The following is a 261,172-nucleotide window of genomic DNA, read 5'->3' as shown; positions in this document are numbered from 1 at the left end:
ACACTGCAATTATTGATTACAGCAACTACCATTAGGTTAAAAATATTCTCCTGCCCTTTCCTCTTCAGACACAGGTTTGTTATTTTTTAGCTTTAATGCACTTTATCAAAACAACTGATTTCAGTATCTGCCTTGCACGTGTGTAACTCTGTTACCCCACAGCAACATCCCCAGTCCACCACTTTTATTACAATTAGTAATATTATTATTTTATTATATTATTTATCATATAGTATTGTTATTGTTACTATATAACTGATCTGCCTGGGAATTCTTTCTAAGCCTGCTGCTCTGCCAGATTTTTTTTTCACCTCTTGTTGGATGGCACAGCTATTCAGAATCCCACTACTGGTCAAAACACACAAAACTCAACTTCCTGCACTTTTCCAAGAACCTGCAGAACATTCAGCACTTACTTTGCAAAAACTGTAAGGATTACATAATGAAAACGACCCCTGAGTACTGTGCATTCAGTGTGTCATTGTAAAAGATAAAACAGATGATACTTGAGGAAAAAATAAATTAGGGTCCTTCTCACAGCGGCGAACTCAACTGCAAGGCATGAATATACAAATATTCAGGCTAAGGCAAGTGAAAATTTTCAAAACTCAAGAGAACTCTTGATGGAATACAGAACTAAGCTGAGAGAGGTACTCGACTGAGTGGTTCAATGCATTATTCACAACACAGCTACAGCAGTGGTCAATTTTTAGTTTGATCTTTATCAAATATGGGCTGTTTGCACTGACCTGACAAAGTAAGACTGAAGCAAGTTTGAAAGTTTTGATGCATAATTTCCAATACCAGGTTTTTTTCTTAAAAAAAAAAAATAAAATCACATTCACTCGTGTCATGGAGCATCCTTTAACAGGAAGCGTATTTTTAGGGTTAACACCAAAAACCCCCAGGCATAACACAGAAGTCCATGTAACTTTGTATTAAAGCACCCAATATAACCTTGGAAAACCAACTCACCTTTCTCCTTTACTTCTATGAGGTACTCCCCTGTTCTACAGAGAAGGCCACAGCTACATTTGCTCACTCATGCAGAATGCAAAGATAGTTGGAAATCACTTTTTCAACACAAAATATTTTATTTTTCCTGCAACTTTTGACGCGACATCTCCTTTCATTCCAGTACACGAAAAATTCCTGTGTTAGCTCAGAAGCAGCTGTTGAGTGGTTTTGGACCTGTTATTCCTCTGCAGCAGTGCATACTCCCAATTTAATTGACAGGTCATAGTCTGGCCACCTTACAGAATCAGCTGGGTGGAGTATCCAAAGCTTTGATAGAATTCTGCACAATGAGATGATAAATCAAACCAGTTGGCATGTCTTCCTTTCAGGAACTCTAGATCCATTCACCATTATTTTTACAGGAATAGTTTTCCCTGAATTATGTAACTACAGATGGAATTAAGCCATGTCAAAGCCAAATGGCTCCAAGATTCACAAGATCAAAATGTGAATTCTTGATAGGTTACAGGCAGACTTAATTGTTGAAGTTAAAGTCCAGTTTGAAGCTGTTTGTTAACAACTTTTCACGGCATACAGAATGTTCCAATTTACTACTTGTTCTTGTGTCTTCTAACAGTAGGAAATAAAGAAAAACTTTTTTTTTTTAATTTGCTTAGTCAAAATTATTAAATGTAATTGTGAACTACACATAGGGATTTGTATGTTTCAGAGTGAACAGTATTCAGTGATAATGTCTTACTTTCATCTGCAAAGTTTACTACTTTAAAAAAAAAGGGGGTATTTTAACAAATATCCTTAAGAATTGTTATAAAAATTCTCCTTTTAACAGGTTTATACTTACAGAAATCCTTCAGAAATCTCCCACTTGAAAAGCACCCCCTTAAAAACCTCCCCCTATGCAGCATGGAGGGGTAAAAACCAAAAGGAACTTGTAAACTTCATTTGAGAGAGATACAGAATCACAACTGTGCAAAACGTCTCTGCTGCAAGATTTGCATGTTTGTGTTTGTGCTCTTCTAAAGATGGCCAAAACTGACAGTAGCAGACACAAGTTATTCCATATTCCTGACTTCTCAACTACCCTCTACCATCTCCTCCATCCAGGACATTGAATAAAAGACAAGCTCCTGTACCTTTTCCTCCACTAGACATTACTATTTCTCTGGTACTCTCCTGATTGCTTTCACATCCTTCCACACTCTATTCTTTCCTTTGCCCTCTTCTGCTACTCCTCACTATCTTGCCCAAATTGGGCAGGTGTCTAAAAAAGGTGACTGGTATTATTTCTAAAAGCCTTTTGTTAAAGGATAACACTCTGGAAAGTGTATGAGCAGTTACTGAGGCTGCTTTGTTCCTGATTTTGGACCAAGATGTTCCAGCAAACTGTAATTGCTGTTCCATCAGGCCCCTCATGTCCCATCCCTTCTTCACAGACATTTAGGGCCAATCTGGAGAAGGACAGCTGGCTGAAAGCTATCAGACTAATTTCAACAGAAATGTGTGGGGAATTTTATATCCATGGTTTTTCCATCAGAGCCAAGGTGCTCTGAGCAGTGCTGTGATGAAAAACTGAGGCCAGGCACAGAGCAGTATCTTCTCAACAAAAGCAGTAGCAAGCGCAGAGCTAATGAGCTTTTTCCAGCATTTTAAAGAATCTCAGTTTAAGAACCTTATAGATCTTCTTAATGAAATGCAAACTCAAGGAGCTTGGCTGTTTTTTATGTGACACACACTTTAAAAAATGGGAGTATAGTAGTAATACATACTGTAGCTTTCTTGACCTTTTCTGACACTCATATTGGAGCAAACTTAGCCGAAATGGCTTCTGCAGCTGCACCTACAGTGATGTGGCAGTTGAGAACTGTCATTGTCTAACAGAAGTTACATGTCCAAAATGTCTCTGCTTTTCTAAGTTGATCTCAATATAAATTTAACACAGGATGTGGTGTCTTGCCTGTTGACCCTCTTCTATTATTGCCCACAACACAACCCTAGAGGTGGTGAAAAGCTGAACTGTTACCATAACTTGGTTCAGAATTCAGCTGTGTAACTCAGATCCTGAGCAAGGCTTCCACTCAGGAAGCAATTTCTGATTTTTTAGGCTCCCATATCATAGCCCAGACATTTTTCCTTCCCTTGCCCTCTCAGGAAGAAGCTGAGCTCGTGGTGTTCATGTCAGGATGTTTTTTTTCAATACACAAGCAAGTAACAGTCCCCAAAGGGAGAGAACTAATTGTTGGTTACCACGTTGTGACATTTTAATTCTTGTGGGAGCTGTCAAAAATACATCATGAGACCTTCACTGAGTCAGAGAAAAAACATTTTACTTGACCACATCATCTTCTTCCACTCTTCTCACCTCTGAAAAAGTGAAGGCCAGGGCCAGGAAAGCGAGAAAGAATAGGGTCATTCCTCTTCAGTTTTAATTTTAAGTCATGCCAGGGCACCTAAACCTACTGATGACTTCATGTCCTCTTCCTTTGCATCACAGAGGATGCTGCAAGCAAGGGATAAGAGAGCAGCATTCAACAAATTATACACTGCAAACTGAAATTACAGTACATGCAAAGATGCCTTTACTGCTCAAGGACAAACAGAAGTGTCTGTATCACCCTTTTGGTTTAACAAAGAAAGAAGCAGTCCCAATGAGGAACCTCAAGACTGAGAGTTGGATTCTGTTTGCTTGTTTAGTATGTGACTAATCTGCAATCTGACCACGTAAATACAATTTCAATAAAGAAATGTTCACCATCTGTATTAAAAAACAAGCCTTTAAAGTAAATGCAATTCTCTAGGGAAAACATTTATTCAACTGCTTTACAGAGTAAGCCAATTAAGGCCAAATATATTACTTGGAAATAGACAGGCTTTCACTAGGTACAAATATGAGCTGGCTTAACAGTATATTGTATACAAAATGTTCTTTGAAAGCATCTAAGAAAGGTAAAGGCGGAGCAATATAAGCTGAAAAACTGGTTCTTTAAGGCAAACAAAAAGTATTTGTTTATTCTTTGTTTCTTAAAAAAGTATTACCAAAATATTTTCTTCACAATTACTTCTGTATTTCTAAATAAAGATTTAAGATTGTGTGAGGATGGAGGATATTTATAGCCACAAAAAAAATCAGACACCACTGAAAACTTATAAGAGAAACAGTGAGCTCATGACATCAAGAAAGCATTTAGACTTAGAAGTGTTCAGAAAACCCAGAACAACAAAGCAAGTGATACATACATCACCGTTTTCCATAATCAAATTACTGACAACTGTAACTACATAGGAAAAAATTACATAATTACATATATCAGATGGAGTTTGGAAGCACTGGAGTAAATCATGTTATTGAAACTGCGGAGATGATTTCATGTGGCAAGTGCAGTACCTGATCTAAAACCCACTGAAGCAACTTGAAATTTTGTCTGTGGTTCTTCAACTGACCACGAATTTCATTACTCTTATGTAAAAAGCAGAGAGATGCAGCACAGAAAATGAGAAATCAGAATTATTTAGCAACAGCTTCAACTAAGAGGGCATGGATTTGTGCTCTTCTTCAGCAGCTCACTGTTATGTGCTGTAGAGACTACTTGGCATCGCTCCTGAGAACTATATACAGACACCAAACCAATGAGGTGTTAAGTATCCCCTAAACACATGCCCCCAAAAAACACATGTAATACAGAAGGTAGTCTCTCTGGATTGAAATGCATATATAACACACATGTTATGCTGTCAACATGTTTATATTACTAATATAATAGAAATAGCTAAACAAATATCCCCTTTAGAAAGAATACTAACTATCTATCTCAGCAAATGCCTGGTAAAATGTCACATCACAGCACATTCCAGTTCAAAAACTGAAATGCTGCCTGGACCAGTCATAAATACATGTTTGTTTTATGAATCATCCTGGAAATCACACATTAGCTAAAAACTGCAATTGTTCACTTCCACTCCTGGAAATCACCTTCCCTTCTGAAGAAGTAGGAACGGTTTAGAGTTAAAATTACAAATCTGAGTTGCTGACAATTGGAACACGCGGCCTTCACTTCAATCCTAGAACAGACCCCAGCATCGCTTGGTGTGAGGGTGTCACCGCTGTCACACGGTCCTGGGTGGCAGCTGCTGTTTGTACATCCCTGCCAGGGCCTTGGCCGCGCTGTAGATCATCTGCCGGCGCGACATGCCGGTGAACACCGCGTGCCAGTCCGTCCTGTTCACGTTCAGCACGCTCTTCTCCAGAACCTCGCCCACAGTCACCAGCAGGCCTGACCACCTCAGGTTGTAGTCCTGAGGGGTGAGACTCTTGGCCTGTGTGGAACAGTTTAAGAAGTGATTACTGAAACTGTTTGGAATTAACAGATTTGCTTCCATTTTCAGCATTAACCAACTTTTGCCAGGGATCATTCTGGTATCAACAGACAAATTAAAGGGTGTGAGAATCAAATTTCAGCCTGCCCCATAATATGCCTAGCCAATTTTTTGGATTTCTATGTATCATGATCCAAGCAACATCTGAAGATTAAAACAGGATACTTAAGAAAATAAAGACATACTGCCATTATTAGGAAGCAGTTTTGTTTTTTCAAACAGCCAATAGATGGAATCAATAAAAATATGTATTTATACAATATCCATTCATCCCCGGCCTGGATTGATCCTGGGGCTGCTCTGATCCAAGGACAGCACCAGCACTTGGCCTTGTTAAACCTCATGAGATGCCCATGGATCCATTTCTCAAGCTTGTCCAGGTCCCTCTGGATGGCCCCATACCTCAGGGGTGTCACTGCACCCTCAGCTTGGTGTCACCTGCAAACATGCTGAGGGTGCCTTCATCTCTCTGTGTCATTAATGAAGACATTAAATCACACTGGTCCAAATATGGACCCCCTGAGGGACACCACTGGTCACTGATACTCATCAGGACATTGAGCCTTGACCAGGACCATTCAACCAATTCCTTATCCACTGAACAGTCCACCCATAGAATCCATCTCCAATTCAGACTGGGGGACCATGTCCAAGACTTAGATAAATGACATCTGTAGCCCTCCCCTTGTTCTGCAATGGGAACCAGAAGGGGTACAGTGAGAGAAGTATTACTGCGTTTCTCTGGTCTGATGCTCATCCTGGGCGTACCTTCTTCATACAGATTTTAATTTGGGTTAGTTTGTGTCCAGTGCATGTACAGCAGATCAAGTTCATCAGTGTGTTACAGCCTTCCTAAAACTACTGTCTTGCAACAATAACAGCATATATAAGTATTTTAGAATATGCAGAATAGTTTGGGTTGGCAAGAGGCCTTTAAAGATTTTTTCCTGACTTTCTCTGATGTTTTTAGAAAGCATTTTGTAAAATTAGAGAGACAGAGCCATATTTCTCCTTTTGCCACTCATCAGCTTTTCAAAGCTGTAAGAACTCAGGAAAATAAGAATTAAAACCAATCAATCCCACAAATGCTCACTTTATTGAGATAGGTGCTACTGAAAAAAAAAAAAAAAAGTTAGTATTTGTTCTCCCAAAACAACATCTGAGGATCAAACCCCAAACAGTTTTGGTTATAAATTCTTCACAGAAACATTTATTTTAAAATAATTTTCAGGGCACAGTTAACTAATGCATGACTCTTATCTGCTGTCAGGCAACATGCAGTGACTGGGGTAATTCCCAGTGTGTGCCCAAAGGAAAACAAACCATCTCATGAAAAACTTCTACTGGCGGTATTTCAGAACTGCACACTACTGCAGTTCATTCCATCCTTTCCAATCAGATGAACCATGGCATTTCCAAGATTTAAATCTTTTGATTTCAGATTTGTACATCCTTGTCAGAATAGCACACTTGAAATCAGCCTTGTCTTTTAGGTGGAACTATGTATGTTCTAAGAGGACTTAAGTCCAAGCATTGATCTGGAAAAAAGGAATCATGTTTTCAGGAAAGAGTTTTGTTCACAGGAATGAGTTTTCAGAGAGTACAGTATGCTGCCTGCTTGGTTAGTACTTCTTCTTCTTCTTAAATAGGAAAGTAAAACTTGTGCTCCAAAGTGACAGATATTGCAGAATGAGACTCTTGAGTAAGAAATGCTTTGCTATAAATACCTGAAGGTTCTTACGTAATATGATGCCTTCCTGGTCTTAAAATCAAGAGTCAAACACGGTTAGAAGGGGAAAAGGGATTTTACCTTGGTATTTATTTTAAGGATCCTTAGGTGCACACGTCCAGGTCATATGCATCGAGATGCACCCCGCCGAGTCTATCTCTGTCTCTGTGTCCCCGCCCCCCCCCAAAATTGGGTATAACATTATAGGTTTTACTAATTAGCATATCTATCAAAGATTCCCCAATGAGAGGCTCAAGTGAGCCCCCCTCCCCAAGGAACCTTCCCCTGCATGGTTCTATCTTGGTTTACAGAATATGTTCTGGAGAGGACCTTGGGGGCTGGGGCACACTGATCCCTAGCTACGAAGCTTCTAAAATGTTTAGTCTCCTAGCTTGACAAACAAGTCCAAGAATGTAGGCAAAAGCACTAAAAATACAGAAGCTGTAAAAGGACATAACGGGTATAAAAGAAAAGGCAAAAAATCTTCATGGCATCAATACATAAACATGATGCAAAAAGTTTGTACCCTCATTTCATAAATGAAAACATTGGAGTAACTGCCAGTAAGAACTGGTATCGCAAGTAAAATTAAAACTTCAGTCTTATGTCTCAGCTGTTGATTGGCAAGAAAACTGAAAACTCACCTGCTGAACATATTGCAAAGGCACTGGTGTTGCTTGGGTAAATGCTTCCAGGTGAATTCCATGAATTGGATCCTCAATAATCAGACATCCAATGTCAAACCACCTGCAGTGATATGCAAATGGTTTTATTTCTGAGTACTGAGTATCACTCTGTTGGAAACCAACATGCTAAAAGCTGAATTACAAACATTGTACAAGCTTTATTACAGACGTAGTAATAATGTAATAATGAGACTCCTCAAGTCATTGTGGAATTTTTCAAGTGAAATTTACATGTGTCACTTTTCATCCATCTATCTATCTACCTATCTCTTATGATAGTGTATGTGCATGTATGTAAAACACATACAATACACAGAAGTACGAATTACACGAAACTTACAAATCAAAGAAACAAAGAAAGCTGGAGGTGGGGGTTGTGTGGGCAAACATAATCCCTTGGCCACAGTTATTCTGCTACAGTTTTCATTCAATCTTTCAAAGAACATTTCTCATTAAAACAACCTTCCCTAACAATTTTAAAAGAATATAATATATTTATCATTCATGTTCAACATTCAGGAGATTTTCTGGCAAGCCTAAATATTCAGAGAAACATTTTTGTCTGGGCCACACAAGCTTCTTGGTAAGAGCTTAGTGGAGCCAGACAGGAAAAAGCACTTCCATCATGTTTGTAGAAAGGAACAGAGTACTGGAATGCTCTCACTTGGAACTAGTGAAGACTGCTGAGAAAGCTTCATGATTAAATATAACTTGCTTCCAATTAATAAAGAAGTTACTCATATTTTTCCAGTCTTTTAATATTTGCATTTTTGTACATGTGATGGGCTTTTACATTTTTGACAGATACTCTACTTTTGCTCTATTTTTATGCTTAGTATGTTTAGTACAATTTGAATGAGGAATTTTCTAAAGTAAATAGAAATAGGAAAAGTTTTAATTTTTGTTTGGTATTTATTTTCATCTAGTTTCATTTGGATGTTTTATTGTCTTTTCATGGAGGAGTAACTATGACATATGTTATTGGTAGTGGTGGGTGGTTACTTGAAACTCCCCTCCTTGCACATGCACAAGTATGGTAAACAACAGAAGAAAGTTATTTAAGTTTGCATTAAGAAGAACACAACATTGTCTTTAATGTTTTGGAAACTAATTATAAAGCTGCTTCAAGAACTGCCTGTCAAACAGCATGTTACAAATTCAGGTTGGAATGTGTTTTAGAAAACCATTTTTATGTCTGTGCAGTGCAAGTTAAAAGCAAGTAAGTATATTATCAGTGAAAAGAAAATAGACAGTACATTATTTGATAAAATCATATTCTAAATGCTAGAGTATCTCCCACTATCCATTCTGATACAATTTCAGACAGACAGAAGAGAGGATACACACAAGAGTGCCAAGAACTATTCCAAATTTTACAGCTCCTTAATTTTTTGAGTTTCCTTCACTTCACTGTGTTTTTATATCGTGAATCTATAAAAACCTGACAAGGATATTTTTATATTAAAGTCTCAAGATGCCTGGACAAAAAGCTGAACATCACCACCAAAACTGAGCCTGCCAAAATACTTCAGGCAAACCCTCTCCCCTCCCCTCCCCTCCCCTCCCCTCCCCTCCCCTCCCTTCCCCTCCCCTCCCCTCCCCTCAAACTGCTACCAGCTCCTTACAGACTTGGGAGTCAACAAGGAATATTCCCAACATGTCCCCACCCTCCTGAAATAAATCCAAGGCTCTCACTTGTCAGGAAGCAGTTCCTCAATGAAGTTTTCCACTGACACAGCAGGCTGCTTCTCATGGATGACTCCCGTGCGGCGCAGGCTGTCTATCCTCTCCTGGGCTCCCTGAGTGGCAACACAAGCTGTTAGGCAAAACTCTGAACCACAGCTTAGTGCAGTGCTTGCAGATTAATCCCAAAAGAACTCTAGGACACACTTTTCAAAATGACTCAATAGGAAAAGAAACCAAAAACCCAAACTTGTGGAAGGCCAGGAATCCCAAACAGTAACAAAACCCATGATAAAGCTAATCAAATATTTTTAGGGTTTTTATTTTCCAAGAAAAATACCCAGGGTCGTACACAAAGAATTCCTAACCTGTAACTGTGACAAGTTTCACTACCAGTTAAAGTATCAGTACATATTTGTGTTACTTGGACCCTTTGTCTTGGCTTTAGAGTCTTTAAGAGCTTTGGACCAACTTTGTAAGAGCAAGGGAAAGAATCCATTTGTTGTGGTACATATCTGACTAACACACAGGAATTATTCCTTGAAAACTGTTATCACTCTGGAGCTGTAGTAGAGATATAAAGTATACTGCAGTGGCTAAACAAGTAAAGGAACAGGCACGTTGCTCTGCTTCATCTCAATATAAAATTGCATCACATAATACACTGCTATGAGGACAGGCTTTACTGCTCTGCCACAACACTGAGGGGGAAGGACTTCGTTTTTCATGAATTTTTGCTTACATTTAAGTAAACAGAGTAAGAAATGGCTGTTTTCAGGATTTTCAGTTATTGGCCAGAACTGGTGAAATAACCTTTGCTAACCCTTCCTCTGGGGCAGCACAGCAATTTGCAAGGCTGCACAGTGAATTCTTACTTTTCAAACAGAACACAGATCTGTTCAGGAAGAGCCCTGACAAGAGTTGATCAAATTGTCCTTTATCTACAGAATCAGTGGGGAGAAAAATCAATCTTGAAGAATCTCTTCTAATTTCTAACATTCCCAACATGATGTGCTGATAAGAGACTATTCAAAAATTCCTAATATACTTTGAAACTACAGAAATACCACCATGTATGGAAGATGTGATGGCAACCAATGACAGTATAAGGAAATTGACATAAATGGCTAATACTCTGACATAAAGACTCTCCACTTGCTGTGAATGTGTTTGCAAAAACCCTTAAAAATATTTCAAACAGAGAGCTTTAAACTGATCTAATGATCCAGACTGAGAAACAAACAAACAACAAAGCAAACCCATTTACCCCCAAAATAACAACAACAAACAAAAAAAACCACCGAAGAAAATGTTTACCTATCCCAGAAACTGACCTTCCCTTTACAGAAAATGAGATCTTTCTGGGTCAATTTCTCTTTGCTACTGTTATATATCAGCTTACCTTTAAGCCTGCAGCATAGCCCACAGGCTGAGGTGCAATGTTGGACTGTGCAGCCTCTCCAGTCACAACAGCCATCCCAAAGACTTCTTGAAAAGCATCCCGAATTGCTGCAACTTTCACCTCTTTATTAGAGGTAACAACTATGTCCAGTTCTCCCCCAGTTCCTGCAAAATAGTTTTGTAAAGTAATCAGTAAAAAATACATCCATGCATGTAATTTTCCTCCTTCCCACTGTCGATAGTTCAAACACAGTCTACACCTCAACAATGTTCTCCACCTGCTCTTCTCTTTCTTAGGCACTGGACAGTAGTTCTTCCATGAAGCAGAAGTCACTTAATTTAGGAACTGAAAATCAGATTAATAACTAAGGGATACATGGATGAAAGACAGGCAGCAAGAACCGACCTATTTGCAGGTTCAGTACCTGAAAAAAAATCACACCATTCACTCAAGATGACAATTCACAGAGATTTATGAAAATAACTCAAGACATCCATTTCCAATAACGTTTTGGTGTTCTGGGAAGCAGCAAGGAATATTGGTGTGACACACAAACTCTTATGAATGGGATCAAGAACACTGATGCAGGTCATAAAATCCAGTGAACAGCTGCCACATTACACAAGATTTAAAATAAGAGGTCTCATTACTTTGTAGTTGTCCTTGGAATGTGAACTTCAGTGTAATTTTATTGGGTTTTTTAGATATTAAATATCTATGGAACCCAAAAGCTTGTACACAGTTCTTGAGTGTTTTCCACAAGTGGTATCTCCATAAAGAAGCAGGAGATTTCACTAAGCCCTCTCAGAATGAAACACAACAATTCACGGATTAAAAGAAATGTAAAACTACTATAAAAAATTCAATGACACCTCACATCTGTCTAACACAGGTGCATCACTTTTATTGTGCAGAAACACATCATAAAACTCATCCCTGCTGTGAGCAACTTTCTCAAGAACAGCTAAATCTTTTCTCAAAACATGGAATATGAATGACATCAGAGAAGGCTGCAATTGACCACATGAGCTTACAGAGTTTGCAGCATTTATCCTGACTCAAGAAAAGTTCCCCCACTGATAATGGTAAGCCCAAAGCTTAAATTTTAAAGAAAAAACCAATTTACTTTTTGGCTTGTATTACTCAGCAGACCTTAGTTATAGGAATCATCTTATTTTTATGAATAAACACCAGATAGGCCAGAACAGTAGTAAAACATACAGTTTTGGGGTTTTAGGGTAATTTTTTATCATTTTATTTATCCATTGCTTTGCTGAATGGAATTAGGTGTACAGATCACTGAACTTTGAGCAATTGCTTTAAACTGTGCAACTACAGGACTAAAAATAATTGAGAGTATCTTTTTTTATTGATTCCTTCTTGATAGATATCAATACAACATAATTAAACAAGTGCTTAAAATTGACTGCAGGCTTTTACTGAAGTTAGCTTTGCCTGAGTGCTCAGGAACAGAAATACTGTTAAAGAGCTTTTAATGAAGCTAAAAACTAATCCATAACATATCTAGTAAATCACTACATAACAACTTTAATGGCAACTGTGCCCCATGTTTGGTTCCAGAATACAGAATATATTTTCTTTTGTATTAAGGGTCATCAAATATCAAAAGCGTATCTTTGTTCATCAGAGATACTACAGAACTGAAATAAAAATATTACATGGGTTAAAAGAAACCCATTTGTGGCAAGATGTAGTAATACAGAAACCTAAAATGTAAGAACTAGATGCACCCTGGTAAATTCAGGGGCAGAACTCTTACGTCAAGTTAGGCTCTGACACCTGAATGTGAATGTACCTTGTGTATTATAAACTGAAATGACAGTTCCATATTTAATTTGAGACTCCCTGTTGTCTTTTGTTATAAAAGCACTGTTGTTTATGCTTGTGAGGTGACCATTTCCTGAGCAGACAGAAATTGTCTGTTCCAGGAGCGCAGCTCAGATGACAGCTTCAAAATGTACCAATGAAAACAGTTCAGTTCTTTTCAAGAAAGAGATTACATAAATATTATTTGCTTAGATGAGGGGGGAAAAAAAATAAATTTCAACCACCTCATCCAGAAGCTTTGGTAATTTCAGGTTTTGGCATGAGGAACATGAAATTCCTTTGGCATTGCAGTAACGGAGGGTGAGCAGAGAGAAGAGGGGCCACTGTTGAGGACATGGTTTTTGCTGATCCCAGAACACATTTCTAGAAGGAAGTACAGGCTCAGTTTACAAACCTCTGCCCCGTTTTCACAACCTGCAACTACAAAAACAATGCAGTGCCTAAATGGCCAAGATGTACACAGATGCTTCCCCTTCAGAACCTTGAGATAACCATTGACTTAAGCTTACTTAACCTAAATCCTACAAGCAAACCATTTTATTAGAATTACTTCCTCCTCCAGATGAAGTTGTTCTGTCAATAAATACTGGGTGAAACTATCCAGGATATTGACAGATCCTGTTTTTAAAAAGGGACAGTCATGACTGCAATAGAAACCTTAAATACACTTTGCCAAATTGTGCATAATCAACATTTACTGTAGCTTTGTACCACATCCTGCTACTGCTTTCAAATACCTTTAGAAGGCATTGCTGGCTGGCATCACTGGTTTTATTCCTACTCTCCCCTCACTAGAGAACTGCTGGGATATCTTCCCTTTAATGTAGGACAATTAACTACTATTCAATAATTAGGTCATCTTCCCCTGTCCTCTGAACTAGTACAAAAGTGCAGCAATGTGGTTAGTTGGGTCACAAAATAGGTCCAGCTGAAAAAAAAAAAAAGCTCAGGAAAACAAAATGATAAAAATATAATTTTAATGGTTTCTTCTCAATCTGAGCCATTTCCTGAGCAGCTTTTTTCACAGGCAGAGCAAGGTCAGTACTGGCACACCTAGGAGGGAGAACTACTTACCAGACTGCTGGAAAAAAAATAAACCATGCCAAAAAAAACCAAAACCAAACCACCACCCTGGACAAATGCCTTTTGCTGCCTCATTTTAATCTCAGCTATATTCAATATACAGTGTCCTCCAGTAAAATATAAAATGGAGAGTAACACAAAGCTTTTCTTTCCCATTAATTTTCAAGCTGTAACTGAAATGTTTTTACACTTTAAGTGCCTCTAGCCTTTCCATGCAATACTTGATGGTTTATCATAAACACTTACTGATATATGGAACCATGCCAGGATCCAGCGTTGTGATCATGGTCTCCACTGAATGCTTGGTTTTATCAAGAACAGACTTCACCATGGGATTCTCAGCTACACCCTAAATTTAAGCAAATACATTTCATGTTATCCTCTGTTTTGGTTTTTTTTTTCCCTCCTCAAGAAATTCAGAATGTTACAGTTAAAAAAACAAAAAAACAAAAAAACAAAAAATTAATACTAAGATGCTCTGTAACATCTGCAGGATATGACTATCAGTGCATGGCTTTTCTCTTACAACCTCAAGTTTAAGTATTACCTTCCTCATTAACGCAGAAAAAGCCCCATCATCTTGCAAAGCCAGGCAGTGCTTCTCCAATTAGCAGCCTGGCTGCCTAACTAACATAAAGTCATTTCACAGATGGTTCCTGAACATTGAGACTGCTTCTACCTGTGGAAGATGGCTGTATGTGTTCCTTTGCCCAGCACAAATAGGATGAAATAATTCATATGTTTATACCAATCCAAAACATGAAGTCATTGCAACAATTATGCAGAAATCAGCCTTGGAACTGCAATGGGACTGCTCAGGCATCTTTGAAAGATTGAAGGAACTGAAATAGTCCCATTTGATTCCAAACCATTAATATGTCAATTTTAGATTGTCACAGTTTTCAATATTACTGAGCTTGAAGGAAATCTGAAAGAAAGGTGTATGATTTCTTAACAACACCAGAGGAAAAAGTGGCATTTCAAATTACTTCAAGAACAGAAACTAAGGTAACTGGGGCAACTACTGTTTAAGCTCTTCAACAGGAAATTCAGGATGCATTTCTGTAAAAATTACCACTGTGTGTCCCAGATTCTGGCTCATCTTTAAAAAGAACAGACTCTGATGTGAGCTTACACACATCAAGAACTTGATAGTTTCAGTATAACTAATGATTCCTCATTCTTTCACTTACGAAATTCTCAAGAAGTGGTTACTGAATACACAGAGCACATGGAATGCTTGATACTTCAACCAAAACCCTTACTACTGGAGTCAGTAATACAGACCTTCTCCATAAACAGAAGCAGGACACCTTTTGGATCCTAGCGGCAAATCTAAAATCTGATTGAGATTGGCTCTTCAACTAATTTGCAAATGAAAGCTCTGGTACTCTTAAAAAGGGCTACAGATCAAGTTAAAAGTAAAATGTTCTCTTGTAAAACACTGCCACCTACTGCAAATATGAGGAATATAACGACTGAAAGGAAAATACTTAAAGGAAGAAGGAAGATGTGTTTTTATGATCATGAGAAGACATTTCTCCCTGAAAACGGTAGCATGACCACTCTGCTCTCACTGTACTGATGGAGAATTAATCTTGTTCTTTACGACTGAATCATTGGAGTAAGGCAGGGCTCAGTCTGCTATGTCACACACAACTTTTTCTCCCAGGCTTTCATGCTTAAAAGGGATTGAAAATCCCTCAAAAATTCTTCAAGCCCACTGGGACAATAAACTTCTTTATTCTTCCTTCACATTCAGTGTGAGATGGGACAGAATGTGGTGCTGCTCTTGAAGACAGCTCAGTGTTCATGTACAGCCCTCAGATCTTTCTGCCACAATCTTCACAATGCTACTTAAATGTAGAATCTCTGGCAGCTCCAGAAAGGTTACAGCCTAATGAAATTCTGCTAGCTGATGTTGCTGCTTATTTCCTCTGTCTGATTAGATTGCTCATCAAGGAATATCTGTTCTGCACTATACATTCCATGCCTTCTAGCAGAATAATCTTACAAAACACTTTAGACACTTCTTTGTGATTGAAAAAATATGTGATTTGTCTCTCCTTGAAAACAGACAAAATATAACTTGATTGTTATAGAACAAGCATGACCTGCATCCCGCAGGAATCAAACTCAGAAAATTAGGAAGTTATAAATGGGATATGCAAAGCATTCAGGTAAGGTAAACCAGACTGACTCTTTCTGCATACAGTCCTTGTGAAGTAAAAATTACCTTACAGGTCTTAAAGGGGTTCTAAAATTTCATCTGGTTTAAGAATATATACGTATCTAACAGGTTCTGTCACATGTTCCTATTGCAGGACTAAACCTAGAACACCTGCATTTGTGTAGTCCCCTCTCCTCTATAGTCCCCTCTCCTCTACGCAGAGAAAAAGTAAAAGCAAAGTTTCAGCAAACAGCACTATAAAAAAAGGCCACCTTGCACATGAGACTGGGGAAAAAAAAAAGATTTATAGTAGCATGCATTTAAAGAGTAAGACATGTCTTCCTATTGTCAGTACAAATCGGTAATTCCTCATGAAGGTAACAGACAAACCCCCATACCTTTATAAAGCCCCAGAGTCCTCCAGCAGGTGCTCCACTCTGGACAGTAGATACTCTGGGATCTTCATGCTCCTCAGGAAAAGTGATTGCAGAACCAGTACCAGGAGACAAAGATGATGAGAAAGGTGCCTGTTGAGTAATGGGATCTGCCAAAACACCTGTAAGAGGGAAAAATAGAACACAGGAGTTTAATTTGTTACACTGAAGCAACATGCAATTGTTTAAAAGGAAAACAGCAGGAAGAATGGAGCAATTTCAGGCTAACTCACCTCACTTCTTGAAGGCCCAAGAACAATTCTGCCTGCTAAAGGTTAGCAGACCTAATGAATGCAGCCACATCTGCTAACAGAACTGAGGCTGCCTGTACATTATGTACAAAGTCAAACAATGACTGTTTTTCCTTATCATTCTCATTTTTTAAATTGTTCTTTTTATTGTATTTAAAGTTTCGTAGTTAACTCTCAGTAGAGAAAAGAGAGGGATAAGTATTAGTGTCTGAACAAAGATACGGGAATGTTCCCATACAATAGGGAAAGTAAGATGTTTTTTAAACACCAAGTGCTGGAAATTAATAGTAGTAGAAAAAGAAGGAAGCTTTACATATTTCAAAGGGAAAAAAAAAGAAACAGTAGAAAAATAAAATGTGACCCTTTGCCCCATTACATAAAAAAGCCTATTTTAACAGATTTTCCAACACTAGCCTTAATTGAGAGTTGTATTTATTTTACGCTGCAAACTGATAGCTCTTTTTAGACATTTTCCTAATACAGATTACTTAAAAGAGATATCACCAATAATAAGAAAAGCTTGGCCCAACTGCAGCTGAAGAGCCAAGTTTCCATTCCACAAGCTGAAAATGACATCAGTTCAGCAACCACAGCAACTGCCTGCATGGAAGGTATGTATTTTTAGCTATCCCAATGCAATTTCGTGGCTGGAAACAAGAAAATAGAAGCTGGTGTCATGTGATGGACAGCTTGTTAGAGACAGATTTTCAGAACAAAAACCTGAAAATTATGAGTTTACAGCCTGTGATTGTCATTCTGGGGAAATATAATGGTTGAAGGTTCTCTGAGCTAAAGAAAAGCTGTGCAGATGGTCTCTGCTCTGCAAGTTAGTAAAAATAAAAGTTCTCAAACAAAGATTTTCCTGTGAACCTGAATGCCACCAGAACTTAAAAGTGGACACTCTGTCCTAGACCATGACTGTATTTTAAGGGCTATTATCCCTTCTTCTAAGTACAACTAAATTTATTGTTATTACTTCTTCTGAGTACAACTAATTAAGTAAGTATATCCAGAAGAATAAAGCAGCCACCCAGGAGATACCCCACCCTGTCCCACAAACAGGAAAGCAAATAAACAAAGAGTTACCTGAGACTGGAGGTGCAGAAAATGAAGGCATCAGTGGGCTCTGAGGTGCTCGGCCAGCGTGACCTCTGGTGATATCGTAGGTGCAAGACATGGAAAACCCTGAAATGGGGGGACCAGTGGGAGGTGCAGGAAGACCAGGGCCAGTAGCAGAGCTCAGTGGAGGAGGAGGAGAGAACTGGGACACAGGGGTGCTGAAAGCTGGAGGGGCAGCAGGAGGTGGGACAGGGCTTCGGGGTGGTGCAGTCGTAGAAACGGTTGCAGAAGGCACAAGTGGAAGAGAGGCCGAGGTCATCATGGGAGGAGGAACTGGGGACACTCCAGCTGGCAAGGGTGGTGAGTAGGCAGGAGAAGATGGCATGCTTGGTGTGGCAAGGGGGCTGGACAAAGCTATAAAAATAAGGAGGGAAAAAAAAAAAGAGAGAAAAAAATTATTCTAGAAGCCTAAATCTCAGAGATTCAGCTATGTAATTGTTCAGATATTTCACAAATAATTTTTGAACCAGTCTGGTTTTTTTTTCCTTTGAGGTGAATTTGAAACTTCTGCTCAAGTTCTCATAGACCACCAATGGCACTCAATCCTTGGTGACAATATCCTGTAACACACATCTCCTCTTCTTGCATAACCCTACTTGTCATTAGCTTAAAAAGAAGTCAGCATTTGACTAGAGAGTTTACAGCAGCTGAAACCTGCCTCAGAAATTTCTAGCTAGTTCTGTTCTTCCTGAGTGAGTGCTACATCAACTGATGATGTTGGAAGGGCTCATCTTCAGGAATAAAACACACACTCCTAATGTTTGGGAGGGTGGGCGTTGTTTCAGAGGTGCGGCACTGTAAAACGGACTGAACATAAGGCAGCCCTCTCTTCTCTGGCACTCATCCTCCTGATCCCTCTGCTTTCCCTGTTTCAGTCAAATCCTCAGCTTATCCTTGGATAAGCCAATTTTCCTCTCTATAACCAAGGGAACTAAGTCAAAAAAACAGAAATTGCCATGCTTGGTGGCAGTAACATGTTGGACCAGCTTAAGCATCTCACTGGCCTCAGCCTAAACACCAATCACAGTCAAATGATATACTAATCACACTAATGCCATGGTCTCCAAACTTTGTCCCACACACCCATCAGTAAAAAAAATTGAGCATCCATTCCCCCATGTAAATTTATTTATGTATTGTTTACATGCACCACTGTACCAGTGTGTTATGTATATTACAAAACATACATAACAAAAATTTAAAAGTGATGAGATAAAGATAAATGAAAAAAAAAAAGAAATTTCTTAAAAGTACGAAACATTTTCTGCTTTCATTAATTGATAATATACTACCAATATATTATAGTACATTAATAATGGTTAACATATAATATAATACAATCATTGATAGTGACTTTTTAGGGTGATCAGTGCAACTGAAGAAACCTCATTTTACATCTTGGTTTTAACACCTCAGGATGCAGGAATTTGAAGGTTTGGTTCTACATTCAGACTGCTCTGATACTTAAGGTTTAAGGGCTGGAAAAGACACCTCACAAAGATCCACATGGAAGAAGTGCCTCGCTGGCTGTGCCTGCTGTACCATGCTATTCATTTTCCACTCCCACCCATAAGTCATGCAAAAGTTTTCTCTGAAATTTAGCTGGCAAATTTTCATGTTCCCTCATATCCACCAAATGTCCTTGCAAAATGAGTGTGCTGTATTTTTGTGTTTTTAACAAGCATGTTCAAATTCTATAGAAATTGTTTGGAAGATGTTTACACAGGTCAGGAAATTCTCTTTGCAAATTGATGTCTACAGATCTGACAGTTTTTATGCAACACTTGCATTGGTTTTGGCTGCAGGAATGAATAACGATGGTAGTATTTCCAAATATCAGTTTTGGAAATGGTTTCTCAAAAACATTACTTTCTTCCAAAAGTACTTCCTGTATCACTCCTTGTTGAAATGCCACCTTTACCCGTATGGAACAAATTGTGAGTGAGTTGTTTTTTTTTTTTTTAATACCTGCTAGATACACTGCTCTTGTCATCACATGAAACATCAGCAAAGCTGTCACAATTAAAAAAAAAAAAAAAAAAAAAGTACATGTCCACATTAAGTTGAACAATTTTTTTACAGACCTTGCCACTGGTGACCAGCAAACCTCTGTGTCATATAAAAAATGAAAAAGATCTTTCATTGCCACATCTCAGTACAAAATACTGTAAAAAAATCTACTATTTAAAGGCTATTTTTATAAAATTAACCTCATTGATAACATCCTGTAGCACTTTATGCACTTCTGGCTCTGGCTCCTGTGCTTGTCTATGAATGAGGTAGTGAATGTATTCCATGTGTGGCAACATCTCTGCAACCCTTCTCCAGAATCCACTTTTATCCTAGATAAAGGAATTGCTCCATCAGAGGTTACACTTCCACAGTTTTAATTTTAAAAATTGCTTTTATTATAGAACTCCTTTAATGTTGTGGGCAGATCTTCTCTGTATATTCCTCTTTTAGCATTTGACAAGACAGACCGCACAAGTCTGACTCAACACCACCACATGTGCCAAAAAGTTCAATACCTGGTCTTCAAATATGGTATCCAGAATCTTGGAAAAATTGGGAGAAGCGCTCTGATTACCATCCAAAGGTGAGATCTTAGAGGATTTTCCAATATCTAAAGGGGCTACAAGAGAGATGGAGGGACTTTTCACAGGGAATGGCTTTAAACTGGATGGGGGCAGGTTCAGATCAGACACTACGAAGAATTCTTCCCTGGGAGGGTGGGCAGGCCCTGGCACAGGGTGCCCAGAGCAGCTGTGGCTGCCCCTGGATCCCTGGCAGTGCCCAAGGCCAGGCTGGATGGGGCTTGGAGCAGCCTGGGATACTGGAAGGTGTCCCTGCCCACAGCAGGGGGTGGCACAAAATTATCTTTAAGGTCCTTTCCCACCCAAACCATTCTGGGATTCTGTGAGTATTAAAACACAAGGGATTATTCAGGTTTACCACTCTCCCCTAAAGGACTGTAAATCTGTTTTAACTCCCTCCTGTGCTGCCCTATGCACTGTAGTGGATGGTATTATTCCCCTGCATCCTTAAAAAATGAAAGTGCATCCACATCCCTTCCTAAAATAGTTTAAAAAAACAAAAGTTTAAAATATTCTGTGTGATATCAGATGTATTACAAATAAGGAGCACGATTAAGAAACAATTTAAATCTTTCTAATTAGCCTGGAGAAGAGAACTGCAATTATGCTGATTGCAACTGTTTTTGTAGTGCTTCAAAAGACAAGAATAAACGTTTCTGTACCTAATGTGACAGGTGTAGCAGCAGCAGCCACCCCTGCTGTGCTTGGAGGGGGTGTGCCAGGTGGAGTCGTCTCTATCCCACTCTCTTCCATCATTTTCCTTCAACTACAAAAAAGCTGTGAGGGAAAAACAAATATAAAGTGCATCTTGAGAAACAAGGGAAAAGATTTTAAGTGAGCGTGCAAAGGCCACAACAGAGTTATTTACATTCCTCAACAGAGGAGGTAATTCAAATGCCAACTCTAGAAAAAAAAAGAAAGCCACTGACTTATCTCAAGTACAAAATTATCCAGTGAGTCCCTTTTCTCCTGTACCTTCCCTTTACTTTTAGTATGGTGATAATACCTCAAACTCCAAGACTCTTTCTAAAAACCTTACTGTGCCTGCCCAGCTACTGCTTCCAAAATATACTGGTGGTACTCGGAAGAGCAATAAAAGAGAGGTAATTACACATCACAAACCCCATATCCCATTTCAAGAAAAACTTAACTACAGGGTACAATTCTGCTGCATTAGTGAGCTGTGGTAATGCAAACCAGGACCTGTTACTTCTAGCATGAATAAAATTATAATGAAATTAATTTACACCAAGTTTTCCAGTACAGCCAACTCCTGTAAAATCCATACACCACACTTTTCTGGTTATGTTATCAGAAGTGGAAATAATTGAAGACTTTGGCTTTTATTTTGAAGGCCAGAAGAATCTTTTGACATATTTGAATAAACCTTTAAAATACACTACTTCTAAAAAGATAAACCTACATGCTTATTTAACAACCTTAAATTAGTGTAAAAGGGCTTAGAAGAAGAAAAGTGGAAAAATTAAGATTTTCATGGAATCACCAGGTGATTTTCATTCTTTGGTGCAATGGCAGCTTACAAAAAATCCTGCTTCCTCACAAGTCTGGTAAACTACCTGTATCACTCCCTGAGATAGCAGTCCTTAAGGTATGTCTAGTGAAATAAAATTCTTGTATAAAGTAATTATATATATGAAAAATAGATAGGCTCAAACCATTTTCCATCATATCCATTACATCAGTGGCTACTGAGGACTGCCAGCTAATTCTCTTTAAGAATTTACAGAGGAAAAGGCTTAGATAATATGCTGAATAAAAATACATTTATATAAAAAGGAACTCCACTTACAAAAATACAGGGGCTTTCCTTTCTTTAAAAAAAAAAAAAAAAGTAAAAATTCCTTATTCCCTCATTGTTGTTTCAAAGGTTAAGGTTGTTCTTAGGTTAAGGTGGAGGAAAAACTAGTATTATTACCAAATTTAAAAATCCAGACAGGATATCAATGTCAGTCTTCACAAGTGCACTAGGAGTTTCAAAAACAAATGAAAGCATCAAAATCACACAGGAGAAACCACAGATCCTCTGACAAATCAGTATGATTTGCATTAAGTGATTCAGGATTAAATGCTTGAGCCCAGCCACGGAAAGCAAGTAAACGTGGCTTATGTGCAGCACTCTTCAAGAAATTCTTATGACAGATGGATTTTGGGTTCTGAGCATCTCTAATTCACTTAAAGGCTTCTCTTCAGATGGGATGAAAGGGTCAGTAACTGCCAGGTGGGGAACAGACTGTCCTTGCAAAGTACATCTCATCATCCCTTAGAAAAGAAATGCAGAGTCTTCCATTAAACTTTACTAAGTGCAAGAATTTGCAATATTAAGACTTTTGTCTTTTAATCAATCTACAGGAGTTTACATTCCTCTGCACAGAGATATTTTTTAAGTTATTCTTCCAGTTACGCACTGCAAAGCATGAGATTTTCCATTGTGCAATTAAAGTAATCACTGACCAAAACCTAGAACATTTTTTCAAGGCTCTTCCTATCTGCTGCTTCATTTCACCTAATGCCATAATTAAAAGCTGCTGAGGGGTGCTTACTACTTAAAATAAATTCTGTGGCCATGCAGGATGACTGGTAAAGTTCCACAGAGCAGCTTTTGAAAAACTCTGTTCAAGGATTTTTCAGGGCTTCAGAAACCTGTTACAGTGGTGGTGCTGGGGGAAGGAAGATATGGCAACCCCTCAAGAGGTCACCTGACATCCAGAAAGTCAGGAATTAGTAGAAATAGAAATAACTCTGTAGCTGTTTTTCTCTATTAACTCAGCAAAAAGAAAGATTAAGAACAAAAACAGTAATCCCAAATGTGCAAAAAATCATGTCAGTTGCTGAAATACAATAAAAATTCCGTATGGAACTGACTTAAATGATGTCTTGATTAATATGGAGCCTGCACAAACAACACCTTTCTGTACACTGACTTTTCAACACAATCCAGTTGTGGTTTGCAGGTACTGCATTATGAAAAAAGTAAATAATTTGAAGAAAAAAATTAAGGGTAAAGACAAGGCATGGGAACAGACAAAAGGAAAGCAGAAATTACAATGGGTAACTTGAAGCTAATAGCTCATTGTGTCAAAATAATCCAGCACCTCACGTAATTAAAATGATCCTACAGGATATACATGAACATAAATGGCCTACCCAAAACCAGCTGTGTGTGAGGAATGGGGAAGCATTTGGGTGGAAAAGTTATTACTACAACTCTTCACAATCCAAGCCATAACCACATAATTTACAACAAGGAGCACCTGAAAGCTCAGCCTAACTTCTTAAGGAAGTGACTTTTGTGCCTTCTTGCAAACTAGAACATTTTGGCTTACTAAACTGAAGGGGCAAAGGAGAAACCCAGAGATAGGGAAAGAGAAGCACATGCAATTAAGTGAAAATAGTATCCGTACTGCCATCTAGTGATTTGTGAGCAGAAACTGCAAATTCCGTAATGCCACGTTTTGGTAAAGAAATCCTGGTTTGTTTTTATATGGAAATAAAAAAGAAGGGGTTTGGAAAAGACAAATACAGAAAAAAACGTATTTCCAGTGATCAGTCCTCCTTAAAACAAACCTTTAGGAAGTAGGAGCACGAATTTTGTTTGGCTTTGATCAATTACTTTGTTTAAAAAAAAGCCCTCTTCATTACAATGAAGACGTTATAGGGATGATGCTAACTCCTCCTATTACACAAAGAAAATACAGTACACGCACAAAGTCTAACTTTAGAATTACTCCTACTGATTCTCACCAGCTGAACTTCATCCATTAACCTAAAGCGAAATCTCAGCCACCAACCTAATTACCAAACTAGGGAATTAGGTTTGTGTATACTGAATGGAAAACCAGGCTAAAACTCTGACTGAAATTTTTAAATTAGCTTTAGCTCGTGCTAAAAGCAGGAATGAAATAATTTGATTTAGAGACTGAAAGGCTTACCTGGCAAATTATGCATCTTTTCACTTTAGTTTAAGAGAAACTAATTACATTCGTGCTAATATTTTGCAATAATCTTAATGACTTAACCACACTTAAAAAGCATTCTTCAGGTTGTTACTCCAAAATACAGAAATTCACAGCTAATGGTAAGATTACCTACAAATGGAGATAGCGAGTTTCATATAGATATAAACACATTATTTAGAATCAGCCATACTTCAGAGTTTATTATAACATGTATCTTCAGTCACCTTTAATTGATCCCTTCTTCTATTTCAGTAGGTGCTCAGGCTAATTTAAAAAAAAGGCAAAACCAAAAACCCCAAACAAACAAAAAAACATCAGCCCACAAAAAGAAACCCCAATATATTTAAGTACACTAAGAGGGGGAACTGCTCTCTAAATAGAGCCTAAAATGAAACATAACCGCTAAGCTGGAACACTAAATTGAAATGCCACTGAACTTTTTGACTGTAACCATGTAGGCATAACTTTTAATTAAGCTTTGACAGTGCTGGCTGCAGACACTGCTCGTGGCTAAGCACACGCTGACAACTGCCCAGAGTAAGGTGCAGATAACATCAAACAAAATGACAACACTCCTCCAAAAAAATGAAATGAGAACAGAGATGGACCCTTAGTGTACTTAAAACTTTCATCTGAAAAATCCCTTGCATTGTTTTTTCCCACTTTAGAAAGGGAGAGCACTAAGGGATAAAACTTCCTTCAGTCTCTGGTCTGGAAAATGCAGGCCGGTCCCAAAGGACACACAAAGTCACAATGAAGCCAAAGAAAGTACACAGAGAGATCATCAGTTTAACCACCTCGTGTTGAATAACTTGTTTCAAAGTCCAAAGTCTTCAGGAGGGGTGATCAGGAGTGGTAAAAAGCAACAAAAAAACCCTGTAACAAAACAAAGCAACAAACCAACCCCCCAGAACTCTCCTACACCTGTTTTCTGAGACTTTGGGTTCTTTACTGATGCCATACCTCAAACAATGCACCTGTGTCACCCCTTGACTTGAAACTGAGGTGGCAGGTAACTTTTCCTGATTAAGGCCTTACAGTAGGAAACTGAAGCTAAGTCAACTTTCCTCCCATTCATAATGAAGCTGATTGCACCAGGTAAATAGTACTGTGCACTTGTCATTTTGGGGCTCTGTTTAAGTTGAGCTTCCTCCAAGTTAACATGGGCACTTCAAAAATTTGACATGACCTAGAAAATCCAAAACAAGTAACTGTGCAATGCGCTAGTTTACATGTTTTCCAGTACATCTTAATACAGAATTTGAGGTATTGAGTTATCAGTAGATAGTGAAAAATATTCAAACTAAAAGAGAATAGGTTTTGGTCAGATATTAGGAAGAAATCCTTGACTGGGAGGGTGGGCAGGCCCTGGCACAGGGTGCTCAGAGAAGCTGTGGCTGCCCCTGCATCCCTGGAAGTGCCCAAGGCCAGGTTGAATGGGGCTTGGAACAGCCTGGGATAGTGGAAGGTGTCCCTGCCCATGGCAGGGGGTGGTACTGGATGGGCTTTAAGGTCCCTTCTGACCCAAACCATTCTGTGATTCTATATTCATAGCATTAATAATCAAGCCGTTTCACCAGTGTGCATAAGAACTAACACAGACCAGGACAGCTGGATATACCAGGCATGACAAGCAAGGGCTGTTGGCCTTCTCTTGTCACTCGTGCAGACAGAGTCCACAGACACCATAAACACAGCAAGTTCCATTTCTCCAAAGGCTGCCTGACCTTATCAGAATTACTAGAATTCCGATTAGCTCTTTCTGTCACACATTCTCAGCGCCACTGCCAACCCTCAGGATTTGCAGCAGACCACACCCCCCTCCCTCCTCCCTTTGCTATCAAATATTTCAGTGTCACAAAACGCTCACAGAACCCCGCAGACCAATGACGGCCCCAGTGGGAGAACTACTGATCTCCAACTACGTAACTCCATCCAGCAATGCCATCAAGTAACACAACACCACCAAACAAACAGCCAAACCCGGCCCATCCAACAATTTGCACCCATCATTTCCAGGGTATGGATATCACAGGATGTGATGCAACAGCTCCAGCACTTTCAGAGGTGTTTTCCCGAAAGAAATAATGTGAGGTTTTTTCCTAAGATAATAAAAGCAGATAAATCACACACATTAAGAGCGAATTATGCCTCGGGACACACTATAATAAAGTAGTAAAGCTCCTGAAGCACCACTTCCATCCGGCATTAACAGATTCCCAAGGGTGAGGATGAAACCGCAGGCATTTTACTAGGACCAGCACTCCCATTCCTCGCTGCAGGGCTGGAATTCAGTGCCCCGAGGCTCCGAACAACCTGGCACCCCAACTCTCCACGCAGGAGGAAACCGGGCCGGATGCAGTAGCAGGACGGCACCGGGGACCCAGCGAAGCACCGGGATAAATCCCACCGGGAATTGTGCGCAGTGCTGCTCCCTGACCCTCACCTCACAGCGAGCCTCGGAGCACGGCGCTGGCAGCACACGGAGAGCAGGAGCCGCTGCAGCCCTGCGGGGACGCGCCGGGTCGGAACACGAGGAGCGAGCCCCGCACCTCCCGCAGCAGCTCCGGGCTCCGGCACCGCCCGGCCCAGCCCTCCAGCCGCTCCTCCCCGCCGCCGGGCACGACGGGTCACAACGCGGCGCCTCCTCCCGCCCCCAAAAGCGCACTCACCGAGTCCGATTCCCCCGTCCCGGCCCGTGCCTTCCCGGCCTTTCCCGTCCCAGGGATACACGAAGGGAGGCCGCGGCCAGCGCCGCCTTGGACTACAACTCCCAGCATCCTCCGCGCCGCCGCCGCACCCTGCCACGTCTCTCACGGCCGGGTCCAACGGCCCCTCACGCGGGGGGGATCGCACCCCCGTCCTGCGTCCTCAGCTTGGTTCGCTCCTCACGCAGAAATACGCGGCGGTGCGGGCGGGGCGCCGCTAGTGCCACGTTGGCGGCGTGAGGGAACGGTCCGGAGGGCGAATGATGTGATACGTTTAAATCTCGCTGCCTTCACAAGCCGTTAGGCACCCTGTCTCCGTTTCTATTTATGGGCATTTGAATTATGTTTCAGTTGATTTGTGTGCACAGAACCGGCTAGGTTGGAAAATATCTGTGAGGATATTACGGCCAGGCCACGACTGAACACCACTTTGTCACCCAGCCCATGGCACTGAGTGCTACATTCAGTCTTTCCTTAAACCCTTCCTGCAACAGCGGGTCTACAACCTCTCTGGACAGCTTTTACCAGTGTCTGATCACTTTTTCTGTGAAGAAACTTCCAGACGTTCAGTCTAAACCTCCCCTGGCACAGCTTCAGGCCATTTTCTCTTCTGTCCCTGTTCCCTGGGAGCAGAGCCCGACCCCCCCAGCTGCCCCCTCCAGTCAGGGAGTTGTGCAGAGCCACAAGGTCCCCCCTGAGCCTCCTTTGCTCCAGGCTGAGCCCCTTTCCCAGCTCCCTCAGCTGCTCCTGCTGCTTCAGACCCTTCCCCAGCTCTGTTGCCTTCTCTGAACATGCTCAGATTTTTGTCATTAGGGGCCCAGAAGTGGACACAGCACTTGAGGTGTGGCCTCAGCAATGCCCAGCACAGGGACAGGTCACTGCCCTGGTCCTGCTGCCACACCACAGCTGGGACAGCCCAGGGGCCATTGGCCTTCTTGGCCACCTGGGCACCACCAGCACCATTGACATGAACAGCTTCTCCAATGTCCTTCGCTGCCTACAGGGAAGGAAAAAATTACGTGGTTAGTTACATCTTGCAATCTTGACATGCCATCAGGCACCCATTCCAGTTAATACAGGAATTTGAAGTGTATCTCAGTTATGGCCTGATAAATAAGGCCATGTACTCCCACTGAGTTTATGTATATTATTAAGGAAAACTTAGTAAAGCCAAGTACTTTTAAATTACATTAATTGCAAGAATAATTTTTTTTTCAGAAAGTTGTTCTTTGTCTTTGTGATTTCTGAATTTCACAATGAAATTTAATGTTAGAGAAACAAGAATTAAGAGGGAATGTAAGTGAGGAACAAAAGCTGAAGCTTTTCTGTGACCTCTGACCTTCCTGAAAGTGTTACTCCAATGACAAAAAAGGTCCGCAGCCTTAATAGCACTTTCAACCCTGCTTAGAAAACAGCTGAGTATGTGAGAATCCAAAGCCTGTAATATATCTCTGAAGCTGCATACGTAGTCTCCAATTTGTTCCTAATTGCTGAGCTAATTGTTGCACAATTTGGGAGGTAAAATGGGTACCTCGATCCGAATCTATGCGGTGGACTATCCCATAACGGGGGATAATTTGCTCGAAGATCACCTTACTCACTGTCTGGGCTGTTGCGTTGACAGTTGGAATAGCTTCCACCCAGTGAGTAAAGTGATCAACGATTACCAATAGGTATTTCCACCTCTGGACAGGAGGCATTTCTGTAAAGTCAATTTGAATGTTTTGGAAAGGCCTGATTGCTAATTCAATTCCTCCGCCAGTGGTCTTTTTCATTACCTTTTTGTTAACTTTTTGACAGATTACACAGTCCCGTGTTATTTGGTTGGCTATTTCATAAACACCAATGCATCCAAAAGTTCTGAGGTAGTGATCCGCCAGAGCCTTTGAACCCCAGTGATTGGTTTGATGAATATTTTGTAGAATTTCTCGGGTTAAATTTTTGTTTAAAATTTGGCGATTATCTGGTAAATACCAGCGGCCTTGAGAATCCTGATTAGCTCCAATTAATACTAATTTTTATTTCTCTTGATCAGTAAAAATGGGCATTGGGTAAAATGTTAGTTTGTGGAGTAGTGTCAGTTGTGGTTGTGTCGGTTGGAAGTTGGTTCACTTCCATCACTTTTACCTTTCCTTCCACTGCTGCTTCTTTTGCTGCTAAGTCTGCCAAGCTGTTCCCTCGAGCTTCTTTTGTAGCTCCTGACTGATGGCCTGCAATATGCACCACTGAGGTCACTTGAGGCAGTTGTAGTGCTCCCAGAATTTTTAGAATCAATTCTTTATGCAAAATATCTTTTCTTTTGGTGTTTAGGAATCCCCTTTCGGACCAGATCTTTCCAAAGGTGTGGACTACGCCATAGGCGTATCTCGAGTCGGTGTAAATGGTCCCGATGCTTCCGGCTAGTCGGGGGAGTGCTTTTTCTAGGGCATAGAGCTCACAGACTTGAGCTGACCAGGTTGATGGTAATTTGCCCTTTTCTAGCACGCACACATTTGGTGTCCATCGACCACTGAATAGCCAGAGCACTGTTTTCCATCCACCACTCGAGATGACCCGTCAATGAAGAGAATTTCTCCTTCATTGAGGGGAGAGTCTACCAAGTCCTCTCTGACCTTTGTTTGGATATAAATTATATCAATACAATTATGTTCAATTCCATTTTCTGATGGGGTTCCGTAAAAAAATTGGGCTGGATTTTGGTGTGCGCATACAACTAGCCTCAGTTGCGGCTGTTGCTGAGGGGAAATTTGGGTTTGCTGTTGTGGGATGCCCCGTTGGAAAGTTCTTTGTGTAGGAGGGTTGTGGATTGGAATATTAGTGCTGTTATTCATTATTCGGCTTCTGGTCTTCATCCTCTCCTCATCTCTCCTCATCTCTCCTAACAAAGAACTTTTGGGCTTCCTCCAGCAATTCATCCAGTTCCTTTTTTGGTCATTTTTCTAATTTTTCTAATTTCCTTCTGATGTCAGGCCAGGAATGAAGTACAAAATGTACTTCCAGCATAGTCTTGCCACCTTCACTGTCTAGGTCAATCACTGAAGAGAGTTGGATGTTGTTCCTTAACCGAGTCATCCAAGCTGTTGGGGACTCATCCTTTTCCTGTTCCCCACAAAATGCCTTTTTCATATTATTAACCTGGGGAACAGCTTCTCTGATACCTTTTATAATTAGATTTCTGTAATCTTTCATGTTCCTCCTGCCCTCTTCAGAATTTGGATTCCATTCTGGGTCTGTCATTGGTAGTTTTTGCTCTCCTATCAGGCCCTGATTAGAATTATTTTCTCTGTCCCAGACTGTGACTCCTACGGCTCTAATCAGTTTTCGTTCCTCAATGGTGAATAAAGAGTGTAGGATGGATTGCATCTCTCCCCAGTTATAAATATTAGGGCCGAGGAATTGATCAAATTTATCAGCTAGACCAATGGGGTCAGTCATTAAACTTTTCATTTCCTTTTTAAATTCTCGTACCTTTGAGGAAGCCAGAGGTACTATTACATAACCGATTTCTCCTTGAGCATTTCCCATGGGCACCTCTCTAAGAGGTAAAATTTTAGACTCATGGGGAGTGCCAAGGCAGGTGGGACAGTCGGGTGTTTTAAATGATTTCTTCCTAGTGCAAGATGCTGGGCCATCCTGACTAGAACAAACCTTGTGTCCGGTTACCTTTTTGTGAGAGCAGGAAGGAACAGAAATTCCTTTTTCACTTTCATTATCACTTTCTGAGTCCCTTTCGATTGGGTGACTCGATGAAGGGAGGACCCTTTCTTGTTCGATTTGGACTCTCCTTGCTGGAGGAGTTACTGGAGGAGGGTGGTGTAGAGGGTCCCACTTTGGGTGATTTAATTTAGTTTTTTGTTTTTCTTTTTGTTTTGGTTCTTCTGCAATGGGTAAAATTTGGTCTGAATTTTTATTATGACCAATTGAATTAGATTTTGTTTCCTCTTCCAATTCTTTTTCCTTGTCTTGGTCTTCATCTTGTTTTTGCCACTAATTTAACCAAATTTTAGCATAGTCTAATTCATCAGAATGTTTTGGAGCTTTGTAGTGTACGTAGGAATGTAAAGCTTCGCAGAGCCACTTTTCAGAAGACCCATACTTGGGCCACTTGAGCCCATCTTTGTGAATTTTATGTTTTGGCCATTTAAAAACACAGTATCTAATCATTTGGCACTGGTCTTTTTCTTTAGTTAAAACATCTTCTTCCCACTTTAAAAGAACTTGCCCTAATGGGCTGTCTGGGAAGATTTTGTATTTCTTCATTGGGTCTTTTCTTTTGCTATTTGTTTGCCCCATTTTGTTGCTGGAAAGCAGACAAGTAGCTTGTGCAGAAGAATTTGTTTAATTAAATAAACCAAAGTATTGTATAGTGAAAACAAACCAAAATATTGTATAATAAGAGAATATTATGCAATAACTTAAAATCAATATGCTATCACAATATAAAGTCACAATGGTAATAGATTTATAAGCATAAAACACAATACAACTAATGCATAGAAAAATAAGTAAAGATAGTAGATGTATAAGGGAATTAATGATGGTGGATTTGTGGGAAAATTAAATATGGTAGACTGGTGGAAAAATAAATATGGTGGATCCGTGGGAAAAACAAATATGGTAAACTAAAAGAAATTAATTTTAGATTACAGTGAGAATGATTAGTGTGTATTTAAATTGTTTAAGATATGATTGAAATTTAAATAGCTTAATATATATATATATTAGAGACAACAGTCATTTTTATTTGCAGAAAAGGTTAAAACAGCGGCCCTGCCCACCTTAAGTAATTTGTTAATTTAAAGAAACAGATTTGACTGCAAATTTAATAATTGAATTAAAGGAAAAAGATTCTAATGAATAACATAAACAGCAATCCAAAGTGCCAAGATGGTATTTTAGGATTAAAGCAGATAAAACAAATCACAACTATAATCCAATAAATCAAACAATCTGAACCAACAGAGTATAAAGGTGCTAGATAGCACAGACCACAAGAGTCCAACTAAAACAAACTCACACATTCACTTAAAACAACAATATGGGGTCAGGTATTTAATATTATAAATTAAAAAGACTGTTCCTAGAACAAATTAAAAGGACACAAAATGGCGGCCCTTCCTGCCAAAAATAAGATTTCAAAATGGCAGCTCTTCCCACCAAAATTTAGAAAATTCAAAATGGCGGCCCTTCCCGCCAAAAAAAAAGGAGTTTAAAATTATGTCTCTTCGGTTCTAGACCTGAAGAGACTGGGACACTAATAAAATTGAACTGGGGCTGCGCGCACCCCTAAAACGTGAAAACCTCTCCCAGAAAGGTCAACTACCAGGATCTTCTCCTCCATATCCCTAAAGGGTGATCCCTCATGGTGCGCCCCTAGAAATGAATCCCTTCAAGCACACTAGCACTCACACTGGGGAGGGCCAACCCCACACTCACAAGAGGGATTCCACTTGAAGGTTTCCCAAAAACGAGTGGCCCTAAAACGGGTAGGTCCCTAACTAAATACCTTTTAAGAAGGGGTCAGGCCTTAGCAAGTCCTTCTCCACCCGAGGTGTCCTTTCTCTGCTGCGGTGATCCTTGCAGCAGTCCAGTAAATCCAAGGGGAAACAAAAATTGCAAAAATTCAAAAATAGTAAAATTAACTAAAATCCCTGGATTTTAGGGCAAAAAGAAGGATCCCAGACAAGGTCCCAAAAGAGTTGTGAGGAAAAATACAATTCTTATTTTAAAAAATTAAAATAATTTATTTAAAGCAGAAAAGTTACAAAAATTGGGAAAACATAAAAAAATTTGGGATTCTATGGCTCGGTAGGGGGTATGCCCGAGGAGAGCAGGGATCTGAGATCTTTGGCTGAAGTAGCACTGAACCTCAGATGGTGAAAAATTACTTGCAGTGCTGAGGTGACTCTTGGCTAATCCAAGAGTTTTAAGATTATTAAAGCTCCTTGATAGGAGTAGGCCTTTAGTGCTCAGCACTGGTCTCCACCGACAGCTAACCTGAAGTTGTGGATGTGTCTGCTTCTGCACACTGTGTTTTATAGTGCTTTGCTCCGCCCCAGTCCGCCCACAGTCCACCCACAGTCTGCCCCTTTGGTCTGAAATGACTGGTGCTTTCCCTTTGTGAGATCATCTCAGTCCACCAATGGCTCGTTGTTGTCAAGGGGGTGATACCAGTTGCAGTAAAGGCGGGAAAGTACCTTCATTAAAATTCAGATTGCCATGGGGCTGGCCTGCAGGGTAACGGCTGAGGAGCTAAAAATAGCTTTTGAGTGTTAGAAACTGGGGGTTTGGAGTTAGGCTTTGAATTAAGGTACAAGATAAAAACACTTTTAAAAATATTAAAGTACATCCAAAACATCTTAAAATACTTGTAAAAGTATACAATAAACATGGGAAAGATAACTCTTGTGGTTTACATGTGGTTTGAGGTTTGAGAAGGGAGCACTTGGGAATTTTATTAACTGGGGTTTTTTAACTGGGAATAGTGCAACTCTTTTAATAAACTACTTTGAACAATTGAAAATAGTGATGATAAAACTTGGTTTTTGTACCTGGGCTGATGGGTTAATTTTGATATTCAAATTTAAAAATAATTAACTCAGAATTAATTAAAACACTTAATATGCAAAGACCAAACATAATTAGGGATTTCATTTATGACAGTTGAGGTGAGAAAATTTTCCCATAACAATAAATTTAAAAGGCAGATCTAATTTGCATCGATGTGCCTGCCTTTCATGCATCTTCACATCTACCTTTTCCAGGGCGGCTTTTGCCTCTGGGGTAAGAGTCCTAGGGAGAACTCAGCTCCTCTCTCCCCGTCAACAAGTTGAAGAGGGGGGCTAGGTATTCGGTTGTAATCCCTAGCCAGGTTCTTACCCAACCTAAAGCACCACACAAGGAGTGGAGATCCGCTAATGTCTGTGGATTGTTATTAATTTCCAATTTCTGAGGAACAATGGTCCTCTCTGTAATTTCCAGTCCCAGATATTGTGAGGGGGGCATCCTCTGGACTTTATCTTCCTGCAGGGTGAACCCTGCTTTGGTCAAAACACTTACAACTTGGTCAAGTGTGTCTCTAAGTAAATGGTCATCGGGCACGCACACTAGCACATCATCCATATAATGCAGGATGGCGGCTTTCCCCATGGTGGCACGGACTGGGGACAGCAATGAAGCGATGTACCACTGGCAGATTGTCGGAGAATTCTTCATCCCTTGTGGGAGAACATGCCAATGATAACACTTCACTGGGGCTTCTCGGTTGGTGGTGGGAACCGAGAAGGCAAACCATGGAACATCAGCTGGATCGAGGGGAATTTTAAAAAAGCAATCCTTGATATCAATTACTGCCAGATTCCAATTTTGAGGGAGCATTGCTGGAGAAGGCATCCTGATTCCTGATGTCCACAATGATCTTATTAATTTCACGAAGGTCATGGAGGAGTCGCCACTTGTCTCCCCCCAGCCTCTTGATAACAAAGACCAGAGAGTTCCAAGGGCAGAAAGTTGGCTCAATGTTTCCTTGAGCCAACTGCTCCTCAACGAGTTCATTGAGCGCCTTTAATTTATCTCCACTTAGTGGCCACTGATCCACCCATACAGGTGAATCAGTTGTCCAATCGAGTTTTTGAGTGGGGCGCTTCACAGGGGTTTTCGGGATCTCCAATCTCATCCCCCATTGTGACATGGTGTCCCGTCCCCACAGGGGTGCCTGATAGTCTGTTACAAACGGGTGTAAATTGGCCAGTTTCCCATCTGGCCCCTCAATTTGCACAATGCTCTTCGATATTTGTGCCAATTTTGTCCCTCTAATTCCCTGGATACGTCCAGCCACGGTTTGCAACTCCCGATGTGACGGCCATTCCCCGCGGGGAATGATCGTGACATCTGCCCCCGTGTCCACCAGGCGTTCAAGACAAATGGCTTCATTGCCTCGCTGGACATTACAATAAATAATCGGTTTGTTCTCACCCACCACTTCTGCCCAGTAGATACCTGGTGCATTATGGTCTACTGGGATTCCCAATGGAATGGGGATGGCTTGGGCAATGATCTGCCCTTTAGCCAAATAGAAAGGTGGGTTTACACACCGTGCCACAATTAGAAGTCCTGCCGGGTCATTTCTGAGAATGGCTGGGCATACTTCCAACTCCTGGGGTGTGTGCTTGGTGTCTCCGATGGCCATGTACTTACAGGTGGACTCTGAAGGCATCAGTCTTCCTCCCAGTGGGTCCACTGCAACCACTGTCCATTGATCTGACCAAAACCACTGATCTCTGTTGGTTGTCAATGCCAGTGGCTGTTGAGGGTGCCATATATCCTTGGAGTCCCTACAAGTGGAAAGAAACACTCTGTCTGAGTCTTGATTAGGTAACTTCTTGTGTCCGGTGATAAATGTTTCTCTCTTGTCTCCCCCTTTCCCCACAGGCCCTGCCTCATTTTTATTTCCATGCAAGGCAGGACCGTGCTGCACTCCTAGTTTTTTTTTGGAGTGGCTTCAGGTACTGGTGCTGGTGGCGGCGCCCTCCCCCCCGCTTTCCCTTACCGCACCCATCGGTGCATTAGTGCAAAATCTTGCAATGTGCCCTATCCCCTGACATTTGAAACATATAATTCCTGGAGTTCTCCGCTTTTGTTGCTGTCTCGGCTGCGTTGATCTCAGGGGCGCCTGTGGGGGAACTGGCTGGTGGGCGGCCAGAGCCGCAGGTGGAGCCGGTCTTCTCGGTGGAGGCCTTACGTCCATGGTAGTGGCCTTTTTCATGTAGGCCTCCACCAATGCAGGGAGCAATGGTTCTGGATAGACCGGCATCCTGGCAATTACCCTCTTACACACCTCATTGGCATTCTCCTTGGCCACTTCGAGGATGATCCATCGGGTGCATCGTTTGGTCTGCGACCTGCCTCTCCACCTGTGCTCTGATTTTGTTGGCAAATTCAATGAAAGACTCACCGGCGGCTTGTCTTATGTTAATGTAACTTTTAGGGGCTTCTGCATCGGGTGCGGGGAGAGAAAGGAAGGCCTTCTCTGCTGCCCCCATGACCCTCGCGAGAACAGCCTTCGGTATTACTCAGGCCCGTTCTTCGGGTTCTCTTCAGTCCCCCTCGCCGCACAGGTGGTCAAATGTCAAAGCCAACTGGTCGGCATCAACAGCCGTGTCTCTGCTTCTGCAGAGCTCAATAAGGAGTGGCTGTAAGGACCGTTTCCATGTCTGCTCCCACAACAGATCTTTGGTCAGGGTTAACAGACGAGTAAGTAAGCCATTAATGTCCCAAGGGACAAGTTTGTTTGAGGAAAATGTGGCCTTAAGAAGACCTTTGAAATACTCACTCTTTCGGCCAAACTGCCTTTGGGCTTTGCAGAGCTCCTTTTTGTTTTGGTAGGAAAAAGGCTTCCATCCTCGGAGGGCTCCTCCTACCCCACCATAAGTGACAGGTGTGGCGTGGTAGACCGGCCCCAATTCCGGGTTCCAGGCCCCTGGCCCATCACATCTGGCTCCGATGTCGTGGGAACCTGATGTTGGAGTGTGGGAACCGGAAGTCGGAAGTGGGTAGGCGGGGTCAGCAGAGAAGTGGGAGGGAACAGAGACAGGACCAGTATCCACTTCGGAAAAGGCAGACCGGTTGTGGAGGACGTCCCATGAGGGAGGAGGAAGGGGCTCGGGGTTCTGGGAAAAGGGGTGTGGTGAGGGGCAAGGAGGAAATTTGGGTGGAGGAAAGGAAGAGTTTGGTGGAAAAGGATTATGGGGAGAAGAAGTGCAAGAGGGGGGTCCGACCACATGGTCCCCTCCATTTTGAGCCTCCTGGGAACCATTGTGAGGGTTCGGGAGGGATAGGAGTGAGGGGCTAGGAGATGGGTAGGGAGACGGTAATGGGGTTCGGGAGCAACGGGAAGGACGAGGGGAAGGATAGGGAGATGCTCGGGAGGACCGGGGAGATCGGGAGGGACATGGAGATGGACAAGGAGAAAACTGGAATCAGGGGTAGACGGGTGTGAACTGCGGATATCGAACCTAACAACTTTGGGAGACGGAACTGGGGTAGAGGGTTTAAGGATAGAAGTCTTGGCCGGCGGGCCCTGCTGACTAAGACCAGGGGACTGGGGGGTTCGCGAGGAGACAGGGAGACTGGCACCACTGCAGCTACCCTGTGTTACATGGGTTGCTCCTCAGGAACCACCCAGCAAGGGACCAGGGGAAAGGGTAGAGCTGTGAGGAAGAACAGGGGAAGAACTGGGGGGCTTTTTTTCCATTCCCAATCTTCCTCTAACTGTTAACTGAATTAAAACATACAACGGGATAAATTTGGACACCTGGGTGTCTCCCTCATTCACCTTTTGAGTGAGCGTCGCTCACACCACATTCCAGAAGGGCAGCGAGGTCACATCTCCTGGGGACACCTACGGGAAACACAAACCCTTTTCAAACTTTTTCCCTCCTCCCTCCAGGAGTCCCACAACTTGGAAGTAAAATCCCCGCTGCTGTGCTGGCAAACGCACGCCCATCTCTGAAAAATTCGAACAACACAAAACCGATAAAACTGGGGGCCTCAAAGACAAAACTGTCAGCACAGCATTTACCCCTACCTACAGTAAAATGCAAACTTAAAAGAACCAAAAGAAAGGGTCTGGGAGCACTCGGGTTCACACTCTCACCCTTCCACACAAAGGGGACATCCCTCCATATAAACACTGTGGCCCCACTCTGATCCCCTGGCCAACGGGGATACTCACCACTTGCTCCAACGGACTGAAGAGCTGTAGGCAGGGTCCCTCTCCCTGGCCATGATCCCTCCAGCGCTGAGGGACTACCGTGTCCGTCCCCGGGAGCACCACCAGACAAAAATGGGTCTGCTCCCACCGGGGTGCTGACGCGCCAACGGATTTCAGAAACAATCCTTTCCGTGGGGTGTCGGACCCTCAGGGAGGCCCCACATTGGGCGCCAGCTGTCGCAGTGACCGCTACTGACCACAGCCCAAACTAGCTCCAGCGGTGTGTGGCAGGAGTGGGGAGCAGCCGGAGGCTCTCAGCTTTAAAACTGCTCCTCTGGAGTTCAGCTCTGCACAGGGGGGCTGAAGCTCCAGGCACAGTGGCTGTCAGGAGTCAGGACGAGGGAGAGGATAAAAAGTAGCGAGGAGGCTTGCCACGGGAGGTAATCCAACTTTATTGGAGGGTATCCACAGAGGACAAGCCCCGATCAGATCTGAACAACAGTTTATAAGGAGGCATTACAATGGGGGTGGCTTGACAGGGGACCAATAGGGATCTCTAAGGGAGGGATATGGACAGGGATTGACATTCACATAAACCAATAATCTTGAGGGGTGGAGGGAAAAGGGTCACATGCCCCAATGGGGCGTTGTGGTTTAGCGGATTTCCAAGAGGAAAGGTATCTGAGGGGGCAGGATCTCAGGGGATTGACAAGGGCCATATAAGGATAATTAGGGAGGGCTTTGGTGACAGGCAGAGAACTTTTGGGAATAATGGGAGGGGTTTGGGTGATTGATGGGGAACTGACTAGAACAAGGGGAGGACAACAACCATGTAGGGAACACTGGAGGAGTGGCTTGGGTCTGGGGCAAACCAACTGGGAATAGGAGTGGGGAAGGTAGGGATGAATCATTGGGGTACAGAGAACATATGAAAATACAATAAAAATATCGCATCATCACAGCAACCAATGGGATACAATCAAGGGGGAGGATGCAATCTAACAAGAACCAATAAGGGAAACAGGGAGGCAAGAGTCACAACAGGGAGCCAATAAACAACCAAACAAGGGAGAACCTTCTAGAACAGGGGGAGGTGGTTTGAGCGCGGGAGCCACCCAGGGAGATGCGGCCTAGACCTCGGTGCCACCCAGTGATCCGCCCTCCGACCCACTGTCTTGGGAGGGGAAATCCACCCAATGGATAGCCCTGGCTTGAGTGGCATTTGACTGCCTCAGCCCAGGAATGGGCTGAGTCACCACAACGCTGCCCCTGTCGCAGTAGGTGCTGCCACGTGGTAGGTGCTGCGACCTTCCCGAAAGCGTCTCCAAGTAGGAAGCTGCTCGGTAAGGCCACTACACACAGCACACACACACAGGCTCACGCACGCTGGATAGCTATCAGGAACAGGTGGACAACAAAGAGAGCAGGAAGGGTCTTCATATTCCAGCCATGTGAAGGGGTCCAGGCATGAAGACAAGGGATCAGGGAAGGCTCCAGGGTTATATATGGGGGTGGAGAGAGCATCAGGGACCAATAATCTGAGGGTGCAGGGGTGGTACACAGGCGGGGCTAGGGCAAAGAAACTGATAGGGAAGATCCGAGGGAGTGGCAAAGGAACAGGGGCCAATGGGGGAACGGGAAAGGGGGAACTTCCTAGATCAGGGACATACAGGGTAGAAAAGGGGCAGGGAGGCCAGTGGGCCAGTCAGGGAAACAGAACTGGGGTACATTAACATAATCAAACAAAGCATCCTGGGAGAGGCTTCTGTGGTCTCCATGAGTAGGAGGTAGTAGGCTCAGAGCCTTTCCTCCAGGGGACTTTTGAGGTTTCTGAATCAGTAGGCCTACCAGCCTCCACATGCCTCTCCTAAACATGTGCTGGCTGAGTCTGATCCCCCAGCCATCCTGTAGGTGCTGTGTGATGGCACTCAGGATGATCTGTTCCATAACTTTGCTAGGTTCCAAGGTCAGACTGACAGGTCTGGAGTGTCTGAGATCCTCCTTTCGGCCGTTCTTGTGGATGGGGTCGCATTGGCACCTACAGTCCTCTGGGACCTCCCTGCTGAGCCAGGACTGATGATAAATGAATGGAGAATGGCTTGGAGAGCTCTTCCACCAGCTCCCTCATCACACTAGGATGGATCCCGTCTGGTCCCATATACTTGTGAGCATCTAAGTGGCTCAGCAGGTCACTGATCCCCAGGGATCAGTGCTAGGGCCAGTCCTGTTTCATATCTTCACTGATGATCTGGATGAGGGGATTGAGTCCACCATCAGTAAATTTGTAGATGACATTAAGCTGGGAGTGAGTGTCTTGATCTGTTGGAGGGCAGGAGGACTCTGAAAAGGGACCTGGACAGGCTGGATAGATGGGCCGAGTCCAAAAACATGCAGTTTAACAAGTCCAGTGCTGAGTCCTGCACTTTGGCCACAACAACCCCTGCAGTGCTAAAGGCTGGGAGCAGAGTGGCTGGACAGTGCCTGAGTAGAAAGGGACCTGGGGGTACTGGTTGACAGCCAACTGAACATGATCCAGCAATGTTCCCAGGTGGCCAAAAAGGCCAATGGCATCCTGGCCTGTATCAGGAATGGTGTGGCCAGCAGGAGCAGGAAGGTCATTTTTCCCCTGTACTGGGCACTGGTGAGGCCACACCTTAAGTGCTGTGTCCAGTTCTGGGCCCCTCAGTTTAGGAAGGATGTTGAGATGCTTGAATGTGTGCAGAGGAGGGCAACAAGGCTGGTGAAGGGCTTGTATGAAGAGTGGCTGAGGGAGCTGGGGTTGTTCAGCCTGGAAAAAAGGAGACTCACGGGTTACCTTATCACTCTCTGCAACTCCTTGACAGGAGGGGGCAGCCGGGGGAAGTCGAGCTCTGCTCCCAGGGAACGAGGGACAACATGAAGAGGACACAGCCTCAAGCTGCACCAGGGGAGGTTTAGGTCGGACAGTAGAAAAAAATTCTTCACAGAAAGAGTGATTGGGCATTGGAATGGGCTGCCCAGGAAGGGGGTGGAGTCAGTGTTCCTGGAGGTGTGTAAGGGAAGAATGGATGTGGCACTTGCTGCTGTGGTTTAATTGAGAAGGTGGTGTCAGGTCACAGGTTGGACTTGATGATCTCCAAGGTCTTTTCCAACCTAATTGATTCTGTGACTCTGTGAAATGTCCAAGCCCTTTTTTTTCTTAAGTGGAAACATGACTCTTTATGGAGAATATTAATTTATAACGAATGATTATTTACTGTATGTGGTTAATCACAATCACTCTTTCTTATTTTCTTCTCTTATTAATAAGATGGCTGCTTGAATGTAAAACGAGTCAATTATTTAGGATTAAGCCCTCTGTTTCAACAGCATTGAAGGAAGAGCAAGTTGTATTTCTCAGATTTGCATGGAAAAGCCTGGAAAGTACAACTATCCTTTTACAATAATGAATTGTTGCTTTTTTGATCTGAAACATTAGACCTCTATGATGGATTTTTCTGGTTTAGTATTATAATTAGTAGTAGTAATTTATTTTACTTTTCTTCCAATTATTAAACTGTTCTTATTTCAACCCATGGAATTCCCTTTTCTCTTCTCCTCCCTGGAGGAGTGAGTAATTGCCAGCTGGGGTTTAACCATGAGAGCAAAAATGACATTTGGTAAGTTTCCCATGCTATTTCAAGATCCCCCATAGGCAAATGAAAAACAAGGGGGGAAAAAAAAAATCAAAGCACTTCCCATCTTTCATTAGAAACTTTATTGCATTAACCTACAGGTATGTGAAGTGAAGTGAAATATATGGTAGTGAGAGGGAGAATGATGAACATCAGTCATCTTTGGAAAATATATATGTTTTCACAACCAAACACTTTTGTTACAACTAAGAAAAAAAAAAAGCCAGGCATACTTGATAGGTTTTCTTTAAAAATATAATACAATTCAATCATATCAAAGTGAAGTCTTGTGGGCTAAAAAACTGAAAGAAGTTATGTTCAGTGCTCTAGCACTAGTATGAGTGTATCAAATGACAAGGTTTTCTCTACAGTAATTGATAAACACACACTCATTTGTTTTCAGTAATTTCAGATACTGTATATACAATCTTTAATATAAAGCATTTTTTGTCAAAACTAGCTCTGTATTCTTAGGTCTGGACTTTAGAGCTTCGGTGTAAGAATTACTATTTGGACACAGATAAGAAATTGGAGTTAGTGTACTTGAAAATCCAATGTATTTACAGAACACATTCCTTGCTTTTGATTTTATTTTATCCTAACTTCACTTCAATATGAACTTGCAGATTGTCTCAGCAGAAAGTGTGAGTACAATGAAATCTTCCTTCCCATAATCTGCATGTGCATCTCCAATTAAAGTTAATGGAAGTTCTCTGGGTAGATCAAGATAAGGACAGATTGGATGTGTAACAGTGTGGTGTGATTAAAAATCTTTGATATAGTAAAAAGCCGTGAGGTTCATTATGCTTCTAAGTGGCCTGAATTAATGATGCCTACAGTATTTAAAGCCTAAAGTTTATACTCACTACTTTAAAGTCAGCTAATAGCTTTGTGCAGCCTTTTATTAAAATGGTGACACGTTGCTAGGGGAGAGCTACCTCCATTTTCAATGCTATATTTTGTCACTATTGTAATGTGAATATATAGAGGCAAGGCATGCCTTTCCATTCCTGTCTGTGGTGAAGCCAGTTCTCTGAGTGCTTCCTAAAATTGCTACATAACTGACCCATTCAGTCTCCTCCACCATACAGAATGCACTTCCAGAAGTATTTAAGTTGTGTGAAGATCACAGTGGGATCTACAAGAAGAGCTGTCTGGCAGTCACGAGGATTGAGCTGGGGATCTCTGAAGCTGAGAGCAGAGTGCACTCCAGGAAATCAGTGTTCTGAGCACCTTACCAAGAATCCTTCTCTGAAATAAATTCACAAGCCATTTGCTTGCCCTGTACGTACTGCAGATCCAGCTCGGATTTACACAGACATTGCTACTGCTGACTACACAGCAGGAGTTTTACCCACATGCAGAAAGGCAGACCTCAGTAATGTGTATATTTAGAGCACACACAATAAGCAAAATTATAGTAAACTCATCTACTTTCATGAATATTTGACTGAATGTATCACATGAGGATATGTGATACACTGGAAATTTAAAAAACCTCCCAACATTTGTTCAGCTCTTTACTTTTCCATGTTAAAAGAATTGTTTATATGATGAAGATAATTTACCTCATGGTCTTCAAAAAGAGCAAGAAGTTTTTGTGAGCTCCAAATTGTTAAATGCAGCAGTTTCTATTCATGGCTTTAGAGAAGAAAGGTTTTATTTTGAAGTCTGTTTCACACAATACAAAAAAGATGTATATACCAGTAGCTCTACATTTTATCTATATGCATACAAACCCAGGCAATACTTCATCTTAGACAGGGATTAAATGGCAACCAGCCTTTGAAATCTTCTAGCTAATTTCTGTAGTTGCAAAATCCAAAGGTAATGGAATTCTTTATTCCAAGGATGTACAAGAAATGCCCGGGGAATTGCAGAACAGCCAGTATCCTTTCCCCATCCATCAGGGACACACCAACCCTCGGGACAAGGTGCTACAGAGGCACTGCCAGGTCATATTAAATGCTGGCAGATCACTCCTAAGTTCCTAAAAGTAACTTTCCACTCAAAGAGGATGTCTTTATAGCAACCGTTTTACTCTTAGGTTGACGTGTTTGGGGAAAATCCTGTCCAATGGACGGATACCTTGGTGAATTTAATTTCCACCGAATCGTACAGTTCATAATAGACTATTTTGGAAAGAGTGAAAGCCTCTTTTGGAAAAAAAAAAGGCTCTTTTGGAGAGATGGTCTCCATCTGCATGGTCAACAGAGTCAGCTAAACTTTAAGGAGGAACTGTTTTTTACTTTTCTTCCACATTCTTGCTGTTCTCAACAAGAACACCTTGATTTTTTTTCCCCTGAATTAATGAATTAAGCTGAACTGTTATGTATTTTCCAATCACCTGTGACAGACATCAGTGTGACATGAATTCTTACTTTGATCCTCTTGCTCTGCCCAGAGGTCCCTTGAACTGGACAAAATAAAGGCCAGTTGGCAAAAATGCAAAAGAAATGGACACACACTAGAATAATTTTGCAGTTACAAGCTAGTTCACTAAAAACACAGACACACAGCGTAAAAATGGAGACAGAAGTTAATGAAGGTGGGGGGGGTACATGTGTCACATTATTAGCAATGCAAAAGACCAGCTTAAGCATGTGTTTCCCTACATCAACTATAAAAAAGAAAAGGTGCCTTTTTAGCAAGTATGCACAGAGTTTGCTTAGTTATTTCTAAGAAAAAAAAAGTCAGAACACTTTACTATCTTTACCCTATATTACAGGCATTATTACTACCTTTTTATAAAATGTAAACCCTTCCTTGCAGTTAAGATTTACAGAAGTCATCACCTTTGTCCACTCCTTACATAATCAGTCTATGGTGACAAAAATAAACTGATTCAATTTACAAATTTTTTTAAGTAATAACTGATATGTTGTGGATTATTAGTTTGTGTGTGGCAGAAACAGTGGTCAGAATTGCAACATAATGAAGCTGAACTGCAGCAAAATACTTACTGAAGACTGGTGCTGGGTCTGCAGTACTAAGATCTTGAAGCATCATGTAATATTGATGTATGCAATTACTTAATCTCCAGAACTATTCAAGCAAAGTACCTCCACCACCCGCAATGGACAGCAGAGCTTGATGATGGAGTTCCCAAACAACTGCAATATTGTGCTTACTTATCCCCATCAGATCTTGTTTCTTATAATATGTCTTGACTAAAGATAAGAATGGAAGGTAAAATTTGGCAAGGCAGTTTTCCTTCTACTGGTGAATAACTGGTGAATCAGATCACCTGTACAAAGTGGTATTTGGTAAATTGCACTGTCCTGGGAGTATTACTACTCTGAAACATGACAGACATGAAGCCTATATTTGAAGTCGCTAAAATGTGATGTTATCAAGACTAATCTGCAAACTACTATTTTTTTTAAGCCAGTATATTACAGTATAAATGTGCTGCATACCTGTTTCTATAAAACTTACTGTCATGAAAAAAGAGAAGAATAATCAGGATCCCCAGAGTGTGGCATTTGTCCATCTGTCACTTGTATACGCAATACAGACCTTGTGCTGAGATTCTGCTTAAGGTACAGCAATTATCTGCCGGACAGATTAGGAGCCAAGATAGATGGTAAACTAGAGAGGAAGGAGCACGACCATGCCACTCTGCCCCTTGAGAGTCTCAGGGTTGTAGGCATCAGCTTCTTGTGGGGTCATTCGCTGCTGACCCCCTTTGTGGAGGGCGTGGGGCTCTCTCGGACGGGAAGCAGGTCATAGTGGCACGGAATGTGGCTGTTTTTTGGGAGGTCATAGGGATCCTGGCCGAAGCGCCCGCCGCCGCTGCCGAACGCGCCCTGGACAACGCTCACCGTGGGCTCTGCGAGGAGAGAGCACGTGCACTCAACGTTAGGAGCAGCAAACAGAACAAAAACTCTGATATTTCATTGCAGTTTCTGCTTCAGAAAGATTCCTCATCATGCTGAGTCCTGAAATCCAGGTTTAGAAACACAGGGCGATATTTTGGCTTCACACTTGCAGCAGGGCCCTGCCATGAGTTTCTTTACTGACAGAACCAAGTGGACCAGCATCTCTTCTTTATATGTGGGCAAATAAAAAATAAGAAAGGTTGAATTTGGGGTGTTCAATCAAGCTTTTTTTAACAGTCCTGAAAAGCACAATGATGGATTTCAGAGTGATCTCTAATTGTAGACAGGAAAGGAAAATATATCCTGTGACACTGGACACAATTTATTACAGCCCAGAGATGATCAGGATAGCTACCGCTCCGCAAGACCCCAAAGTTTTCTGTAACTAAAGAAATACAGTAACTAGGTAGGGCCCATATTAGTGGTATACTATGTCTGTGGGTGAAGATGCCATTTTATTCTGATGAAGAGAAGGAAACAGAACTTTTCTATCCCTCTCATACACTTAGGCCAGCTGCATTTAGTCTAACCTAGAGCTGAACTATATTGCAATCAAATGCTAAGCTTATCTTATGTTGTTGTTTAAAGCAAGGCTTTCAGACCAGGGAAATTCAGAGGTACCCGTAGGTTACAGAACAGAGCTGAAGGTACTGCAAACCCTGTTTGTGTGAATTACACCAAAAGAGTAATAAGGTGGTTGTTACGGCTTTTGAGCAGAACACAGAGTCTGAACACATAATTTTGTTTTTCCAGTGATTTTCACGTTTTTTTGATTAAACTGAATCAAAGAATAAAAAGCCCAGTGCTCTTTGTTCTCAACCCCAGCATCTAGGGGTAGATTTTGTACCTACCAACTTCATACACGTTCTTGTTGGCTGTGGCAGAGCCGGCGATCTCGGCATAGGGAGAGTCACGACGCGCTGGGGACTTCATTTCCACATAGCCACATTCTGAACTCTTTGGCACCAGAGCTGGTGGGTCTTTGATAGTAGCATAGGGGTTCTCAGAGCTGCTCAGTGAGCAGTTACTTAAATTGTATTCTGAGTTCTTCACCAGATCTACAAAAAGAAAAATGTGTTACTGTCTCACGCATGCTACATGTTATGGACGTTGCTACCAGAAAAAAGGTGTTCTTTAATGCCAAGTTTTAAAAAGTCACACAGAAATAAATATTTAAATGGAAATCAGTCCTAACACTTCAGAATTATTTACAACAATCAGTGAAAGCATCTCAACATCTATGCTCTTTAATGGACTTGATCTTGCCACCAGCAAATTACTGATGCAAAGGTTGAGCATCTTCAGTTCTGGTTAAAATGCCACTAGCATTATATAATCTGTAGACTCAGTTTTTAACGTGCACTTCTGCTCCTCCAAGTGCTGAACTCAGGACACTGTTAGAATAACTGATCTGAGACTGTTCCCAAGAGCAGTCTGGGCAAATGGCAGCATGATTTCTAGGGATGGCTTGGATGGTGCAAAGTTTGGGTATGCAGCCACACTAAAATAACCAGCTGCTTCTAAGTTTCTGTAAGGCACACGTGGGAGAACTGGAAAGGAAACATCAGGTGGCTTGTGATGTCAGGATTTAACTGAAGGATGAATAATTGGCTTCAGAGATGTGTTTGTTCGTGCTGGGAAGTCATTTTGTGGTGCTTGTGGTACTTTGTTCTCAGTGTTGCTTCGTGATATATTGTGTTACTTAAACTGAGACTTCCTTAGCTCATTCCTGTCTCCATATCCAACGTGAGACTGACCTTGGTGGATCTGTCAGTGGATGGGTGCTCATGATTTTGTGACTTAATTGAACTGGGTTTTTTCTAATCATAGAATTGTAGAATCATTTAGGTGATAAAAGACCTTTCAGATCATTGAGTCCAACCATTTATTTGACACCAAATCCACCACTTCACCATGTTCCTAAGTGCCAAATCTTCACATCTTTTAAATCCCCCTGGGGATGGTGACTCCACCATTTCCCTGGGCAGCCTGTACCAATGCTTGACAACCCTTTCAGTGAAGAAATTTTTCCTGATATCCAATGCCTCAATGCCTGTCTTGTTGTGAGGGGCCCAGAGTTGCCCCCAGGATCTGAGGTGTGGTCTCAGCACAGGGGATGGTCACTGCCCTGGTCCTGCTGCTGCCACACCATGGCTGGGACAGCGCAGGGGCTATTGGCCTTCTTGGCCACCTGGGCACCCCTGGGCTGTGTCCAGCTGCTGTCACCAGCACCCCCAGGGCCTTTCCCAGCTTTCCAGCCCCTCTGCCCCAGCCTGGAGCTGCAGGGGGTTGGTGTGAGCTAAGGGCAGGAAAAACCAGGTGTAATAAATCACTCTGTCAGTTTAATTGTCCCCTATTACACACAAGGGGACAAACCAGCTGCTTTCTGTCTGTGTATTTAACTCATTATCCATATGGACTTTGCTGCACCTTTTCCATTGTGTGGATATCCAGGCACCCTTGGCATGCCCTAATCAGGTACCACACAAACAGTGACACGCACCGGGGTGGTACACTGTAAAGTCTTATGAGAAAACTGGGTAATTCAGATGATCAAAATATCAGATTGCTGCCCTGAATTTCCAAAGCTTTTCATTCCTGCTTGTGTCTCTGTATTTTGATATGCTTTCCAAGGGCCTGCAGTGAATGTGGTGAAGGTTTGTGGTCATGTAGACCATGCCAGCTGCAACTGGAATTGCCTCTCTTTTAAAACCTTTCAGCAGAGGCAGCATGTATCCTCCTAACATCTGCTGCAGTCTAGAATTGAGCTGTGTTGTGACTCAAGCATGACAAAACATTAGATCTGTGTGACATACAGGGGACTCAAAATGACTTGGTTTGTTGTTTTTGTGGGGGTTTTTTGTCCTCCCTTCAAAAAAGAAAAAAATCCCACACCAGCAAACAAACCAATCATGCACTGGTTCAGTGTCTAGGAAAAATTTAGTCCAGGATTATTCCTATGTTCTCTTCACCCAGAAACCGAAGGTAGTTTAGAAGAGTAAAAGGAATGCCTATGTCATTTCATCTAAATGCATCAGAAAACAACCTCACCTTTCAGGGACTTCCCCACATATCCTCTGTCAAGTCCAAAAGCACCTGAGGAAAAAATGATACAAAAACCAGAGTAGTTTTAAAATCAAAGAAAACAAAAGCGATTAGACAACAGATTCTAAGTGTTTAAAAATTGCCTTGGGACTCATTCCTGCCTTAGCTGAACAAGTCTCTCATGAGCACTGTGGAACTTCCCAGGATGGGGGTACAGAAGCACTTGTTACTATTTGCTTTGCACATTTTCCAGGGAAGGTGGGTCATAAGGGACCATTAAATTATCAAGTTTGACCTCACATAACCCCAGTTACTCACTCTTGAATAAGCCTAGTAAATTGGATTAAGCCTATTTTTTTTGTCTGGATAAGCCTATCTACCAGAAAGGCATCCCACCTTGACCTGAGAATCTCAGGGTGTGCAGAGTTCACTCCAGTTCTCGATGCTTTGCTTCCAAATTTAATCACTCCCAAATCAGGGTCACGCTGTTCCAGTCCCAGTGTCCTGAACACCTTGCACCTCAGTCTACATCTCTGCAATTCCCTGTTACTCACACATTTCTCTCAGTAAATGTAAACAGCAGTGCATGACCGCTGTCTTCAGAGACCTGGCACTTCCCTGGTTACAGATCTGTTCAAATAGCTTTGATTGATATTGTGGAGAGCTGATTTTTTAATTAGGCTGTACTGTAGTACTATGCTGGAAGCATTATAAAAGCCTAAAATTATTTTATCTATGCACTATCTAAACAAAATTCATAGTTTTCAAGAGGGAAGTGATATTTAAGGAGACCCAAAGATAATTAATTTTATTCCTACCCCATCTTTATTTATTAGATCTCATGTCAGCTGTTCTGTTGTTTTTACCAGTTTAATTCTCAGGCCAGCAGCCTCAGGTTAGGCAAGTAATTCTGATCTGATTATATTAACTGATCTTCTAGGAAAACAGACATAATACCAGCATTCATCCAGTCCTCTGGAACCTCCCTGTTGCTCAGGATCTCCTGCCTTGGGTTAACCACAGCAAGTGTCTCTGAGGAGCATTTTGTGTGAGTACAAGAAAATATAAAGCTGAATATTGAGCATTATGACTGAAACCCTTTCCTGCAAAAAAAACCCCAAACAAACCCCAAAGCAAACACAACAGATCTGAACCTGATTTGTGGTTTGACCAAGGTTGGGAAAGAGCAGGAAAAAACATAATGCTGCATACTGTTGTTCTGAATCCAGAGTCTGATATATGTTAAGTACCAGAAATGAAGGTAATGGAATTTTCTGAATTACACCTGCCACAGTGGTCAGTACAATCCAGCCTTTTTGGAATGCATGAGAGTGGAAAAGGATGAAAAGGCAGCATAAGAGCAGGATACAGCAACTCTCACAACTTCTTGGGAATTTTTCTTCTTGCAGACAATCCTCTGTCTTTAAGCAAACAGGAGGCTTAGCTGGGAAGATCTAGTACTTACATCTGAAGTGGCTCAGATAATGAAAATATACTTTTTAAACCACTGATTGCATTTTGTGGTGATTTCAAAAAAGACTATATGCGACCTTTCACTTATTTAGTAAGAATTTGTAATTTTGTCCAAGCAGACCCTTACGGTATGAAACCCATTGTTTTATGAAACTAAGCAATAAGCAAATCTTTTAATAAAAATAGTATGACATATTTTACACATCATGTCTGCACTGGGCATCAAACTGTTCCACCATTCCTCACATGGGGTCACTTTTTTATCTCTTCCTGCCTTAAGGGATGCATCCCACACAGAATGAATAACATTCACATTCTCTTCTGGTTTTTGTTTTGTTTTGGTTTTTTTTACCGAGCTCATTGAGGTAGCCACCGTGTTTCCAGTCTGCTGGGAGTGTTCCTGTGTAGTCCATGACAGCACTTCGTTTTCCAGGCTCCATATTTTTCAGGTTCACAAACAGCTGACTGGTTTTTGCCTATTTCAAAGAAAGATACAGAATAAAATAAAAATGAAACTGGTGGGAAGCTGCTGATTTTCCAGGTGACAATCAGGAAGAGCAAAAATAAGCCAAACAGGAGAGATGAGGGAACAAAGTATAATAAATTAAAGACTGACAGAGAAGTTTCCATGTTTTTCTGCTTTACCTTTGCCAAGGTCAGTCTCTCCATGTTGGTGACATGAGGTGGGCTAGAGCACTGGGTCAGAGTATGGTAACTAGGGTTAGAGAAATAGTGGCTGTTGACATTTCCACCATTGGTATGAGGGATGGTTTCTGAAAAGAAAAAGGAAGGGAAATGAACAACTGAAAATAATATGGCATTTCTTTCTTAAGGTATGCTTTTGACAGTGCTGTACTGATTTCAGAATCTGACCTAGAGTTTCTTAAAGAAACCCCAACAAACACAAAACTAAGTATCTTTTTTATTCATTCAAAGAAATGAGGGATAAGGGGCAGTAAGTGACAAGTCGTGTCCTCACTTTCAGCAAGGAGCACTCACAAGTGCAACCTGCTAGCTTCTCTCTCTGCTGTGCTCCCTTGCTCTGTTCTTCTTGTCTATTCATCATTATTGTCACTTGTACCATCAAATCTGCACCAACATCTTCTGGTGCTTCAAGAACACCGGGACTTCTGCTGATTTGCTTTTTCTTCACTCTGACAAGTGCTCCTGCTGCCTCCTTCAGCTGCTGCTTTCCTTAAGAGTGGTGTTCAGAAGGCACCATTGCCTGAAGTTCCACGTACCCACTGAATCCCAACTCAGAGGCACTTCAATAGGCCAAAAACTCCTGTTTGTTTCATTGCTCCTTCCCTTAATTAGTTGCAAACCTTTTGCTGTCTGTTTCGCTGCGGAATCTTGCCACAGATAGTGTGAAATCCTGATTTTCTACACTCTTTCTGTATTCAAGCTGTTGGCACTGAATTTAAAGTCCCTTGTAGAAACCAGATTTTGCCACACTCCAACTGTATATAAAAGCAGGCACAGAGGAATAGAAATGTCCATGTTTAATGCAGAAAAAACATTTGAGGGTGCAAAATGTTGCACAGTAAAGTGAGGTATGTGCAGTATTTTCCTTACAATTAACACGTTTTTCCAGGGTGAGACACCAAAAGCAGAATTATGTGAATTCAAGCCCCGTTAGGGGCAGATCTGAGCACAAAGCCAAGAGATGGAGGAAAAAAAAAATCTGTTCTAAACGTCACTTACCTGAAATGGTGTAATCTGCATTGATGACCCTCATAGCAGGGGTGTAGGTCACCGTGGGCATGTGTGTCTCCTTCCCTTTCTGCTTCTGCCTGTAAATGATGAACAGCACCAGCAGGAAAAGCACAACCAGGACAAGAATGATGATGCCTGCTATGGCTCCTATCTGGTAGGAGTCAGCAGGGAGGGCAGTGCTGGTACGGCTGAGACTGTTCAGGTTTCCCACTATGATTACACCAGCTGGAATGGAAGAAGAAATGAAAGTAAGTGGCATAAATCGAGAGGGGTCACGTGTCAGGAGCAGGAGACAAAATCTCACTTCTAAATCTAACTGTATTTAATAATGCCAGAATAGAACTCTATCAGAAACCAACCCTAACCTTAAGGAAAAACACTCAGAATATTCCCAGAAAGAGGTATTTTCATTAATCTGAAAAAGCAGGAATGTTCCCTGGGCAAAAACATGGGGCAGGTAAAGCCTATGCTCCATCAGCAGCTTTCAGCAGCACAACCCTGTATTTCATGCAATCTTCACTTGAGTACTTTGCTCCAATTAATTATCACTGAGGCATCTAATTTAAAGCCTACAAAACCTACATAAATTACCAGAGTGGGCTACTTAAATGCACTTGTCAGATTTATTTACTGAATGATACAGGGATGGGTGTTTAATTGGTGCATCCAGCCTCTGTGTGAAACCATTACAGTTAATTTTATTGCGTCTGGGCTTCACCTTGATCACACCTGGCCCCTTTCCAGCCTGGGCTGCAGTAACAGGTCCCCGTGATGTGGTCACAGGTGGAGTTGTTCAGACAGTCACAGATCTGGCGGCATCCATACCCGTATGTGCCCTGGGGACATTCTGCACAGAATAAAAACAAGCAAAAACTCATTAAAAGCTTTGGAGTTACAGGTCTGCAGCACCACATGAGTCTAACCCCACATATTCCTGTCCCTGGTCAGCAGATGGCAATGTGTTGTCAGAATCAGATCTCTCCTGGAAGGGCTCCTAAGAGGACCCCTCAGTGTGCAGGAGAGAGAGAAATTGTATTTAGATGTATATTCATCCTTTACCTGCAATGTTGCTGATGCTCAGGTGGTGCAGTGAGGGATCAAGCGGGGAAAAAAAGAAGGCAAAAAAGAGAAAAAGGGTAGAAGGCAGTGAAGAAATGGGCAAGGTGTGAGTAAAGAGCCAGAAGACTCAGATGCCAGTGCATGAAAAGTCACGTAATCATGCACGTGGAGCCAGACACCTGGATGGAGTCCTGTGGTGTGACAGATGTGCTGATGTAAAACAGCAAGAGGAAAGGGCCATAACAGTGAGTCTAAAATGCACCACACATTTATAGAGAAATAAAACTGCTGCCCATAGTATGCTCTGGTACTATAATGTATACACTGAGAAACTACCAACAGGAGAAAAATGCTAAATTACGGAGAATAAGGTAAATTGGGAGAGTTGTACTTAATTATTTTTCTCCCTGAATGACTTGAATACAATGCTTAATTACCAATCAAAGTGTCTCCTACCTCATGTAAGTATGCTGGTGGAGAATTATCCTACACTGATGAGAATTATTTCTTTCATACTGCCACCTCTTGGTACTGTGTGGCCCGTCACATTATAGTAGTTCTGATGGTTTCAGCAAACGCGGTATTTCTTCACCTTTTGTGACTCAATTTCCTGAAACTTCTCAAGAGTTCTGCAACTATATTTACTTCTTTTTGTCTTTTTAAAAGAATTTAACTCATCTTTCATGCATTCCTAATTTGGAATAATTTACAAAATAAAGTAACACACTGGGTGCCAGAGAATGTTCTTGCAGTCTTGACAATTCCCAACTCAAGTGAAAAACTTCATGTTTATGTACCTCCTCCTTCTCTTGATTATGCTCAACAAAACAAGATTATAAATACTGAAGTAAATGGGTGGGCAAAACCTATTATGTCATAATACATTTTGGCATTTTAAGATCTAAATTAGAATTAATACCAAAACATTTAGCTTAACGTTGTTAAATCATTATTATCAACTTGTAGGATAAAATACAAAATCTGTAACAGAGTTAGATTTGCCAAATTATTCAAAGTGATGTTTTGACATCAAGAGACTATCTTAAAAAGTCATCTCTTCCTGAACATCATTGATGTTTTGAGGAGAAACACAGATGTCATGAGAATGCACAAATTTGGGAGCACAGCTTCGTAAAGTCAGCAAAGGTTGGACAAACAGTCCTGTGCTCACGAGCCTGATTTTTCTTTCAAGGTTGTACAACATTACACCACCAGTGATGTCAGTGGTGTTATCCCTGACCTTCCTGAGGAGAGAACCACACATATGAAAACAAAATGCCACCTACAACGGTTTTACAATCCAGCTGTGCTGTAAAACCACACTGCGAAGATTGATTTCATCCAGCACTGGTGAGTTAGTCCTTATCTCTAGTTTTCCAGCTATTAGCTGTCACTGTGGTTTATGCTAATGGACACATTTTGTTGCTTTCACAGGATGCTAATGACAATTCCTTGGATTCATTTTGTTGCTTTTACATGACGGAGTAATTGGGTGTTCCTTTAGCGTTACAACCAAACACAGTGCAAAGAAACCACCAGCTCCTGAAGCTCTCTGCCCATCAGTACTCCCTGTGCCCCCACAGGCTGTGTCCCAAGGCAGAGGGGGTGCTCACTGTGCTCGCAGTGCCGCCCCATGAAGCCCGTCCGGCACGTGCACTGCCCGCTGATGTGGTCGCAGTCGGCTCCGTTCTGGCACTGGCAGATCAAGGCACAGTCCTTCCCGAAAAACCCCAGGGGACACCCTGCAATACAAGCAAAGGGAAGGGGAGAGAGGGGTGAAACAGCTGCTCTGGGAGTGGAACATTCTGGTTCAGTGCGGGACTCACTCCTGCAGCTCCAGAAATGGAGTGTTCTCATGGCACAAGGGACCAAGACCTGCCTGGTCTGAAGGGGTTTCAAACACACATCAGGCAAAAATGGGGTTGGGAAATGGTGCTGGCAGCAGAGGTTCTGAAAAGACAGCAGGGACAGCTCCTTGAAGAAACGGGCTTCAAAAGAGATTTGAGGGAGGAGGAAGAGAGCAATCTGGGAGTCTGTCCATTAGTCAGTGAACCTCTGGACATATTTCCTTCATAGTTTTTGTTGAAGCATTAAAAAATCCAAAATAACAACATATTGTACCTGAGCTACTCACAAAGAAACCATTTCAGTATGAAGAAGACACACCACTGCAAAGAGATCATTATTCACCAGCAGGAAGCAAAAAACCCCTGATAGCTGACAGCTGAACCAGCATAGTTAATGTCTCCCAGAACTGCATCCATATGGTCCTATGATGTATCTGTTATTTCTTGCCACTGTGACATTACTCATTTGAAACAGGAGTTCTGATTTTATACAAAACATGTATTTGAACAATGAATGCAAAACAGTCAGCAGTCCTATATTTCTTGAGGTGAAATACAGGGGCTGAGGCCAGGATCACAGTCAGCGAGGCAACCTGAACTGAAGGTAAACCAAACTGAAGGTGTAATATGGCAGAGATAAGAAGCCAACTTTATTAATATTTATTTCTAACAAATGTTTATTTCTCAAACTTCGTATGAAGTCTGGCCAGCATGTAATGACGGCCCCATACCTACACCCAGTCACTGCACAGCTGTTTTGCTGTAACAAAAAGCTCTTGGGGAAAAAACCCCAAAACAGTATTAATGTATTATTAAAGGAAGAAAATTCCAGAAGAAATTATGATGTTACAGTCTAGTGAAGTCGTCTTTCAAGGTTCTAAAGGAAACAGCTTCTGTATCAGTATTTGAATTACAGATGCTGAGCTCCAAGCCGTTCTGGAGGATAATTCTGTCACTGGTGTTCAGACGAAGAATGAGCACAAAATCCACTTACTCTGTGTGCAGTAAAGGCCAGTCCAGCCCGGGGTGCACTTGCACTCCCCATCGTAGGCACTGCAGAAAGCTCCATTGTGGCAGTTGCACGTGTGGATGCAGTTTGGTCCCCAGTGGGAAGGTGGGCAAGCTGGAACAATCCAGAGCAATTAATTAACCTCAAATGACAAAGGTTCCTTGATGCACATGAATGGAGCTGCTTCCATGCACACATGAGCACTGCTTTGTTTGGTGTTTGCTGTTTTTCTCCCAAGTGCATGTTTTGGGCTGCTCTATTCTGAGTAAACAGTCTCAGATTTATTCATTTATTTCAGCTAAGGCATCATTTTACTTCAGGTAAAAAGCGACGAAAAATATTAAATGTGTGAAAAATGCATACTTGATACTCAGTAAGTAGGACACTCATAGCAGCTTTCTCGGAGAAAGCCATTAGGTTTCCTTTCCTCATTTATTTTTTAATCTGCAAACAGTCAAGGGGACACAGCTTTTAAATCTCAAAACTGAAGGAAAACAGAGAATGTGAAAATCCTGTATAGCCTAGAGCTTTAGACCCAGTACTAAGTTTGCTTCTCCTGCTTCCACTGCTAAATTCTATGTGTTTGCCTAAATGTGGTGAAGATAATCAAGTCTGTACCTTAATCTGGTTAACTCAGTTACTTCCATGGGTCCAATAATCAGTATAATATTTCTAAACCCCAAGTAATTATCCACAGAATGGAGATTATTTTGCTCGCAATCACGTCGACTCATTATGAGACAGAATTTACTGGCTGCTTTGGAAATGTCGTGATGGATGAATCTGATGCTATGTGCTGCCACTAGAACTGCAAAGTGGTTCCAAAATACTAATTACTATTCAGAGACAGCAAAAGATAATTTTCTTCATGGTAGAATATCACTAAGTGAAGAGGGTTCTCTAAGAACAGACCCTTTCTGTTGAGTAGGATTCTCATCCTGAGGGGTTTTTTTCTTTAGTAAAAGAAAGCAGTACTTTAAGTAGTACTGAGTATTTTAAAAATAAGTAGTAAAATAAATAGCTCTTTAGTACTTTAAAAATAGTTTTATGGAAGTGCAGTGTCAGTATTTCACAGGAGAGAAGAAACTGGTCAGACACTGAAGCCTTGCTTTTATTTCTGTGTAAATTTAAAAGGCTGGTAACTCCTTACTGTTTTGTACTGCTTTGATTGCCTGAGACCAATAAAATTCTTGAAACCTTTAAACATTTGCATAATGATTCATGTATATGTGGGCTGTATTTTTCCAAAGTATCATCTTTTTTCCCAAATTTCAGTTCCTTAAGAACTGTATTACCATGTATTGAAAAAAAGCACTAAGTTTGGGTTTTTGTTACTTTCACTTGTGCCTTGTAATAATTTTTGATTAGTGTTTTGTGTTTGAAACTAGTGGTCAGCTAAGAAGGAATGAAAAATCACATAAAGGCAAAAGGTTAGAAGTTTAAAAAAGGTCGCTGGTTCTGAAAGAAATTAATGGAATCATTATTTTCCATGTGAACGAAAGGCCTTTATACAAAGCAAATAAACTTCCTCTGTTACGGTCCGTGAGCACAGCCTCAATAAACACTTCCATTCATATTGCTGGCACCATTTTCTTGATATTGATTCAGTGAGTAAGTCCCTCCTCCTCCTAAATACCCCTATTCTGCTAATCTCCCAACTACCTACTTATTTTACTATAAAAACAGGGACCTTTGTAGCCGCTGGCTTCCACAGGAATGGGCCCACGATTTATTTTGGTATCATACTGGGCTGTGCATGCTAATCACTTCACAGAATTTAGCCAGGGAAGTTGTTTTTAGGGTTTTTTTCCCAAACTGACCAGATGTTACCCTGCACTTGTACAGAGCCTGGTAACCAGGGCCAGTCAAACCGTAAACGATACAAACCAATGAGCCATGTTATTAAAAAATGCACCTCTCTGGAAAACCCTGCACAATGTTTGATGTATCAGGGTATGGTGCAGCTTCTTTCCTTCACAAAAATGGGTTGACTGAAATTCTGGCACGTGTGTGTTTCAGACTGTGTGGATTTTAGCACCTTATGGGATTGGATATGCTTCTTATGAGAGTTTTCCTTAAAACAATTCTTTCCCATAATTAGTGAATTGCATAGATCCATCCAGGCATATAGAGAGTGACTATTTAATAAAATAACTTTACAAAAAGCAAGAAAATTAGGGCCTTCGCTTCTTCTTTTTAAGTCAGTAATGAAGAGTCCACTGAGTTTAGAGCACCAAGACAATACTCACTGAGTGAGGCAGAATGACATAAAAAATGTCTATAAATGTGAAAACATTTATAAAAGGAAGAAAGAGAATCCATTACAGAGTTACAAGCACTTAAAAAAAAGGTATAGTGACAAATTTCTTAACAAAATGTTCAAATGCTTAGTGAGAACAAGGATGGTTGTGCAGCCAGAGCACCAAGCTGCGTCCAAGCTGTGTCCAGGAAAATCTCACCTTTGTTCTTGGCCTGGACAGAGAAGTTTAGGATCTCCCCATTATTTACCATGAAGTCCTAATTTCTGACTTAAGAGAGTGTTTCTTTACCAAAGAAACCATAAAATTTAATATACCATAAATTACCATAAAAATGGTAATTTAAATAACAGGACCCTGATTATTTGTTCTAAAATTAAAGGGAAATAAAAAGCTGGTACTTACGCTGAGAGCAGTCACTACCAATCCATCCAGGGTAGCACTGGCAGGATCTATCAATAGGATTGCAAGTCCCATTATTGGTGCAGGTGCATATTCCAGCGCAGTTCTTCCCAAATCTGCCACTGGGACACACTGAGAAGGCATTGGCAAAATTAGAACTCCTTAGTGATCAGAACAAGACCTTACTTTCTTCATTTCAGGAGAAAACAACCAATATTTGGATCAAGAGGTATTGCTTAGCATAAGGTTAAAGTGAGGTGTTATAAATTATGGTGAGCACAATATCCACAGTCACTACACAAATAATGCAATTCAGAGTACAGAGGGCTTCATCCTGAAGGATGAAGCAGCTTAAGATTCCTGATTTATAAACTGAACATTCCATAACAGAAAGTATCTTTGGTTTTACAGCTCCCAAGTGACAGAATGAAAATCATTCCAGCCCTTGGTGTGTACATCCCACGGAGCATTTATGGCCAGCTGTACCTTCATTGCAGAGGGCTCCTGTGAATCCAGGCAGGCAGTCACACAGGCCAGTGATGTGGTGGCAGGGGCCACTGCTGTGCACGCACTGCGGGCAGGTCTGGCTGCAGCGGTGTCCGTAAAACCCCGGTGAGCAGACTGGAACCAGAGGGGACAAAGTGTCACTGCTGCCTGCCAGCAGCCACCCTGCAGGACACTTGCTCCTGGCTTGGAACTGGCTCTGCTTTCCAACCCCAGTGGTGGTCACTGTTTGTGCAGCTCAGTGATTTAGACTCCCAAAACAAGATCTGCTCCTTCTCCTCAAGGATTTGGTGTGTTCTGGTTCATCATGACTTTGTTGACATTCCACTACATGTCAAGCCACCCTGAACTTGGATAATGTTTGGAATGCATACATACTTTTTTTGGCTAAACAAGGACGTCTTTTGAAGCACATGTGAAGTAACAGAGAGGATAGTTTTATCTCTAGATGAGTATGGTCATCATAGACCTTGATTCCTGATGTGTTTCCTAACTTGGAATTCAAATAGCCATAACTTCACTGGATAAAAAGCACAGCTGTTTTCCAATCAACCTTTCTTTTACGTGGTCCAGAATCACCCTAACTTTCAGAGAGCCTGAGACCAGAAATACAGAGTTGTCCCGTTAATTGTGTTGCTAAAAGCATGAGTTCCTCAAAATGAAAAAGAAAAAAAAGGGGGGAATAAAAGGCTGCTTCTCCTTTGTTGATCTAATCCCTTTTGGCATTTATTTCCTGATAAATTAGAATATTATGTAATAGATCAAGAAAAATACCTGAACAGCTGCAATCAGCACTACCAAACCACCTTGGAATCTTTTCAATATTTTACTTTAATTCAAGAATCAGTCTTTTAATTACACACTTGATACCAAGTTATATGGCCAGGATCTCTCCAGAGAGATTAACCTCCCCAAGTGAAACAGTGCCAAAAGATCTTCCTGTTTACTGAAAAGGCACTTTCTGACCAGGATCCAAATTATTCGTATGACCTTTGTCTTCCCAGCCTGCAGACCGTGCCTCCGAGGGGCACTGGACTGGAGCCTCCTGTCCAGGTTACAGGCACAGGTCCAAAACACAAGGGAACGTTTTTATGCCAGTGTTACACTTTGGATTCACTGATTGACTGCAGGGCTCTTGGAGATTAGATAGTGAGAACAATTACTGCTCACAGTCAGAAATGCTCAAGGAATACTAATGCAACACTAATGTGGGATTTAGCAGTGCCATGTCACAACCTTCAGCTTGAAATTTCGCCATTCCTGGACTGATACAACTTCATCTTCCTCTGGTTCTCCTTCTCCCTCTCAGTGACCATTTCAGGTCATCTCCTGTATTTTAAGCCTCTTTTGGAAGACCCAGGAGCATCTTTGCTTGTCCTTAACCCACCTGCTCCTGGAACCTGTTTCTGGGAGACCTGCTCTGGAAGCTGGGCTCCCCTTCAGTTCCAGAAAACTCACATTTCTCTTCCCTGAACACCTTTCCCTCACAGCTTCACTGATTCAAACTGAAGACAGCTGGACTACTGGAAAACTGTGACAAAGCTTGGGAGGGCAGACTTACTGTTTCCCTCCCTGGTTCTGGCATGATTTTCCTTAGTTCATCTGTATCTCTCTTCCTGCAATCTGAATTTTACACAGGCAAGTTTTCCAAAAGGAACCAAGGGTACATTTGATATCCTCTACTTACTAGGAGGCCTGATCCTCCCGACTGTTCTTACAAAGTAAGTGTTATAAACTCAAATATTAACTAAGCTGATGATTCCTACCAGGCTTTTGGTTTCTGAAACTCATGTGTGTTTTATTTACCTGTATTACAAACCTGACATCATCAGTCATGTTTGGAAATGCTTTAGAATGGAATCCCCTACGATATTTCTTGGGAAGTCATGTCCGTAACAATGCCACAGCACAGACAATGAATAAAAGGAAAGCTGTACCATAACAAGAAGAGCACTAGGAGATAAAAACACTTGTTCATTACAGATAACACTTTTTTTTTTTTCTGTATATTCATGTATTTTGACAAAATGTCCAGTCAAGGAGGGTTTCCTAGTCTTTCACACTACAGTAAGCAAGGCATTATGATGTTGTATATGATCTGTACGCCAAGCAACAGAGGGAGAAACAGAGGTTTTTAAAGCATTTATGTTGTCCTTACTTCTCTGGCAAGTGGTGCCTCTGTATCCTGGTGCACACTCACAGATCCCATCATCTGGAGAGCAGGATGCTCCATTTTTGCAATAACAAGGCAAGGAGCAATTTGGACCCCACTGTCCCTCAGCACAGACACTGTCACAGTGAATACCTGCAACCACAAACAAAACATCTCTGAAAAGCTCTTATGCAGTTAGGTTAAAACTTTTGCTTCACAGCACTGATATTTAAAACACAGCTCACACAACCTGTTTATCAAAACATCACTAACATCAGGAAAGTACAAGATGAACTTGCATCTCTGTTCCTGCCTTCCCCCAGAAGAGTGAATTTCCCTCATATTCCTCATATTGATGAGATGTACATAAATGGCTTTTGCTTCTTCCACAGTGGCTGCTTCAAAACAGCAAAAGATTTTTGGTTTCAGATTTTACGTTTGGGAAATGCACAACAAAAGGTATTGCAGGAACTTTTCCTTCTGAGAATTCTTTGTGTCTGACATAATTTTTGTGTAATAATGGGGTGCGGGACACTGGATGATTTCTAATTAGTGGTGAGCTGATTACTGCTCAGCATCGTACCGGACAGAAAAATGTAGTGCACACAAAGGGTTCCCAAACACACCATGTGAGCATTCCAAAATGCTTAGCTGCCACAGTGTTAAGGATGCTGGTCAGCCAGTGCTTTGTTTAACCTGCTTTGGTATAAAATTGATTGTAAAATGGCCACAACCTGAATCTCTACACATAGATCACAATACAAACTACCCATTGCAATCATCCAATCATAGTTTGTTTGATGGGTTCTTTTGTTTGTTTGACTGTAATTTTTTTTCTCAATGCAGCAACATTAAATATAATTTTCCTGCTTTTTAAGAAGCACTGTGCATGTTAAATGCCAGCAGGCACCACCATGGAACTCAGACCGTATTGTGTCTGCAGCACTTTGCATTAACAATCAAGTTTTATTGTAATGCCTCTACTGAATGAACCCTCCACTAAGGGAAAAGTGGCCTGGATCCAACCACAAGCATGTCTCGCTTTGTAAGTATTTCCAGCAAAATATGCCACAGGTTCACTGGCTGCCAGAGTCCTAAAAAAAGCAAAACAGTTTTACATGTGACAAGGAAAAAACAAAAATCTTTTAACTTTGAACAGCAAAACCTACTGCTTGTAAAAATCCTGAAGAATAATTACATGGTGTGCTGATAGGTCAGACTCAGAGGTGACTCCTCAACACCCCCAGCATGTGCCCCTTGCAGAGCTGCCCATATCTAAAGACCAATTCTCTAATTAGAGGAAAGGTGGAACTCCACGCTGTTGAACTGTTTTTCTCTGCAGGACAATCAACATTCTGAAGAATCAAATATGTGTTTGAACAGATTGCCCCAACCTGTGCCAGCAAGACAGAAAAACACTTGACTTTAAAAATCCAGATACTGACAGATGGTACACAGGCCACCTAAAAGCCCTGATTGCACAATAATCATTAGCACTGACCTAAAGCAATCCTACTATCAAAATGAAAGGCTGCTTACATCACTCCTTTTTCACTTTTTGCCTGCCTAGACAATGTCATTCTCCTGTCTCCATCTACATTGGAGAGGGAGTGCTGACTTGTTTCTCAGTAGCCCAGTTCAACCTTTTCATTAACTCATTTATGGATCCATGGATTAAAGAGAGAGGTTTGATTTTGAGAGTTGCTGGTGCACATGAGCAGTATGACATCACTGCATTTAATTTTTATTTTTTTCCCATAAACAAGACCACTTCTTCCAGCTGCTGCTCTGCCTGGTGTTCCCAAACTTGAGAATTTGGGTCTCTGTGAAAGCACAGGCAGAGCATCTCGGAGCTGTGTCCACGTGAGGGTTATCTGCCGTATCTCACATAGCTGCACTCGGTGCACCCTGCTGGAGAAAAGACATTTTTCACAGCCTCAATGGGTGTCAGCGGTGCTCAGTGTATAATGGTCACTATTAACAAGCCAGTGGTTGCCAAGAGCTAGCAAAGTGCATTATCTGAGATTATGTAGACCAGTGACATACAATAACACCAGGCTCAATTATACTGCCTTGATCTGTGCACAGAGGATGCTTTATGACAGCAGAGTGTCCCAGGGTGATGCGGGCACACTGGGATGGGGAAGACAATGGGTCCCATGCTGCACAGAGCCACGGGGCTTAAAACAGCCAACAACTACCACTAAAAATGAAAAGAAGGGGAAAAAAGGCTCCTTCAGTACACATCAGGGAAAATCATCCCTTAAGGAAACTGGGAAAACCTGCCTTTTATCTCCCACTTTCAACCCTTATGAGGAAGTGAAGAGTGGCATCACTCTACTTAGTAAATAAACAGTGTACACTAAATACCACAGAGTAATAATGATGACAACATAACATACTGCAAGAGTGCTGAATACGATTCTGTTTCACTATAATTTTATTATATTCACTCTTGATCATAAGGAGAATGAGTTTCACTCCTTTGAGTGTCAAGAACAAATGTAGCAAGGCAGAAATCATTTAGTGATTTACTGCATCTCTATTAAAACAGTTTTCAGAGTCACTCACTATTTATTTATGTTATTTAGGTAAGTTCACAGGGCACTTAAAAATACCAAGTTGAGTTTCGTATCTTACAGCTGTAAAAACCAAACATGTATTTTTGAGGAAGAACAGGTTAGAAATAATAAAGGGATTTAAAAAAAAGAATTAAAATTATTTTCCAGAGTGATGCTTTTTATGAAATTTCAGCAAAGAAAGCTATGCTTTGATAGAAAAGCCAGAAATTGTTCAGCAAAAAAGTATTTTTACAGAACTTGCAAAGAAAGATTAGACTCAGCTTTTACAACGTTACCAACTGCTTTATGATTGCCACAGTTTCACGCAAGTATTAATCTCTTACACAATAAAATTGTTTTTATTACGTTTTCATGTTGGTTCTTATACTGATAAGGATATCTGCAAGAAAATGTTTTTGCCAGAGCTATGGACAAAGAGCTCTTTGATGGCCTTCACAAGTTGCTAGGCAATAGCTGAATGGTCATGATAAACTTCAGCTAAGCTGCTCTGAAGAAATGCTCGTGCATTTAATGCCCAGTGCTTTATGCTGGGGGCCTCACATCCAAATCAGCATTCCCCCAGCATTCGTAATTGCATGAATGAAGTAAGGAATGCTTTAGGGACACCACTGCTTCTGCCCATGCTAGCAGAGTATTTACACACTCCCCATGCTATATTTTTAAGTTGAGGCTCAGTGATGCATCCAAGTCACATCAACAAAGAGCTAATTTGTTTTAGCACTTGAAGGGGAAAAAAAAAAATTGCCAATTATTTCTTACTCTCTTCCCCAGCAAATTTGCTATTGGAATAAGTGTTGTTTTCCAGATTATTATGTTTCCATTAGTCTGATAAAAGGTTATCCAAACTTTAAGAAGAATTTTTTTTTTCTGTAAAAAAGGTGTATTTGCTGTGCAATTTACACTAACACATATGGAACTTTACAGTGTAGCCGCTCAGCATTAAAACCTGTTTATACACTGGTGTACTTCCCAGGTGTCAGTGCAAAATTGGACATATATTAGCCCAAACTAAAGAAGGAACAAGACCTTCAAAGGCTGGGGAAATCTTGAGTGTCATTAAAGCTAATGATGCTTTCCCATTATGGTCCAAGAGCTCGCCCTTCATATTTGAGAGAAACTAACACTTCTATTCAAGGCAGCTGTAACTTCTGATGATGAGAATTACTTTCCTAATTTCTCTGTCAAATAATGGATGGGCAGCCCGAAGAAAGGGAAGTGGTGAAAAATGTCACAGGTCCTATTTAGAAGCAACTTGTCTTTGAGGGAGGGAGGTACCTTGCTCCACAGCTGAGGGGACCCAGAGGAATTAATTAAAGTGTCCCAAATTGAGGAGCTAATGAGAGGATCAGAGATTTTTCTCTAGAAGTTCAGATTTCAGCTGCTTCACTGCAGCGGCAGGAGAGTCTGTGGCTGCATGTTTTGGTAGGAAGCCAGATACAAAAGACTGTCAACAAGAACATCTGAGTTTGAAGGCAAACATCCTTATCTGCAAATTTTAGTGGAAGAATCCCTTGTGAGACATTTCTGGTATCTTTCTGAAGGCCATACTCTCACTACATACTGTTATCCACTCCAGAGGTGCTCTTCTTTTCATCTCTCAGTCTCTAGATAGCCACCAGGAAATAACACTTCTCTCTTTTTTAACTTCTCCATAGGTAGAAAACAGATACACCTAATCACTGATTTAAAGCTATTTTTTAATAAAAGAGTGGTATTTCTTCCATGTGAAGATCAACAGAGATACAGACACAGCAAAATCTAGATGTGGGCTGGGGCCAAACCTCTTATTGGAGAATTCCTCTCCCTAAGTTTGAAAAGTAAATTTGTCATTTATCATAAGAGAGTTCTCAGATTATCACTTCCATTTTGCAGCAGTGAGTATTTGTCCCAATGGGGCCTCATCCTTCAGGAGCCCAGGGGAAACTAGTCATGGGGAAGGGTAAACCACATTCTTTCAAGAGAATCTTGGCTTGGGTGCACTGGCAGCAGCTGATTTTTTGCTCTAAACGTGAGGAAGACCCACAACAGAACTCTTCTAATTCTGGGGTTTTTTTCTTTTGTAGGAGGGTAAAAAATGCATACTCATGGAAAGCTGAGGGTCGAGGCAGAGCTGCAGCCTCCCAGCGCACCTGGCTGTTCGCATCAGCGGGGTGGGTGTCAGATGGCAGACCTCCCCCTTCTAATCCAGCAACAAATGTGCCTCTCAGAAACACTGTCAGAGGCACATGGAAGGACACAGAAACAACACATCTGGTGATGGGTGAGCTGAGTAATGCCAGCAGGTGTCCAGCACAGAAAAAGTCACCGACACCCGTCCTGCTGCAGCCTGTGGGTGAATGCTACGCCCGCTGGTGAAGTGCGGGCTGGTATTACTGCATCTGTCTTTTCCACAAACCAATGCCTTTGTTTTGGTACAGATAGCAGACTGGTGGTATTCCATAATCCCTGGCATCACATAGCCTTTAAATCGATTTTGAAAGTAACAAATGTCACGCCACCCTGACATGACATCTCCTTGCAAATGCAAAGGTAGGGCAGAGCTGCACCAGTGAAAGCAGAGCAGAGAGGTGTGATTAGGAACACCCACATCACTGCAATTACACTAATAAACAAACTGTCTGGAGGAAAAAAAATGGTGCCATTTTAATTAATTAATCATATCACTTTAATTAATTGATTAATGCTTTAATGCGAAACCTCAGTTTGCAAGAATAGGAATTCTCTAATCTTGCAGGCAATTTGGGAAGAATTTATTTTGACAGCTGCTTGCAGAACAGAGAAGATTAAGGGATGAAACTGTCGTGGTGCTTGCTGTTCGCTTGTTGAGAAAAGTGTTAGATGTACCTTTTTAATGGAAGTTGACCTGAAGTTTTGGTATAATTTAATAGGAGAACTATCATTACCCATTGGGACAGTGTATTTTCTGTGTGTTTCTTCTGCTTTCTATTTTAATAGTTCTCACTCTTTTCCACTTTCTAGCTATTGAGAAATGAATTTTTCCTCCAAATGAAAAAGAAGTTATTTATAAGATACAGTGAAAATGTCAAGGGATGAGAGCTTGGGGCAGACATCATCCTCTGTGTGGGCGGATGTTTCTCATTTGTGCCATCCTGTCATGTGGCTCCTGGAACGTGACGGAATGGTCAGACTGCCAGGAAAAAAACATCACCCTTAACTCTTGCTTCCCTAAGCAGAATTAAGCTGCTGCAGAGGGAAAACATGATGTAAGCTACAAAAGAGGGTGGGGTTTCTAACAGGGGTCCTATAAATTAAGTCACTTTTGTTTACAATAAAACAGAACCCAAATGAAAACCAGCAACCCTAAATAAAAACAGAGCTCTAATGAAAGCCAAGTTTAATTATTTCTCAAGGTTTTTAACACAACAGTCAAAAACTGAGCTTTTGTTCCTAAGCAGAACCTAAGAAGGAAAAGAGAATACACTGGGCGCACTCTATAACAAACTAAACACTACTTAAAAAGACTAAACCTTCCAGCATCTGATTGTTGAACCAATGGGGAGCTGCAGCTCTGTCTGCAGGCTGAGGCCAAGCCCTCATGCCCACGTCAGCAGCTCAGAGCTCCCTCACACCCTGAGCCCTGAGGTCACTGACCCACCCTCCTATGCAGCGTTTCCTGCTCCCCAGCCTTATGGGACAACCCTGTCACTCCTTCATTTGCTTCTGAAAAGTTACATAAACTACTCCCTCTGACGAAATTCCCTGGGGGAAGTGTAGATAACTGTCCTGTTTGCAGGGCTGAGGAAAATGCTGCATTTAAAATACGGTTTTGGAAACTCTGCGTAATTTTGATGGCATCAAAACATTTTGGGAAGTTCACCTTGGCATCATCTTAAAAAGAAAAAATACTCCCAAGTTCACATTTTTAAGCTTCCTCAAATGTATTTATTTTTTAACACTACCTTCCCAGTGGTTTTAAACAACTAAATCCTTCATTTGGGTTAGATAAGCATTAGACTAATCCAAAATCTGTTTTTCCTTCTCTTTTTTTAACTAGGTAGGTAACACTACCCACCCAAAACTAGTATGTCTGATGGTTACTTTCACAAATCCAACCAAAAAAACCCCAGTCTAAGCCGCTCTTACGTAATTTCTTTCACTTTAGAAGCTCCTGTGTTCACCACACATCCTCCATCTGCTTCTCCACACAAATCTATGCACAACCTCCCTCCTTAATCCTACAATCTACTGCTATTCCTGCAATGCAGCATTACAGCACAGCTATTTGAGAGCCCTTTCCTGAAGTATTCCCTCCTTTTTTTAATCATTCCAAATATAAGCATCTGCACAAAGCCCGAATTCCTCGTGGGTATTGCTCTGACATGCGAAGTGTGGGAGGAGGATTTTTCCAGACACTGAGTATGAAATGAGCTATGCTGTGGATGTTGTAAAGTGTGTCTAGACATCACCAACATGTCAAAACTAGTCTGTCACACACATGCTGTTCTGATGACATCATCCAGGGATGGGGGATCCATTTTATCAATATTTAGGCCTTAAGTCTCATTCTTGTGAAGTCTTTTTGCTTTCTAAGTATGAAGGCAAAGTAAGATTTCACTAGACAGAATTATTATGTCTTTATTATGTTATATTAATATATTATATATTACATATATAATATATATAATATATATTATGTATATTATATATATTATATATTGTATTATGTGTATTATTACTATATTATCCTTTCCTATACCTGAATCCAAGCACAGTCAAGGTTTATGTTGCACTTGAAGCCTCTGTCAGTCACATCCTGGGTTAATTACATTATGCTGGCCAGGTAAGTTTTATATATAAAAAGCTGCTAGATTCTTAATCTGGCCTCTCAATACTGTGTGTTTTAACCTGGATCCATTGATTAACACACCTTTGATCCTGACTATCTGTCTGAATTTTAGAAGACTCACAGGATGTACTTCAAGCTATGCATTTGGGACTTGTGAACAGCTCTACCTACCTGCACTGTGGCTGCCCAGGATCAGCAACTGTTCACATGTTTTTATGGTGGGTATTCTTTGATTAATACATTTAGCAATTTATGAGATAACATTTTGGGCAGATTCAAATGTAAGTTTGTGGAAATGTGTCCAAGCACACACACAATTACTTGAAACTACCTGAAAGTAAGGACATTAATATCATAACAAAATTAACACAAGTAGTGTCAGGAAAGACAGCAAATAGATGGCATAAGGCTAATGATATTTTTTCATAATGCACCCAAATAACTACTACTATTTTTTGCACTCCTGAGGCACTTGAGTGGCTGATGGCAAGTCACACTGCAGCTTGTGGGAAGAGAATTGAACCAAAAAAATCCTGTCTTGGTTAGGTGAGTGCTGGCTCTGGAAGCCTCTCTCACTCACACTGAGAGGGAATGGTGAGACAGGCCATCTCAAAGAGCTAATATACAGAAAAAGTGAGTAAATAATAGGTAGTTTTGGTCTCCCCAAGCAAAGCAGGAGCTCTTCCTGCCTGTGTATCTGTATCCCCCAGAGATTTCCACTTCCTACCCCCAATAATCACAAAAGTCATGTTCATCTGAACAGAAAGTAGAAAAAACAGCAGGTAAGCTGTAATCAGCTACAACTAATCAAACTGAATTGTAGACACAGAGTATTATGTACTTCAAACAAGATGCTTGCAATCCATCCACAGAGCCAGGAAGAAAGAGCATACAAAAATAAAGGCTTGGGAAAAAAACAATACTAAGACTGTATCTATCTGTGAGGAAATCATAAGCTCACCTCCACCTACTTTGTCTAAAAGCACCGTAGAAAAAAGAAAACAATTCTATCATGAACCTACAGGTCAATTAGGAAAAACATTCGTTTAGAGAAGAGTGGAATGTATCTGAAATCACAAATAAAACCCAAATCACTGCTTTTCAGAGCACAAACATGCTTTGCTCATTTAAGGTTTGTTTTTCATGCTGACTCCTCGTTATTAAATCGAACGAGCCCACACAGACAGGTGATGTGAGACCCTTGCAACACTGCAGCATCACAGTGAAGCAGCAAGTCTGGAACACTCCAAGAAGGACAAACTTACAGTGTCAATTAAACTTTACTGAAGATCAAAGAGCTCTTCCAACTTTAAAGCTTAGAAGTCCTTGCACGAACTAAAACTCCCACCTAGAGATACAGGGAATATTTCATGATGGCTGCCCTTCTGTATGGCTTCATCATGTTCTCAAAAAATCTTGCTCTCCACCAACAAGAAGGTGCAACAACAGTGCCAAACACAAATTTTGGTGAATGATTAGACAGATATAGTTCTTCAAATCACAATGTAAAAAGAAAAAAAAAGAATTGAGGAAGTTTTCATACAGGACAAAATAAGTGCAGAGAAACTTTAAAAAGGCTGAGACTCTGAAACGGCAGCACAGTTTCTGCAAGGTTCATCCTCTTTGTGGCTGCCTGAACAAAGCCTCCTGAGTTCCTGGATGTCATGCTTTACTCCAAAGCTGCCAGAACAACCTTGGATATTTACAGTTGATCACCACTTTTGTAAGGAATTATGTTGTGGAGGTGCCCAAGCTTTAAAGTTTCCCAGTCTTCTGCAGATCCCACACTGGACCAAGCTTCCCCACCCGTGAGTCACAGGAGGGACACGGCTGCCACAGAACCAGCCCATTTTCCCTTCCCAGCCTCACAAACTCTTCCTTTACCCACAAAACCAAGTGCCACTAGGTGGGAAATTCTGTTTGTGCTTCCCAAGGATGTCTCCTGTACCTGACCATCCCGGGAGGCAGCGGCAGTAGCCCGTGGTGGGGTGGCACCCATCAGCGTGGCTGCAGTCACAGCGCTCGGCACAGTCCATGCCGTAGGTACCATCCTGTGGCAACAAAAAACAAGAGATGATGACAGCTGGGAGTTAGAGGAGAGCAAGTTATGGTCAGCCCTGCCTCAAAATGCAACCACAGATCTCTCCTGAATCTTTAGGCTGATCTTAATGTAAAATACTTTGGGCGTTTGGAACATGTCAGCATCCCACGCTTTCGTTCTTTCATTAAAGAGGGGAAGATAAAGAATGAATTATACTCTCTTGAAAAATCCCAGACTAAAGCAATTAACTCTCCTTTCTGCATCAAACCCTGAGATCTCTGCTTATGGGTCAAAAAGGGTACCACACAGAGGCATAATTTTTAAGGAAACGAGTGAAAACCATTAAATTACAAGATATCTTCAGTGTGAGGTTCACTGCATAAATAATGCAAACTATCACTTTCTTTTGATTAGAAACATTTCTCTTTTGATTAAAAACATTTCTCTCTGCACTACAGTGTATGCTCTATGCTCCATCAGAAGGAGATAATCTTTGTCTGTGGAGCAGTGTACAGAACAAAACTTTTATTTTTACCTATGCAATATTTTTTGAACCAACAAGAGAGATTGAAGTTACAAGCTGAAACACTTCTGTTGGTGTATTCAGCTGTGCAAAGCATGGATGCTTTTCCTGCTTCTTCCATAGAAGCTGGCACACAGATTTGTGGATAATTTCACAAAAAAATCAACCTAAGAAACTGAGAAGAGCAGATTCTTTATAACTGCAGTCTCCAAACAAGGCAAAGTACAACCGTCAACTTGAATAAAAAGTATCAAAACCAAATTAAAAAAAAAAAAAAGGCATGGAAAAAAAGCCAGTATAATTTACAGTAATACTTCAGGGTTACCCACAGCAAAGGAAAAACAGGAAAAAAACATGTCAGGTTTAAACCCCAATCATTTACATTCAAGGCTAAAAATTGGTGTCAGTCGCATTAAAAATCTGAATAAAACCTATATGAAAATTAATCTGCTGTTCTTTGATGTTCATGCATATATTCCGACCAAGTGCCACAGGATTTAGCTATTCAACTGCCAGTCTTTCAAGTCTAAAGTAGAACAAAATCTTACATTACTTCAGTGTAAGGGGCCTTTTGCTCATATCAACAATGCACTTTTACATACAGAAAAAGAAAAGATTAAGCATTTCCTTTGCATATAATCAGATTTGGAATGAAAGGAAATCCTCAAATATGCTGCTGAAAGGCAGTATTTTTAGGCTGCTCTGTACTTGGACTGAAGTCCAAACTGTACTTCAAATCTTGAACAACAATCTGAGCAGTGATAATAATGTTCTGAAGTTACTGAAACAAATTGAAATACGTTGATTTAAATAAAGTCTCTGCTCAGACAAGAAAACATTTCAGACAACTGGACGTATTTGAATTAGTTTTCTGTTTGTTCCCCTGCTCTGGAAATTGAAGCAGAATTTGCATTTGAAATAGGTAAATGCTTGTGGACATTGATGCACATGGAGAGAGGGAGAGGAAGACAATGAGCATGGGCATGATGAATTATCTGATACAGAAATTATGTTACTGTATAATAATTCAGCATTATTTTACTAAGTTTAGGATAGTGATGCAACTGCTCTGAAACAATACATGTCTTTTTTAAATGTCAGTTTTGAAGAGCTAATGGAGCTTGGGAGGTCTCATCATCCTTCAGATTCGGGCACTAAGGGATAAACAAAGCTGCTTGTGGAAACAGAAAAATCAGTCTTTTGATGGAGATGTGTTGTTGGAAATACTGCACAGGTGGAACTGCCATCAGCTTTCCAGAATATATTCAACCTTCTTTGCCACTTTACTCTCTACCGAAGTGTTTTGTCTTAAAACCAAAAATAAAGCCCCAAAAATCACTCCTGAGTGTTCTGAGTGCAGTTCAGCAGAACAAATTTTCATTCAAAACGGTGATTTACAGTTTTCTGCTATAGTTCAGCTACTCCCATCACGTTATTGCTCAGCAGAGCTTGTCCAAACTGAAAGAGGCTTAAAATGTGATATGAGAGGGGAATTTACAGGGTGTGTGCCCACTTCAGGTAATTCCTTTGCAGTTGTATCAAACCAACAACCTGCTCTGCAAATATATTGCCGAAGTTAACAAATGACAGGGGAAGGGAAAAGAAGACCAGAGAGCAGTTTATTTTACTGATTAATTTTGTTAAAAATTTCCAAAAAAATTGAAGCCCATCACTGAAAACAACGGACCCTGGAAAAAATCAATTTTTTATAAAATATTTATCTTTTTTTTTCGTGTGTGAAATAGAATTGAAACTGAACAGTTACACGATGAAACAAATGCACTTGGAATTTTACAATTTAAGAACTTTTGAAATTACGTATTTGAATTTATGTATTTTATTTCCCTGAAGCTACAGATTACAAGGTGGAACAGAACTGATAAAGAGCTTGCCGTTGTCTTCACAATGATTTCTGATTTTCCAAAGTCTGGGAGAGAGTAGAAGTCAAAGCCCCAGTAGAAAAGCAAAGACTTCACATGGAAATGGGTGGTTAAGAGTAGGTTCTCACTTTTGACTGAGAAAGAATGAAAATTCTTTATTCATACTGTAACACAGACATTAGAAAAAGGTAATTAAAATGGCATTATTTGATTTGGGGCGTATTTTTTGTATTTTTCTCTCACAACTTAAAAGTATCTGAACAGTAGCAGTTTGATAGCATTTGATGAAGAATTGTTAGAAGAATTGTTAGTGCCTGTCCCTGACCCTGCACCCCATCATGTGTGCTCCAAAGGGACACATTCCCATGAAGACAAAGAATGACAGACACCCCTCCCTGCCCAATATTCTCCTACAAAAATTCAAAATTCGGTGGAATTCTTGAACTACCTGGCAAGGGAGTTCACATTTCTCTCCCCTCCATCCCGGGGCACAGGTACAGGTCCCATCCAGAGCATTACAAGCCCCTCCATTGAGGCATTGGCAGGTCAGGTTACAGCCCAGTCCCCACGTGCCACTGGGGCAATTTATGGAGCAATCCACACCATGCCAACCTGCCAAAAAAAAAAAGGGATTAAAGTCAGAAATGAATCAGATATTCCCCCATTTCTCTCAGAGGATGCTTCCTTCTGCCTGCCTTGGGGCATGTCTCCAAGATGGGCAATACTGGGGTAACATTCACTACAGGATTTATCAACAGCTTCAGCTGAGGGCTTGTCCAGGTTGAAACAAAGGTGTTCAAGGGCACCTTGTAACATCTGTGCACAGCACACATCTGCAGATGGGTGCCAACATCCAAAAGAGACTGATGGAAGATCTGAAATGGAAATAGAGATACCTTGACTTTTCACTGAGAAGCACTTAACTACACTGAGAGTATTGAGGTGTAGACTGAAAATAATTAGGAGTATTATCCCTAGGCTCAAGCTGCTGCTTTCGTAATTGTTCCACCAGCATTTAATACAGACAGTCCTGTAATATGGTTTTAACAGCTATCTAAAAAGAACAAAACAAACAACCATAGAAGTATTGAGTAAATTGGATTCTCCAAGGAAACACCGAAGAGCTTTTAGATGATTTCTGCACTTCTCTCCAAATACAAAAAGAAATGTAATGGAAAATGGCTCTAAAATGCAGCATTCACCACTGATGATGCCTGACAGCAATGGTTTGCAGACTGGATAGACTGGGATGTGAATAGATTTTTTAAAATGTGATCATCCATCGGATCCAAGAGGAACAGTGTGAGGCAGTCAGTCATATGTTACCACCACCAGTGACACAGGCCAACTTTCTAATTTTGTACCTTGTTTACAGTAAGTGGAGGGAAAAATAATTCTGCACTGAGCCTGATCAATAGGCTATGCAAAACACATGCACAGAAATCCGTCTGCCTCGTGCTTCATTGATAACTTCAAATTTAGGGGTCATTCCAGGAAAAAAATGTGGTACCACACTGGCCAGGAAATTGAGACACTTTCCCTCAACTGTCTTCCCAGCATTTATAATTTTCATTTGTTTACATGACAAGTACCTAGGTTTAATTTTATTTCTTGCTGTCCTTTTTCACTGTAGTATGACTAAAACTGCACAGTGCACAGGAAAATAGGATTCTGTATTGCTCAAGGAATATTTTTCTCCTCACAATCTGGCTAATTTGCGGTATCTACCTTAATTAGCTCCACTGTCTCTGGAAAGAGTAGAAGTTCCACATTTGCTGCACAACTCATTTAAATAGTTGTCAGTCCCTGAAAAATTTAGTGGCTCTTTGTCTAGGAAACTCTAACACTTCTCCTCAGTTCACATGCTTTGACAAAAAACATTTTTTAGACAGGAAGGGTTTACAAGGTAGACTGGTCATGGGATTTGCTTGGGAGCATTCTGCAGCCTCTCCCTCCCTTCTCAGCAATCCCAGCACCACAGCTGAGGGACACTGGGAACGAGGTTAGGCAAGGTTTTGTCAGAAAATTGTGTGGATCTGTTGAAATGAGTCCAGAGGAGGATCCACAAAGGGGATCAGAGGGCCTAAGATAGCTGGAGAGAGACTTTTTTACAAGGGGAAGCAGTGATGGGACCAGGGGGAATAGTTTAAGACTGAAAGAGGAGATATTTGGATGGGATATTGGGAAGGAATTGTTCCCTGGCAGGGTGGGGAGGCCCTGGTGCAGGGTGCCCAGAGCAGCTGGGGCTGCCCCTGCATCCCTGGCAGTGCCCAAGGCCAGGCTGGACAGGGCTTGGAGCAGCCTGGGACAGTGGAAGGTGTCCCTGCCCATAGCAGAGGGTGGCACTGGATGGGATTTAAGGTCTCTTCCAACCCAAACTGTTACCAAATCCTCCAAAATCCTTGGCATAAATAAACTCCTTTAACACTGTCTTTTTAGTGTCAGCAAGTCAGGCATTACTTTATTCCTTTCCTGGCCAGGGTCTGTGTGTATTGCTGGCAAAATTCTGGCCTCCACACAGATGCAGACACACAACTTTTTCACATATTTTAATTTTTCAGCAAACAAAGAAATTATTATTCATTGGTTCTAAATCACATAATTCTCTTTCATTAATTAGAATTCTATCCTCCATTGGTAATTGATTTCTCACTTCTCAGGCTAATTAATCTGTATTTTTTAGTCTTTTTGTTATCTTTTCCCCAGGTAGTGGCTTTCCAACACACATATGTGGAATCTTTGTTATCTTGTTGTCTTCTTCATCTTCTGGTTTCTGCAAAATGTCTTTGTAGCCCATAAATTCTGCACTTCTTGTGTTCAGTTTGAACACATCTCTCTCTCTCTCTCTCTCTCCTCCCCCACACTTTGTTCATTGAAGCATGTCAAAGTGAGCTAAGGAAAACTTGAAGTTTCAGTAACTTTCCCCAAGCTGTATTCCCACAATAGCTGCTCATGACAAACTGCTGAATTCTGGCTAAAAGTATTTCAAGACCAACACACTGCTTATAGTTAACATACTGGTTATGAATAATGAAAAACAATTAATTAAAAGTTAGTGAAAACCAATAATTTAAAAAAAAATCAGGAAAGTTATGTAATTTCCAACAAAACCATTCTGGGGTTCTATATGGTTTTGATTAGGAATGCTGACATCAGATAAAGGGTACACCCCACACACCTCCTGGCAGAGCAGAGTGCTTCACTGAGAACATGTTCTCCTTGTTTTTGCCTCCCAGAGCAGCAGAATCATAAAGTGGCTGCTTCTCATTAAGTTTCCTCTTCTCTACTTCAAAAAACCAGTTTCATTTTACAGTTACAGAGAAATAAAATGAATCTGAGGAGACACTTACCTGCTTTGCAGGCACAAGAACCATCCACAGGTGAGCAGGTGGCCCCATTTTTGCAGCTGCACACGGAGGAACAGTTCACTCCGTATGTTCCAGGGAGACAAGGGGTACCACAAGAAGCACCCTGAATTATAAAAAAAACAGAGCATAAAAACCATCTGAGGAGGCTCAGACAATACAACTGACTCAAGTGATGCAAAAGCCAGAAAACATAGAGCCCATGCATGTCCCAGGCTGTCACTAAGTTCTCTCAAATTTAGGGGAGAGGGACACCTTCCTGCTTTTTAAACATTCTGAAACCTTTTTAAGTAAGTATTATAATGCTGTGAGAGCTCAGGTCCTGGTTAGCTCAATGGACAGTAATAAAGCAGCTCTTTATGAAACTAAAACACAGTAAGAAAGCAGTGTAATGGAAAATAATGTGGGTATGTAAAATATTTTTGAGAACTAATTTGGCTGAGGTTTTCAGTTATTACTAGTACAAGAACAGTCATACTGTAAAATGTTGGATTAGCATCCAAAGCACATGTAACAGCAAATGTGTGTAAAAGTTGCAGAATAATCTGTCCTGAACTATAAAAAGAAGTGCTTCTGGCTGGAGTTTCTGTGGATGGAGCATGAGGAGTTGATGACTGAAACCCATCATTACTCCCTTTACTTACATCTCAACAGCACACCCTCCTTCTTATCAACATCTTACAAAGCAACTGACTTCTCTTTGTAAAAATGCCTTCATTTCAGCACTGAGAACCCATCAGAAATGTTGCCTTTTCAGGGTCTTACAGCACAAGCAGTGACACCCAAACACCCTGGCATGGTGGAGAAAGGACGAGGTGGCACCTTGAAGAATTTGTTGCATGACTGGGCACAGTGGGGCTGTGAAACTGTGAAACTGTGAGACCTCTTTACCTTAAATCCAGGGGCACAGGTGCACTTCCCAATGACGCTGTCACAGTCAGCCCCGTTCTGGCAGCTGCAGATCTGCTGACACTGCTCCCCGTAGAACCCTGGGGAACACGTCTCGTTGCAGTAGAGCCCAGACCAGCCTGGCTTGCAGGAGCATTCCCCAGACATGGGGTGACAGCTGCCGGGGTGGGGGATGAAAGGTTAAGTCAGTAATTCAGGACTAAACATGGCACAAATATTATTTTCTTTCCATGAGACAACAAAATGCTGTTGCAGGTGGGTTGTGTGAAGGGCCTTGCATGAGATGATTTTATTTCTCAAAAGGCAATTTGGTGTATTTATATAAAAATACATGCCAATTAAGACAGGAAATGTAACATTATACAACATACAGGCATTTTTGGAGGACATGGAAAGAAATGAAGAGATATCATTTTTCTGCATCTATTTGAAAAGAAACCTTGCTGAAACACAGTTTTTATCATAATATAGATATCCATGGTTACAAATATTAAGAGGATGAAGTCATTACATTCCCCCAAAATTTGTTTTTACACTTCCACTCTAACAGGAACATTTTCGTAACACTGCAGAAGCTCAGCAGCATATTGTCTGAGAAACATGATCAAGAAAAATAGCATGGCATCCAACACAAGAAAACAACAGAGCACCCCAGCAGCAAAGCAAGGACGCTCTTCTCTTTAAATTAGTTTGAAAGAGAACAACTGGAATCTTTCAGGGAATGGTACAAAATCATTAGCACTGGGCAGAAGCCAGCTATACCATGAGAGCAGTGACCTTTCCGGGGAGCATCTCCCCTCTCTGCTGGCCATACCTGGTGGCAGAGCAGCTGCCTCTACCTGGAACAGCAGTTTCATTGAAGGGCCACGCAGGCAGCTGCTGCCTCATAACAAATGGACATCATCAGCTGTGCAAAGATATATAGTCTGGGAGAGGGGACACAATGGGGTGCTCTGTAGCACTCTGGCAGACAAAGCATTTGCTTAATTCTCACCAAAGGAAAGCCTTAATATCCAAATCCAATATATTCACAATGGGAAGACTGTTTGGAGATATTTGCCTGCCACTGACTGAAGTGAAGCTCCTTTAAGAGTGCTGGAAATAAAAAAGAAAAAAAAAAGCCGTCCTCCAGACAAATTAAATGACCCATGACAAGAGCCTGGTTTTGCAAGACTTGCTGACTCTGTGTGTGGGGATATATTGGAAACAGTATTCTTCTGACCATTCGAAAGTTTGAAAAAATACCTCCTGCACTTTCAGGTGCTGTAACATTAATAACAGCAATCTTTGAAAGAGTTGCAGCAATGGGAACACAACATTAGTTGCAACTGCTCTTGGACTTGAGGGCTGCTCTTGCCAAAGCAAGAGCTTAAAACTGCTGAACACAACCATTGCTGATCAGGGAAAGCAGGAATTGTGAAAGTTGTAATGTCACTATATACTCTGCTTTTTGCATATTTAATGCATGCACTATGCCACCATAAAAATTCGTGGGTCTTCAAGATATTAAAATACCTTTGACAGTATTGACAAAGTGAGAGGAAAAGCCTTTTCATGAAATGGTTCAAAACTCATGGTGTTCATACCGAACAGCCCTGGTTATTTGTTCAGTTATGAGCACACCTGCCATGAAACAAGATGAAATGGAACTATTCTCATATAAAACACATGCTAAATTATGAAGACACAAGATGCAGCAAGATAATCTGATTTGTCCCTTATCCTAAACTCCTGTGGGACCCCAACTTCCCATGAGAGGAAGAATACAGGGAAAATGAAAAAAAAAAAAAATCCACAACCAAATAGCTGTTAGGATAAGAATCAGAATATATTCATAACAGATATTCAGTAGCACTGGCACTTTAAGACATAAATCCTGGAACCCTATAAACTGCTGATTGGAAGTGTGGTTTGTTGTTGGGAGTATTTTTTTCCCTTCCAGGAGAGGGGGAAGCCCACACGCATGAGGAAGCACTGGATGTGAGGCAGAGGCATTGATATTCTGTGCCCCCCAGTGAGTGTCACTGAAGCATCCTTGCACACGTATTGATTGGCACCAAAATTAGTATTCCGTGATCTGTAATTAGATGTAGGAAGCCAAAGCACTTCTGAAGGCTTTTGATGGGTTCTCATGCAGTTATCTTAATTGGCAATAATGCTTAAATATTAAGGTAGGGAAATAAAGAGATGCTGAGAGATACTGGCAGTATATTCTCTTTTACTCCTGGTTGTCTGTTCACACTAGCTGGAAATGCAACCCTACTCTGTATAGAGACAAAAAAAAATACTTGTGGACAGTTCATATTATATATTTGAAGGACTTAGATGAAATTAATGATTTTTATATGCTTCATGTATGTGTTTTGCTTTTAAAATATCCAACCAAAGGGTGCAGCACCCTAAAAAAATAAATATAAATATCAATAAATATAAAATTTCCGTGAAAAGCTCTTGCACCTGTACGTACAGGCCCATTAGAAAAATGCAAAATTAAAATGCCCTAATCTTTAAAAACAGAGCCAAACTACACAAACCAAACATGTATTACACCAATAATACTGCAATAAATCCTACATACACACCTCAGAAAGGGCATGAGACAAGAAAAACCCCCACTAGTGCTCATGTCAGGAAAAAATCTTAATTGCAGGCTGCACTGGACCAAGAGGGTTGGTACAAGAGGGTTGTTACCTGTTGCTGTCCTCTGGGCCCCTCAAACAGATTAAAATCTCTCAAGTATAGCTGTTTTTATGCTCTACCAAGCATTTAATAAAGCCTGCTGGTACAACCAAGAGCAAGGAAGGGCTTGCCTTTCATTTCCAGGAGCTGCCATCAACCAACAGCAGCAGCAAAACCCCTACAGCTTAGCCCACTCCAAATGCAAATAATGAATTATCGTCAGAGCTGTTCTGATGTGAATTTTTCAATCATAAAACAGTAATAAAGAAAAAAGAACGTGCATTTTTCAGCTATATATGTGAAGAAGTATGTGAAGAAAATGACTGAAAACACAGCTGTATTCTGGAACTTAGGAGCACTTACTTTAGAGCAATATTTTTTGGAGCTTTTTTTTTTTCTAAATTAACCTTTAGTTCACTTCTGTATTGATTAATACTAATAACCTAGAGCTCTAATAGCCTAGAGCTCTAAGCCTACCAATAGCTCCTCTTTGAGGATATCTAAACTGGTGATCACACCCAGATGAAAGAAGCTTTTATGGTATCGAGGGCCCCCAAAACAGAACCCCAGACCTTCAGACACAAAAAGTTTATTTGCAGAAGGAATTCCACCCCTTTTTTTTCGTGCCCTGGGATTACTTTGCTGCTGAATGGATTAGTGCCATGAAGATCCTCTCAGGATCAGCCAGGCCAAGCTGGGCTTGTGGTAGGCAAGAGAGGGTTGAGGGTATTCCCTGACATGACTGAAGAGCTGTCTCATGGCTCACTGGCATCAAGAGACGAGGACAACCAGACACAACTGGCTTCTAAGAAGATTCTCAAAAGCCTGAAGTGCCCACAGGGAGTTCTGTCTTCTGCATCATTACCCAGATCCCCCCCCGATTCCTGCTGTTTGCTGCTCTCGGTCACTTCCTCACCCAGGGTGAAGGGAGCTTACATATATGTAAAACACAATTGTGAAGCAATGAAAATACTTGTTTTTCTCACACATCGTGATGCTCTGGTAAATATGCTCCTGCACCTTCAGGGCTCTTGAGTGCCTTTGGATTTGTCTATACAAGGGGGGAAATGTCCAAAAAAAGACCAGCCATATGCTGTTGTTTACTCGTGAACATTTGTGATCTGATTTGACCACGAGCCATCTCTTCCAGTGGTATAAATGAAGGAACAGCTGTGTGGAACATGAATCAGAAGTAATCCCTGTAATATTAGAAATGGTATACAGTGCAACACATTCCTGTCAAACCAGGCTGCTGCCAACAGTCTGCAGACAGATTTTCAGGGAAGTAGCTAAGTATAATTCATAACACAACAGTACTTGGTCTGCTAGCCTAATTTGAGAGCTGGAGGGCCCAGCATTACGTTGCCATTTATTCCTGAACACACTGCCCATATAATAAATTGCTTGATTTTACATCCAAGCAACTCTGTATTTTTTTCGAGGTATTTCAGGCAAATGGGATGAGCAGAAGCACAAGTACACAACTGTAAAAGTGTATACCTGGAAAGGGAAAAGAATTCAGTTCATTGTCACAGTTTGTCAACAAAAGATGAGTTGAACAACTCTGACAACCCACAAAATAATTTTTCACAGAGAATTAACAGAGAAGCTATTTCCATGCACATCCCTGGATTTAACATCACTGCTAAATTCTGACTAAAAGCTTTTATTTTACCTATGAGGAAAAGTGCATCTTTTATTAATGTACAGCAGCATTCCATGTGACACCCAGTAGTTCCTGTAAATCCCCCTCACAGCTACTTTCAACAGCAAAAATTTAGATTGTGCTCACAAACCTTCTCCAAGGTACTGTTATTAGTAATGCAATTAAGTGTAAATGAATGCACAATGACCACAGTATGTAATCAGAAGAATTGTTTTGTAACAAGAGAAAGCTGTCCACTATTGTTCTATAAATACGCTGTCTCGCCTCAACTGACATCTGACATCCCTCCCTCACAGCTGAAACTTTGTCTCCAAATAACTAGCTTTTATATTTTCACAACAATATGCTCAAATGCTGGCAAAATCCACAAAAACTAAAAAAATAGGGCTCATTACTGCCTAAATAAGGAGAGATGTGTAAAAGCTAAGCTAATGGGAAAACTGTTTTCATTTGATTTCCAGGGATTGGATTTTACCTGCTCACTAGAAAAAGCACTTAAATGACAAAAAATGTACGTTTCAAACCCAGACTCACAATAGGTGGGCTTCTAAAATTTTGTACTAAAATAGTCACCTACAGCAATTCTTATATACAGAGAGAGACTGAAAGAGAGAAATGCCCAAGCTTCTCACACCCAACTCAGAAAACTTTACATATCCATTGATTTCAATTCAGTCGCTTCTCATCTACAGTAAACCAGAACATGTGAGAGACCATGTGTACTGACTTTATGACTTTATGACCATGATTTACTCAGGTGGCAAACATAGATAAAAGTCACGCTTTGTCTTAGTATTTATTTCATGGGTCAGAGACCAAACACAGCAGTGAATATTATGATCAAATATGCTTGCAAGTAAAAATTCAAACGCTCTTTTGGGTTTGTGTTTTCTTTCTCGTTGTGTTCAGAGAATACCAAATACTTGCAAGTCTTTAGCTGCCTCACCTTGCATGGAAGTATTAGAAAAATCAGGAAACATCCCTTTTCAGGTTATATTTGGATTTCTGTGCTCTACTGAGAAAAAGAAAAAAACAGGGTAGAGGGTGTAAAGCCTACCTCCAGGTGTTGGGCATGTGGCAGGGACACTTTTTATCACACTTGAGGCCATAAATTCCCTCGGGGCAGAGCCTGGTTTCACAGTGCTGACCGGTGTACCCTGGCTCACAGAGACAGGCACCACTGATGTGGTAGCACTTCCCACCATTCACACATTTGCAGGTCTCTGCACAATGCAGCCCGTAGGTCCCCACTGGGCATTCATCCTGGCACCTGTCAGGAAAAAAACCCCAAATAATAAAGAAACAAAAAATTGCTTTATTTCCTATAAAAGACAGCTTCTGGAGGTTCAAAGGAAATATGGTTTATGAGGCATGTCTTCTACTGGTTGAAAATGCCACTTAAATAGAGCGGAAATCTGTGTAACTTGGAAAAACATTCAGGAGCCCAAACCCCTTCTTTTCATCTGATTTTTCTGACAGATGAAAACTGAAATCAGTAAACACTTGAGTTTAACCCACATGGGAAAGTAACAATGATTTCTCTTGCTGCTTAAGGAAAATATATCCTAAGAGACTTCTTCACCAAGCTTTTCCTCTCTCATTCATGGACTGTGAGAAGACAGACACTTTAGCCAAATTAACTTCCTTAATTTTCTATACATGGAAGACATTGTTTAACCTAAAGATCAGTCTGTATCTTTAGCTTGACTACTAAGAAATAAAATTTCAGTATCCTGCTTCTAAAATTTGCAACTCATTAACTGATGATTTTCTGGATAGAAATTTCATTTGGCTATGTCTTATGAGTTTGATGTTTCCAGCTTTGTCTTTTCTGTGTTCTACAAAGGATTTGTTAAATTATGAATGCCAGTCCAATTAGAGATTGTGCAAAAATACTACTTGATAGTATAGCACACTATTAATGGTTTTCTTTCTTTTTATTTATTTTTTTGTTCTTTTTCTGTTTTGCTTATAAATTTGGCTTTTTGGTTTAGTTTGTTTTTATGCATGACTGGTGGTTCACTACACAGAATTTCAAAGACACAGGATACAAGGAACTGCAAAATGTAATAGAAATTAGCAGAGACCTCTGACAGAATTAAAATGGGTATACATGTTCATTTCATGCTTCTGCAGTATTTTTCTCAATCTGATACTGATATCCAGAAGTTTCAAGGTATTCATAACTCTGTCCTAACTGAAGTCACCAATTAAATCTTCTTCTCTCCTGAGGTGTAGCATAATAATAGAGCTAATTACCCTGTATCAATTATTCCTGAAGAAGTTATACAAATAAAGCTGTGAAAGAATTTTCCTCAAGTGACAACCAGGAATCCCAGCCAAACTAGAAAAAAATTAACCTTGAAATTTTATTTTATTTTTTTTTAACTGGTAAAACCCACCTCTTTGGTGGTGGTGTGTATGGGCTACCCTCAGACAGTGCCCACACATGGCTGGTAACAGTTCTCTGACTTGAAATAAGGACCAGGTCTACAATCTTGCCTCTGACTCCTTCCTGCCCTTGGAATTATCTTGAAAAAATGAAAGAATTGAAAATACAGCCTCTTTTGTGGGAAGAGAGGGAGGCTCAGATTTGCAAAATCTGATCAAAATGGGGCAGCCTGTACGGCATTTCAGATGAAAGTCAGATTTAAATTATTGCAATACGAAAAATTTAATTACTTTTAGAAACACCAGTGTAGAGCAGTGTGTAGACACTTGTGTGGTTACTCCCTTGAATTTCCCTGGAGCCCTGTCCATGTCTGTCTAAATGCATCTACCACCTTCTGCACTGTTTCTTCACAGACACAAATATAACTTTGGCATGCAAATGGCTCTAGACTAATTATTTCTCTTCTTCACGAGGTCTTTTTCCACATTATGTCTGGCAGAGCACTCCCCATGTCCTGTGAACACTCGTGTGGGAAGTGCATATGGTTACAATACCCACAGCTGCTGGCAGAGATCCTCTGGACTGACCCCAGTGATTAGGCTGCTGCTGACACCAGAAAATGAGTTGTGTGCTGCTTAAAATACATGCAGGAAAACGTTCTTTCATCGCTTTCCACTGCCTTCAAAGGTGATGTCTCACTCTACTATCTTTCCAATCCGCCAAAGCTGACTTTTAGTCATCAGAAAATGAAATGCTTCATTTCATTTGAGCGGAGTATTTTTAGGAGACAACCCTCCAGCCTGCTCCCTTTGAAGAGGGATTGAACGAGCCTCCCTTGCTGCTATGAGTGCCAGACATCTGCACAAACCCTTGAACCTCCCTCCTCACGCCTCCACCACAGCCCAGCCTGCACCACTCTGCACGACACTCCACACAAGAAGTGCCAGAGCTCAGGGCCCAGCAGGAAAACACTGAAACCCAGCAGTTCCTTCACAGAAGTGTTCTTCCACATGGACACTTGCAACTTGGAACCCAGCATCAGCTGAGTGACACAGCAAACATTTCACCATCAAAACCAGCACTTTTAATTGTATCACAGATCCATTCATTGCTCTTTCTACCAGCTTCTGAAGTTTCCCTGTTGTAGCAGAGCCCCCCCAGGCTCAGCAGGCTGGCAGGAATGGGTTTTCCTTACCGTTCCCCTGTGTAGCCCGGGCTGCAGTGGCAGTGACCTGTCGCTGAGTCGCAGGTCCCTCCGTTGTGGCACTGGCACTCCTGAGAGCAGTTCTTCCCATAACGACCCTCAGGACAAGGCTGACCACAGACCATGCCCTGTGAGCGCAGAGGAGAAAACTTAGTGTTAAGAGTTGGGACTGCAGCTTGAATGGACAAGGAAGAAATGAGGGAAGGTCAAGGAGATCCCGTATTACTCGCCCAGTGCTGATCTTGGAAATGCCAGACCCTTCTCCAGCTTTAAACGTGGGGCATGTTCCAGCACTGGAGGAATAATCTTCTAGGATTTCCATGCTGGAAATAAAAGCTTATGAAAAACACTCTCCCTAAGCACCTGTGAAAACACTTACACATTTAAGACTAACTGATGTCAAGCTCTTCCCAATTTATTTACCAGGAGTACTATATATCAATGCACAAAGGAATGCCCTCCAGTGAATAGAGGTGTAGGAATCAGCAGTTGCTCTAATGCCCCAATTACTCTATTTTATGGTAAGTTGGGGTTTTGTTGTGATGAATGAAAAAGCTGTTTGTAATTTCACTTAAAGCAGCATGTCCTAAAAGCTTAAGTAGCATGATTGCTCCTTTCAATGGGTTTTGAATTTCTGCACTGCCTTTTACATCCTTGGAACTAATTACACCTGGGTGGTGAAGGAAACATCAGAACCTAAGGCTTTTAAGAAGCCATTTCAAGAAAAAGGTATTTACAGGCATTTCATCAGACAAAAGACATCCAGGTATTTCATCTAATATAAGACTGCAGCATTTGCACCTGGCTACTTTAAACCTCCCTTACAGGAAAAGCAAAAAAAAGGTTATGCTGACAAAGTAGTATTTCACAGAACTGAAACTTTAAAATTAAAACTTACGCTTAAATAATTAGTTGGAATGGAAAATTAGTCAGAGGTCTAAAAAGTAATGTACTAGTTAACACACCTACTAGTATAAAATTTTCCTCACTGCTTCATGTGCTATCTCATTTTTTAGTAGCTGTGTTTAGGCAGATAAAGGGAGTCAAGAATTTATGCAAACATTTGTATTCTATGACCAGTAATTTTGTCTCTTTTAGTGTGAAATGGAATAAAAAGTAAAAATAGCCATATTCCAAGCTAGGTAGTCAGGTGTGCTACTCAAACTCACAAACAGAGATTGTATTTTATAGCCACGCTCTCTAGTTGGCGAAAAACTGACCTCTGGCACAGGTTATGTCAATACAATATAATCACAAGGTAATTAAATGATCAGTAAATGTGAATTTTCACACAAAATGAACATTTAAACAGAAAATATTATCAAATGTTCATGATCAATATAATCAGCAAATGTATTTAAAGAATTTATTTGGGCCTTGATCACCATCCAACTTCATTATCTGCCAACTCAAGGGTTGGCAGCCTGGTAGCAAGGGAAGGCAATTTGCAGCTCCAAGGTCAGGTCTTCTTTCCCCATCCTCTGATAAAATGGGATGAAGCCTAAAGATAATGTCAAAGATCTGATGTCCCATCTCTTCACCAACAATGAACACAGTACCTACAGGTTTAGGGTTTTTTTCCATGCATACTGGACATACAAAAATGGGCACAAATCCCACTATTAATATATACCATGGCATCACCTCCCTAGAATATCAACTTACATGGAGAAATCAATGACTTCCAGGCAAGATCTAATGGATATTGCCTTGTCACAGCACAACTCATGTCTTTTGCTTCCCAGAATCTGACACAGTTAAAAAGGCAGTGCAGAACTGGAGCATTTTCAGTAACAGATGGTTTTGCAAGTATTTTATTTCAGTCCCTTATGCTAAAATATGTTTCTCATTACTCCTGGCTACAAGCAGACCGCATTTGCTATCCTCGTTTGCTACCCTTTTTTTCCTGTTGAAATGTACAAATATGGAAGTTTTGGGGGGGGCTGTGCGGATTTCAGAGCATGTGTTTTACCATCCATCCCGGCGGGCAGGAGCACTCCCCGGTGACGTGGTGACAGACTCCTCCATTCTGGCACGGGCACCTCTCCTCGCACTGCGGGCCGTGCTTCCCGGGGGGACACAGGTCCTCACAGCTGTGCAGGGGGTGGGGACAGCACAGACACTCGTTACCACAGGCCCCAGACACCTCTTTTACTGCTGCCATCATTAGTTCTTCCAGCCAAAAGCATGGAGAAGAGAGCAGTGTGACACACGGAGGGATGCACACCGAGTGTTGTGTGTGGCATCCACACAACAGATCTAAGGAAACAGACCTGGCATTCTAGGAATTACTCCTTCCCAAGCCGTTTCTTTATACTCAGTTTGGCACTCATTCACTGCTGCTGACACAGCTCTGGAATGACCAAGGCCAAACAACTCCATGTTCCAATGCCATTTTCCAAACCTGTGGCCAAACTGCCTTCGTGACAGCCACGAAGAACCCCCTGCTGCTCCTTTTCGTGCGTTTTTAATGGTCTGGGTCAAGGCTTCTTCTCTTGGCTGCACATCTGAACATGCCCTGCAACATGGGTTTGCCCAAACCCGCTTACTCAACTCTTCAAAACTTGTAACCCCCCCCTCCCCAAAAAATGACACAGCCGCTGCTTACAAGGCGCCGGTGTAGCCGGGGGGACACCTGCACTCCCCGGTGACGTGGTCGCAGGTGGCTCCGTTCTGGCACTGGCACTTCTGGTGGCAGTCGTTGCCGTAGGAGCCGGGGTCGCAGCGCTCCTCACAGCGCCAGCCCTTGAAGCCCGCGGAGCAGTGGCAGGCGCCGGTGATGGGGTTGCACAGGGCCCCGTTCTTGCACTGGCAGCGGCTGCTGCAGTGGGGTCCCCAGTGGTCGCTGTCGCATGCTGGGCGGGCAGAGGGAGAGAAGTGCAGCGGTTTTAGAGTAGTTTTTATGTTACAGCACGGGAGGTGATGCGTGTTGATCGTACAACAAGAAGAAAAAAGTTATTAAATGGAAATAGGTATTCCTCCTTGGTCCTTAAGGATTGTAGCAGGCAGGCCAGACTTAATTTATGCAATTCATGCAAATGATTCTTCTTGAGAAAAGCCAGCGTTACAAAACATGAGGCTGAGAAAAAAATGCAAGCCTGAATCCCTTAGTTCTCAAAACTCTTCATTATGACTCTCCACCATCAAACCATGAGCTTCCCTTTACAGAGGGAACTCTTGCTAACTTACAAAAAAGTAGTTTAAATCCACCAACAACTGTCTGAATCCCACAAGGAAGTTGCAAAGCTTGCTCGGTGTAGACTTACAATTTTGGACAATTCAAAGAATTCCTCCTTGTTCATGCAATTGCAAAGATTTCCTTTGCAATCTTGCAATATACTGATAGGGCAAAAGAAAACACAAGAAGCACCTCATCAAGCAATAGGAAATTAACAATTATATGCTTAAACTTAATCTGGATGTTACAAATTTGGTTATCCAAAGTGTCTTTACGATCATTCAAATCCATCTTTTCTTGTCTGCCCCAATGCATCCCATTAAAGCCCTATAAGCAAACCATTCAGAGGGTATTTCAGCATCAAAAGAAGAACTTAAGGAAGAAATTTTATCCTAAGAAACACAGGAGTCCTGTAAAGAGCCAGAAGATTAAGGTCACCTGGAGTTCAACAGGAATGTGTTAATCATATGGTCAAATGATCTGATTTTATTTTTATGTTCTGTTGATAACAGCAGCACAATGGGAAAGCTTCAATTGCGGCGACTGTGAGCCCAGGCTCTCCTCTTGAAGACTGACAACCATTGTTCTCCCAGTCTTCTCCTGGGGCAAAAAAGCCAGGCAGAGAACAGGCACACTTTCCTAGACTAATGCAAAGTAATTCAAGAATGCTCCTCAGGGTAGGAATTACTCAGCTGTAAGAGCTGTTCACCCAGGCTACACACACAAAAAAAAAAAAGGAATTAGGGTCTTTTCAAGAATCTACTCCTTAAGGGTTTTTTTTTTTCTAGGATAGGTCACTAGAACATGCATCCATAAATGGAGATATTGTGAGTACTTACACATAATAAAATGGAGAGCAACAGAAAGCAGTGTTATGTATTATAAACACCCAGCAATGCTGCTGGGCTGTAAGAACAACTGCCCATCTATTACTGGCCTCTCTCTTTAAAGATGGTTTGTTGTGGACAAACAACAGGTCTACAACAGTTTCGTAGTGCACTGCTGCCTACAGCACACTGCATCTCTCCAATTGCCTTTTGACATGATAACTTTCAGCATTATCGATGTCTGCATAGAGCAGAATGTGTAATCCTCATGCTCAACCAGTCAGGAAACTAGCTATTTTGGGATATATAAAAATATATCTATGTCTGTCGAGCTGTCTGAGACAGTCACGTGTTCTGTCAAGAGTGAGCATAAACCCCTACTTTTATTTATTATTTTTTAATTTTTTTAATTAACACGTTAGTCCAGATTCAATTGAAAGTCTTCTTCCTTTGGCAAAATTTCAATTTCTGCCGTTCCTCATGTAAAAATTAAGTAATAAATTAAAAAATCAATTAAGAAAACCCCAACAAACAAACAAAAAAAAACCCTGTCTGGGCATGTCTGCTAAACAGGAGAATCCAGACTGATTGTCACACCACAACTGTTTCAGTGCAGAGCTCAGGCAAGGATGGAGGCAGCCAGAACATGCCCTCGCTACAAAGATGGGACTGGCAAGAGAAGATTTATTCTTGGTTGAAAAGTGAGAGTGTGATAGGTTGTGTTCTTTCACCAGCTGCTGGGAATGGGGTATTTGGTGCAGCCAACAACATTGCTGCAGCTTCCTGAAGACCCAGTGCAACGAGTCTGAGAGCCACAGGGACCAGAAACTTCTCCTACCAAGCATCTGCCACTGCATCCAGCACCCAGCCTCACTTGGGGAGCATGTACTGCCCAGTGCATACCCATTAATTAGTTTCCTGGCATGACCTTCTCATTATGTTTGCAGGAAATCATTAAAATAAAAACACATCCTATGGCTGGCAAAGGATTCCCAGTCTCAAGACCATTCTCCTGGCAATGAGCAGGTGAATAAGAAATATTGACTTTGCAACCTCTCATGACATTCCACCAGGACAGCGGTGGCCCCACCACGGTGCAGTTTTGCCCCAACCCCTTCACACAAGGCTTTGTCACCAGCCTTCCATTCACCTTTGACTTATGGGGAGAACTGTGGAGAAATGTGCAGGATTAAGGGGAATAAATAATAATACTGAACAAGACAGATAAATCAGGTCTTTCATCTCTTTGTCCCCTGACTGATCATCACTAATATTCTGCATAGGAAATCACAGTGATTTGTCAGAAACTGATGCTCAGTTTACTATTAGAAAAGAAGAAGGCAAAGGGTAGAAATGTTTCCTGTAGCAAGTTTTGATTACTTTTAATTAGTTTTGGATCTTAAATTCACCAATTATTGTATCAGACTATTTCTGCTGCTTTCTAGGATTCAAAGACTGAGAAAGTTGTGTTGGAAGTCACACACATCTGCTAATTTGGTGGAATAGGAGAGTCTTGGGAGTTAAGGACTGTCAGGTTAGAGAGTGTCAGCTGGAGTTTAATGAGAATAGCTGTGCTGGCTGCACCAGGTCACAGGCACACATGCTCAGGGCACACACCACAGGCAGGCACACGCAAGAGCCTCAGACACTGATTTTCTGAACAGATCCAGAGCTGTAAATCATCTCTCTCAGCAAAAGGGGAAAGGGGAGCAATGCACAGAGACAAGAGCCCCATGCTCAGAATTTCAGTACAAGGATGGTGCCTCTCAGCCGCAATCACTCCTGCAAAGTCTAAATCACTCAGAGGTGCAAACCCCAGCCAGTAAACCAGCATTAATTCTGTGTTGATTGTACAGAACTGGCCTACTGCTGTTCTGTCTTACACAGCACACCTTCTTTGCCTTTCACACATTACATTTACCCTCAGGTTTTTATGTTTTAAACAGAAGAGTGAGTTAGGCTCCCTGTCGGCTTTTGCAGCAGATTCACAGTGTCCTTTCTGCCTTCACCTAATGCTGTAGGGGAAAACACAAAAGATGCATAATCACCACTGTTAACACCATGTTATTAACGCCACATCTTCTTGTATTTTTTATCCTTTTATCCATTTCCATTATCATCTGGGAATATCTTTTTTGTCACCACAGTAGGCCCTGTGCACATCACACAGTGACACAGCCACAGGAAGGAGAACTTTGCTCTCCAAAGGCTGCTCAGCAAAACCAGGAGTTCACCTCTGGAATAAGGGCACTGCATTGCAGGAATTCTGTTTAATATGAGCACTATGGTAAGAATCTCTAAGGCTATGCAGGTCTACCATGATAAAAATTCTTGCTGACACTGAGGGCCAAGTGACTTGAGAAACAGTGAGAAGCTCAAGGATTCAATGGTGAAAGAAAACCACCTTGGAGAAGAAACTGAAGCTTGTGATGGAAACTGGTACCAATTTGGGGCCTTTTGTAGCATCTTTGAAGGTGTAAAGTTCTGTTGTATAGCATATGATTTCCTTTTAAAATAACTGTAATGCACATTGTTATTGTGCTGGGCTAAATGTGGTTTTATGCAAATGGTTTTTGTGATTTACAAACTGGGGTGGTGGGAACCCCAATACTTAATTTATTCTTTTTAATGATTTTTTTTCTAACAATCTGGAACATGTGTGTAGAATTTGGCAACTACTTTATTGCTCGTTATAAACAAAAAACACTTTTAACTAAATATGGTCACATGCTTGTAAGGTTTTTTTCTTGCTTTTTAAAAATGTTGATTTCATTAAAGGGCAACAAAAAGAGAAGTGCAAACAAGTCCCAGTTTATTCTTGACAAACCCACCTGGATCACCTACAGTTCTGCACGTCTCTACAGGCTGGCCAATAAGGAAAAAAAAATAAGGCTATCAGATCAAGCCAAAGATCAGTTCAGAAGAAAAACCTCCTTAGAAACTCTAACTTGCAACTACCTTTTTAACTATGCCACAATTTCCCTTATACCTTTATACTCAAGCCAGACAATGTTTATTGCAATGCTATTTTTAAGGATCTTTTTTTGTTATTGGGGAGGCAGAAGAACTACAGCAAAACTAAGATTTACTGTTCTTGCTGTCAGTTTTTTGCAGGTGTCTCATATGCAGTACCAAGACAACTAAATGAGATTTTAGTCTATCTTACCCATCTTTCTACAAAACACATTGCAGTGTGTTCCTGGAAATACATACCACTGCTTCAAAACAGAGGAGATTCTTATCACTTCATTAGGCTTACGTATTTTTATGGTCTTTTAGAAAAACTGAAAAAATTCCCTACCACAGACAGCAGGGAGTGAATACTCCCTCCCTCAGAATGCAATATTGTGAAGTATAAATTTAAAATAACCTAACACTGGCAAATACACATATTCCTATCTCTCTGCCCTCAAAAGTCTCAGCATAGTTTCTTAAGAAAGTTACAAGGAACTACAGCCTTTAGTAAGTGAAGTGTGATTTCCCTTGCTTCAGCATGTAAAACAAACTGAAGATGCTCATAGCTTCGACATCCTTCCTTCCTTCCTTTTCTTTTCCTTCCCTTCCTTCCTTCCTTCCTTTTCTTTTCCTTCCCTTCCTTCCTTCCTTCCTTCCTTCCTTCCTTCCTTCCTTCCTTCCTTTTCTTTTCCTTCCCTTCCTTCCTTTTTACTTTTGCTTCCTTCCTTCTTCCCTCTCTTTTCCCTTCCTTCCTGCCTTGTCACATCGAGGGCAACTCTAAATCTCTGTGCCATCCTTTGCATCCCTTCTTTGATTCTCAGATCTCCAATACCTTGTCCTTGCTCTCATGACCTTTATGCTCTGCCCTTCATCCATCAGTTTCACATTTACATCACCCAATGTGAGTAAAAAAGGCCAATACTGAGAAAACTTTGATTTATCCAAAGGAGTACTCCACTGACAGTCTTGTTACTACGAACAAGATTGCTAATCCCTGGACATGCCCCAAGGCATGACTTCCAAGATCAACAGAAGGGAAATCCATTGATTCACTGAGCAAAAACCACAAAAATATGGATGTTATCAGTAATCTATACTCACATCATCCCTACTGGAAAGTTTAGAGAGTATTCTTGAAACTACTCTCTGCTATTTCCATCTGGTTAGCTGCAGATCTAAATGGATGGCATTTGCTTCCCTCAGGATATTCCTGCAGCATAGGAAACAGATAATAATTCTCCCAACTGGAATTTAAGCTAAGTAAAAGTAAATTCCTGCTGATTTTGAAAGCTATAAATACTCAAAGTGTGTTTTAACTTTGACAAGATGCATGAAGCCCCTAGTGACATCGGCTTGTCTGTCAGCCTGGAAAGCAAGACAGCAAATGTGGAACATGGCAAACAGAAGTTTCAGAGATGAGTCAAAAAAGCCAGGAAACAAAGCCAGCTACTCTGAAAACTAGAATAAAAATATCCTGTTGAAAACATTTAAAGTCTTATTTCATAAAACCATGGATTATTCTCCATTTAATTCTTTCTTTTTTTTTGCTCTGTTCTAGTCATCTCAAAATGCTATGAAAATATAGGTACATGCATATTAAAAAAAAAATCTTTTTTTACTTCAGAGAATCACTTGTAATAATTATAAAATACCAATGTCTTTGACTAAAAGACCTACTTTACCTACATCCTAGACACAAAAATGCATGGAATTTTTTTTTTTTTTCAGAATGCCATTTCTATTGGATCTGGAATTTTCTTTCAGTCTTTTGTTTCTATCTGATTGCATTTGTTATACTGTAGGCCTTTTACCCTGTGGCGTATTTTTCATTGTTACTTTTTGTTTTGTGTGTAAGAAAGGATTTTTATTCAAAATGCTAAGCTGAAATTTAATTCAGGGTTTTTTCTTGTTTACTTTATAGAAGCCTTTTGATCCGTGAAGTGGAAGAACAATGAAAATGTGTTTTTCAGATCTTATGAAAGACTGGAACTATATGCCTTTCACATGCCATAAATTTCCAAGACTCTTTAAAGTGCTTTGGACAGCAGAATACAAGGATGGATAATTGATAAGGAAAACACACACAGATGGTAGTTGGTGATCATTTTATCATGTTACTGAGGTAAAACCTGTTAAAAATAATTATTATTATAGGAAAAATTTTAAGAACCTGCTTGTACCACACCCTGTCCATGACCCTGATTTTGCACAGATGTCCTTGTAGAACCATAAGTTAGCTTTTTTCCCCGTTTTTTTATTTTTTTGCAATGACTTGAAGGTCATCTTAGGTTTTTTATTTTTTAAATTAGCACAAATGGTATCCTTCACATCCTTGAAAACCTACTTAGCAAGCCACTGAAAATATATAAGCCTGCCAATATATAAGGCAGATTGAAATTAAATCAGCACTAAAAAGACTTATACACTGCTACTAGGAAAAAAACACGCCACAGACCTTATTAAAAAAAATCAACTTAGGCAAACAGTACAAATTACTGAGTTTCCAAAACGATGAAAAGCAGAAATGAAAAGTTTCTCTGGTCCAGAAAACATTCACAAAGCAATAAAACCATTACCATTTACTGGAATGCCTTCCTTTCAGTAAATCCCAACATAAGTAAATTTAATAACTTTTTTTTGTAGAAAACAATTTTTTTGTTTCTACTTTTGCTTAAAGACTGATACTGTAATTAAGCAAAATTCTGAGGCATGGCCATGAAATCTATTAATTTCCCTAGAACTCCTAGACCAAAATGGTTCATAGGACAAAAAATACACTAAACGGAAGAATTTTATTATTTCAGATTCATAGTCATTTCTAGACAAGCAGAGGTGCTATGCAGCCCTGGAAATTTTGATGCCACCTACCACAGAAACACTGTACTAACTCTGTTAAAAATGAGGGTGATGGCAACTTCCATTAGTATCTGTTTTTCCTATTTGCACCTGATCTGATTTGCTGGTGGCTTAGTTTCTCAACTCAAAGATATTCAGCCTTGTTAGAGGAGAAAATGAAGTATTCAGCTGGAAAAACTGAGGAGAAGTCAGTCAGGGAAGTTACAGCAGCAGTAATTGCAGAAGAATTATGGGTAGTGAACATAGTGAAGACACATTAAATATGAACAGGTTAAATTTAAGATTGTTTATGACCTGCTGGCACTTTTGTTTGGGAGCCGGGCTGGGGGCTGTTCTGCACTACTTGAATGAGCTATTTCTCTACATTTTCCATAAAAGTAAATAGCTCTCTGCCAGGATACTCTGCAGTTTTGCCTGTGTGTTTACCAGCTCCCCAGTTCTGGGAACCAAGCCTTCCTAATGCAAGGATGTGGTTAAAACCAGAACTTATTTCTGCAGCCTGCTGGATGTCCTGGAAAACTCAGGGATGAGCTAACTCTCTAAGCACATCTTGCAAGCTCCATTAGTCAAAATGCTCTTGACAAAGAAAAAGGAAAGCAATGCCCTAGCCAAAAAAAAGCTCAGTTCAGGATTCTGTGCCATGAGGGTGTGCAAGGTGGTTCCAGGCACCTGCCTGGCAGCTGCACCACCTCACTTGCAAAAGTCACACATCCACCTCTGCAGGGTTAAAGGAAATCAAGGGCTCCACTGGGAAACTGGCACTGCTCGTGGCTCACGTGAGTGTCTCACACACATTAATGCCAAGGGATCCAGTTTCTGCCACAGTCTGCATCTGCCAAGTCCCATGAAGAAAACAGCAAGATTTTCACGGAATTTGTGAACTTTACAAAACACCCACGGCTATGAAGGAAATCTGATAGTAGCAGAGCTACTGTAGTTTAAAAGTTACCTTAAAAAGCCCATTTAAAGGTAAAGGTTTCTCTGAGATGCCAGCCTTAAGCCTGCAGCTCAATGTATTAAGGAAAAATCCAATTTTCTTCTCATGCTTTACAAATCCCTGGAGACAAATTACGTCTTCATGGCAATTTTTCTACTCCCATGACTTCAGACTATAGTCTCAATAAAGCTCTGCTAATCACCAACAGAATCATATTACAAATTAAAACCCAGTGATTCAAACAAATCTCAAGATTACTTAAGCACAACAAAAATGGAAGAATCTTATTCCCATTTTCACAAACAATTCTAACCATGCTTTGGTCATAAACCAAAGACATGCCATTCCCTTTTTCCTTTACCACTCAGGCCAGCTGGGGGGATCACAAGGCTACAACCATTTCAGACAAGTCAGTGTAATATTGATTTTTGCCTCTGCTCCAGCTTATCCAGAAAGTGTCCTATCGATTTTGAAGGAATTATTTGCAGACTGCTAGGCATGAGAAGAAAAACAAAGTGGATGTCCTGGTTGCTTCGTGGCACTCCACCTGAGGCTGGTTGTGGATCTGAACTGCATACACACTCAAAACTGACAATCAGGTTCACGTATTCTCTGTTATAGTAAGTAGTGCTGCAAGAGTGTGAGCAGAAAACAGGGAGAAAACATAAATTACAATTGTACAACAGGGTTTGATCATTTCCACGTCTATACAGACAACTATTACCACATGTAGCAACTTCTCAGAAGACTGTTTTATTCTCAATCTGTGGTCAGTCAAAAGCACCCTTAAAACAACCCAATCTGACACATGCCAGTTAAAAATTTGATAAAACAGTAATCTAGTTTGGGAGGGAAACGTTGTGTCACTTTGTTTGTTCTTCAATAAAATCTATTTTTTAACCTATATTTAGGACTCTGTGCACTTTTGTAAATTTTGCCCTTGTCCCCAGCCCAGAACTGTCCAACTTATATTCCTGGAAGTCAAAAGTATTTTTTCAGAGGGGATCTGACAGTTTGTGGATTGTGCTGATTCACTCACTCAATACATCTTCTGTCCACTCACCTGTCCTTACTGTTGTGTTCAATCAATACATCTTTACTAAAATAAATTGTTTTGCATGACTGTCACCTCTCCCACTAGAATGGAAGTGTTCTGCAAAGGAGGGATCTCCTGATTCAAGTGGTGTATTCCTCTCAGATGTATCTACATTATCATAATCTTCTTTATCCACCTCCCACTGACTTTCACTGCAAGAAAACACGGCATAATACATTCTATTTCCTTTAAATAAAAAGAAAAGACCTGGAGAAAAATTACACCTCACAGAGGAGATGTTCCCCAAGGAGAGATTATTTAATTAACAAAACTCCTAAGCCACCACTCAGTTTTCCCTCGCTGAAGAATAGATCCAATCCCATTTTCCACTCAGTTGGGATGTAATTTTTTCAGAAAGGCAGAGGATGTGGTGGGGAGCAGAGTTATGGTCTGGGTTAGAACTGAGCACTGAAAAAAGATAGGCTCAGCACTCTGGTTAAACCTGAGGCCTCCTCTCCCTAAACTAAGAGCAGCCACTGACCTAAGCAATTTGGGAATTGGCAAAGAGTCATGGCAATAAGGAGGTAATGTTTGCTACAAAAGGAAATGGGAGTCACCCAAAAAATTTATTCCCTCCTGAGAAACCACAGATAAAAATCAGTCTGGGGGGTTGGCAGATGGACAGATGCTGCAGCAGGACTAAATCTGTTCCCAGATATTTGCAGATAAAATTCCTTTGTAAGGAGAATAAACAATTCCGACAGAGATAGGACAGCAGTTTGGAAGAAAATGTTTAGTTCTGCAGTTTCACAAAATGTTTGGTCCCTAGGTAGAACAGTTCCTTCCAACATGTCTGGGTCCACGAAAATGAACAGATGACTACATCTGGAAATTGGCCTAATACCTCACACTTTGAGGATAACATCTCCTTTTCAGTCAGGGCATTCTATCTGGTCATCAGCAGCCATAAAATCCCTGAACCTTTGCCTTACGAAAACACTGGCCTGTCTTTCAAATATGGTTCCACCATTCAGTTAAGTAATTAAAATGTTTGATGGACATTATTACAGTAGGGCAACTTGTATGTATTCCTACTGAATCAATAACTTGTTATGTAAAAAAAAAAAAAAATTATTAAAAAAGCACAGATCTTTATTTTGTATCATTGTACCTTTCTGTTAGGAAAACTACAACCAAATTGGGGATCAGGCAGAAAATACAACTAAAGGCAGAATATCACAATCTTTTATGTAAGGCAAGCAACAAGAAAGCTCAGAAAGCCAAACCCCTCTCACTTACTATCCTTCCAACACTACCCACTGTTCTTCAATTCAGTTTGGCCTGTGCTGTACCTCTTCAGATAAGGAAATCATGGACAGATAGCAACAAACGTCAGCTCTCAAGCTCAGAAGGACAATTGAGTCAAATCAGCAACTCCCTTTGGTTTGTCCACACAGAACATGATAAATCCCAGAACAAATGTTCCTGTAGCACACGCACAGAACTATCCCCTTCCTCAGCCTACCTCCCTTCTCCTAGGGCTACAGCAGTGATCCCAAACAAATACTGGCAGTTCCAGGTAGCCCTAACATCACACAGGAGCCTTTAGAGGATCACCAGCCTCTCCAGAGATCTCAGCTCAAAGGTACACAAACCAAAGGTACACAAACAAAGGCTCTCTCAGCTTTGGCCGCCAGTGAAGTCACCCCAGAAAGTGTTTTCGCTACTGAGGCTGCTGTGACCTGCAATCAAAGGCAATCAGCTGAGGAAGATGCAGAGGAAAAGAGCTGCACATGTACTCAGAGTGAATTATACCACTCAGGTTAGAAAAATGGACACAGAAACCCTGTGAGAGGAAGGGTTCTTTCCAAAGGCAGATTTAGAGGTTCCTGTCTCATCTAAAGCACACTTTCAGACTTGAAAATCTCAATAAATAACAGTATTTTTGCAATCTGTGCTGTCTACTGATTCACATTTCTTCTGCATGTTTGATTAGTTACAGAAGAGCTCAATACATAAGGTTTTCCAAAAGAAAGATAGCATGTTTTGACAATTTATTTTGACAATTCAGTACATTAGATTAAGATCAAGTCTTACAGGAACACTCTGTTGTGAAAGAACAATGGCTCTTTCAGTTTTATGCCTTATGCAAAACTTGGGTGTTTCTTTAGAGCTATATATGAATCCCATACAAGCATACACAAAAATTACACAAGAAATGTAGTAGGTAATTTCAAAATGGTTACATTCTTCCCCATGCCACCAAATATGCTGCTGGAACAACAGTTCCAGATGAACTGAATTATGATAGCACCGTGTTTGAAAATTAAGAAAAAAAACCCCATTTCCCTATTTTTTTTAAGGGAAAATAAATGAGAGTTGTTAATTTTATAGGAATAATGTACTAAGTAAACTAGCAGTGTAGTATCTTGCAAGACATCCAGCTCCGGTTTGTTTGTTAGAAATTTATAAGGTCTATGAAATTTAAACGATACATACAGCTGTTTTTACTGTTGCCTAAAATATATTCCTTTCAGCTGGACAGTCACTAGCAGAGACCCACCTTGAACTTGATTGTAACAAAATATGTGGTTTTATGTTAGGCTCAAAAATACACTTTTAAACACCTTACAAAGGGAGCCACAATGATGCAATAAATAAAGAATTATAATGAATTGAAAGTCACTCTGAGAAACTGTATTTCAGCCAAAGGGAAGAAAGGATAAGGATTTGTGGTCTGCACAATTCTGCTCCTCTCGTCTCCTGCACATGCTTTTATGGCAAAGGGACAGGAGAAGAAAGTGGGAGAAATTTGACCAGAGTATAATGGAAAGACACTGAGAGTTCAGGGAATGAAGAGAGAAGGGAGAAAATGGACCAGTCAGTGACAGAGTGAAAAAGGAGGACAGAGTTGTTAGAAAGGCTTTGCTCATAGCTTTTAAATATCACCTGGCACCATCAAACTTTGCACATTACTAAAATAAAAACTCTGAGATTTTCTTACATGTAAAATCAAATTATATCTTTACTCCAGATACTGTGCTATCTGCATGTTTCTGAGCACAAAAAAAAACCTCATGAGTGCTGCTACATGGGAACACTGTTTGCAAGTAAATGAAGAAAAATCAGGTTACACAGAGTAACCTGATAACTCAGAAAAAAGCCCTGATCAGAGAGAAGAAGCCCAAGCACAGAACTGATGATTATCTGTCGAAAAGAGAGGACAACACCATGGAAAGAGTATGAGACAGGCAGAAGCAGGTGAAAACTCACCACTAGAGCAGTTGGGTCCTCCCCAGCCAGGCTCACACTGACAGGTGTTGGGAGCAATACAACGGCCATGGACACATTTATCAGCACAGTGAGCTGTCAGAGAAGGAAATAAAAAAACTAGTTAGAGAACTCCTACAACTCGGAAAAATATTCTTTAAAATATTCTAAAATAGTCCTAACCCAGTTATTTCATGTCTCAAGTATCCTTTTTAAAAGCAAAATAAACATCAGTGTAATAATGTGTGGTGGCATCTCTCAGAAATGTATTTCGCTTCAGTCTCTTCTACTTCTCCTAAGTTTGAAGACTCCAGCTAAAACTGTGTTGGTATTACTCAAATACTTCTGAGGAAACTGTCCAAATTTAATGAAAAAAGAGTCAAAGTATGATCCAGGTTGGAAACCCATCTGACCATGGTCCTGGGCAAGAGGCTCTCGATGGCCCTGACTGAGCAGGGAACTTGGACGGGATTGACTTCCACAGGTCACTTCCAACCTCAACCATCCTGTGACTCTCTGAAGCAAACCCTCATGCCAAGAAAAAGAAGGGAACGTCAGCAGGCATCCAAAGAAATGCTCTTTTGCAACAGCATGGGTAAAATATGATTTGCAACACACCAGTATTCTAATATCAATTTTTTCAAAATGACTGCACAGCTCAATTGAAGGATAAAGAAACAATGACAGTGATTAAAGTAACGCATGAGATACAAACCTTATGATTCACTGCAACCTTTATTCTAAGTGCTAAACAGGGCTGCCTAAAATTTATTCTTTTTTCTTTTATTTTATGATTTGCAAGCACGTTTCTAAGTCAAGTCTCACTTCGAAACACACCTTTTGTTTGAAACATCTAAGAAAAAGTTGAAATGGCTTTGATATCCAGCATTATCAGTGACAGAATATAATACACCCAAGACAAAAAATCTCTGACCAGCAACAATTTGCTGGCATCATATCAATCATGAAATACCCCTGACTTTCCAAAATATATACACTGTAATAACTTCCTTCTACTCTGAACAACAATAAAACTTAAAAAAAGTGCACAGGATGAAATTTTTCTTTGTACCAACATTTCCAGAGAAACTAAAGCAGAAATCTGACTGCTATACCAATGAACACAAAGTTAACAAGGGGAAAAAGAAAAAGTGGATGTTAATTATAAGTTTAATGAGGCTACATGTGAACCACTGAGGTTCTGAATGGATTGAAGATGTTCTGGAGGAATTAGGTATCTGGGTAAAATACTTGCAAATGTTCTGGGTTTTTTCCTAATTAAAGATGATGAAGCAAGCACATTGGTCATCTTTACATTTAGTGTGTCCAAGAAAAAGGAAAACCACACAAAGATCAGTCATATATAAAATAAAAATCTTTGATTATACCGGATCCCAGCCAGGAACTGCTTATTTTTACAGCCTTTAGTTTTCATTCTCAACTTTTATTTCTAACAAGCTACTTTTCAGATGTGCACTGAAATTATCTTAATTAGAAATCAGCTGGGACAACAATAATTTTGATGTTTGATGAAGCAAGGCATTAACACAAAGCGCTGTTTTCTATTTATTTATTACGGAAAGACTGAGTTTAAATAATACATCACAATTTTCCATTAGTCTTGTAACTTGATGTAAATCACTGGTATCTTTGAAGATTCTCTCCTAGTTAGTGCTGCCTTGGGCACTGAGGCTCTCCACAAGACAAATGTGTAAAAAACCTTGCCAGCAAACCGTGAGGCAACAGGAGGTCACTGTAAACATGCAGTGTGTGCACTTGAATGAATAACCTAGGGAATGCAAACATGCTCAGCCCAAATTTCTGAGCACTGAGCCTTAAATACAACAAGGCCATGCTCTACCACCTCCACAGTGAGGAAGCTGGAACAGAACACAAAAATAAAGAAGTTGCAAGAAACGAGACTATCTCCTTGCAGAGCCCCTCATGCCACACTGAGCACACAGATCCATGCTCTGGATATACATAAAAACCTGTTCTCTAACCAAAAGAAATTATTCTCCAGACACCTTTTGGGCTAACTGATTCTACATCTGTAGAATCCTACATCTGTAAGAGACAGCACAGGTAAAAAATTATTGCAGTGGACACAGGGATGAGAGCACCAAAATTTACTACACAGAGCCACAAAGAGGTGAAGTGAGGACAACATGAAAAGCCCCTAGAAGAAGCTGGAAAGACATGAATGACAATAGGAACAGAAAAACTACTTTCTCTTGGTTTTCTGTGGAATTGTTAGACATGGTTTTTAAAAAATACTTACATACAAGGGCAGGTGAAAAACTTAACATGAAGGGCTTTTGTATACTGCCCAGTGTGAAGAAACACCAAAAACTCCCAGGCAGCAATTGCCATGTCTTCTTTTTTTTGCAAGGGAAAGCTCAATTATTGTATGAAAAGCAATCTGGGTTCACTCTTGCACACTCACTTTCACATCTTATTTGCCATTTTCTCTTGTGCCTTATTGTTTCTTCAAGATCTTTTCTACACTCTTGCTTCATTATCTGATGTTAAAAGAAAACTTGAAAAAATGTATTTTTATCTTTAATGGAAGTTTATGCATGCATTTTAGGATCTGTTGCTTTTTCACTTTCAACAGCCAGCCATAAATCAGCTAACATAAAATTGAAACATTTTCACTGTAATTATGCACATGAAGTAAATGACTGCAAGGTTTAACTTCAACTTCCTCCAAATCATTTAAAACAAGCATTTATGGTGGGAAAAAAAATCAAGTATCTATTGAACCACATTATAAATATGTTTTCTCAAATGAATCCTTCCCTTCTTTACGGTATGCTAGAACATACCCTTTGGTGGATCCTTTCTTCCTGTGCTTGATGGCTATTTGCTACTAAAATGAGTAATATCCAGTTATACCTTAACACAGATGGTTCGTTTTCCATTTCATGTCTTAAGGAAATTCAACAGGCATAGTTCTCCATTAAGGTTCTTAGAAATGTACTACAGTGTTAGAAACCATGTGAAGTTAATGTTCAAGCTGCCAGGAACAATCAACCATTGCTTGTGTGTCCATATACAAGAAAGACACTAGAAGATGTCTTAAAACCTTTGAAATCTTTCTTTCCAGAAACATGCTAAAAAAAAAAAAAAAAAAAATCGCACTTTTTGGAAAAGTTTCTAGTCTGTAGCTAACATATGCCAAATCTCCTAGGGATTGCAACTGATATTAGCACACAAGTGGCAGGAAATTCTTTGGAATAAATAAGAAATTTAGTCAGTCACTCAGCCTGGGGTGGAGTTGCTAAGGCCAGGAGTAAGCTCCTTTACAGAACTTCACGGAATTATTGTTCTGCCTTTGTATCTGCATATAAACTGCATTCACATCACCTCAGAAAGTCCATCAGAAACATTGATACATGTACCAAAATTTTTAAGAGCAAAAATAACAACAATAATGAGGTCCAGTTAACCTACTGTTCTACACAGGTACTGTCAGTAGTGAAGACAGAGATCAGAAATTTGTACATGACTTATATCCTCTATGAACAGGAGTTTCATGAGGACAGCACCAAGCACTTTTTGTTAGTGACAGTTAATTAGTAATTACTAACAGATATCTACACTCCTATAAAACAGTCCAAGTACTGACCCCATATGTTGGATTTAAAACTAAAATACAATTGATTTCTTGTCAACCCACCTGAAGACAAAATGAAATGGCACAACTAATAAAACACAGATTCCTATTATTTTTGAAAAGCAGCAATGAAATTTCAATTCATGCAATATCGAGCCATACCAAAATCATCTACCCAGGAGACTTTTCTAATTTACCTTTGCAAACTGAGAAGTCAAATAAAGGAACAAACAGACAACAGAATATCAACAGCACCACAATGATTTTAGCCTTTTAGAGGCATCTTACATCCTCCACTAAGTAAACAAAATAATCCACACTGCATGGAAAATAAAACTACAGTAATGGAAATGCTCCAGCTGGAGACCATGAAGACTGAAGGTCTCTCTCTGCCTTCCAAGGTCAAATAAATGCAAACTCAGCTACACTGAAGGATGTGCATTTTCACGTAAGTTAAGGTCTGAGGCATTCCACAACCGCTTCAGAAGTCAGAGCAGATATGTGCTGAGTATCAGCATCTGGCATATTCTCATGTAATAACAGGAGGAATTAGTATGTCCAATGGGATTTGAACTTTTCAGGTTCTGAGTATCATTGTGTTAACACAAATGAATTTACTACATGTGCTATAGCTATGTAAAAGCTGTGGTCAAAGAAGAGAATCATCATCACACTACTCATCGCAGGATGAGTCAAACTGTAACACACTTCAGAAAGTATTCTACCTAATAAAAAAATTAAATATCATTATTCATACATGCTGTATAATAACCAAATGTAGTCAGAAATGGGTCCTTGTCAGTCTAATACATACATACTGCATGCAAAACAGGCTAAAATCATTGCCAATCTGATATCAGATCTATCAACTAAAAAAACCCCACATTTTGAGCTTGCTTTTGCACGTGCAGAAAATGTTTTGAATCAAAGCTGTATTTTCACATTCCAGGACATAAAACACGCTCTTAACAAATACCATTTTAAGACCTCCCTAGGTCTGTACAAGGCCACACAAGAAAGAGAAAGAACTGAGCCAAGGTTGCTGCCAGACTCCAGACACAAATTTTCCCAATTTTGGGTAAGATGAGGAGACAAGGGTGTGTGCCACCTAAAAAAGGTGGTGCTGAGACCTCCAAACAGTTGTTACAGATCTCTGCATCTCCAAGAGAGGTTCAGCATGAGAATCTGCTGGGGTCTGCTCCAAGGAGAAAAAACTTCCATTTCCCTCCTGGTTTTAACCCTTGTGTTTATTTACTGTGTTGGAAAACGCACTGACGCTTGCACTGTGCATTTTCCACATGATCATTAGTTAGAATCACAGCAAGGCTGGCCACTTAGACATCTGAAATCCAATCATCCTGTCATTCGCATATGCACAACCCCAGTTGGGTTCAACAAGAGCTGCACATGCATCACTGATGAGAAACTGAGCTCCTGTAACTGAGCCTCCCCAAGTCACCCATCAGAGGGGAGTCACACCAGCACAGTGATCAATGTATGGAACTTCAAAGCCAAAAAAAGACTGAACTTACGGACACACATGTCCCTGCTTTCATAGAATCCAGGGCAGCACTGGGATTTGCGCCTGTACATCGTTTTTTCACCATGTCTGTAGGCAGTACGGTAACTGATCCTAAAGAAAGGCATGAAAGCTTGTCACATACCTTGGGTTCAGAAACAAGACAGGATATATACCCTTACACATTTTAAAAAACATTCAGGTGAATGTCATAAGAAGAGAAAATGCTCGAAGTGGTCTGGATTTATCTGTTCCTGAATTCAAGAGTCCAAGTGGTTCCCCGAAATGCCTTAGGTTCATGGGTGGTCAGAAAGCAGGAAAAGAATACGGACTTTTTCACTTGTGATGGTTCATAGTTATGGGCATATTGCTCTGAGGAAGATGCTCTTTGCAGATGTCACCAGTTTTTAATCATTCACCCCTTGCTTGCTTTCTGCTTGCACAAGAAGTTTCCTTTAACAAATCTTTTTACTTTCATTTCAAGAAGGATACACTTCCCTGAGAACAAAAGGAATAACGGGTCTCTCATGATATTTCTGAACAAATACACCTTGCAGGGTCTGGAGATTTTAGTTTTCCCCAAACTGTTTGTTTTCTGTTAGCACTCCATGGGATGGTACACCCCAGCCTGCTAATAAAACATATGAGACATTGCTTGTACAGGCATTTTCCAGGTGACAGAGATCACAGCAGTTAGACAGGCTGGAACACTACAGCTAAAAAATCCTACATATCACACCTAATTCTGAATCAAGAATCCCAACAATATCAGCAGATTGACAATATTAAGATTTATACATCACCTGTGTCGTGTGCACTTGAACCAGTTTAGGATGTCAGTACAACTGGTGTAGTAAATCTGATCAAAAGGATGTGGATATGACTCTTGCACTGTAACTGAGTAACTGGGGAGAGACAGAGAGAGAAAAGGGAGATCATCAAACAAGTCCTTTTAGTACAGTCTCATTTAATTAGGTCTTTTACAGAATCCTGTTTCAGAATGGAATAAATATAACAAAATACTCATGTGCAACAAATTCACACTTGCAAGCTTGCAAAGAAAAATAAACATGCAGAGAGTCATCATGTTTCTACTGTATGACACATTTGATGAAATTCTACTACTTGACATTTACAGACAACTAATGTATGCCTAAATTTTTTTAGAACTAGAACACCTATATCTCAAATAAGAAGCAAATGGAAGTAGTGTGTAGTATGTGTTCTCCTGTGGAAAGTTTTATTAATGCAACTGGTTAAGGAGACAGAAAATAAGGTTTCTTCTCTTATCACTCAAAATGGAAAAATAGAAAAATAGGACTTTCTGAGAAATTTCTTGTAAAAACTGTATCTGTGCCTATAGGAAGACATCCACTGCATTTAGATACTAAGTGAATGTTAGCACAGAAATACACCTGAGTAGTAATTACTGAAAAATGACATAACAGTCATACCACCAAACAGTCTATTCAGCAATCAGAAATTAATAAATATTAAAGACCACACTTTATGACCACACTTTATTTTGCTTACTGGATAATTTTTAACAGAGAACCACCCATACCACACCACACCCCCAGAAACACTATAAGAAATACTACTATTATTTTTTGCCAAATTACACAGTTATACAGTGTCCTAGAAATAAATCTACACTGAGAGCCTCCAAAGCTGTCAGCAGGGCAAGAGGAGCATGTCACAAAAGGGGAAAATATTGAATCATCCTAGAAAACTCTTTGAGAGGCTGTTTGTGCTGGCAGCCAGTCCTGGATTGCGCAAGGGAGTTTGAAAGTACAGGAATGCGTGGCCAGCTCCTGCAGCAGGACTGACTCCCAGCACCAGCCAAAACACTTCATAGCCTGCCCAGCTCTCCCTCACTTCCACTCACACCCTCTCTGACCCCCGAGCACCCACTCAGGGTGACAGCCACAGTCTCCTCATGCTACTGTCACCATCTACCAGGGGAAGCACATCCAGACCCACACAGCCCTAAATGCACACACCCTACTCACTGTCTTCCCGCATGAAGGCAAGCATCCCTAATCCACCCAGCTGTCCCAGCTCAACACAATATCAGGGGGATGCTGGTGCTTGCCTGAGGCAGGGCATGCTCTACCTCTTCTTGCAGGTCATTTGTAAGGAACATTTTAGTACTGACTGAGGTTTATTTAAAGCATACAATGCTGCCAGTGACAGTGGCAGTCAGAAGCTTGTATCTGGGGCTTTCCTCTTTCGTACTTCTGTCCCTTTGTCACCTTCTTTGAGCAGCAGAGTGAATGTTTCATTAAGTTTATTTGGAGTTTTACCCCATTTCTGAGACACAGCAGAATCAGGAAAAAAGTTCATGCAACAAAATGGTCATGCTTGCTAGATGCCTTTTTAGGTGTGTTTTCCTTCTGCAGACTCTGATTAGCTTCTTTGATAACACATGATGCAGTGTAAATAGTGGTATTTGGGGTTTCTTTCCCATTTTGCTTTCGCTGTGTTGTAGCTTCCCCCAAAACCACTTTTATCTACAAAAACTGTAAACAAAGCACACACAGTATAGGACAGTATCCAGTAAAACAGTAGACAAATGCCTGACTACTGTAAACAGGTATTTAATACGGCGAATACTTCATATACACATTGTGGTATGAACTGTACACAACAGCTGATGCAGAGGCGCCAAATGCTTCACATGCAGCTGAGATAAATTCCTGAGGGAAGTCCTTAAGTGGTTGGTTTTGGTTTTTTTTTTTTTAAAGAGAGAGACTTTATGAGAAAGTAAATATGAGTTTCAATTTTCTTTGTAAAGATTCAGCCATAACAATCACAAGTGACTTACAGCAGCACTCCCCATGACTAAGAATAGAATACAGTTTACATTAAGTGCAGGAAATACTGATGTCCTCGAGTGAACTGTGAAAATTAGACTCTCTCATGGACCAGCTGATCAATTACAGGCACAAGTTATAATGAGACCAGGAGTCTTGTTTTCACTATCATAACCTTTACACAAGGAAAGAAGTTCAGCAGATGCTTGAGGCCCAACCTCTCCTACCCACTGTGGCATTTTGCAATTCACATGAAATTGGATGAACAAAAAGACCAGTGACATTGATGATGAATTTCATTTTGCATGTTATAAATTTTTGAACCTCATCAAAATAATTAAACAACAAATCTTAATTCAGATCCTGCGAGTGCTGAACAGGAGAGAATCAGCATAATCAAATTTGGCCAAATTCCAATATGGTTAATTATATTTTGCATATGTAAAACTTCTTTTCACTTAAATTGGAAAGAGCTATTTTTACTCACTTCGTGTACCCAGATGGTTGTGTAACATTGCTGGTACCACTGTAGTGTTTTTTTGCATCCTAACCCGCACTGCAAAGATGATTGCATTTCAGCCCATTGTTAAATAGTCTTTTACTTATCCATGAACTCACCTGCCCATGAAGTACAGTGAAATTTTCCTCCCATTTTTTAACTCAACACAAAACCTTTCAAAAATCTGAAGTGTGCCAAGTAAAGCAAAGCAAAATTATTACATCAGAATTTGCGTCATTTATTTTTCCAAAAGGAAAGTATTACCTTTCCCAGTGGCTACACACATTGGGATCTTCCAGATTCAAACACAAAGCTGAACTCATCCAATGGTACAGGAGTATGACAGGGAAGCCAAAAAGGGAGTTGAAATGAAGAACCATCTTTCCAAAGAGATGTCTGTACGAAAAAAAAAAATTATAATACATTAATAATACCATGCAGAATATAAAGTAGCTAATAATGTTGACCCATCTATAATTAACCTAAAGCAAGGGGTACTTCAAGGAACACACACTGCTTGCACAGCAGCAGCAATATCATGCCCATTTTGGAAGAAGAAGCCAAATGGAGCAGCTTCACACGAAGTCAGCTGGTCAGAGGTCCCAGTGTCCTCTCCAGCTGCAGCCAACCAGGCTGGGTGTGCTCAGCCAGGCTCTGCCCACTCTGACTGCAGAGCTGCAGTTTGGAATAAAGGCTGGCACTCGCTCAAGACCACAAGAGTGGAGAGGCTCAGCTGTGACACAGCACCAGGAACCCTGCACGTCGCCTGCTCACAGGAAGGGTTTGTGCCTCTCCGCGTGCTGCCCACGGCCAACAGAGCCTCACATGTCACCCTCCACTGTTACTGCTCTTTAAACTTGAATCCCCAAAATGTAATTCCCCCCTCCTCTTCTGGCTGTACCATTTCCGAACAGAATGAACATTCAATAAAAAAGCTGTTGTAGTAACATGAAAGTTTAAAAAGATTATCCTAATGCTTTTACTAAGCAGATTATTTTAATTTGCATGCTGAAACACTCTTAATCCAACTGACCATTAATCCACAAATGCCAGAATGAATGCTATTAATATGTAATTTATTTATAATGACTTAAGCTACATTTCTGTTTCAGTGAACATTTGCATTTATTTCCTCACTTATGCACAAATTCTATTAGTGGCTGCATAATAGAGATTGAGATAACAAAAAAAATGAGATTCTTGAGTCTAATCTGTAGTATACTGAGCAAATAATTTCTAATAAATATGTTTAATTTAATACAAGTATTTTTAACAAAGTGAATTAATCCAGAAACAGAAATATCTTACTTTAAATATTAAGGAACAGAATGAACGAAACTACCCCAATAACTTCATTTTATCAGAAAAAAGTCCACAGAGCCATGGGAAAAAAAAAATGGTACTGAAGAGTTTTACTTTACCCTGACTTCAGAAGTCAACTCAAAAAAGCTCCCACAAGAAACTTTCATATTTAAGGTATCTGAAGATACAAAGATGATCCCATTTGGCTAAATTGTTCTTGAAAAATCAGGCTGCTGAAAGATATTTCATGGTTTGTAACTATTTCTCTGCATGCAGCAAAGTAGTCAATGTGAAGTTACTTAAAGAGCAGATGTATTTTCAGCTAATAATTCCAGTGAAGTGGTGATTTCATTGAAAACAGTCACTCTGATTAAGCACACTGTAAATGGTATTTCCTTTTTTTTTCTTTTATTCTCAACCTCAGCAACTTTCCTTTTGCAGGATACATTTAACAAAATTTAAAATTAAAAAAAAAAATTGTATGAACCCCCTAGAGTAAAACTTGATTGCATTCCAGATCTTTTGCTTAATTATTAAGGAAAATCAAAACAGAAAATCAGTACAGCTGATTAGCATTGCTAAAGTGTTGATATTAGCAATAAAATATGTAGATGACTCATTTAACTCTTGCTGCCTACAGTTTTCACTAAGGAAAACTGTTCAGAGATTCACTTTTCATACCATATATTGCTCAAATTATCTCACCCAATAACACAACAGTATTTTCAATATCTACACATACACAGAACCTGTAGTTTAAGTACTGAAAATGCTCATTTGGGGGAATGCCTTCCCTGTGCAAATTAGTGATTAGTAGATACATGAGAAAGAAAAAAACCCAGCAAATTTAAGCTACTCCTTGGTATTTACCACCAAGACTTTCTTCCACAACAGACCACCAAAATCATATTGCCTGTTAGCTTCTTCTATAGCATTTGAGGCAAAATCTCTCGTAGACAAAGCTGTATCATTACTCCTATTTTGGGCGGGAACTTTAAGGCAGGTCCAGGTGCCCATTCAGCTCAGACTTCTCTGTTTCCCTCAGCTTTAATCCAGGCCTGTGATGTAAAAATGTCAACAGGAAAGCAGTGCAGCTGCATGAAACAATTGTAGAGTACTTCCCCAAGTCTCTCTAAACTAATTAAGGAAATTTAACTCATATATTTATTATATCAAAATCAGATAATCAATAATAGTCATATTAAAAAATTAACCTGATCACAAGGCTTATTATAATTACCAACAAGCTCATTTCAAAATGGTGCAACAGGTGTACAGAATATACTCCCATCAACTACAGGTACTCCCCTAAAATACATTTAAATGTGAGGAACTACATGAACTGCCATGTGTCTCACTAGCAAGCAGATGAAAAGTCCTGCACATGCACTATATAAACACACAGACTTAAGCTTTAATACCCAATATCTGAGATTTTTAGGCACTTTCCCTGCCACTACCAACTGTGTTGACAGTTTTGGTTTGGTTTAGGTTTTTTTTTTTCCCATGTAGAGTTCAGGATCAAAGCCAGAGAAACAACAAATAACTAAAAAAAAAGCAAAAAAAAATGTTTCTTCTCTATGAGGTGAAAATTAAGACGTTTACAAATTAATCTCTCCACCCACCCAGAGAAGAGCCACAGGCAAAACTGAGGGCACACAGCTCTGCCTCAGATTTGTGGTAATAAAAGCTAAATAAATACAGGTGGAACTGGGGGGGGGCAGGGGAAGGTATGATGGGCACCGCAAAAGAAGTGAAGGATGCTCAAGGCTGCAAACAAGTATTTGTTGGTCAGCAAAATCAAGTGCTGCCAGAGAATTAACCAGGATTAGAACTGCATGAGCAACAGAGAATAGTATGACACAGTTGCTAGCATGACATAATAGACCCAGAACCAAGGGAAATGCTGATGCAGCTTTCCCATTACTGTTGCAAAAGCATTTTTACCACTGAAACATGAAAAATGCAGCAGGAACGGGCCATTTAGTTAGAAGACAAACTTCAGAGTAGTGAGAGCCTTTCGTACTCTGTCGTAGTATCTCAAAGGTTTTACAGCACTCAGTCCTGCCTTTCTGCAGTGATAGGGCACAGGGACATCAAACTGTTCTCCATAGGCTATTCTTAATTGCACTGACATGGCATCAACCTACACGTACAGCAAATGCTATTTCACAAAATCTTCTCTCTGTCCATCATAGTTTCCTTCAAATTTCAGGCTGAACTGTAAACCAGCCATCAGTGCAGAGCCCCTTGCAGGTGTCTTTGATTTCAGCACCCCATGCAGACTTGGTGACTGCTACCTCCAACTGGAAATTGCAGCTCCACATGAGAGAAAAGTTTTTCTAAACATTTTTCGGTGAGGAATTTTTTGGTCTTTCACTTCTTATGGAGTCTTTTTCATAACACTCTTCACTCCTGAGGCTCAGCTTCTCTACCAGGGACACAATCTGCTTATAAAAACATCTCACTCATGACTGATGTCAGGCAGAACAAAATTTGAATCTGACCTAATCTTGTCAATGATGATTAATCCCATGTTAGCTTCTGTGAAAAAAACCCCCACAACTGATTGCTTTTATCGATTACATTAGGGAATTAGTGGGTGAAGAGCAGAAGGAGTTTTCCCTTTGGAAATCAGTAAATCAGTTTGACACTTTGTCACATGAAATCTCACTCATAAAGCAAATACATAATAACCTGAATTAGGAGCATTATCACACAGACCCTAGGCTGGCTGAAGATATACAGTCACAGCAAATGGAAACTGACTGGTCTTTTCTCAAATCCTCAAAATACATCACTCCAAAGGCAGCATTGATGGTCACTGTCAAGGGGATCTCAGGACAGACAAAGCTGGCAAAGCTGGGACTGCCTGACCGAAAATGTGTGGGATCTGGACAGCCAGCATGAGAGTTTGCTAAAGGATAACCCAATAGTGCCCTAATCTGAAGGACCCTTTCACACCCTCCACGATCAATGACTATAAGGGCCCTTCTTGATGCAGCTTAATCAGATCTGACCCTCTTCTCTTGTACTGCTTTACTTTCAAAGCTCACTCTGAAACAGACTGACACATCTGGAGAGCCCAAAGGTGTTGAAGATGGGCTAAGCACGTGGGAAAAACAACTCATTTAGACTCGTGTCTGAAGAGTAACCAAATCAGAGGCTGAATGTGCTGGAATGAGTCTCCTTGATGGAGACAGATATGCTGCTACTTTTTTCAAGTTATGTTACTAAGAAAAATAAATCAGTAATCAATTGCCATTTTTCTTTGCTTAATAGATTAGATCATTTTTATTTTTCAGGCTCTCTTTAATTATCAGAGGCTTCTAAGGAAATGAGGTTTATGTAATCCCAGTGTTTATCTATGTGCTCTGGCCTCACGCCCAATAACTTGTAAATTTATTGGTCACTCAAACTGGAAGCAAGAGAGCAGAAATTTGAATTGTGGAGTTCCAGAGAATCCAGTGATAATGCACAAATCTGGAGGAGACTAGGCTTTATTTGCCCATATGTGATGGAAATACCAGTTTTGAAAACTACAGCATTACAGTCCTTTAAGTAATGCTATCATTGCACAGAATGCATCTCTCTACCATTCCCACTAAAAAGAAATGCAGTAATACATGATCAAATATTAAATGACAGCACCCTTCAAACTGCATTAAACCTGTAAAACTGAGTAAATTTTGGATATGAACTGTATTTTTGGATCTTTTTCTACTTAAACACAAAAATTTTCTGGTGGAAACCCAGAGAGATTGGTAGCTGTCACACAGCACATTGTTTTGTAAGCATCAAACGACCTCTTGGATTGTAATTACAAGCACAGAATGAAGTAAGGTACCTGCAAATACGAGAGGAAACAGAAAACTTTGCCAAACACCTGGCTGTGCACTAGCAATGCCACAGGATTCCAGAAAGAATGGACGGCTGGATGGCATTGATCATGCTGCAGCACAGACCCGAGGCACGGGAATATCAGGAATATCGGGAATATCGCAACGAGGTCCTCAAGGACTCTGTCCTTCCCTGCAGAACACTCAGCAGTGTCTTTTACAAGACCTGTTCTTAATGCAAAGATCACATGAGGGTTTCCCCTAGGAAACTTGCTGAAAAGCAAGATTCTCTTTGTCCTGCTGACTTCACTTACTGCCATTCAGTGAGATTTTCTGTAGCTGGTAAGCTGGCACGGGCCATATATCCACTTATCAGTCCTCTTCTCCCTCAAATTAGCATTAAAAGGGCAGGAAAAGACAGTTCAGTGGAAGTCAAGTCCGCACAAGGCAAGGAGGCATGGTAAAGACAAATGCCAGCATGCCAGATACTTTTGCAGATGGACTCATTATTATTCCTCAGAGGAAGGCTGCCAAACATCACAAACATGGGGTCACTTCACTGTAGCTGTCATTGTCTGATAAATTAGGGCCGTTTCACTTGAAAATATTTCCTTTTTTCTCAGGCACATAGGAAGTATAGGTGTTGAACCATTAAGGTTACCTACAGCACATGGTATTGTATCTTTAAAGATTATTTCCAGGGGGAGACAACAGGATGAGCTGTTAACAAAAATCCTTTGGCTAAATATGCTGCCCCTTTTTTTTTTCCCCACCCAAATGAAAAGTTACCAAATAAAGACAGTTAATGCTGTGTAGAATCCAAACCAAAGTATCTGAAAAGCACACTCGGGGAAAATGAAAGAGCACCTCAAACATAAATCCTGATATGCTTCTTTTACACAAGACATTTCAGGTGAAACATAAAAAACTATGTCAGGTCCATACACAGATGGCACCTCTCAGCCCCAGGCATCTTTCCCAGGGTGGACGTTGGGAGTTAACAGTTAGTTCTCAGAAGAAAACACTAATAACATATAATTTAATAGAGTCTATACAGTATAGGCTTGTGACAAAAAAATCATATCCACATAGACAGACATTCTTCCCCCTCCTCCCCCTTTCTTTTCATAATTGATATATTTTAAAATATTTTTTCAAATAAAGTATTCCTTATTGAAACATCTCTTTATATTAATCCCAGGTCTGTTTTAATGGCACAGGTGAAGATTATAAGATTAAGTAAAAATGCCTGAATGCATGCGTTTAAGGAGAATTATTTCTGAAATTTGGTATTACTAGCATGTATGAAAGCTTTATTATAGGGTTACATGATCAAGATATCTGTATCAAATTTTTGTCATAGTCCCTCAGCCATATAGCACATAGATTTCTGATACTTCTTTTTTTTTTTTTTTTTTTTTTCTAATGGGAATCATAAAAAAGGACATTGCACTCGTGAATGTAACTGTGAAAACTTTGTGGTTGCTGACAAGTTGCCTGGGACAATCCTGTGGTTGCCTAAATACACCAGTGCCCTGGTTCCACCGCTGTGGAAATTATCATTCATGGTTTTACCCTCTCTTGGCCAAAGTTTCTGTGACCCCTCTTTTCCTATTACCAGCTTTCCAAACACCGTGTCACTTCCAGTTTATTGCCAGGATATAAAACACTACAATCAAAGGACTCAGATAATTACTTTAGCTTCCTATGCAATTTAGGATCAATTTCAAATGTGCCCACCTTCCTTTAAAAGTCTTCTGCTTTTCAGCCCTCTTCAAAGACAGCCTCTGTTTCCTTCCCTCCCCCATCACATGCATGTTCTCTTTTTCCACATACATTTTCATCATACATTAGATTCTACCCTTTCCTAGACACAGCCTCTGTTATCACTGGCAAAATTCTTCAGTCTGCAGCTCCCTGCACTTGTCACAGCCTTTCACTGGACTCTTTCATTACGAAATCAGACATACGAACTCCTGCATTCGTTAATAACTACTAGTTGCTCACAAGATGCTATAATTTGTGAAAAAATTTGCTGGCAACTCTGCTTCAGTGCCTTTGTCCCTGTAAACCATCTAGTGAAATGCCATTTTGCACATAATACCCAAGAGAAAATAAAGTTGTCTATCCAGTTAGCTCCTGTTTTCATGATTTACACCAAGCATTGCACTCCTGTAAATCTTTATCACAGCTTACAAACGTCACTTTTCAAACGATCTGCTTGAAAAAGCCAAAATTAATTAATTCTGATGCCACTTCCCCTAACAGCTTCTGAAACATTTCAATGCATTACTGATCAGTTTTTCCACCTCCAGCAATCAAAGCATCCATGATTCACTGTACAAAGCTTCACATGCCACCACCACCCTACAAAGAAAATTCAAAACATTCTAGCAGATGAATGGGGAACACAAAAGCGTTTCCTTTGGCAGCTCATTCACTCACTTCTATCTTTATCTTGTTTATTTGCAGAGGTTGGAATGGATGTGGTACTCCTGCACTCAAAGGCGAAAATGCAAGAACATAATGCAAAACCAAAAGTGACTGGTTAATCGTAGTTTTTTTAATCAACCCACTATTAAATCCTATCTCTGTTTAAGTCTTGAAGAACTTCTGCCTTGAAGAACTTTCATAGGGATTAAAACATTACCTCAAGAGGCCTACAGAGTGAGCAATATGCAAAAATGTGGTTTTCACAGTAAACTGGCTTAACACATTGCATCCTTTATAAAGAGTAATACAAACTTAAAACCATGTTTGCAGTTGTGGAAGTCTAGTGCCTAGCCTCCCTATCTGCCAGCAGAGGAAAAAAAAAAAATATCCTGGGGAGAAATTCAACTTGCCAGGTGCCAGTGCTGTCTGCAAGTTTTCTGCACACTGAGGATATATAAACATGCAGGCAAATGTACACAGGCACAAACTGGTGCAATACACTCCTAGAGTATCAGCTGAAGCTGTAGGACAAGATGCTGTGCTTTAGTGAATAAACAGAACCTCCAAGAAATAAAACTGCTACCAACATCAGTATTGGTTTTCTCTTACCATAAATTTTAAGACACCTCAAATCATTAAATTCTTAAATTGATTTTCTCTAATGATGAATCTTTTTTTAAAAAGAGTGCCCAATATAGCAGTAAAAGAAACTAATGATGGCAAATGCCTTAGAAGCTCTAACAATCAGAAGACAACTTTTTTTGGTTGCAATTAATACTGCTTTTCAAGAAAACTTCTCTTACTTTAATGTATTAATTTACCTGGGTTACAGGTTATCTGAATCCTTTTTAAACTTTTGCTGCTAATTTCAGCTGAGAGCAGTGTAATTTGAACCCAAAAGAATCAAGACCACGTTTTTATTAACTTGAGCACAAGGCCCTAAATCCCACAAAATATTATCCTTCAGGACACATGTTGCTTCTTTAAGCCTGTACCTCTTTGCAGTGTGCAAAAGGACAGCAGTATCACAAGCATGTATTTGTCATACAAAAATGGTCTGTTCGTATCGTTTTCTGACAAAGCACCTTTAATAACAAGGCCCCCTATTCAGAGATCTAATTTTTGCAGACATTTTTATGCCAAATTAAAAAAAAAAAAGATCTCTGTGATGGTGGGTTTAATGAGGTACTCTGTTATTCTCTGTAATAAAAATTAAACGAGAGAGACAGAATTCTTCAGCTTAATTGCCACATCTGTTATTAGGCACTTTACTTTGATTGACTGGAGTGTATGTGTCAAGTCTGTGCCAGAAAACAGGCAAACTTTGTAAAGTAGACTTACAACTTATAGCCCAACTGGCACTAGCAGCATCTCTGTTACAGCTTCTGCTGCCTCTCAGTTAAAACTACAGGAACATTGGCCTTGGTTCAGTCACTCATTAAAATTTAAAGTAACTACTGCAAATTGTGCCTTTTTTTTTTTTTTTTTTAAGATAAAAGCAGTCCCTGTTTTCAGAAGGAAGAGCACTGGTTATCTGAATGTGTAAATGTGTCATGCTCATTAATGGATGAGAGAGACATAAGCAACCCAGAGTCTGGAAATTGCCACCATGTGAAATTTCACATTCAGTGGTGCTTTATTTTGCCAGCAGATGAGCAAAGGGCTGAGGGGACAGTGACAGTGACAAACAGCCCTTTGCACTCAGATAACGCAGATAACGCATTTGCAAAGGGACTGGACAATCACAGAGAGGGAGCTCCTGCAAAGAGCAAAACCAGAATGGACACTCTCCTCTGACCTGTATGGAAACTAGGGATGAAACCTGAACTCATCAAACTGCTTTTTATCTCTGAAATTCAGAGATCATGACACCTGGTAAAAAACCCCAGGTATCCTGAGCTGGCCAGTAATTGGTTTTATGACCATTTGATCTTCTTATGGCTCTAGAACCCAAACTCTAGAACCCAAACTCTACCATCCTGACAAACCAAAATGACACTTTCTCGCTCAACTAACTTCTTTTTTCCAATTTCACAGAGGCTTTCTACCAAGAGCACAGAAATGTATGTTGCTATTGTCAGCATGAAGACAGACAGGCCAGCTGCAGTATTGCTGAAAGCTACTTTTCATCCACTTCATCCAGTAAGGAGTAAGGGATTATTTGACCTTCCTTACCAATTTTCTCTGCTGCTCCAGAGAGTGCAAAGGTAAGAGTATGTGTGGAAGAGCAACAAAACCTGCACCAATATCCATTGCATCTGCACCTGAAAGGCAGAAGGATGCTTTTGTGCTGGAAGCTGAAGCAGAGCTGTCCACCACAGGCTGGGCAAGCGATGGGCACTTGGCTTGACCCAACCTGTCAGCTGCCCACTGAACTAATCCATGTATAAATCTTTCTTCTCTCTGGAGGGCAGATTGGGACACTCTTAATACTCCCCCTCCAGGAGAGCAAGTGACTGTTTTTTGGAAGGAGTCTGCCCTAATGGGTGAGACAAGCCAGGGCAGATGCTCTTTTTCACTGTTTGAAGGTTTTTGTTGTGCCCTCAGGAGAGTTCAAGGCTGCTCCACGCTACAAGGGGGTTCAGAAAGTTTCCACATAGCTCTCTACTCTGAGGTCTCTTTCCTTTTGCAGATATCTGTTTTCCCTCAACCTAGTGAATATAGCAAAAGATAGCACTCACTTAAGCATATTTATTTTAGATACACATTATCTAGTAATCTCACATAACAGTATTTTAATTGACATAACTCCCCACAAGATCTACAACACTTCTTCTAACACTACAAGGCTTTTTGTTCTTGAAGCTACTCTTAATAACCAAACTGCACATGGAAAGTATTGAGCTCCTGTCTAAATGTTTCATCTTGTTTCACAAAACAAGTCAACAGCAGAGCTGAAAACAGAATTTAGGTCTGCTAGTCTCCATTTTCAACCAACTCAGGACCCATGCCTTCAGTCTGGTATTCTGCCACATGAGCATCCTGCTTATGGCACTAACTTGGCGTAGCAAATCATGAAATACAGACTTCTGGGTCTTAAATATTTACAAAGGAGTCACCGCACCAAATGTCACGACTGAGAATTTTTCTTACAGATTTGGGTCACCTCTGAAGAGGCCAATAACGCCCTCTTGTCAGTCTTTCTCGTTTCTTTGTTTTTCCCACTGGTGTTCTTGTTGGAAACAGCAATGAAGAAAAAGACACACATATGCCTAAGAGAAAACAACAGCGTACAAAAGCTTTGCTATTTCCCTGGTGATAGGCCATGCAACGGAAAGCAGGGTAATTTTAAAAAGTGAATTGAGAGACCCCCACAGGAGAAGAAGATAAAGTTTTAAGTGTGTATCTACAAGGCAGGCTCCAGAAATGTTACTCAGTGGCACTAGACATTTTTGGAGTGACTGCAATGGATTCTACTTAACTCCAAAAACCCCCCTGTGCAGACCAAGAGGCAGCAGCAACCTCAGGCTTTTGTCACAACTTCTCTCAGGGCTAGATGAGAAAGGGCATTTCCTGCATCCCAGCACTACTTGAGCAAACCAACTAAACAAAAATCTCCTCTCTGAAGTTGATCCACTGTCAAAATATGCACAGAAATGTTGGCAATCTCCAAAACCACAAAAAAAATTTTCTCCTGCGTATTAGTGGTGCAGACCAGAATCCCAAGTCACTGCATCCTTTGAGGTTCACTTACCATGAATGCATATCCTGGCTGTCATTATTCATACATAATGCAAATTGGCGTGAACTAGTGTTCAACAAGAAAGAATGGAGCATATCTAAAAAGTGCATTAAAGTTGCAGAGGAACAATATTGTTCCAGAGATGAGATTAAGTCTCACAGCTCTCTGAACTGGGTTATGGAGACGGAAAAATCTACTGACAAGCAGTGGGGATACTTAAAACAAGGAAGCTTCTCTCTTGCTGTGTTTTTGTTTTAGTCTTTCAACAACTACTCACCCAATCTTCTTATTCAATAATTAAAACTGCAGTATTTTGTGGGTTCAGAGTTTAAATCAGCTCCCTGGAAGTAGTGATTTTTTTCTTCAGGACCATCTTCTCTTTTTAAAATGATGGAGGCCTGTGGCACACCTGCAGAGCAGAATCTGCAATGTGTAATGCCTTTAATCCAAACCAATCCTGAAGCACAAAGAGCACCATATGCACTCTCAGCAGAGTCCATTGAAGTGCTGGCAATTCCACTTCTGTCTAAAAGAAGGTGTAATTATCTATTAAAAAAGGCCAGTTTTTCTGGCTTTGGTGGAAGCAGCTTCAGTATATTTGGATGACACAGATGTGTGTGTCTTCACAGACCCTAAAATGCGTGAACAGCGTTGTCTGGGATCATGAACTTCACCTCGGTTACTCTGAAAGTTCAGTGATCTCACTTGAGTCACTCCTGGTTTACTCAATGCAAGTAAGAAAACTGGACTCTCAGCCTCTGTACAGTTACATCTTGTATTTTAAAAGAAATGAAACTAGCTAAAACTAATATAGTAACAAAAAAAAAAAGAAGGCAAGGACATTCTTTGCAGTCTGATAAAATCTTCATGAACTCTATCCCTGAATTTAAAATACACATTTCAATCTCACTGGTAGGTACCCTTCAGAAACAGTTGTTATCTGCAGTATCAGTCTGGGGAAGGGGGAAAAAAAAAAAGAAGAAGAAGAAAAAAAAAAGATTAAAATATCAAGTTACTCTTCACTTCCAAACAAGCCCAGCCACAGCTGTACATCAGCTTCCGAGCAACTGCTCTACAAACACACAACAGGGCTTCTGTCTTCCCACAGGGTTTGCTCGGGTCACCCGCATGTGGCATGGACTAAAAAGGCAGGAAAGCTCCATTACGGAGCGAGCGGAGCCACGAGTTAAACAGGGGAGCCGGGGTAAATATCCTGTCCAGTGCTCTGTCCCGAGGGGGCTCCCCCAGATCCGGAGGAGCCCACACACAGCTCCCGCACTGGCTGCGGCCGTGCCGGAAAAAGGGCCCAAATCATTGTTCTGCTTTTATACTTTCACCATCTAAGCAGGAGGAAGTCGGAGGGAAGAAGACCAGAGAGTTAAGTGGGGTTTTCATAAGCAAAAAGAGGATATTAAAGAGGCAGCCTCCAATTTTCAATGGTGACAGAGTGATGGATTTGGGCAGCCTGTGCAGACTGTGAAATTTTTCTTATCGTAGGAAAACAGTAAAAAGGAAAAGTGACATACAGCAGTAGTTAGGGAATAAGGCCAAACCTCTTTGCAGGGTGTGCTCACCACTAACTCTGGCCATCATCAGGTGCCACCTCCCATATGCTGGAGAAGTCAATCCAGCCCTCAAGGCTGCAAAGACAAACCAGTTGATTTTAAACAAATACCTTTCTAATTGAAGAGCTCTCCACTCCAGCTGCTGTATCCTATTTACTCAGTGTATTTCCAGCCTGCTGCCTTTGGGACCAAGACTGCCACAGCTCACAACTTGTCAGGGACATTTCTTCATGTATCAAGAGCTCTTGAACCCTTTGAAGAGGGTTTATAAATCACCAGACAAATGCTTCCCACAAACACACATACCCATTATTTGTGTTTGAGTTGCAGTGATAATAACATGTGTGTATTGACAGACCAGTGTGGTCCAAAATTTGATAAACACTTTAGAGGAAATTAAAACTCAGCTATACATGCTCAAAAGCACACAGAAGCAAGCAACAGAGCAAAGAAGCAAAAGAAGGGGAAGATCCACTTGGCCTGTTGGCATACTCCATCTTATTCCCACTATGTCTGCTCTCAATGCTATGTTACATGTTTTTTGCTGATTCCTGACAGCAGCTTCCAAAAAAACATAAACAAATCAATTATGTCATTTTGTACTTATACCTTAACCAGACCTTGGCGTGCACACACACACACACACACACCTTTTTCTTCTTTTTTAACATGCAAGTGCTTCCAGTGCGTTCAGATTCTCAGGGTGATCAAGCTTGGTCTGACTATTGGCTTTTGGAGGATCTGATGCCAGTCAGCCATGCATAATGGCCTCTTTGTCTCACTGTCACATGAGCAGCATTGTGTTACAATCATTGTCACTCTGGGCTCAAACTGCAAGGCATGCTTTCACACAAAACACTCACTTTGGGGGCTCCTTTTGGCAGGGCCCTGAGATCGAAACTCTTTTGCTGCTCTTTAGTTAATCAGCCCAGCAACGCTGAAACTTTAAAAGTCAGGATTCAAAAGCTCTCATCCAAATCAACCGATTATGAAGCTTCTCTATGGGCCACATGAAAAGCGGGGAAAGTAACGTAACATAGCCATCATTTATTTTAATCACTTTAAATCACTTTTCCTAAGGCCTTTGATAGCAGAGGATTGTGCTCCAAATAACAGTGGGGGGATGGGAAAAAAAAAATCCCAAGTCAAAGTTATCTCCACCTTGAACATTTTTCTCCTGTACTTCAGAAAAATGCCTGCAAGTTAAAATCAAAGCATTTCCACAGGACAAAGACAAGTAACTTACCAGGTGACAATGTTATTTTACTACTTGCTCTGTAAAATCTTTAAATTCACCAAGAACACCGAACCCTTCCCCCTCCAAAAATTTTTTCTGAAAAATAGATAGACAAGATTTCTGTATAGGAGAAACTTCAGAAGTTGCTTTAAACATGCTGAACTCATTGAAACCCTGCACAGATGTCTCTGCTTTCATGAATGAAAAACGGTCTCACAGGGCTGAAACCAAACCATGTTAAAAACAACATCCTCCTGCCCTGTCTCTTGAATAATTTTGTACTGAAAACGTTTGTCTTGTAGAGCTTCTCCTGAAATACAGCACTAGTCACTCTGAATAGGACTTACAGGACCTACCCTTGAAGGAAACAGGCACTTTTTGGGAAGAACTCATGATGTAATAGTTGTGATGTGCAGAAAACTTTGGGAAGCAATGGCTTCTTCCCAAAAGAAATGGGGCTGTGCATGGAACAACAAACTACCAGCTCACATACCATTTTCTGTCCAGTTCATTTTTCTTTCCTTTGCAGTCCATCAAAGTAATGTAGCTTCTTCGGAGCCCTGGTTTGGTGTTCCACGCTGGTACTGCTCATACACATGCCAGTTGCCCTAAGCACACAACAACCTACTACGACACATTATCCTTCTCTGGATCATTTTTCTTTACTAAGCAGCCTGAGCCAGCCTTTCTCCCTCTCCACACCTTACACCCTCTCTCCCCCCCTGCTTGGAGCAGACCCTTCCAGATGAGCACTGCCCCGGAGAAACACCACCAGGATGGGTCAGGGCCACCCTGACTCTCACCTGGAAGATTCTACCCAGACCACAAACCCTGCTGTCTCCTCTTGTCCAGCCTGAAAAATTCACCTTCTGCACCATCCTAAGGTCACGACTTCTCTGAGATGCCCCTTGCCTTTCATGGTCTCTTCCCACGCCCAACATTTCCAGTACTTTACAAGATGCTGACCCCTTTTTTAGCAAGGCCTGGGTTCCAGCCATCATTGGCAATACCTGGTATTGCAGAGAAGTAGTTCTTCACTGTCTCCTATTTGAAGACTCTCATCTGAAAAAAAGAGCTGTTATTAATCCATTTAAATGTAGGAATTTCCATTACTTTTGAAGAAAAATAACGTGACTGTAGCTTGACACCTGTTTTCATTATTTCATTGTCTTTCCTTATTTCCTCTTGCCTTTTATCTTGAAGTTTAGATTATAAAACGCAAGATCATTTTTTGGTATTGTTCTTGCGCTGTTCTACATCTCCTGTGGTTGCAGTGATGGACACTAGAGCCATACAAGCTGCAGGTCTTCATGCCAGTAATCCTAATTCTAAAATGACACAGTAATATGAGGTCTTTATATTCAAATGTCTTTGAAAAAAGAATTTTGCACACACTCACACCTCTGTGTGTTCAACAAAAATGTTCTGAGAAGCCTGAGAAGGGTGTCCTTTTACAGCAACAGAAAAACAATTAAATTTCTTTCCTGAGGTCACACAGCAAGTCAATGTCAAAGTTAAAATTATGTTTTCTGCTGTATCTTTTCATTGTCTTGCACATCAAAAGAGCTCAGAATTAGTATCTCACTGCTGACTATGGGCTAATTTCTCTGACAATCAGATGTGAAACACAGATAAAACAAGATGAGATAGCTGTCCATTTTTTAATATAAACCTAACATGTACATCCAAAGGCATGAACCACAAATCCTTACACAGGCAAAACATCAATTAAAGACCAGACAGTTTGAATGGGTTAATTAACATGAATGCTGACACAATCAATAAAGCTATTCCAGTAAAGCAAATCCCTCCACAGAATATTTCTCCTAGTTTTCTGACAGATGGCTTTAGATGATACATACTCTTTTCACAAGTAAGAAGAAAACCATTTGGAATATCAAGACACAGATTCTTCTCAGAGATGAAGAAATACTGCAGTTATATCTACGTTTATGCTATGCTGACGGGAGCATATGAAGTCAGTACTAATTACTGACAAACTAATCTGTTAATATTAAAATCCAGGATCAAATTCCTGGCAGTGAGTCAGTAACATAACTACTACATACTGAAATCTGATTCTACTGGCATCATTCATCAAGGAAGACACCACTTCACAGGAGTAAGGATGTAACAACTTTGACTGTCATTTCACTACACCACTCCAGTCCTTACCTAAGGAAACATTACTCATCTATGCTGTGTTCCCTTAAAATAAATTGGAAAAAAAAAAAAATACGGGACCACATCCATCTTACAGTACTATCTACATAACTTTGGGGTTTTTTTAGCCAACATATCTTTGGTTTGACTGAAACTGTGGCACATACACAAAGAATCTGGTTTTTACCTTCCTCAAAAGCCACATGCTTCCCCTTTTCCCTTGCTTCCCCACGTCATTTTCATAAAGTGAAAATGCCTAGACAAGAAAAAGCTATGTAGAGAAACCATGTAAAACTCCTGCCAATTAATCTGAATATAAATTCAAGGGATCCTTACCAGCTGCAGTCAAAAGGCCACTCCAAACTCTGCTAGATGTTAATCAAACTTAAGTATGTTGATGCACAGTTCCTGTGTTCTTTGCATAGATTGAGTTAATTGCTTTTGTTAAACTGCACTTGCTTCCCTAGCGGGATGTGTGTACCCGTACAGCTGAACAGCTGATTGTGGAAAACATGGTTATGCAAGTCACCAAAGGACTGTTCACTTGGTCAAACCCTTCTGCTCACCTCAAAACAGCTCATTTAAGACTGTAACCCCTGGACAGGTCCTCCAGGTGCCCATTCCCACCCCACCAGTCACATTTGAAATGATGGCATTAGCTATCACATCAGAGTTTTAAGCAGACATCTAAACGGTGAAATTTATACACAAAGGGCTGAGGTGCCTCCCCCCTGAGGCAAAGGTAAGACAGTTTCTGTCTGTGGGGACTCAAACCTGGGGTGCACAGCCTTGCCCCTGGAGAACTGTGACACCTCTGGACCACTTTACCACCTGATAGACCAGAAAAGAGGAACTCTATTTCTAGGGAAATTAAATAGACACAGCCAGCTGACTTCACACAGGTCACTGAGCTGCCTACAGTTTAGAACTTTTTTGCCAGATATGGATTATAATCAGTGAGCAAGAACAGAAATTTCATGGCCACTCCTGTGAACTGCTCATTTCTGTCAGAGACTTTTAACACTCCAGACTTAAAACCACACACTAAGGAGCCAAGCACAAAGCCATGGCATCTCTGCAGCATATTAACAGTCAATACTAATCATAATGCTACAAATTCACCCCCTGTGGGAGCAATATACATTTAAACTTGATTGCATAACAAAGCCACATCATTGGCTGTGTGAAAAAAATTAAACAGATTTTATTACAAAAGGTGACATATATAGATGCTGGGCAGGTGCATGAGCTACACAGCCAAACAAGTAGAAACTTGGTTCTAAATTACAGTTTGTCCAGCTTTTTAAAAATCTGGAGCACACCTGCCCACCTGGTTTTTCTGATTTGAGATGGGCAATCAAACTAGACAATACTATTTCATTTGCAGGGCCAGTAACTAGAAACCAATACAGATAATTTGGCCACCTGGCCTGGTATTTTCCTAAATTCTGTCTCCAGTTCAGACAGTTGCACCCCCCCTTCACTTCAAGAAGAACACACACACCTAATTACATATGCTTTCCTCCCAGTACTGTGCTACTGGGCACAAGTACCATTTAGGGATGTTGACAAGGCAACTGAAGCCAGCTTTCAGTTTCAGTCTCACATCAGAAACGCTGCTCAATCAAAAAATCTTAAGACTTTTCAGCAAAGGTCTGCAGCTTATCTGCTCGGAAACAAATGCCACTCTCCAGGCTTGTCTTTCTGGAGGTTTTTTTTTTTGTTGTTGTTCTTCCAAGATGCTGGATAAAAACATTTTTCCTAAATAGAGTCATTATGTTAACCAGCTTTCTAAGACACTGCTGCCAAAGCTCAGTTACCCACTTGATAAAATAAGCTATGAAGCATCTTCTATACTGATGACACATTCCAAGTGAGGTTTTAAACTGACTCTATAGTGAGAAGTTGGTGCTTTGGAAAAACTTCAGAGTTGTATGTGATTCTAAGAAGTGCATGCTCGCTTTGACTACATTTCAGTACTCAATGACTGGCAACAACATTTAAGTAATTAATAAGATTACCAAAAGCTCTCGATTCCCAGCTCACTCGAGGAAAAGCAGCTGCATATTTTTCCTAATTGATTTGTGCCTACATTTCCAAATCGAACCTACTCCTTGCCTGAAAAACAAAATAGGAAATGTTTTCACTACTATTACTGTCGCCCAAAGAAAACCTGTGCAGGATACCAACTGACAATTTCTCTAGACAGCTTCTGCTGAGGCACATATGCTGGAATGAAATCAAGGTATTAAACAGATGTGCATTTTCACGTGCAGGTCACGCTAATTTACATCTATACACAAGCATCTCTCTATTCCAGTGCGTACGCTCGCTCCAGTCTCTGCTCAAGACTGCCAAAAGCCTTCCGTGAAAACGAAGGATAACCTTGGAAAACAGACACTTAGCGGAGAAACGAAAAAAAAAAAAAAAAGTGCTCTGAGGAGAGCTTGAACTGACTCGTCCCGGGCTGGCACCGCTGGAGAGCCGCAGGAGCGCTCCCGCATCCCGCCCGGCCAGCCCGGCCACCCCGCACAACGCGGGGACAAACACGCCGGGATGCTCTGCAAAGGCGGAGGCACCGCGGGCGGCCCCGCATCCCATCCGCTACCCCGAGGATGCTTCTACCGAGGGCAACCCCGCTCCGGGAACGATGCTGCCGCAGCCCCGCCTTCCTCTCCGAGGCTTGCCGCACCCGCACCCGGCACCTGCGGGACGGGACGGGACGGGACGGGACGGGACGGGACGGGACGGGTCCGGTCAGTGCCTACCTGTCCCGAGGGCGCCCTCCCCGTCCGACCGGCCGCCGGGAGCCGCCCGCCGGGAGCCGCCGCCGCCGGGACTTGAGCAAGGGGCGGTGTGCGCGGCGGGGCCGGCGGGGATCAGCCCCTCCTCCGCCTGTCCCGGACCGCCCCCGGCCAGACCCACAGACATTTTTAACCCCTTAGCCGCTTTTCCCAGCGCCCGTGTCGCGGACGGTGTCTTTCCCCAGTCTTGGAATCTCCGGCTTCCGCTCGCTTACAGGCGAAAGTGCGAGCTACATAGGGACCTCAGAGGTCATTTTATTCGGCCTAGTGAACGATAGTTACCTACCCAGCATGTGATCGAGGAATAAAATTGTCTTTTCAAATGACTAAATGCTTCGGTCTCGCAGTGAGAGACCTAAGGAGGGACGCAAATCTACAGAAGAAGAAATGTCATGTGCTCGTCTCCAGCACTGCTAGGGAAAGGAAGGGCATCGTGACTCTTGAACGTACATATATTCTAATATGTTTAAGATACTTACTCTCGAGAATTTCTGGTTTGTTTGGGGCTTTTTTTCCCTACTTTAATATGCTATCGCAGAAGCGTTAATACGACCTTCGCTTGGCTCGGTCTCTTCCAGGGCCCGTCCTGGAGCCGGCGCCATTGGCTTTGCGGGACAGGGAGGAACCTTCCAGCGCCTTCTCAGAAAAGCCACCTCCGTAGCCCACCCTCCCTCCCCTCCCCCCCCGCCCCCCGCTACTAAAACCCGGCCATGCCACCCCATACAGATTTCTCCCCAAACCCATGAGGTGTGGGGGATGCTGAGGGTGCAGTCCCCAGGCACTACAGGGTTCCTGGATGCCGCGGTTGCCCCAGCCCGGGCTGTGGGGATGCCGAGTGCCCCCCGCCCGCGGTGCCGCTGCTGCGGGCTCCCTCAGTCTCGGGTGTGTGGGTGGGCGCTGGTGCCGCTCGCCGTCCTTGCCCCGGCCGGGCTGGGTGGGAGCTGCCCGGAGCGGCGAGGGGCGTGAGGAGAAGCAGCGGCGCCGCCGCCTGAGGAGGCGCGGGCTGGAATTGGAGATGGCCCCGGGAGCTCCAGGCGGGCCTTTTCAAGGGAGACCCCGGCAGTGGGAGCTCAGTCCCCCCATGGCGGGAGCTCCCAGGGTGCAGGGGTGCCTGACGGTAGCTGTGGGTAGCCGTGGCTAGTGCTGGGTATGAGGGGCTGGAGGGCTGCGCCTTGCTGGTCCCAGGGTGTGCATCGATGGGATGAGACTGAAACAGCTGTCAGGCACTTGGCCGAGCCAGAGTAGTCTGATGTGGTGCTGAGGGAGATGGTAGTAGCTACAGCATAGACATGTGGAGACACCAAGTGGCCAGAGGGACTGCGTGGCTTTGGGATGGCTTTGGGGTGTTGGCAGCGAAGTCCTGGGTTTGAGGGGAGTGCAGAGACACAGGGAGGGTGAGGAAGGTGTCCTGAAACAGGTTGTGGGTGCCGTGCTGGTGTAAAGGGGCTGTGGGTTCCTGAGATTTCTCGCGGCGTTGGGGAGTTGTTCTCAGGATAGGTGTTGCTGGGGACCGTGGGTTGCAGTGCAGCCTGGTGAGCCCAGCGACCCTGGGATGGAGACCTGGCTGTGGAGTCCCCATCTGGAGCTCAGAGTGGCGACTGGTGCATCCCCAAGAAGCGGCACCACGTGGTGCCAGAGCTTGTCTGTCACTTGCAGGTGGAAGGGGACGTGTCCCTGGGGGAGTTCCCTGCTGAGGCCCTGGGTGGGCAGTGTCATTGTAGACAAGATGCAAGCACAGCAGAAACAGAGAGAGGTGGAAATGGAGACTGGATGTCCATAAGGCTGCACCCAGGGACAGGCTCTGCATCCTGGCATCTTCTCCTGGCCCTGTCAGCAGCAGAATGAGCCATTGGTGTGGCCAGTGCTCACCATGGGGATCCAACTTTTCAAGAGCTTGGATTGTTTTGTTTCCAACTGCTCAGGCGCCAGGCAGAAGGGCAGTGCCAACCTAGGCCGTGACACCTTCTGGCTTGAGCCTCTTGTCCTGTGCTCCATGGAGGAGCTGGAAATGGTGCAGTCAGAGGGGCAAGGGAGTGCCTGGCTCTGTGTGGTGCTGGGGGTCAGCGCTTTCCCCTCCTTGTCTGGCAGAGCCCCATCCCGGGAGAGCGGCCGAAGCTGGGCACTGGGAGGTCTGAGGCGTGGCTGGGGCAATGCCGGCATCTGCCTGTGGCCAGGAGGGAGGGAGCAGGTGGAGAGAGAGGGGTGAGATTCCAGAGCAGAAATTTTGGGCTCTGTATGGGCTGAGTGTGTGCCCACACTGAGGAGGAAGGAGTAAGCACAAGGGCCCAGCTGAGCCTTGTCTGGTTTGCAGCTCTTTGTGCTCACAACCAGTCCCTCGTTTGCTTCTGTGGGTGCTGGGAATTGTGGCTGTGCTGATTCTGCAGTGCCCGGGGAACCCAGTGCAGCTGCTCCTGACTGAGGAACATCTGAAGCCCCTGGAGAGTGAGGTCTGTGCTGGCCGGGGCAGCAGTGAGAGGCAAAGCCCCTGGGTGCCCCTGAGCTGTGTCCAGGGCTTGGCAGCAGGGTCTGAGAGTGGGCTGGGCTCCAGTAGGGCTGTGGGTGCCACGATGGACTCCTCTGCCCAGGGTTTAGGTGGCCACGCTGCTGACCCTTCTGCCTTTCCTTGTAGCCTCCCGAGACCATGCAGATCTTGTCAGCCCCAGCAGTGCCAGCCCCACGGTATCAGGGCTGCTTGACAGCTCCTTGCCGCTTGAAAGCGACAAATGCTCCCAGCCTGGGCCCACCCAGATCCAGCGTGTCCTAGGGCAACAGTGTGGGGAGAAAAAGCCCTACAACTGTTCTGGAGGAAATTGCTGACCCACAGCACCAAGTTTTGTCCAAATGAAATGGTCTAAAATCACCTGCACCAGGAGATCCCGTGCTCATTTTCCTGTCATCCTCCTCTGCCTTTCCTGAGGGCACTGTTCTGGGGCGTTGTCTCTGCCACAGCTGACAGCACCTTCCCCAGACTTTCCTTCCTCCCTCCTTCCTCTCTCTCGCCTAGAGATGGAATTTTGCTCTTTGCGTTTTGCAGGGCTGTAATTTGTGCATCTTTCTGTTTGTGGAAGCATGGTCTGATTTTATTCTCCTGTCATGGTGGGGTGTGAGGAAGCAGCACAGCTGTAATAGCTGCAATACCATCTGTAGGCAATATATTCAAATTTCCAAGGGGGGGGAAAAAAAAAGCATAATCAAGATATTTCTATTATCTCACCCTAATGGAACTAATGACAGTTTTGTTTTGACCTGAAGCTTAATGGTTTAAAAAAGCCCTCAGAAAATGAACTAGAATGACTCTCTAAAAAAATAAATAATGATGTCTTTGATCTGGGTTTTTTTTGAGAAAGAAAAGCTTTCAAATTACTGCATGGAATATCTGGATTCTAGACACCAAGCAGAAATCACAAGGGAGATTTTGCTTGCCTGTATCAGCAGCTCAAGGCATTTATTACACCCACAAGAGATTGTGAACACACATGAGTGACACTGGGTAGTAGTAAAGCTTCAGAAGGAAGAACACAGGTCGTGAAAAGGAGTATTGAACACTGTCTACTGAGAAAAAGAGTTATATGAGCACAAAATATACATGTATATAGACAGCTCAGAAAGTATCACCTACATACCATGCTATTCAATATTTTCACTTTTATTTATTTTTCCAGCTAAATTATTTGATCTAAAAATAGCTAGATGTGGAAATACATAACACGACTGATCCAGTTGTTGCATAGAAAAGTTTTTTCTAATGCAGTTAATCTGAAATTAATATAAAATTTGCAGTCACAGTCCAGATTGATATAGCTAACAAGGTTGGCTTTCGTAAAGATTTACGAGAGTGAGTTGATTGTTAATTGTTACTGTTAATTAGTATGTATTCTAGTTAATTGTTACGTGTTCTGGTTAAGGGTTCTGTATTCTAAGGGGAGGGAAATGGGTGTTAGCTCTGGTTACATGTTCAGCAACTGGGAGACCACCATTGGAGAATAGTGAACCAGTAAGAGCACCTCAAGGAGGCTGGGCTAGGGAGGAGTTACGTTCATCACTGGGAGAATAAAGCTGTATCCTCTAGCCAGAAGGGTGTGCCTCTGGCTATACCCTGTCTGTAGCGGGGTACCCAGTGCTGCAACCCCTCTGCTTTGCTGGATAATTTTTTAATTTGTCCCCTATTGTCTATTAATAAACCACTAAAATTTTAAATCGAGTGAGCTTGTTTCTCACAAGATCGTGTCCACAATTTCATAGTGTCATGGTTGGAGGATGAGGTATTCCTTCTCAGAAGATGGAGATATGACTATGAGCTACAAGTGGTTTCATCATTCTTTAACCTCAGATGGATTGGTGCTGCATTTCCTGAATGCCTCAAGCTTACAGTGTTTGTCAGTGATGAGTGGATTGCTGTTTGCTTTCAAACTGGGAAGAGGAAAAGTGGGAAAAGAGGATCGCTGGAACCAGAATGATCTTTAGAAGGCCTAGTTGAAATGAAGGGGTGATCACAGCCTGGCCTTAGACTTCAAAGATGAAGGTTCTGGGAACTGGAGGCAGCAGACCGGAGAACGAAAATGCAAAAAAGGGAAAGGAAGTAAGGTGCCAGATAAATGCAGATATAATAAGCAGTAAAACCAAAAACAGTAATCCAAATGAGGAATGAGAAAGGATTAAGTAAAATTGTATGAAAGAGATGATGCAAGAATAGCATCTGATTTGTGCAGATTTTCGAAGACATCCATCCTGCCTTTCAAGATTATTTTTTAAGCATTTCTTAGTATTTTTCCAGCAAAAGCACTGTGGGCCTAATTCTGGGCATGACCCCTGGTGGGAATCTTGGTATGATATGTAATAACTATGTGGTATCAGAGAGAAACAGGAAAATTTGAAAAGTGCTGACTGAATTTTTTTATGTGGCTTTGGGTACATAACAGGCTTTCAAATATCTAAGTGAAAAAAACTATGAAAGCTTTAGATATAAAATGGAATTATTTCTGATTTGAAAACATAGGTAAAAAAGAAGGACATTCAGGACTGGAATTAGTTCCTGAACGGTAACTCTTACACAGCAGAAAACTTATTATCAGGTGGAAAAAAAATACTTGCTGGCGTCATGAGACAACAACATTCAGCATCTTCAGTCTTATCGACAGATACATGCTTTGTTGGAAAAACCACTACAGCAGCCTGATTGACAGAGCATTTTCTTCTTCAAAACCAAGTTTTTTCTGTAACATTTCAGTATGCAGTAATCATAATTCCCAGGGAGGGTATTATGCTCCATTCTGAAACACCACTATTCAGGGACATTACTACCTTGAAGCATCCCATTTCCATGAGATGCTTCCCAGAAGCTGTTGGCTTCCTTATCTTTTCACCATCTCTGTGCTACTGACTTTGTATTTGTTCTTGGAACCCGAGCATCTTTTAAAGTATTTTATTTGGGGTTTTTTTCTGTGCTAGATTTTAAACCTTTGTGTGGAACAGTCAGGTCTGTCAAGAAGGCTTGTGCAAGAAACAAGTTCTAGCTTATGCAACCAGTTGTGTCCCTTGGAGCCACTGGGCCATAAATAGCATACAATCACTGACATAATCAATCAGATGTGCTTTACCACGTTTGTTAGTACTGTTGACAATCAAGCTATCATATGGCCTTCATGTAATAGCTGGTATTAGGCTAGCAGTAACAGAAACCACTGTCTATAAGGTACAAACTCTTAAGTCATAGTAATCCTAGATTTTATATACAATATTAACAAATTATATATTTATATTAAAAATATATGAGTATAAATATGTGATTATATCGTATATAATTTTATATCAGCATTATTTATTGTATTATATGTTATTGCATGCACAACATTTCTGCAAAGAATTTGACTCCCCATCAATGCAGCGCCCATGGATTTCAAATACGTTTTTGAATTCTGGTTCCTGGTGCAGATAAGGAAAAGAAAGCAATAGCACTTTCAATGAAATAGCTGCTCAAACATGCAGGGAAAAAAACTGACACAAACACAAAATTTTAATTAATTTTTTTCTGTAATCTCCCATTTTGAATGTCTCAGTTGAAGGTATGGCTCTGAGGGTACTTCTTGGTTAACATACTTTTTTTATTTTTAAGACAGCATAATATAAATTAACAGACTGGTGTAAAAATAAACAGAATAGATAATCACCATTGCAGAGAATAAAAAGACTTTTTTTGCTTTTACTGTTTTGCAGTATTACCTCGTAAAAGTAAGCTTTCATCCCATTATAAGTGAACCTCTAGTACTTCGAAAAACATTGCCCAAAATACCTGACTGCACTAGGCTCTGACAACCTGCCACTTCAAATTCTTGAAGCTTGCTAATAAAATTGTGTATCTGGGAAAATGCTTGCTCTTCTGCAGCAATAATTGTGGGTTTTCAGGCTGATAATATACACAGGAGTGAGAAAGAACATATGTAAATGTCACCCATACCAAGGCACAACTCAAATCCAACAGAGTAATTTCTACTTGTGTGGTGACAACAGACGAACCTCAGCTTTCTCTACTTAGAATTATTGAAGTTAGAAAAGATCCTTAAAATCACAGAGTCCAACTTGGTAAATTTGGAACTAACTGAGTGTTTTATGCCCTGTTACCAGCCAGGGAATGTGTGCATGAGAGGCAGATGTGATAACTTCTACACTACAGAAACACCCCTTGAGTACTTGCTCACATTTTCTGGAAAAGTGCTTGTGGTCAGCACAATCACGGCATACAATTTTTATTTATTCAGTGGCTAGTGCAAAACTGTAATTTCTCCTGTTCAAATACCAGACCCTGTGTGTATGGATGGTATATATTAGTATGCTTGTTTGAGATGACAGAAATTAGCTCTATAATTTGCAAAAAGTTCCCTAATCTAATGAAGCTTTTAATAAGAACATTGTTAGGTTTGCCAGATTTGTGTTTAGATTGCACAATATGGAAAAAACCCATTCACATAAATGAAGAACCTTACTTGGAAGTTAGATCTGATTTGTTCAAGTAACATTTAGACACAGTTGTTGTTCTTTGTTCAGATAAAAGGTTTTCTTGGACCCACAAGAAGATGCAGTGCTTCTCTTGCAGGTTTTAGTACATTATGAGAACATAAAATTAATTTTTTGCAGTTCACTGTGACTTCTTGATGTGTGATTACATTTTAGTAGGGAAGCAAAGGAAACAGATTTGGTGGCAGAGGCATTCGTGTAAAATTCCTGAGATAGAACTCTGCTACAAACCCCCTGAAATTGATGTGTTGTGTAATTTAACATTAAAGAGAACTTCAACAAGAGAAAAATGAGGCAAACCGCCTCATAAATTGGCAGCTACAAATTTCTTCAGTGTACAGGGTTGTTTTTTCAAATCTAATCTGTTCTATAGAAAACTAAAAGCAGAATAATTAATTATTAGGCGAATTCATCCTCAGAGTAGAAAAATGAAGATGGTGAGAGCCTCGTAAAACTAAATACAGTGTAAATCCGTCACAGCTCTTGTGTGAAGCAAACAGAAGAAGAGTATCACTCAGTTGGGTCCCAGACTCTGGAGCACCATGAGCTACCTGGCACTGAATGCTGCCCTGCCAGCTGTGGTGGGAATCCTCAGAGATCCCTCATGTGTTTAGCTCACCGTGTAAATATAACATCCTGTGGCATTTAAAAGAGTGGAAGATTTAATTAACCCTCTTCAAGGATTTAGTACTTTCTTATTTACTTCTTTAAAATAAAATTGTGGTTTGGGATTACTTCTTTTGCATTTCGAATTTGGCTTAAGCACACTTAAGGGGATGTTCTTCCAATTTAACATGAGTGGTGTGTATTAGCAGTGACGTTTTCTGGCAGAGCTGGAAATCTGAAAGACTACAAAGGCCTGCCAGGCTAGAAAAGCAAAAGTAGGAAACGCTGCCACATTCCTTCCTATGTAATTCAGTAGCCTGAAGTTCAATTAGGTGCCACTGGTTATTTGTTATCATCACTTGGCTTTATCTCAGAGCTTCGAAGCTCATGGAAATAGGATTGAAAAGAAAACGTGGAGATGCTGTGTGAAATTCTGAGGCATTGCAAGATGTGCCTGTGCTTAGCACAGCTCTCCTCTGCTGCTGTTCATGTTGGTACCTAAGGGGAGAGAAATCAATAAGGCTATTATATTTACAGCTATGCATTTTTTGATAACAAAATCACTGTGCTCTTGGGGGCAATAGATCAGGCTCAGAGGCTTCAGTGTGTGTCTGGACTCCACAGCTCAATATTAATTTATAACTTTTTATTACTCATTGGGGTTTGTTTGTTTATTTATTTATTTATTTCACCCTTTTTTCTTTTTTTTTTTTTTGAATGGTGTACTGCCCTCACATCACTCTGGAAACTAGGCTATCACCTTTGCTTTCTCCTACATAATAAAGCAGAAATAACTAATTACTTTTACACTTCAGCATCTGAGAGATACAGAAGCTGATGTGGTGCCTTATAGATCCACAACCAGAAAAGATGAAATAAAACAGAAAGGGAACACTTGCACAGTACTTTTCATTGTATTCACTGTGCTGTGATTGCAGCCACTCCAGATGCTATAATGCATTTAAGTCCACACAACAACCAAAGTTCATGGAAACCATTCAGTCTTAGGGGCGAGGGAGACTCTTTGGGTAGCTTCCCCAGGTGAAAGGAGTCAAGGCTGTTATGTAGAAAATACCAATTCATTCCCAACACTGCAATAAACAAATCTAATGGAGGAAATAATGTAAATAATGTCAACACGAACACCCTGTGTTGATTTCCAGTTCCAAGTGCTGCACTGGCAGTCAGACTTTAGGCTGAAACTGCTCTCCTGTGTGTTTGCAGTGCACGGTTCAGAGAGCTCTGGATGAAAGCCAGAGTATGGCTTCCAAAATACACTTTAAAGCAGACATTCCTGTCTCATGTAGAAGTCTAGGTGAAAAAAAAAAGATATTTAAGAGGAAGGGTTCTTATTTTGAAAGACATTGCTTAGGATTTTTATATCTACAGCAAAAGGATTCTTTTAGAGCTTTAGTCTTTGTTCTCTGCAAAAGTCTATGAACAGAATACTACTACTGTTAAATAACTATATCTTATAAGGTAGTAATATATTTTTTTAATTTATTAAATAAGTTTAATAACCACTGTTATAGTGAAGCAGGAATGTGTCTATAGCTTAAATTATATTATGTTAAGCAGCTATTTACATTTTTTTTATTTCTGAGGTATAGCCTTCTACTGAGCAAAACTCTTGAGGAGTCATTTTTCAAATCAGGACAAGAATTTTCCAAGCTACCAGGGTTCAAAGAGTTTTATTCTCCTCCCTCAGAAAAGGAGGGGAAAAAATGGTTGTTTTTAGTCTCTGAAAATAAAAGGTGCTTCTGCCTAAAATGTTTCTGGGCTTTACCTGACCTGAGTTTTTGATGAAGAGTCCATCTCCTTTATTCAGCTCATTGTTAGCTTTCCTAATACTAGATGTCCAGGCTTGAATGTGAGCTACTCTCCATAAATTATAATTAGGTTTCTTCCAATTGTACTGCATATAACCCATAACAGCAGTATATATTTTTACAACCAAATTGGTGAAGTTGTGGCACTTTACATACCTCATTTTTTTTCCCCCATGGAATAACATCTTCAAAAAAACAGATTATGAGGGAAGAAAAAGCAACACTTCTGCAGTCTTATTGATCAGGAAATTTTCAGAGAGAACATAAAAATCAGGGTAAATTTTTAAAGCAATTTTTTCTGTTATTAAATACTTGCAGGTTACAAAGCAGCTGCTAGGTCTATGAGATTAATATAAAGATCTACACATATATAAATCAGCTTACCGTTAAATTACTTTCTTTCAGAAAGAAGTTTTGTATGTTAGACAGTATAAGAATCTTCATTTAAGTTTCCAGCAAATTTTGTAATAACCTAGCCAGCCTGCCTGCCAGTTACCCCTTACTTACATGTTGCACAACACAGGAAGCTTTATATGCTTCCAAATGGTAAAATACATTTTAACATTAAACACAACTTAAATTTTGGGGAAAAAAAACCCCAAACATACATGCTCTATACTGTATTTTGAATATTTGCAATTTTTTTATTATTATTTCACTATCACTTTTGTACAGTTTACATTAAATACAAGCAGATTTGACCTAAAAATCTTGTTCTACACTGGCTTCAGACTTCTGGTAATGTTCAAAGCACCTAATTACAGAGAGTTTTGAACTGCTAATGGCTCCATCCAACACTACAGACAGGATGGAGCACAGTTACTGAAATGTCATCCTGACAGATTTCAGTTGTGTTTTCTTCTAATGTGTCAAAGTCATTACTTCTGTTCTGCATTAGAACCTAAGTGGATAAATGATTGCAAATGTACTTATGGAACCTGATGTTTATTTCAAAATCATGCCTTCCTTTCACAGCCCCACTTGAAAGTTCAGGAGAAAGAAATTTTTTTTTTTTTCAGGATCTCTTCTCTGTAAGTTTCCTTTAAACAACATGGAGTTGTTTCCTAAGCCTGTGCTGGAATATCCAACAACTCAAACCGGAAGGGTGTTATTGGCATCATTGATTGTTGAAAATACGAGCCTGTGAGTAAATACCGATAACAACACTCAGCAGTTGTTAGTATTTAGACATGCCAATTAACTTATCATTAGGGCAAATTACCCACTGAGCTCTACAGGGTTGTATCTAACCTGCTATGGATCCACTGCAGTCATTTTAAAGCAAGTCAGGTGTCTCCACACTTTTGCTGTCATGTTTCTGCATAGAGGGGATAATCTGATAGATACCTGCCAAAAAAGAAAAACTAAATAAAAGGGATCTTCTTTCTTCTCACTTACGCAATTGTACTCTTACCAACCACTCTCTCTGCTCTCTTCCTCCTTTTTTTCTTACATTTGCTGTCAGGTTGCTCTGGGATTTCTTGCCTCAGTAGTGTTGCCTCCACCCCAGCCCCAACTGGAGTGGCAACTTCTGCTCTGAAACTGTGGTTCTTATTTAAATATATCTGAGGAAATGTCAGCTACCAGGGGCTGTTCAGCTGCTGCTTCAATGTCTGAGAGAAAACCCTGAAATATGGGTGCAAAATCAGGATGGGGCATATGAAATAAGCATGTGTAAGTTATATAAACTTAACCTACAGATAGAAGAGATTCACTCACAGGCTGGTTCTGGTTCTGGGCAGCATGACCTTAGTTAAGTGCTGTTTTGACCTACACAACCAAAACTCCACCCAAAACACAGTAGAAATTCTTTCTGGACTTCTCTGGGTGCTTCAGTTACACTTTACTCATTTAGAAACACTGATTATTACTTTTATTGCATGGCCAAGGCGCACATCTGTGCTGCTGGAACAAAATCCATCACCTGAGACTTGTGCTGAGCCCTCCTGAGTGCTGAAAATTTGGTGGCCAGCAAAAACCAGAAACATATCGTCATTTTCACTTCTTTCCAAGTACAGCACTCGCCCCTGCAGAGATTTAATAAAGAAATTTCATTACACAGGCTGTGGGACAAGTGGCAGTGATATTAGGGTTGGTTTACAAAGAATAAATTAAACAACAGAGAAATAAGAGTGCAAACAGTGGCTTCCTTTGACGCTGTGTCACTGCCTCGCTTTTTTTGACAGGTGTGGCAGGATTTTTTGAAGTTGCCATGAGTGACAGTGACACTCAGAGGTGTCACAGGGGGCACAGGAGGTGTGATACAGGAAGGTGGTCAGAACACTGCCTCATTATTAAGAATCCTTTGCACTAGCAGAACACAGGGCCTCCAGAAATTAGCAGCAGGCCCCTTATTTCAGAAATTAATCAAAATAATACATACTAGCTTTCTAAATACCAGGGGATCAGGTTCACAAAGCCCTACCTGAGGACCTACTTGAAGTCCAGGTCAGTTTGACTAATTTTAATCCCTATTTTTGGACATATAATGGCCTGTAAATGACTTCAGAGATGGCTTCATGGCTTTCTGCAAGTAATGAAAATAAGTACACACGAAATTTTTGGTTTTGAAGATGGAGTCATATTCTTGCCCCCCAGAGCACTCTAATCTCATATGCGGAGCATCAAGGTCTCTAAAAAGAAATCTGCCCCCTTTCATGAACTAGAATGACTTCTGACTTGTATTATGGTAATAACCAGCATGCACCAGAGGAAGCCGGAGAGATTTTACGGTAGGGTTTTAAATATTTCAAAGCCAAGTCAAGCACGGGCCACAGGGTGCCGCTATTCTGCCAAATAATCAACATTTCCCTGCGTTTCACTCGCCCAGTGAGTTCAGGACAACAGGGAAAGTTGCGGTGATACCTTGGAAGAGCTGAGGAACGGTTCTGCATGCCGGTGACTCTGCTTGAGGAATTACGGGGTGTGCTACGATTGCTTCACTGCAAGCAAACCCATTAAAATGAGGAGTGAAATTCCGCATGAACAGAACGACAGAAGGGAGTAAAACAGAGAGGCAGAGCCAGACAAGCTCTGAACAACTTTTCTTTCCACTCTATCACCACACAAAATTTGGATCAGATGCTTTAGTCTGTGGTTTAATTAGTGTGTACCGTATTTAGACAGGCTCTTAACATTTTGAAGTTGATCCCCCAAGATCACGATGCTCCACCTGTTCTGGTGTTATGCGCAGACTTCTTAATTTAAAATCCGCCTCATTCCTGAGCTGCAAATGCCTTCTGGCAGCCTTGTCCTTCTGTACCTGGGGCGAATATGAGGTTAAGTAGTAAATGGCTCTTCCCAGTGTTGCTTCAAGAAAAACTGGTCTGCACTGATTGAGTAATTCCATATTGGAATGGCCTTGGCAGAGATTAGCTCTCCTTGATCAATACGAATGATTTATTTAATTCCTTTTTAACCAAAGCTGCAAGTACCTTGTTAAGGAAATTTTAGTGCTTTGCACTTGCTTCTTGTAGTAACCCCGAAGTGATGAAGTGCTTCCTCGTCTGTATACTGATTTTGTAATAGCTTGCAGTGATAATTTTCAATAATAACAGGTTCTCCTAGTTTTTAATAGCTACCTCACTGACAGAATGTAATTACTTTTCTATAAACTGCAGTAAAAACATGAGAAATAGAAGATTGACCTACTTCAGCTCACCACAGTACCTAAAATTTTTGGACTTACTAATTTCTGTTTACACTTCTCATCTCAGTTCTTGGCTAAGAACTGGAACCTACCTCCCATACCTCTTACTGATGTTCTAAAATAGGAATGGAAACCAGTCCTCAGCACCTCCTCAAGGCAATTAGGCTAAATAAAAATAATAAAAAATAAACATTTTAAGTAACTTTACTATGGGTAGAATGCTGCTGTATTTACTTCCAATATAACTGCTAGGAAGAAGTCACAGATTGCAACAGAGTGAGACTAGCTGGGCTAAAATATACCAAAACTACCTAGGTAGTATTTGGTATTAAAAACTTAAGGGGAGGAACACTAGAATAAGAATTGAAGCATGAACAGATAAAGTTATTTTAATCTTGCACTTACTCTTATATAAATATGTAATTATCTTCTTTATAAACCTTCCACTTGTCTGCACAATTAAACATAAATATCATTAAAAGGGATTGTATTTGGTTGTGTTCAGTAACATGCAGTATTTCTAGTATCATTCCATGAAGTTCTGCAGAATTATCCACCCCTCCAAAACTATTAGACAGATGTTAGAGCACAACTACTAAAAATAATGAAAGTAACAATAACAAGTCATTATAGATTCCAGGGGTATCCCAAATACCATATGTCTCTCACTTCAGTTTAATTTTGTTCTTCACTTTAAGGAAAGAAATTACTACAGAATTACTAACACTGCACTTTGTCATCATCAGCATCCATCCAGATTTGTTACCTCGTCTGCTGTTTCATGTATTTGATCAGTAATGTTGTATTGACCAAGTACTTATGCACTATCCTTAGCACCCAACTCTGAAATAAAAATCTGTAAAGCAGCATGAACTTTTCCTGTCCACACTAAACACTGTTTTCTCAAGATGCCAGTTTTCTACTGGTTAGCAGGAAGACAGTAAAAAGTAGGACTGTAGTTCTTCACCTTTTGCCCAAAACTGCACCCAAAGTAATAAGTTCTGCATGTTTGAGAGATGAACAAATTGCATAAATCAGGGAAAGAAAATAGTTTTTTACAAGGAACCCTTAGTGAAGCTCCTTTTCCATGTGGGCTGACTCACCAAATTCCTGTTTACACAGCCCCACTGAAGCCAAATTAAGAGTTCTGCGTTTTCTTTTACACCTTCCTCCTTGTACTGCTCAGATAAAAGTTAGCTCATCCTTTGCATGGCAGTACTAACCCAGAGTTCACTAATTATTCTCGTCTACCAAGGTATCTTTTTACCTTGTTCAGAACAATTGTTTCAATATCTCTCTCTCTGTTTCTCTCACCAAAAAAATAAATACATGCATCACACAATACTGACACAAAACGTCGAAACGTAACTGCAAAAAACCTCTGCAGGTGTTCTCAAAAATCAATTTTGTTGAATATCTACTGTATTATTTAGATACCTGGGCACCATGCAGTCATATTCCAGATATGCTTCATGAACAAGAGTTTTTCTTGAAGCTGCCTGACAGCAGGATCCTTTTTCTTTACTTGAATATGAAACAACAGTGCAAGTAGGAGAAAACTGCAGAAAATCAGGTCAGTATATATAGTAAAGAGTAAGGCAGCGGCTAAATACCTGTTACATGTCCCATTAGTTTCTGAAATACTGAAAATACCTGTCTCCAACACAACTAGAAAGTAGCTGAAAGTCTTTCTAATGAGCTGAAGCATTGCAGACAAGAATCTTAAATGCGTAAATAAACAGTAAATAAATTTATTTATAAATAAATAAGTAAATAAATAAGATAAATGAATGGTTTGGAGATATGTTGTATGACAAGATCTAGGTAGACCAGTGAAAGAGAGGTATGAGTTTAAGGGTTTGCCCAGTTATCAGCCTGACAAGACACACTGTGATGATATTCCACAGTGACAGAATAAAACCAGACGGAGAGCCCAGAGGGAGGCAAATGATGTGTTAGTCCCGCAGAAGTGAAAACTAAACAAGCTGGAGAAAAAAAGAAAAGAAGAAGAAGAAAAAAGTGCTTAACTAGCTACATTTTTATTTGGGCAGTAGAGATGCCTAGAATAAAGAATTTTCAGCTTGCACCCGTAGCTGAACCCGTGTTGAGGGTTCATTCACTAACAGAGAAAATGCTGAGAAAAAAAGAGGTGAATATTGTGGAACCCTCCCTCCTTTACCTATTTTCAACCCAGTAATCCACAGACACCTGCACAAACAGAGAGCTGATCAGGAGATGGAGGAGTCATTAGAAAAACAATAATTTTTTCTCCTTTATGCCTACTGAAAGCCACACAGTCTTGTTAAATGTTACTTCTGGATTAAAAATTGACTTTTGCATAGAAGGAACAAAATGAGTGCATGCTGTTTTTTTAAATTGTGGGAGCTCACATGTAACCTTTCCAGTTAAGTATTGAATCTCCAGTGAAGTACTGAATGAAGACACAGAAATATGCTGAAATTAACAGGAAGAACAGAGGGGGTGAGTAGGATGATCTAGGTGCATTGATTAGGAATAAAATGAAGAGTTCATATTTTACAGCACCTGTGCACAAGTTGTGACAGGATTGCTTTAATTGGAAACGCTGCTGAAATAGAATTGGCACCCCTTTCTGGCTATTTATTTTATGTAGCTTTCAGAGCAGTTGATAAAGTCTGGTGAGACACTTCATATCGTTGTTCCCTTATGACTTTTCTGCCGTGGGATCATAGTTACAGCAACACCCAAGGCAGGAGTTACCTCCACACATTTTTGGTAACACAAGGTTTTACACAGAAAGTCAGAGCTCTCATCTGTGGAAAAAAAGTCATGGTAACATCATATTGTGCTAGTTCACATTTTGGGCAGAAAAACAACCCAGGTAAAGGCCTAGCAGCAAATGATGAAGACGTTTTTCCTTGAGTTTAGGTACTAGTTATTTAAGAAAAGAACAGTAAACCCACAAGGAAGTAGTTCCCCATGCTTTGGAAAAGTTTTCTTTAGGGGAGAGATTCTGTAAGAATTTTGAGGCTGCACCCATTTGCCTTTGTTCATCTTCCATCTTACTGATAAAAAAAAGATTTTATCATAAAAACCACTTGTCACATCCCTAGACCTGGCATCCCCTTCTGCAGCTGAACCACCGTGAGCGTTTTGCTATATCAGGGTTAAATGCACCTTTCAGTTGTAACTTTGAAATCATTTTATAATGGATTTTAAATCAACACAAAACACAACACTGCTGCCGTTATAAACTTAACAAAGCACAAAATACTTACCAAAAAAAGTCCATGGCATTAAAGGCAATGCTTTATAGTATAGATTATGCTGGTAGTCAGTCAATTGTTTACTTGGTAGCAAATGGGGAAACAGCAGAAAGAAACAAAATATCCCTGAAAAAAAACATGTGAATAGAATTTGTGTACCACGTCGTGATTTTAATCAGGTAGTTAGGTTTAAAACAATTGTAACTTCAAATGTAAATGCACATGTTTTTTATTCAGGTGGATTTCAAAATACACAGTTTTAACACTCTAACACTTCTTATTAGTTTTTTTAGCAAAGGGGCAGAATATGATTTGTGTTTCACCATAAAGTAATCAATTGGGAATAACAGCAGAAATCAACTTTTGCATGATAGTAACTATATTTTGCATTAATTTGAAGTGTTAAGAGCGTAAGGTATTAGAAGAAGATCCATTTCCTTTGGAAACACATATTATGGAGATAAAATAAAAGAAACACATTTTATATTAGTTAGTACTTCATTACTTAACACATTGAAGAGTATGTCATTAGCCTGAAAAAGAAATTGTTCTTTATTTGAAGACCATAGCAGAGCCTCACACTCAAGGTTGTCCCTCGTTTTCTTTCAAACTGCAAATGTTTTTTCAAGTGATGAGAATTGCAGGATGTTAAAAGGAGAGGCTCTTTTTGCCTTGAGAGACAAAACCATGTAAAGCACAGGGAGATATTTCTAAGAAGAAGGTATGAATGTACAGGAGTAAAATGAAATTTCTGCTGTTTATGTTATAATGTCAAACAAACACCGTTTGTTCACGTGTCACTTATGTGCAGTCCAAGATACAGTAAGCACATGATGGGAAAATTTTGGTTAGCAAAGTGACTGCTGCAACCCTCACGTAATTTACAAGGACCAAAATTATACACATTATTTCACTGTCCCGTTTTTCTTCGGCTATATAATCTCAAAGATGAGGGGAGTAGGGCATTTGCTGACACCATCTACCAGACCAGCCTTAATTTGCTTGAAAATAAGTGCATATCCTAGATCCCATAAAAGCTTCCATCTCCCTCAAGTACTCTCCACTGAGCTGGAATTTGTATAACGTAAATTTGATTATTAAAAAAGCTACTAAACATAAGTCTTTCTTGGCACTCAGCGCAAACATACCAAGAATGGCCTGACCCAAAGCTTTTTAAAGGGAAGAGAAAGAATAGCATTGATTTCCAATGGGCTCTGGCTTAGCCTGGAACCCAGTGCTCTCTTGGTGCTCAGTAAATTAATGTTTGGACATGTGTTGCCACGGCAATGTTGCAATAGAAAACATGAGATACAAAAATAAATTCAGAGTGCTGCCCAAATCGCTGTTACACAATGTGTCATTTATGTGTCACCATGTTTGATGTTCAGATGATCCTTGGGCTAGGAGACAGTGGAAGTTCATGGGCAGGCAGTCTCTTCCCTTCTGTAGGTCCTTCAGGCAAATGAAAATGCTCTTCCACTGGCATTCATCATTTAAGGAGCATATTGTGGTCTTTTTTAAAGGATATTCTTCAAGGTGCTTTTCCTCGGGCTAAGATCTCTAAAAGCTGTTCTTTGCACAGCAAAAATTTGGTCTCGTATAAGAATCAAATTCTCTAATATATTTTTCTGACATTCCTCCACTCTTTATTGAAGTTACTGAGTACGTGATGCTGTGATTATTTTTTTGATTTGTCACCTTTTCTGTAGTCAAGTTACTTGAGTAATAAGAATTTCACTTTTCACCCATACAAAATGACTACTTTCCCCAGGCAGCCTGTTCCAATGCTTGATCATCCTTTCAGTGAAGAGTTTTTTTCCTAATATCCAAACCTAAGGCCCTAAACCTCCCCTGGCAGATCTTCAGACTGTTCCCTCTCCTCCTGTCCCTGTTCCCTGGGAGCAGAGCCCGACCCCCCCAGCTGCCCCCTCCAGTCAGGGAGTTGTGCAGGGCCACAAGGTCCCCCCTGGGCCTCCTTTGCTCCAGGCTGAGCCCCTTTCCCAGCTCCCTCAGCTGCTCCTGGGGCTCCAGACCCTTCCCCAGCTCCATTCCCTTCTCTGGACTTGCTCCAGCTCCTCAGTGTTCTCCTTGGAGTGAGGTGCTCAAAATTGGCCCCAGGATTTGAGGTGTGGAATAACTTTAAGCTGAAAAAGGGTAGATTTAAAGCAGTTATTAGGAAGAATTCTTCCCTGTGAGGGTGGGGAGGACCTGGCACAGGGTGCCCAGAGAAGCTGTGACTGCCCCTGGATCCCTGGAAGTGTCCAAGGCCAGGTTGGACAGGGCTCAGCCTGGGATAGTGGAAGGTGTCCCTGCCCATGGCAGGGGGTGGCACTGGATGATCCTGAATATCCCGTCCAACCCAAACGATCCTATGATTTGTTGATTCTAAGTCAAAATAATATAGGAAACTAAAATAGAGGTGTGGAGGAGAACCTAATTAAATGTAATCCATCAGAGCACAAGGTTTTCTTAGCTCAGACTTTGAAACAATGTCCACACTTTATTTAAGAAATATATTAAAAAAAAAAAAATGAAGACTTGTGCATCGTAATGTGGTACCTATGCAGCAAATTTAACCATTGAGTCATAAATGCCCTTGAAATTTCAAGAAATGCTATGTGCCATAATGAAAATTAGTGTGGAGTTGCACTTCTTTCAGATCTCAGAACACATTTTTAAATACCAAACTTCACAGCAATCCATGTCATTCCTAAGCACAGCAACAGTGAGACATGCTCCAAGTAGTAATTCTGTGTGCATCTGTCACTATGAAGATTAAGAAGATTCTTGTCATAAATACTGGATTAAAACCAAAACTAATTTTGTGCTGAGATATCTACAGTAGTGTATCAAAAACCTGCCAAAACAAAACTGGTTAATTGCAAAGCAGATGTTTGTAGCATAAAGAAACCTCTTTCTTTTTTTCCCTTTTTTTTTTTCCTGTTTTTTCCTTCTTTTTCAACTTTTTTTCCTTTTTTCTTTACGCACTTACACCATATTATAAACAGCCTGATCTGAGGGGGAAACAGTTCACACCAGGTACACCTGGATGCACAACAAATAAACACATGTGGCAGTGCAAGTAAATTCTGAATTGCCAGGCCCAGTCAGTGATTTGGCTGATTGAACTGTGTTAGGCAACATGATAATCCTACTGAAACCAGGGAAGGAACTCAGCCAGATCCCTTCTTGACTTTCAGCAGCAATTCTGTTTAAATAAACTGATCAGTTTGGGGAGCTGTGTGCCTGTCTCCTCCAGGTTCCTCTGGGAATTTCAGACACATGTCCCAGAAAAGGCTAGTCTTGGTTTGGGAGCGAGAGGGATAAAATTAATCTGAGACCTGAGATGTCAAGAGCATGCTGATCTCTTCACTTAAGCCTGCTTTCCAGCCTGCCTCTGCCCTCTCTCTGAATGTCTTCCTTCCACCCTCTCTCAGAAAGTAAAAGCCAGGTGAGAGCCAGCTCAGCAATTCCCTTGTGTGAGGCTTGTCAGGGCTGTCCTGTACCAGTGCCAAACGCCAAAGCCTGACACTGGATTTTCTGATGTCGGGCAAACGTGAGCAGCCAGGGTCAGCCTGCCAGCATTACGTCTCTGTTCGACAGCAGGGATCAAGACAATGGCTGAAAAGGAGTCACTAGGATCCAGGGCTGACTGTCCCTGATGTTAATTTAAATGCTAGTTAATTACATGTGTCACATTAGTGGGGTAGGATTGCTCTCCTGGAGAGCCTTCCCCCTACATGCTGTTGTGCTTCTCAAAGCACAGATGAAGAAGGAAAGCTGACTTGAGCATGTACCCAAAATACTTGTCTCCCAGCCTAGGGACAACTACTACAGGAAAACCAAAATCCTGACAGAAATACAGCCACTAAAAGAACATAAGCCTGCAGCTTTAGTTGCCCAGCAGTAAACACTTGCTATTTTTTATTTAAAACTTCTCTGGAGACAGGAAAGTGAACACACCTAACAACTGAAACACCTCAGAGTAGTCAAACGGATGCTCTTGGCCTTGGAGACATTTATATGCACTAATAAGATCCCATCTCAGTCATCTCTAGACTGAGCAAGCCCAGCTCTTTCCCTGTGTGCTTTCATTGTTGTGACCCTTTTGTGCTCTCATGATACCCTCCAATAACGTGGATTTTTCCCATTATCTCTAGAGGTATTCCTTCGTCCACCTGAGTGCATGCCCAAAATCCATGTTGCAGGAGGATGGAGGAGAAGATTTTGAGGCTGCTGCCCACTTTCTGGTACATAATGGAGGGCATGGAGTGAGGGAAGCGGGGTAGCTGCCAGCCGGGATTGTGCTCTGGTGGGGAAACTGGAGCAATGCTGCTGCTGCTGGCCATGGGGAGCCTGAGAGGAAAAGCAAGATGTGAGAATGGAAAAGGGGCCATATGGAGGCGAGGCAGCACCTTTCTGGGACAAATATCCTTGTTCTCCGACACAACAAATAAAAGGCAGCATCTGCACAGGAGTGGGTGTGAAGCGATCAGCCACAGGTTAATCTGCAGGGGATATGAGACCACGCAAGACTCTCGAATTCCCCAGGATCCTGGCCATCCCATCAGCTGGACTGACTCTTTCCCTCCCTCCCTCCCTTTCTTTCTCCCTCCCTCCCTCTTACTTTTCTTTTTCTTTCTTTTGTTTTCTCTCTTCTTCCTTTGTATTCCTTCCTTCCTTCCTTCCTTCCGAATTCCTTCCTTCCTTCCTTCCGAATTCCTTCCTTCCTTCCTTCCTTCCTTCCTTCCTTCCTTCCTTCCTTCCTTCCTTCCGAATTCCTTCCTTCCTTCCGAATTCCTTCCTTCCTTCCTTCCGAATTCCTTCCTTCCTTCCTTCCGAATTCCTTCCTTCCTTCCGAATTCCTTCCTTCCTTCCTTCCTTCCGAATTCCTTCCTTCCTTCCTTCCGAATTCCTTCCGAATTCCTTCCTTCCAAATTCCTTCCGAATTCCTTCCTTCCTTCCTTCCGAATTCCTTCCGAATTCCTTCCTTCCTTCCTTCCGAATTCCTTCCGAATTCCGAATTCCGAATTCCGAATTCCGAATTCCGAATTCCTTCCGAATTCCTTCCGAATTCCTTCCTTCCTTCCGAATTCCGTCCGAATTCCTTCCTTCCTTCCTTCCAAATTCCTTCCTTCCGAATTCCTTCCTTCCAAATTCCTTCCGAATTCCTTCCGAATTCCTTCTGAATTCCTTCCGAATTCCTTCTGAATTCCTTCCTTCCTTCCGAATTCCTTCCTTCCTTCCGAATTCCTTCCTTCCGAATTCCTTCCTTCCGAATTCCTTCCTTCCGAATTCCTTCCTTCCTTCCTTCCGAATTCCTTCCTTCCTTCCGAATTCCTTCCGAATTCCTTCCGAATTCCTTCCTTCCGAATTCCTTCCTTCCTTCCTTCCTTCCGAATTCCTTCCGAATTCCTTCCTTCCTTTCTTCCAAATTCCTTCCTTCCGAATTCCTTCCTTCCGAATTCCTTCCGAATTCCTTCCTTCCGAATTCCTTCCTTCCTTCCGAATTCCTTCCTTCCGAATTCCTTCCGAATTCCTTCCTTCCTTCCTTCCTTCCAAATTCCTTCCTTCCGAATTCCTTCCTTCCTTCCTTCCTTCCTTCCGAATTCCTTCCGAATTCCTTCCTTCCTTCCTTCCAAATTCCTTCCTTCCTTCCGAATTCCTTCCTTCCGAATTCCTTCCGAATTCCTTCCTTCCTTCCTTCCGAATTCCTTCCTTCCTTCCTTCTTTCCTTCCTTCCTTCTTTCCTTCCTTCCGAATTCCTTCCTTCCGAATTCCTTCCGAATTCCTTCCTTCCGAATTCCTTCCTTCCGAATTCCTTCCGAATTCCTTCCTTCCTTTCTTCCAAATTCCTTCCTTCCGAATTCCTTCCTTCCGAATTCCTTCCTTCTGAATTCCTTCCTTCCGAATTCCTTCCGAATTCCTTCTGAATTCCTTCCTTCCGAATTCCTTCCTTCCAAATTCTTTCCTTCCTTCCTTCCTTCCGAATTCCTTCCGAATTCCTTCCTTCCTTCCTTCCAAATTCCTTCCTTCCTTCCTTCCTTCCTTCCTTCCTTCCTTCCTTCCTTCCTTCCTTCCTTCCTTCCTTCCTTCCCTTTTTCCTCCCCATCTTTAATCTCCCTTTTTTTTTCCTCTCTCCCCTTTCACCCTCCCCCTTTATCCAAACCCCACCTCCATGCACTCCTAGCATGAGGTGGTAGCTGAGGGACTAACACACCGAGTACCACGCCAGATCTGTAATTTACTAATAAAACTTTGTGCTGATATTATTGTTGTTATTGTTATTGTTGGGTTGTTTTGTTGTTGATAATAATAATAATAGTAATAATAATAATAATAATAATAATAATTTTACTGTCTCTTGCGGACTTTGGCCGCCCCCTTCGCCCCCGGGAGCGCTTCCCGAGCCTGTGTCGCTTCCTTCCCGTGCCCGTCACGTCACAGCCGGCGCTGCCGGGCGCGGCCCCGCCCGCGGACCGCGCGTTCCGGCGGAGCTCCCGCAGGTGGGTGCGGGACCGGGACCCCGACACCGAGCGGCTGCCCCGGGCTGCGGCTCCTCGGGGTTTGACTCCTCGGGATGCGGCTCCCCGGGATGCTGCTGCCCCGGGTTGCTGCTCCCCCGGGTTGCTGCTCCCCCCGGGATGCGGCTCCGCGGCCGCTCCGGAGCGCGGTACCCGGGCTCCTTAATCCTGCGGAGGGTGTTGTTACAGCTTTGGAAGTATCGGCAGCAGCGGGAGATAGTGAGGAGGCCTCTGGATACACTGTACCCTGCTGGGCTCGCCGGAGGTGCTTGGGTCATTTAGCTCAAAAGTTTCCGGGTAGACGTGTTTAAAACTCTTATTAAACTATTGTATTATATCTATTATATATTGTTATATATTTATATATATTTATATTTTATATATATATACGCACATATATATATTTTATACGTACATATTACTATTATATGTATATATGTGTATAATCTATATTATTATGTATTTTATATGTAATTATACATATATGCAGGTATATATGTATAATATATACAGACATATATGTGTATGTGTATATATACGTGTATGCATATGTGTGTGTATATATAATGTATACATATATAATATATAAAAATAATCTAATATATGTTTATATATTAATATGTTAATATATGCTAATATACGTGTATGTATGAGTATATATATGTATAGGTGTGTATATATGTATGTAGACACATAAAATATACATATATATGTATAATATATATAATACTAATATAAAATATGCATGTTACACATATGCATAATATATGTGCATAATATAACAATGCACAGTATCATTTACATAATATATAAAACATGATATACAGTATCATTAATATAATTACCAATACAATGCAGCAAAGCAATACTACGTATTAATGATGTATTAATACCACCTTCTATTGGTTCTATTTAAATATTAAAATTAATGAATGCCAGAAATGTTGTAATATTTTAATATTATTGATATATTTGTAATATGATGTTATATGATGTAATGTGTAACATCTAAGATACTAATATAATTTCGTGATATATATGATTACATATAAAATATTACATGCTGTGTTATATAGTATATATGACATATATATTATACTCTATTATGCTATTATTAGTATTATCTTTTAAACTCCATTAGAAACTTCACCTTATGGTAGCAGTCTGTTGTTCTGTGCAAGTTCTATATAGTTATTCAGAATGGGCCATCCATATAGTACATAGAATAGGCCATTACAGCAACCTGTTGGATGTAATTTAAATTATCTGAAATTTGGAGTGTGGCCCTGGAGCAGACTCCGGGATGCACACACTCCTGGAGGGATTACTGAACAAAATGTGTTGCTCATTGGGATGAAGTGATTCTTCCATCCTTTCTGGGGTGGAATGCAGTGTGCTTGTGCCTTTTGTCCTGGGTTGCTGTATTTTGGAGGAGAAAATGCGTGGAAACGTGCACTGATGGATGCGTAACATCACCCCACAGATGCAGCTGGTATTACTGATGGTATCTTTGAATTTTGAGTTGTTGCAAGAACCTGATTCTCCCTGGAAGACTTCTACGTGCATGGGCAAAAAGATTTTCTTGTATTTTGCAGACCTCCTCTGAACATCTGGTGGCGTAAAAGCTCTGTGGGGGTCTCCACAGCTGCAGGATTTGCTGTCCCCACTCACGTGGGCTCCTTGGTCTGTGGCTGTGGCACCTATTTTCCCGTTCAGCATTTCCTTGGTAGGTAATAAAAGCAGACTGCCAGAAAATTTAGTTTCCTTGATGGCCATAGCTGGTTTTGAATGAAGGGCAACAGGAGACTGGTGTTTTAAATGCCATCAATGTGCATTCTGATATTTGCACCTACTTGCTCCCCCCATTCTCTTTCACCTGTTACTTAAAATACTTGGAGAAAAAACACCATTTACGCTTGTCTTTCCTTGATTGATGCAGAGATTAAGTTTATACAGATAATTATCTCATCTAAATAATGGATGGTTTCAGTGTAACAACTTACTTTTCCAGCAGATCAGGATTTATTGGGTGATGGAAATTCTATTAACAGGAATTGAGTCCAACTTGGCTTTGCAAAAGAGAGCTTGGGCCACGTCCAGACTCAAAAGAATCATTTGTTAAACCTGTAGCATTGTGGTGTAGGGGAAGGTAAATTCTCAAGTTTGCAAGCATCCTTTTTTGCATTTATGTGTTCATAATTTTCCTCAAGCAAATCTTTATAATTGGGGGTAGTCTAGAGAGATCCAGAATAATCATAAGGGAAGTTTTATGTATTTTAGTGTCTTTGGCATTGTTATACTCAGGTGAATAAATAGACAGGACTCTGTTTTCTTTAGGTTATTTGTAAAAGCATCCAGCCTGTCTTATTGCTAGCCCTGGAAACAGCAGATTCTTTCTTCAGTAGCGTACTGGTCAGTGAAGATTTGCTGCAGAATTCCAAAGGTAGAATTGCTTCTAATTATGTAAAATTGGCAAGGAAGTTAAGGCACTGCTGACTGATTTCTTTTTGTGGGGTTTCAAAGCTTAGGTACAGATATTGTTTTATTCATTCCCCTTCAGCTGATGTTTTGGTAGTTGTCCTCAGGAGAGCAGAGCATGGAGGGCTAAAACAGGGGTTATATAGCACTGAACTGGTGCTGTTTTATGCACATATGTGTGTGAAGGGAGAATGTGAATTATGGAAAGCTGGGCTTTATTCATTCTGCTATCCACAAAACAATTTGAGAGTATCTTCCTCACTTGGAAGGCTTGCTAGGCTGGCAACAAAAGAATTCCTAAAAAACTTGTCAGAAAGCAGACATTTTGTTTGATCCCATTTTTATCTTGCATGTGAACAGGCGAACATGCTGCAAATACTTTATGCCAAAACTGCATCCATTCTGGACTTCTATTTATTGTGGATTTAAAAATTTTCCCCATCTGACTGAGGCTCTTCCTGCCATCCAGATCTGCATTTTTCCAAAAGGTTCAAGCTTGTTCTTACATATAACATGTGAAATCCCAAACAGTTCTATTTCCACCTGGCTAAGTGAAATGAATGCAGCAGCTGCCAAGGACTGTGACCTTTGGCACTGTGTGGTGTGCCAGTCACTGCTCAGTGACAGGAAGTTTATTGCTCTGCCCCTGCAGCTGACTCTTACTAATAACTGCTGTCTTTTGGCTGTGCAGGAAGATTGGTGGAGCAGTGCCCTGTCACCCATTTTATTTTTTCTTGTTTTCTTGGCTGAAAAATACAGCATTAGAGCCCACTGCAGTGTTCTTCCATAGTGGTTTTTCTGGATAAACTGCCCTCTTTAAAAAAACCTTTGTGATATTAGTACTGAGAGATCCAGTGAAGCAAAAGAGCACTGGGGTCTTTTTTACTGAACATCCTAAACTCTGCTTAGAGGTTGCAGCGTGATCCTGCTCACTTCTTAAGCTGTTTAAAACTGTGACATCACACTGTGTGTTTAGCTTTAGATTATAGAGCAACAGGTAAGTCAGGCCTGGAACTGGGCAGAAGCAGTTTGGCTTTGGGTAAAAAGCGATTCAATTTTGTTTGATTTTGCCAGTGTAAATTCTGATATCAGGTGTCATGTCTGCTGGTAATCACCATGCAGACTCCCTTTGGCTTCTGGGTATTTTTTGGCCGTCAGTCCTAAAATGACTTGTAAAGGTCACATTAAGACAAAAGTTTGGAGGAAGCAGTGTTGTTATGAATGTTATGAACAGGTGACTTCAAGGCTCCAACATGGCATCCTTCAATAACACTTAACTTATTTAAACTCTCTCAAAGGAGTCGCAAATCCCGCAATCAATCTGCTGCTGCAGGAAGGACTCGGGGCAGTGTGAATGCTTTTAATATTACCAAGTTAAACTGTCTTGGCTGGAGCTTTGTACTCACTGCAGAACGCATTATATTAATATTCTGATTAGGTACAGATTAGTTTTTTGATGGAATAATTCGGGTAAGTAGACTACGTCAAACACAGCAGCAAGATTACAGAGGTTCAAAGCACAGCACTTTGCATTTTTAAATATGTAATTCCAGCTGGCATCTGTGGAGCTGGAACAGCGTAATGCATTTCTGTCAGCATTTGTGTTGGGGAATTTAAAAGAGGCATTTCAACAAGAAAACATAAGTGTTTTGTTGGTTTTTGGTGTTTTGTTTTTTTTTTTTAATGGAACTGCTGGTTTTGAGCTGCACAGTGTTTCTGGCCTGCCACATAGTAAACCATCTCCCTGATGAATGCGTTGATACCGTGAGCATAAGAACCCTGGGAGAATGTTTTGATTGTGCATATTTTAGAGCCGCGACAGAAGCATCGCATTTACCCTGACATTAAATTTCATGAGCTATAACTTGGCACAGAGCAACTCAGCGTTTTATTCTTGCCTGAACAGGATGATGGTGCTCTGTTTCCTGAGCAGAGCCCTGCCACGAGCCAGGCATTCACCCAGCCCTCTGGGGAGACAGCTCTGCTCAGCCGGCGCAAATAAGCCCGTGTTGACTTTATTCACCAAGGTAAGAACTGTTTACACAATAAAGCTGGGCAAGGCCGTGTGTTTATCAGCTTTGATACACAGGAATCACAGATTAAATGGCTTGTCCTTGCTTTTTTTTCCCCCATGCAAAGTAGTATTGGGTGTTTTACTTTGTGGGTTTCTGCACACCAGGCTTTGCAGCACAGTCCTGCTCTCATTGTAGCAAGCAAGAATTAGCAACCAACAAAGATTTCAGAACCCTTTTGCCTCAGTGACTCTATGGTTCATTTACTGGTTGAAGATTTGGTCCAGCTGCCAGTGTTTCACCCTGAAAATGGAGAAAAGAGATAAATTGTTGTACATAATCTGCCAAGCACAAGCATCAACAGTCAAAGCAGGCTCTTCAAAGTGCCTATGTTTAATTTCAGCACTACCTGTGAGACTGTAAAATGTATCCAAGTAGTGTTGGGAGCACGTGAGGGAAGAGTAGATTTTGTTTTACCCTCTTTTTGCTTTATTGGCAACAGATAAAAGCGCAGGAAGGATTCCTAGGCATATTCAGAAAATGAGATGAGCAGGAAGGATCACTTACAGACTGTCACATTCCATGAATTGTTTTTGATTATTACCTGCCTAGTTCTGCAGTTTTATAGAGGATGGCACAAGGTGGGTTATGCTGAGTTTATGTGGTTGCTGCAGCCCTCAAGAGGAGAGTAACTACAAAGCACTGAGAGTGCTGACATCTGTGTAGTGGTTTTAAATATGATTAAAATAATTTCCTCCTGCTGCACTGAATGAATGTTTGTTCATTCCATCACTAACCATACAGGAGTGTTTAAACTGTGTGAAAAATGAATAGGTTAAAAATAATAGGTCAACATCCATTTAATAGTCATAACTATAAAGTTGCAGCTTTGTCTCCTCCTGCCCAGTTCAGCCTCAACTCATTCATAATTGAAATGCAGTAAGGGAGGGAATAATGCTCTTACCTTTGGGTTAATTATCGGAAAAAAAAAGCTTTTTGTGTCCTAAAATTCCTAGCTAGTAAGGCACTGTGTGAAATCAGATTTTCTAATAGCAGATTTCCAGCAGTTCTCTAACATGGCCTTTTGTTGAAAGTGGCTTTAGCTCTAAATGTTTATTTTTAACTTTAAATGTTCACTGGCAATTGCCAAGCAAAGTGCAGACTATAAAAAAAACTTAATCCACACTGTTAGCTTATGCTAATTAACCCTTTTTTGCCTCCTCCTTATTTTTAATGAGGAGAAAAGAGGAGGAAAAAGTAGAAGGGAGCTGTGACTTCTGCAACACACTGATAGCAATTATCAAACAGGTTTCCCCTTGCAGTCCCCTTTTATGACAACCCCAGCATTTGTGCAACAACTGCTTATATAAATGTACTTTTGAAAAAGATTTCGCTGTTAAAATAACTCACTTTTGGTTTTAAACCAGTACTGTCTAGTGCCTGAGCTTGCCATGAGAGTAAAACCATATTTTTTTCCTAAAAGTTAGCTGACTTTGTCAAAAGCATTTATGTGACTGGTATGTTAGAAAGCTGTCCACAGGCCTAGTGGAACCAAGTGTGACCTCTTTTGACTGGCAGGAGCCTGGTGTGTTACAAAACCGATGTGCAGGATTCTGGGTCATTCCTTTCAGTCACCAGTATACCCTCCAAAAGCAACCAGAACCATTAAGAACACAGAATTTTAGTATCCTGCATAGGTTTTCAGAGCACAAGGACTTGTCTGTGCCACGGGAAAGGCAATTTAGATGACATCTGAATAAAAGTAGGGTGTTTAATCCTAAGTAATTCAATGCAGCAAATAAAAAGTAGCTGTTTCATGTTAGCCTTACGTTTAAACAAGCCCTAGGAAGACTTTTCAGTGGGAGAAAGAGGAGAAGGTCTTTTCCAGCTGTGGGCAGAGGGACAGAGCCATCATGTTCACCTCCATATACTTTGCTATGTGAATTATAGCCAAATTCTGCTGTTGCAAACACTGGAGCAGCATGCCTTCATGAGTGTTGCTTCTTCACTTACAGACTGCGTGATCAGTGGAACTCAGATGTTCAACTGCAGTGGAAAATGAGGGAGTTTTCTAAAGTGTGAGGGTTTTTTTTTACCCTGTCACAGGTCAAAACACTGCAGCTGTTTGCCAGTTCTCCCTGCTGGAGGTTACTCTCCTTCCAGCTCTGCAGTTTGGAGGATCCTGGCTAATTTCTTCCAGGTGAAGCCACACGGGTTATCTTAAATTGCCTTCTTTTCCCATTTGAACTGAGCCAAGTGTCTTGATCTGAGACAGGCTGGAAGTTACTTGTGTGACTCTCTCATTCCTCCTCTGGGTGCAATGGTACCTGCAGATGTCTTCATTTGGTGACAACAGTGCTTTGAATATTTATGGCTGACCAAAGCGAGGAGTCTCTGCAGGACCCTTCAGATCATTCCCTTGGATCAGCTTTTAGAAGACTGTTAATTTCCTCCGTGGGAAATGGGATAGCAAATGAAAAATAATTAAATTCAGTGGCTGGATAGTTTGTTTTGTCTTTTTTCACCCACACTGCACTGATAAATAAAGGTTCAGAAAGCCCTAGGACAGGGTGCTTGGTACAGGGGAGGGAACCTGCATTTGCAGTAATGGGTGCTCCTGTCTGTGTGTATTATTTTACAGTACATACAACTTCTGTGGTTTACTGCATGCTTTAACCTACTGTGAACGTTTTCCTTTAGAAACCATGCCCTCTGTGTGATGAAGCAAAAGAAGTTCTTGAGCCATACAAAAGAAGGGTAATGTATGGCAATACTCTATATGTTTTCTATATGGAAAAAAACAGTTAATCAGGATTCTTGCTTTGTAAAAAGAAAATTGCTTGGGTTTATTTGCATCTGTTATTCTTTCATGGGTGACCTCTTCAAGATGATTTCAGCACTGATTTACATAAAACTCATTATCCAAAAGCATTTTGTGACAATGCTACTCAAATAAGTATTGGCAAACTAAACTGGTATCCAACATGTTGCAGTAGTTCTTGGAAACACTCCTTTCGTAAATGCTGTTGCCTTGTCCGAAGGAGGAGTTTGCAACTCTCATGAGGCAAGTAATGATAGAATTTGAGAAGGATGTTACTAAGTGGGGCTTCAAGTATTTGAACCATGTGTGACTGCAATTTTTGCCGTTCTTCAACCAGGTTTTGATCTCTCCGTTGAAGGATGAAACTTTTAATGGAAGCATTAAGAGCTGTTGCACTCTGCTGCCTGACAGGCAGCTGTTTTGTTCCCAGCTGCATGTTTGTTGAGCTTGCTGCTCACAGGAGAGTGGTTCCGCACAGTGGAACAAGAATATCCTGGGCTAGGGAGAGATTCCTTTGTGGAGAGGCAGCCAAGGGTTGTGGCTACATATATTTTGTACTCAAAAAAACAGGCACTTATCTACAACACAAAGAATAAACCCAAAAGCTTCAAAAAAACAGCCTTGCATTTCTGGGGAAAACATTGATCAGAAGACAAGCAGGTATTGCTTTTCAGTGTCCAGCAGGAACTGACATATTTCTTTTCTGTCACAGTTTATTCTGCAGGAGGTGGATATTACCCTTCCAGAGAACTCAGCGTGGTATGAAAAATACAAATATGACATACCTGTTTTTCACTTAAATGGGAAGTTCCTCATGAAGCATCGAGTCGACACTCAGAAGTTTGAGGACCGACTTAGGAAGGTGGAGCTGCAAAGTGATGGAAACCAGTGAAGAAAATGCAGCTGCTCTGGTGTGGATCTGAAAGGTGAAAAGAACCATATTCATGATCTGGCCTTAAATTTCTTAGATCATATGGTATCAGAGTCTGAAAAACTTGAATGACTTGTTCTACTTTGTAATAATCACCCAGCCCAGCTGCAGCAGGAGTCACCTTTTCTGTACCATTCATTTCTTGCTCTCGTGGGCTGGTTTTTCATTGACAGAATAAAAGCTGCTCCGTAACAGCAGATGAAGTAAATTCTGTTTGTACATGGTTGGCATGGCCAGGTTTTGGAAGTGGGGGGTGGTACAGGGCTGGTTTCTGTGAGAAGATTCTGTAAGCTTCCCTGGTGTCCAGCAGAGCCAATGCCACCGACTCCAGGATGGACCCTCTGGCCACATCCGAGCCCATCAGTGATGCTGGTGGTGCCTCTGGGATATCAGATTGAAAGAGATGGGCAAAAAACCCTGCAGAACACCACTGCAGCCAAAGAGAAGTGTGAGAATATGTGAAGTAAACAGCTCTGCAGATACAAACGCCAGAAAAGGAGCAGGAAGAGCTGCTCCAGCTGCTGGAGCTGAGGTTCCCCTGCAGCCTGTGGTAAACCCCTGGCGAGGCATCTATGCCCCTGCAACCCTTGGAAGTTAGCAGGGCAGCAGAGATCCCCCTGCAGCACTTGCAGGACCCCATGACAGAGCAGGTGGATGTGCCTGAAGGAGGCTCTGACCTGGTGGGAAGCTTGCACTGGAGCAGGTTGCCTGGCAGGACCTGTGACCCTGTGGGGCGCCCATGCTGGAGCAGCTTGCTCCTGAAGGACTGCTGCCTGTGGAGAGGGACCCAAGCTTGTGAAGAACTGCAGCCTGTGAGAAGGACTCACTCTGGAGAAGTTAGTGGAGGACTCTCTCCCATGGGAGGAACCCCACGCTGCAGCGGGGGAAGAGCACAAGGAGGACAGAGAGAATGTTTAATAAAATGACCACAAATCCCACTCTCCATCTCCCTGAACCACAGAGCGGAAGGAGGAGGAGAAAACTGAGAGTGAAGTTAAGCCTGGGAAGAGGGGATGGGTGGGACAAAGGTCTTTTTAAGATTTCGTTTCCTTTCTCCTTACCCTACTCTGATTTCCTTGGTAATAAACTAATTTCCCTAAGTCAAGTTCTGTTTTGCCTGTGCCAGTGATGAGTGAGTGATCTCTCTCTGTTCTCATCTCAACCAACGAGCCTTTTGTTGTATTTTCTCTCCCCTACACAGCTGGTGAGGTGACTGATAGAGTGACTTTGGTGGGCGTGTGGCACCCTGCCAGGATCAGTGTTTAAAAGATGATTAGCATGTGTAGACTGTAGGTATGAAGGAGATTTCCTTGAAGAAGTATAGGAGTCTATCCTAAATGATAATTTGTAATGGAAAATAGGGCATTTACTGTTAAGGGCACTTGATTAAAGACCACACACTCTCACTGGAGTTGTATCTATAGAATGATCATCACAGTTTGATCCAGTTATTGCTAACACCTAACACTGAAAAGTTCATTTTTCACATTTCAGTTCTGTCTGCAGCACAGCTGCAAATCCATTTATCATGTGGCAAGAATGCCATTTTATCAAGGATTACTGCAGTTGCATTAGAGCAATGTAGGCATGTGAAGGAGACAAAATGTCCAAGTTAGACATATTTTCAGGAAGAAGAGAATGACAGATTTAGGAAAAGTCAACTATTTTAACTTAAATAATCTGCAATAGACTGGAGAAAGTTTCTGGTGTTTTTGATCTACTTAACAGATTCTTTAACAAAGAAACAAATCCCTACCTGCTGCATTTCTTTTCTTATCGTGGTGATATTCAGTCTTTTCTAATCACTAGGGCTTTAAGCAGGTTCACTTCACAGATGTGGCTCCACAGAGGGAAGAATCCAGACACAATGCCCGGCTGGAACAGCAAACTGAAATACAGTAGGATTCGTTACAGACTCTAAGTTTTGGAGTATAATTTTAATAAGAAGTCAGCTGATCTGCTGTGGTGAAAATGGGCTGTTCCTTTATAGCCTCATCTGCAGTGTCCTTAGCATTTGACAAATCATTTGCAATACAGTTTTGTTGTATTCCCCAAGATGAAAAATTTCTGGGGAGTGGGGAGTAAGAAATTAAAACTTTTTTCCAGCTTGGTAGCTTAAATCAACTCGGCTTGGGGTCTGAAACTATCCAAGATTTCCCAGGAGGGAGACCTGCGCCATTTTTATTGCAGAGAACTTGAGGTAAGTTCAGCCAGATCATCGATCCACAGTGTTTTTCATCACCATTAGCAGAAGAACAGGGCTCTAGAGACAAAAACTTCTGTACTTTCTGCAGTTCATGCTGCTACAGCCAAACTTCTAACTGTGCCACAGGTTACTGTTAAATAAAAGGTCTCAATTACCTCTGTATCAGCAAGTGCCGCTTGCTTTTCTTCTGTGATTTGAGATGGTTTCAGAGGGCCCAGGTTTTTCCCTCACTGAGGTTTTGCAATAAGAGAGCTGCATAGTGAACTTGTCAACCATAGTTCAAGTGCTCTTCTAAAATGTAACAGCATTATCTCAAAGATAGGGAGAGCAGAGGTCATGTGGACTCACCCCATTTCCCAAAATACAGAACTGACAGAGACTGGCAGAGCTGTCAGAGAGCATTTTGCCTTTGTTTTATTTTAGTAAGGCCTGTTTTGGGAAGAAAAAAAAAAAAAAGGAAGCTAAAACCAAACTTCTTAATCATTTTAGAGTTGATGAATCCCTTGTTCCTTTTTCTGTCAGACCGTGGAGGTTTTCTTCTGTAACCAGTGCCAGATAAGTTTTTTCCCCATTTATTTTGTAAAGTGAATGATAACACGATTTCCATAATAGCTTTTGTCTATTGCATAGCTTTTGTGATTGAGATGGAGCTTTGCCATCAGGGCTGTGCTGCCAAAACCTTCCAGTGGCTTTGCTATTTTATGCTTTTAAGGGAGTGGAAGCTCTCTCTTCATCAGCTTGGACACAGGGATAGGAGGTGGGAATGTGTCAATATAGAGTGTTGGTGGCACAGGCTCTCCATCTTCCAAAAGCAAGAAAGGATGCATCATATATAAATTAGAGGAGGGTTTTTCTTCTTTTTGAATATAAGAAATGCAGCAGTCTCCCAGCACATGCATCTCTCTAATCAAATGTGCTAAAGTACAGCACAGATATTAAAATGAGAAGGCATATGTCCCTGCTGAATATATATTTATGGAGCAATATGCAACTTCGTGAAAACTGGCAATTTACTCTTTTGACAGTGGGTATTGGCAGGAGTGCAAAACCTCATAATGCACTATCCCCATCATGTAAAAAAAGCTTGAATACAAGATGGGTTTATTTCCTATTTCTGGCCAATTAAAAAGCACATACACAATGTCCCATCTTCTTCCAGTAACTATAAAAAACAAGTACCAGCCAGGCTTACTTGCTTATAAGTTCTGCTTCTCTGACTCTTTCTTTGTATTGTCAAACTGTACACAAGACACACAAGAAAATGTCTCATTTCTTTAAGAACAGCACTCCAGGCACAGCAGTGTCTTCCTGTCCAAACTGGCCTGCAATACACAATCTCAGATTCAGCTGTAATCACATAGCCATCTGGATTAACCAGACATGGAAGTAAACAAAGCCCCATGTGCAAGTGTTTACAAGATCATATTTAGTTTGGTGTTTTGTTTTGTTTTTTTAATTTCAGTGGCAGTGTCACTTTCTAGGCAGTTTTGCTTTATACTCTACCAATATCTCTTATATCTACCAATACCAATCTCTCTTCCATCATGCCCTGCTGGCGAGAAGGCTCCATCCCATTCTTGTGAAGCTGCTTTGCCTTGTATATCCAAATCTGAGTTTTCGAAAGTCAGGGCTGGAGCTGTGAGAACAGAACAGCTTCCAGGTAGGGAACCTCACCTGAATGATGATTTGAGCTGCTTTGGCAAAAATTAAAAAAAACACAGTAAGGACAACAAAACTATTCTCTGCCCTCTATCCTCAACTCTTGTAGCATTTCAGATCAAGTCAGAGCTTGGTTTGGATCTTCCAGAGATAAACTCCACATGATCAGGCTATCCAAAGGCTAAAATGAGTTCCTACAGGGACAAATACCCTCAGCTGTCTGTCTTGTCCATGGAATGAACTGCAGGGACTGAGGGCATTCCAGACCTTCCTCATTTTCCCTCAGTGCTGCCTTCTGGGACACATATGGTAGATTACAAGAACAAAAACTAAATCCCTCCCAGTCATACACAAACCTCACTGAAATCAGACACAACTGCACACACTCACTTCCTTTCTCCCATTCCTGAGTCCTTCCCAGGGATATTTAACCCAGGGACCAGTTCAACAGGTGATCTGTGCTGTGTTTTTTTCTTGTTGGTTTTGCTTTTGGTGGTTTTTTTTTTTGTTGTTGTTGTTGTTTTGTTCTGATTTGGGTTTTTTCCTTAGCTATGACATTCCCTGAACGTTCCCTGAAGATCTGCTCCCAGAAAGGTGGCACCTATCTCTCCATCCAGTGGAGAAAAGCATGGTGAATCAAACCACATTGATACACATAGATTTGATTTATACACTAGGCAGTGGTTTAAGCTTCTTCTCCAGGAGGTGAGACACCCATTGCAACAAGATCTCCAAGGTGCCAGGAGCTGTGGCTGCAGATCTGTTTGCAAGGCTGGGACCCAAGTGACTTCATTGATGTTCCCACTGCAGTGAACACTACATTTCTGCTTAATTTACCTCACCTGCCTCCTGCTAAGGTGTGCTGGGTGACTTGGACAACCCGTGCCAGGCTGTCCCTTTTAATTTTAATTGCAGGTAGCTCCTGTGTGCTGTTTCCATTTCCACCTGGAAGTGCAGCTGTGTCACCAGGGGTGAACCTCCAGGTGCACATACAGGTGGGCTTTTTTTGCTTCACTGGCAGGAAAGCAAACCAAGGACAACCCCTCCCTGTTCCTGTGGGCTGCAAGTAAAATTTTAGTACATCCCAGTGATTTAAATGCAGTTGTATTCAGGGAATGCAGCAATTCTACAAAATTCCATCCCAGCCCTGCAACATTCCTTTATTTCCGAACAAAGCAAGCACGACAGAGGCAGTGAAACGGAGAACTGTGGTTAGGCAAGGAAAAACACTAGCCTTCAGGTTTATCCATCGCTATCTTTGGAACTCGGAGCTGTCATTTTCGATGCAGCTCCAGCTGAGTCTCAGCAACTCGGACGTTTTCATTGACATCAGCACGGGAGCTGCGGAGGTGCAGCTTTTCCCCCCCGTCTCGGACTATGGAGAAAGGGCTGCTTAGAGGTTTTTAACTCCCGTGTGACAAGAAAATGATTAATTCCTTGGTTTCTCGCAGTGCTCCGGCCGCCGCCGGGGCTCGCAGGGAGCTGTCGCTACCCGGCCGCTCCTTTGTGTCGCTGCTGCTCCGCGGGTACCGCCAGGGGAGGAGGAGGAGGAGGAGGAGGTGGAGAAGAAGGAGGGGTTGATGGCAGCGAGGTCCTGTGGCGACAGCCGAACCGAAGGCACGGTTCCTGTGTCGCTCGGGGTCTGGCGGCTGCTGCTCGTGGGCTCTTGCCTGTTTGAGGCTGCTTCGTCCGCGTTTTTGGAAGGACAGCTGAGGGTCCAGGTGGAGGAAGTAAGTGTAACTGGACACATGCAAATGAAAATGCGTGACTCTGGGAGGGCGGGCGGCTTGCGTTTTCTGTACAGGAATAAATTCCCGCTTCTTTCTTCTTGTTATTCTTCTTCTTCCTGATATTGTTGTCATCGTCGTTTTCCAGTAGCGCAACTGAGGATTGGATTTAGCTCTTTCCTTAGAGAAAATGACGTGAAACCATTTAAAGAGTAATAATGTCCAGCGAGAAGCGATCTAGCTGAAGGCTCTTTCAGGCAGAATTACCTTCGGGACTTTGGAATTGGGGAGGAAAGAAATACAGCCTCTTTCTGTTCCAGAGGCTGTGACAAACTAGCCATTTCTGGTATTCAGCCTAGGAGTTCTGTATCCCTTAGCCTTTTCTTAAAAAAAAATCTTTTTCCTTTTAAGAGTCATATGGCTCTTTGCAGATATAAAGATTTATGAAACTTGCAGTAATGTACTTGCACATGTCAGAGGAGTTTAACTTTCAATGCAAAGCAATTGTTTAAACTTAAATTTAACCCTGTGTTGCACCCTCTTCGGCTGCTGATGGTGCATGCAGGATGTTTAGCAAGTAGTGTCTCAACCCTAGACCGTACAGGGCAATCCAGCCATTCCCAAGTCATCAAACCAGTGAAAGCAGGGTATATTCATCCATTAAAGATGACTTGTTTTGGCAAGGATGCTTACAGCCCATCCAAGGTCCGTTGAAGTAAACAGGAAAACACTCACGATGACTCATGTCCGTGGGCTTTGGACCAGTGCACGGTGTTGGAAACGTGCTTTGCCAAGTGGGACTCTGTAGGTAGCCCTCCTGCTGCCCCCTCGGCTTGTAAAGGGAGTGGGATGAGGTGGAGAGTGGTGTCAGACAACAACTTGTGGGTCTGTGGTTTGCTTTACCTAAATACATTTGCTAATTGTGCATGTGTTCCTTAGGGTTTTACATGTCATTGATCTTTAATTAATTGCTAATGGCTCAGTCTGCTGCTGTTTACGAGGCTGATGAGGCAAATTGCAGCCTGTCTCTCTGCAATAATTATTATTGTGATGGCATCTCGGGGTGTGCAGTGTCTGCTCTGAAACTTCCAGGGGGTAGGGTGCTTGTGTGTGAGGGTTACAGGCATCAGACTCACCTGGGAACACACAGATCAGCTGGCTGCCGGGTCTCCCGGTCAGAAGGGACCTTGTCTAATACTTGTTCTGATCTCTTGCTCATCACAGGCCACAGGATTTCACAAATAAATTCTGCATCAAGCCCACGACTTCTGTGAGGTCTCCACTTGCCCTTATGGACAGGCTCCATCCATGGCAGGGGTTCAAGCATATTTGAGCCACTGCCTAGTGGCTCACAGGCCTGAGCTCTAAGAGGGTGAGTAATATCTTCCATTTAAAATGCCTGTAATTAGGCTGAGAGCTGTTTGGATCTATCAAAATATGGTTTTGCAAATAATGCCTATTAAAACAAATCAAGATAATTGTAGCTGTTGTGGCATTTGTGTTAGCAGAGCCACTTTCTCTTTGCATGAATTAGTAGAGACTCTTCTGCAGTAGATACAAAGTCTTTCAGGGATGTCTGATGTCTGTAGTAGCAGAAACTTAACCTACATTTGCAAATACATCTGCCTAGTGTGTTCTTTGCAATTCTCCAGGGTCTCTTGATGCAAATTTTAGGGGGGCTGTTTCTGAAAGTTGTTCTGAGTGGATTCATCCTCAGATCAGCATTGATCAAATATTACCCTAAAGATGACTCTAGTTAGCTGGAGCAGGCCCAGAAGAGCCGTTGTGGGCCTCCTTCTCTTAAAATAAAACAGGTTATAGACCAAGGAAAAGTACCTGAGAGCATCACAAAAGCGGGCACAGCAGATTTCTGCTGCCAGGAGGGTGTCCTGCTTTCCTTATGGAAGCTGGCAGGAAGAAATGCTGCTGCTGCTTAGACCCTCAGTCTGAAAGGGAGGGAAATTATTTGTGACACAGTGCAGGAGGGCTTGTCACAAAATCAAAGTGCTGAAAATCACCAAAGTGATAATAAGAATGCTTATCAAGGAGTTCTTGCTTTGCTCCCATGTCATCCTTGCTGTGTCAGTCCCCTTGGCACTGTGCTGTAGATATTTTTTGGTATCCTTACTATGATAGATCCCTCCACACAGCACAGAATCTCGTATCTTTCTTTCTTGTGATTGCTGAGCCTATTTTCACAGCAATACAAAGCAACAGGAAGGGAAAAAGAGTGTCTGGTATCTCTCTCACTCTGCTCTCAGTTAAGCTTTGTGCAAGGCAATGTAGACCAGAATTAATTACTAAATCTAATTATACTTTGTGTCTTGGAGATATTGATGATATTTTCAATTTCAAATTTATGCATCTGCAGCTTCTTTTTTTTTCTTTTCCTTCACTGCAGCAACAAAGCCAGCAAAGCTCTTAAACACGTGCCTATTTTAAGGCTGCCAGCAGTCCCTTTGACTTAATTCAGCTGAGTGGCCCAGGGCAATTGTTTAATATAAAATTCTCTCTGTCCTGATGGCAGTCAAAGTCATTGTGGTTTTGTCAGGGTTTTGAGGGAAGAGGAGGGAGGGAAAAGAGAAGAAGTAGCTTATTTCTGAAGCCTGGCATGACTTGGCCAAGCTCTTCTAGGTAAACTCTCAAAATGGGGATTCTTGTATGTTAAAAATACTGGTGTCTCGGTACTTGCTTTCACCCTGAAAAAGCTCCCTTTTTTATGTGATACTCATTCATTCCAAACAGTGTTAGAAGGTCTTGTTCATTCCCACAACACTTAATTACAATGAAACCACCGTTAGATCTGCTTCAGACATGCCTGTTTCTAATCTGGAGTACGTCCACACCCTGGCACTTTAGCATCCTTCCAGACTTCCTTATCTTAACCTTATTTCCTTCCTTAAGCTCTTGCACTTTGCTGGTTTTTTACCCATTTTGCCAGTATTTACCTCACAATTTTTCCTTCCTTGATAGCCTTCCCCTGCTAAAATGTAGCTGGCAGAACCAATATATTTGCCAACTTCATCACTCTGCTTTTGTGTTTTCCTCTTCTCTGTTCAGTGTCAGCCCGAACACTCTGAGCAGCTTGGGACAAGGATTTTGGTCACCCTTCTTTGTTTGTCCCCATGCTTGGACATCAGCATGCACTGCTGCAGTGACCACAGTGATACTTCTTTGATTGTGTCTCAGAGAGGTGTGCCAGTGGAAAACTCCTTGTTTGGCCTCCACTAGGACTAATTTGGGGGATAATTCAGCACCCAAAGCTGGACCACTGTGAGTGACCAGTGGAAAGGAGGGAACGATGATCAGCACCACAGTTAAAGGGAATGTAGCCCTGACACTGATGAAATTTGACTAATATGGGGCAACCGTGGCCCATTTGGCTTGCTGAATATCACCTCATAAACTCCTGATCCTGGGACCCTCCTTGGCTCTTGAACTGAAATCTGCACCTTCCCATCCTTATTTTTTTTAATATATGGATGTTGTAATGAGTTCCCATCTAGCAACAGTGCATTTGTTATTCTCTGTTCTGAAAAATGATGATTACTAGCATGCTTCTTTCCTAACAACCAGCTTCCTCTTGTAGCTGTCACTCAGTTTGATTTGCTTATACCACAGATTATCAATGTCAGACTTACTCCTGCTGGTGAAACCCAGTGCTTGACATCCTGGTATCTCAAAATACACAGAAAGGATGAGGGGGCTATTTATAAAACAGATAGTAGCCAAAAAAGCTCGTACCCAGTGTGAACTGACAAAGAAAACAAGGCATACTTGAAAGAAGTGATGGCAAAAGAGTCCACCTGTCTTTAAATTCAGTATTAAATTGAAATTATGAACGAATCTGTCCCTGATATTACCATGTGGTAATATACATGAATATCTGTTAGTCCTTTGTCTCATTTGAAATGCTCTTCTGTTTTTTCATAAATTAATATTTGGTCCCCAGCACTGAAGATGCTGGCATAAGGAATCTGCATTAAATTTTAAGATTACCTCCATCAATTTTAGCAATCTCCGCTTATTAAATGTATTATGTAAACAGTTTTAAAATGCCATTGCCTAAGAATTTCTGAAATACCTTTGAGCAGGTGCATTGCAAGCTGATTTCACCTCATTTTGGAGGTTTGGGAGAGTGGGATTTTGGGCAGCAGGGGCAGGGGAGGTGCAGAGTTGTTACTCATTTGCAGAGAAATAGTCCTTTCTCAGCTCACTCACAGGTCAAAGCATGCAAAAAACACCAGAGAATTTCAGTGGACTTTGCCAGATAAATAATCAGTATAACTCCAGCCAGTCTTCAGAAAGTAGATTTTCATTCAACCAGGTATTTAAAAGAAGGAGAGAGAGATTTCTAAATTTGAATACCTGTGATTTAAAAGTATTCACATTTAACACAGTATTTTAGTCCTAGTGATTATTCAAAATGAAGTTTTATATTTTCCTTTTGCTTTCCAGAGTTGTGAGTTTTCCTTGTATTTCTGCCCCTTTTTGGATTGAATTCTGCTGTCTGCACCTCAGTGACTGTGTAAGGAAATTTTCTCTCATGCAGACACGACCAATGTAAACTCTAAGAGCAATTTCTAGACAGTTTTGAACATTATGCCCATAATACTTTTTATCAGAACCACATAAGAATTGCAATTCTGCTATCTCTGTGAGGATAATATTAGCAGAGTTCTCATCATCTTTGCACTGTCCTTACTGGAGCTTTAGCTTTGTGTTAAGAGCTCTTCTGGAGGCATTCCATAAAATTAAATGGAGATTAAAACTAATTGGTTTCTATGTAAGCCACTGTAAAAAACTTGAATAATAAGTTGAGGAAATTGTCTTTTTGAAAGGATTTTTTTTTCTCCCATTGAAACATTTTATCACAAAGGAGTTATTTTCCTCTCCCACCCTATATAACTTTTACTAGTGGCAAAGAATCATTCACTGTAAGTTTCAAAAGAAAACTGTAAACAACGGAAATAAGAATCAAAGTAGTTATTGAGCATCATTTGTATCCCCAAAGTTTCAGTGATGCAAAAGCCAATTACAGGAGCACTTCCAGTATCTCATTTATTATATTTTGGTGGTATTAGTCATGGTGAGTTTCTGGCTAGAAGGATGAAAAATGCAGTTTTCATATTTAATATCTGATATTTAAGCTTTGAAAATCCCACAAAAAAAATTGAGTGAGGAGGTGATTCAGTGGTGTAACATGGGACAGGAAATCGCACAGCTTTTAGAAGCCAAATCAGTGCATTTTGTGACCTTGGCTATTGTCCATTGATGCTTATCTGAAAGCCTGTATGGGCTGGATTCCTCTGCTTAGGAGCAACTTTAGGAAGAACTTTTCTTTAGTCATTCCCCTTTGTCTGCAGAGAGATTATTTCCATAGTGAGGAAAATTAGGAGTGCTGTAGGTTTTTCTGCTGCTGACCAAGTCTTTGCAGCAAGGTCTTCACTGGGCCTTCACTGCTATTTGAGTCTTCTCATCTCTGCCTCTGTTTCCTTGTGGAGTATCTGAGTCTTAGTATTCTTATCTGAAAATGCATTTAAAAGGGATTAGCTGAGGCGTGGGAGTCAAGACACTTTTGAAATGCATAGCATTATAATCTGAAATAATTCAGTGCCCCTGTTAGGAATAGTTTTTAATTTAATCTACTCGTAATGAAAAGTGAGAAATATGATGCCAAGGGGAAAAATACTTACATGTCATCAGGTAAAACTTAGGTAGCTACTTAAATTCCTAGGCTTCCTGACATTCTATTTTACTTAGTTTATCTTAGCTGTTAGGTTTGCCCAGTTTGCCCTGTTGCCCAGTCCAAATATTTGTCTCGTGTTTAAATTGAACCTGATTACTTTTAAGTAATTTGCCGGTGCTTTGTTTCCTCACTGTTTAATCAGTGAATCTGATGACTATTCAGATTTTTTTTCTCTAAGATATATGAATATTTTAAATGGAAATCCTTGCTGGAAGGTATTTGTATATTTAATATCACCAAAGGATTACAAACTGCCCTGTGAGCCAGAAGGGGAGAGGCAGAGATGCTTTCTCAGATCCGTGAGATCCTCAACATTCTGTAGGAGAACCTTCAAGTTTTTTTAGGAAGAGGAAAAAGAAACAGACTCAATTCATCTTTGAAAATTGCAGTTGTTAAAGAAGAAAAAAGAGGAAAAAAAAAAACCTGGTATTAATTAAAGCAGAACTTCGGAGGAAAACAGTAATCTTTTCTGCATCCCAGCTGCTTACAGGAGTACATTTGCTAGTGCCAGACTGGTTACAGATAGGAACCATCCTCTCATGCTAATTTAGGTGGTTGAATAGCTGCCCAAAAGCTTGGGGCTATTTAGATAAAAGTAGGTAGAGTTATGCAGCGATGACTGAATTTGAATCTGTTGTGAGACTCATCCTTCACTCACTGAATGTCCTGAGCAGAAATAACCCAAGCTTACAAATACAGGGTACACCATGCAGGTGACTGCTGCAGCAACCTGTAGGAACTACTGGGCTCATGTTTTTGCACAGAATTCTCTATATTAAACACTGTTAACTTCGGTCAACACACTTTAAACCAGTCTCTCATGCCTTTTGGAAAAGAGCATTCAGGGGGACATTTTTCTTCTCAGAGATCTTCCAGTGCCATGCAGGGTTTTAGTAAAGTTTCAGATCCAGAATCTTCACTGTGTTATAGATCTGATCGTGAGGTCTGTAGGCATGACCTGGAATCCCCTCCCTTTCCAAGCTACAGTTTGTGTTCTGACTGTTGGAGGGTGTTTGAGGTCTGACTCTCCAGTGTTCAAAGTCATCCTGACAGAGGCTGCTGTAAACACATCTGTGGCTGGCCAGCCAGCCTTCCCTGTTTGCACTGGGTCTGGCTGGGGTGGAGGTAATTTCCTTTAGTGTAGAAGCCCATAAGTTGCTGAGGTTTTGTTTTGTGGCTGGACCAGTGTTGTTGAGGTTTTTGCTCTCTGTGCCTCCCCTGCCTCCTGCCCCCACAGAGAGTAGGTTGTAGGTTTTTGGGGGATGACCTGTGCTGACCAAAGGGTTTTCCACAGCACATGGTGTCATGCCCAGCAATAAAACCTTGGGTAGGGGAAGGGGGAGAGTGGGTGTTGTCCTACAACTGGCATAAAGCTTTCATTGACTGTGATATTTATTAGGAAGGGTAAACACAAATAAATATATTCTGTTGTGAAGCCGTTACAGCCCAGGCAGTCTGAAGCTTTTTAGAATTGGTAATTTATAAAAAGCTAGTACAGGAAAAGAGTTGTATCATATTTCACACCTGCACTGGAATTTTATCCTGCATTTATCTTTTACCCAGTGGTCAGGTTATGGCACCATGTGGTGGCTGCCAGTCTCCGCTGGGACCATCTCCATCACTCCTTTTACTTCTCTCTGAAGCCCCTGTTCCAGATTAGCTTCACATTTCACCTGTTAAACTGGTGAGTCCTGTCCACACGGCTGAGGATCACCCTGGAACATGGGGGCAAAACAAATCCTTGTTTTTCTTTGCTGTGACTGCCACCACTAAACACAAACTGAAACCTGTTTTTATTCTCTTAAGCGAGGTAATGGATAGTAAGCAGTGAATTTGAATGCTGCCCTACAGGCAATTAACTGTAGATTGCTCTAACCTTGTTTTTCCCACTGGCCACAGCAGTCCTTGACACTGATTTGCCACCTTCTCTTTGGATGCCTCCATGGAACTGAATTTAAATCCTCTTCCAAGTCCCACATAACTTTGCCTGCTTGATGCCTCTCTTCTGCAGTGTGTTGTATCCACTTGTATCATCTCTCTGACCATTCAGGCCTGTCTCATTCCATCCTTTGACTGAGTTTCTCATAATCATCTCTGTTTTCATTTGTGTTGCCAAATGTGGGAAGCTGTTCATGACGTTGTCCTCAGAAAGTTCTTGCTGGTGTAGTGGAGAGGGACAGGATGACCTTTGGAGGTCCCTTCCAACCTCAGCCTTTCTGTGATTCCACTTGGAAGAGTTATCCTCGACCCCTTGTTCAGTAGTTTTCAGCATTAGCTGTGCATAATTAGAGCTGACTGTCCATTTTAGTTAAGCACCAGTCCCACCTCATCAATAATTACTCTAGCACTATAGAAGGGGAATTATCTCGTTGTGAGCACCATTTGCCTAAATGAGTTGTCATATTTCCCTCTAATTTACACCCTGTTGCTTTATTGTATTGGATCATAAATGCCCCTAGGCTGAGGAGTTAACTTATTATTCCTATTTGGAAAATATTTCATATATTAGCACAACCATTAAGAAACAAGCAGCAGATCATCTCTGGCTGTCATGCCACTATCACCACGTAGCTGTGGCCTTCCAGAGGAGTATTGCTGCAAGTTTGCACGTGGTATCCATGTGTTCACGTGCTAACAGATTCTGGAAAGCCAAAATGAAAGCTCAGCCCTAATCGAGGCTGAAGGGCTGCACCTGCACTGTCCCCCATCCTGTTGTCACCCAACAAGCTGCCTCAGACCACGGGGGCATTTTGAGACTCTGACTTCATGTGTTGCCAAGAGGATTTCCAGAGCTATCAAAGGCTGATATGCACTTTTGCAGGTGGTGGTTCCCTCTTGCTCTCTGGATATTGGAAAAATTTTTCAGGTAACAGAGGACGTGGTTTGGGAAGTGTGACTTCATATGAATGTGTGTGTCCTACTTTAAAGTTTTGGATAGTAAAAATGGCGGGGTCTCATTTAACCTGAAAAGAAAGAGGAATTATTTATTTATCTCTGAACTGCTGATTAGTCCTTGTAATACTCAAGATGTTTAAGCAGCAACATGGAACAATAGAAGCATAACAGTGCTTAGAAATACAGAATTCAAAGCTGTGCTGTTGACTCCCCAGGAGCCTGTGTTCAATAACTGTACTTCAGAAGGATGAGGATACTTTAAGTTTGTTCACTGAGGGGTTTTATAGACTTGTGGTGTCTACAGGTGATCAGTTGTAATGTGAATATTCTCTATTCTGGGTGTATTCTGTAGAATATATATAGTAACCTGTAAATGTGAACACAGTTTTTCTTTTAAAATCTATTTTCCTTCCTTTCCTTGAATGTAACAAGTAATATTAAAACCAGTTCTGCCCTGGTGCTGCTTGTGACTAAGTTAATTTCTTAAGGGAATCCTTATGAGTAAAATCTTAGTACTGGTGTTAGGATTGAACACATTTCTTAGTCGCAGGCATAATGCTAAAGAAAACTTGAATTATCCTTGGCTCCACTTTGAGCAATGAATCCCAGACGACTTCTAGAGCTTCACCTTTACCAGAGTGCAATCAGTGTTGCCAAGGAGAGTTCAAGGGTTCTCTGGGCATTTGTAAATAGGACAGAGGAGAGAACTCTTTCATCTTACCTGGGCAGTTTGCAGTGGAGACATATGTGAGAAATCTGTAAGAATTCCAGCAAAAAAAACCCTTTCAGAAGCATCCTTGCATCTGTGTAAGGAACAGTTTAAGCCCAGAGTTACAAATACATTGAATTTACAGACACAGCAGCCACAAGCTGCAATGCAAACAGACCTGTGTGTCCTACCTCATTAGAAAAAAGCAGTTTTGTGTGTTGTGTGAGCCAGCTGGTCTATTAAGCAAAAGCTGGAACCCCTCCCTTTTCACGTCTTTTAGTTTCTCTGCTTCATGCTGGAGCAGCCAGCAGAGAGTCTACCACCAAAGAAAACGTGGGGGTTCAAAGCAGGAGACAAAAATCTTGAACAGAAATAGTCTTCCAGAAAATGGTAAATTAGTGCAGAAAGAGATCCTGTGAACAAACTGCCCTCTTCTTTAAGGAAAAGTTAAATTCTGCCTCACTCTGATCTTCCCCACGATGTGTTGTGGCTGTATAAATATTTCGTGGGAATCAACAGAAGGTTGGTGTTTCTCCCCTGGATCGTGTTAAATATTTACATTCTCAGCCTCTCTCCTTTCCTTGCTCAGCAAGGACAAGCAAATTTAGCAGGACTGAATGTAAGTCTTTGCAAATCGCTTTCTAGTACACAGAGATATTTTTCCTTTTCTATCCTCTCTCAGTTCTGAAACTGCAGCTTCCTTGTAGAAAAGAGCTTTGGGTAGTTTCTGATGTCTTCTAGTGTTTTTAATGTCTGAATGAATCTGGGTGTCCATGGGGTCACATTGCCCTTCTCAGAATGAAAATCTGTCAGTTTTCAGGTGAAACCAATAGTTTCATCCCAAAAGGAATTTTAGGGAGCATAGATGGACAGACTGGGATGGGAAGTGTAGTTTAAGCTTAGCAGCAGTGAACATGAACTGTGCTCAGTGCAAGCTCAGCTTGAAAACAAGGCTCTGTCCAGAAATGCTTTGAGTTGTGAGACATTTGTTTCACAACTGACCTTAATGTGCTCACTTTTGGTTAAGTTGCTCAGGGCACAGCTCAGGGTGTGTGATGCTCTGAAAAAGTGATGAAAAATTGTCCTACAGAGCCCTGCTATTCCATAAACTAACTAACTTTTACACTTCATTTGTACTGAATATTGCTGCTGTGGCAGTGTGGCCTCTGGAGAGAGCAAATTCAGCGTAGCAGTTAAAAAGGGAAATTTGCCAGCCTATTCCAGCCACTGAAAGTGGGAGAAAGCCAGGCAGTACTTCCTTCCACCTCTGTTTTATTGTCTGTAGAATGAATATGACTACCTGAAAGTGATAGTTTGATATTTTAATACTGGTACACCTTGCTAGAAAGGTGTAGAAAGCTTTGCATGCTGCCCATAACTTCAGTAAACTGACAGAAGCAGAATTGTTTATCTGTGATGGTCAAAGGACCAGATTCCTTCAGGATATCTTCTAAAGCAGTACCAGGTATGCGTTTTACTTCAGGTAGCCTGCCTGACATCTGTTTGTAGATTATTACCCCTTTCAGCAGTGGTCATCAATCACTGGGTTTTCCTTAATGGTAGGGAATGAATGATAGCCAGAGGCAACAGTGATTTGTCTTTCCTTTGCTTTGCATTTCACTTCCCTGTGCTGAAGAAGTCGCACAGCTCATTCTGCTTCAAGGTTGGCTCAGTCTTCTAGACAAAATGATCGTGATCAAAGCTTCACTTCAGAAAGGAGTTTGAAGAGGTCATTAAAAAGGACAGAATACCATTCCTTGATTTTTAAACTTTGCCAGTCCTCAGTTAATTTTTGTGGTTTTACAAATGTATTCCCCCTTCCAGAAAAAGCTTTGAATTTTGTTTTTTGGTTGGGGTTTCTTTTTGCCTGAATTTTGTTTCGTATTTTGCAATTGATGAGTTACTGCTGGTTGATTACAATTTCCCTCTGCCTTGATTTGTTACCTTTCTCTATTTCATTCCCTTACATCGTCCTTCTGTCTTATCCTTGGGGGTCTCTCCACCAGCACCTCTCAGGGCTTTTTGGCAATAGCAGCTACCAGCAGCTCTCAGTTCTAACTCCTGTAATTCATGTTGGTTACCCAAGTTCTAGGATAGAACTTCATTGCACTTTTCATGCTGACAATGACGTTTTTCAGGTGACCATGGCACTCACCCATAAAGTCAACAGAAAGTATGGGAAGTAACAGGAGGCAGAAGCTGTGTAGCAGCACACAAGGGCTGTTAAATGATACAAGGAAGAGAAAATACATCTTGGAAGAACTTATCATTTATCTCAGTGGATTAGCTGAAGTGAGACAAAGTCTTTGAAGGCTGAGAGAATTCTGGCAGTGAATATCCCAGGTGGCTGAGGCTGAAGGTCTGTCCCTTTAGGAAGTCAAGGTGCCCACAAAAGGTCAGATGTATCTTGCGGGTTTGACATGTACACTCTGTGAAGACAGACTGGCAAGATGGAAACCTCATCTGGGACACTCCAAGGCTTTTCTGACCAAACATTTTTTGCAGTATGTGCTAGTGCCTCATCCTATCAGAAACAGTGCTGTAAACAGAATCTATTTCATTACCCACTGGGGAAAATAATTGCCTTCTATAGCTGTCTGCTTCTGATAAAATCCAGTTATTGGACCTTTCCAGATGGAGCAGTAGGAAGATGAAACACAACATCTGATGCGGTCCTGGAACTGGGCTACCAGTCCACTGAGAGTTCACTATTCCATGTGTAAAACTCCAGCCACCTGCAGCAGGTCTGTTCTGTTAAATCCACTACCCCACAGCACAGAGCAAATGGTTTATTATTTAGAATGTTTTCAAGGGCAGTATTTTCTCACTGTCTTTTGGACACAGATCAGTAAAAAGATGACTTTTTAGCAGTGAACCGAATCCTGGATTTCAGGCTTTATGTGCCCCTTGTCCCGTGTCACTGTCGTGATGCAAACTCCAGTACAGAGGGCACGAGGGCAAAGTCCTCTGCTCTCACAGTCTCCTGCCCAAGCAGGTGTGACCAGAAGAATTTTGGCTCCTGCTTTCCTCTGATGCAGCTTGGCTTATGATCACTCAGCACAAATTGTTGGAGTATTTTGCTGGCTCCCCAAAGGGAGCTAAGAATACTCTTGTAAGGTGTCTCGAATTGCTGAAAGTTGTTCGCAGGAACAAGACTAATATCCACAAATCCTATGCTTTAGGATAACCAGGGGTGGTGGTTGCTTACACCCGATTGTGGATCTCTGCCTGGAAGTTTAATCCTGTTACTTTTGAAAGACATTTTTATACCACATTAAAGATTCTCGGAGTGCTGTGCAACAATATAGGGGTGTTTAAAAGTGTGCACGAGGACGTTGTGCTGTTGCCAACAGCATTTCCCAGGCAAGAATAATTTTTTTTCTTCCCCAGTGTGTTATGCTTTATAGCTTGGTTCACTTTATAAGGGCTCCTGGCAGATCTTTAAACTCTGGGATACATCCAGAAGAAGCAGCCAAAGTAAAGCTGTGCCAAACCACAGCTACTGTGCTGTTGATTTGTTCATTTTTATTACAGGCACAAATTACAGTATTTAGCAAGCAGTCATTCCCTGACATTTGCAGCAGTGGCTGAGTTTCTCAATGTCTATCATTAAATAAAAATTATAATAGTAATAAATAGTCATAAAAACTCATGAAAAGCATAAAGCAAGTCTTGGAACTTTGTACAACAAATAACTTAGATGTGATCTGAACCAGAATCTACTCTGAATTTGGGTTTTTTTCTGCTTTTGTAGAGAAAGAGAGAATTTCAAATTTTTTTTTTTTTTTCATGGTCTCCTTTTAAAACCTCATATGTCTTGTGTTTGGGAAGAATCAGTAGCCCAGTTTCCTCCCAGTATTCTAGGACCACACCAGAAACTGTGTATGTACACATATATATACACACACAAATATTTGTATTTAAGCCAGACATTAAAATATTTTAAGCTGATTTACAGGATGTCTCCAGAGTATTGAAAAAGCATGGGAATATTCATGATTTCCCATGATGACATGATTCTTACTCAGCTTTCTCTGAGGATAGTGGGGAGGGGGTGGGGGAGACAGCTGGATGGGAGACAGCAGCAGCTTTTTAGTACATGCTACCAAAAAAAATTGTAGGATTCTCTTTGCATGGAGACACAATGTTTAAAGGAGAAAAAGAAATGCATTTTGTGTCTCCTCAGGTTCTCTGATTGTAAATATTTTGACTAAACCTTTGGGGTGTGGATGTGGTACTTCTTTTCAATCTCCTCTTGTGTTTTTTCTTCTCACTTGAGGGTTCATTGAAATATACGAAAATTGGAGTAAGAGATTGGTCAGGCTCTGCTTGCAAGAACAGGGAAGAGTCTTCCCTAGAGCTCTCTGCGCCCTTTATTTCTTATTAGAAGCTAGTCAGATTTAACAAACCCACACCCAGTGTTTTAAATCTTTCATCTCTTACTTGTTTCATCTCTTACTTTCAAATCTTACAGTCAAAATAGAGGGGTTTTTTTAGTGTGATGAGATTTCCTGCTTCAGAATCAGAGAAGTCAAACCTCTTACATTTCTAAAAGCAGAGAGAAATCCTTTCAGGGTGATAAAGCTGGGTCGTTATGTGAAAAGGGAGACTGAGTGCACCAACACATTTTCCTGTCATTTGTGCGTCTTTTTAATGGGCAAAAATCCGTATTGGCAGCCTTGTGCGTCAGCCCTAAGCCTGTGTAATTTCAATCTTGCCTAAACTCTGTTTTCCTTGGAAGAATTACCATTTGTCATCACTCTGAAACGGGACAGAATCTTCCAGTCTTGTTAAAGCTCGTTTGACTTTCCCAGGTAATTTTTGCAACAGGAAAGCAGAGGCTCTGTGTGTGTGTGTGTGTGTGTGTGTGTGTGTGTCTGTGCGGGGGTGTAACTCAACTTTCTGACCCACAAATATTTGTCAGAATGCTCTCTGTGTTTGCAGAGGCTGCTCTTCTTGTGTGTGAAGGTGAGGCAGCCTCTGAGCCCAGCTCGTCCCTCCCCAACACCTCTGTAAGACATTAACTCAGCAAGAATGAATGAAGAACTAATTCAGGAGAATAAATGACGATTTAGAGGAGCTGCAGGTTGGCTGGGAACACCAAATGGCACCATCAGCCTGACAAGAGGCCAGTCCTTCTCCTGCCTGTCTCTCCAGCTAATTGTGCCCTCCCAGGACAAGGGCAGCGTGGAGCTACCACCAAGATGAAAGAAGATCAGCAGAAGATGCAGAAACTGCAAGTTTCTGGCTGGTTTTTAATCTTTCACAAGGAAAATTCTTAAAAGCAGCCTGGAAAAGGGCAGCGTGGTGGGGACCTGTCCTCCCCCTTCTGTGGCAACCAGAGGGTTGAAATGATCTCTTTTGCAATTGTCACAGCATCAGAGGTTTAGTTTTTCCTGGAGAGTGTTTCTTCCTAGCTGGAGGCTTATGTGAAAGAGATTTCTACAGAATAAAGCATGGATACAGTGAAAATCCAATGTCTTGCTCTTTTCCCAGAGGGTGGGAAAGAGACTTAGCTTTACAAACATTTGCAAATCTCTGTTTTCTCATTAGTTGAGTCAATTGAGCCACTGATTTCAGGCCTTCTGTGTATGTCTTGTACGGGAGGAGAGAGGAGCTGGCTGAAGAGGGGAAGAGAAGTTTCCCATAAAAAGAGAATTATAGCACAGGGAAACAAAGCTTGAGCCTGAGATGCAGGAGTTGAAGGGAAAAGAGAGTACAAAAGCTGTGTATATCTGAAAGGAAAAGATTAAACACACTGAATTCCACCAAGGAAAAGGCACTGAAAACTCAAACAAAATTTGAAGGAAAAAAAAAAAAGCCAGAAGAAGGAGTAAGAAATTCTAAGGTCACAGTATAAATTGCTTATCTCTTTCTGATTTCAAGCAATAAGTGATTTGATCCACATGCTTCCAAAGAAGCCTCTAAACCTGAAATTCTTTCATAGATTTTTGCCTGTTAAATGAAGAGCAGGGAAGATGCTGACAGGAATGGCAGCAGGGAGTATTCCAGCTGCCTCTGAGCTAATTTTACAGGCACACTGGAACAGGAGTCATGGGTCCACAAGTCACTCATTAGCCCCAGTGCCTGCTAGTCCTGAGTATTTTATTGTTGACAACACTTGTGGCTAGTTCTGAGTCCTTTCCCCTTACCAGTTGCTGGTCTGTAAAAATCAGGGAAGAAAAAGCTGTGCCTGCTTGGCACACCTAAAAATAAACCCACAAATCTTTTTTTAACTTTACAGCTAGGACTTTTCTCTCCTTTTTAGAGAAGGGGAAAGAAAAGAGTGACACAGATGAGGATTATAGCTTGTATTATGGAGCAATCTTCTCATAAGCATGTATAACATCCAGTTCACTTGTCATCTGAGCTTTTTTTTTGATTAAATACCCATCTCAGAGAAAGTCATTGCTACTTGCTGATGAGTAGCTTTTGCAATGCTTGGCATCGGGTCGGAAATTGCTAAGTGTGCTGTACCTGCTGTAGTCCTCAAGGCAGGCTATGGCAAGTAAAAATTTCTGTCTAAATTACAAATTAAAAATAATACGGAAATTAAAAACCTACTCCTAGGAAAAAGTTCTTGTCCAACAGCAGTAACCACTCACTGTTTTGTGGGGTTTGTTTGGGTTTGTTTCATTAAGTGACCTGGCAAAGCATGTTTTTCTGGTTAAATTCCTTCACCATTCACAACATCCTGTGTGTTTAAAAACATGATTCTCTGCTGTTGGGTGATACGCTGAGATGCAACTGCAGGTGAGCTCCATGCACCAGGAAGTCTCTCTGTGTGCTGGAATGCATCTTATGTGCCCTCAGTTAAAATAATAATAATAATAATAATAATAATAATAATAATAATAATAACTAAATAACTTTAAATTTCTTTTGGTTTTGTAGCTTGGAGCTGACATGCAGCCCATTGTGTGACATGCACAGTTCTTGGCATGAGAGATCCCTTGCTTGTAACAGGCTGTGGGGCTTTGGGGGTGAATTTTGGACAAGGAACAAACAGAAAGCAGAGAGGACCAGCTGTAATTTGCTCTTGGACTGTCTAGCACGGCTTGTTCTGTTGGGATGATGTGACATGAGCAGCTCGGATGTCATCATTTGGGTATGGTGTGACTGTCCAAAATACCCAGTGGTAGAAGGGTGTTTTTTTTTTTTTCCTTCATTATTCTCTTTCTTATTAGGAAGGCAAATAACCCAGCTCTGCAGGCAGTGCTGTCAAAGATGCACTTATTCTCCAGGACTGAGAACGCTGCATTTGTCTTTGGCCTTTTTATAGCACTCTTTCTGGCCATGCAGTTTTCTTAATGGAATCGTGTGTCTGATCCTTTTAGCTGAGAGAAACATTTCAGCATTAGTGACTAAGGAGGAGATGGGGCTCTGTGTGTGCCAGTGAGGACCTTAGGAATGCTGTGGGAGGCAGCTGTAAATTCTCAGGTGGTTGTGGCTCTGCTGAAAGGATGAGAAGTCTGTAAGGATGGAAAAGGAAAACAAAATTTTAAAGCGTTTAATGAAATAGAACAAGATTGCAGCCAACCTGTGCTCCTTCTGCCATATATGTGGGTTCTTATTTGAATTATTTATTTTTAAGTGCAAACACAAAATAAGCATCAAAAAAAGAGAATAGAAGAACTCAGTTCCATCAGTTCTGTCCTTCTGTGGTCACCTTTTAACCATTTTAGCTGTTAGCACATCTGGGAGCTAGAAGTGGTAGAAAAAGTTTATATAGTAGTCAGATCTTTCAAAATCCTGAGTTATTTAGAAGAGTGATGCATTTCACAATGAGTTAGTTTCTCTCCAGTTGAATACCCAGGTGGGAATAAGTTTGGATGCTGCACAGTTTGTGTGCAAAATTAGGCATTCATTGCAGAGGTTTCATGGGTACATTTCCCTAAGTTTTTAAAGTGTTTGTTACACAAAGCAGCGTGGAGAAATTAAAAATAATTTTAAAAAAAGTTAGCAGGGAAACATGTTTGCTTTGGAACTGCTATCCAAAGGTGCAGAGGGACCTAGGAGCACAGGAATTGTCTTTCTAGGTTTGGAGGAAAGGAAGGAAAATATATCCAGGGTGAGGCCTGCTTCTTCATTTTGTACACAGGATTTGTATTTTTGCTCTTTTAAATCTTCCCTATATGAAAGAAATTTACTTTCACACAGTCTACCAAGATATGTGGGAGAGAACAGGAATATGTTTCTGGGAGTGGAAAATGCTCCTTTTTTTGGGCAAGCTAAGCTTTGAAATCTCCTTGTGAAGTTTTCATGCTAGATGTGACAAAATAATGTGAAAGTAAACATAGTAGCTTGAAAAGGCAGAAATCACAGTTACTGATAACTGCAACATTTGAAATGTGATTTTGAAACTGAATGTTGAAGACCAGAGACACAAATAATAGTGATGGATAAGCTGAAGTGCATTTGGCTACATATATATCATCTAATTACTGTGTTTTAAAGGTTCCTGAAGCTTCTATCCCAGAAGAAAATGGTTCCTCTAGTAGGAGAATCTGGGTTTGAATTTTGTACAGTGAACAGTTATATATGTGTTCATGACATAAGTAGAACTCTTTATTTGGCCCTATAATCTCAAGAAAACAGGACTGGGGGCATGTGGGGTGTCTTCAGAACAATAGAAAACTAAATGAAGGAGGGTTTTGTGCAGCGTGACTGTGAATGAATGGTTAAAGATACAAACTCAATGCTTCTGAATATGTTTGGGATGGTCAGAAAAATCTCCCAAATGCATTGTACTCAGTTTTGTTAAATAATTAAACACACGTTGTGGGACTGAACCACTAAAAGCTCTCAGTGAGTGCCTGGAATTCAGTAAGTGGGAGAAGAACCCCCTGAAAGGCAGCCCTGGTCCACAGAGATTTCTCAAGCAGCTTGATTGTGTTTAGCCAACAGGATCTCCCTCCTGTTTTGTCAGGAGGGCTGAACAAATAATCTAAACTCTGCCATGAGTTTAGAGAATCTGCTTGTCAGGCGTAGGAATCATCAAAAGGGTTGTGAGTACTTTGTGTTTTCTTTTTCATCACGCCACTGAATGCCCTTCTGCTTCTCAGAACTGATGTCTGGTAAAGCAAAGAATTCATAGAGAGAGGCACTGAAAAGTTTAAGCCATCTCTGCCTTTTACCTAAGCTGTGGTTCAAAAAAGCGTGCTGCCCATAAATTCCATAAGTTCTGGAACTGCATTATAATTCCCAACAAAAAACCAGATATAATCAAACTGCATGCCAGCTTTTCTTGCATTAAAGCTTTACTAGAAAAAGGGTGGCCAGCTGAGCCAAAGATCTGCCCCCATGGCTTTATGGGTAAGTCTTGAGCTTGCCAGGGTAATGCATCTCGTGGAAGCCTGTTTTCCATCTGCTGGTCTAATGACACATTAAAGCTATAACAAAAAGTTAATTCCCAGAGCCTTGAAATCTTGTCCCTTGTGTCTGTTGGCATTGTGATTGACTGGATGAATTTTGGAGCAGTGAGCAGTTACATTTGTGGATGGTTTGTATCACTGAATGATGGCTAAATATTCTCTGCATCAAGTCCCTGTCCTGCTGTAGTTCTGTGGCAACAAATCTGCGATGCACGTACAGCATAACTTTAATTTTCACATCCTGTGGCCTCACCTGAACTATTAGAAACTGAACTATAGTCTGCCTCAGGACTGGTATGAGGCATTTCTGGCTGATTTGGGTTTTGTAATGTTCGAGATGCTGAAAGCAAAATTAGCCACTGAGTATTTGACACAAAGTAGCTGAACATCAAGTGAAGAATCAGAGAGAAATAACTTAATAACAGTCAGCTGGCAACAAAGGAACTGAGCTTAATTGCTGAATATTCTGTTTCTTAGAATGATGAACATTTCTAATAGGCAGTTTTGTGAACTGGGTTTCCAAGCCTGTTCTGTAAACATGCAGAATAATTGATCTTGCCAAGAGCCTGCTGAGATGGACCTTTTTTAAAGCAGTAAGGTGATGATGGCCAACACAACAGCAAGGAAATCTTGACCCTGATGAATTCAGTGGCAAACTTCTCCTAAAAGTCAATTAATTCAGAAGTCATCTTAGGTGCTGGATCAGAGCTCCTGAAAGTTGCTGGAAGTAGATGGAAGGCTCCTGGTGGAATCTATGCTGAGAAAGACACCAGGACAGGATGGGTTTCTTTGCTTCTTTGCTCTGCTTATGCTGCATTATTGGATTTGCATCTGTCTAAATTCCCTCAGGCTGAGCTTGCCTCACTGTCTGCTGCTGTGCTTTGTTCCTGTCACAAACTTTACAAAAATCTGGTGTTTTTTTCACAGTCTGGAGCTTTAAAAAACATCTGTCTTTGTTTTTCAAAACAATGAGTCTGATGCTGCTCCTGGGTCAGTCCAAGAGAACGTGACAGGACTAAGCTGCTGGGTCCCATTAGGGGCCAAATAAATTTTGGAAGAAAGCAACTCTCTTGTTCTGTATCCCATTTTATTCTATGGTGCTTGGGGATGCAATTACTTAAAAATTTAAAGCCTAAAATTAAAAACAGAATTCTTTTTGTTAACTTCAGCCCTTGTGGAAAATTAGTAAATACTTACATATGCAATTGGGTCAAACACTGTTCCTGAGCTTGCATAGATTTTTCATTGAAGAGAATAAAATACATTATAAATTTGTGCTTGGCAGAAGGACAGAGGCGTTGGATTACACCAGACACAGGTTTAAGAATAAAATACTGGTAGATACTGTAAAAATATTGAATTAATATTACAGTATTAATATTAATACTTCGTGTACAGCACCCAGACTTTGCCCACAGGCAATTTACATTTTACTCTCAACACACCCTAAAAACACTAAACTTCTTGTACACATTGAAAACCTCCCAAAATAGGAGGAAGTAAACTCCCTGAAAATATATAATTCTTCTTAATAAGGTGAGCACTAAGTTGCAATTCTTACCACTGGTGGAATAAGGCCTATTGCTCCTCATCAGATATACAAGGAAAATATGTGATCAGTTGTAGCCCAAGTTAACTGCTTTGTCTGCTTTTTAAGCATGCAGACAGGCATGCAAACCCACAATTCTTTATGGTTTCATAAAACTTAGCATGAACTGATTCCAGGAAAGTCTTCTAAAATGGAAATTAATTAGAAACTTGGTGCAACAGTCACATCTCCAGCTCTCTGGATTATTCCAAATTTTCCAGAAAAGCCTGTCTTCTAAAAAAATTTGCATTAATATAGGCATCACTTTAAAGTAACCAAAAGTCATCGTTTTTCATCATGTTTTTCCTCACAGTTTAACTGTGCTTTTAAATAAGTACTGAAAGAGAAGCATGAAACTCAATTTGGCTTGAGAAAACTGCTTTTCTGGCTCTGCTACTCCTTTAGTTGAAACACAACGTTAATTTCCACCAAGTGAGATGTAAGGCAGTGAAGGTGACTGTGTTGTAAGGAGAGGTTCAGGGGGTCAGTGAGAAAATCCCCCTGGCTGTGGTGAAGTCCTACCTGCAGGTCACTGCACACAGCAGCCCTAAACAGTGGGATAATCAGCACAGACAGCTTGGACAATGCATGCTGATCCCCAGACTCACACGTGAAATGAGTAAAAGATTGTGTCAGTGGATGAGCAAATGTTAAATGTTGTGGGAGGCACCCAGCCTTTTTCCCCTGTAAATGTTTCTCTGTGGTTACATGGCCAGGGAGCTCCATGGTGAGTGGTTGAGATGCCCTCTCAGTCTTGCTCAGGACAGAGTTCTCTTCACAGCACTGTTATTAAAAAAAGCCCCACAATATAGAGAATAAGAAGTTTCATGGATCTGGGATTTGTCCTTTGGAGTAATTAACAGCTCACTGAACTGAGGATTCTATCGTCCGTTCTTTGTGGAAAAATAATAAAATTTGTAACAGTTGCCATTCATTTTTATTTAATGGAGGGGTGAGGCTTTTGTTAGCAGAATCAGGGAATTAACAATCTTGTTAATGTGTTCTGCTCTAAGCTGTTGGTTGTCATTGCAATGCTGCTCTGCCAAGGACAAAGGAATAGAAAATAACTTCGGATAATGTAGTCTATAAATTACTTTCACCTGAAGAGTTAGTGTATTCCTGTGCTGAGCAGATCCTGGAAAAATGAATGTTAATTAACTGACTGGTAGACATTTGTTTCAAAGAAAAAAAATTAGGAGTAAAAAAAAATGTTATTAAGAGAGAACAGAGATATCATCTACTTTTAATTATTCAACAGTATTTTGTAGGGATGAATCATTACTGGCACTGCTAAAGCAGAGACAAAATATTTAGTCTAACACTTTGTTAAAAAAAAAGCATTAAATGCTCAAGACAGATCTTGGATCCATTTTCTTTGATTCATGCAGATCTTTACTGAGTTTTATTTTGTGGAATCACACAGAACCACAGAATCAATTAGGTTGGAAAAGAGCTCTGAGTCCAACCTCTCACCCAGACCAGAGCACTTGGTGCCGTGTCCAGTTGCTCCTTGGACATCTCCAGGGATGGGGATTCCACCACCTCCCTGGGCACCTCCTTCCAGTGACCAATCACCCTTTCTGTGAAGAAATTCCTCCTCACATCCCACCTAAACCTCCCCTGGTGCAGTTTGGACTAAGCTGTGGAAGTGGATTGAGCAGCTTTTTTTTTAAACTTGTTTTAATTTTTTCGTTTTGTTTTGATTTTGGTTTTTGTTTGTTTGGGTTTTTTTTTTATATTGAATGAGTCTGGTGCTACTTGTAACACAAACCTGCTGGGTTTTGAGGACCAAATTTCCTTTTCTGACTATCACACCTATGTGTGGAGAAGCACACTGGCTTGGATAGAGCGCTCTGACAGGCTCTTTTACTTCCATTCAGTTTTACTGATTTTTTAATGTTGGCTGCTCTGTGGGAGATGTGGAGACATATCATGCCCTGGGGACAATCTCTGCAAGACTGAGGATTGCTAGAACATGGGGAAATAGTCAAAGCCATGAAATAAATTTGTGGTTCATGAAGCTTGCCAGAGGACCTTGATAAACTGCTTCTCAAATGTTGGGTGTCTTTTCAGAAGGAATAATTTTAAAAGGTAGAAGCCATGCTTTTCTTCCTAGTGTAAGGCAGCAGTAGAGATGGCCACTGGAATTGTAGAGCAGAACTCTGCTAGATAGAGCTGACCAAAGTTTTTTTTTTATTATTGTTCTGTCACATTTATGTTAGGTTGTCTAAACTTTACAGCAAGTGTTGCAAGAGTGCTAAGCAAGTATTAAAAAATTAACACATAAAATATGCAAATGTGTCTCTGAAGAAAAAACAACCTAGCAAAAGAAATCTCTTTTTCTTTCTGGCTTGATGACAACAGTTGTGATGGAAAGGCAAATTTTGCAGAAGGTTAACCAAAGTTTACAGGCAACTGGCACAAAGCTTTCATTGACTGTGATATTTATTAGGATGTGGCAGTAAACACAAACGAATAAATACTGTAGTGAAGGTGTTACAGCCCAGGCAGTCTGAAGCTTTTTAGAATTGTCATTTTATAAAAAGCTAGTGTAGAAAGATATTGACCATATTTCACTCCTGCACTGGAATTTTATCCTGCATTTTAACTTTTACCCAGTGGTCAGGTTATGGCACCATGTGGTGGCTGCCAGTCTCCACTGGGACCATCTCCATCACTCCTTTTACTTCTCTCTGAAGCCCCTGTTCCAGATTAGCTTCACATTTCACCTGTTAAACTGGTGAGTCCTGTCCACATGGCTGAGGATCTTACTGGTCACTTCTGGGGAGGTAGAACCTGGAGATAAGCTCAGGAGGTTGATGCTGCTGCAGAGCTGCAGTTGGTCAGCTCTTTCAGCATTTCATCATTTTAGTAGACCTGGGATTCCCACAGGCTGATGTGCAATGCAGAGAGGTGGCACCTAACAAGAGTTTAAAGCTGCACCCTCAGGATGGTGACTGCTGCTTTGGGGTGTTCAGTGTGAGGTGCTGACCCATAGCATGGTGCTCCTTTACTGGTGCTTAACCCTTCCATTAAGCCACCATCAGTGACACGAAGGAAGAGGAAATAGTCCAAGATGTTTAGATTGCAGGTGAAGTGCAAGAGATCTTTTTTTTTTGGTTTTTTTTTTGGTTTTTTTTTTTTTTTGGTTTTTTTTTTGGTTTTTTTTTTTGTTGCTGTTGTTGTTGTTGCTGTTGTTGTCATCATCAAGTCTGGGCTCTGCTGTCCCAGTTCTGAATGTAGCTGATCCCTGCTTTACCTCAAGGAGCCTGAAATCAAGAGAGCATGAGAAGCATGAGGCAGGGTCAGAGCTACGATAGTCTGCAATCCTTTCTTATCCATGTGGTTCTTCCTACCTCTGTGTGAGCTGGGTGCTTTACAAGCCTCACTGGGCTGAGTGCTGGGGAGATTAGTTTTCTCCAAACTAGCTTATGGTTTACGTAATTGGTTTTCCAAGGGCTTAAAAAATAAAAATTGTAAATCTGACGTGAGGTCAGTGTTGGTTCTTTGCTTATCTGCTCTAGGCTGTTTATGAGAAGCATCAAATGCATTAATCTCTAAAATGCTTGGAAATAAAACCGTGTAGCATTTCACGGCTGTAGCTGGAATTAGTAAATATAAAGGCCTTGTTTAAGCCCTCAGTTTCTTCACATGAGGACAGGTTTACACCCTCATCTTTTGGGCTGTTTGAACCCCCAATTTAGTCTTTAAAGTCTCTGTGAAACAGAATGAAATACCTTCTGTGGATGCCACTGGAGACCTTGTGAACTTTATGTTACGGAGATCCTCAGGCTGCTCCTTCCTAAGGTGAACTGTGCCAAGCCGTGTCTGAGGGGACTGGTGCAGAGGGAGGAGTTATTATTTCAGTGTCAATGGGAGTATTAATAACACACAGAATAAGCTTTGTTTTCTAGGAGCAGCCCCCGAAGATGATCCAATCTCCAGAAGGTGGAAATTGAATCCCACCTCTGTCTTTGCTCCTCCCAGCAAACCGCAGATCCACTTTTCCACAGCTGCTGAAGTTGTAGTTTCTCTGACTCACTGCATGCATCTGTGACAAGACAGGCAGGAAGATGACTGTGGTAGCAAGTCTCCCCATTCTTGCCCTCCTTCTACTGGTGCCTGTAACCTTCCAATCCACGCAGCTCAATTGCAGCAAGACAGGGCCGTTCCCCTTGCAGCAGCTTATTTTAAGTTTAGACATGTTCTGAAACCCAGGAGATCAAAGTATTTTCAACAGCACAAGAGGAACTCATCCATAATAGAGCCTGTAAAACCAGCTTCTTGCCTGTAAGCTGATTTCATTGTGCAGCAATGGTTGGCCGCTCACTCACTCTGACTATGGGGTTCTGTGACAGCCCTGCTTTTAGGGACACATATTGGGCTGGAAGTAACTGGAGTGGTGTGGGCTTTCAGCTGTGACACTAACACAGAGTTACTTTCTAGCTGCTTTTTGACTGCCTGCTATTCAATAGGGTGCTGCTTGGCTGCCAATATGAACAGCCAGGGGTTTATACAGACTTAAAAAAAAAACAATGGAGAAGAACAACTGGAAGTAGTTCACTGGGCATTACTGTTGTAATCAGCCTCTGCTGATACCACTAAGGTTTAGAAATTAGAGACAACTCTCTCAGTTCCTGGAAATGCTTTATACTTTGAAATTTTTTCTATGTGTACACATTGCTCGTGTTTGCTGGCTCTCAACCCATTTGTTAATTTTCTTTCTCCTTTTAACAGATTCCAGATAAAGTTTTATTTAAAAGCTTCTATTAACTAAATCAAATTAAACAATGAAATATCAAATTGAATAATGAAAAATGAGAGTGACTAAGGCTCAATTTTCCCCATGTTTTGTATAAATCTGTGTTAAAGCCAGGGGACACAAGGGCACCTCCGTCCCAGCTCACTTGGGTTGTGGCTGCCAGACCTTCACAGTGTGTGTGTTCATGCTTTGTTAGGAGTACAACCTGTTCAGGAGCATGTGCAAGTCTGTCTTATTTTTTTCTTCTTCCTGAAGACTCAAATGGCAACGAGTCAGTTGCCACCTCCCATTTGCACACATAAAAATACACCCTCAAAATCTGGGTGAAATTTGTTACCACTTGGACTCCAGTGCTGGCCTGTTGCAATTAATTGCCTTTGTTGATCAGTAGGCTTCTGTTGTTTTGCTCCTGACAAAAGACAAGTGTGCTCTGGTCTGGGCCGAGGTTGTTCAGTATTTTGGGGCTGAGACAGTGAATTTCCTGTCTCTGTTTTGCTTATTTCAGAACTGCTTGGCAGTCGAGAGCCGATGGCTCTATGCAATGAGACAGATAGTCTGAGTTTCTGGGAACGCTTGGTCACAAATTCCTATCCCTAATTAATTCATCCTCTGTCTGTATCAGCAGCCAGGAATGTAATGTGCTTGAAGCAGGTACTGACTGTCAGAAACGACAGATCTCACAAATATTGGAAGCAAATATGTGGTTTAATTATTGCAGTTATCATATGGGACTGTTCAGCTTTGGAGATGAGCTGCACTGGGGAGGGGTTTGAACAAGGCTTTGCCTTGCTTTAAACTAATTTTTGTCAGTCTTTTAACTCCCTATTCTTCATTAGGGCTACAAATACGTTGTGTGCTTGGAGGAGGTTACATAGACAAGGATGCCAAGAGCATTAAGATATATTTTATAGAATGATGGGATATCAGGGATTCATCCTCCTTCCACAGCTGTGGTAAGAGATAAACCAGGAGCTAGAAAGGAAGGAGAGCTGCTGGAGGATGTCAGCTTCCTTAGGAAAATGGGATTCATTTAATGGAAAAATTGAACCAGTTTAAGGACAAGTGTGACAAGCTGAGAACAATGCCCAGGTGGTGTGGGAAATGTAATTAACCTTTGGCAATGCAACAGTGTCAAAGTGATGATACAAAAATTCACTAAATTCACTAGTTTATTAGGGTGTTTGTACATTAACTGATCAGTTTTTCAACTTTGGTATCAAAGTTATTATAAAATATTTATGGAAGTATTTTAATACTTTTTAATTAAAGACCCAGAAACATCCACTTAAAATCACACTAGTCTACGGCAAGGAAGGCAAAAGTGATGGAGATGGCCTAACACAAAACAAAAAATGATTGAATCTTACTTATCCAATTTATGGGGTGAAAAATGATGTTTCCAGCAACAGGCAAAAGCTAGGAGAATTGGTACTTAATGAGGAAATTTGTTTCAGTGCTTTTCTCTAACAAGGTGTAATTTCTTTCTGACCTGACAGGCTGCTAAACCTTGGGATGCCATTAAACTGGTAATGAAGTGCCATGCTAAAAATAGCCTTTCTGCTTTCTTTCTGGTTGCCAGAACCAGCAGAATCATCTGTATACTCAATTTACCACTGAGTTTGAGGCATCTCTGCGTGGAAGCCTCCGGGGAGGAGAAGTGTTGTCTTTTCTCTGTCACGCAGAGCAGAGTTCCGTGCTCATCATGTGCTAAACAGGCAGATAGAATTGGGAGCTAGGCATTTGATCCTGAGTGTTTGCTCACCAGGTTAGGATCACCATGAAGTGTCCTTTGAAAGCTCAGTCCTGAGCATTAACTGAACCAAGGAGAGTGATCTTTGTGGAAAGTGTGGTGTGCTGGTTTATTCTATTAAATGGCGGAGGACCTTTGAAGCCAGGATCCTCAAACTTTACATTTCTTGGGCTGCGTAAATATAAATTGCTCTTGATTAAGTGATGGAGCTGGAGTACATTGCTAGGGCTGTTTTTCAGGACTGTAAAGATTTCCATTTTTTGGTTTCATTGGTAATTGTTCCTAACTAAACTCTCCTCAACTGCAGTTGCAGCCACTGCACCCTAAGTGTCAAAACAGAAGGTGAGTGAATAGATTCCAGAAATTTCCACAGTCCTACAGCGAGGTAAGGCTAGCTGACCCTAAACTCTGGTGTTTAGAGTAGCGGAGGGGACAGAGACCGACAAAACCCTGCATTGTGGAAGATAGAAATCAATCAAGAGTTTGTGGAAAACTTACATCCTAAACTTCCATCGGGGTGCTCCTTTTTACCTGCCTCAGCAGCACGCAATGGCAGGAGGACACGTCTTGGAGGAGAATCCTTTAATTGCTTGTTTACCAAGAAAGAATAATTTATTGGAGGATGAAGCAGGCTGGTAAAACACATTGCTGAAAGCAAATATGTATTTTATCTTACTTTTTACTTCTGGCTGTTCACAGCATCTCCAGAGACCCCAGAATTTTGCAGCCCCCGAGGTAGAACTTGGAGCTCTTTAGTTATTTTGCCCTTTGGCAACAGCTAACTTCACACAGATTCTTCTGCAACAGAGCCAACGTGCTCAGCCAAGTTTTAGCATTTCCATGCTTCTGGATGATTTTTGTGCCATCAGTGATGTGTTACGATGTGCAAAGTGGTACAAATATCTGCAAACGTTTTGATGAGACATAAGTGAATCTTTAATAAGATTCTGCTTTGAAATTGGAATTGGAGGAATATCACAATCATCATATTCTCAGACCTAGTGGGACTTGGCCCTGGTGTTTGGGGCAACCCCAGGCATCAGTCTGGAGAAGGGAAGGTTTCAGGGTGACCTAATAGTGACCTTTTGATGCAGAAGGGAGGCTACAGGAAAGATGGAGAGAGATTATTTACAAGGGCTGGAGGGACAGCACGAGGGGGAATGGCTTCACACTGACAGACAGTAGGTTTAGGTCAGATATTAGGAAAAAATTCTTCCCTGAGAGGATGGTGAGGACCTGGCACAGGGTGTCCAGAGAAGCTGTGGATGCCCTTGGATCCCTGGCAGTGTCCCAGGCCAGGTTGGATGGGGCTTGGAGCAGCCTGGGATAGGGGAAGGTGTTCCTGCCCATGACAGGGGTGGCACTGGATGAGATTTAAGGTCCCTTCCAGCCCAAACCATCCTCTGATTCTGATACACAAAGCTCCACCAAGCAGCAATCATATAGTGGTCCAGGGATGTGGTGTCCAGTTTCTGGATTACACACACTCAGCTTCTAAAACAGGATTAGCAATTATCTGCTAGTGAAAACAAATAGCAGAGCTTGCTCGGTGGCACTCTAAAAATCTATGAAATCTCTTGCCGGTCCAATTACATAATACTATAACTTTTTTACCATTAGTCTGGCTCACTGCTGTTCTGCAAAGCTCTAATAATCCTGGACCAAGCTTGTCTTGGGTATGCAAGGAAATCTGCATGTCAGGGTTGATTTCAGTGCAGAAGTCACAATAACACACAGAGACAAATCCCAGCTGAGATCAGCAGCCACTCCAGATTTCTACCACCTTTATTTCTTATAGAACTAAGGCTAATACCTAGTTCACTTCTAACTCTTGTTACTTTTCTTGTTGGCGTTTCTCTTGGATTTGGATAAGGAGAATAATGTTGTCCAGTCAAATTTTGCCTCTGCTATTTTGATTTAGTTCTGTCTTGTAGTTTTGATTTGCTACTGCAGCATTTCAGTAATTTGCTTGAACATTACTGAAAAGAAATTGAATTTTATAGGCTTTATTTTGCAGCAATAATTTTTCACTTCCAGGTCTGCACGTCAGATCTGATTTGTTTGATCAATGCCAACTTCATGTGGCAATGACTAAAAGCATTCTTGGTGTGCTTGTTACTGGAAAAGAAATGGGACTGTTCAGTCCCCACAGCATATAGTTTTACATAACACATCACATACCCATGTAAAACTAGTTAGTGTAGGGGATTATCAGTGATTTTAATTAACTCACAATATTCCCCATGTATTTGTCTCATTCTGGACTAGAGAGAGAGTCTTGGAGTTTGATGAAAGACTCTTCCCGCCCCCCCCCCCCAACAAAAATTCAAGTTCAGAGGGAAGTCTTTATGTAAATATTATAGAAACCCATGGAGCCCACACTTTGATCCTGCTGAGAGAAATAGACTGATATGGGAACAGGAAGCTTTTATCTTCCCATGTGAAGAAAAATGCAGCAAGAATATTTTTAGCTGCTTTTGGCTGAAGGGTAAAAAAAGGGAGAGGAATAGACCTGCATTTGGGGGCATTTTGCTTTTTAAAGTGCTTTCCTCTTTTTCAAACAAGATATTTGGAAGACTAATTCCCATATCATGAAACATCAAAAACTCAGCTGCTGCCAACTGAAACACAACAAGATAAAATAATGCAAAGTAAATTCTCTTCAGGGAAGGAAAGTGGCTTGTTAGATGGCACCTTCAGAATGACCTGGGGTGATCCCAGAGTCTTAGAACAAGCGAAAGCACATATTCCACATGTGAATATATTAGTTTGGGACATGCTTTGCCAAGCGTCACACACAAGCCAAGTTTTGTATAGTTGCAAACAATCATCAGCTGATTCATTGCTGAATAAAACATTAGAATTGAATCTGCCCCATGGGGTTTTCAGTCTTGTTGTAGAACTGACAAGCACCGTACTCAGGGAAGAAGAGGTCTTCTGATTGTACTTGGCGCACGTAGGCTTCAACGCAGAGCACCAGACAACAATTTTAGTAATGCAGGTACCTTGCAGACAGCAAGACGTCTGGGGTGCACCATGTGGAAAGGAGAGAAGTCCTCTGTGCAGGAACTAAATGCTAATATTAAATTTTTATGCAGACGAAGATTAAGGAAGAAAAAAAGTTAATATGAAGATACCTGACTGATTTCAGGTTAAATTACAATGCATCAAAACAGAGGTATGCAGGGTATGATAACAATCTTTGTTTCAAAACTGGAGTCCTAAAGAGAAGCTATGCTCATTGAGCTTCTAATGAAGCTTTTATCAAATGCAAGACTGATGTAGCCAATATTGCCAAACTCTAGAATTAAAACATAAATGTATTAAAAAGAGAAATGTTTTCAATTTTCTACTTGCTTTAATTTGAAAGTGGGTTTAGCATCTTTTCTAAGTTTCATGCATTGAGCTGTTTTCCCATCAATAGTGAGAAGCAAAATGCAATAATTGTAATAGGATCATATTCGTGTGCAGTATCGACTGCAGGAGCTGGAAGAATCAAATGTACTAAAAGCGGGCAAATAATTGACTTAGCAACGATGAACAGAAGAACTAGCATTTTCGTTAGGCTGTCTGCAGAAAAGCCATGACAACATTGTTCCAAGTAGCCCCCATTAGTAACTGGAAACATTTTGCTTTGTGCTGGCTCTTTTTCTGCCCTGCAGTTTTCAGGCTCTTGCTTCCATCACCTGCCAGCACTCCCTGTGCTCTCTGTTGCTCAAACTCTTGTGCAGACACATTGCTTGGTCATAGCCTCAGAAATCTGTGTGGATTTGGCCACCGTGAGCCAGGTAGAACCACAGGTTAAAAACTGGTCCTGTTTTCGAGGAATTAATTCACACAAGATTTACATGAACAAGAGTTCATTACTAAACCCCAGGCATGAAGTTAAGCCTCGGGTATTAAGTATTTACACTATTTGCAGTTTAAGTAAGTCATTTTCAGCTTGGCCTTACCTAGCCAGGAGGAATCAGTTGGATTCAGCTGATGTTTGTCTGTGTGAGTACAAAAAGAAGCCAAATTAGGGATTTATTGCATGAGGCAGGGCAGTGATTTGTGTGGTGTTGGCAGCCCTCCTTTCAGCCTTGTAGTGGAAATGAGGAGAGCTATTTTTGAATGTGAAAACATGGCCTTGGGAGTACATAAATATTGAACTTTGAACATTTTCCCCTGAGCTCCATCTTACAACTGTGGCACAGTAACTTTGAGTCCAGCCTAAATGTGAGGGAGGTCAGTAGTAACAGTTCCATCAAATGCAGCACTTTTGGATCAGATCTGACTGAACCTGTCCTCCTAAGACCTTGTACTTAAAAAAGACTTCAGGAATTTGTGTTTGACTGAAACATTGGTCCTCACGCTGTCTCGATTCTCCCCATCTGCTGAAAAAATAGTTGAAAGCATCAAGGTGTAGTAGGTGTAACTCCTGTTCCATTTCTTTGGTGCACTTTGCTGTGTGTGGGCGTGGTGTGAGTCTCAGAGGGTGGAATGAGCATCCTGCACTCCCAGATTTTGCTTTTTCTGACATAACAAGCGCCAGGAATGAAGCACCTAAATTGAGCAGAGGTCAGAGTCCAGTAGCACAGACTGATGTGGTTAAAACTGCTGCTGCTGGAAATAGCAAAAGGCAGGTTTTCTGATGAAATCTGAGGTGCTTGCAGAGAATGGGACTGCTGAAAGTTTTACAGTTCCTGTGCTGAAGGAAGTGCCTAGTCAGTAAAACATATTGTGCAAAAAAATACTGTTGCTCTCCAGAACAGAGTGCTTGGTGATTTTTAGAGATGACTCCTGGCATTAAGGACTGACACGGATTTCTTTGTCCTAGACTCTCGCTGAGAGCAAATTAAACTCTCATCTTACAGGTTTTAAGCCAAAAAATTATTGTCTCATCTGTACAAAATGACTTAATTTAGAAGATGAAAGAGAATCTAGAACTTTCTAGAGCAAAAACCCCAAGCTTGTGAGCCTCTTAATTTGCAAGCTTTGAGTATATAAGCAGATACTAATTCTTTCACTGCGTTTTGATGTCCAAGTGTGAAAACAATTGTGGTTTAAGCCATGCCCTGGGGCCAGAATAAGCAGGAAATTTGTGGACAGGAGCGGGGAAATAAGGGAGTGGGGGTCTGAAGAGGACGTGGCAATGAAAAAAAGAAATTTAGGAACATGTTAGGGTAGGTGCCTTCCTAACCTGTGAGGAAAGTCCTATCTGCTAGAAATAATACAACACAGTACAAGAAAATATATATATTTCCTTATACTTTGAAAAAAAACCCAAACCCATTTCTGTTTCCAGATCAGTTGTAAACAGTATTTGTAAACAGTATTTGTATCTTCTTGGGGTTTTTTTCTTATTAATGCAAGGCTAAAATGCCACCTCCACCACACGTGCTTATGGTATTTATTATCATGTGGAAACTTTCATTTCAACAGCCAACAAAAGGATACAAATCTAAGCAAATGACCCAAGTTAGTGGCTGTGCAGGCGTATAAAGCAATTTAGTAGAGTTACAGTGCCAAAAAGGGAGTCTATTGCTCTCATGGAAAATGGTTCAAGGTTCAGTACACAACAAAATAACAATGATTTATGGGTGGGCAGCGAAGTTTTAAATGCATGGCCAGACTCCTAAGGACTATTTATGCTGGACTGCTTTGTGCTGCTGCCTCAGACTAGCAGTCAGTTTTTTGATGTGCTTGTTTATAAAATTGCACTTTGCAAGCAGCCTATTGCGTGGCAGTTTTTAAAAGCCCCTGGAGCTCTCTGCAGTCAGACCAGATGAATGGAAAATGCTGTTCACAGCATGAAAAATTAGTAATGTGTGGGCTGAAACAGAGTAGAATTGCCTAATGTCATCCGGGTTTGATATTGTGCTACTTTCTGTGTGTCGAAATGCTTTAATGTGAAGTCTGTCCTCCTCAGCTGGTGAACAGTTACCACATCTTCCTCTTGCACTTTCCAGTGGTCTCTCACAGCTCCTTGGGTGGTGGTTGTAGTGGTATATTGCAAACTGGATGCTGTTGACCAAAAAAAATTTTCTCCAGCCTTCTTCTCTTGTCATCGTGTCCCAGAACTGCAGTGTCCTCGTGCTGCCTCTCTCACTGATGGCCATAATGAACAGGTCAGGCAGCATCTTTTATCTCTCCTTGTGGTGAGGCACGTGTCATTATCAAATATAGGAATTAGTCTTATCAATTTAGAGAAACTGATTTTTTACTCGGAGGACTTGAGGGTCTTGTGGTGCTGCAGCATCCAGGGCTTCCGCTGGAACTGCCAATTACTCCACGAGTTTCTTTACTCAGTGTTTGTGTGTTTGAGAACAGGAGGGCATCCATGAAGCTCTTTGAGGTGGATCATAGAGGGAAGAGTCAAGAAACATTTCAAACAATTCCAGATGTGAGTGTCTGAGAAAGGATGTGCATAAAACTCCACTAAAATAGGATTTTCAGGTGCCCCAGAGGTTCTTACTTTTTTTAAAGTGTTCTGTCCATTCCACCTTCACAGTACCCAGCATGATTTCGTAATAGGTAAAAAGCTAAGAGGTTTCACAGTGCTTTAGAGCTGAGAATTTTAGTTCTTCTGCACTTTTTTGGTAGAAAGGGGAAGCAAGGATCACACAGCAACTGTGTGATCCAGTGACTGCAGTGGCTGCTTTGGTCTCTGGAGCATCTTAAAGGGTGGCACAAAATTGTTGTCTAAACCTCAGAGATGGAAGGATGAGTTCCTGTTCTCCATTTCTAGAAACAAAGGTAATCTTGTAACACTTGAGCCAGTGGAGAGCACATTTTTCACACAGCCTCTGATGACTGCATTGTTGGCAGCTTTTGAAAACAATAATTTATTACTTAGAATGCAACAATTTGCATTCTGAGTAACCAGCCAGGGTTGGTAGTAGAAAAGAAGATGGGCGATGCTTCTCCATGATTTGCACCGTACTTCCAGCTTGCACTAAGACAGAGAATTCTATCTGTGCTCCAACTCTGCTGACCTGTCTGAAGTGAAAGCTGCCCACAGGTCCCTGGGGTCCAAAATTCTGGAGTAAACTCATCAAAAATATGTCAAAATATAAAAATAGGAAATAAAAGTACATTTCTGAAACTTCTGAAAACTGGAGAGTGTTTGTTTTGGTTTTGGTTTGGATTTTTTTCTCTTTTTTTTTTGTGTGTATGTATTTGCGATTTTTTTGTGGGTGTGGGGGCTTTTTTGTTTTTGGTTTGGTCTGTTATTGTTATTATTATTTGTAGAAGTAGTATTGGTATTATTATTTCGGCTGTCTTTTTAAAAAATAATGCAGTATTTCTTGGGAAAATGTCTCCTTGTGGGATGCTGGTGGTTTTTCATGCATATTTTTAAATCTCGAAGCTGATTGATGCAAGCTCGCATTGTGTTTCTTGAAAGTAATAGGGTCACTAGTGGGAACGTGGAATAAGAAAGGTGAATGGGTTTCCAAGTTTGAAACCATGACTGAGAGGTTAAATAAGTGCTTTTCGTAGCAGAGATGCTGAAAGAGAAGGAAAAGGGAGCAACTCCACGAGTATCTGTTCAAGATTTGCAACCCACTGCTTGAAGTGTAAAGATCATTTTGTCTCGTGCAAATCTCAGCCACCCACAGCTTCATCAGGAAAACAGCGCTAAACAAACTCTGCTGTGATAATTTAACTCACCACCCTGACGATGCTTTGTGGGTCTGAGAATTGGGGTGAATTCATGCACAGTCAGAAAGAGCGTGACAAGGATTCCAGTGGTATTCCAGTTCTGCAGATGGCTTTGTCTTTAATTTCAGGGCAGTAATGCTGGGTTTTAACATCTTATTTGAGTGCAATTTGATGGAAGTGGCAGTGTCTTGCTCACTGGCATTTGTTGAGCTTTGTGGGGTTTTTCTGATACAGAAGTCATAAATCTATTAAATTGGAATAAAGGAATGTAGGAATATAGGAATATAGCATCCTATGAATTATTATGGGGCAAAGGATGTGTTTTGCACTTGAATCTTCTGCCTAGCTTCAACATGGCCTCAGATAATTTGCTTGAGTTTATTGGTTGGTTTGTCATTGTTCTTACATTTATTGCATGAAGAAAATACCTGGAATACCTTTACTTTTATTCTGTTACCCATAAACCCATACTTATATATATATATGTAAATGAAAAATTAAGACTACTGAAAACACAGAAAAGAAAGAAAGAAGAGCTAAATACTAAGATACATTCATCATGCCAAATTCAGCCACTTTTCTCAGAATTTTCTGACGTCTGGAATAAATATTGATATTTTGTCTTCCCCAAATTAATACTGCTAGATTTCATAAATATTATCTAAACACATCTTCCTGTTCTTGTTCTTTATTTTCTCTTTTATTGAGGCATTTTTAACAGACTTCCACCTGTTTCAGGTCAAAAGCTTTTTGACATAATACATACATATAGGTAAATACTGACTTTGGAGGTTTGTGGCTGGTAAGATTTACAATTCCTTAATGTCGGCTTTGACTTCACGTTTGCTAAGGATCTCTGTGCTTCTCAGGACAACTAATCTTCGTTATTTACCATGGAATTCATTATTAAAGCACATATAATTTAATTCTGTAATTGCATTACTTTTCAGGCACACGCACTGATCTTGCGTGAAAGTGGTTCTTCTGAATTCGGAAAAACGTGTTGTAACTTTCAACTTCCTTTTACAAAAAGAATGAGGAAGAAAGGGATTACGTTTATCTGCTCTGCCAAAGTGGGATATCAATGCAGTGCTGTAGACAGAAATTTGAATTAACGTTGCTGAGATATAGCCAGATTATTTCCCGCGTGCTTTGAAGCTTTGCATTTAGTTGCATCTTCTGATGCTCCAGCAAGTGCTCCAAACTCATCAAGTTACTGATGGATGTGTTTGTAAAGGCCTGGATGGTCACTTTATATGAAATTATAAACCCACTGTTGTACTTAATGAGGTCAGTGAAGCAATCAGGAAAGAAATATATAATTCTGCTGCGTGGGTCTGTAAGCATGACACATCATAGGCTTTTTAAGTTTAATGAAGCAGCTACTCAGCAGCTGAACGTTCTTGTTAAAGAGTCTCAGCATGGATTTTAAAACTAAAATGTTGCTGAACACCGTGGTCTCCTTGGAGAGTCTGTGGCTCTTATTCTCTTGAAATGTCTGCATCTTTTATATGTTAATGGTTTTGACAAGAGCCATTTGCTTCATTTTCATTGTAAATTAAGCCCAGAGTCCATTCCCCATTCTCTGAACACTCTATCCCCTGTAAGCTGTCTCATCAGTCTCCAGCTCGCTCCCTGGGGTATGTGTGGTCTGAGAATAGCTGAAGTAATCCTGCAAAACAAACGCTTTGCCGAAGCATTTTCCTATTTTAGAAGCCTTTCTAAGAATACAAGTCCCTGTGTGAAAACTTGCGTGGTGCAAGTGGTCCAGCATCCTCATTAGTCCTCTCGTGCAGCAAAATCCTACTGCCAAATACATCCCTTCAGGGGGCTTCCCAAGGTTAATGCTGCTATTACTCAAATCCAACAGAGGCAAATCACAAGGTTTCTTCTAAACGCTTGGAGAAACACCCCTGTTTAAAGGGTTTTATTAACGTTTAGTTTTTAAAGATTCTTCTCAGCTGCAGTGCTGACACCACACAGCCATGGCGTGCAACACAGAACACTTTTTTTGAGGGGGAAACTCCTGATTTTAACATGGGAATATCATCATTGCAACCTGCAAGGTTTACATGTGACTGCAGCCAAGCGTCCCAAGGCATGCTAGGGAATCTTTCCCCCTTTTGCAGAGGGATTAATCCACCCTGCATGTGTGTTTTTGGTGCCTGACCTGAAGGGGAAGAGGGCAGGGACACATCCTGGTGGAGCCACGCAGCCTCCCCTCCACGACAAACCCACCCAGCCAGGAGCATCCCACCAAAATATCAGGAATTTACATGCCCAGGCTCCTTGTTCCCAGCGTAACCCTTCCTTCCCGATTACCATTGAAAGCACCATGCAAAACACACCACCAGGGATGCAAGAAGGAGCAAAATAGAGAAGAGAGATGCGGGCAGGCTGTGATTTCTGCCTCACCTTGTGGCATAAATTACTGCTGTGCACAGGCTGCTATTAAGCAGGTTTGTGTGAATAAAGCCCTGTACAGGATTAATTGCCAGGTCTGTTCTCTGCTGCAGGCTGGTGATAGGAGACACCGAGCAGCAGTGAAGTGTTTTCAAAGGGGATTTGAAGCTGATCAGCCATTTTCTCTTCCAGTATATAACTTTCCCCGCTGGCGGACAGTGGCAGAACCTTTAAATTTAAAAGTGCAAAGGGTGAAGATTGTATATTCCTCTGAAATATTTGGAGGGGGAGCAGCAAAAGGTTCAGCCTCTCTGTTTATCACTCGTGACTTCAGGAGTCTGCAGAGAGGAAAAAGCAGGGTTGTTGGCTTGCTGCTTGTGGGATGCACCGACTGTTTTCCTGTGACACCTAATGTTGTGAACTCGCTCTCCCTGCCGAGCGGGCTTCAGAAATCCGGGGTGGGGAGGGAGGGATGCTCCTTCTCACGCCTGGTGTTGGTCAGACAGGGACAGATGTGTCCCACACCACCTCCCTGTCCTTCCTCCTGCCTAGATGGGGACCCGCGGCCCAGCGCCATGAGGACGAGCCGCTGCAGCCACCTGCCGGGAGTCCCTCCGGAGTGCCCGCGCCCACCAGCCCCTGATGGCAAGAGCCTGGCCAGCAGCAGCGGGGGCCTGGCCAGCAGCTGTCCCCAGTATGTCATGCAGGTGTCCTCCAAGGACGGGCAGCTGCTCTCATCCGTCGTGCGGACCCTCGCCGTGCAGAGGTAGGTGGGGGACAGCGCGAGGGACAGGCCCCTTCCCGTCTGGTTGGACCCCCATCCCAGCTTCATCATGGCCATGCTACAGAATGCACCACATTTCCTAAATGCTTCCCCAGCCAGCATGCTGAGCAGCCAGACAAGCTGTTTCTAGCACCAGTGCTGCAGCTTCAGTTGTTGTCCAACTGAATGGCCAGCTCTTTCTGCTGCTGGTTTAGAGAAGCAGATTAGTGGTGAAATATATGTTTAATTTATGCCTTTGAAGCCTGCTTCAGGCTGGCTTTGTTCTCATTAGAAGAAAGAAAGAGCATTCTGAAGGCTTTGGCCTTATCTAGACTTGGTGCTTGGGTCAAAATTAAACTTGTCTTCACTGGTGGAGTGCTGGAAAAACTTCATGGATCTTAAAGCAGTGCAGAAGAAATACCCACAGGCAGCCACACAGCAGGGATGTGTTTGGTACAGTCCTTTTCAGGTCTGTTTGTATGACTCCTTGACCTCCCTGTATTGTGTCCCAAAGAGAGGGAAACTCTTTCCAGGGACAAGAGCTTTCTGCTTGCATGTGTTTTCCTGAAGTTGTGGCCCTGCCTTCACTGTACTCCAGGGCATGGTGCTGCTCTTTCAGCAGCTCTTTGCTGTTGGCCAGTGAAAACAATGTTTAGGTCAGAGGATCACCACTACAACAAGAAGTGTCCAGCTGAGGCAGACTGAAAACCTCCCTGATACACTTTGGGATTTCTTGAGGTGACTACACCACGGGTCTGTGAGGAGCTGGGGAACAAAAAAGTACAGAAGCACTTGCTCTTCTGCCTCTCATCTGCCACTCTGATGTCTTTCACTGCACTTTCCCCCTGCACTTTTCCCCCCTAACAGAAGAGATATTTTAAACAAGAAGGCCAAAATGCCTTAAACCATTAGCCCAGCAGCTTGGATTACTAATTACAGAGCAAAGTACTCTTAAACTCAAATATTTCGCACACCGTTAGTTCGTAACACAGAAAAAGGCTATGCCACAGCCTTGTGCATTGACCAGCAGTTTTCTCTCCCTCTCCTGCAGCAGCCCCTTCAATGACCGTCCCATCTGTAGGATCTGCCACGAGGGCAGCAGCCACGAGGAGCTGCTGTCCCCCTGCGAGTGTACGGGGACCCTGGGGACCATTCACCGCAGCTGCCTGGAGCACTGGCTCTCGTCCTCCAACACCAGCTACTGTGAGCTCTGCCACTTCAGGTTTGCAGTGGAGCGCAAGCCCAGGCCGCTGGTGGAGGTCAGTACATGGGGCACGGCCCAAAGTCTTAGTTTTACTGACAAAACCTTTTCTGCTTTTATACAGGCATCACAAAGCCTCTGCGGATCCACGGGAGCCAAAGTGAACTTTGGTGTTTGGAAACACGAGGGCAGGGGCTCAGGGAAAGGGCAGGGAAATAACAAAACTCCTCTTTTTGGGCCAAATCAAAACAAGTGATTAAGAATGGGATCAATGGGTTTGCTTCACTCTGAACCTGAGTGAAGATTTAGGAAGCAGTGTGCAGGGTATTCCTAGAATGCCAGCCGGCCTGGTTGAGGGTGGAAGAGAGGTAAGGAGCAGTTTCTGTGGAATGTGAGACAACTGTCTGGACTCAGAATATTAAATATAGGTAAGGAATTTTATTTTCTTCTTGCTTTTGAGAGAGAGGTAACAAACTTAAGAGCTTTAGAAACCCAGTTTCCATGTCAAAGCCATCAAGAAGGAATTGTTCTTGTTCAGTATCTGGCATGTTTAGACATTTTGTGAGTGACCTTTTGGCCTCTTCTTGCCTATGTGCCAGACTCAACATTGAATTGGAAAATTGTTCTTCCCTTATCAATGAAAATTCAGTTTTTGCCAACTATAGATAGCAGCTTCATTAAGTTTTCCGGGTTTTAGGGTATGTTTGGCCCTCAGGAAAAGAAAAGAAACCGAAGAAAGTTCAGTCTCTTGACACTGTTAATGACCTTTTTTCTCCCTCATTATATTTTGGAAAAAGATGAAGCAAAGTTAGAGTTTCTTTTGGAATTAAAAGTGAAATACAAATAACACTTGACAACATGAAGGAGAAGCATCATTTTGTACCAGCTGGTGACAGAGGCACCTACATGCAGAGCTTGGGTTCAGGACAAAATGTCTTTCCTGTGCATCTTAGTTGTTCCTGTAAACTGTCAAAACTGGTGGAAGGAGTTACAGTATTAAAAATGATGATGGAAGGAGCTGAAAGCAAAGCTGACCCTACACAGGTTGGAGCACTGTGGTTGTTTGATTGTTCCCTGATGAAGTGAGGCTTCTTTCTTGGCAAAAGCAGTAATAAATAGTAGAAACAACAACAATGATATTTAGAGTAATAATGGTAAACCTGTCATTTATTTCTCAGCTGAGGACAAATGAAAACCATGAACAAGAACATTTCTGAAACATAGTAAAATGTTTTTTATCTTTACTGCTCAATATTTTCTGCCTTCTCAGCTACTTACACCCACAGTATTTTAGTGCAGAAATCAACAGCTTGATGCAGTTGCAGGAAAGATCATAAAACCCCCCAATCCTTTTAAAAAGGATATGTTTACTGTTTAGAAGGGAACTGAAGATGTACTTCTAAAGTTGAGAGCAGCAGAGACAAAGAGTAACTAAAGTGAGCTGTATGCCAGGGGGAAAATTAAGCAGGAAGATAATCAAACTTCTTGATTTCTGTCAGTGTAAGTCAAGTTTGTCCTGAAAGTTTCTACTTATTTAATGCACGGTGCTTTGAAATGCAAAGACCTCCCCACACAAATAATTGCAGCAAATCTGAGAGTTCCCGAAGCAGGACTAAAGCAGGTGCCAAGTTGCCAGATTCCCTCATCCTCTGTGTCCTAAAAGCACTTTCATGCCTGTCTCTCTGTGTTACCTTGAGTGCAAGGACAGGCACGGAGGTTTATCAGGTGCAGTGGGTTTTTTGCATTTCTCACAAAAACCTTGCTGTAATATTTGGGCAAGTGACAAGCCAAAGTGGCCATCTGCTTTTAATACCACAGTGTGTGTAGGTTTGGAGTGGGGTGTCTAAGTTCTCTTCATTTAATGAGATAATTATTTCTCCAAAGTTTCCCCTGACCTAGACAATGGAAAGAGTAAATGGTCCTCCTTTCACTGGAGGTGAATGGTGAGCCTTACCAATGCATTTACTAGGTCAAGAGGGACTATTGTACTCATAAAGTGATTTATAGAGCACGGATTCTACAAAGCTATCCAGTAACTCCTCAACAGGCCCTATCTCACAGAGAGAATACATCCCATTCAGGGGTCAGTGACAGGTAGTGAAGAAATGCTCAAAGCAATCAGTCATCATATTGATCTTTTCTCCGAGATCTTCCACCAGGAAAGAAAAAAAAAGGTGTTTTTGACTATTCCAAGACATATTATACTCTTTCTTAAAGCCCCCCCCTCCCCCAAAACAAAGAAAAGAAAACAGCATGCTATTATGCGTTCTCTTCATCCCTTCACTGGATTGATCACTGCTTCCTGGTGGCTTAGACATGGGCCTGGAATAAATCTGTTTCAGTGGAAACAAATTGAGATACTTTACTTGTATTATCTATAAATGTCATATGTGAATTTATTCCTGCTGTTAGAAGGAGAGGCTGCAGCAACAGTGAGCTTGAAATGGAATCAGTGGCATGGCTGATGGTTCAGCCATATTCCCTCCTCCCTGTCTCCATCATTATGGAAGCAGCAGAGGAGTTTCTGTGCTTCTCCTTTGTCTCTGCCACAGGTTGTATATTTTTGTCTAAAGGAGAATCTTCTCCCCAGAAATGTGCAATGTGCTGGCTGTTTGATGCCCAAAACCCAACCAGAGCAGCAGGCAATGGTAGCGCAGTCTATCAGGCAGATCCATCCTCTCAACAATAAATGTGTGAAGCTTCCTGGTTTCTTTTTTTAAACTCGTATTATTCTCCCCAGAAGAACTGTGTTTCCACACTGGGAACGTGAATCAGGCACTATGGTGGTGATTAAACCCCTCCTTCAGCACTCACAGTACTGCAAAATTCAGTTCAAGGAGCCAGGGTCTGAACCCACCCCTTCCACTCTGTGCCAAAGGAAAGAGAAACCTATAATATGGTGGTTGATATGCATAGATTTGATATTCCTTGTGACAAGCCAGCCAAGGACCTCAAAACCAGCTCAGTAAAATCTCAAACTGAAGTAAGTCCACTACTGACTTTTATGGACCTTCCAGTTTTATACAAGCTGCTTTTTTAATGCAGCCAATCCACAGGAAGAAATCTGCACCAGGAATGTGTGGTATTATCCACGTAGCTGCTTTTTCTATGTTTCAGCATAAAGATTAGTCAAGCTTTATGTAAGTGTTATATATCATCTCCATTTCAATATCCATATTGTGCCTGTGTTGCTTCCACTTGGCTCAGTACAGAAGCAGGCACAAAACGTGGCAGTACAAATATATTTATTTGCAATAAAATGTTAGGGAACAACCAGCTAAGGCATAAAAATGGTATAAGAGTATTATGTGACCGTGTAAGTCAGGCTTGTATTGCTTGTAAGTTACTTACCTGTCTTGAAACAACCAGGATTTGGTACCTGTTGGTTTTTTGTTTTTCTGGTTTTTTGTTTTGTTTTTTTTGCAAACAAATAGAATTTTATTTTTTAATAGTTAATTAACAATACAAAGCCCGTAAGCAAAACAGCATGACTAGGAGAAAAAATAAAGTCAGGATAATCACAGCAATATTGGGCTGAAATTAACTTCAGTTTTTCCCACTGTGTTGCTGTCTATAAAGCTTCTATCAGTAAGGTAAAATAAATTTAAAACCCCTCTAAAATGTACACCTATGCATGAAGTAGTTAAGATGAGCTTACATTATAAATTAAAACTTCCCCAAGCCTTACATTGAAATACGAATTTATTCCCTTTGCAAGACTTCGAGTCACAATGGTTTTATCTGCTGGGATTATTTTTACTTATTTTTCCTCTCCACTGTTCAGTGAAGCAAGTCATTAGCATTAAATTACTATAATGAAGAGACACCAGATTTGCTGCAGGTAGTTTATAAAAGGATGATGCCTCAAGCCAGAAGGAAAATAAATGGTTCCTCGGCATAGCAACCATTGGGAAAACTTTCATAAATCAAAGTTTGGAGGAAATTCAGCTGTCCGTACAGCATATTAGGGCTGGGAGCAGATAATTAAGGTGTGTCCATCCTCCTTCCTTTCTTGTCCCTAAAAGGGCAAGGTGACGGAGACACATTTTGTACCTAGTTGTCTTCAGCTCTGAAAATAATCCCCCTGAGACCAAGACACAGGGAGAATTTGAAGTAACCATGTATATTTCCAGCAGAAGTATGTCTGAGTTTAAAAAAGTACTAAAAAAAAAAGTAATAAACTCCCCAGCACAGTTTTAAAACCATAAACTCTCCAAGATGCATTTTTTTTGGATCTATTTATTCCTAATGGAGTGAAAACCAGAGACCAAACCAGAATGTTCTTTCTCCTTTAAAGAGAAATTAAGTAGTTGTTTTATGTTCCTTGCAACAAGGATTTGCTACAGTGCACAAATCTTTCTTCTAGTACTGACAGCAGGAGTGCAAACAAGAGCAACCCACTCCCCATTAAAAAAAAAAAAAAAAATTATTTATCAGAAAACAGACTAATTCAAACCATCACATCTGTAACTGCTCATTCCTAAATTTATAACAATCAAGGGCAAAAATACTCGAGGAAATTTTCCAGGACAAATAAATGAACAATCAGAGATACTTCAAGAATGAGCAAGATGGGGGAAGGTGATTGCAGTTTTCAAAGATAAAAAAATAGAAGTGCTACAATTTATTGCACTTGTCTTTTTGTAGACCTATCAAGCATTTATTATCTATCATGTCCTTCATTCCCATATATTTGAGCTTACAGATCAGGACATTTACAGTGTGTGGAAGTATGTGTTATCAACAGTGAATCTCTGCTTTCCTTTTGTTTCAAAATGCAAAATGTGATTTTTGTTGGTTTTCTTGAACGCATATATTTGTCTGCCTAACTGGGAAGACAGTCACCCAAAACAGAATGAGAGCATTGGAAAAATACACAGATAGAAAGAAACAGAGCTTTTCCCACAATTCCACAAAATCTTTTTTTCTTGACACATCCTGAAATCTTCTAACTGACACAAGCATCTCCAAAAATACTAAGTGGCTAGTAGGAAAACAGAACAGCAGTGAGCCAGACTAATGGTAAAAAAGTTATAGTATTATGTAATTGGACCGGCAAGAGATTTCATAGATTTTTAGAGTGCCACCGAGCAAGCTCTGCTATTTGTTTTCACTAGCAGATAATTGCTAATCCTGTTTTAGAAGCTGAGTGTGTGTAATCCAGAAACTGGACACCACATCCATGGACCACTATATGATTGCTGCTTGGTGGAGCTTTGTGTATCAGAATCAGAGGATGGTTTGGGCTGGAAGGGACCTTAAATCTCATCCAGTGCCACCCCTGTCATGGGCAGGGACACCTTCCGCTATCCCTGGCTGCTCCAAGCCCCATCCAACCTGGCCTGGAACACTTCCAACAGTCCATCCCTCAAATCCATCTCTCCCCATTTCAGACAGAAGGTTGTTCTGTCAAAGGCTTTGCAGAAGCCCAGGTAAGTGATGCCCATAGTCCTTCCCTTGTCCACTGGTGTGGTCATCCCATCAGAGAATGCCACTGGGTTGGTCAGGCAGGACTTGTCCCTGGTGAGGCTGTGCTGGCCGTCCCCAGCCATGTTCCTGTGCTCTGTGAGCCTCAGCAGAGCTTCCAGAGGGTCTGTCCCACGAGCTCCCCAGGCACAGAGGCAAGGCTGACAGGTGGGTGTTCCCAGGGTCTTCCTTTCCATGTGTTTTGAAGGTAGGGACAATATTCCCCTTTTTCCACTCACCTGGGATCTCACTGACTGCCAGCACTTTTCCAGTGTCACAGAGAGTGGCTTGGCAACCCCACCAGCCAATTCCCTCAGGACTCTGGGGTGCATCCCTGCAGGTCCCCCAGACCTGTGCCCGTCCAGGTTCCTCAGCTGGCCCTGAACAGGATCTTTCCTTTCCCCCAGTGCCCACCCTGCTCTCCATCCCCTCGGGAGGGTGGGAGGAGAGGCTGCCATTGGAGACTGAGACAAAAAAGCTGTTGGGTGCCTCAGCCTTCTCCCCATCCCCTGTCACCAGTTTGCCAGTGTTGTTTGTCATGGGGCAAAACACCAGCTGTCTGTGCTGTGGTTTATCCTTTCTAGAAAACAAAACAGAGCAAAACTTCAAAGTTTTATCATGCACCATCCTTACAATGGAAAACGTAATTCTTCCCCTTTCAGAAACATGCAAATGTTGCAAAATTCCTTTGCTATTTCAAAAAGAAGCCTTGGTTCGTAGAGACATCCACAATTAAAATATTCCCTGGAATTTGAGTTAAAATAGGGGTTAAACTTAAGAAAGAGCAGAATCATTTACAAAGAGGCCACAATATTGGCACAATAACATTATAGAGATGAAATAACTTTGATTCCAACTCTCAAATACACAGGCCTCTGTCTTTGAGAGCAAAGAAACATCTCTGTGAGCTGTCACCATGGCCTTTCTAAAATCATCTACTAAAGACAATATCACTGTGCCAGCAACTGAATGTTTGATATAAGGAGGAAACCCAAGAACTGGAGCATAAATATTTTTTTCAGCCAAAAGGTAACTGTCAAATATTTGTTTTCCTTGGCAAAACATTAATCCAGGAAAGTTTCAAGACACCCAAAATGTTTCACGGCACTGAAAACAAGCATACATTCCATTCTAGTCTGGGAAATTTTGGTTTTGAGTTACACATCATTAAGCCAAGTTTCAAAACGTTTCACTGAAAAACATTAAAATGGACATTCCGAGTAAAAATAGGGTCAGGAAAAAAATTGGTTCAGATGCAATTTTTTGGGGGAGGGGCAATAAACGCTGCTCCTGGTCCTTAAAAATGTTCTTCATTTCAGAGAAACATTCTAAAAAACCCAGGCAATATCAGGCTTTCTGTGCTTAAAGCCCAAGGCAAAATGCTCCCACTGGTCGCTGCTGGCACGAAACCAGAAACCACAGTAATTTCCAGCACTTCAGCTTGTGTACAGCCTGCTTCCACCAGGACTCCCTGCTGAGCCATCAGCGTGGAAACGACAAAATGAACTGATAAGTTTTGATGTGCAGTGAGCTATTTTTAGCTCAAAGGAAAATGCATTTAGGGAGATAATTCCTTCCTGTCCTCTCCCCCCCACTTCATGGTGTAACTCCAGCAATGTTTAAAATCATTTCTCCAAGAAAAATGTACAGAACTAGAGGGTGCTCTCCAGCAGAAACAGATTGTAGCCTTGGGATCTGGTCAGGAAAACCACTGTGCACACACTTTACTTTTACATTTGTGAGTCATCTAATTGAAGTTAGACCTGTGGAGATGAGCACTTCCAGGATTTGGCCTTTGGCAGTGGTGAGACAGCTCAGAATCGTGGAGGTGTTTTACAGCAGTGTTCTGCTGGCAGCTCATTTAGGTTAGGACAGATAAATTCAGAGTCTGAGCCTCTCCAGGGTGTTCTGGTACTTGGCTGCTGCTTGTTCCAATGATTTCCTTCTCCAATTTCAGCTCTGCCTTGTGAAGTGACTGCAGCAAATCTATCTCTGTGTGTTACGTGTGGGGGGTGAAGGAGCCCCAGGTGTGTTCACAGTGTTTTGTCAAGTTGAATGTGGTACATCAAAAAATCTCTCTCAGAATGTAAGCAAGGTCCTTCTCAAAACTGTGTCAGCTTTTAGGGTTTTGGCGTAACCTGCCCTTTTTGGGAGGCTGTTCCAGAGCTGGATCCTCTGAAGGATGGGGACTTTTTTTCTGATTCTCATCCTAAATTTATTTGTGGACAACTATTATCCATTTTTTCTTAAGGCAGCCTTGTCCCTCAGCTTAAGTAGCACTTTTAATTCACTGATGTCCCCCTTCAGTTCTCCCATCTGGCTTTCCCCAAGATGAATTTAGGGAATGACTTTGCTGAGATAAATGTGGACCCCCATCCCTCTGAGGTGCTGTATTCTCAAATGGTCTCTTTGCTTGTCCCAGTAAGACTGGGTTTTGCATCAGGTGCTGCGCTTAAAGTTCTTGAATTCATTTTTTCTGCCATTGCTGAACTCGTTTCATGTCTTGTTACTCCAGCTCTCTACCTGTGGATCAGGAACAGGGAATGCTGATCACTTTAAGATTGTACTTCACAAAATACCAGGCAGGCCAGCATTTTACTTTAAACACAACACTTTTTATAACCTCTTTTTTTTCTTTCTCCCTCCCCCAAATGGAAATTATCACTCTGAGAGTCTCCATTTATTGCAGAAATAATTGGGCACATTGACACATTTTAATGGGTCAGATTTCAGAGTTTCACAGTGCAGATCTGACAGCTTCATCTGGCCTTACATCTCGTTCTTGGCCAGCAGGGTAGTCCATACCATACTGCCACAGTAATTAATTAGCTCAGGGCTTTGTTAGGATCCCTGTGTGGCTATGAGTTGTACAAAAGGATTAGTTGACTTGGCTTTTTAGCTGTAAAGTTAACTTGACAGTGCCCATTCCATTCCCAAAACAAATGACTGAAACCTAGAAACAGATGCAGATTTAGGCAGGTGTGCACTACTTCAGGAGAAAAATAAGTGCTGTGACTGAAACCTGTACAACCACTGAAATTGCTTAATCTTTGCTTTTGACTTATACTTCAGAGCTTGCTGATGAAATCCTTCTGGCTTTTTGAGGTTAGACTGTAGATTGGTGATGGCTTTATTTATTATTTAGTACTACTCTTACCTGTCACAGCCTCATCTAATATTTGAATTGCTAGGATTTGACTCTTTGTTCATGTGCCACAAGGCATAAGGAGCAGGGAGCCATCAGCCTGTGAAGCAGTTTCACACCATTTTAATCTGCTCAAACTTTCAATCAAGTTTGATGGCACAGAGAAAAATGCGGTGTTAATTCAGGTGCACTGCACTGTGTCCAGTGACAATTGTAATGTGGGGATAATAACACATGCCTTGACAGGTATGCTGCCTCCCCTGCACTCCTGGTCTTCTTCCTCCTTGCTCAGAACTAGGAACCATTTCTTGCCCTCCCTGAGCTGCATGGGTGCCAAAATTTTGAAGTCTGTCCTGGGAAAGTGGTGAACACCTGCAATTCCTGTTGGGGTCAAGGAGAAGCATACAAGTGCTCGGCATTTCTCTTCCAGGTCACCTTCCAAACAAGTGCTTTCCACAAAACCTTTTTGCAAAGTCTTTAAAACCCTTAAAAGCACAATCTCTACTCTCAGGTGCTTTCAGTTCCTCTCGTTTTCTTGGTGGTTTCACATTGCAGGGACTCGTGGAAATGGAACAAGGGGAAGGTTGGAATCAGACCTGTTCAGAAGCAAACAGATATAACCCAGAATGGCTGTGCGTAAACCCTTGGGGGTGTTTTTAAGTAAATGGATTGAAAGCTCCAAGGAAAGTAGTGTGAGACTTTCACTCACTTCTCAGCACTTTCTTTAAAGCTACAGTAAAATAAAGAGATGCTCAAATGTAGTTGTATGTCTCCTCATTTTGCACAAGTTCTGCTGAGGAAAACTGCTTGCAGCCCCTTGCTGTTCTCCCCCTCATACTGATGGGGTGGAGGGGTGAGGAAATGGCTGTGTGGGGGCTTAGCTGCTTGTTGGAGTGAACTCTCCACAGCTGGTTATTATCTTTCCTGGTTAAGGAAAGGAAAAAGTCAGTATTGAACCCCCCTCTTTAAGTGGCACCTTCCCTTACAACTTCTTACTTACAGTAATACATAGCTAGTTTAAAGCACTTTGCACTTCCTTAGCATTTCAGAAGTATTCAAGCAAGTTAAAAGCCTACATCCTTCAAAAAAACATTTATGAACATATTTTTCGTGTTCTAAATTCCTGAGTTGTACATGAGGATGGATCTTTGGCTCCTGAGTCATTCTGTTGCAGTTAAGCCTCATGGAAAAAAGAAAGTAGATTATTTATTATTTCCACCTGAGAGATGGTGAGGCTGAAGCAAACTTGTCTACTGATTTGTGTCTTTTCTGCTAGTGCCAGAGTAGTTCCTGGCTGCACTCAATTTCTTGACTGTTTTTCACAAACATGGAGAGATAAGTGCAGCATTTGTTTTCATGGTGTGGGTAAATTGGGAAAAGATGAAGCAGAGGTTGAAAATAATAGAGGAGTGGGATACCTAGATGAGAAATATTCCTTACCTGGCACACTGTCCTCGACAAAACTCCTGAGTCCTGCTGCTCCTCCAAGTCAGTGCTGCAGCACTGTAACAGGGAGGAACAGAAAAACCCAAACCAAACCCAAAAAACAACCAACCAACCGAAAAAAACAACAACCCAAAACCAAACAAAACCCAAGAAGGTGGCTAGAAATTAGGGCACTAAGCCGTGAAGAGATGAAATTGCCTCCTCAGCCTCAGTTTCTGGAGCTAAAGGGACAGGACTTCTACTGCCACATTTAACATGCTTGGAGAAACAAGACGACCAAAGAGTTTAAGGATGCACGAGCCTCATCTGGTTCTGCTGGCCCCAAAAACCCATAAAAGGATGCTGCAGAGCAGGTTTGACCAAACCCTACAGCTCATGTTGGCAAAAATTACAGGGCTTAGTAGTTTTCCTGTTCAAATATTGACTTGTGTGACGAGGTTTTGGTTTTATTTTAATTAAAAGGCCTCAATGTAGTGTTGTAGGAACTTCTTTCACCTCTGCTCTCTCAAATCCTGTTTATAGAAATGTGGGCGTGTGGGCTTGATAGCTGTTCAATCCTAACCTTTGCTTCAGCAGCTGACTTTCAGGCACTCTGTTTCACAGGATTAATATCCTCTTAATAAAAATAACCTTGTGTGCCTCGAACTCTGCTTAAATGTGGGTATCTGCAAACAAGTTGAAAATGGCTTTGCGAATATTACGAGCTGAATGTAAAGCAAAAATCCTAAAATAGCATGCAAAATGTTAAAACATTTTCTGCACGCTGCACATTAAGGAGGGAGTTTTTCAAAGAAGCCAGCGGGCAAATGCCAGGAGCTGCACTACACTAAACACATCCCATTCTCAAGGCAGCCCTTACCACAGCTGAACAAATGATGTGGTGGATACAGAGAGAGGTGGACACCAGCAGGAAGCAAGGGGGAGAAAGTCAGGTCTCCAGTGTTGCCTAAAAACAAAGGAAAATCCCTGCAAACAGTGTTAAGTGTGGTAAAGTAAAAAGCAGCTCTTTAATGGATGCTTTCAGGTGCACAAAGTGTAGGTATGCACATGCCTGATACAGGATGTCTACAATTTTTATAAGGTAAATTAATGAGTATATCTAGCAGGTACATCCAGTTAGAGACCAGTTGCCCCAGGGTCTGTCCCTTGGAGTTGGTCCAGGGGGTTGCTTGCCCTATACCTTTTTACATCTCTCAGATTCTGGTAAAAAACAAGGTATCCTTGTTAGAAGCTGTCTCCTTGAGGGTACAACTAAACAGAATATGAAGAACCTGTTACAAAGGGTTAGCTTATTATTCTGAAATGTGAGAGAGTCCAGGCAAAGTACTAGAAACCATACAGCTATATATTAAAAATCTACAATTTAGCATGAAAAAGCTAAAAACCTTTAGTCATCACCAGGGACATCCACAGCCACATCCTGCTTGTGGTCCATGTTCAGTCCTCAAAGGGGTGGGTCTGTGCTTTGCAAACGACAAAAGAACATCCTCCCTGTGCTGACACTTGCTTTGTCTGTGTTCTGCCTGCAGTGGCTGAGGAACCCGGGCCCCCAGCACGAGAAGAGGACTCTCTTTGGGGACATGGTGTGCTTTTTGTTCATCACCCCGCTGGCGACTGTCTCCGGCTGGCTGTGCCTGCGAGGAGCCGTGGACCACCTGCACTTTAGTAGTAGGCTAGAAGCTGTCGGCCTCATTGCACTCACTGTGGCACTCTTCACTATTTACCTCTTTTGGACCCTAGTAAGTACTGGGGATTTTATTTAACTCACAGGAATAAGGGAAAGAGCAAACGGGAAAATTAAACGCACAGAGTGCTCTAGACCATTGCACGGGGCGTTGCTTGTCTTTGCCTCCTGTGCTGGTAAGTGTGAGCTGCATCTGCAAAAGACCTCTTGTTTCCACACCATTCCAGTTCCCTGGAACACCAGAAAGTTTGCTTCAGGGTAAGGATTCTCAAATCCCAAACACCAGTGGGGACAGCAAGAGGGAGACAGGGAAGTAGCATGCAGGAGTTCAAGGCAGATGCTACAGGAGGGAGTTTCATCAAATATGATGTGCAAAGGGTGAAGGCACAGCATACAAGAAAAAAAGATTTAGGTGAACAACTTGGCTGCCACAGAGGATTCAGATTTTATTCTAATGCAACATCTTGCCAATTTTACAATTCAAAAGTACAGGATGTGGGTGCTTCCTGTGCCTTTCCTCTAGTTCGTGGTGCTGGGGGAGGTCTGCAGCAGAACACGCATGTGCCCAGCTCTGTAAAAACAGAGCTGCTTTTGCAGTGCAGGTTAAATTGCATCCTGCATCCCAGCATGAGCCACCTGCATGCCATTCCATCCTTCTTCTGTGTCAAGTTGTTAAACTGAGATGATTTTCTGGCCCTAGCGCCTTGACAGGATGTTGGCCCAGCAGAAACGAGGGGAAAATAGGGGACAGCTGCCAGAATGGGTGTTTATCAAGCCATGGCCTAGCAGTTCACTGAAAACCCCAAGTTCCTGCTTTGTTTGACATTTCACAGCTCTGCGTGTGGTGTGGGAAGGGGAAGAAGAGCAGGGTGGGTGCAGAGGGGGTGCACTCGCAGCAGTGCTCCTGTGGTGGTGCCAGGCTGTGTTGCTGGGGCAGGAAAAGCCCATCCTGCCCATGGTGCTGGCATGGCCACATCCCACAGGGCCAGCACACAGCTCTGGCCCTCACTGGCTGTGGCAATACCGTAACACAGACCCCTTCCAGCAGATTTGGATCTGTGTAAGCTACTGAGGAGCTGGCACCTTTAAAAATCTGCATTAGTAGATCTAGCCCACAGCAAGAAACCCCCTGCACTGAGAGATGAGGAAAAGGGGGTGTGGGGGGAACACAAAAATCCCACACTTCCTCACAAGTATCTCCAAGAAAGCTACGAAAGGGAACGTCTCATTCACACATTTGTGACAGTGAAACCCTGTCTACCCACAGAAGACTTCACCATCACCAAAATTGTTGGAAGTTGTAAAAGGCTTTTTTTTTTTTGTTGGATTTAATTAGCTATGACAAATGGACTTACCCAACCTTGCTTATTAAAACCACTGCAACATCTCAGCTTTGGCCCCTATCCCTGGGTATTGCATTTGCAGAGTAAGAGGCAAAAATGCCTTCTATTCACTTTATAAATTTTACCCCTTCAAAAGTACACAGAGAAATGTGCTACTGGCTCTTGGAGAACATGACAGTGACAGTGAGCCTGATCTAAATGCACACCTTGCTTGTTTTAATCAAAATTCAGGATCTTTGATGCCCACTCAGTTGTGGACAGCTGTGATTCCACTCTAACTTATTATTCGGGGCAGTAGGAGATGGATGGGCCAAGGAAGGCCTTTAGGGGACTGAATCACAAAACTATTGAAGCTGGGAGGCAAAATAACCCTCCCTTCAGTGATGTAGGAAAGCCCCAGACTGGTTTTGCCTTGGGGAGGGCTCCAGGCTCCCCTTGTCATGCAGGAAGGAATGGTCCCACGCACAGACGAGTTAATTCCATCAAATTCTTCAGCAGCATATTCCTTGTCTCTTTTGGAAGTGGGAGAATCCTGTTACATGGCTGTGGCTGTGCAGGGAATAGGTTGGGTGCTGCAGGGTAAATTACATACACAGTGATACAATACTCCTTTAGGTCCTGCGAAAATTAAGAGAACTAAAAACTTCATTTTACTTCCAATAAATCAGCTTCCCTTCTCTGGAGGCAGAAGCTGGCATACAGATTATTTACACAGCACAGTTATCCCAGTGAGCAGTGAACAGGAGGGATGTTATTTTTAGCATCCCAGAAGCTGTTTTTTCCCTCCCTCTAAAACAGAGAAGTGATCCATAAAACACTGTTGGTTTTTACTCTGTATTTTTTACACACACCAAAAGAGGTGCCTGGTCCTCCCAAGAAGAAAGCTCCAGACACAAAAAAGGGGATTGGCATTTAAACAAAGAATTCAGGGCCACACCTGCTTTCTCTTGTGTTGTATACATGCCTGGTTTAACAAAGCAGCTGTTACTCAAAGAACTTCATGTTCTGCTGTTTGAAAACTCAACCTGAACTCCAGCTCGCTCTCCTGAAGCTGTCATTGCATTCCACAGGGCACCCACCCTTGCAGATGTTGGGGTGTTTTTTTAACCTCCTCACTACACCAAGTGATTCTGCTGCTCCTCCAGTGTCTTTTGAGAAGAGATTTCTCATATTCCTTCAGGCACAATGCTCCACAGAAACAGAAGATGCAGGATGCTTTAGGAATAGAGGTTGAAAGTTGAGGGAATCAGTCTGAAGATCAGTCTGAAATCTTTGCAAAACTGCTTAGTAAACCAAAGCTTTATAGGTTTCCCTCAGACAGCTGTAAAAAGATCTAAAAAAAAAAAAAAAAAAAGAGTTTTTTTAGCCCTGGTAGGGCGTTATTGAAAGGTAAATTTAATCCATTAAAAGCAGCCCTTTTGCAATAAGGAAAGGACACAGTGCGTGGGTCAACTCCTGCCCGTAGTTCAAGAACACAATAATCATCATGTGGCACATTTCCCTCAAAATTCACAGTTTGTTGTTGATTTTTGTTGGGTTTTTGTTTGGGTTTTTTTTGGAACTGCACATATACACCCTCTTACACAGCTACAACTCCCACAACACTTGGTTGCCACTAAAACAAGTAGCAAACTACTTTTTTGAAAACATGGGGCCGAGCTATCTTTGCATCTCCACAGCAGTCACACATTTCTCTTCCACAATAAGGTTGAAATTACCTGCTAAAAAGAACAAAACAAACAAACAAAAAAGCCCCCAAAAACCAACCAAAAAACCAAACACCCCCCCAGGCCCCCTCAAAAACCCCAAAAAACCTAAAATACAAAACAAAATAAATTTAAAAAAAATTCAGAGACAATCTAAATTGAGACACACACACTGTCAGCTCATTGCCTCCGTGCAATCCCAACTTTGATGCATTCAACAGTAAAGTTTTACAAGGTAGAACACACAGCCCTGTCTTCAGCTGCCTGCAAGCCTCCACCATCCAAACAAGTACACTGTTTGTGAACGTAGCAACCGGAAGCAAGAGAGTATATCCCAAATTCTCATTCCATGTGTGCCAACAGCTCTTGGGAGGGCAGAGGCAGGAGGTCTGATTTTTCAGGTTGTGAAAAAGGGGAATGAGAGGTAAATTAGGTACAGGCTGCTTTTCTCCTCTGCTGTGGCACCTCGGGGCACGAGCCATCCAGCATGGCAGGTCTCTCTTTTCACCACTTTTTGCCCGTTTTGTCCCACTGGAAGGTATTTTGAGCCCCAGCTGACTCCTTGCAGGATCACAGTGACTGAAGGCAGTGTACCTTCTGTCCCCAGGTGTCGTTCAGGTACCACTGTCGGCTGTACAACGAGTGGCGTCGGAACAATCAGCGGGTGATGCTCCTCATCCCAAAGTCTGCCAACGTCCCCTCCACCCAGCAGTCCCTGCTGGGCCTGCAGCCCCTCAAAAGGAGCTCAAAGGAGACAGTTGTTTGATTTGGGGCAGATCTGAGCAGGAGCCGTGCACTAAAGATGTTTTTTCTCAGACTTGCTGGGGTCAGGCAGCATCCAGTGCCCAGGAACGTGCTATTTGAATTTACAGACTGACTGCAGAGGGATAAATCACTGCTCGAGTTCAAGTCATGGGTGCTGCAGTCATTTGTGACATTTGCTAAGCTGCCAAATGTGTTTAGTTAGCAGGGACCCTATGGATTCTGCAAATATGTTAATTGTTGCATCATCAAGCGATGCAAATTTTTTTATTGTTTAAAGTATTAAACCATGGTAATTAACAATGCAAAACAGGTTTTTATGATTTCTTGTTCCTACAGTACTAGTTCTTTAGGCAGCTGGACAGCAACCAGTACTACTTTCTGCTTCCTAAGGCACAGCAATGGCATTTCCTCATTTGATTTTATCTGCAGGTCCATTATACCAATGTTTTCATTATTAAAATATGTGCACAATGAGTTCTAAAAATTGGCACATTATTTAAATGCTACAAAGTGATTAGGAAATTATCTTACCCATTTCCTATTTGGCAGGGAAGGTCTGAGAGGAAGATTCTTCAGTTATGAATTGAGCATGCGCAAGAGAAAAATTAGACAAATTGCAATAATCTTCCTATCAAAAGTATTACAGTACATAGCACTCAGGAAAAAAAAAAAAAAACTTTTCCATGCAGAAGCAACAAATTAGGCACCACATTCTCCACTGAAGTGCACATTCTGCTGGTGTGAATTCAAACTTAACCAATTTACCCTGCACTTACACCAAGCTGAATTTAACTCCACAGCTTACTTTTGTATAGGGAAAGCTCTGCATACATAATGAATGAGATCATCAGATAAGTTTTAGGAAGCAGGGACTCATCTTGCATGAAGAACAGCATTATCTTAGAGCAGCAGAAACTCCAGCTTGACAGGTAGGATTTGGCAGAGCTTGTGCAAACCCTGACCTCTCATGGTTGCACTGAAGCACCTTTTAAAATATTTGACACACAGCCCTCTATGGTGACCAAATTGAATTTGGAGTGTAGAAACCAGACCTTATTCCTGGGTGACTTTATCTACTTCCCCTTGGTTTTATGCCCAAATCATTCAGCAATTCTTCACTCCCAGAAGAGATGCACTTATGTAGACAGACTTACTTAAAATAACTACACAAAATCTCATTACCAAATGCTGCCAGAATGAGAAATTGATACAAAGCCCCTCTGAACAGATGAATTTCTTAGAAATGTGCTTGGACGGCAATACCACCAGGTGCTTTGTTTTCCAAACCCTGCAGGAACTGAAAATCAAAAGGAAGACATAGCAGGAAGGCTAATAATTTGTTACTCATAAAGTTGAAGGTATTATGGGTATTTACCATCAGACAAGAAGTTATTTGATGTTTTGTGTGTGCTCTGTGCGGGGAAAAAAAGCTTAGTACACAAAGCCAAATCTGTTAAGTTTCTTTATTCTGTCTGTGGACCAGTCTAGCTGTGAGCATGTTATTTAACAATGTTCTTTGTAACTGCCAGTCATGGGGATAGGAGAATCATGGGGATATAAAGCAATAACAGCCTCATTCCAACAGAAAGCTGCTTACACAACAAGCCAAGGTGTGTAAGAAAATCGTGAACCTGCAGATCTGCACTCATCAGTCTGACAACAAGGCTGGGGTTGGTCATGTGTGGCTGTGAATAACTGCTTCTCTTCCAGGGAAAATTATACGAGGCTCCAAAGGGATGGATATCACAAAATCTGTGATAGCCTAAAACCTGTAGTGCTTATTTATTTATTTTTTTTATACCTCTTCCCAAAGGTAAATAACTATTTAGATGGAAGACTGAACATGCACTTAAGCAGAGTTTCTAGGTAGGAAAAAATCTGCTAGAAGTAAAGCAAATCTGGGTGGGTCAGGATGCTGTCAGACAGTGTTTTAATGCCTACACACATACTTTAGGTAATCTTTCTTCCAACCTCTGTTACTGCTTCTCCTTCTTTGGGAGATGCTCCAGAAAGAGTTGTTATTCTTAGTACTGCTGTTGGGTTTGTTTCATAAAACCAAAAATTAGGGTGATAAGGAATTAAATAAAGGGCACAACATTCAGGGAAACATTTATTCAAGCGAAGCTGCAAGGTCTATGCACAGAGATCAGCACAGTGACTTGGCCCAGCTCACCTGTGTCATTTCAAATTTTTTTTTTTTTTTTTGGTGCAAAGGCAGCTTCATTCATCTGAAGAAGGCATATTGAAGCAGACAGAAGGAACAAGTATGGTCCAGTTTAGCACATGCACGACTCATCCTGTTTCTGTGCTTGATGCAGCAGCACAGCAGAACTGTCTGGTGAAGTCAGCAGCAGTAGTGTCCCATGGATTTTCTTGAGGAAAAAAAAGTGTCAGGAAAGATCCAGTTGGACATCACTGCATTAAAAACATGGAAAAAAAGCATACTTACATTTTTCCTCGTTTTTCCTAAAACACAAGATCTGGGAGGTGAGAGACATTACTCCTTAATCCCGCTTCTGTTCTAAAGCTTTACAGACAGAAGAATCTGCCAGATGGGAGTCGATTTTTTCCTTCCACATGTTGACGCTGTTGCTGCCACACCAAGCCCAAACTTCCATAAAAACTGGATCATTACAGCAAATATTCCACAACAGCAGCAATACCCATTTCTGTCTGAATAGAAGTGAAAGACAAAACTAACCACAGTAGAAGCCACGGCGAGCACAGCTCCTGACAATAGAATGACACCTTTGTTATGCTCTCCTTACAAAACAAAATTAATTAAAGAACATAATTAATGAAAGGATGAGTGACCACTTTTTTATTTTTTTTAAATGTCACTCAACTTCCCTCTTAGCAACTTTATGCTTTCTTCACATACAGCTGACCTTGTCATTTACATTCCTTTTTCAGATAAGGAGTTATACAGAAGGAACAGTACTCAACACTATTTGAGTCATTATTTTAAGTTGCAAGTGATGAAAGCAGCCCATTCAGATTCGGTGTGATGAGTGCAATGCAAAAAAAAGTGAGGAAGTTTTACTTTTTTTTACATAGTCTTTCCCGTGCAGGACTTGCCTATCACATTACATGAAGATTTAGAAATACCACAGCTTTCTGTTCAGCAGGAAGGAAGTCACAGCAGAAGCAGTTATTAAAAATAATTCAGTTTTTGGTATTGTTTAGGTTTTTTTTTTCATTACTCAGCTGTACAGTTCTGCCAGACTGAGACCTCACAATGTCATTTCCATTTCATTTATTAAACCCAGCTTTGCACCAATACAAAGTCACACAGGGCAAAAGTGACAACTCTGCATAAAGGGACCCGGAGCCAATATATGCAACTGGCCTTTGATGCAATGGGCACCATCAGAAAGAGGTATGAGAATAGATATTGGGACAGACTCATGCACTAAGAGAGCTAAAGAAGCTCTCCCTTTGAAAAAAAAAAAAACAAACCTGTTAATAATTAAATGTCTTTGCTTGTTACTTTTTGTGAGCCGGCGCTTCATTTAATTGGTTGATTAAAGAAGCATTTTCCTTGCAAGCAGAACTGAGCATTGCCTCTTTACTGCCAAATATTGGGTATTCAAAAGTATCTTTAAAAACTACAACGCAAACTCATAGAATCACAGAGTTGTTAAGGCTGGAAATGATCATCGAGTCCAACCACTGACCCAGCACCACCACTGATGTTCACCACAAACCATGCCCCCAGGTGCCACATCCACAGGTTTGCTTTTGAACATGTCCAGGGATGATGATTCCCTGGATTCCAGCTCATTCCAATGCCTGACCACCCTTTCAGTGAAGAAGTTTTTCCTAATATTCAGTTTAAAACTTGTCTGGAGCTGCAGGGGGTTGTTGTGACCCAAGGGCAGGGCCCAGCAGTTCCCCTGGCTGTACCTCACCCCACTGGCCTCATCCCATGGATGCAGCCTGTCCAGATCCCTCTGCAGAGCCCTCCTGCCCCACAGCACATCCACACTCCTGCCCAATTTGGTGTTGTCTGCAAATTTACTGAGGGTGCCCTCAATCCCCTCGTCCAGACCAATAAAGACAATAAACACACCTTGTCCCAACACCTCACTAACCCACTGTGTTATTCCACACTTCAAATTTAATTTCATATGCATTTCTACAGGAGACAGCTTTTTCAAAAGTCAAGGATTACATCTCTCAGTCCTTAAATAGTTTTCAGGTCTTAAATCTGTTGCTGACAGCCTCTCCACACCTGTTTATGGCAAGGCTACAAAACATTTGTCCCTCCCTTTGGTGTTGAAACATTACAGAACTGATGGGAATTTTCTTTATTCTAAGTGTACCAAATGCTTTCCCAATAAAATGTCTCAAGAGAGAATAAATGTTGATATTCCATGTACAACATACCCTCAGAAGCAACAACAAAACACACCACCCTCAAAAACAAGATGCTGCAGTAGCAGGGGAAACCAACGTCACAGCTTCATTCCATAGCTTCTATTATTATGCACGAAGACTTGCTTGCCAATAATAATATTTTTTTGTTCTGAAAGTGCAGAATAGCTATGAAAACTCACATCCAAGAGTTAAAGGTAGGAAAATTCTATCACTCAATCAGCTTAAGCTGAAATGTGCCCTCCTTTATCGATTGCCCCAAATGTAACTTCTTCAGGGTTAATCACACTGTTTTTATCACACAGAAGTCCTGTATTTATGCAAACCCACTAAAAAGAAACCAGGAAATCAGCAAAAGACTCTTGAGCAATAAATGCACACCAAGCAAAACCTGAGATAAAATAGCTAACTTCTGCCATAATCCTGTGATGGAGCTAGTTGAATATTATAAATAATTAAGTGACCCAGCATTTCCTTGATGTTAGCCATCACATACCAGGAAAGGTTAAGTAAGAATTCACATCCATCACACACAGCCTCTATTCCCTTTCTAAAAATCACCAATTATTACCAGTTGTCCTCTTTGGAACAGGGCCTGTAAGAGCTTTTATTCTCCATCAACTACTTGATTTCTTTGCCTGGAGAAAAATCCTTCATAGTTATCACGTGGCCATTTCTGTAAAAGCAGCGGCGTTTTTTTACCTTGAAATACAGATACTGCTTACGGTGCAGTATGAATATAAAAGGCACTGTTTCACAGATAAAAACTATCATTTTCAACCCAGAAACCCTCAAATTAGTGTCAAAATGACACACTGGTAAGACAGACTTCCATGGAAAAAATTAAGACCAGTGTTTGAAACAGCATAATTTATAGAAGAAAATGAATAATTAGCATCTGTTGAACAGAATTTACATGTTAATTTCTCTGTCCATATTTTGCTATCTGCTTGGGCAAATGTGATGTAGGTATGTGAATCAGGGACAAGGAAATCCAAAGCAAAACCCAACTTCCAGCATGAAACTTCTGTCAACACCACCATGAACTAATCTGCACCAATTTCGATTACTCTGGGGTTTTTATAATGAACACTATAAACAAAGAATGCAGTTCCCAGGTTTGCTGCACAGCTCAAACCACTTGTTTCCTAAATTCCTTACCCGTTTTGCACAGGAACGAGTGTGTTTGAGCAGAAACATTCCTGGTAAAGTGTGTTCATCCAGCTACAAGCAATAAATTGCTGAAGAGTTTTCACCTGCAGGATGATTCAGTTTGTATCTTATGCCACTACCAATGATATTCAAGTTATGGAACTTGCAGGGCAGTGCAGGAAGCGTTGGTTTGTTGCTGTACAAGTATTAAAAAAAAGACAAGCAAAACAAGACCTCCACCTTGTGGCAGGATGTTTCACAGTTGTGTTTCACAACAATCCTTCTGCTATTTTATAGGAATTCTTGTCACAGCCAAAAAAACCCTGCCAAAATTATTGTAAAATCTGTATTTCTCCCATTGTCATTGAAGAGGAGGCTCTACAAAGGGTGTAACCAAGAATTTGATAATGCAGGAAGGTTCCTACCATGACCTAAAATTGTGCATCAACCCCCACCCCTTTCTACCTCCTGCTGGCACATGTTGAAATGCCACCATGCTGGTGACCAGAAAAGAGCTTATTCAAGATGAAAGACATGTTAAAAAGTCTTAATTTTGCCATGAAAAAATAAAAACTCCACTCAACTTTTTCTAAAAGAAAACTCCAATCAACTTCCAAAATTTTGGCTGTGCATTTAAAAATATATTCAGGCTATGTCAAAGGTAACTATTTTACAGTGTTTCTAAATTTCTCTTTATGTTATCAAGCTTGCTTAAACTGCTCAGCCTGGTACTTCCAAGATGTGGTAAAAGCCAGTAAGAACAGACCCATGAGCGAAGAAGAGCACAAACGCAACAGAGTGAGAATAAAGCTCTGAAGAATTAATTTTCCAAACATGAAGTAATATTACTCATTTTATAGAAGAAATCTTTGCATCTCAAATGCCACTGTTCCATTTACACAGATGTTTCTTCAGCTTCAAAGGCCATCAATTTCAAGGATTCAACGCTCATTCAACTTTCAGCTCAGTTCAAGGACGAAACAAATTCCAAAAACTTTACTCTGCAGCAGAGAGATACTTTATTAAAATGTTTTTCAGACATCAGAATAATGTGAAAAGGACAGAAAAACTTTCAACATTGGCAAAATTACAACTGTTTCCCATACAAATGTAGACTAGACCTCTAGAGACTTTGTTTTGTTACTAAAAATTGTAAACAAATAAGGCAATTCATATTAAAACAGCCTCCTAATTTGTTAAGAAAAACCACATAGGAAAATTTAAGCTGGTAACACTATCTTAACAACACGACTACAAGGTGTAACATGAATCCTCTTCCAGAGTAAGAACTCTAAACCAATCCCCAACAGCACCTAAAATACAAAGAGGTCGTAGCAACTAGTCTAGAGTGGTATAATCTAAAAAAAAATCGATCCCCAAAACACACTGGAATATTCCTACTCCAGCAAGGTTTCAATGAAAAGAGACTGGCGTACAAATCTGAGAGAGACAGGAACATCAAATCTCAAACAGCTCCTTGAGGGGAGCCACCAGCTCACGTCCTGCGAGGAAGTCGAGATACTTGTCACAAACTTTCCTTTTTTTCAGTGGCAAAGGAAATTTAAGGCCATCAGACTCGCAGCTTCAAAAATTCACAGACAGGAAAATAACGTTGTGCTTCTCAGAAGGCTCTGTTCTGCAGGCAGGGATTACCACAGCTGGAGGAACCTGGAGTGTCTGCAATTTCACATGACCACACAGCCTCTGTTAGACGCCCTTTGCTCTGCCTGTTGAGAAAAGAGAGAATCATTTAAAACAAAACAAACCAAAAAATCCAGCAGCAAAATATTTTCCTACTCCAAAGGACTTACTGTGCATTTTTAATATATTAAATTATTAGCATGGCATGGTATAAACAAGAGTCAGCAAAGCTGTACAACCTGTTATACCCTGGAATTGAAAGAATGTTACATATCCTTTCCTATGAGGGGTAAAGGAGGACAAGTACCAGAAAAAACACAAATAACTGCCATACTTGAATCAGGGAGCATATACAATCACCTTGAGAGGTTTTATTTAAGAAATCTAACATCTCTGATTTCTAACACAGTCTTTTTCTTTTTTTGTTTGTCTTCAGAATTTCATTTTTTCAACATGCAAGGAACATTTTCTCTCAAAGAATTTTCAAATCTCAAATTTTCTCTATCAGGAAAAATATGTGAACAGAAGACACTAACAAAATTTTCTGTACCAGAGATATAATAGAGAGATTTGAATTCTCTAAACTTTCAGTAAACTCACCTGCTTAAGCCAAACTTTACTATAAACAACTGGCATGGGGGGGAATCTTACTAGGAACGGAGTTTAAGGGAAAAAAAAAAATCCCCATATCTTTAAACTTTGAAAAAGGTGTACTTCTCTCCAAGGGGATATATTAGACAGTATTTTTACCCTGGTTTCAGAAAGACAGCTCCATGCTTTCACTAATTACTGATTAAAAAAAGAAAAAAATTAAAGAACATCCACACTTGGTATTTTTTATGTTTTGGGGTTTGGTTTTTTTTAAGATTTCATGACTTCTATCTCCTTTTTTGCAACGTAAACAACCTTGCTAACCCTAAAAGAAAATACCTGCTGACGGTAAAGGTCTTCCTCATCCAGAGCTTCAGCTGCCTCTTCCTCAACTTCCTCATCTTCCCCTTTACGTGCTGTTGTTTTGAACACAGTGCTTCTCTGAGCAACCTCCTGCAAGACATTTTTAAGACCTGAACTCTTCAAAAAAACCCCAAAAAACACAAACCAATCTCCTGTTGCTCACCTGCTTAAGACTTTGAGAAATGAAAGCTCCAGCTGCTGGGAAAACTACTTGTACTCATTTTGTTTGTATACTTTTCACAGATTGCTGAGCATAAACAGCTTAGTTTTAAATCTCTTAATGATTAAAAGGTGTCTTTCTAACAAAACACTCATCAGTTTCTTCCAAAAATCTGCTTTTTTCATACATCTTTAAACATTTTCTTTAAATTGCAGTCACAGTAGCTGTCCCACCCCAAGTTTTAAATCACACCTTACACCTGAATTAACCCCTCGCTGCTTCACGTGAATTTCACTGTAACATTCCCCCCCTCCTCACCAGCACACACGCATAAGGAAAACTACTTCAGAAGACAAATCACTGAAGAGTTTACCAAAACTTTCTTTTCAAAGCTTGTTCTAAGGCACTGCCCAGCTCCTGGCATGAGGGAGGTGTCTGAACAAGTCATTTTTTTACTATTTAGACTTGATACAGGGGAAAAAAACCGACAGGTTTCAAGTAGAGGCATTTCTGAACTGCAGCTAATTCTCCAAAAGAAGAGAACTTTACCAAACACTCCAGTGCACTCCTGTGTGAAGCCCTAACCTGCATCTTTGTAAGTGGTAACACCACAGAAAAAGCTCACACAGATCTGAGGTGCTTTACCTCTCCCTGAGAATTTTTCAGTACAACTTTCACATCTTCACCGGTGCCCCAGGAATTCTGGTTCTTCCAGATGAGGTCAGAGGGAGGGCTTGCAGTAACTCCAGCATTTGCAGCCCAGATCTGTCAACAGAAGTCACACAGGAACATTGTTTGCCAGTTCTTACACATTTCTGAATTACTGACTCATTTCATGTATTTCTGAATCTCTTCCAGTTAAGAAAACACAAGTATCTGCAAAAACGTTTTGGGCAATAAAACAGAGACTTTAGAGTAGGTAAGCACACCTGTACATGGTGAAAATTACTGCGTCATACAGAAAATAAAGTTCTGAAAAACACCTTTCTGTGTTAATTGCCCCAGCAACTGACACAACTAATGTCCAACACAAACACAGGTGATTATTTTCTGAACGCGTACACAGGAAGGACAAAACTAAAAACCTGATGTCTTTTTGACCCACACAAGTTGGCCTGGAGTCCATTTCAACTGAGCAGCTGAAACTTGACAACTTACTGTAACAGTTTGGCCTGCCTTTAGTACATATCTTGAGGTATATCTGTAACTTGCAGAAGTATCTCCTATTTTTCGGATCATCTCCCAACCTCCCATAGGTTGATCCTAAGAAAAGGGAGAGGAAAAAAAATTATTCCCACCAGCGTTCATTTTCTGTTATGCTTGCAGTGAGTTTTTTATCCTTAAGGTTGTGAGACACATAAAACTTTCAGTAAAAAGGGTTCATTATCACTTGATCTTCAGCATGGAATTAGAATAATTTTAGGTAAATTTATCTTACCTCTTATTTGAAGTTAAAACTTAATACATCCTGCTTTTGAGTTTTGATGTTAACTAATGTTTATGATTTGCATCAGTTTTGTTATCACTTGGTCCAGAAAAATACACATTAGTAATATGTATTAAATATTAAAATCCCCTTACAAATATTTAATATGTTTTTTGAAGCACAGAATGGCAAGCAGGCTTCCTAGAAAACAAAATATTGCTCGTTAGTATTCTTGAAATAATTTTACATATGTACCACCTGCCACCACATACTCCCTTGTATGACCTATCAACTACTTGAAAAGCATTAACAAATCATATACAATCATCCTTACAGAATGACTGCTTCGAAACAAGAGTAGGTATTTTTTATATTCCCCCACCAACAGTTTCTGATCATTCAACAGCTGCCACTGGACTCCAGACAGCTAAAATTATCTAAAATAAAAAAATCTTAGGTATCTTAATGGATGCTGACATTTAGTTTGTCAATGACAGAAACATACCATACTTAAAGAGGATTTACTATGTTTTAACCTATTTATTTATACAAACTGTCAGACACTTGTGAAGGTTCCCCAAGTACAGTTTATTACACTGCACAGCAGGGAGTTGCTCAAATCTAGACTCCCTAGAAAAGTGCTAAAAACATGAACCACCCATGGTTACTGGGAACAAAACTGATGCTTCTCCTTCCTTACGAAACAATGAATGTGTAGGCAAATTAAATAAAAGTTGGGGGGAAAATCTATGTGGTAAACAAGTGTGTGTGTGGCAGGGGGGAAGCTAAAAAAAAAAAAAAAACAAAAAGGCAAAAAAAAAAGCAGGTTCTGACTCACTAGAAATAGTTTTTGACTTGGCTGAATTGAGTCATCTGCACACTAAAGTGTCTAGACCAAGAGAAATGTCAAGGTTTCTTGAATTCACTAAACAAAGCCATCACTCCCCAGGTGTGGTAATTACAGTAATTACAATCCACATTATCACAGTCTGGAGGAGCCTGTCCATGTCCTCACTGATTAGAGGGGACTGGGACACTTGGAACCATCTTTGTCATCTAAATCACCACGATGAGCTGCCTTTTAGTGAAGATAAAGGAGGGAAATGTACTGTATGTAACAGCATCATTTTGAGGGCAACATAAGGAAAAGTTGTGATTACTATTTATCAAAGAGTTCTTCATTTGGGTAGATATGTGTAAACTCCAATATAAACTGCTACCTATCCACAGAAGCAAATAACCTCAGTAGTCACTGTAACAGTGACTTTGGCATGGGAACTGAGGGCTCATAAAATTGCGGGTGCAGCCAAGGGAGAAAAACTATGATTTAGAAGAGCTCTATGCAGATACAAGGGACATTGGCAACTAATTTCATTCAGACATTTATTCTGCATCTGTATGTATTTCTCTTAGGGCTTTTTAAGGCAGAGAAAGTGCTAAAAAGGCTTCTAAAGCAGCCTGGTTATCTATCTGCAAAGTTTTAGAACTCTGCTCTGCAAGGCAGAACTCTGAAGTGCAAGGTAACAATTTGGTGGGTGGGATACCTTGCAGAAAAACAGCAGCACTGAGAATGGTTGGGAGAAAGTCACCATCAATCCAGAACAGTGTGTGAAAGCTGTCTTTGAGACACACCAGCTCCTTAACGCCATAAGCTCCGGGGTCAACACGAAGCCCAGGAGCTGAGAGGGCGCTGAGGACTCCCTTTGTGCCTCAGCTCGTGACACACATGGCACTTTCAAACCTGTTCAGAGGTGTTCTTCAAGCGGATGAACTTCCCATCCACGTCTATCTCCTCGATAGACACATTCCCCGTGGCAGAGGCTGAGTGAGAAATGGTGACACTGCTGCTGGCTTCGGACTCCTCCACGTCAATCCTCTTCCTCTTGCCGCCGGCCGTGCGGACGCTGCGGCTGGACGATGCCCGTGAGACGGTCACCCGGGAGGAGGGGCTGGGGGAGAGCTTCAGCCTGGGGTGGGGAAGGGAAGGAACACACACACACACACACGTCACATCAGAGGAAAGGAGGCTTAGGGAGGCACCTTCTTTCTCTCCACAGCTCCCTGGCAGGAGGGTGAAGCAAGGTGGGGGCCGGGCTCTGCTCGCAGGGAATGCAGGACAGGGTGGAAAGAAATGGCTTGAGCTGTGCCAGGGATGGTTTACACTGGATATCAGGAGGAATTTCAGGACTGAAAAGACAGTCAGGCTTTGCCCAGGGAAGTGTTGGAAACACATGGGGATGTGGCACTTGGGGACACAGTTTTGTGCTGAACATGGCAGTGCTGGGTCAACAGCTGGACTCAAATCTTTTCCAACCTTAATGATTCTATGATTTGGCTTAAGTTTTTCCACCTTTTTTTTAAATAAACTTTCTTCCATCTCCTCTTCTTCCCATAGACTAATACACCGATATAGTAAACAAAGCATGTTACATGAAGAAGTGAAGCCTTATGTACTTAAGAGGTGAATAAAACGTGTCAAACAGCTGATTAATGTTCCTGGAACACAGAATACTGATGGACTACTACATTAAGAGCATAAAGGCATTTCTGTGCATTTGTTAAAGACTGCAAAGAAACAGAAACCCTAGGGAGACTTAAGCCACTGTGGGAAATTTATGCAAAAACCCAGTGGCATAAAAGCTTTGGCTGTTTCATCCCCGCAGTTGAGAGGAACCAGCCTTGAGCAGCTCAGAACACAGTGAAGAATCAAACTACTTTAAATAACAGCCGTGACAGAGGTGAAAATTCTCAGTCTTGGAAGAACTCTGATTCATTTCCAGATGTGGAAAAAATGCAGCTGGCTGATGAGCTGGGCAATCAAAATGGTTATGACTTTATTAAAATTAGTCTATACTTAGAGAAATTTGGCTAACAATTAACTAACCCTGCAATTCATTTCGAAAAGGAATATTAACTATGGCATCAAACAGGCATACAAATGACAATTCATTACCTCTTCTGTGCTGGATTTTAACCAAAAAAAAAAAAAAAAAAAGGTGTTTGCTGCCTTGAGAGCTGGTCTGATACTCAGTGTGCTTGGTCTCATGGTGACTTAGAACTGTCTCAGACAGGAGGGGGCAAAAACAGTGCCTTGCAAAGCAGTCTAGCAGCATTAAAAACTGCTTTTTACCAGAGAAAGAGGCCAGTGAAGGAAGCACAGAGATAACAGAGACACCACCACTTGTTGCTGTGTCCTTTCCTACCTTTCCTCTTCACCCTCCAGCAATTTCCGGTATGCATTGATCTCCATGTCAAGTGCCAGTTTAACATCCAGGAGCTGCTCGTAGTCAGTCAGCTGCTCCTGCATTTGATTTCTTATCTCTGCAATTTCCTTCTCTTTCTCTGCCAGCGTTTTGCGGCAGTTTTCCTGTTCCTGGGCCAGGCTGCTCTCCAGCTCCTGTGCTCTGTCCTGCCACGCTCTAGACTGGGGAAAAAAAAGCATTGAAAACATCAATGACGGTGCAAAGGAAAGCCCACCCAAGCCTCCATGTGCTCTGCTGTTCAGGCAACATGGAATTCAAAACACAGGAGTTGCACGTCCTCCTCTACTTCTGAGTTCATACTCACCCGTATTCAACTTCCTGCTCTCCACTTCACCTACTACAAAAATAAACACCTCAAATTCCAGCAAACTTGCAACATCCTTGGGAAAACAACTACTTGCTCCATTTTTCAGAGGTCTGAAAATATGCTACTGTACTTGAATTCACTCAGGAAAGAAAAATTGAGCTCAAGAGTTTAACTGTTTAAGAAGTGCCAGACACGACATAGTCTTAACCTGCACCAGGGGAGGTTCAGGCTGGATGTAAAGCTGAATTTCTTCACAGAAAGGGTGGTTAGACATCAGAATGGGCTGCCCAGGGAGGCAGGTGGTGTAGTCACCACCCCTGGAGGTGTTCAAGTGCTCTGTGGTTTCCAAATGTCTGCTTTGTGCTTCAGCTTGCTGCTGCTACTCCTGAATTCTGGGAGGCAGTTCCTCTAAAGGAATAAGGGTTGTTGTCAGTGAAAACCTGCCTGCCTATCATCAAAGCCTCCAAGGCTTGCTCAGTGTGGTGGTAAGCACTCCTTGAAGAAACCTAATTTGTCTCCCGCTTCAGAACTTCCATCAAGCCAGCAGATCTTAAAACTGTACACCCAGAATGGACTGCTTATCAAAGAAAGGCCAAATGATGGCAGCTGTAAGGCTTTGCTTTCCATAAGTATGATTTCTTCTGTTTGATTGCCCCTTAAGATTTAATTTTTTAAGGACAGACACAGGCACCAATGGCCCACAACCACAAAGTTTGCTATGCATGCACCCAATTTAGGAAATCATCCCAGTCCAGAGACAGAGAGAGGAGAGTCTACATGTCTGACACAGGGGACCAGTGTAACTGGTTGTCAATGTTAAGAGAGTCAGATAAGGAATTTAATAAATGGAGTTTTGTGTCACGTGGAAGATCACAGTGGAGTCTACTACAGAGCTCAGTGCTGGCAACTCAAACCAGACCAGCACCAGGGATAAGAGTGCTCTTCCAAGAAAATAAAGCTTAACTTAGTGCTAGTAAAATGGAAAACAAGTGTGCTGCCTGACTTCACTAACGCTACCAAAAAAACCCCCAAAAACACAGCAAAATGGATCCTTTGGTGGAAAATCAGTCAAAATGACAGAAGCTGATTTTCATAGCCCTGAAGTTAGCAACAAACACTTCTGCCACTTCAGAAGTAAGTTCTCTGAACCAAGCTGTCACTCCTGACTTAACAAAACAGAGGCAATTAACTTAAAAAACCTGTTGACCGAACCCCCAAAAGATGATGTTAATCTAAAGGCAGAAATAAGATCTAAGTGGCCAAAACTTTCCATCCAATTCCTGTGTAACCTCATGCACATTCATTACATCACCTGATATTTTCCAGAGACTAACTTGACTATATAAAAGGAAAACTAGTAAAAGATTCTTACTAGTATCTGCCAATTTATTTGGAAAATTAGGAAATAACAACCCCTGCATTAATATTTTTCACTTGAAATATAAAGTACTTTGATGTCCTACTGCACAGGAGGAATACAATCAAAATGTATCACAGAAAGGATGAAACAGCGCTAGTATTTTATATTCCTAAAAAAATTTAAAAGTTTTGCTGCATTTTCAAGTGAGTTACAAAAGCTTACTGCAGAACGAACTCCTAACACTTCTCATTTTCACTCTGGATTTCCCACTGCAGTGCACACAACATTACAAATAGGCCAGTACTGAACACATCACTTGTCATTTGTTATGTCATACTTCTCTGGGTGTGATTTATGCTCTCTGGGATCTAGGAATAACCAATTTCTGCTCGAGATCCTGCCCTACAGATGCTCAAGTACAGTTATTTGATGTTTTTACTCAGTCTCATAGTCCTAATCTGGGCAAGATCACGCCATTAGGGGTTTTTTTTGTCAGATGTCTAGAGGCAAATTGGATCTGGGATGAAAAGAGACACTGAACAGAGACTGCAAATTCCAGTTCTGGCTTTGAATGTGGCTTTGTGAAATCCTACACTAGGCTGTCTAGTCACTACTAAACTGCTCAGTGTCAAGAACTTTTAATACAGGTTTGTCTAAAGTCGCCTCATCTATCCACAAAAATTTTCACAAAAGCCAGTTAATGCTACCTCGTTTCAAACACTATCTCTGTCGCAGAATACTGGACAAAAAAAAAAAAAATTGAAGTTTCTCAAAAGGAGACATGAAAGAATTTGAAAAAGTACAGAACAGGTAGGAGAGAAGACAAACTCAAGTCATGACGCTGAACATACTTACAAGTTAAGGGATTAAACATTGCCTTTAAACATGCCCTTTAATAGAAAAAACAACAACTGCAATGTAAAGAAAAGTCCTTCAATACAAAAACCAACAGCTGTAATTAGCAGGGCTGAGGAGGCACAGCTGGTTACCTCTTTCTGGAGGCTGGTGATGTGGGAGGACAGGCTGTCGATGCGGATGCGGCTCTCGTTCAGCTGCTCCCTGATGGTGTTGGCTGCAGAGCTGCTCATCTCCACAGACAGCCTGGCACTCTCCAGCTGCAGGACACCAAAGTTAAGACATCAGTTTCAAAGTAACTTTCACTAGAAGGAAAAAAAATGAATCACTAAAAACCCACACCCAACGCTAAGCCACCTAGTTCCTCTCTGCAGCTCCAAAGCAGCGAAACTTTTCTTTCTTTAAGGCCAAAATGTGGTGCCTCGGTTACCACGTGGATTGCCCTGCCCAGAATTCCAGTTCTCTGGATACTTACTCTAGGATTAAAACTTTCCCTTGTAGACATTACTGAAGTTGAACTAGAGAGTTCAGTTTTCATGCTCAACCGAGTTTATGTAATATGCTTAAACTGAAGAAGCTAAACTGAAATTACCAATTCCCTAAAAAGAAGCAAACTTGTTAACCTTCAGGCAATATAAGCAACTTAGTATCAGCACCCTAAGTCACTACTGCTTCATTCTATCACTTCAATCTTGAATAGTTTTACTTTTACAAAGTAACTAAATCCTTCCAGCTGACCACCACCGCACACACTTGGTCTGCACCACAGACTTACGGAACTTGTTGTTGATTATAATGCCAAGGAGTCTAATTTTTTTAAAAAGTAAGATTCAAAAAATACAGAAACAGTATACCTGGTGAGAGATCAAGAAAGCAATGAGAGGTCGCCTTTTTGGTTAGATCTTACTTTAAATAATCTTTTCCAAGCCAGACTGAAGGCCTGGAGATAAGCAGGCTGAAAAGACCAAAACCAATGCAAATAAATTCAGTCTGTATGAACTTTTCTGCTCTAACATCCCACCTTGCTTTTAAAAAATACTAACTGCAACAAGTACAGCCACAGAAACAAGGTTCAGTTGAGACATCAGGGTGTCTCCTGACATAAATGCTGAATAACAGCAGAGGAAGGAAATGATGAAGCATAACTGATTTCAGCTTTCTGTCTAGATGAGTGAAAAACAGAAGTTTACTGGGCACTGTAAAACTTCCCTATGTTTTGTAATGGGTCAGAGGACTCTATCTTCTGTCTTCTCAGCAAGCCCCATTATGAATTTTTACACAAAATATGGGATGCTTTGTTGATCATTGTTCAGTATCATACTTAACAACACATGAAAATTTCCTCAAAATCACAGTAATCCCAGCACTAATCACTTTTTCCCCCAGATCACCTTCACACAGTGCTTCCTTCCTTTCTGTTTTTGTACTTGATGAGGATTAAACCTGCTCCCAAAGTGAGTTGTGAAAATGCAAATTCACACTCAAACGCATGCTAATTTCAAACCGAGCTCCCTAATAAACTCCTCTGAGCTGCCAGTAATTATGGTATTAAGCAAAACAAAAACAAAGCACATCAAACAGCTGTGTGAAAACACGTCCTCACTTTGGAATGGTAAGTCTCCTCAAGCTCTTCTTTGTACAGCTTCACTTGTGCATCGTGCTGCTCTCTGATCTCATGGAGGGCTTGGGCCAGTTTGTGCTCATACTCAATCTGACGCCCAGAATCAACCTCAACTAGGCGAGTTTCATGCTTCCTTCTTGTCTCATTGATCTCCTATGAAAACCAGGAAAACGTGGTAACATTCAGTAAATGCAGGACAAAAATGTTTAGAAGACTACCCTGCTGAGTGGAGAGCAATGCAGGTAGTAGCATTAGATTATTTTGACATGGAACTTTTAGTAGAAACAGTCTCCCCAGTGTTATTTTGCAATAGCCTGTCAGTAAAGTAAGAGCTAGGATACCACCAGCATTTTTTTCTGAGAGTTGTCTGAACTTTCAACAAATACAACTCAGCATCACTAGACTTTAGAAATATATTCCCCCTTTCTTGAGGTACCTTCTCTGCTTGCACAAAATCAAACTACTGGGAAATGGAAGAATCACTTCCACTAATCAGCACTTTCCCAATTTGCTCGTGTGCTTGCCTGTGCTTTCCCTGGAAAGAAAGAGATTCCAACAACATGAAACAAAGCTGAAAATACTACCAGTAAAAAAAAGTACACATGGAACAAAGACAGTACAGTCAAGTACATTTGTTACTGCCCTTAAGTTCCTCCTGGAAAGCCTCCAGGTGAAAGGGAGAATGTCAAGAAAAAGTTCTAAAAGACAACTATTCATCCACTTTTCTTTCCTTTATTCAAAAACATACTATTATAAAGGCTTGAAATCAAAAATACTGTGGGTCCACAGCACCTGTTTGAGTGTCCCTCTCCACTTTATTTCTCATAATGGGATTATGTGGGAAATTACTAACCTACTTTCTCATTACTAGGAAAAGACATGTGCACTGCATATCATGATCAGAATTTAAGATGAAACAACACGATACACAAAGTTATTTTCCCACAAGAATTCAGAGTTAAAATCATTTTTCCTAGAAAAAGTAAGAAAGAAATCTTCATGCTAGAACAGAGATAAACCCTACTACTCCGAGCAGGAGTTCAGACAACTTGCAGAGGTACCTCCCAACCTAAATTACTTTCCTGTTCTAGAATGACCTCCCAGTTGTCTTCTTCCCTTTAATAGTGTTGATTCTTGAGACAAAAGCATTTACCTCCTCATACATATTTTTACGGAATTCCAGGTCCTCAATGAGGCTCTGACAACGGTTTTCGAGGTCCACCTTCTGCAAGGTTTCATTTATAAGCTGGTCCTTGGCAGCAGCTAAAGAAGCTTCAAGCTTTAAGGAACAAAAGAATCAACACTACAGTTATACAGCAGAATGCACAAAATGACCACAGCCTCACAGAACTACAGCTAACTACATATTAAGGTTGAACTTCACAACCAAATCCCAATATTTACCCCAGTGATACTACATATCACACACACACACTTTTGCAGTTGTTTATGCAAGTGAGTTCTATATATTTCACGCTGGTAACTGGCATTAAAATTGCTACTTACTGATTTTCCTTACAGATCAATTTTTAATACATGGCAAATACCAATCTCCTGGTCTCCACAACTCGTCCTCTTGGGGTGGCATTGCTCAAGATTACAAATCAAAAGGCTAACAAAACTAGGACAAGAGGTTTCTTTCCTTGTTGTTCCATCAGAACATGGAGAACCACAGGAAGAACCAAAAGGAGGGCAGAGAGAATCACAAACTGTTACTTGTCAGTTATTATCTGTTCTTGTGAAGTCAATCTGCCCCCCAAAACACTTCTGAAATGTGTCAAGTGTACTTTGAGTCCTGACCTGCTTTCTTCCCCATAAGTAACATCCCTTGCAATTTCAGCACCTGCAATTTTAAGAGCTCTCACTTCGACCACTCATGTTATTAATAAAACTCAACAGTGCTGGACTCAGAAACCTACTCAAAACTCTGCTGCTAGTGTTGAAAGTGAACCACAATTTGTTCTAGCTGTGACTAGATGACAAGTTTTCATCCTTCTTTTTGGTTACGAAGTTATATTTTATCACAATAAATAGTATAAAAACCACTCATAGTATAGAAAACCACCTCATAGTATAGAAAACCACCTCACTTGCTAACAGAACCTGATGGTTAAAGGTTTCTTCTTCTCACCTCTCTAATTTGATCTTTCAAATCTTCAATTTCTCCTTCCAGACTTTTCTTATCACCAAGGGCTGTGGCCAGTGCAGCTTCTTTAGAATTTAGGGCTGCTTCAAACTCACGAAGTTTGACTTGGGCTCCATTGAGGTCAGATTCCTTTTTTGCATAGCTGGAACAAACCAGAGAAAGTGGTCAAGAAAATCTAGAAATACCCCCAAAGTTGACTGTTGACTAATAAAGCAATCTGAATCTCAAACTTGAGAAACACCTGGAAAAACATTTTGTCTTAGCTAAATCTATTGTGCTTTTGCAGCACCCTTCTGATCATATGGAATGGCAAAGTTCCACAGACCTGAGGAAACAGACCCAAATCCTGTCTATACAATACCTGCTATGATAGAAATTGCACTGGTGCAGAGGCGATTTGATTTCTTTATGAAGACAAGCACACAAGTTTTTCAAATACCTTCAAATTTAGTTTTTGTGTCTACACAAGCAGTCAGGCAGTTTCTAGGTGTTTATTTCCTAAACCAGCACATTCAAACAGGGAAATCCAACAGGAAAAAACTAAAGTAATGTCACATAAACACAAGTTTGTCATCCACAAATAATGCTATCCCAGGCTACTACCAAAAATAGGAGAAAGGAAACCCATACTTGTGAATCAAAATGTTTCTTGTCCTTAGATGGCACAAACAACCATTAAGTGTGTAACAATTTCATCCCCCTTGGAGTTCATTCTTTTTCTCCCTGGGATATCCACATTTGTCTATCAAGGGCAGTAGCATGCAGAAGTTCTAGATGGTTTTAACTGAACTATGAACTTTTTAAAGGAATAGACTGATTTAGGCTCAATAATACCACAGCTGGCACATCCTTCTTCAGTTCTCACACTTTTCTTTCCAGATGTAAAATTTTTAAAAAAAAGGAGAATTAACAACAAAATGCTGAGAAGACTTAAAATTGGATAAAGTTTGATTCAGAATACATCTACTGCTCTTTTTAACCACTGCCCAGGTGGTAAGACACAACAGCAACACTTCTCGACAAAATGAGACCTAACACAAAACCAACACAATTTTAAAAGGAGAGCCCCTCAGGTTTAAAAGATGCTTTTTTCCGAAGATTACCTGCACTTAACATCATGCTCAGGAGAGGTGCGTGCCCACAGAGGGATGCAGGGATGGAATCCGTGTCTGGAGGTTTCAGCACCATAGCCACACCACATGGCAGGCTTTACGCAACAGACTTAGCGCTGGCTAATCCCAATCCCGTGGGATTAGCGCCTGCTCCCCCGTGGCACCCAAGGGGCAGGCTGGGAGCCCCTGAGACACACAAAAACACACCCTTCTGCACTCAGATGCTTCCTGCTGCTCAACACTACCCAGTCCCTTTGCGGCATTTCACTCCTCAGACCCACAGCTGGATCCACAGCTCAGACAAAAGCACAGCATTTAAGGTTTGGACACATGGGCTCCTGCTTCCAACTCTCTGCTTTATTCACTGGAGATTCTGTCCTGACCTTCCTTCTCCCACCCAGGCCTGTAGAAACTTCAGCATCCAAGGAAGGTGTGCAGCAGAAGAGGAAAAAGAAGGAAGGGAAGGTGTCTTGCTCTAGTATGTCTATAAAAAAGCGAATCTCTCCATCCCCTCTCAGGAAGTATGAGGGCCCACAGCAGACATCTGTTGTTTGATCACTGCTGGAAAAAGCTTTAATCAAAACATGAAGAAGCTGCTTCTCTCATGCTGAAACCAAGCCTACCAAGTCAGACCCGAAAATGAGAAAGCTGCAGAGCCATAGACAGTGTGCTGCTCCCCCATCTGCCCCAAATTATCCTGGACTCTGAAACAGAGAGACTCCCCAAAATACAACACCATGCAAAGTGCGTGAATATCTTAAAACTTTCCGGATTTTAATTTCTTTTAACACAAATACCTTTTTAATGCATTTACAGACTGGAAGACAGCTGAGAAGAGCATTCTTGCCATGCACCAGCAGAGAAAAAAGGGTATATAAAATGGACTAGCAACAACAACACGATTAAAACCCAATGTAGCACCTGTACCACAAAAAGTAAGTATTACCAGTTAGATCAGCCCTTTCTGGCTTGTTTGCAACAAGACTGTCTGGGAAGCCACACTATAATTTAATGCAACAAAAGCCACAGCAGGGGGGGTGGTGGGTGGGTGGAGAATTAAAATTAGTCACTATTAGTTTTTAGCATCATGAGTTGTCTAACTATGAGACAGCTCATCTGAACACATTCTCAGAGAGAAAACAGAAACTGGAGCTCAACACTTCAAACACTAAGAGCCAGATGAAATCTCAGCAACTCAGCAGTGTCATCCCAGCCCTAAAGGGAATACAGGAAAGGAGGGAAAGATCAGAAAAGCCTCTGTTTTTATAAATAAAAACAAACACTAATGTATACAACACATACTTCACCCTTACACCCACTAATTTTCACCAGGAAGAGCTTCAGCCTCTTGACAATAGCTGGCTTCTTCCTCCCCAGCAAAGCTAAAGCAACATCTGAATACAGCAAATAAAAAAACTTCAAACACCTTCCTGTTACAGTGCTCAGAAATTAGCTAGAACTGTACTCCTTTTCAATTAGTTTGACTCATGAAAGGAAAATAAAAGCAAAGAAATAATTGCAGACTTGCATCTTTTTCAAAGCAGCAGCTTGGTTTTTCTCTCTTTTGGCTTCAAAGTGTGCGGATCTTCTTATCCATGGAATTGTTAACAACAACCTAGAACTTCCCATAATCTCCTTAAACTTCTTGCTGAGTTAATAGAAAAGCCATGCAGGAAAAAAAAAAAAATTCTAGCAGTTTAATAGGTTGAACTGACCATCTGGAGTCAGACAAGCCACACACCTAATGCAAGGCAAGCAGTCAGCAGCCAGATCTGGGGAGGTGTAACTCAAAAGCTCCTCTGAACCTGACCAAGCGCAGGATGCCGTCACCCTACAGCAGATTCTTCTCACCTCCCACAGCCCACCCACTCTTTTCTGCCACTGCTTAAGAGTCTGATCACAAAGCTAAGCATTACCAACATTAATCAAACTCTCCCCGAAAAGCATTGGCTTTCAGCCAAGTCATGACATAGATATACACGTGCTGTAATTCCTGATAATGCAGCCTATATTTAGATCCATAGAAAATTACATTTACTGCACACTGGGCTGGTTTTCCACTACAGTTGTAGAGAAACATGAAAATAATAAAAAACACCCCAACTACAGTCATTAATAATTTATATTTTATTTAGCTACCAGTCAGTCTCCCACATTTTTCCCCTATGACAGACAAAACACTAAGGTTGTGTTTTGCAAGGAAGTGACTTAAAATAATGTAAGAAGGGCTTGTCTAAGAGCACTCAAATTTTTGTACAGAGATCAACGTGAAAGTAAGAGTAACTGGACAAGTTTGGCTTTCCTGTAAATAAATATATGTAATGTGGTTTCAACTTGTCTCATGTCACTCATTTTATTTAACTGTAGTGCTTGAAACCAACAATAACACACCATCTCTGACTGCTCAGCTGTGACCTTTCTCGAAGTCACAAACCCAACCTGAAGTTCATGGTCACCTATGTGAATCCCATGGCTATAACCCTATTTCTAAGCAGAACCTACACACACAAAACACCTATCAAGCCACTGCCCACCACCCTGTCATCATTACCTGTCCACGTATTTGAGACCAAATATTTATGTCCTGCACCGCACAGAAGACAGGCTTACTTGAGAATATAAATTCTTACATTTCAGTGGCTTAAGTTATTTTGCAACAAGTTAACCACCCCACTCCTTCCCCCTCTGGGTGCTCTACGGTACACATCAAAACAGCGAGAGATTTCAGATTAAAGCTCTGAAGCTCCCCAGACTCCAATCTCTGCCTCACTTTTCAAGATCACCTACAATAATAAAAATAAGCTTCAAAATTTTTAAGTCAGCTTCCTTTCCACAGTTCCTCCTTACAGCACATATGCACCCTGGGAAACCCTGGAACAGGTGTCACATCTTTGCCTGCACCAACACACCACATGGTTCTGTGTAGTTGCTCAGGGTATCAGCTGCAGAGTGCCACACACTTGCACAGTAATTCAAGCCACAGGCTGATGGGAAGCTGTTCTTGATATTTATTTTATTGCCTAATCTCAATGCAGAAATGTACTTCAGAATGTAGATGGGAAGGAAGGACAACTGGAGATAAAAGGTAAGACAGACAGATAAATCATCTCTTTGATAGTTAAAATGAAAGTTTAGTTCCTCGCCACAATTACATCTCCTATTAATGCTTGCACTCTACAAAACACCTGAAGATAATAAAGGAAGATTAAATCCTTTGCCAACATCTTCAATAAAACACACAATTTCCTTTGAAGTTACTTTAATCACATTGTCTCCTCTTCCAGGAGAGCAGATGTCCCTCAGCACTGGAAAACTGCCACAGTGAAACCTCAGCCTGCCAAAGACAAATGTAAACAATGGGTTTCCTAAATGAACTAGTGTTAACACCAGCTTATGCTTCCTGAAGGACACAGTTTCCTCACACGACCAGTCACAACATGGAAAAGTCCAGCCAGGGATTTTTGACCTGCCATACACTTAAATTAAGTCCCCAACACAAAAATTCTTTGAAATAAATTTTCTTATCTTGGAAACCATCTCCACCAATGGAAAACTGTGCTGAAACCTGACCCATCAGCAGAGCCACATAACACAGCAGCCAGCCTGGCTTTCTGAACAGCCCTTGTTCAACACGTCTTGGTGACACAGCTGTGCCAAACTTCACAATGTGCATCCTTGTTAAGTTAATTGCTCAAGTGACACACGAGACTTTTTCCCTCCACCACCCTGGCTCTGCAGTTGTCCCTGGTGTGCCGCTGTGGCAAATGATGAACCTATGACACATTACCCCTCAAAAGCAGAAGCTTTATCTGGTCTGTAGGATGTGATGGAGCAATTGGGACCCGCTGCTTAAGTGATGACATTATGATGTGCCCACAGATCACATTTTTCACTGCTTTGTATGCCTTGTCTATTTAACCCTTTTCTCAAGAAATATGAAATTTGCAGCAATCTGAACTCTCAGCCAAGGTAAGGCTGCTCTGTTGTAGGAAGTGCACTCCATCTAAAAATATCAGCAGTTACTCCCCTAAAATAATTTGTTGCTAATTGTATCATCACACATTTTGAGACTTTATGATACAGCTATCTGCAGGCAACTACCTGCTTTCACCTCCACTGTTCATGAGCAAGTCCAGCAGCTGGAAATCCATATGCACAGACATTTTTTTCTGTGGAGCTAGTGCTGGCGTCTTCCACAGCCCTTGACTGCAAAATTGTAGCAGTCACAATTAACTGCACTATTTATTTAAAGGAAGGAAGTAGAAGGATATCTCTACAACATCTATCACCAATGGCAAAGCTTAGAGTGAAGTCTTGCCTCATCAACACTGAGAAAATAAACCGGAAATAGTGTGAAATCGGTACGGTCTCTCAATTCTTTCTCAAACTATGGAAGACAGAGAGCTCCCTCTTCTCCACCTCCCAAGAGCTATACAAGAGCTCTACACACCTAAAATCAAATTACCTGGTTTTTTTCCCCCCTGAGTCTTCAGATACAGAGATTTATTTTCCCTTATCTCCATTCTGCCCATCAAAAGCTTCCTACTTACACAACTATGAGTATCATTTTTCCATCCCCTCCCCAGAACAGAAATAGGGAGGCTGGTTTTTTTTTAATCCCACTTCCCCCCCCCCCCACCCTCCAGCTCTTTAAAGATTTGAAGTATTAAAGAAAACCTTCATATTTAGCTACAGCAGAACCCACTGCATGGCAGGCACTCTAGAAGAAGAGCATGCAACAAGTCTGCTATATATAGCAGTGTCAGCTATAGAAACAAATGCAGTTTTTCTTGAGGGATTTAAAGCACAGAGCAAGCTTTTGGTGCATCACACCACGTAGGTGGCACTGAAGTCAGCAAATCCAACAAATAGGTGACTGGGTCTTTAATTTTTATAAAGAAAGAATAAGAGAAGCCCTCCAGCACTTTTGGGAGTAGCTAGAAGCTTGAGTTTGATGCACTAATTCGAAGAGTGGCTGAAAGACAACTGGAATAAAATAGATCAAGCAATTAAGAAGGAAGCCATGCTAAACAGAAAAATCAGAGTTGCACAAGAGTAACACCTGCAAAAATATTCAAACAGCACAAGAAGGCCAGCTAGACCATGAATAATATTGCCCACCTTCAGGTAACTAAGTGGCAAATCATCTTTGCTCCCCCCACAGACCCAGAACACCTTGAGAGCTATTTCTCCTCACATTTATCTCCACTGGCTCTGCAGGGAACCAAAGTCATCACTAATTTGAGTGTTATGACATGGCTACCAGAATACCTAAACCACACGAACCAAACATGCCAGGAAAGTCTTTTTTTCTTCTTTTTTCCCCCCCCTCCTTTTTTCCCCCCAAGTGGTGCTCTTAGATCCAAACTACCACATACTCACATTTAAACTAAAGGCAGCACAGACATCAAACTACAGTTCAGCTTTCAGAGAGGGCAAGGAAAATTCTGTTGAGAGCACACATTCTCATCTTAGCTTGCAAACCTTTACAGTACTCCTATGCACACTTGTGGAAAGTGTTTTTAAAAGCAATTTTTGTCAGGTTATAATGTGACTTAACAGCTTTAAGAAGCCATGAGGGAGCATGCTCCAGTTCAAGTGAAAAAAACCTTTGCTCCTTTTTAAGACTTTGCAAATAGAATTACAGATAAGCTTAGATATCCAACACTCAAAGACAAGTAAGAAACTGCTCGCTCATCGTAAGGTCTGCCACCAAACAACACAAAAGAGCCACAAGCAAGTGGAATACAGGAGCTTCAAACAGCATTAAGTGATTGTTTTACTACACTGTCCAGGAGTTCTTGTCCAGATCTATCACCTGTATTCTCTGGGGTACAAAAATGACCAGTTTGAGACATGGATTGACTACCAAGCAGTGAGACCACTCTCCAGAAAGGTTGTGACTGCAGCGCAGGAGCAGTTAATCCCCTGCCCCCACCAAATCGTCCGTTTTTTGCCAAGTATCCCATCACAGGCAAACGCAAGACAGAATATGAAGATGTCCATGTCCACATTATTAATGCCTTGGTTCCAGCCACAAAAAGGGAATCCACTACAGACTGCATTTAGAGCCCAATCCCCCACATGCAGTCTTGTGAGAAGCCAACAGAAGAGTGTGTCTTCCTCAGTAAAATCACTAAGAGATGGAAATTCCTGGCTTGACCTTGGAGTCAAGTAATGTTGATGCCTGTCTGCAGCTACACCTGGCTCTCCCTATCACTATCAATGACCACTTTAAGACCTTCCTAAGGCACCAAGAGATAACCTCCAGAACAACCAGTCTCACTAGTTAGAAGCTCACAGTTTTAATTTTTTAAATAACAAAGAGGACAAAAGATATCAGGGCTGTCTGCAGATGCACGAGAACATCAATATGCTGGTTACACATGAAATATCTTTTTCATAATGAAATAGCAGGGCTGAGAGTGCGTTAAAGAAAACTAACAGGTTACACAGTACCAGAGGAAGATTAAGAACTCTGCAGGTTTCTTCCCCCCCCAATATTGACACACCTTGTGATTCCAAGACTAAAGCTCGAACGCCTAAAACTGCAGCAAATCACAGAAATCAAATTGAAGGTAAACACAACCAAGGAACCAAACAAACAATTGAATCAAGTTGAATGTGTAAGAAGCACAATCTAGTGTCACAAAATCAATTCGCTGCAAGAGCAGGGAACTTGGCACTGTGCCGTAAAGCCGTCAATCTGGAGGATGTGTGGACACAAATTCTGCCTGCTCTACCTTAACATCCTGGAAGGTGCACAGAAGTTACAGTTCTCTTTGGTTTTAAGTATGCCCCACGTATTACCTAGTGAGCATTTTCACATTAAGAAGTCAATGTGTTTCAGAAAAGTTCCATTTCTCATTCCAAAGCAGCTCGAGCCTTAAGGAAAGTCCCTGTCTGTACAGGGAGCAGTGAATATTCATGGAATCACAGAATGTTAGGGGACTGGAATGGACGCTAAAGCCCATCTAGTCCCAAGTCTCCAGCTAGGGGCAGGGGTGCCACTCACTAGAGCAGCTTCAGAGCTCCATCAAACCTGGCCTGGAACACTTCCAGGGATGGGGCACCCACAGCATCCCTGGGCAACCTGTGCCAGGGCCTCACCACCCTCACAGCCAAGAATTTCTTCCCAATATCTCATCTAAACCTGCCCTTTTTCAGTTTAAAGCCATTCCCATCTCGTCCTAACCCTCCAAGCCTTTGTCAAAAGCCTCTCTCCAGCCTCCTTTAGTTACAGGAAAGTGCTCTAAGGTCTCCCTTATTGCGGGTAGCAATCAGAGCACTTTACCTCATCTTTTAAGAGCTAACCTGCCTGTAGAACCTGTTACAGCACCTCACCACCGGAACAGCAAGGATTTTCTGCCTACTATCTAACCCATCTAATCAAAACTTCCCGCTGTTGTCCGCACCGGTTGGAGCCGTCCCGACGGGCACCCGAGCGCCGGACCGGCCGCGGATGCTGCGGGGACCGGGGCACTCGCAGCCGGCAGGGGCGGCGCTCGGGGCCGGCGCTTCCCGCCGGGGCGGAGCGGCGGCAGCGCTGCCCGTGCCTCATTCATTCCTTCATTCATTCCTTAATTCACTCCCGGCCGCGCAGCCCCCGCCGGAGCGGGCAAGGGACGGGCGGCCGGGAGCGCAGGGCTCGCACCGCGGGTGTCCCCGCCACCGCTCGGCCCGCACCCCCGTCTCCGTTCCCGCACCTCACGGGTGCTTCCCGGCCCCTTCCCCGCTGCCCACCTGCCCAGCAGCTGCTCGTGCTCGGCGCGCAGCTTGCCCAGCTCGATCTGCAGCTTGGCGCGCTCCCGCGCCGTGTCGTCCAGCGCCCGCCGCGCGTCCGCCAGCTCCGCCTCGTAGATCGCCTTGAGCCCGGTGACCTCGCGGCCCCGCACCTCCTCCCGCTGGGTCACCTGCAGCTGCAGCGCGCTGTTCTCCGTCTCCAAGCTCCGCACCTTGTCGATGTACACGGCCAGGCGGTCGTTCAGCTGCCGCAGCTCCTCCTTCTCCTGCAGGCGGGAGATGCGCGTCGGACTCTGCGGCATCGCGGCGGCGGCGGCTGGGCCGCGGGTCCGCGGCGTGGTTTCGGCCATGGAGCACGGGCGCGGAGGACACCGGCGGCGCGGGGACCGACGGACGTGCGGGCAGACCGACGGACGGACCGACCGCCACCTCCTCCGCCGGCTCCGCACCGATCCAATATGGCCGCACGCCCGCCCCGCCGGACCGCGCTCGCGGCCCTCCCGCCCACGTGACCGCGCGCCAGCCAATGGCGAGCAGCCTTCTGCCGCGGGCTAAATTCAAAACCCGCCAACGGCCGGCGGGCGCGCCACAGAGGCCACGCCCTCCAGGGCCGCGCCCACGCCCCTCATTCCCGCCCCTCGCTCCCGCCCACGGCCCCGGACAAAGGGAGCGGACCCCGCTCCCCTCCCGCCGCCGCGCCCGGACTCCCCGCACGGCCTCCCCGCACTCGTTGGGCGGTGTGGCTGTAAATTACAGAATCACGGAATAAATCGGGCTGGGGCGATCGAGCCCGACCTGTGACCGGACACCACCCTGTCAACAAGACCGTGGCTCTGAGCGCCGTGTTCAGGCTTTCCTTAAACACCTCCTGGAGTGGTAACTCCAGCACGTCCCTGGACAGCCCGTTCTAGTGCCTGGCCACCCTTTCTACGGAGAAATTCCTCCTGATGTCCAAGCTAACTCTCCCTCGTCTCAGCTTGGGGCCATTTCCTCCTGTCCCTGTTCCTTGGGAGCAGAGCCCGACCCCCCGGCTGCCAGGGAGTTGTGCAGAGCCACAAGGTCCCCCCTGAGCCTCCTTTGCTCCAGGCTGAGCCCCTTTCCCAGCTCCCTCAGCAGCCCCTGGTGCTGCAGACCCTTCCTCAGCTCTGTTGCCTTCTCTGAACATGCTCAAATTTTTGTCGTGAGGGGCCCAGAAGTGGGCACAGCACTCGAGGTGTGGCCTCAGCTGTGCAAGCACAGGGACAGTCACTGCCCTGGTCCTGCTGCCACACCACAGCTGGGACAGCCCAGGGGCCATTGGCCTTCTTGGCCACCCGGGCACCCCTGGGCTTGTGTTCATGTGCAGCTATAAACCCCGCATAAATAAGGGATTTTGCTGTGCCAGGTGTTTCCTATCCCGAATTTACTTCTTCTTCACCCACAGGCTGCTCGCTGTGGTTTAAAAACAGTGTTGATTTCTGGTGCTACCTGAGCACCCAGTCTGGGGCTGCTTTGAAGGAGTTTGATATACAGGGTGACCAGCAACAGGATGAGAGGGCAGCCTTAAGCTGCGTCAGGGGAGATTCAGGTCAGGCATTAGGAGGAATTTTTTCACAGAAAGGTTGATCAGACATTGGAATGGGCTGCCAAGGGAGGTGGTGGAGTCACTGTCCCTGAAGGTGTTTAAGGAAAGAGTGGAAGTGGCACTCAGCGCCATGGTCTGGGTGATGAGGTGGTGTTCGGTCATAGGCTGGACTTGATGACCTCAGAGCTCATTTTCAGCCTAACTGATCCCATGATTCTGTGAGTTTGCTCATTTCAGTACTCAGAGTACAGTTCCTCAGATTGAGTTAGCCGAGCTTTGGGGTGTGCATTTTCATATTCCTTGGCTGATGTCAGTCTGGTTCCTGAAAGTTTGCTGCCAGTGAGAGGCACTCACTTTCAGGTTGAATATTGATTCTTCAGAAAAAGCAGGAATCCTTTTGCAAATTTCCACTGCTAGGTCACAGCCCCTCAAAGGGAAAAAAAAATATATTCCAATCACAGGGGTGTATTTAACTAAAGTAATTTAGTCATAGTGGGGAGCTCCTGGGTTTCCTACATGGTACCTTTGCTGACAGAAACCATTATGTCTTTCTGTTTTTCCCCTTCACTGCCAGTTATTAGAATTTGCTCCTTTTCCACTGGAAAAATAGAAAAGCTGGGTAACAAGAGTGATGGCAGCTGGGAAAAAAATTCTACAGCACCTGCTGGAACATAAAATTGTCAGCACAGTAGGATTATAACCCAGGGTAGTTTTACACTGCAGCTGGCACTGGTGTGAAAGCATCTGTGTTCACAGGCAGTACAAGAGACAAAGTTTGGGAGGTTTTATTGTTGGACAAACTGAGCCCTCTGCAGGTGTTTAGTGCTGGCTTTGATTTTGTCTGCTTCCAGAATTTACCTTGGTGCTTGGTTTTTTAAATCACGGAGTTTTCATAGCATTATAAAAATGCATGCTATTATCCCTTCCCCATCCCCCGCTATTTGTCTTGCAGTTGACGTGCGCCCGAAGCAAAGCACTTTTCTTTCCCAACAGAGGTATGGGTGTGATGTGCTCCATTTCCCCTCCCAAATCAAAATAATGTATTTAAAGTCGAAACTATTTGTAAGGAGGCCTTCCTTTCCCCCTCGGAAGCCTCAAGATTTAACTTTTTGTTGTTGAAACCACTGCATTTTAGCTTCCCGGTCTACCACATGAGATTAAACTAAATGGTGCTTATTTAGCAGACAAGGTTGGCTCATACTATAAAAATTAAATGGAAATGAATATTGTAGTAGAAGCAGCTGGCCAGATCAGTCTGCTTATTGTAATTACCCAGTGAAAAAACTAAATGTTGATCTTGCCAATTCCATGCTTATTTTTTACCCGTCTGTGTTTTCAAGTTGCTGCTTACACCTCATTAAAAAAAAAAAAAAGTTGATGTAGCATTTCCTATACACATAAAAAATTATAATAGTTGAAGCTATTAATATCTCATTGTTAAAAAATATACACGTCTGTTGGTTTCAACAGCAAGACTGGCTTCCATAAAGAAACAGGTAATCATTGCTGCTGTCAGATTTCCCTGCCATTTTCTTATGTCTGAGATTTCTTTCTGCTGCTTGTGTGATTGAATTTTTCCTGCTGAATTAGGCTGAAAAAGGAAGTGAGTAAAGGATGGGTCTTCAAACTGCGCCTGGGCTGATGTCAGGCTTATGAAACTGAATATCAATATTGTTCCTCTTTACTCAGGGCAGCTCTGGCCCGATGCAGGGCATTTCAGTAACTGAGACATTTTGAAGAAAAGCCTTCCAACTTGTACCACTCAATGGCAAAGATTTTCTCTGTACACTGATTTAAGTAAAATTCTAGAATCTGGAAAATTCTGTGGGAAATTTGCACAGATCCTGTAATTCTTAGTAAATGAGCCATTTATTTTTGCTGTTGCCAACTTTGTATTGCTAAAATAGATTTTATGTATGCATATAATAATTTGTATTTATACTGTATTTACTTTTGAAGTGGACAGAAATCACCGTGAATAACATTCTGCATATGTATCCATACTCTGAGGGATACCTCAGTGATTCAGATATTGTTCTCCTAAAGAAAAAATGGACAAATATTTAACTTTATGCTACCCAACATGAGTATTTATGAGAAAATACTGTCTGTTTGTTTCCACCTGGGGAATGTCTGCTGAAGAAGAGTCAAAAAGTGCTTTAGTCTGTGCTTTTAACAAACAAAATAAAACCACAACAAAATGAATAGAAATGTTTTCCTGTAACAGCCATGGCAGGAGGAGAGAGCATGGGGGTGTCTGCAGCTGTTTAGAAAGAGAGCAAAATCTGGAGAATCCTCACACGAGCACATGGAGTAATAGTAATACTCCTCCCTTGTTTTTGGCATCAGTGATGTGAAAATGTGAGTGCTGCATGGCCCATGTGCTAATTCTAATTGCTGCTCTGTATAGCAATAACTCGAGTATGACTACACTGCACTTTTTCAGGTTCCCTCATGCAGAACTTGAAGCCTTTCCTAAAAAAAATACTTTAAAAATACTAATTTAGCACTGTGTCTTACCAGGATTCAAACAGAGCTATCAATATTGTTTGAGATAAACGAGTATATGAAATGAAAATGAACAAATGAAATTTTTTTTAAAAACCTGCAATTTTTTTAAACTGCTGTTTCAGGTAGAATGGAAAGTCTGTTTTCCATTTCTGCTGAATCTTTCACACCGAAAACTTTCTTAGAAAACTGTGTTTAGTGTTCTGCGGGATCTCTTTCTCCAGGAGAAGCCAAAATAGGATGAACAAACACATTTGGGACGTGGACACACACAGCATGTGCCTGTGACAGGCTGGAAGATCGAGGAGTGCAGGGGCAGGGGAAGCAGAGCAGGAAAAACAGAAGCGAAGAGAACCATCACAAGAACTGCACTGCACTGGTCTTTGTCATCTAAGTCATCATCTAAACCACCACTCTTCAGCTTGCTCTGCTTAGGCAGACCCTGAGCCACGCAGGGATATGCATTTGAAGGGATAAACACATCGGGTGGGCGTTTGGTTTTGGCTGCAAACAGCCCAGGGAATTGTCTACCCGCACTGCAGAGCTACCCACAGGGGAGAAACAGTGATATGGCTGTTAGCTGTGGTTGAAATCACTTCCCACATTGATTGCAAAACACCAAAAGAGAGAGGGAGAGGCTGTGGAAGGTAAAGGAGAAGGAGGAACTCATAATTACACAGTTCCAATGAAGGTCAGATTAGGCTCACTTTAAAACAGACTGTGCAAAACTGGAAAAGTTGCATTTCTGAAGAACAGGCTACAAACCAAGCTACAAATACAGGATCTTCTGGCTAAAGGACCCAGTTGTTAGCACAGATGGCTTATGCTTAGACTGAAGTACTAGGTTTTGGTAAAAAAACGTTTTGCTGGGAAATTACAGAGGTATTAACCCTACCAGTACATGAGAGTACGTGCTTTGCCGTGGCTGGTCCTGTGACAGGACAACTTTGATTTACTTTGTAAGCGCGTGGTTAGAGAATACATCAATTATTGCCAACTTCTGAGACTTTAAAGGCGATTATATGAATTTTTCAGATTAATCACAACTCAAAGTCTTAGTTAACAGGTCCTTGTCCCCTTAGAGGCAGGGGAGAAAAGCAAACCTGTTATGTGAGTCAGTGCAAAATTAAACATCTTAAAAAAAATTAAACACTTGCCCTAAGTCTGATCTGGCATTGGACAGGTAACAGCAGGCACGGTGAGTTTCCCAGATTCTCCGAGTTAAGGTGAGGGCCTGTGTAGCTGTTGTGCTCCATGTCTCGGGAGAAGCACAGAACTTCAGAAAACCAGATTTTTACAGCCTGCTTGTCTCTCACATATGCTGCTCTCTTGCCAGTCAGAGATCCTCTCTTCTGTTTTTATAGAGATCTGGAGAGTTTGCAGCTCTGGAGGGTTTTAACTTCCAGAGCTGCTCCTCTAGAAAATAATTTCATGCTTTTTCTGGGGTGAAAGTGTCTCACTTCCACTCACCCACATCTGAAAGATTGTCATTATCAACTATTAAATAATTATTCAGCACAACTCTTTTTGTTGCATTAGTACCCCAAAAAATAGCAGTTGGGGTGGAAATCCAGCCTTCTCCAGCAGGTCTTGGAGAGGGGATGGCTATGGGGTGGGCCCAGAGGATTTAGGAAACCCTAAATTTTACACACACACCTCACCCCACCCTGCTGCCTGCAAGGGGCCACTGGACATCGGGCTGCCTCTCTCCTCCCTCTGCTGCAACGTCACCTGTGTCACCCCCACGGAGGGACTCCCACCCACCACAATGCAAAAGGGGCACGGCTGTCCCTGGAGGGCGTGTTCCTGCTGTCCCTGAGCAAGGGACACTCTGGTGTCCCAGCACAGCTCCAGTCCTGCCCGCCAGCGAGCCCTGAGTCTCTGAAGGGCCAGCGCCCTGTGCCCATGAGCTCAGCTTGTCTCCATCCCAAGCCCAGGTGCACCTGAAACCACCTTAAGGCAGCAGAGAGGGATGGGAAGGCAGCTGAGGACAAGGCTGCACTCCAGTGACAGCACCACCCTCACCTCTACCCCTCCAGGTCCCATAAATTCCGAACTGCAGCCAAGAGAACTTGGAGCACACCAACGCAGCGTCAGCTGTGGAAAGCCTGGTTGCCCTGCTTGTCACGCTAGCTCACAAGTACCCTGGGAAACTGGCCCACAGCATGTTGACCTTTGTGGTGAGAGGTGGCATAAGAGGTGGCCCCAATAGCCCCGAGGGCTTGTTCCCTGTGGGCAGAGGGATCCTAAGACTCTCTGGCTGCCAGACCAGAGGAATGTTGCTGGACAGCCCCTTGCAGGGACACCCTCAGACTGTGGGAGCAGATGCTCTCCATGCCCCAGACTCTGGAGAAGGTTTTGAAGGAGCTGCACATCCAGCTCTGGCACAAAGAGCTCATCCACACAAAGGAGGAGGACATCTGCCTCATCATCTTGGCTGTGAGTCAGCAGGAGAAGCCCTGGTGCCCCTCCCCTCAGCTACACCTGGGGACCAGGTGCTGCACAGTGCGGGCAGCCCTGCTGGCTCTGCCAGCAGCTCACTGCTGGGTTCCTTTCAGCTGCTGGCCTCTGGCAATGTGAAAGAGGAATTCACTCAGCTGTACAAAGCCTTGAGGTTCCTGACGTATCCAAGCAGTGGTCTGCTCTCCCTGCTACTCAAGGGCCTCACGACGCTGTCGGAAAGAGCCCAGATGGTGAGCAGTGCAGTGTCAGGGCAGCAGGCTCTGGGGCCATGGGGCCATGGGGAGGGCGCTGGCTTGGCGTGAGCTGGGAGTCAGGAGGTGGGGTGACCGCTCCAAACCCCCTCCCTGCCTGGTGTCTGTCTGGGAAGCTGTGCTGGCTTGGACCTTCTCACAGAATGGGAGCTGTGTGTTTCATGCAGGCAAGAAAGACACGGGTCCTCCTGCCAGACTTGTTAGAGCTCCTGTGCCCTCACTGCATGTCTCTCGGGAAGGAGGCCCTGGTGGTGCTCCAGAACGTGCTGAAGCACCTGGAGAAGACAGAGGTCAGCGCCATCGCTGTGCAGCTGGTGCAGAAACTCTGTCCCCACTTAGACAGGGTAAGACTGACGTGGGAGCCTGAGCCCCCCAGACGGGCACTAGGCAATGTCAGCTGCCCTTCAGCCCAGCCCTGTGAGCAGCACTCGGAGCAGGCCTTACTCCCCTGGGCATTTTTGGGACAGATTCCAGCAGCCTAGCACTGCTCCTTCTGCAGTCTGAACATCTCCCCTCACCACTGCCAACATCACGCCTCTCCTGAGGGAGCCACTGTTTCAGAAGCTCACCTTTTCTCCTTTCTACCCGTGTAGAATAAAACCCGTGTGTGACAGCACTGCACTCACTTCTTTGGAGGGCTGCTGGGGCCCACAGTGGGCAGTGACAAGGAAGAGATGAACAAGTACACATGGAGCGCACTGGTCACGCTCCTCTTTGGCCTGAGCAGCCAGGCCCCCAGCATGGCCAGAGTATGGATTTCAAGGCTGCGTATGGACATGGGGGCATGGGGGGGAGGGTCAGGAGAGGGGACTGATGGCTCCCGGGGGTCCCCGGGTGTAAGGGCAAGGGCTGCTGGCAGTGCTCCCCCAGCCCAGCCTGTGGGGAGGGTTCCTGCAGAACCAGCACGAGCAGGGCCAGGGAAGCTGGCATGGCCATTTCCAATGCCTGCCCTGCTTGCCCCAGCAGGTCTTGGCAGCAGCTGCCAACCACGGAGGCTGAACACGGGGGTCCCCAGAGGCTTCACAGCTGTCCCCACCAGTGTCGGAGGCCACGGCTTCGAGCCTCAGTCCCTGTCCTCCACGGCTGTCCCCAAGAGATCCCCAGACACTTCGGTGGGAGCACATCCAAGCTGGGGATGCGTAAGAGCAGGATTGCCACAGGAACAAAGCCCAGAGACCTCCTTCATTGGGCCCTGTTGCCGTCTCCCAGCATCTGCCATCCTGCAGGTCTCCAGGGAAGCCCTCCTTGCTGCCACAGCGCTCCTCAAGTGGAAGGAGCTCAAGCACCTGGGGCAGACGCAGCCGATGTGGAGGATCAGCAAGTGGGGGAGGGCCCAGGCTGGGCCAGGGCTGCCCCTGCGCCCTCTGGCTCTGCAGCCGTGCCCCATCTGCCCTGCTGCAGCCCAGAGTCCACAGCCTGGAGCTGCACCCTTGTTCCTGTCCCCAACAACACAACCCCCAAGGGCTCTTTAGGCCCCTCTCCCCTCCCTGCACTGAGCAGGAGGGAGGCCTCTGGACAACAGGGGGAAGGGGGGAGATCTGGCAGGAGGGACTGCTCTGGCAGCTGTGGGGCTCTGTGCCCTCTGTCCAGCTGGCAAAGGATGGGAGCAGGGCTGAGCAGAGCCTCAAGTACCTGCAGGACCCTCACACCCTTGTGTGAGAGGCGGCCCTCAGGTTCATTGGTGAGACCCATTCCCTGGGGTTCCTCTTTGGGCAGCCTGGCTCCCATCCCCCTGAAGCCCAGGGGATGCCCCGGGCAGGGCCTCCCCCTTGTTCTAAACAGAAGTAGGGAATTGGCTTTCGTATGTTAATGAGTTTATTAATTGTGCATTAGTGTGTTAGTGGGTTGATGAGTCGTATTGAGAGTAATATGTTATGTGAAGTAATTAGTTGTATAAATTGACAAATGTCTTTGTGTAAAATTTGTATTTATGGTTGAAAACTGGTCATAGAAGTTTCTGGGCATGAGGCGAAGGAGGGGCGCGGGTGGTGATCACATTAACATAAGGGGAGAAGACAGAAGACTCCATTGGACAACTGTACACCAGTGAAGAAGATCCCTAGATGAGGACCAGCCAATCTGAATACCATATGGAGGTGGGGTCATGGGAGGAGCTATGCTTAGCTCCGGAGTATAAAAAGTATCTCCCTGGCATAAGGGCTGTGCCTCTGGTCATGTTCGATTCTTGGCTGAGTACCCAGCAGTGCTTCCTTTGTTTTGTAGCTCAGCAGTTCACTAACTATGGTCTCTTATTGTCTATAGCTTACACTTCTAAATAAAAATCCAATTAAATTTAATTGGCTAGAGAGCTATTCTTGGGGTATCGTCCGGGATAGTAGGTCTCATTCCCATGGCTCCAGAAGATTTCAGGATGGAGGCACGCCCCGCCGATTTTCTTTGGCGGCCCAACTGACTTCTTTCTGTGTCATTGGGAATTGCTGGCCAAAACCCCGGAGCCATGAGGAGACCACTACAAAACAAACGAAATCAAAACTCCAGGAAATCAAAACTCCAGAAAATCAAAGTAAAGGAGAAGGAGAGGTACCTGGAGGCTCCCTCCACGTGGAGTGACCCACAATTCAAAGCACTTGACCCGCAGATGAATAGGAGACTGTTAGTAGCTTGCGGGGGGCAGTTTGGGGTGGTGACCTGAGTGTAGCGTGTGTGAGATGGGGACTGGTGATTAGATTCCCGAAGCAAGTGCAGAGCCCTTCTAACTGTGGTTCCATCCCTCCACGAGGAGGCTGGCCAGTGAAGGGGCGAAGCGAGGGTTCTGATGAATGAAAGACCCCCCCAGGAAAATTCTCCATAGCTCCTCGGATCGAGGATTTCCTTGGGTGAAGGATGGATTGGGGAAAGTAGCAACTAAGATGTCCAGAGTGGGGTGGAGCTAGGCTCAAAGAGAAGGAAGAATATTCAAGTTTCAGTGATAATTTGTGTGAAGCCCCCGGGGAAGGAGAAAACTAAGAAGGGATCCTAGACCCGAAAACCCAGGAGGGCACCAGGGTGGTTCTGGGCTTGGGCTGACTGAGGCATCCCAGGCTCCAGACAGCCGTTGGTTCAGGGGTTCCTGAGAAGGAACTTAAGATTTGAAGTGTCTGAGTTTAACTGGGGAAGGGAGCAGGTTTCTCTGCTACAGTCCCCCAGGGAACCATAGGCCGGGGAAAAAGGTTCCCGGGTCCCTTGAGTCTTGCGGACAGGGGTGTTCAGGGAGACTTGGGAGGTCAAAAATTCAAATATGGTATTTGAAAGGGGTTCTGGGTGAAATAAAGAGTTCTTTTGTTGTGGGGTTCTTTTGGTGGAGTGAATGAGAGAGAATTAATTTAAGACTGGCACATGGGTGGGATTGGATGTGTGACTATAATATAAGCGTTGTGATTTGAAAGTGAGTGGTGGCCACTGGATTGTGTGTGAAGGAAGTGTGTCAGTAAAGATATCGTGTTGTTTAAGGAGGCGTTATTTCTGGTGGGTGTGGGATTTTTGGTTTGTGTTTTGGTTAGCGGTGGTGAGGGTGGTGGCAAATTGGGGTATTGTCTGGGTTTCCCGGGGTACAGGGGGGTCCGGCTCGGTCTCTTGATCTGTGGTGACAAGAACACTACTATGTATTACTGTCTCTGTCCGGCTCTGTGGCTCACACATATGTATGCATGCACAAACGTTGGTCTCAAAGAGATGGGAAGGGCCTTTGCATAAATTCCAGCAGGACCATTTATTGCTTCTACACTGCTGAAGATTCAGGGGCAAAGACTAGAACAATGGTGAGCTCAGGGTTTTTCCTGGGGCCAGGGAAAAGGCAGGATTAGGGAACGGGACCAATGGGGGAGCTCTGGGGGAGTGACAAGGGGTAGAGGCTGACAGCCAACCAGGGAAGCCAAACTGGGGTAGATTAACATAACAAAACAATGCATCCTGGGAGAAGCCTTTCTGGTCACCCTAACCTAAAGTGGTTCTTTTGGTACTAGGTGACTTGTCTTACTGAGAATTCTCTGTCCCTTGTAACTTAGGTTCACTGGCCACCACAACTTTGTTCAGTTTTTGCCAGGGGAGTTCTTTGGTGCTTATGTGATAATGAGAGCATAAGCAACACTGGTGAAAGGAGATGTTGTCCAGAGTCCAGGTTCGTCTGGGTGGACATCTAAATCCCTAGTCCGGAGCTTGCCCAGTGTTAGCCGGTCGTTCGATAATGGTTGTGGGAATAGGCGTTGCCTGTGGGTTGTGCGTCGTCCAGTCTCTTTTCTTTCTTTCTTTTCTTTTGGTGTGATCCCATAGAGGACACCATCCAGGCGAACGCCATTTTGTTTCATGAGGGTGGAACGTCTCTCTCTGTGGGATGAAGGTACTTCCTAAGAGCATAAGAGGACTAAGACACCGGCAAAGTATAGGAAGGGATGGGATTAAGAAGCAGCAAGTTGAATCGAAGGGAAAGGAGGAGTAAAAGGGACACTGTAGACGTCCCTCTGGACAGTCCTTTGGGAACCATGTTAGCTAATTGGAATATGGACCCCCACACAAAGGAAAAAGACAAAACCAAGATGATTCAGTATTTTATGTTGGAGTGGACTAAAAGAGAAATGAGGCATGACAGTATATATTGGCCTAGATATGGGTCTACTAAGAGATGGATTTGCCAGGCTTTAAAAGCCTTTGTAAACATGAAAGAACCCATAAATCTGGAGGAATGTGAGTATGCAGCCTGTTGGCTGGAGGAGACTAGAACAACAATACTAAAAATATCAGAGACAACTGGAAGGAATGTAGAAAACCAAAGGAAAGAAAAGCAATGGGATCCTCTCGACGTAATACCTCCCCTATATACACCTACTCCAGGGGATATAAATGTCCCTGTGGCTCCTACACCTATGATGCCAGCCTCTCCTTCTGCTGCACCTATTCCTACCAGCCTCGCAGATTGTGCTCAGTGTCCTTCTCCCACTTCCTCCATCACCGAGCTGAATCCTGAGTGTAAACCCCTCGAATTGCTAAACCCTTGCCCCAGTAGTGAGGGACCATACTTGAACACGTGGGGAAGAAAGGCCCTCAAACCTAGGAATGGAAAGGGAGACAGGAGTAATCAGGGAGTCAGCATGGTTCCTTTACGGGAAGTTCCAATGCGGGGAGTCAACGGAGGGATGGGTTATGTGAATGCTCCTCTAACCTCCACGGAGGTGAGGGGATTTAAGAAGGAAATAAAGGGACTCTTGGAGGACCCAGTAGGGTTGGCAGAACAGTTTGATCAATTTTTAGGGCCCAATGTCTATACTTGGGAAGAGCTCAATTCCATTATGCAAATTCTGTTTTTGCCTGAAGAATGGCAAATGATAAGAGTGGCCAGGATGTGAATCTGGGAAAGGGAAAATCACCAAGACCCTCTGGAAGAGAACAAAATGCTGATAGCCTCCCCTCAGTGGAACCCAAATGATGAAAGAGAAAGAAGGGATATGAGTGACTACTGAAATTTATTTACAAAAGGAATCAAAGAAGCTGGACGCCGAGGAAGCAGTATCAAATGAATCTTTGAAGCTGGCCTTTGACCCAACAAGAGAAAGATGAAACACCCACCGAATAGTTAGGACGACTCCGCTGTAACATGGTGCAATACTCCGGGATGAACCCTGACGGCTTTGCTGGACAAGCCTTATTAAAGATCCATTTTGTAACACATGCGTGACCAGACATTTGTAAAAAGCTGGAGAAGATCGAAGACAGGCAGGAGAAAGGTTTGAACAGGTTACTGAGAGAGGCCCAAAAGATATATGTTAGGAGGGATGAGGAAAAGATGAAACCTGAAGTGAAAATAATGGTAGCCATGACTCGTGAAAATCAGTTCTCGCAGAGGCAGACTCTCAAACAAAAAAGAAAAGGAGGGGGTAAAGTTTCTAAACGGCCCAAACTAGAAAACCAGAGGGGAGGTATCTGTTTCTATTGTGGACAGGAGAGACATTCCAAGAGGGATTGTTGGCAATATGCCAAAACCATGAAAATCTATAAAGAGACTCAGTCCGAGAGTCCTGAGGATTAGGGGTGTCAGGGGCTCTACCTCATGGGAAATTGTTATCCCAGTGAGCCCTTGGTAAACTTACAACTAAGACCCCAGGAGGAAGAATTTGAGTTCTTAGTGGATATGGGGGCGGAGTGTACTTGTGTAAGCAGAACACCAAAATTAGTGGGGAAATAATAGAGGTGGTGGGAGCAAAGGGAGAGTATTTCATGGCTTTGGTCATCAAACTGGTAATGATTAAAGGAAATTCTAGAGTGGGAATAGGGGATGTTTTATTAATACCAGGGGCAGGATGTAATTTGTTGGGAAGGGACTTACAGATCCAGCTAAACACAGGAGTGATCCCAGAAGAACGGAAGATGGTGGCTGAAATGCTGCACCTGTGACAACAAGATGAACTTCAGATAAATGAAAAGGTTTGGGCTAAGCCTGGGAACCAGGGAAAAAATGGACATCCCACCTGTAAGGATCACCATCAGGGAAGAATATCCTCCAATTAGGGTGAAGCAATATCCAATTTCGGTAGAAGGGAGGAGGGGGCTACACCATATTATAGTGGAGCTTCTCAAAGACAGGACACTAGAACCTTGTAAGTCTCTTCGTAACACCCCAGTCGTATCTATTAAAAAACCTGATGGGACTTTTAGATTGGTTCAGGACCTGCAAGAGGTTAATAAACGTGCCTTAGCCCAGTACCTGGTGGTACCTAACCCATACACTCTCCTGAGTAGGATCTCCCCAAGCTATCAATGGTATAGCATTATGGATCTCAATGACGCCTTTCGGGCTTTCCCTTTAGCAAAAGAGAGTAGAGACATCTACTATCTACATCCCACTATTGAGTGGGAGGACATAGACTAAGGGAGAAGACAGCAACTGTGGTGGACTCGACTCCCCCAAGGGTACACTGAGTCTCCTACACTTTCCGTACAAGCTCTGGAGGAATTGTTGCAATCCTTCTCCATCTTACCCGGAATACTGATGAACACAATATGTTGATGACTTATCAGTATCAGCGGAGAAGGAAGACCATGTCCGGGAAGTTACCACTGCATTGTTGAACTTTCTTGGAGAGAATGGACTAAGGGTATTAAAGAAGAAACTTCAGTTTGTTGAGAGGGAGGTAAGATATTTAGGGCTTGTGATGGGGCAGGGAAGCCGATGGTGGAGCCCAGAGCGAGTAAAGGGTATTCTCTCTATTCCTCCCCCAAGGACCAAACGGGAAGTTAGGAAGTTGTTAGGACTGGTGAGATACTGTAGGATATGGGTGGAAAGTTACACTCATGCAGTGAAATTTTTATATGAGAAGTTAATAGAGGAAGAACCACTGATCTGGACAAAGCAGGACGCTGAAAGACTGAACGAATTAAAATCCAAATTAGCTTTGGCACCAGCCTTGAGTTTACCATCTTTGAACAAACCCTTTGACTTATATGTCAGTGTGGAAAGTGGCATTGCTCACAGTGTTCTAACTCAGGAGTGGGGAGGAGTTAGGAAGCTGGCAGCATTTCTGTTGAAGTTATTGGACCCAGCCACTAGGGGTTGGCCGACATGCATCCATGTGGTGGCAGGGACATCAGTCCTAGTAGAACAAAGTATCAAACGGACTTTTGGCGGAAGACTAAGAGTGCACACACCTCATGATGTGAGGAGTGCGTTGAGTTGAAGGGCCCCCCAATGGCTCACAGAATCCCGCATGTTGAGATATGAAATGGTGCTGACGCACTCCGATCATCTCACGTTACTGACGGACAAGAGCTGTAGTCCAGCTCAGTTTTTGTATGGCGAGCCACAAGAGAATTTAGTCCATGATTGTCTGGAGATTGTGAAATATCAGACCAAGGTGAGGGAG

General features: G+C 41.8%; 5 protein-coding genes across 14 annotated transcripts; 2 read left to right on the top strand and 3 right to left on the bottom strand.

The window, feature by feature from the left end:
- Nucleotides 1–3,760: 3,760 nt before the first annotated feature.
- PRRC1 (proline rich coiled-coil 1) lies at nucleotides 3,761–27,102 on the bottom strand. 2 transcript variants are annotated; one of them, XM_010403678.3, is made up of 9 exons: nucleotides 26,998–27,102; nucleotides 21,011–21,125; nucleotides 17,722–18,108; nucleotides 16,349–16,506; nucleotides 14,027–14,129; nucleotides 10,850–11,013; nucleotides 9,460–9,563; nucleotides 7,723–7,825; nucleotides 3,761–5,289 (listed from the first exon to the last, which is right to left on the bottom strand). In XM_010403678.3, the coding sequence occupies exons 2-9, from the start codon at nucleotides 21,102–21,104 to the stop codon at nucleotides 5,080–5,082; spliced, it is 1,323 nt and encodes a 440-aa protein (XP_010401980.1). In that variant the 5' UTR covers nucleotides 21,105–21,125; nucleotides 26,998–27,102; the 3' UTR covers nucleotides 3,761–5,079. The 2 variants fall into 2 exon arrangements, with proteins under 2 accessions (XP_010401980.1, XP_010401979.1); XM_010403677.3 differs by lacking the exon at nucleotides 26,998–27,102 and adding an exon at nucleotides 26,772–26,911.
- Nucleotides 27,103–41,461: 14,359 nt separating this feature from the next.
- MEGF10 (multiple EGF like domains 10) lies at nucleotides 41,462–127,372 on the bottom strand. 2 transcript variants are annotated; one of them, XM_039567356.1, is made up of 26 exons: nucleotides 127,293–127,342; nucleotides 123,372–123,423; nucleotides 108,568–108,699; nucleotides 105,792–105,893; nucleotides 105,002–105,102; nucleotides 99,854–99,946; nucleotides 87,400–87,646; nucleotides 86,764–86,884; nucleotides 84,783–84,919; nucleotides 82,253–82,465; nucleotides 76,833–77,007; nucleotides 75,927–76,047; nucleotides 73,025–73,188; nucleotides 70,081–70,183; nucleotides 60,750–60,896; nucleotides 58,574–58,708; nucleotides 58,091–58,219; nucleotides 55,413–55,541; nucleotides 54,185–54,313; nucleotides 52,231–52,359; nucleotides 51,501–51,737; nucleotides 50,442–50,569; nucleotides 50,149–50,272; nucleotides 48,330–48,374; nucleotides 46,130–46,336; nucleotides 41,462–45,229 (listed from the first exon to the last, which is right to left on the bottom strand). In XM_039567356.1, exons 3-26 carry the CDS (start codon nucleotides 108,681–108,683, stop codon nucleotides 45,066–45,068), a joined length of 3,396 nt encoding a protein of 1,131 aa, XP_039423290.1. In that variant the 5' UTR covers nucleotides 108,684–108,699; nucleotides 123,372–123,423; nucleotides 127,293–127,342; the 3' UTR covers nucleotides 41,462–45,065. The 2 variants fall into 2 exon arrangements, with proteins under 2 accessions (XP_039423290.1, XP_039423289.1); XM_039567355.1 differs by lacking the exon at nucleotides 123,372–123,423 and having other exon boundaries at nucleotides 127,293–127,372.
- A 22,730-nt stretch (nucleotides 127,373–150,102) lies between these two features.
- Nucleotides 150,103–159,539, top strand: CZH5orf63 (chromosome Z C5orf63 homolog). Of its 5 annotated transcripts, XM_039567611.1 has the most exons (6): nucleotides 150,103–150,174; nucleotides 151,788–151,918; nucleotides 152,530–152,635; nucleotides 154,577–154,697; nucleotides 157,383–157,439; nucleotides 158,216–159,539. In XM_039567611.1, the coding sequence occupies exons 4-6, from the start codon at nucleotides 154,578–154,580 to the stop codon at nucleotides 158,393–158,395; spliced, it is 357 nt and encodes a 118-aa protein (XP_039423545.1). In that variant the 5' UTR covers nucleotides 150,103–150,174; nucleotides 151,788–151,918; nucleotides 152,530–152,635; nucleotide 154,577; the 3' UTR covers nucleotides 158,396–159,539. The 5 variants fall into 5 exon arrangements, with proteins under 5 accessions (XP_039423545.1, XP_039423544.1, XP_039423546.1 ...); XM_039567610.1 differs by lacking the exon at nucleotides 152,530–152,635; XM_010403681.4 differs by lacking the exons at nucleotides 150,103–150,174; nucleotides 152,530–152,635 and adding an exon at nucleotides 150,208–150,457.
- A 4,339-nt stretch (nucleotides 159,540–163,878) lies between these two features.
- Nucleotides 163,879–241,388, top strand: MARCHF3 (membrane associated ring-CH-type finger 3). 3 transcript variants are annotated; one of them, XM_019288434.3, is made up of 6 exons: nucleotides 163,879–164,029; nucleotides 165,251–165,398; nucleotides 201,453–201,666; nucleotides 202,715–202,922; nucleotides 214,451–214,660; nucleotides 239,610–241,388. In XM_019288434.3, the coding sequence occupies exons 3-6, from the start codon at nucleotides 201,476–201,478 to the stop codon at nucleotides 239,679–239,681; spliced, it is 681 nt and encodes a 226-aa protein (XP_019143979.1). In that variant the 5' UTR covers nucleotides 163,879–164,029; nucleotides 165,251–165,398; nucleotides 201,453–201,475; the 3' UTR covers nucleotides 239,682–241,388. The 3 variants fall into 3 exon arrangements, with proteins under 3 accessions (XP_019143979.1, XP_019143980.1, XP_010401984.1); XM_019288435.2 differs by lacking the exon at nucleotides 239,610–241,388 and adding an exon at nucleotides 220,634–221,972; XM_010403682.3 differs by lacking the exon at nucleotides 239,610–241,388 and adding an exon at nucleotides 218,262–221,972.
- On the bottom strand, nucleotides 224,944–247,005 carry LMNB1 (lamin B1). Of its 2 annotated transcripts, none has more exons than XM_039567073.1 (11): nucleotides 246,537–247,005; nucleotides 237,667–237,823; nucleotides 236,689–236,814; nucleotides 235,518–235,688; nucleotides 234,049–234,174; nucleotides 231,333–231,553; nucleotides 229,871–230,096; nucleotides 227,862–227,966; nucleotides 227,349–227,468; nucleotides 226,520–226,633; nucleotides 224,944–225,675 (listed from the first exon to the last, which is right to left on the bottom strand). In XM_039567073.1, exons 1-11 carry the CDS (start codon nucleotides 246,884–246,886, stop codon nucleotides 225,634–225,636), a joined length of 1,758 nt encoding a protein of 585 aa, XP_039423007.1. In that variant the 5' UTR covers nucleotides 246,887–247,005; the 3' UTR covers nucleotides 224,944–225,633. The 2 variants fall into 2 exon arrangements, with proteins under 2 accessions (XP_039423007.1, XP_010401985.3); XM_010403683.3 differs by lacking the exon at nucleotides 246,537–247,005 and adding an exon at nucleotides 238,785–238,877.
- Between the last annotated feature and the right edge of the window lie 14,167 nt (nucleotides 247,006–261,172).

This window comes from Corvus cornix, chromosome Z (genome assembly GCF_000738735.6).
Source record: "Corvus cornix cornix isolate S_Up_H32 chromosome Z, ASM73873v5, whole genome shotgun sequence".
Taxonomy (NCBI): Eukaryota; Metazoa; Chordata; class Aves; order Passeriformes; family Corvidae; genus Corvus; species Corvus cornix.
Note: the sequence above shows the minus strand (reverse complement) of the source record. Positions and strands in the feature narration are given on the sequence as shown.

Coding starts and splice junctions, on each gene's coding strand:
- PRRC1 (XM_010403678.3), bottom strand. CDS start 21,104: ATGATGGAAGAGAGTGGGATAGAGACGACTCCACCTGGCACACCCCCT. Junction 9,564..10,849: donor GCTATGCTGCAGGCTTAAAG/GTAAGCTGATAT, acceptor GTTGCCACTCAG/GGAGCCCAGGAGAGGATAGA. Junction 5,290..7,722: donor CTTTGCAATATGTTCAGCAG/GTGAGTTTTCAG, acceptor TGTTCCACACAG/GCCAAGAGTCTCACCCCTCA.
- MEGF10 (XM_039567355.1), bottom strand. CDS start 108,683: ATGGTTCTTCATTTCAACTCCCTTTTTGGCTTCCCTGTCATACTCCTG. Junction 105,103..105,791: donor TTCAAGTGCACACGACACAG/GTGATGTATAAA, acceptor GCCTTTCTTTAG/GATCAGTTACCGTACTGCCT. Junction 77,008..82,252: donor CACATGCCCAACACCTGGAG/GTAGGCTTTACA, acceptor CCACCCCGGCAG/CTGTCACCCCATGTCTGGGG.
- CZH5orf63 (XM_039567610.1), top strand. CDS start 154,578: ATGATGGTGCTCTGTTTCCTGAGCAGAGCCCTGCCACGAGCCAGGCAT. Junction 154,698..157,382: donor TGTTGACTTTATTCACCAAG/GTAAGAACTGTT, acceptor GTTTTCCTTTAG/AAACCATGCCCTCTGTGTGA. Junction 157,440..158,215: donor TTGAGCCATACAAAAGAAGG/GTAATGTATGGC, acceptor TTTCTGTCACAG/TTTATTCTGCAGGAGGTGGA.
- MARCHF3 (XM_010403682.3), top strand. CDS start 201,476: ATGAGGACGAGCCGCTGCAGCCACCTGCCGGGAGTCCCTCCGGAGTGC. Junction 201,667..202,714: donor CGGACCCTCGCCGTGCAGAG/GTAGGTGGGGGA, acceptor CCTCTCCTGCAG/CAGCCCCTTCAATGACCGTC. Junction 202,923..214,450: donor AGCCCAGGCCGCTGGTGGAG/GTCAGTACATGG, acceptor TTCTGCCTGCAG/TGGCTGAGGAACCCGGGCCC.
- LMNB1 (XM_039567073.1), bottom strand. CDS start 246,886: ATGGCCGAAACCACGCCGCGGACCCGCGGCCCAGCCGCCGCCGCCGCG. Junction 230,097..231,332: donor CTGGAGGGTGAAGAGGAAAG/GTAGGAAAGGAC, acceptor TCCCCACCCCAG/GCTGAAGCTCTCCCCCAGCC. Junction 227,469..227,861: donor AGGCAGGCCAAACTGTTACA/GTAAGTTGTCAA, acceptor TTCTGTTGACAG/ATCTGGGCTGCAAATGCTGG.